At 44.2% G+C, this 288,358-nt stretch overlaps 5 protein-coding genes and 1 long non-coding RNA gene across 8 annotated transcripts; 3 read left to right on the top strand and 3 right to left on the bottom strand.

Moving 5' to 3' along the window:
- Nucleotides 1-11,713: 11,713 nt before the first annotated feature.
- On the bottom strand, nt 11,714-41,000 carry EXOC5 (exocyst complex component 5). The gene is made up of 18 exons (XM_064461056.1): nt 40,852-41,000; nt 35,987-36,078; nt 32,228-32,375; nt 31,630-31,824; nt 27,300-27,364; nt 26,841-26,869; nt 26,582-26,691; nt 26,054-26,098; nt 25,814-25,954; nt 24,639-24,721; nt 23,966-24,175; nt 22,623-22,770; nt 20,345-20,453; nt 19,511-19,631; nt 18,638-18,724; nt 15,833-15,941; nt 14,591-14,806; nt 11,714-14,130 (listed from the first exon to the last, which is right to left on the bottom strand). The coding sequence occupies exons 1-18, from the start codon at nt 40,876-40,878 to the stop codon at nt 13,942-13,944; spliced, it is 2,124 nt and encodes a 707-aa protein (XP_064317126.1). The 5' UTR covers nt 40,879-41,000; the 3' UTR covers nt 11,714-13,941.
- A 38-nt stretch (nt 41,001-41,038) lies between these two features.
- On the top strand, nt 41,039-50,522 carry AP5M1 (adaptor related protein complex 5 subunit mu 1). Its single transcript, XM_064461057.1, has 8 exons — nt 41,039-41,216; nt 45,092-45,737; nt 47,266-47,493; nt 47,705-47,844; nt 48,588-48,673; nt 48,777-48,892; nt 49,160-49,256; nt 50,344-50,522. The coding sequence occupies exons 1-8, from the start codon at nt 41,149-41,151 to the stop codon at nt 50,424-50,426; spliced, it is 1,464 nt and encodes a 487-aa protein (XP_064317127.1). The 5' UTR covers nt 41,039-41,148; the 3' UTR covers nt 50,427-50,522.
- Nucleotides 50,523-86,553: 36,031 nt separating this feature from the next.
- Nucleotides 86,554-108,286, top strand: NAA30 (N-alpha-acetyltransferase 30, NatC catalytic subunit). Its single transcript, XM_064461055.1, has 5 exons — nt 86,554-86,941; nt 87,229-88,164; nt 95,481-95,604; nt 97,649-97,704; nt 104,954-108,286. Exons 2-5 carry the CDS (start codon nt 87,232-87,234, stop codon nt 105,089-105,091), a joined length of 1,251 nt encoding a protein of 416 aa, XP_064317125.1. The 5' UTR covers nt 86,554-86,941; nt 87,229-87,231; the 3' UTR covers nt 105,092-108,286.
- Nucleotides 108,287-126,091: 17,805 nt separating this feature from the next.
- CCDC198 (coiled-coil domain containing 198) lies at nt 126,092-138,172 on the bottom strand. Its single transcript, XM_064461051.1, has 6 exons — nt 137,790-138,172; nt 134,604-134,680; nt 130,709-130,795; nt 129,897-129,995; nt 129,306-129,471; nt 126,092-126,830 (listed from the first exon to the last, which is right to left on the bottom strand). The coding sequence occupies exons 1-6, from the start codon at nt 138,004-138,006 to the stop codon at nt 126,583-126,585; spliced, it is 894 nt and encodes a 297-aa protein (XP_064317121.1). The 5' UTR covers nt 138,007-138,172; the 3' UTR covers nt 126,092-126,582.
- LOC135315065 (uncharacterized) lies at nt 136,649-146,808 on the top strand. Its single transcript, XR_010374514.1, has 6 exons — nt 136,649-136,949; nt 141,840-141,921; nt 142,311-142,496; nt 143,918-144,074; nt 145,187-145,300; nt 145,772-146,808. It is a non-coding gene; the product is annotated as an uncharacterized LOC135315065 (long non-coding RNA).
- Nucleotides 145,488-275,416, bottom strand: SLC35F4 (solute carrier family 35 member F4). Of its 3 annotated transcripts, none has more exons than XM_064461053.1 (8): nt 275,021-275,416; nt 169,524-169,712; nt 165,168-165,465; nt 157,404-157,623; nt 150,042-150,167; nt 148,616-148,808; nt 146,853-146,942; nt 145,488-145,904 (listed from the first exon to the last, which is right to left on the bottom strand). In XM_064461053.1, exons 1-8 carry the CDS (start codon nt 275,121-275,123, stop codon nt 145,663-145,665), a joined length of 1,461 nt encoding a protein of 486 aa, XP_064317123.1. In that variant the 5' UTR covers nt 275,124-275,416; the 3' UTR covers nt 145,488-145,662. The 3 variants fall into 3 exon arrangements, with proteins under 3 accessions (XP_064317123.1, XP_064317124.1, XP_064317122.1); XM_064461054.1 differs by lacking the exon at nt 275,021-275,416 and adding an exon at nt 183,266-183,393; XM_064461052.1 differs by lacking the exons at nt 157,404-157,623; nt 169,524-169,712; nt 275,021-275,416 and having other exon boundaries at nt 165,168-165,245.
- Nucleotides 275,417-288,358: the final 12,942 nt, after the last annotated feature.

Below are 288,358 nucleotides of genomic sequence, written 5' to 3'. Positions count from 1 at the left end.
TAACTTTACCCATATTCTCAATAATAACCCCCCTCTGGCTGTCAATATGTATGAAAGGAAAAATTTTTTGCATACCCCAAACAGCCTGTCATTTTCCTGTCTTTTGTCAAAAATATGTTGGCAACTTTTTTTCCCTCTTTTTTGCTTACACAGCTTAAGATGCTTAACTGTTTCTCTGCTTGGGTTACAGGCGAGGCACCTTCCCTCCTTTGTGTACAGGAAAGAGACCAGTAGCCATGCTCCTCTGACCTCAGACGACAGCCATGTTGCAAAATCAAATTTCACAGAGGGATGGGGATGGGGGGGAAAAGCCTTTCTTGGAGAATCGGGAACTTAACTGGCTAAAATCTTAGGGAAGTGTTTCATGTTTTCCTTCCTTGCCTAGGAACTTCAAAAATGGCTAGTGTCCATCTTGGACCAAGAACTTATTATTCTAAATACAACTTAAAGCTATTTTTCTATTCCTGTATAAAAGGGAACTGTCCCTCATACAAGCAATACCTGAGCTAGCCTGAATACCAGAAACACAGACCAAGAAAGTCACTCATTCGCCATCTGGACATGAAGCAGGAGAGAAGCACAACACTGGACTGCACTTGGGCAAGGAGAAGGAGGGAAGAGACATTGCCATCAGTGCCCCACTCCCATAGGAATATTTCCAGAAGGCACAACTCCTGCTCTGCAGCTTGACGGCACTTCTCCTTCTGCATGATGTTGCCCTAAAACACATCTTTCACTGTCACATGAGCCTGTTCATCAAACCAACCCCTCATTCACAGCATCCAACCCAGTATCCTCTGACTTTGGGGGAGTATTCTTTGTTTTTTGTGCTGTAATAAAGATTAAGCCCTTAAGCCTGGGAGCCATTTACTTCAGATTTACACCTTTGGACTGATGCCCAGGAATAACCCTGTATCACTTTCCATGGGGAGTTCAGTGTGTCTGTTTTATCTGGCCAAGCAAACCCCAATCATTTCAGCCAGCATCTGACTGAACCTCACTCGCAAGCAGAGTTAACCAGCTAAGCTTTAAACCAGGTGTGACTGAGGTGATGCTAGCTGGCAGGTGGAGAACCTGGTGAGAATTGGAGATGGGTTGTTACCCGAGGATTTGTGATTTATTCTAGTTCATAATCCAATGGCCCTATAGACTGTGCTTTTTCTAGAAGACCACTTAATGGCAACAGTTAAGGCACTTTTCAGCAGCTGCCTTTAACGTACAGTTGTTCCTTTAACATACAGGTCTTGCAATGATGCCTTGCACGTCGCTTCCATTACAAACTTCACGATTTCCTATGTTAAAGTCTATATCTAAACCTTTTTCCTAAACTGAAACCAGCACATAAGCTCAGGGTCTTGTCCTGGATATATCCAAACTGACTCTTCTTTCTGAATTTTTAGGGGTGGTTTTTTTTAGCCCATTAGTCCATTTTAACTAAATGTGGCAGAGGCATAAAAGGTTAAAAAAATTATGCCCCAATAAATTTCATGCAAAACATTCAATGCAAAGTTCAGAAATACAAATTAGTGCCTCACTAAAACGCAGGCTACAAAGTGAGCCCAGCAGTAGTTTGTTGTTTATCCCATCTGTTGACCAGCTGAAATGTGTGAACTGGTGTCCAGTTAGCACATATACTTTAACATCTCACATATCTCTCATTAACATATCTCACAAGGATCCACAACACAGATGGCCACTCATCCACCCAGAAGCTGCGGGGCACAGCACAGCACAGAGGGTACTCCAGAACAATTTAAGGGAGTCTTAGGAGTCTTCAGGGGGAGGAACCCTGGACATCATTCCCCAGGAAACCAGACTTGGTTTACTCCACTGTTAAAAGAGCTTACATGAAAAAAGTGATTAACACTCCCCTGACAAAATAGGACTTAGATACACACAATCAGCAAATCAGCTTTCCACACTTTCTTTCCAGTGCCATTAAACCCATTGCTCTTTATGGCAGGGTGGGGTGGACCAGATGACTTTGAGGACCCTTTCAATCTGAGTTATTCTGCGTCTATCTCATACCTAGGAACACAAGTAATAAGACCTATACTTTCCATGCAGCTAAGCACAGCCATACTTGAATTGGCCAATTGCAAAAGTTAGACTACAGAAAAATCCAACTCAATAAGGATTAAGCCCACATACAACAAACTGGCACAGCAAGTCTATGGCATACTCTCAAGAGGTACAGGAGACAATGATGCCACAAACCAACTAATCAAACATTAAACACAACAAGGCAACATTGGGCTGGACAGGACCTATATTTCATTCCATCAAGGATGATACCAACCACAATTTCCAAGATTTTGCAGAATAAGAAGCCTGCCTTCAGGGTACCAGAGTACAAAAAGGTGAGCTTTCATCCTGTCATTCCCAATTCTTCTCTTTTATTGAGTTGAATCAACTAGGCTCTGTTAGCTGTTGCCTCCTGTGTTGCCAGACGGGGGAAGCTCAAAGCCACCTGTGAATCAGGAGGGGACAAGATGACAAGCAACTGCTTGACTGATAAAGATCCTATTCTTGGAATAGTTCCTGTCTATCCTGCCAAATATGCCTTGGCTAAAGAGTGTGTAGTGGCTTGGGAGGAGGGATGAAAAGAGGGGAGGGAGTGCTGAGGATCAAAACTGCCTCCAGGTAAGGCAGGCCCAAGGCAGAGTTGAAAAAGAATGGCAGGTCAGATGGAAGCACCCTAGGAGAGACTGGGCATCTGAGAGGATGTCCAGCCAAACCCAGGATTTTCTTCAGAAGGGGATAAATAATTTCTCCTTCATGTTGGTGGCAGCCTCCAGCTTTAGGGACTCTCGAAGTCCTAACCTGAGGGAACAGGTTTAAAAAAAAGAAAAAAATTATCAGGAAGCCCAAGTGGTTCTTTGATGGGACAAAAAGATGTTTTGCAGTTCACAGTTCATAACAGAGAAGGGCAAATATGATGGCTAGAAATACGATTCATTGTTCCACAGAGAAAAAATTCTTTAATTTTTCAGCTCCCCTGGGAAGAACAGCAGACATTATTTCTGTTATGACCTGACAAGCATTAGCTAGGAGATGGATCCTGGAAAACAAGAAGGTGAAAGTGGTGAGGACATATGTGGGCAGCTCATAAACAGAGCCCTGCATGAAAAGGGAAGACATGAGGTGCACCCCAACAGACTGCCAGGGTAGCTCTGAAATATCAAAAAGCCTGAGAAGTCACTCGGACCAGGACCAGCACTGCACAGCTCCACCTATGAAGGAAAGTTCAGTGTTCAGTGTGGAAGAAAAGATCCAGAAAAGACACTTTTGAGGGCAATGGAAGAAAGTCAGTTTCTACAAGATGCTAGTGATGGAACAGATGGGTAGCATCTGTATATTGTCTAACTTGTATTGTACCTCATAGTGCAGTCTTCAACAAATGCACAATCATCAGTCGACCAAACAGTCAGATAGCAGCTGTCACTCATGCAGGCAGAGCTGGGATCCAAGGGGGAGCAAAATGAGAGGGCCTGTTCTTCTCTGCCAAGGACCAGCAGGTGTGGAAGGAGAGAGATGCCAAGCAGAAGGGAACCAAGCTAGAAGAAAACTCATTTTGTTTGAAGTTAGCCAGTGTCAGATTAAAGAAATCAAAGACTTGTTTAGAGTAAAGCAAAGAGAAATAAAGGAAGCATTCTTCAGATTTCAGTCCAAGCCTTTTGTCCAGTTTAACCTCTTTTCTCTTGTTCCTCCATTTGCTTGTTTTCTTCACCAGTCACAACAGAATGGCTCCTCCAGAAGAGACTCATCCCTTGGCTTTGAGATCACCAGAGATCAAAGCAATTTAGGAAGCACAGTTTTCATGCCTGCATCACCATGTACACTAACGTGTTTTTTCACACAGCACCGTCACTGGAGATAAATCCATAAGCAATGTTGTGCCATAGCAGCCAGCGTTACTGTGCTGCCTTCGTAAAGACAACTACTGAACACTGAAAGGCAGTATTTGCCTGCTATCAGATTCTCTGTTCTCTAGTCTACCACCAGACTTCCAAATACAACAAAATCAGCTCTAGATTCTTCCATTTGCCAGGGATAAAGAAATCCAATGAGCCAAGCAAGCTGAAAGGGCTGAATTCATTACAGACAGTCTTCAGGGTTCAAAATAACAAGTATCAGTGGGCTTCCTTGGCCTCTACAAGTAGCCATCTTGTTGGCCATACAAGTTGGCCATCTTACTCTTTAGGCATCTCATTTTAGCTGGTCTAAACAAGTGGCTTGCGTCCCTTCATAACTGATGAAGCAACTGAGACTCTTCCAGGAAGCAAATTATCTGTCCTACTTTAGTTCTATGCCAGAATGAATCAGACTTTGGAATAGCTCCCTTCTCTCTTAGTCCATGATATAGGGAGCCTACACAACTAGCACAGTACACATTTAAATTCACAGAATGGGAATTTGGTGCTATCAGTCCCCCATGATGTTACTATGCCTCGAGAACTGCTCCACTTTTGCCTCTTTTGGCTCCGATTACATCTTGCATGGCAGTGCAGAGCAGCTGAGTTGCCTTCTGCAATCTTGTTTCATTTTCCCCTTGGAATCCACATAGTTTGACATCCAAAAATAACACCCCACTGAAAAAAAAAAAATTTTAAAAATGTTACGTCACTCTCTCCTAGCTTCGTCAGCACATCTACTTCTTTTAGGTCTGTTTTATACAGAGCAAGTTCAGCTCAAGAATGTGAGCCATTTCTCATCTCCTGTAGCATGAAGCAATTTGCTGGCACTTAAAATTAAAGGAAAGTACACTTCAATTTGAAGTTCAAGACGAGTGTAAGAGTGTATCTGACAGCACACCAAATAACTCATGCAATTTTTTGAAACTAGTTGACAAATGCTTAGAAGTTTCTAAGACTAAAGGGCAGACTTTTCCTGAGCCTGACTGGGACCTTATTCGGTCCTCGAAATAAAGAACCAAGACGAACTCTCTTCTTTAGCTGATATTGCTGTTGATTTCTACCCTCACAACATGACTGAACAGCTGAGCACTAAGCACTCCCATTGAATCATCTTTTTCTCCCTTCTCTTTTTAAGCTAGGTCCCTAATGTTTCTAAATGTGCCATTTTTAAATGAAACAAAACAGAAAACTGCCCACCTTCCTGTTCGCTACCTCATACAGTGGGCCTGAATTGAAAACACCAACATGGAGAGAATTACGAGTTGCACAAAGAATAGCTTGGGTTTCTCAACGAGCACAGTCTCTTAAATGGGAAACAAACTATGTTTTGGATCATATAGCTGCTGCGCAAGGTATTCTCCCTCTGATGGCCTGATCTGGGGGTACATTCTGGAATAATTTCCTACAGGAAAAGTGACAGCTCTTTCACATCCTTCCCCTCCTCCCTACACATAGCTAGCAGGATTCTTCTTACAGGACCGTTATTTATTAAGACCAAATAAAGTTATTTCCTTTAAAGCAAAGTGCCTTTGTAGTGTAAAGACTTCAAAGGGACCTTTGCCCATCTTTGTAGGGGCTACCACCACCTTGGACGTATGCCCTTTTGTCCCCCAAAAGCCACTTCAACCTACTTTTCAATTTTTAGAAAAGAGGCATTCTTTGTTTCTAACAAAAGCGCCACCTTAGCACCTCACTCGCCAGCAAATTAAGTGCTATCAGCTAAACCCGCTCCACCGTCTGCTCTGAGTTATACACCAGTCATGGTAGGTTTTAATTTGATTAGTGATTGGGCTAAAAGCAGCTAAATAAAAATTATAATGCCCAAGAGCCACTTAGACTTGTTCAGACACTTTAAATACCAAATCCCTTCAGCAATATAACATTATCTTTATAGACAAAACTGAGTTTAAAAGTACAAATCTAATTGATCTCAAGTGCATTGGAATTACTATATTTAGGCATTGGATTATGTACTACAGAAAGCCTCACGCTATGTAAGCAACAAAACTAATTGTGGAAAGACAAAGGTATGTGTCTAACATGCTTATGGACTTTTAAAAATTCATATTTTCATTGAAGCTGGCAAAGTTACAGCTGCTCACAACAGCAGTGAATTTGGCACAGTGCCCTGTATGTTGAGCAAACATAAACCAGCTATTTCTAGTCTCCTTCAGAAGACCTGGACTTCAAGTCCTGCCTCAAAATTACTATTTAAGGCTCTCGCTGTTGCAGGAAGAAAAAAGTAAATTAAAAACCAGCAAGTAGATTCTCAACACATAAGCAAGACTTTCTTTTCTTTAGTCTCAACTGGGGGCTCAGTTCATGCAGGCATTTATGGCAGACGCTCAGACACCACAGAAGGATGCCGTTACACTTTTAAAGAAGCTTTACAAATGTAATATACTATTTCAGAATAAAAAAGTTACCTAGACAAAAGGAAGCAGCAATCCATCCCCATAGCCACTTCTGACATCAATATATATCAGCATGTATTTAAAAAAGACAAAAAAATTGAGAGATTCACTAGTCCAGTTGAACTTCCCTGGCTGGACAGGGAATTAATTTTCAAGTCTTCAGATGGATGCATGGATTCTGCCTGCTTTGAACTCTGCTGTTGCATGCACCTCAGTTGCCTGCCTGCAGACAGGCAGCCCTGGGAGGGAAAAAGCAACAAAATTCATTTTTTTCCTGACTATAACCCCATCTGCATCTCAGAGCAAAGCAATCGTCAAGAAACACTTGCAGACAACGTGATTCAAGATACCGCTCTAAAACTCATTGGGTCACCCATGTCGCACTTTCTGCTTAACATGGGATTTTTCAGTGACAGCAAGGACCATAGAGGAGTCTCTCCTCTTGCTCCTCCTTTATAATCATATATATATATAAAAAACATGTATATATGATTATATATGATGCCCCTATATATGCATTCACTAGTTAAAAGAGTAACTCTTCTGGAATAATGCAGAGGCTTCCAGAAAAACGCACGAAGAGAGAAAAATAACAAACACTGGAGAAAACAAGTAAGGTCTTAAAAATAAAAAAGGTGAATGTGATCTTTAGTGAATTCAAGAAAATCCCCAGAGGAAATCCACCTATTAAGCATCTAAACCAAGGCTGTATCCCAGTATTAATACAAGGGGCCAGGCCTTGGAAGCCTCGTTTCAAGATGTTTCCTACCAGGCTAGGGAGAGCAGGAATGAAAGTGATTTGGGTCCGTAATTCCACAGAAAAGCAAAAATCTTTCTAGGCTGAAGGGTGGTGGTGGTTTTTTTTTTTTTAAATGAGAAATTAAAACCACACACACTGGGAAACAAAGTTAAGTTAAATCTAGCCCAGCTTTGCACATTTTAACAATTCACTCTGCTGTCTGTAGAACACAGCAATATAAATATTGCTATCTCTGTTAAAATGAATTATTGACAATTTTAATACATGTTGCACAGTACATATTAATATAGAAAAATACATGTTATCAGCAGTGCAATGTTGACCATGTACTAATCCATTCCACCTGCTCAAATATTAGTGCAAATAATTATATATTTGTAATGCATCATTGCTGTCTAGTTTGAATCTCTGCCTCCAGAATAAATGTCTCTTCTCTGAAGTTGTTTGCTATTATGAGTAAAATGTTATATATTCATACTCAAATTGACTTTGGATGCATAAGTAAAATGAGCAACCTTCAAAAATCCACTTGTCTAAGACTTAGCAAGTCATTTTAATGAATTGTTTACAGTAAAATGAATGTTACAAAAATGTTTCAAACAAGCTCATATTAGCTGACTTCTCCACAACACTCAAATACCACGCATCAGAGCAGTGTAGAGTTCAAAATGACCATCGTCAACCGGCAGCATCAACTGAGGTGAACCTTAACCATGCCTTTCAGCAGGAGTTACTTACCCTGATACTGTGCAGTTTTGCTACCTATGAATCAATTCCAGGGACACCTTCTCTCCACAGCCTCACCTTTCTTTTCAAGCAAAGAGGTGGCCGTGATGAGGCTGGGCACTTGGTAGAACAGCAGCTCCTGTCCCCAGCAGACTGGTGACCAGAATGGGAAAAGCAGACATACAGCCATGACACTGCAAGGGCTCTGTTGTGCCAGGTTGTGCTCGGTTGTGCCGTTACACCCTCGGCTACAAGCAAAGCTGGGAAAGGGCTGAGAAGGACAAGGGCTGCCCTGAACACAGATGAGGTGGGATTAAGGTGAATAAATTGCAAGAAGACTTGTGTCAACAGGTGGTTGATGAAGAGGTGGGGAGCAGAAACAACCCCAAAAACTTAGAGCCCCATTGTGCAGACAAAGGGGAGGAATGAAAAGGACCGACATCTCCTAGTCCATTCTTTCCTCTATCCTTGCTAAATCCGGGTCTGAGAAGAACAAAACACAGCGTGATGCCTCTCTCCCAAAACAGCATTTGTTTCTTCACACTCTGGCTCCAGCAGCCTTACGGACAATTTCAGTTTTCAGTGAAAAAAGGCAGAGAAGCTTTAACACCTCAAGAAGAAGAATTTGGAAGTACCAACTTTGAAATAATATTGCATATTAGAAGATCAGCTGAACAAGCTGGCACTTACAGCCAAGCGTCTCATGAGGCGGTCACACAGGCTACAATACCGGGGCGGAAGAAATTTTAACCTCCGAGGATGGCAAACTATAGCTCGGAGCTACTGGACACTTTTGGGCAGCCTATACAGGGCAAGCAAAGGTCTGTTCTGTAGCACAAAGGTGACACAAAAGCCTCATGCTAATCTGTGGTGAGGCTACGCAACCAGGGGAAGGCAAGGGCAGGCAGGGAACGCACATGCTGACCGCTCACAGCGGGGGCAAGCTGCTCGGCTGGGACCAGGACAGGCTTTAGCACGGCAAGGCGGGGAACTACCCCAGCCTGTGGCTTGGCCAGTGTTGCAGCCTCTGCTCCAAGGTCTCCTCGCTTCAGAAGGGAAACAGCAGTGCAGACAAGCAGGATTTGGGACTGATCTCCAGAGGTCCTTTCCAACACCTACCACTGATTCTGATCTAAGGAAGTCTTAGATTTATCTTCATCCCAAATCAGGATGAAGAACTTAAATAAATTACAAGTAATATTTCAAAATATCTTAACCCTCAAGTATCAAAACAACTCATTTTGGTTTATTAAGCTGTTTTCAAAGATACTATTTAGAGATGACTTGACTTTATATTTCATGTTACTTTCCTGGCACATTCCCTAACGAATGCTGAAGCTGAGGTACCTGACACTTTCCCACCAGCCATGACCAGACCTTTACATGAAGTTTCAGTATAACACACCATTGAGCCAGGTCAGGAAAGAGCATGTAGTAACAGAGACCTGAGAGATTAGAGAGTGCAGGGAAGGTAGAGGGATAAAGGGGAAGGGAGCTAAACTCCATCCACATGTAGCCTGGTAGGAAAAGAATCACTAGATAATATGTAGAGGTCTCCTAGAAGCCATGCTGCAAAGTTAAAGGTTTCTCTCTCTCTTTCTCTCTGGTAGCATGGTAACACAGGGAAAGAGTGCAATCCTGAAATCTGGAAAACAGGGCGTAGGGATGCAAAATTAACAGAATAAAAGTAGAAACCAAATACACTCCCACATACACTAAGGGCTGTACTAACACAGAGTAAGCAGTGCCCCACACAAGAGAAAAGACAACAGGGAGATGCAGCTGCTTCCTCACTCTAACATAAGCAGAAGACATCGTATAGAAATCTCCTACCGGCAAAAGAAACTAGGACGGAGGAAAAAGAGACAAGCAAAGCAGTGAACATGACTGGGCAGGAGATCTGGCTCCCTCCCCTCCTTAAAACAGGTGTAGAAATGCCGTGAAAGAAAACACAAACAAAATACTCCAACGTAGATAGCAGAACACAAAGCCACCTCCACTTACAACTAGCACAGAGGTGGCGGTGGTGGATTATGCCTTGAAGCCAATATCCAGCAGAATACGAGGACAGGAAAGCTGTTCCTACCTTTCAGTTGTCCTCTAGAAGGGTAGTTTTTGGTGCTGGCTCATCCTCCCTACTGCTCTTGGCACAAAAAGTGCAAAGAACTGCTACCTGCATCTAAAATTAGACATGCAATTATTTATATATCTGCTTCCTTTGTGTATCAAAACCCATCACCTCAGCCTGGTTTCCCTAGCCATGACGGGTTCAACTCAAGCGCTAACCCAAATTAAGAGTTATTGCCATGGAAACATAAGCCAAAGAGCGCCCCTCTGTTCTGGAATATGTCACAACATTGAAAACTGTGTACATTAGATTTAATAACATGGACATATTGGCTTGAGAAACCTGAAGGTACAACCTTCTGAAGAACAGGCTAGCATGTACTGGTCCGGTGAAGGAACCCAACGGGCCTCTCCCTCTTCAGAGCGCTTTGTAAGATGCCACATTTTTGCCACGTTTACAACATTTCCTACAGAAACAGAGCCATCAATTCAGGCAACACTCAATCACGACACCCCAGCACCAGCTCGATGGCAGAGGATTGCTCCTCAGGCAACCGGAATTGTGGGTTATCTGTGGCAGTTAAACACTGAAGCAACCAGTGATTTAAAATGACTGTGTGAAAGCAAAGAGGAAAAAAGGAAAACAAAATCCGACCCATGTTCTCTTATTAACTACGAGATAAACTGATCTGCCAGCTCTCATTACCATGCCATTCTCAAGTCAAGTGTCACTTACCATTCTCCAGATCACTGTGGTCTTCAGAGGAAAAAAAAAAAAAGCAAAGCAAGCTCAGCCCTGGCAAATTCTCCTTCCCTCCAATCAGGCCGCATATTGCTGATGTATTGCTACTCCTCACAGTGGAAACAAGCAGAGCTCACGTTCACAGCATTGCTACCTATTCTTCACAGCAGATTTACACTCGTGTATGGACAGCCCCTTCTGCTGAATCCAACAGGTTCAAGACGAATGAACAGCTCCTCTCCAAAGTATTTTAGCCAGTCCCCATCATCCAGAGGCTCACTTCATTTCAGCATGGGACAGAGCTGTGAAGAGATTTTAATTCCAATCCTGCTTATTCTCCTAGGTTGATGTGTATGCCAGGTTTCTATTAATTGCTTTTTAACCACCTCCTTCCATGTGCTATGCTACTTCATTTAGAAGTGTGTGTTCTCCGTATCCTTTTAGTTCATGCCTTCCTTCACTCCTTACTCTCTCTTTCTAAATATCTAGATCTTATTTTTCCAAGCACTTCCATTTGCCAATTTTTTAATACTTTTGTTTGTGCTGTAAGTATTCTTACAGAACACCAACTCCTTCCTGCCCTCTGTGCATACGCAAACATACTACAATACCAAATCATGTTAATAAATTATATGACTTGTAAAAACACAGCTGATTTTCCAGCCTACAACAGTTTACTGCAAAGCCATTTTCACCTATTGTAGACAACATAATTACACACACATACACACGCTCCTCTCAGGCATTCCTTTGGCTGCCAGCCTGTTAACTGCCTGTGTTCTAGGAGCGAACATTAGAAAGGCAATACTTTAACCTCATTACAAGAGCATTAAAAGACATATTTGTATTTTGGATACTATTTTCTTGTATTCAGAAGCCACTGGAAATACCTTCCCAAATTACATGCTATAAGAGCTCTAAACTTAAAAATGCCTGAAAATTACAGTTCCCCACCCCATCCCAATCCAACTCACATTGTAAAGTAAAACTTTGCAGCATAGTCTTCTCTAGAAATATAAACTCTTTCAGTGTGTGCATGGGGAGGTTTCTTTTAAAGGAAGGGGAGAGGGAAAGCTCACACCAGTGATAAATTTGGTCAGTAAAATTACTTTTATTCTTTTTTTTTTTAAATAGAAGGGCTTATACAATTGAGTATAAAGATATTTGAAGAACATGGAAATGAAATGAAAAAAGTATCTAGAGGGAATTCTTTTTATTAAGGAAGAGTTTACATCTCTTAAGTTTTCACTTACTTTTTGCTGCCTCCTGTTAGCAGGCATAATGAAAATATTGCACTGGGCATATGCATGGAAAACACAGCTAATAAAGCAAGAAACATGGTAAATACATTTCATACAACCTTAAAATAACTCAAACAATCATACAACAAATTCTGAAGCACTTCTGTGATCTGTAATCTTAATATGATGTTCACTGTTCTGAAGTGTTTACATAGTGACACTTTTCTGTAGAAAGATTTTGTATTGGTTAATAAAACCACAGCCTTAAAATCATCGGCTTTTGGTTACAGAGGTAAGAGAGGTATCATCTGAATTCACATCAGAGCTTTTGAAGAAAAAAAAAAAAAACCAACAAAAAAATGGCAGCAGTACAAGCATGTGCCTCCTCCAGTGTCCAAAACCCTTTGTGGCTTTGCCATGGCCAAGGAACAGAGCTGCGCAGCTCAAAGCAGCCAGTCTCCCCGAATATTTTGAGACAGTCTGGCACCCGCTCTCTTGTTTACTGATATAATGCTCTGCTAAATACAAAACGAAGCAGGAAAACCTCAACTAGCCAAGAGAAGTTCCACACAAGTCTGTCAATATTGACTACACCTGGGAATTCATTAACAAAAGAGGAAAATAATTCTATTTGACTGACCATTAAGTAAATTTATAGAAACACTGCTCTGAATATGGAAGAGAAAGAATTTTCCATGACATATGCTGAGCCCACAGTAGAAATAAAGTGTTACAGATGATTTGTTCAGGGATGAAGTCAGTCAGGTTGAAGACACAAACCACAGCAGTTCCAACCTGTTTCCCACAAGAGCTCACTCTGAACAAGGTCTATTTACAACAATTTTCAACCACTTGTGGAAGAGCTACCCCAGATGTCTTCAAACATCACTGTTGCTTCAATTCACTATATGCCCACTATGGGTCCATCTCAGAAACACCTTGAATAAATGCTGGAGCATAACAGACGCAAAAGTGGACTGTCTCCAGTATTCAAATTATGATCAGTGGAAGAGAAGCTTTCGCACACTTCAACATTTTATATTGCTCAGGCACCGAGGATCAATTATCTCCAGCACAGGAATTTTCAACTCTAGGTTTCTGCTAGAGCCACTCTCTATTCCTCCCACATATGAAAAACTGGGCTACCTTTTGTCCTTTCACTTCATTATAATTTGAATTTATTTACATACAAAACAAGAGACAGGAGAAAGTTCTCTTATATTAACCCAAAAAGGGGCACCTTCACCTTGCAATACAAACGCCTTAGGCAAGGCAACTGCATTTACTTTAGGAGCATATATAAAATTCAGTGTGCCGGTATCAAACAGAAACAATGATGTCAGATCATACAATGCCAATAAGTCAAGGGCCCACCAGAACGATTAGGTACAAAAAAAACCCAACCCCAAACCAAAGCCAAGCAACCAAAGAACCCCAAAACTTTTCACCACTTTAGTTCTGTTTAGACTGCTACGCAATGAATAAATTACATCTTCTGGGATAGTGTTGCTTTTACTCCTACATCTCAAAGAAATTCCAAGCTAATTAATTAGAGCAAGAAATTACATTGAGCAGGATAACATTTTAAATGAAAGAAATTACTTAGAAACACCAATCAAAGATAATTTGATTATGATTAGCTGTGCTGAAGTCTAAGTCATTAAAATTGATGAAGAATGTTTTTACACTGGTCTATTCTATGTAATCCATTACCTATGCTACGCTCTGTAGTTCAAGTCTAACAAATGGTATCTGATAATTCAATATTGAAGACTAAAATACTTTCGATGCACCACTTGCTTTCCTACATTGACATGTTTCCAATTAAAAAAAAAAAATCAGTAGCAAGTAGATTTGCAAAATTCTTCACCGGGAGAACTTTAGCTTACATGAAATATTCAGATTTTTACCTGCTCACCTTCTACATAGTCATGTTTAAATATGGCTGCTGCTTTGTTCTGAACAGTCATTTTCCCACAAAAGTTACAACTGTGGTTTGGTAAGAAATCGTTCATTCCCTGTGCTTTCTAACAACTGAGGCCTGCCCAAAGGTACAACATTTCTTTCCACGCTCTCAGCTGAAGTGACGAGCAAGACGAGCAGACCTATAATCAACACGCAGCTGAACAAAGGAGTGAAGGATGTTCTTGTCCAGATTAGCAAGTTGTTCTCCTGAGCAAACTTGCTTTAAATTATCCGGGGCTACAACCAGAAGATTGCAAAGTGCATGCAAAGTATCAAAGAGCTGTAACACCAGCGCAATCTGTGGTTAAGAGAAAAACAGAGAGAGACAGATATTAAGACTTAGTTGCTTCAACTCCTGTGACAAAATGTCCGCTTAGATTCTCAAAATACTTCCTCCCTACAGAGGATTTACATCTATTACTCTCTCCTCATGAGTGCATAAATATAGACACACGCACGCACCCACCTGTAGGGAGATACACACATGTGCAAAATTATACATAGAACACATAATAATGCAAACTCAATATTTCTTCAATATGCACACACAGCCCACAAGCAATATAATGGTATCAGGAAACTGCTCTTTAGGGCGTGATAAAGAACTGCTGGTACAGTAACAGAATATATAAATCAGTATACCGAATGGTGATGTTCAAACAGAAAACTATTTTTCTGAAGAAAAACATCTGATTGAAAAATAGAGTGCTGCTACCAATTTCAACATGGCTGGACAGCACCAACCTGTACATGCTCACCTTGAAGTCTTTGGCACACTTCCTGTATTCAGCCACGTCACAAATAGCTAACATGCCTCCCATGCAACTGTAGGAATATTGCTGTAGGTGTTCATAGATGAGTCGATGAAAACGAACTCCAAGCTCCATCAAAACTGTGTCCACATTCTTACCATCCATAGACTTTCTGATCTTTTCCACCTGCTTTCTAACATAGCCACAGACTTTAACACAAGCCTAAATTTAAAAAAAAAAAAAGAGAAAATTAGGTAACTTCCTAGAAATCTGTTCTTCTCAAAGTAGCTTCCACATCATAAGCTGAACATCAGTCACTAAGTCTTTAAACTTCCCAAAACGCATCATTGAAATTAGTAATTTTCCCAGTAATAATGTTCCAACAGTTTATTTGCGACAAAGGTGCAAAACCACAAGTAGAATGATGGATGCAAGACAATATTCAATTCAGTATTCAGTTACAGTTCCTATCAGTTCAGAATAGTTTAATTTGGGCTTTTAATTCAAACAGTGATCACCCAGGGGTAGGGGTGGGGAGGGAGAAGTCATTAAAAGCCTCATCACCTGCAATTATAAAGCCAAAGTAACAGCCACGCAGGCATCTTCACCCTTCCTACATAGTACCAGACTATGTCCTACTGCTCCACTTCTCCCACTTCCACCTGGCTACATGTATTCAGGCAATGCTCTCACTGCTTCCCATTGACTGTTGCTTGCTCTCTACTCCTCTCCTCTAATGAGAGGCTAACATAACCCAGCACTACAGCATCTCAGCAGCCTGTAGGCTGGGATTCAGATTCGGTGGAAGGGACAACGTTATGGAGCAAAGAATGTTCTTACCATACCCGTGATGCTTTGTCATGCTCCTGCCATTCTAAGGGGGAAAAGTGCCCAGCAGCTAGAGAGTACCTGATAACTGGTTTTCTGAAACCAATAGCTTAAAGCTAATTATCAGCTAAAAATGTTGTTCCGAATCTGGGCCTCTCGGGAGGGGAAACAGCATGACAGTTTGTTCAGCACCTACTGACTTGTGTCTGACACTAGATATAAAACTGCTAATGTTCCTTTTCAGCTTGAGAAAACAGTCCACAACAGAGTTTGGAGGTGCATAGTGCAAAATGGAATAGCTAAGTAAATTAATCAAATGCACATGTTGTCTAATGCATGTTTGGTAAGGAACATCTCATACCTGATAACACTCATGAACATTTGAAGCTATACTGATGTGCTGGGACTTAGCTTACTTACATTAGTATATTGAATCAAAACATTGTTTTCATCTTCTGGTTTAAAATCTGTCTTCTTTTGCTCTGCAGCCAAGATGTGCTTCATCTGTCCAATCATACAATTCAGAGTCCTTTAAAGTTACAAATACACATTGCGTTTTGAAGGGACCATTTTAATTTCCTTTATTTTTATACTTATGTATATTAATATGATTCTATACAAAAGTAAGCAGCATAAAGCAACAAGGGAAAAACTCACTACCTAACATTTGAATAATCTACAGAAGATAAACTGAAAGCAAACATTGTAAGAAGCAAGTGGTGCTAGGACATGTCAAAGGAAATACTTCATTTAATGGACATGCACACATGCATAAGCAACTCTTCTGAAGCCTCAGTGCAATTCTATAGAGAAGACACACTTGATTTTACATAAGCAGTTAGAAAAAGGAGAATCAGCCAAAAAATTAAAAACCCAACCCTAAAAGCTCTTTCCTCCAAGTTCAGTGTCTTGGAGCACAGCACACTGCATGCTGGCCAGCTGGTTTTAAAGGGGACACATTAATTGTGAGGTAATCCATTCAAATCCAGCTCTTCAGAGAAACTGGATAGCATTCTTTAATGCAGAGGGAATCAGAAAGCTGAAGGAAGCATTCCAAAGAGTTTAGCAGAATTAGATCACATTGTGTATTACTCAGAAGCAAGCAACAGAAAACACTTGGAAAATACTGAAGGGGAGGCAGGGTGGGGAGGAAAAAACCTCTTCCTCTGCCAGAGCCTGGTATTTCTCTTGTTCTCAGAAATATAATAGAGTTTTACAGTGTCATTTATTTCTCCCTCACAGGATTTATCTTTTCAGAACATTACCTGAGGTCAAGGCCCTGGTTTATTTTAAGTCCAAACCAAAGGTCAAACAGCAAAGCAGCCGAGAGAGGCTGCACACCTCTCTTGGTGCCTACATTTGCCAGGAGTCCCCCTTTTTCTCTCCTTCCCCCCCGCCTTTTCTTCAGCCCTTTCAACCCTCCAACCTCTCCAAAGAAAACATGGGCCATTGCAAGCCTTGAAGGATTCAAGTCGGTGTGAGGGGGAGAACATATGTATCCAAAGGGGGGGGGAACCTTAATTTTCTATACATAGAGCTCAGACTTGCATTTCAAGTGTACTTCATTCAACAATCCACATGCCAACAGGAATGTGGAGAAATCATATCTTGCATTCTCCTCAATTTCCATTTTCAATAAATACTCCCAGAAGGCTGTTTACACAGAATACAAACCAAAGGAAAGCCAGTTGAACTAATTTTGTTTGGCTAATAAATCACTTTTACAGAGGCAGACAGTTGCTATGAATGCCATTCAACAAGCTGTTACTGGACTTTTTCAAATCGGATACCGTTGAAAACAGTATATAAATCTGATTTCTTTTAAACTAGATCATTCCTTTAAGCAAGACAATAAATTCTTAACAGCATCAGTGGCACCACAAAGCAGCACGTAAGCAGGCACACAAACATTTTACATCTAGCATTCATCTCAAAACTAATCTCTCTTTTCTATGTGCCAAAGCACAGATGTTTTTGAAGTCTCCATCCACAAACCTTTGAACATACCATTTTCCAACAGGGACTTGTTGGAAAGTCTTACTATCACTTTTAAGAGATTAACTATTTTACACAAACAGTTATCAACTATTCTAATGCTGATGAGTGACATATCTGTCTAGATCTAAGCTTATGGCCTCGGTGGTTGAAGTATTTCAAACTGTGTTTAGCCATCTAAGGTCACTTCCAGCTTAGGAGCAGCTAAGATCTCAATTGCCACTTACACATCCTCTATCTCCACCTCTTTTTGCACCTGCAGAAAACGCAGGTGCAAATAACATACCGAATCTCTTCCTCATCTCTGCAGGAAGTGCCCAGTAGGACACAAATGCAATGCCTCTTTTTCCTGAACAGTGCTGTTCTCATCCCTCTCCAGTATGGTGTGATCCTTACAAAAACCTCAATAACAATTTCCAGAGTAGCCCTTGTTACCCACAGGATGGCTTATTTCCGTTACTGCAGAGAGAAAAGAGGCACAGAAAGCTTAGGTATCATGTTCTAGGTTGACTAATGCCACCTTGAAATACTTGCTTCCCAGACCGAAGTAGGGCACCGCACAACAGCTCCATTTCCTAATATTAAGCTTGTTAAGTTTGTTATTTTCCTCTGCTGCAAAAGAGCTATGATTTTAATTTACAATTTTTATAGCTACCCCTTCTTTTTTCTTTTTTTTGTGTGTGGTTTTTTTTTTGGGGGGGGGGGGGGGGGAGATTAAATGAGTCACTACCTCAAAGCAAGTCAATGTCAGAATCAAAATTATTCCAGGTCTGCAGACTTCTACGACTAGGTCTAATCCATAGCACTGTACAGATTCAAGCAAATCGTCTAACCTATTTTTGTCGAACTTTGCTCCTAATGGAAATCCTGCAAGTCTTTAACCTATTTCAATCATCATTCCTCCCTTCTTTAAAGTACAAAAAAAGTAGTTTGAGACAGTAAGGTAAAACTGAATTATTACACACTCTCAACATATCCAAAACCCTTTTATGTCCTTACAGATGTCTTTGTGGGTCAGAAGCCTGCCATGGAAAACAAGACCCTCTAAACAAAAAAAATCTAAACTTCCTATGCACAATAATGCATACTTATGGATTTTTTTAAAAAGTAAAATTAAAAAAAGCAATTTTGTGTTCAGAAATAACTCATCCTTAAAAGGAAAGCTAACATCCATAACAAAGGACTTTTACAAGAATTAATGATTAACAGAAAGTTTAAATCTCTACTTGCCTATCAATGCCCATATCCAGCTTCACTTCCATTTGTTCTATGATATCCTTTTTCTTCTGAAGGCATTCGGATAATTTAGGAGAAGAACTGCAACAGTGTAAAGGGTTGGGTGTGTGACAGAGCGTTAAAATACCAAAAGAAATTTGTCTGCAGGTACTTACAACAGGATTCTGTGAACGTTTCCCGTCCCATCAGAAAGGGCTACTTTAGATGGAGTTAACCTGGCTTCAGAAAAACAGATCAACGGCCTGAGCAGCCACCTGACCGTGAGCAGGCTTTGCCGAGCGCTGATGGGCAGTACTGTAATACACTTCAGGCAGCACTGTGCTTTCCGAGCGGTGCCTCTCAGCTGCTGCCAGCCCCTGGCAGGTAAGTGAGCAAACCCAGCCTTTCACATGCACTGTCACAGCACACCAGTGCGCTCTACCTCAAGTGGATCCAACCCGTGGCTCCCAACAACATGCAACTTTCATGTAGTTCACATGTGGCTCGCAAGGCACAGCCAGCTGTTCCCTCTGCAGAACCTGTGAGGTACCCCGAGGAATCTCAGCAGCCCTGATATTGCCGGCTCACCCCACAGTGGCAGCCACAAACCCCCTCTAGTCCTGGCCTGTTGTAATGCAGCAGTGAGGGTCTAAGGAGCAACCTGCATCTCCTTCCTATCAATACTCCCCCTCTCCCGTTATTCTCCAAGGTACCGATTTGTTATAACTTCCCTTCTTCCCCCTCTCATTACAGCATTTATCTTCCCACAACATCAAGATGAACGGCTCCAACAATCAACTCCTCTTAACAGAGGAGAATAATGAAAAAAATTGCTTTCTCCACCAAAAATGACCATTCACAAAGGAAATGCTAATCAAAATAAAGTACCTGATCAATGGCATCAGATGATCATTGAACTGCTTGTCAAATAAATGGAAAATAGTATTGGCCTGGTGGACAACATCCAAGAAATAAAGATTTGCATTCTTTGAATCAGAAGAGGGAATGCCTAAAGCAAAGAAGGTTTCATTAGGGTTGTAATGATACGCAGCTCTTAAAATTAGCATGATGATTTTTTAAATATGCAGAATTTTTCCATGAATGCTTAAATCACAGATTTAAGAGTTTCAAAAATTTACCATGGTGCCATATATAGAATAATTCTCACAGCTATATCAGGCAATAACCATAAGCATAGAAGTATCTTGCTTTCAAAATTTCTAAAAGCAAAATGGAAGAGCAATTTAAATATTTCTTCAGAACATGAGTTTTATGCTTTGATGTAGGAAAGATAGGTCCTCACTGCCAAGATTTTAAAGTTCTTTAATACAAGAAGTTTTCTTATTTACTGTCGCTCTTTAAAATGCATAGGTACACAAACAAGCATGAAATTCTTATAAAATGTAGGACACTAAGCCTTAACAAAAATATTCACCTGCTATGCCACAGGAAACAATTAAAAGAGGACGGGATTGCTGATGTCCCAATTTCTGTGACAAACATTTTTGAAGACAGCAGCATGTTTCCAACTGTGCATCAATTCCCCAAATGGAAGCCACACTTCAGAAGACATTAAATGCTCACTCCCAAATACACCAAAGGAATATCATTTAACCAATATATTCTGAACAAGGCCAATCAATAAGGCACAGCAAGGACCTGCAAAGATCATCTCCACAAAAAGGCCAGTGAGATGAAATGCTCAGAAATTATTATACTCACCAGCAAGGCCTGTTTCTAATGCATAATCGATGTGTTCAGTACATAAGAACTCTACAAGCATAGAAAAAATTCTGAAAGCATTCTTCGGTAAGTCAGATGGATCAGAAAGCTTTAAAGAAAAAAGACAAAAAATTATCCTAAAGGTCAGTTTTACGTACATTTGAAAGTTTATATGATACTGCATAGGGGATAAGCTTAAAATGTAACAAGTATTCCAGAATAATTGGAATTTTATTCTAAATTAGAAGTATCCATACAGAGAACTTTTCAGGAACAGCCTTTAGTATCAATAAACCCTTCAGCATTAACAAGTAAACTGAAGCCAACACGCCACAGGTTGCTACAGAAAGCAAAAGTATAAACAGTCTCTAATGATAACAGCAACAGTAATGATAGAGGAAGATATTAATTAATAGTCCTTAAACCGCAATTGTCCAGACATAATCTCAAGAATTACCTCAACTGCACACTGCTGGGTGCTGGGAAAATGTACACAGGAAAGATGACTCTATCCATGCCCTGCCTTTTTCTTTTTTACTAAGCTTGTGCCACTGGCCATGGTCAAAGACAGGACACTGGGTTAGACGGACCTTCAGTTTCACCCAGCGCAGCTGTTCTTTTATCACTGCCACACTACTGCAGGAAAGTAATGCAGACTGAACTTCAGTTACATTTATCACGTTCAGCTGGAGTCAACAGAGCATGAAAATTAAGTGAAGTAATGCCCACATACACACACAGCATCTGTACTTTCATGAGCTCTAAGCAACATGGGATTTGGGACAGCAACCTGTCAGTAAATCCCCTTTTCTAAAGAAAAACATGACAGGGCTTTTGCACATAAGAAATACGGCTTTGGTTTTTAAGGAATGATGTGAAGGCTTCATGAAGCTAGGGTTAAGGAAGACTACTATTGCAGTTCAAGTTAATTTATGTAACAGCACCCCCAAAGATTTCTGCTGTATTTCCCAAAAATAAAATAAATAAAAAAACCAACACAAAACCCCCAGCAACAAAACATGGTTACAGAGATTTCCAAACACTGAACTGTTACAATATACATCCAGAATTACTAACTTATTTTTCCTACAGCAGTCCCAGTTGGGACACACAGCATATCGGCACGCATCTGTCATGTGATATAAATATTACAATTAATTAGCCAGGGACATATTTAACTTCTCCTCAGCATAGTGAATTGCCCTGACCACAAACAAAACCCTAGCAGCATACAGCGGAGAAGTTATACACCTGTAATTCTAGAAGTCTCCTTACAGGCTGAGGTCCATTTAGCATTGGTTCCCACCCCAATACATACACTTGTTTTCAGACAATTTATGAAAAATTCAGATTGGGGGGGGGGGAGGGGGGGGGCAGAAGTTGTGCACAATTGGTAAAAAGTTAATTTATGTTGTGAATTCAACATCTGTTTCTAGCAACTACCATATTGAGAAAAATACTGATCTACCTGTGTGTCTTCCAGTCACTGACTTTCACCACTAGGAAGATGGTCGTCCCAGTGTGTATGGGTAACAGTGCTGTATTTTGTTATACCTTTGGCCCTTCTAAGTGTATAAAATATTAGAAGTTCTAAATATTTTTCCTCACTAAGCTAATTTCACATGTTAGAGGCATTAAAATTTGTTAGAAATCAGTGTAATTAGCTAATAAAAAACCCCCTAGCATTTAAGTTTGCAATTCAGTTTCAAGGGTTTTCATTTACACTAAAGTGTCAGACAAAAGGCAATTGACAGGCAGTAAAACCAGTGATTTAATCAGAAGGAAAACACCTTTTTTTTTTGCTAGACTAATGCATCTGAAGAACAGCAGAGGGTTACCGAGGTAAACCATGTTAAAGATTATTCATCTCCACATTTTGTTGGTGATATTCTCTAATGCTAGAAGACATGGCACTTGACACACAAAAACAACTGTTGAACTATTCTCTACATTTTAAAAGCAGGAAAAATACACTAAAGGCTTCAAGTCTTGGGTCTAATTTAGTAAGAAAAGCAATGAAGACAATAGGTTTAACCCTCCCCACTTCTTCCAAAAATACAGTATTAAAAACCAGAAAATACAACTAAATACACATTTAAAAATCAAACCCTTGGCCTCCACTATGACCCTGGTTCAGTGAAAAATACAAAAGGGAATTAATTCGTTTAATAATGTCCTTTGTTTCTTCCTATCATACTTCAACTGCAAATTGAAACTCAAGATTTAATTTCACACACAAAATTATGTCATTAATGGAGATCACAGGAAGCAAACTTACCCTGTGACATCTTTCAAAAGCTTGTTTAGTTTCTTGCAAAAGGTTAACCACCACTTCTTGCGACAGAAAAGTTTCTCCGTGTGTGTCAATACTTGGCCCCAACGGTAAGTTTGTACGTTGCCGTATTCTCTCTTTGAGGTCTTGAATACTAGAACAAAGATATACCGAAAGAAGATTTCACTGGATGGAAATTGTGATGCTCAAATTCAACAATGATTTAGGATATTTTAGTTGTTAACTTACAAAACAGAACCCAAGACACAGTTTAGGATACGCAAGCATTAAGACGGTCTTGCAAGCTTAAAAAAAATTGCCAGTAAATGCAAAACTACCACCTCTGATCCCATGGTCAACTGCATTCTACCACGGCACACTCACACCATGGGACCAGCTATTCCCCATTATGGAATAAGAGTAATTTCATTTGAATCCTATGGCACTTATGCTCTGCGGACACTGTTTAGCCTCCATACATTGTCACACTGTACTTTTGAAACACTAATGACAGCTTTCTATCTCATCCATGCCCACAAATCCTCTCATCCTCATCCACTATTCTCAGCAGTCCTGATGTAGTCAAGCATGCTCCAACACATTTCCATGCATAAAACAACCCACAGTCAGTCACTACAATCAATTTAATTTTCCCCAAGAAAATTAAATTTCATCTTTGTTTTTTAATTCATTTAATTACTTTGCTGCTGCTGTTCTCTCCAAATCACTCCTCATTCCTGCCACACCGAACCCAGTAGCTCTTTGAAAGGTGCAGTAGTCTTATCACCTCTGCTTCACACAAGTTTTAATTCTTCCTTTCCCACTTCTCACTACTCCTTTATTAGAGTTTCTCTACCCTGAGGATAATGAAGTCTTGTTTTACCTTTCTCTAAGTCCATTGCATCTTCTGGGCTCATTAAGAGCTTTCTCACTGACATTGCTATGGTCTTTTCCCCTTCCTAGGTCTTGGGAGGGGACCACAAGACCTGGGCAGGTGAAAAAAAATGTATGCTTTTAGATACACACATATACATGCTTTAGGTACCTTAATTTTGCTTCAGTCCTTTTGTGGATCTGGATCCTAAGTTGAAACATAGGTTTAACTGGTATTTTTCATTTCCCATGAGCGCATAAATACCATGCATCACCTTTCACATGTACCGAGAGCAATACACTTTTTAGCAGAAGTTAACATAAAGTGATAGCAAATTATAAAAAGCTGTAGGTCATTTTAGAAGCCTGCTCTTTCACAGTTCATTGCTGTATATCTGACATGGCAAATACTATGCTTCTCCCCTTACCACCTCCCTTCCATTTTAAAAGTACAAAACTTCACAGAAAAAACTTACCCTCCCGTGCCAATGGACCTCTTCTGGTGGTTTTTGGAATCGTAATAGCGTTGTAGAATCATAGCACTCCTACTTTTCAAATAACCAATTTCCACCTCAATGTAATTCTCCAAGTAGGAAATGAAAATGGATTTGATAAGCTTAGACAAGAAAGTCTGCTTATCAGTACCCAAGTTAAATTCCATCAATTTGCTTGACAGATTAGTAGTTCTTTATGCAAAAGAAACAAAGAAGGGGAGAGGAGGAAAAGGTTGAATTTGTATGAATTATAGCATTACATGTTTGTAAAGTACATAGCACAACGGAATCCTGATTGCGATTAAGTCTTCTAGCAGCTTTACATTTAAGTAAAGAACTTCGCATAATTCATGTTTAGTTACATGCAGTACAACTGCAATCAAGTAAGTTGCCAGTGAGATGTGGAGGACTGGCTTTTGCAGTTTTAAAATTACTTTCAAAAATTCCTATACTAAATACTTCCCGTTAAAAATAATAATGGCAATTTTAAATTTTCTTTAAGAAAGCAATCATTGTAAAAGTTAATGGCCATAAATTTTTTTCAATATTTATGAGAAGTTTACATTTTTGCCTTCTCTTTCTAAATCTTGATAATAAATCAATCCATTACAAGAGACTATCTAGAACAAAAATTTCATCATCAAAATACAAATACCTCGTATATAGATCATAGAGATTCTTAAGATACTGTTCTGCATCTGATTTCCTGTGTTCTTCTAGCTGGTCCTTTACATAACTCTGTAAAATTTGGGTACATCTGTTAGAAGAATAACTATCAGCCACAGGTCCCACTCACTACTTGCTAAATTATACATAGTTGACTGCAAAGCGCATGCCTTAAGGTAACACATACATTCATTGCTTTTAAATCTCCAATTTATAGATCCTGCACTATCTACAGATAGAGTTAAATGCATCTTTCAGAAGAAAATTGTTTAATAATACAAAGCAGTAGTGTATGAAGCAAAGACAAAAGACAGATTGCTTTGAAAACATGCTTGACCAATGCAAAATTCCCTCTTTTTAAGGATCAAAAGCACTGGAGGCCTAGGGGCATTTCTGCAGTTGACAGTAAGCAAAGGAGATGCTTACATATTTGCTTATCATAATACATACACAAAGCAGATACAAGCTTAAAGCCTTCTTGTCATTGAATATTTGGATAAAAATATTTACCATAAAATAGTAAGTCAAAACTGACACACAAATTTTGGGTTGAAAGACGAGCTCAATCTCTACACTGTAAGGAGAATAACATCTACAGGGAAATAGCTTTTTGCAACAAATAGTCATGTTGTTGACTTTACACACTTAGGTGAGTGTGTTGGCAGGATGGAAAACTTAATATTTTCAACTATTCCAGGCTTTCATATAAATATTGCATTAGCTGCAAGACAGTATTGACAACATAAGTTATTTTCACTTGTTCAATGCTAACCTCACACACGAAACCCAATTACTAGAATGAACAGATTGAAGATACATATTAAATGTGAAACTTCTTTTCCTGACATATTCTTGGTAGGGAGCATACAGAAGAAATCAGAAGTGCATATGATATCTTGTGAACTAGCTAATGAACACACTGATTCCCTTATAATTTTACATACTGAATCTGAGTATTTTCAGTTGCGCTGTATTCAGAGTACAAGCAGCTATATTTGATATAGGCTTGATTATCTGTCTGAATTGTTTCAGAGCAATCAGCTGTCACTCTACATCCTTATACAAGATGACAAATATTTTAAATTCTCATTGTTATTACTAGATACAATATTTTTGGATTAAAAGTTTCTTCAATAAACATCAGCATGTTAAAATTTGAAATACCTGAAGTTTAACTTCAAAGATATTTTGAATGAGTTTGGCTAGCACAGTCTCTGGATTGCTAAAGACTTCTCCAACTTGCTTATTCACTCGCTGGCAGAGAATAGCTGCATCTTCAAAGACATCATTCCTCAGGAATGCACCCTAGGGTTTTAGAAGCACATTTCACAATATATTTACAACTACCTATACGACTAAATAAATCAACACCCAGAGAGATACATGTAAAACAAAATACATTACCTCTTGACACTGTTTTATGTACACATCAACACAATGGGAATAGCCCTACGGAAGGAGCAAAACAACTCAATGTTAAAGCACGTTCTCCATGCTTTCAGTATAGAATGAACTCAAGGAAATACAAGCCCTGTGAAAAAGTTATTGCAAAAAAACCAAAATCAAGAGCATAGACTCTTTCAAACCCATTTTTGTCACAAACCTAACATACCGTCACTTATCATCATCGCCCTACATGGAGATAAACCACAGGTTTCAACACTCTCTCTCAGGTATGAAAGTCAGTTCACACACACAGAAGGAAAGATGATCTTGGAATGGTCTCTTCTGACACTGCCTCCAATCACCCATCATCTGCCTTTTTTATTCCCCTGAACTTGATTTCAGCTAGAACATCTCAGTATTTTTAAATTTATGTGTGTTATCTGGTATGGTGGTTATGCCCATACTAATATGTTCACTTTAAACAGGCACTTCTTATATTGTGGGTTGTTTTATTTATATACTTAAATTAAAACCCTCAGCTTTTACCTTAAAATGAAGCAAAACTGCTGCTACTTCTCTCATTCTGGAGATTTCCCCTCTCCGCTGTGCACTGGTAAACTCTTGAATTAGCTGGCACTCTAAATCATGGTACTTACCTGGAGAGGAAAGGGGATAACAAGAAAAATCCATCAGGCTAAATACAAGCACTGACAAACACTACAATACTGACAGTATTGCATACTTCTTTAATCATCTTTAACAATTCAAATATAGGAATATGGATTGAACTAGATAGATAACTTACTTGCTATCTTTGATTTTACTTCAGAAAATCTGTTAACAAAAAAAAAACCATGATTAAATTCAAATCCACACCACAAGAGAAGTCACAGACATCCTAGACCACAAGTAACAGGCACTTGACTTCAAAATGAAAACATGTAACACAAAGACGACAGAAAAGTTATATGCTTTATATCCATAAAAACCTACAAGCATCTAATTCAAATCTAGCATTAAGTCAGCCCAGCAAAATTATCCCATTAAAAGTCTGTTAAGCAGTTTAGGACGTGTATGTAAAGATGATCCCACACCATGAGCGTGTGAACGCCAATTCTAGAATAGAGGAGAGATAAATAAGCACACAATCCATCTCAAAAGCAACAAGAATCACTAAGTAAAGCACCAATAAAGTAGACAAGGGAGCATCAAAAATTATAGCTATGTGAAGATTTTTTTAAAAGATGTTCAGACAGAATTTTACCTGTCAAAAGGCAGTTCCTGTGCAATCAAATGCAGTTTCTGAATAATATCAGCTGCCTCTTTAATCTGTTAAGAATAAAACATGACAGAATTACTACAGAAGGTCTGATTGTGGGCTACTCCTTTCCTCCCCCTCCACTGTCCAGTTTTCATACACATAGTTCCTATTTCTAAAGCTGGTTGAGTTGATATACCGATGGAAGAGACCACCCCATTAAAGTTCCTGTATGTATTTTTATGATGCTTAAGTTTTTGGGTTGTTTTGGGTTTTTTAAACATAAAATTATTTAGGTCAAAACATGAATAAAAAAATCTTTTATTATACATCCACATTGGGCACATCTGCGTTTGTGTCTAAGCTACCTGGACAAATAGCTCATCACTGCACTATGCCAACATAGGCATACAGCTCGCAGACCAAAGATTCCTCAGGGCTGATTAGATCAGGATGTGGCTAGACCAACCTCATGAAAATTCGTCCCCTTCCATCAGGGAGTAAAAAATATAGCTGTAACAGAGGTGGCTGAACTGCAACATTATACTTTACCAGGGGTTAGGATAAAAGTCTTACTGAATCATACCCAAACAAGAGAGATCTCTGTTGAACTTGGAAGTAAAATGGCTTGCAACCCTTTCAGACACGTCAGGAAAAGCACTGGAGAATTCTTTGCAATTGATGAAATTAGCAGTATAGCTGATTCCAAAAAAGGCCATGACAACGATCATGGCATGGAGAGGGGAGAAAGGGGAAAACGGGGAACAGAGCAGAGCATAGTTTGAGTACCTCACATTCTCCCAAGGAAGAAGAAATGGAAGCTGTATTAGAAATTATAAACTCTGAGGTCCAAAGCAAAAATCAAGATGAAAGTTAGTTAATCATGCATCTACAACATATTAATAGTTGCATGAATACAAAAGCTAACAAGTTAATGCAGCACGCAAATTTCTGCTCTGTCCTGGGCAGCAAAACCTTTTATCATTTATTCTTCCACGATCAATCAGCATGGGAAGCATACCTAGTTAGCACTTAGTGACCGTTCCCTTGGCTAACTAAAACTACAGAACACACCAATTTGAAAATGTAGGGAATGCAGCTGGTTACAGCTGAAGTTTGGTGGATTTAAGCACACAGTGTTGACTGGCCCAAAATGGACATAGCTCTGGCGTGGTTTTAGAGGCATTATCATGCTCTGTTGGTGACTGGAAGGCACCTCAAAGGGGGCAATGAAAGCTCCAGCTACTACATTCAAGCAAAAATCTTTGTAAGATGACACAACGGAGAACATGGAGAACATGCAGTTTGTCTTGTTCTTCCTGTTAGTCATGTTCCAAGGAACTGGAGTGAAAGGAAAGTCAGTCATGAAATCCCGTTCTCCCATCACTTAGTTCAGGCTGGGATTAAAACTTTTTAAGAATAGAACAAGGCACACAGGTAAGAATAGAGAGAAGAGGCATCGCTCTAGGTTGGTTGGTTCAGCAAAAAATAGGGGCTCTCATAAAGTATATCCATTCTGCTTATTAAGAGCAGCTTATGTTTTGAACTGTCAGCTTACAATAGCCTCTTAAGTCACAAGCAGCTACGCTCTTCAAATAAATCCAATGGAACAGCAGTTATTTCTGTTAGCTTACAGCAACCTTAATGCCTAACTAACAATCGTGATCGATACTCCTGTCATTGGAATAATCTACATACTAGCAGTTATTCACCAATATTACAAAAAAAGAGAAAGAACAAAACACACCACAAGTGCAACATTTCCTTTGTCTCCTCTTCACATAATAGCTGTTAACTAACTTAGATTTTATTGAATTCAGGGCCTGTTCTTATGCACAACAGAAGCCATGACAAATCAATTCTCCACGGTTTCTGCTTAAATCTGGACATATTTCATTTTTAATTGAATCAGGCTTCTGCCGTAAACTATTAAATAAAAATACAGATTCTGTAAAACACAACTTAAAGGCTATAAGATATCTAGAAAAAAATCTGAAAAATCATGGACAAATAACGGCAAGAGAATTTTAGTACAACACATTTTTATGAAGAAGTCAAAAGGCATAATGGAATAATGCTGAGTACAGAACATAAATGGAGAAAAGGATGTAAGAAGAATAGCAAACACATTAAACACAGGACAATGCTGTTGCATGATAAACCAGTGTGCTGCTAGATCATTTTGATAGTTTAATTGTTTTAACTGGAGTGATTTGCTCACTTCAAGACTTCAGTACAGCAGAGGGACTGGATAGCTGGGAGTGCAAGGGAAATTATAGGATTCAGAGGATGAAGACACATGATACAATGTGGGACAAGACAGCAAGGAAAAGCCTTCACAAAGACAGTAAGTTAGGAATTGCTCAGTACAGCCAGGAGAAAGGACTGTGGGAAGCAACAACTTGAGGGGGGGTGGGGGCGGGAAAGGAATCCAACAGATTAAGAACTGACACTACTGAGAAAAATATGAGTTCCCTAGGAAATAACTGCATTATAATTCTTTTCTTGCCTCTCCTTTCACAGTATCTCCTGCCCTCAATGTCTCAAAAAAAACCCCACACTTGTGAGGGATGGCAGAGTACAAAAAAAAAAAAATCATAACATCCTCCAAAACACCATCTAAAACTCACATCAGTTTGAAGATCAGAAGACACTGACAAAGCATTAAGGTTTTACCTTTAAGGGTATTTGTTAATTCTCATACTTTAGGACTATTTTTAGTTCAAAGATGCATTAAGATGTGATAGCACATGTCTAGGCAGGTTCTTTTATAAACACTACTTCTACTTACTATTTAAACTGGGAGGCAAAAAGTTACAGAACAGCACTAACCCACCTTGACTGAAATTAGTCTCAGTAAGATAACTTGTATCCAGAAAATCTTGTTTGTGTTTCCACACACTTCCTCTGCAGACTGGCACAAGAACTTCTGGCCTTCACTACATTTGCCTTCCTCCAGATTTGCTGAATCTCTTATTATTCTTCAGGGTGCATAAAGATTAATCTGTTTACCAATTTCCAGGTTTACCCTATGTATCTACCAGTTCTTTCAGATCCTCCAACAGAAAGTATTACAAAACTTTAAGCCACAAATAAAGTTGAATTCTATATGAGGTTGTTCAGCAGACAACATACAATTCTCTAACTTATGCTTTGTTATTTACCATGTTGCCATTAAATATTTTTAAAATGCATGTTTTATTTCTACTTCGAAAAACAGAACAAAACAAAACCTTATGGAAAAGGCTATCTATAGAAGAACTTCTGTTGTGTTGAAACCTTCCTGTTTTCCTAGGAAGTCAGAGACGTTTTGATGTGCTCCCGCTTTGATTAAGGCAAACTATCAACTGGTAATTACCATATAACCACAGACCATGAATTGAAAGTCACTATGCAGCTGACTTCTTGGAACTACAACTATATGAAATTATTAGTTTTTCACTTCACTGAGAGATACCTCAGCTCAGTAGAGAGGGGATGACTATTAACCTATTCTCGGGTCCTTTATGAGCTGCATTTCAAGAACATACTTTTTGCTGAATGTGCAAACCATGTTTTTGCTGTTCCCACATACTGTAATTTTTTCCTGACTACAATCATACCAGTGCACAGAATTTAAGGAGACCACAAAGATTCTTCAGGACACACCTCAAAAAAAAAAAAACAAATCCAAACCAACTACTTATCTTTCAAACTGCACCGGGAAATCAAATACGTGCCCTTTTGCTGACAGCTGGACACTTTTACTTCAGTTTATTTCCATTAGCCACACCATTCACATTATATTTGCTTCATGGACATACTCTTGAACCATAAGAAAAACAAAATGCTTTAACATTTCTTTGAAGTTTTCCTGTGCGGTTCCTCTAAATTCAGAGGGTGGAGATGTAGCCACAGGACTATACAAAGCCCAAAGGCATGCTGTGACAAAAAGGTATCCAAGGCCAGTGGACTGACCCAACAGAGTAAAGTCTCACAAAGAAGTTGTATTCAGAAACATTCTGCATTACAGGATGGATCTGAGGCAATGGGTTCAAAGGAAAAAGGCAGATATTGTATGCACTCTAAAGTTGCCCTCCCAGCATTTCTCAAATCTCTGATAATTTCATAAAATGAAAAATGCCAACATTGGCACATTAAGCATCACTGAATACAAATGCTTTATCAGCAATCTGCAGCCTAGTGTTGTTAATTTACATTTCAGAACAATGAAACTTTAACAAGTCAGTCACTCACTGGTTTGAAGTCTGACCATGGTAAGTCATGGTAGCAGCTTGTAATTAGGGCAGTACTGCTTATTGCTTTGAACTGCTTTCATCCCGCTGACAGCTCTTACCTTTTCAGAGTTTGTAAAAACATCAGACTTCAGCTCTCCATCCAGAAACTCATTAAAGTATTTCATCAGCTTCTGAGCCTCCACAGCCCGTTGCCGTGGCGTGTTTACCCCCTCCAGTTGGTCGCCAAGGTGACAGACCTTAGTTGCTACATAGCTGATGTGCTCATCTAGTTCTTGGAAATGTTGGAAGGCAACCTGGGAGAACGTAGACACGGACACAAAACTCCTGATTTCCATTTACTGTACTTTAGGAAACACTAGATTTACTTCAGTAAGAAGCATAGCAAATGCAGGCACCAGCTTTCCAGGTGCCGTCTCGTGGAACTACTCAGAACCACTAATTACTTAAGTACACACGACTGCTTAAAGTTTAGTGTCTTCCTTTAAACTATTGTGAAGACTCGCTACTTTCAGAATAGCTAACACTCATTAATGGAACGCACAGATAAGCCCCCTTTGACAGGGGGAATTTTTTTCCATCAAACCCTCTTTATTCTTATCTCAAACAGTAGCACGTCGTACCAAGAAATGTTAATAGAGCACGTGATGCTTTTAAAACTTGCACAGCTTAGCACTGACTATACTCTTTAGATTTTACCTGGTTGCTTTTCTGCAGCTCTTGTACTTTCCTGGCAAATTCCTTTGCTTCTTTCTGGCATTGCTGTTCTAGTTTCTCCACCTTTCTCTGAATCCTTTCATCCATTACCTGTAATTCTTGGATATGATTTACAAATTCTTCCAATAATCTGATTTAAAATAAAATACACAAAAGCAGACTTTAGTTTGAAAGACATTGTCTTCTGCAGAGAGCTTAAAAAAAACCTCAAGGAAAAGAACTTGCCTACAAGGCTGATACAATCATGTCTAACTTACAAATGCTATTTTGTTTTAAACTGCATCGCTCAAGGTGTGCGGACTCTATGCCTATGTAAAAGCTATGCGATCACATAAAAGATAGGCCGGGGAGAGGGGAATACCTAAATACCAATCACGCAAGAACGTGGCTCTGCCACAAGTACAAAAATCCCTATAACCCCATCTTCCCTAAATAAGTCTTGTAAGGACAAAGAGAGCTTAGGCCACTACATCCCTTCAATGTAAGGGCTATAACAGGAAAGTATTTTCTACTGTACATGTTACTGCAAACTTGTAAATCAGCATCCTATTAACAGGCAATGGATACAATCATATAGTCTCATAATGTTGTTTTGGTTATAACCATGTTGCTTTGTGACTTCACTTCTTTTCTTCCTAGAACATATACTATTTAAAGGGTTTTTAGAACATGTACCATTTAAAGAGGGGTTTTTTCCTGCTCTTACCCATCACTTCTATTTTTCTTTCAGACCCACATTTTACTCTTCCCAAACACACTACATCTGAATGCATTCTTAAATTTCCTCTATTCTTTTTCATTCCATTCTCAATGTCTGCCTCTTTCTCATTCCTGTTTTGGTCCATTCTGTCCCATTCCAGTCATCTTCTCAGCTCATACTTTTCTCAAGAAGTGGATTATTCCTAGATCCTGCACATCCATAGAACCCATGCTAATAACTGAAAACATATGAAAGATTTAAGAACTCTGCTGTCCAGGTTTAATGTCAAAGCAGGAGAGGAGAAGAAACAGGAATCCCTTCCAGGGAGCTATTTCTAGACTACTCAGGAATCTGCGCTTTCACATATACCCTGCTCAGAAGGTAGACTGTGAATGTGAAGCCCTTCCAACCTGCAGTGCTGCTGAAAGGCAGCATGAGCACGCTGTTTCTCTCCTGGTTCCCCACACACAGGCTAGAAACTCTCAACAACCAGAAAGGAAAAGCAGAACATACTATTCTACCCCCACATGACTCCCTCCCAGTAACAGTACCCCTCTTGGCCAACATCTAGAGCTTTCTCTGACCAACACCTAAATGATATTAATGTGATTTTCTTTACGAGCATGGAGGGTGGTCACCAAATTTTCAGTTTTAACTTCTGCTGCTAAAATGTCTGGCTTTTCCCCTGCTGCTCAAAGCACGTGAACTGCCTTTTTGCTCACTGTATTGGTCTAAAAACCTATTTCAAGTGACATGTTTACAGCAGTAAGCGACCTAGAGGCACAACTTGTTAAAGAAAGCTGGACTGGGACAGATGTTTATGACTTCTTTTCTCCATTTCCTGCTTGCCAGAAGCTTAAGAGTTAGCATATTGCATTAGATTCCACAGAAAACCATAAGGAACAGACTTAATTTTACAGAAGTCTTTTTAAAATAAAATTTAAGCAATAAGCGACACAAAGCATACTTTTAAACAAAAGCCTAGAGAAGCACAGATAGTTTCTATGCATTTTAACAAGCTGATTCAGTTCAGTTTGGGGTTTGTTTTTTAAAATGGTATAGTGCCAACTCATCAAAAGTATTCAATATAGTGAGAGGGGAAATAATGCTCAAGTAGAAGAGGTAGCTGCTGATCAGGTTACTCAGAACAGAAATAAAGAATCCAATATTCTTTCTATCAAACAAAGGATCATCTTCTAAAAACAGAAAAGAAAAACTTATAACAAAGGGTCTGTTTTTTTCTCATATTAACTTTGGCTCCCTGCCCAATACTAGATCACACAAGAAAAATATTTACTGTTGCAGGATTCTCCCACTTGTCCTAAAAAAAATATGCAAGTGCTTCACAGAAGTTAACACAAACAAACCAGCAGAAATATGGAAGATGGGTTAAACTGAGTTGGTATTCGTACAAATCATTAACTACCCTGAAGAATATACTAGGCACAGCTATGGGGAAAAAGCTACAGGAAGCAACGTCGTGTATATCCAGGCTTCTTCCTGCTTAACGCACTTGTAAAGCTCTGCATAGGATACAGGCCCCAGGCTGAACGTCAAGGGTTCAAGCATCTTGCTAGAGCTCCAATATCCTTCCTCCTCTCATACCCTCCAAAGTGCCTGACTGCTCCAGAAGGAATGTCCTTCATCCATGCTAATGAAGCTTTTTGTATCTGCTTTTGAATAAAAACAGCTTGTCTATGAAGTTAGTAATTCCTAAACTTCTTAAGAGAGTTCCAGCTCCGGTTACTACAAAATCTCAATCGGGAATAAGATCCTGTAGATAAGAAGTCACTAAGGAACAGCTATTGCACTTTTGAATTCATATCACCATAAACTAAATTAACATTCAGGTAGCTAAACTTTTTATTGAGCCTGCTAGCTCAGCAGTGTTCCAATAACCACAACAGGAAGAAGATGAAGCTAATCTCCCAAGTTATAATCACGTGAGAAATGACAACACTTGAGTTAATTACATCTCCAGAAAGAATAGCAATACTGGTACAAAGGCTAAAAAAGTAGCATACTTGAAACAGTCCCTCTTTTCAAAAAGAAAAGAAAATCCAGAGGTTTGGAGTACAGAAGCCAAGATGTTGAACACTGCTGTATAAAATTGTGCATCTGAGTTACCAATGCACAACCCACTGCTGGCCCAGTAACCAGGGAGCTGCTGCTTTGAGCAAGGTTTCTCAGCAGCACCAAGCCATCTCACCACAAACAAGAAAAGGTCCTGCACTAACTCCACCTTCCCCACTTCCCCTACCCTAGCCTTGCTCCTTCCCACACCCACATCCCTTCCTGCCACTCACTCACAGACACACAACCTCCTCCCTTTGCACTGGCTTCCAAGCTCTCCCAGTCCCCCAAAACTGCTAACCCAACTATAAAAAAAAGTTGATTTCTTTTTCCTGTCATGTTAGTCTTCTGATGTTTTAGTGGGTCAGATTAGTTTATCATGAGGTCATGTGCCTGGAGCTAGCTCAAGGTGAGCCATCACGGTGTGCAGCTAAGAGCAAGGAAGAAGGGCACAAACCCATCTTCATTCAGCAGCAGCATGCTATTCATTTGATTCAGACTATATAAATTCAGTTTAAAACAATCTAGAATCAACATGGCCACGTTCCTGCCTTTCTTCCCATCCTACCTGTTTCTGCCTTTTATTTGCATCAGGACTATAAAATGCTGGGTCTAAAAACAAGCCAGCTCAGGGAGCTAAACTAGCAAGAAACTCATTAAATTGACTTAACTGTCATAGCAGTGAAGCCTCATATTATGCTTTAATCCAGCAACTCTAGCGCTTTGGAACATTCATGTCTGACAAGGACAAACAACAATTCTTCATTCAAAAGGTCTAAATCAGAAAGTGACTTTCCCTACTCTTGTTACTGAATAATTGGCTCATGGTCACAAATTCTAGCAATTCTCCCAAATGAAAGCCTCCTTGGGCACACACCAACACGACATACAGGCTTTTTGTTATATGTGTAATAAAACTGTACAATTAGAGATACATTCACTTCAACCATCATGCAATTTTATTTTACCTTTTTGGATCAAAAGCTTCTCCACCTCTGGAACCTCCTCCAGGTGTTCTCCATGCCAGGCGTTCGATGTATTCATCTGCCACAAAAGGCTCCTAGCCACAGAATAAAAACTCCTTACAATGTGCCACAGCAGGTTGGTCCTTAAGCAGCTGCTTACAAATAATTTTGAAAGCATTTGGAAGCTTTACTACAATCAAGAGCAAGTACAGTGCTCACAATTACCCCGTCACCTCTTATGTTTACGTATTTAATACAGAGAACACTGTTCTTAATATGGTGGGTTTGAACATCTAGTCTCGAGATTGCCAAACTTAGCAAAGAATTTGCTGCAGGTCTATGAAGAGTTGGCTCTTAATTACCTGTCCTTATTTCCAGGTGAGTTTACAGCTTGTCATTACAAAGTGTCTGAACCATGCAGCAGCTACACTGATTTGAGATATTACATCACGAGACCCAGCCATCAGCTGTGTAGCAAATCAGAGAGCAGAACCGGTCTGTCTAAAAGATTATGTGAAAAAGTAAGTTTTCTTTGCAGTTGCTCAACTCTCTGATGCAGTTCACAACCTGGCATCACAAGCAGAGCTGACCAAGGCGCTGCCCCACGGCAAAAACAGTGCGAGTTTGCTACTGGACATTGTGCAACATCAAACTGCAGCTGAAGAAACAAGGCAGATAAAAAGGGAAAAAAAACAAAGCAAGCATAAAAACAGATGATGGACCTGACTTTCCCAAAAAGTAAAAACAGGGCATGAGTGATGCTAAAAACACAAGGTTACTTGAGTTTCTTCCATAATATTTGCTGGATCTTCCATAAAAATACCACCCAACAATGTTTTCTGAATGCAGAGACCTCATTATAAAACCAAGAGCTCCTGTTTTAGTTGGCCTAATACCTAAGCCAGCTCAAACACTTCTTCACGGAGTTAATATTAAATACTCAAAACACAGTCCAACAGATATCCTTTAAAAAATTAGTATTTATCACTTCAGCTTCATTAGTGATCTAGCAGTACTGTTTAGGTGCTAACATCGGCAAATCTACGATCAGCAAGCAAAGTGTTCTCACAACCACCGGGACTTCACGGCAAGCTTTTAAATTACATGCAGCAGTGGTTCTAAAACTGTGAAAAACAGCCCAACGCAGAGCCAGCGTGGCTCTGGTTAATAGTGGTACTTGCCACAACTCACTGCTGATAACAAAACAGGTGCCACCACTGCTTTTGATGAAGTTTGGTTTAAAAAAAATGAAAATAATAAAAAATAAGCAGCCCTCCGCAGGTCTCAAATTGGTTCTTGTATCAATAGTCTAAAACCTTGTCAGAGTAATAGGGGAGGGGAAAAAACACTGTTAATAGTATTATTTTAATAACTAAAACCACAGGTTGGAAAGCAAATATTGTCAGTTCAAGGTCTGATGTTCCTCAAAACCACATTATGCCCTATCCAGTCAGGCCCAGCTATTAAACAGAAATAGAACATTTTTTTAAATATACTTTGCAACACGCTGAATTCTGCTAGACAGGACACAAGTTTCACCCTTCCAAGAGATCACCCAGTAACTCCTCATTAAAAGACTGGCTAGAGTAACTGTGTGCTGCTCAGCCTCTTTGGTTAAGCTCCAAAAATAACTGGATGATACCACACACAATTTCTCTACAAATCACTTTGGCCCAGTTGTTCTTGATACACAATATTTAGTTTCCTTTACATGAATCCTTTTCATCAAAATTTATAATGCAGTGTTTTCCTACCAAGTGTAAATTCTCTCCTTACGTCACCTTTACATCTAAATGTTAGGGAACATTTTTGCAATTTTAATTATAGGTGAAATGAGCCATACAATACAGTAACATTCCCTTCAGGGGAGTCCTCCAGCTTCCTAATTACCTTATGGCTCTTCGCAGCACTTCTCTTTTATATGAAAATCACAATCTTTCCTCTGAAGATCCCGTAATTCAGCTGGAGTACCACTCTAGTTACAAGGATACCAACGCCAAGTACAGTGCTATGCAAGGACCCTGCATAAAGGTGCGCTGTTTACTGATACTCCATGTGCGTATGTAACATTTCCTATTCCCTTTCTTCAGACATTCGCACTAAAAAGATTTCACATACGCACATAATGACCTTGAATTATTTTTTCTTCTTTTGCAAAACAACACTTTCAGAGTTTTTCTGCAAGCTTATCAAAGCCTCCTCTCCTAAGGAAATAAGACATACATGCCCTAGACCCTCAAAAAAAATTATAGTGCCAATCTCGCTCAATCCATTACGCCGCTGTACTCCTCGAAAACTCCCTCAAGTGCATGTGTACACAGAGCACCTGCAGCTCCCTCCCCTGCATCCCCAAAGCTAGCCGGGCACATGGCCACAAACGCTGTGGCTAACCCCAAACTTGGTGCCACCTGGCCAGCCATGAGGCCAAACTGAAGCAGCAGCAGCCCAGCCTCCTCCGCTGCCCTTCCCATAGTGCAGGCACTCACATACGTGCCCCTCTTGCGCAGCGCTCGTCCCATCTCCCCGTCCGCCTCTCTCCTTCTGCAACACCCGCTATTCTGTGAAAATTGTAAACCTGCATTCTGTTTTAACAATTTGACACATCTGCAAAGAGTGTTAATTGGTTTACTTAGAACTAAATGATGGCAGAATCACTCCTATATGCAGGTGTACTAATATTTTAAAGGTGCATAAGTTGGAAGACACCTGTTTTTCAAGAACGCTTACATAGGAGACCTGTCCTTCGTTTTTTTTATCATATAAACCCTGTTCTGTATTATTGAATAAATAGTAGCCGTAGGTGATATTATTACATGCAGAATACTGACCAACAGAGAAACAAAATGAGCTTTTTCCTCCAAATTTTCACAAAGGGTGTGCTAAAAACAATCTATTTGATTTATAAGGAATAAATGAAGTTCAACAGCGTCATTTTAAGACATGACTTCACACATTCCACTGCAAATCCAAAAACTTTTTAGTTTTGTTTATCATGCCTTCCATATACATTTACTCTTTTTAATGCTATCTTGATAATAGGGTTACCTACAGCTATCTGACAGCCTAATTCCTATTTTAAGTCTCCTATCCAGTTCTGCAGAAATTGCTGAAAATCAGCTATTACAAATGTCATTTGCAAGTCCTTTGCCTCGTTATCAGATGAGCCCCAACAGTCAATTTCTTCACAGCTTTGAACTTCCCTCTAGCTCTGGATGAGCTAACACAATCCTATCCATTCAGCCAACACTACTGATTTAATAAGAGATAAGCCTGAAGTGGATGATACCCTGGTTTGATCTGGTCTGTATAAATGAAACTAAACTGGACCTCGGCACATTAAAATCCAGTTTAGGAGTTACCATTGTTAAATTACGCTTTGAGTTACATGAGGGAGAATTGAGTCCATGTTGTGTCCCTTTTCAGCAGAGATCCTTCTACACAATGTCACGCGTCTACACTGAAAATGACTTTCAAACACACTACACGTCAACATTGCAGGCAAACACTACCCTCAGCATGCAGCTCAGGGTTACTCCCATAAGCAGCATGTGTTTCCATGTTTTAACCTTCGTGGCAGTAACTTCAAACTACTGTAGCAGGCAACATTAATTTAGTGAACGTCAACAAAACCTCTCTTGACTTTGGAGTGACGGAGAAGCGAAAGCAGGAGAGAAAGAAATACTGGTTTCCATATTGGAAAACATACTTTCAAGCCCTGTCTCTACACAAAGGTCTCACCTACTCTGCAATTTCATCTTTACTGCTATTGCAAAATGGAACAAATTGTCGCACGATGAAAAGCAGACAAAACATAGGGGTTTTTTCCACATACAAGTTCTCTCACATTCAACATCCCACAAGAACAGAACCACAGTGTCATCATGTTGAGAAGTCAATGGACTCCTAGGACAGCTAGAGAGGTGTAGAGGGTATACAACCTGGCACCTGGCTACTTCAAACGTGGTATATCAGGCTTGCTATTTGTTTTAAACCATGCAAGCCAAAAGATATGAGTCATAACGCTCCTGTGTCAAAGTGATTCATAAATGTGAGTGCGGACAATGCATTTATATGAAACACAGATAAAGGATATTCCAGAGAAACAGGAAGGCTGGGCAAAGCGTGTCCCAGCGTTAACACGCCAAACGAACAACCGGCCCTGGCGTGACTCAGAGAGCAAGCACAGGATACCTGGTAAGGACACCCCATCCCCGCGCAGCTGCAAGTGGGGACAAACACGTTGTACTAATCACAGGTCACATCACGAGAGCCTGCGGTCCAGGCCATGAGAGAAGAATTTGCCAGACTCTTGCAATATTCCCGCCCTGCCTGTGCACGGCCTTGGGCAAGCTATTTGGCTTCTTGTGCCTCAGTTCCCCAGAGGCTAAAGGCAGGGCAGAGTTATTTCCTTATTTCAGAAAAGTAGAAGCTGTGCTGAGGTACCGTGGTGCTGGGCTCGACTGAGTACGTGCCTTCGGGAGGAGAAGGGTCACGTTATCTGCTCGGCGGCCGGGCCTACCATGGCCTGTGACCTGCTGGGAGCAGCACCCCGTCCCCGGGGGAAGGAGGCCCCGGGAAAACCCTAAACCCTTGCCGGAGAAGGGGCGAGGGGCTGCACCCCCCCGGGACGCCGCCCCCGCCTCCTCAGCCCCCCACACGGACACGCCGCTTCCCCAGGCTCCGCTCGCTCCCCGCACCCGCCCTCGCACCGGGCGGGAGGTCCCGCTTCCCTCCCCGCCTCCCAGCCCGGGCAGAGGCCGCCCCATCCCCTCAGAGAGCCGGGCCGTCCCCGCCGCCACCGCCTCCCGCCGCCGGGGCCCAGCGCAGCCCCCTCCGCCCCGGAGAGCCCCGGCGCTACCCGCACCCACCTCGAAGAGCTCGGCCGTGGTAGCCATGGCCGCAGGGATGGGCGGCGAGGCTCCTCGGCGGGGTTCCTCAGCGGCCCACCGCCTCCCCGCCGCTGCCGCCCATTGTGTCCCGCCGCCCCGGCAGCAGCAGCAGCCGCCGCGGCGCCGCCTCCGCCCGCCGGAAATGGGCCTGCGCCGGGCGGCCGCGGCCGGGGAGGGGCCGGCAGCTGCGCGGCAGCGGCGGCCGCCCCTCGCAGCGCCCCGGCAGCCCCCGGCAGCGCCCCGGCCGCCCTCAGCACCGCCGCCGCCGCCGCCGCCATGGCCCTGCGGGCGCTGTGGCTCCTCAGGCACGACCCCGCGGCCGGCGGCGCCGTCCTCTTCTCCAGGTAACGGCGGCGCGCCGGGCCCGGGCGCCTGTGGGGAGCGGGGAGGGGCGCGGGGGCCCCTCTGGCCGCCCTGGGGGGCGAGTCCTGCCGGGCCCCGGGCCCCGGTGAGGGGAAGGAGCGGGGGGAGCCCGCCGGGGGGCGCCGGTCCTGTGGAAGCAGCCGAGGCTGCCTCGGGGCCCCGAAACGGGTGCAAAACCGCCAAAATAATCTGATGCTTCGTAAATCGCGTCGCCCTTCAAAGCGCCGCTGGCCACCGCGGTTCCGAACCCGACCTTTAAAATGTCTACGTTCGGATAATGCTTTTTTCCACAGTTTTTTTTTTTTTGTAACTTCTGCATTTTGCACATGACTTTTCTTTCTCGGTTCCTCTTTCTGTTAGTTACTCTAAGGATTCTAAGGATTTTACCTAGCTCTTCCCTGTCCTTACATGGAAAAGGACAAGGTAGTGATTATGAAGTACTGTCGTACTTTGTGTGTGTTTTTATGTATGTATTTTTTATGTACATTTATGTTTTGTACATCATTTGTACATTTATACAAAGTACACTATGTACATTTATTAGGTATTTTGTTTTTATGTATTTTGCTTATATTCTCTTCATGTTGTTCTGCACTTGTACTAAAAATACAGTATTCTCAGGCAGAAATTTAACTTTCAGTTTGATTTTAACTTTTTCATGCAGGGAGAGTTTTTTTAACGTAGTGAACCAAAAGAGGACTTTTTATTCAGAACTTGCACAGAGTTTTCACAGGGACTTTGGGCTGGGCAGGCTGCTTTTGTTGGTCTGGCAAAATCTGTTGCCGTTGCCATGTACTCTCTGATTTCAGAGGACACAGTTCCAAAGAATGAGAGGAAAAATAGCTGGGAGTAGGAAAAGGAAAGATACTGAGACCTGGATAAAGAGGTGTGACCTACAATCCTAGTGTGAATTCAGTAAAACTGAAGAGAGAACCTAGAAGGAAGCAAAAAGATAAAAAAAAAAACAAGAGCAAGTAGGCTATCTTCCATCTTCAGGTGCAGACAGATCTCTACATTGGACATTCCTCTGATTGTTTTAGGATTAGTATTATGGTCCTTGTATTACCTACAAGACTAGAGATGAGGCCTCCCCTCTACAAACACAGAGAAAGAGAAAGCCTTGTCCCAAAAATCTGAGAGTGTAATCACCATGGAGGAACGGGGGGGGGCTCGTGACAGGGATATGTAAAGTAACTTGTCACACAGTAAGCAGCAGAGACAAGGAGTAGCGCCCCTTTGAAAAGGGCAAACTATACTTGATACTTCAAGTGATTTCCAGACTTAGATCTTTCAAGTTCCCAGAGGAAATAATAGGGCTGTGGAAACCCCAAGTTTATCCTCCTAACTGACCTTAAATTCAACAAAGCGTGCAGACAATATAAAGAATGCCGGATCACATGGAAACTGTTGGTTTCGGGACTTACGCACTCAGCTGGAGATACGTGAGCCCTGATCTTTAACCTCAGAGAAGACATCTGGGACATCAAAGCATTCCACTTTTTTTGAGCTGATCATAACTTAATTCAGGCAACAAGTATGGTCTCTCTCTCGAATCACCAAAGCTCATTCATCCCTAGAAACTTTCATCTTTTTAAGTTTTCATCACTTTCTAGAGGGAGTACTGAAAAACTGAGATCTGAAGGGGTAACTAATCCTCTAATGACTCAGCTAAAGCTGGGAAGATTCAGTGGGAGGAGGAGAGGATTGCTGTGGCATGGGGACGGCTTCAGCAAATGGAGCGGGCAGATTGGGACATAAGTAAGACAAAACAAGACTGAAATACCACCTCTTCCTTTGTTTTGGAATCATCAGCCAAAAATAAGAGATGCTCACCCAGGTTACATGTAGCCTGTTATCAACAACCTTGCTCTGGAAGTCCTCATAAATTTTCAAGCTGCAAAACAACTCTGTTTCTTTGCTCTTCAAAACAGATGCAAGACTGCAGGGAGGCATTTTACTGTCGCCTGCATCCTGTTTACGGGTCTAGTAGCTCCGGCTTCTCTCTGCCTATGCTTGCTTTTTCCTTACTTTAAAAAAAACCAAAAAACCTCTAGATGCCTGATCAAGAATCAAACAAAAAAGCACAGTCACTGAAAAGAAGCCTGAGGAAGTGTAGCTGCCTCCAGTAAGACTCAGCTACTCAGTTAAGAAAAGGTGGTGTAAGATGGTGTAGGTGGGACTCAAAGGCAACAGGGTAAGAACCATGCAAGTGTTAAGGAGCAGAAGGGGAGTGCTACATATGGAAGTCATAGGTAAAACAAAGTCCCACATTACTGGGATTACAAGTTCCATGACATTTTAAGCAGCAGACTGTCAACGCGTCTTTAAAAAGATTCTGTAAAAGGGGGAATAAATTAAGGCATTTATGTATCTGTGCATTTTTTGCTCCCATGTTTGTGTGTAAGCGTGGCTCTGAGCACAAACAAACATGCAGCTGGAAAACAGATCTGCTACAATGTGATTCATAAAGTGATTTACCTAGTTGCCTGGCGGGTAACCTGTGATATGCAGTTTGAAGATCAAGGGAACTAAGGGAACCCATGAACGAGAATGTAGAAAAGCTAGCCTGGTATCAAGCTTCATGTAAGAGAGACTCATGGGAGTCTGTAGTTCTAAAAAAGGATGAAAACCAATGCTTTAGTGGAATTAATAATTCTTTTTTTCTTGGCTATGTATTAAAAGACAACTCTTCAGTTTCTCTTCACAGATTTAGGTTAGCTTGAGAAGAAATTCATCTCTCTCTCCTTTAAAAAATAATAACTGCTTCAGAAGAAGAAATCCCAGATGTAGCATTAAACAGTAGTATGATTTTTCTGAAACATTATCTCTAGGAAATTTGAAATGAAATATATATGTTGTTGCAACATAGCAGTTTTAAACTATACAAAACCTTGTGTCTCTGTGACATGATTGCATCTTAAATACTCAAAAGTAAAAAAAAAATAATCAAGAAGCAGTTATAACAGCATTAAGTCATGTATATTGAACTTGCAGTGTGGAATCCATTTCGCCGCCCCCCTGCAAAAACCGTGCAGCTCTTGCTGGAAAAAATGGACCTATGTGCAGTGAAATCTTTTTGTATTTATAATATTGTAAAGATTTCTAGTTAATCTTAATCAATTAAAGCAACTGCTGCAGATCAATTGTGTAAGCTCAGATCAGCAATGAAGAACCTCTTTATAAATAACTTCCATTATCCTGTCTCATAAACATAGTATTTAGTAGTAGCAAAGCTGTAGCAGTAGCATACCGTATCTAGGCGAAAAGCTGATGTAGCTGAATTTTATTACACGGAACATCCGTTTTCTTAAATGTCTGAAAACTTGCCTTGAGTGCGATCTCGCCTCTTATAAATTTTTCACTGCTGAAGTTTCGCTGCACTGGTGTGAGTCACGCTTGGGTTCATTAGTGTCATTTAAACATCCTATACCCTTGTGCACCAGGAAGGGCAGACAGACAGATTCACGCTTTATTAAAAAAAAATGAGTGAATGACTTGGCTCAAAGTTTCCAGTAAAAATCCACCTGCTAGAATGAATCCTGATTACTTATGAAATAGTTTTATTGGCAAAGGTTTAGATCCTGATCCCATCAGTGTTTCTGTCAGGATGCTGCTGACTTCAATTTAAACAAGGTTACTTTTAGGACCAGGTGGCCCTTTGGGAGTTATTTGAATACCCAAGAGAATCCCATCCTTGATTATGTATCGATATTCTGAAGATTTTTATAACGCGTTTGCATTTTCTGACAGCCATAAAAGGAACTGCGTGGTTCTGCTTGTAGGAACTCTTGCTGGTATGATGATTTGGGTGGGAAAAGATTAGTAGCACTAAGACGCTCTTATTTCCATGTCACAGACGTTACCCCACCGTTGAAGTACGCGCTGAGTCCTTCAACGGGTCAACACACGTGCCTGTACCATCTGACAGCGCTTTTCTTAAAGCCTTGCTTTTTGAACTGAGGCTCATAGATGACCATATTTTTGTGGAGCATCGAGATACTTGTACTCGAATCAATCATTCGTCGGTATATTCAGTTCGCACTGAAGGTGGGGATCTCTGGCCTGTGCTCGCTTTTCAGAAGCGCGGTCTGATATATGCGTGTCTTCCACTGGTTGAAGAGACCTTGGAGCCACGGCCGCCCCTCCTCACTGTTTGTGGGCTCTCGCAAGGACTGGCTCTTTTGTTAGGCATTGCCGACTACATCTCCCCAAGTTGGAAAAATGAAGCTGAGATGACTGGAAAAATAGGCCAGCTTCGAAATTTGCTTATACAGGCCTGTCCGCTTGGCACCCCCTTAAACACAAACATACGCAGCTTGAACAGCTCGTTTGATGACATTCAGGAAATGCCTACAGATGAGAATCAACCAGCGTGGAGATCCAACACGTATAAAGGCAAACCTCAGGTTAACGTCTGTATCACTGAAAAAGTCAAGTGTATGCAGTACAACAAAAGAGATGTTGTAGACACGTGGCAAGTTTATGGAGCTGTAAATTGCAAGGTGAGAGCATTTTATATGTGCAAGTCCCAAAGTATTTTCCATGCAAGCACGCCAAGAAACTAAATACTCGTGGCATTTTTTACTTTGGTATGTGATCAGTGAATTTCTAATACCGTAATATTTCAAAGCGTAATGGACTATTACATATCAGGCTGCTGCATTAGCGATGTTTTTTATTTTGATCTTTACTATTTTTTTCCTGCATGCTTCACACATTTTTTCAGTAGCTGTTTATGGGACTTAAATTTCCAGCAGTAGCTATGTTGCATGTATTTCCCCAAATTTTTCTTATTTGAAATGAAATAGGGAGAAATCATTCATAGTCTTTGCCTATAGAGACTAAGAAGTGGTAGTGCTAAGACCAAGTCTATTTCCAGCTATCTAAAAAGCAACGTGTTAAATAACGATTAGAAACAAACTTTCTGAATGAGTCTTCTCCTAGTGCCTTTACGTGAGCATTTTTAATTCATTTTCCTACCAAATGAAAGTTTAATCTTCTGTCCTACTTTATTCTATTACAACTACATTTTCAATCCACAAATGCAGTTTGTTTGGCTAACATAAGAACTGTTGATATAGAACTTGGTGAAAGAAACTGGTTGTATCATTATTTTGAATGTTTTTGTATGTGACAATGGTTTTCATTGTTTAATACTAAAAATTGGGAATATTGACTACATAGATCAGTAACAATTATGAAATACATTAAAATTTGGGTTTTCTGTAGTTGACGGGTTTAACATTCTTTGTCCTGAATTATGTTGAGGAAGCACACTATATAATCATAGTACACTGTATTTCTAATGGCCAGTGTTTTAAGAGGAGAAAGACCTAATAAATTGGGTCACGGTCATTTAATTATTTGCAAGAGTTGGGACACTCATCTCCAAAGGAAGCCAACCTAAGTGCTGCGCTTCTGAAGACTGGGTTATTTCCCACCAGCCGTGCTGGTAGGGATTATGTGGGTGAACACTTCCTGCTCTCGGAGGGACAAGTTTCTAGATCATCTTGCAGAGTAGGTGGCCTTACATAAGAAGAAAGCCCTGGTGTAATTGTGCACTGCAGAGCTGGCAGCCGGAGGGACGAGACAATGGATGCGCTGCACATGGTTGCCATGAGAAAGCTGACATGGGACCACAGCGGACATTAGCAGCATGCTCGAATCCATTAAGCGGATGTTGTAAAAGTAACTGAATTAATTAGACTATCACCAAGTGTGTTTATGTAACACTGAAATGATGTAGCTATATGGTAAGTCCTTGGCTTGCTTATCTGCTGTTTTCTTGCTAAAGAGTACTTGTCAATGAAGAGACGTTTAGCTGAGACTGCATCACTAGCCCTACTGTGGGAAAGGCTAGAGAAATGGGAAAGGGGCTTTGTTTTGAAACTATTTGCCAGTACTAACATTTGAAGCCAGCTGAAAATTTGTAGTTTGCCTCTTTTTAATGCTTGTGTTCAGTTTTTTAACATCTCGTTCTGACTTGAGGGAGACATTTTTGAATAACTTCTTGACTTGATTTTTTTCAAGTGTGACATCGAGGGATCTGCACCAAACGTAACCCTCAGTTTGAATCTCCCAACTAATGGTCCTCCGCTCCAAGATATTGTGGTCCATCACTGTGTGACTTCTGTTGACCCAGCCATGCTGATGTCCAGCAGTGTCGAGCCACTGGATGATTCTGTGTATAACGGACCTTATAAATTTCCTTTTGTTCCTCCTTCAGATTCATTCAACTTGTGTTACTACACTTCCCAGGTAATAACATACCTGACCCTTGTTATTTTCCAGTCTTCAAACGGGAATAAAAATACCCATGTTGTTAAACGTGTCTGAATATACTGTTCAAAACCAGTCAGCAATTAATACATTTTTATTTTTTAAAGTACTTTAGCAATTACAACAGTATATAATTGATCTTATGATGGTGGTGTTAATTTATCTTGAGAATGAATATAGTTTTTTCCAGGTTCCTGTTCCACCAATTCTGGGATGTTACCAACTCATTGAAGAGGGATCACAGTTTAAAATAACAGTTAATTTAAAGCTTCATGAAAGCATAAAGAATTCTTTTGAGTACTGTGAAGCCCGTATACCTTTTTTCAACAGGTAAGAATAAAGAAATCCTGAACGAATTTCTTCCATTTCTCTATGATCTTCCTGAAATGAACCTGTCAGCAGTCACTATAACAGATTATGGTCCATCAAAGTACTACCAGTGGACAGCGACCTTCCAAAGGTCAGGAGGTCCCCTTAGAATTCTTGTAATTTCCAGAATACAGAATTATACAAGAATATTTGGCAACGTTCGGAATACTTCTGTTGCGCATCCTGTTTCCCTGTGGTATTTTTTCAGGTGAAACACTGCCTCAATCCTGCGGGTGGATTAAGCTTGAGATCACTTCCAACCCAGGGTTACCCGTTCCTTAAGACTGCTAATCCTAGCTACAGATCAGCTTATTAAAAATATAGTTATTTAAAATTAAAACAATAGTGTTCATTTAAGCCTGTCTGACAACTGCCATGGCTACGCTGTCACATAATTATCATGAAAATTTAAAGATTAAATGATACAAAGTTGCTGATGCTGATCACAGTGATATAAAACACTATCAGTGAGCTAAAGACAGTAAAATATAAGCAGCTCTTTAATGATTACTAGGTTGAGACCACGGTGATTTCCTCCTGCTCTGTAATTTCATAAAGTAGCAGTGTGCTCAGAAGGTATCATTTGCTTGTATGCACATAAATAATGTCTTTCAGCCTTTTGTTGCTTTCTTTAATGAAATGGGTGTTAACAAATACTGAGTGATACTAATTCAAATGGTTTATTTCTCGTCTGTATACTGTAGGGGCCCAATCGCTCAATTAGAGTACAAAGTTAGTTATGGCCAACTGGATTTGTCACGAGAGAAGAGCCTGCTGGTTTGGGTCATCGGTGAGCAGAATACCCCTGGGCACTTTTTCTTCCTCCCCCAGTCAGTTTTGTATAGCGTAGGCACAGCTGTATCATTTCTTACAGATACTGTTTCTGGCTTTAGGACAGAAGTTCCCGAAATCCTTGGAAGTTTCTCTGACTGGAACAGTGTCTTTTGGCACCGTAAGCAAAGAACACCCAACTAATTATGTCTGCACTGGGAACACTGCTTATGTTAAAGTAAGTCACAGGCTTTTTGAAAAGAGGCCTTAGTAGTCATTTTTTTATTACCTTAAATGAGCTATGAAGATATGCTGATTTTAAATCAGACATAATGATTAGCCTCTTTGCTCTCAGCATGGAGTTTTCTCTTTTCTTGCTTACAGGATTGGACATCCTGTCATTTTGGAGTATGCTTGCCCACCAAGAGCATGTAACAGATTGCCAGTATTTGCACAGCAAGCATGACAGTATGCATCTGATCATGTTTTCCTTCTCTTTTTATAGCTGTATTTTAGGATCTCAGACTTTACACTTACTGGATGTTACGTAGACCAGCATTCTATTCAGATCTTTGTACCAGGAAAACCCAAAATTACTGCATGTGAGTTGCTAAAAATGTAATTTATTTAACTGAAACTGCATATTGAAGTTATGAACTAGATGTCAACGACTAAAGTCATGTTGCTTGTGTTGGGCAAAGCTTTCTCCTGGTTTGCTTTTTCATTTTTTTGTTCTCTGATACAGTTTTTTGGGTTTTGGTGATGCTTAAAGCGTCCCTGGAGTAGGGACTGGCATCTCCCTTTCAGAGGAAAGCTCTTATTACTCAGTTACAAAGTCAGTCTCTTCCCTGGGCTCTCTCCCCTTCGCCCTGTGATGTTCTACTGTGCTCTGCATAATGGCAGAACTTTTACTGGTGGGGCAGAGAATGTCTCGCTGTAGCCTGGCCCCTTGTTTAGGACACTTTTGTCAGAGGCGAGATAACATGGGTTGGCAATACCCGGGTACAGAACTCAGTTCCTGTGTGCAAGGTGAGACTGTTGCTGTCAGCATCATCATGCCAACGTCCCTTGGTGGATGTGGCTCCACATTGATTCTGTGAGCGGAAACCAAATCTGTGTATTCTTGAGTTAACACGTGACTATTTCCAAGTCTGCACCAAAAATATGCTAATTGGGAACACAGTAGGCACTCATTAAATCTGAGCCGTACTGCCTAATGGAGGCATTTTTATTTGTTGCTGTCTGTCTGTTGCAACTTCTGTCAGTCATGTTAGCAGAAGACTGTAAATGCCTTTTGAAAACTGTGATCTATGCTGTTAATTTTGTGACAGGTCACAGTCAGTCCTAAACTGTAATACCAAAAAGCAACATTTCCATATAGTGTGTATATTCATGGAACAAAATCCAGGCCATCCACCTGCTTTTGACTTAACCTCTGTTTGAATTTTAAGCTTATGACTGATACATTAGTAAAGGTGATTGAAGCTGAGACTTCAAATGTCTCATTATCAGAAACAGTTTTCAAATAATAGTTAAGAGTCTTACAGTTTAAAGATGCCATTATACCTTTTCTGTAAACTAGTAAGGATGGATTAGTAGTCTCTTAACTTGGGTGAAGGAATGTCTGATTGTAAGGCACCCTGTAATGCTTTTTTTTTTTCCTTGCCTGTTTTTTTTTTCTTTTTTTAGCACGGGAGCTGATTTCTTCTGATTACTACCTCTGGAATTCCAAAGCACCAGCACCTATGGCGTACAGAACCTTATTTGACTGATTTGAGCGTGAATGATTTCTGTACTTAAACGAAACAAGACAGCTAATGAGAGTAATGTCATTTTACAGTGAAAATAAATATTATCCAGCACTTGTACGTTTGCTTAAAGATTTCTGTTGAAAAAAAACAAAAGAAGCAGCTTCTTTTAAAAACATAAGTTGGTTTTAAATTGTTTAGTCCTGGGTAACAGCTTAGAGACGACAATTTGAAACGTACATGCTATTTTTACTGTCCCTTCTAACATTAACTGGTACAAAATAAGTACCTACTGATACAGGCTGGTATGATCGGGCGTCTTCCACTAGGACTCCCAGTTACTTCACTGGTTTTGTAAACGGGGACGAGAAAGCTTTCAGTGTCTTGTTGCTGTCATGAAGTCACAAGATTCTGATCAGACTCCAGATTAACAGGACGGTTAAAAGCAAGAGTTTATAAGAATTTTAAGAGGGAGAGTATGGCATGAGCAACACCTCTAAAAGTGGAGATGATACAGGGGTCAGCAGAAGGGGTGAGTTCCCTTTCATACGTGCCTGTGAACTGCATTGCTCTGAAAGCTTATGTTAGTGAGGACCCAGAGGCGTGGGCCTGTTTTTTCAAATCACAAGACTAGCTCTGAGCAGGCAAAACCAGCTAACTTTGCTGGAGGTACCAAAAACATCACTGAGCCATTTTCTCTGGAAATATAGGTGTAAAAGAAAAGGGCTCAGTTTACAGAGGCAGACCTCTAATTTTGAGAAGAAAATTGGTATCTGCAGGAACACAGGAAATGGACTTTAAGAAAGTTATCAGGAAATGAGCAAATTCTGAAAGGCTGGTGAAAAACTGAGAGAACCTGGAGAGCAGCACAAAAGAAGAGAAGAATGCCGTCTAATAACCGAGCGTGCCGGCTGCTCCTGCCGTACCTCTTGTTTAACTGTACGCTGTGTGATAAATAAGATTAGTGATTATGTAAGGAGAAAAAATTTAAGCTATAATTTAAAAAATGCTTAGATTGAGATAGTAATCTAATTGGTTGGTTAAATGTTCTAAAGGGTGGATTAATTCATGTGAAACATGCCGTTCAGCTGAAACTGCTATGCAGACCTATAAACCAGAGCTATGCTGTGACCCCTTTCACACAGGTGATGTGTCCAGTTTGATTAGCAGGCAAAAGGTAATGATTTTGCCCAGAATCCAGCCCCTCCCTGTTACAGTCGTCCGCATGCCTGGACATCACAGTGTGAGTGGGGAGAGGGCGGCTCTCTGTTGGAAGGGTGTAGGTCATGCGCTGTACGCTGGGCGCCCACCACAGGATTTCAGTGTGGGGCGTTTGCTTTCCACCTACCCGTGAGAAAGATGGGAGCTGCCTATTTAGCACAGCAGCACCGTGGAGGAACGGCTTTTCTTCTTCTCAGCATTTCCCCAAGAAACGCTGTGAAACAGTGGGACTGTCAAAATTCACAGCACGTTAGAAGAGATCCCCTTGCACTTAACAGCAGGGGGTCCTTCCCAAATCATGTTCCTTTTTGTTTCCCGCTTGCCCATGCCTCTAACTGTCTCAAGGTTAGGAGAGCTGCAGTGCTCGGGAATGGAGGGCAGCTGCTTTAGAAGACGTTGTGCACGCCTATCAGTGCAGGTTTGGGGGAGGGAGGGGGTGGGTGATGTTTCTCTTCTAGCCCTGAGCAGTTTTCTACAACTTCATGCAAGAAGCCATCACCTGTTTTGATTTATGATAGGGGTTTGCTCCACAAACCTCTGAATTATAACTCTAGCACGCTCTTGCTGCAGTGCTCTGCCCCTGCTGAGGGGCAGCTTTTTAGTAAGAGAAGTGGGGAGAGGAGACTGCCTTTTAATAAAAGTGCGGCTGAAGTCTCTTCGGCAGCCTTGAGCATGCAGCATGCTCTGTTCTTCGGAAAGCACCCACGGATGAGTCGGACAGCAGAACAGACCAGGTTAAATCGACACATGCTGTAATCCAACAGCCTTGTGCAACGACTGTGGGACACCCACACTGGTGGAGAAAGAGTCAGATGAAGCCTTTCTCCTGGCCTGATGGTTATGCTTGTCTTTTGGGAAGGGCCCATTCTCATGGATGATTCATAAGTCTAGTAAACTAGTAAAATAAACTTAACAGTAAGCTTAGGAAGCTAGTAAACTAGATGGCTGGCAACTCAGGTCTATCATGACGGTGGTTCCTTTAGGTATGACCTGCAGAACACAAGGCATGGAGAGAAACGAGTGATGTTTGCAGAGCTTTCACGTGCCTCCAGGGCTGGGCAGCAAATAGGGACACTGGGGAGATGACACTGGCAGCCAAAGTTTAAGGAGTTGTAAATGCATAAACTCTTCTTTGCATCTCTGTGTGTTCCCTGGTAGCTCTGCAGACAATTTCACTGTTTCTCTATATGCTCTGGCCATTTTTCCTGGTTTAAAAGGGAGAAAAACCACTTCAAAAACTAAATGAGGAAGGTATGATTGGGAGCTCACGTGGCCCCATGGCAGAGGCGGTTGCTGGCGGTAGTTCTCGTGGGCTCTAAAGGTGATTCAGCCCCGTGTCGGTGGTATTCCTTTAGCTCTTAAAAAAACCCCAAGTTTTTAATACAACAGTTTCTTTCAAAGTTCTCTGTGTCAAAGGGAAAAAAATAATTCTCTTTTGGTAGAGTGTGCTGTTTCTTCAAGAGTGCTTGCTGCTTGAAGTGTTTATAATTTCATTACAGGTATCGACTGTATGAGGTCTATGCAGATGGCTTTGCACAGAGGCTTTCAAGAGAGGTAACCAAGGAGTTCTCCAGACTTAGTACTGCATTTCAGCGGGCTAGAAGAAAACTAACATGCGAACCCTTGAAAAGAATAACAAGAAGGACTTAAATAAATACTGGCTTGTTGACCCAACATTTTTCCCAAACAAAATAAAGGGTATAAATAGGAAGTTAATATAGAACTCACTTCATTAATAAAATAAACTTGTTTTATTCCATTAAGATTTTCAGGTAATGTAGCTAATGCCAATTAATATGAATTTAAAGCAAATATCTACTGTCAAACAAACTTTACAGATGAGAATTGGTGTAACAGACCTCTAAGAAATTAAAGCAATCCAAAGTCCATGTATAACCATTAAACAGTAAAAGCTGGCTGGTATTTCCAAATGCAGTGGCAATGGGGAACCATCATCAAACATGTTTTGGATCCCGACTGTGTTAGTTAACACTCTGTGGAAGGTGTGGAAGGAAATGGGGAATTTGCATTGAAGTTTGCAGTGGGTGCAATGGCCGAGAAGCAATAATTACTGAAGGTGCTGAAGCCCTCATTCAAACCCTGATGGTCTAAATGGCTTGGGTAAGGGAAAAAAAAAAGGTAAAAAAAATAGATGTTCCAGCACAAGCAGGTACAAAGGTGTGGATCTGAGAAGAGATGCCATCGATACAGGGTGAGAGGAAAAGGGGGCCAAGGACTGTCAAAAAGACCTTGTATGTGGCTTAGGTGTGCATTGCTGTGGCCAGAAGGACCAGCATAATCGCTGAACGCACAAGGAGCAAATGCAGGAGTAGCCAGCGCTGGTGCGACTCTCACCAACCCACGTGACCCCCCATTCTAGAAAAATGTCCCAACTGAAGCTTCTGAGAGCTCCTGAGCTTCTTGCCAAGATCTCCCTCGCTCTTATCCCCCACCCCCTCGCCACCCTCAGCGTAGCCTGCCTCCCCCTCAAAGTGTTGTGTCCAGAGGGTTGTACTGAGATGCTGCAGTGAGGAGAGGGATCCCTCCAGGTGTCTTACATGCATTCCTCCCACTCCAAATCTTGAATTGTACCAGAAGCAAGACAGGACCAGTAAGCCCACCTTCCCTTGACTGGTAACCACTGCTGGAGCACAGCTTCCCAGGCCCCCTGGGGAACACCCTCCCACCACTGTCGCCTCAGCCGTATCTCCTGAGCTTGCCAGTCATGCTGGGAGACAGAGTCAAAGCATCACCAGTGTCCATGTATGATACAGCAAGTTTCCCCCTTCCCCCCCCGCCAAATTCACAGGGCCTGTTCCTCTCAACGCAGAAGGGAATTAGCCCACCTAACACGGTTTGGTGTTGTCAAATCTGTGCCAGCTGTTACTTATCACTACTGAGTAGTTTGGTGCTTTTCTAGTGCTCTGGAAGCGCTTTCCTCCCATCAGGGCCCCAGGTTATTTGGTGACAGCTCCGAGATGGTATATGCCATTTCCTCAAGTACTTTGGGGTAAATCCTGTTACTTCAGGTAATTTGTAAGCAACTTTTTCTACATAATTTAGCCCTTCCGTCCTCTGTCTTTCTATCCTGGTTTTACCAGTGTTAACTACTTCGGCCATTTGTTAACAAGTAAACATTGGAACAACGAGGCATCAAATATTCAATGGCAGTTTCTTCTATTTAGTCACGCTATCCTAGAAATGTTACACCGTGTCCTATTTGTACAAGCCCTGCTGAGTTTTAAGCCATAACAGAGCTTGCAGGTAAGCCCATGTTTGTCCTTCACTACTTTTGCTGTCTCCACCACCACCTTGTTCTCTCATCCTTTAGAGGATGGCAGCACATCAGAAAATACCCGTGCCCCTGGGCAGCCTTGTCTCTGACTTACTGCTCATAGGCTCCCACTTACCAACTTCACGAACACACTGGAATTTCATCCTATAACCCCGCTTTCCCATGGCTGGAGTTCTCCGAGCTTTTTTACTGTCACCATCTCCCACATTGGCTCCCACTGTCCCATCATCCCTTGGCTCCTCAGTCCTCAGACTGGGATATGAACCTGGACCACATTGTATCTGCAGCAAGAATTTATCAAATAGCATGGACAAAATACAAGGTATTACCAACAGCATCTTTTAGGGTGGAGAAAACCAAGGCCACCTGAAGCTGCGTCCAACCTGAGAGCACCACGGCAGGAAAACCCTGCATCCCTCATTCCCGAATGAGCTGTCAGATGAGCGTTTGGGAACTCCCAGTTTGGGAAGTGCAAGCTTCCTTGGAAGAGCTGCTATAGCACCATATGGCTGTCAGTGGGAAGCCCACAGGGGCACCTTGGGGCTGTTCCTAAACTCCCACCATGCCACCCCAAGTTATTCACGTGCAGGGAACAGTGAATAGAGTTTTAACTCTCAGTCTGACTCCCACTGACATCAATACTAAAAATTCCTCAGGCACAAACAGGATCCTGTACAGGCCCAGCATAGGCTACTTGGATAGATGCATCTCCTCAATTATCTAAAATTTTCCTTCATTATTTCCACAGATCTCTTTTTTGCCCTTCGATGCACCAATCTGCCAATTTTTGCAGGAATAAGATGATGATCCATGCAGGGGAGTGGGATCTGAGAGAAAACAGGCTCTGCTCTCCTAAAAATGTTATCCTAAAATTGCCTCTCTTGTGAGCAGACTGGCAATAAAGCCGCTGGCTGTCTCCACCCACACCCAGATCCAAAGGACCAAAGGTTCATTGCTTCCTGCAGCCCCTCCAGGAGACGGGACAACTAGTAGCATGTCCCCGAGAGTCTTTCAGAAGAAACCAGCATCCTTGAAACTTGAGTGCTGGTCCATAAGGAGCTGCTTCATGTGCAGGATGTCTGGAAGGACAGCAGTCCCGTCAGGCCATCCCAAGCCAATGAGGCCAGAGAGGAGCTGGAAAACAGAGGAGGTGGGCTTCTCCCAGGGTAAGGGGTGGCCCACCGTGCCCTGAACCTCACCTCTCTACCCTCAAAGGGGCTGCAGGCTCTCCCAAAAGGCTTCTCAGTCAAGATGCCCCCATTCACACAGATACCTCGTCCTCAACAAATCAAGCCAAATGCTGATGGGGAGGTCTCAACCCTCATGGGTTTTTTTCAGACACTCACAACCCACAATGCAACTAAAAACCGGATATTTTAAGGCAAAGGCCTGCCCCCTTTTCCCCTTCTTTCTTCCCCGGAGCCTCCTAGAAACCTGGTTGAGCTCTAGATAATATTTTGAAAGCCTGATGCCATCTGTAGCGACATGTAACAACAGAGAACTAAACCCAACCCATTTTTCTTCCCAATGAGATCAGCTGGTCGCTTTTGATTTTCTCTAGAAACCTATCTCTTCAGGATCTTTTTTTTTCTTTTTTTTTTTTAAGTCAAAGTCTGTTTCCCGTTTGGTAGGTGACCTGTTTAATGTTTTCCCTGTGTCTGGGAACTCCTTAGTGTAATTAGCGACCTTTGAACTCCACAACTAATCCTGAGCTATTTTGTATTCCTTACTCATCTTTAAGGCTGGACCTTTCTTTTCTTTTGAGTCCGCTGCCACAATTAAAGAAGAAACAGCTGCATTTCAAAGGGATTCCAATTCCAGAAGCTTAATCGTGATTGACATGTTCTTATTCTAAGCTATAAGAAACTCTAAGAGTCCTTTCTTGGGTTAAAACTTCAATCATTTTCTAAAAAATTATCTCAATATGGATTTTATTCATTTTCTTTGATAACCATTCTTTGCGATTTTTTTAACTTGAAAGATGCTTTGAGTTTGCGATGAATATGAACTGCGCCCACCGAAAGAATGAATGGTGTCAGGCGCAGGCTAGATGCAGAAGTGGCTAAATTCCATTTATTGTCAAAATCTGATTATGAACCCTGACGTTCGCCATGTAGCTTGACATCCTTCCATATGCCCAAAAGGTAGGAGAGGTGGAAGAGCTTGCAAATGAACCCCCAGGAAGGCTGGGGAGGGAGATGGCAAGAAAGCATTCTCCAGAAATCTACATTTTTTTTAACCTGTTTTTCCCAATTCTTATAGTGCAGATTAAAAAGCCGTTGCCTTGCAGCCCTGGAAGACCCCTTCTTCTCTCTCTGAGAAATGAACTCTCCACAGTAAAAAGCAACTGCCATAAAACAGGGATAATTCGTATGCTTTAAAATCGTTGCCACAACCGCACAACAAACCCTGAAAAAGGCTGTGGTGCTTAAATCTCTTCCAAGGGCTGATCCTAGAAAATGATGGCAGCCTGTTGGGTCCTGTTATTTAATTATCTCCATCTCACTTACATTCGAATTCAGCGTGACCTCCGAAAGACGGGCTTAAAAGGAAAGAAAGAAAAAGCCTGAAAATCTGTTTGCGTGCGTGTGTTTGCACAGATCCACACGCGCGGTGGGCACACCGACCCGCGGGCATCGCTTGCAGCTGCTGGCAGAAACCTGTACGAAACGATCCCAAAGAGCCCCGGGTAAGGCGGCAGGCAAGAGCTGGTGTTTCTAAGACAAAGGTCAAATAAAAAAAGGATGTTAATAAACAGCCCTCTGGTTTAAAGGGACTTTTTTTTAAGGATTACATCTTAAATTCCAACAAATCAGATTTAGGAGTTACTGAAAGTGAAATTGATCCATCCCTCAGCCAAACTTTGCAATACTTTCCTGTTCTGACATCATTTAGATAGTTAGCTGTATTACCAGATTAAAAACCATTGTACAGGGCCGCTGAAAGGAAAAGGAGCCAAAAAGCTAAACACTGCCTGAATTCTGAACCTTTTAACCTGGCTGAAGTACGTTGGTCCCTGTTATGCAAATACCTTCAATCCTCTGCTAAGTTCAGTGGAAATAATTTTCTTGAATGACAGGTTTATTCAGCAAGGATTCAGTTGGCGATTAATCCCCCTTTGATCTAAGGTATTTCACTTAACTACCAGTTACCTCGTCCTGACAAAGTGCAACCGAGATTAGGGAGATCACTAGAACACGACCAGGGTGTGCGTTTATTCTCCCCAACTGTTCAAAGCGAAGGGCCAAGAATGCAATCTATTTTCAGTATTTGAAGATGGAAAGTCCTGTCTCCTAAGTTAGAAAGTCAATTGAATACCAAATAGTGTTTGGTCCTGATGGAACGGGACAAACGGCTGAGACATCGTCTTCAGAACCAAGATATTCCCACTAACTGTGATTTTTGCTATGACCTACCCCAGACCTTGTTTTGCAGCCGGGTTTTTCCTCGCTCTTACAAAGCCGCTGCTTTATTTCAGATTAGCGAATGGCGCGTGTAAAAGATCTCTGCTTTTGAAAAAGCAGATAAGGCATGACATTTTCCAGTTTTAATCTGTTCAATATTATTCCTTGGGATTCGTCTTGCTTTTTGCTAAAAAGCCCTTTTCTACTTCTCCAGCGAATACAGGCGTGGTGCAATATTTTTGTGCCAAAACCTGCTCATGAAGGAAAATACATCATGATGGATTACCGAAGTCATTCACTAAAATAAAAGATTTAAGGCAACTGATCTACGGCTGCCTGACATCCAAAATAATATATCTTTTTCTTTGCTTATTCATACACCAATCTGTTGTCTTTTTGCTGAATTACGACATCATTTTGTAGTATCACAACCTGCAAAAATGCTGCAGCGACCCAGACAGCACCGCGGGAGCGCGGTCCTGATCCGGGGCTTAGCTGGGTCAGCCCGTGAGAAGCTGATTACAGGATTGGGCGTAAAGCTGTATTTTCTTATTGCAAGTGGAAAGGCGGAACAATATCATTTGCAGGATATATATTTTTTTTTTTGTTAAAGTGGCTTCCAGGATTGTCACTTTAAACTCTCTGATTTTAGAGGGGTTTTTTGTAGGTAAATATGCCTGATAGAAGGGAGAAAAATTATTTTATTCCACCTTTAGGACTTCACTCATCCTGAGATATTAGGCAGTTGCTTAAACAAATTCCTTGCCTATAGGATCTGTTAAAATCAACCTCCTAAATCTAAACCGTGTACCATTTTTTTGCAGAATCAGGGCTGTATTTGGGCATTTCTACATTCCACAGGCAACCTTTAAAACATCCTTCAGATACATTGTTGGTTTTTTCATTCCCTTACGTAAAATACTTTGATTTTTCTAAAAAACTGCTCCACAGGGTGAGTACCTGCACGTGAAGGGGCTGTAGCCTGTGCTGGGGTCCCCCCACGTACTCCCATTTCCAATGAAAATTTCCGAAGCATTTCCTTACGGGTCTCCTCGTCCGCAAGAGCTGCAGAATCCCCCCAAAGGCTCGTTGCAGGCCCCCATCACACTTGATCAGGTCAATAATACACAAACTAAGAAGGATTTGCACTCGAGACAGTAACAGCTTCTTAAGAGCCATTACAGTGTAGTGGGTTTAAGAAAGAAATCCCTTTTAAGAAATGCCAAAATCTGGAGTAACGTGATAGTCTGTAAGGCTTTACGGTCTTTCTGGTAAATATAATGTTACATGTACTTATGATTCAGTAAAAATAAAAAGGGAGGATTTAAAAATATTTTCTATATTTACTATATTGACTATATGAACTCCACCACGAGCCAGTGAAGGAAATAAATTAATCTTTGAAAGTAAGCCCAAACTGTAGCCTGCCTAACGTTAAAGCATAACAAATACGACACAGTGACCAGAAGCAATGAAAGCAAAGCCCCGCAAGCCCCACGCTGGTCTCTGTGCTGCCTCCTCGGTGATAGATAATTGATAATTGGACTTAGATAATGACTACATTAAATTATTTAGGAAGACTGGGTTGTATTTATATGAGATACAGAAAATGCCTCAACTGCATCACTTGCGTTTGAAGCAAACAGAAGAACGTGGAGGGGGTGGTTCTTTCTCTGCAGTGGTTGTGTGTGTCTGTTCATGTGTATGCAACATATGCATATATAGAGGGAGGCTAAATAAGATGAGAAATATCTTAAGACAAAATATCTGAATGGCATTTGTCAGTTTCGTTGGCTGTTTTTCCCAAATTGAGTGATGACCAACTTTCATCAAATACAGAGTATAGGATGATATTTTATTCTGATTACAATAAAAGCTCTTTACTAATTAATCATAGTAATCTGCTGCTTAATTTCTTAAGAAATAGGGGTTTGTTCACAAAATGAAGGCATCTCCAACACCCTTAGCGTGTGCATAATTCCTCTTTTCAGCCCTCAGCAGCATTTCTAGAGGACAAATACCTTAAACCACTGTACAGAGCTCTGTTTTAAATGTAATGTATAATAGGTCAACTTCCTAATTTCAATAAAGGGCAGGGATATATTAATAAAGGAAGAACTTTATTTACTTCAGCAACATTGCAGTTTTTATGGGAAAGGCTTGTAATCTTCAAAGGCCTTTTCTGCCCCCCGGTGGTGACACTAAACCAGCGCTTCAGCTGCAAACACCAGCCTTGCAGGAAGGGATGACCTCATATTCCTCATTTATTTATGGTGCTTATATACGTCGTGTGGGTTATCCAGCTGGTCACTGGTTCATGGCTGCAACAGGTTGGCTGCACCATTATATCATGTGAGCATTGCAAACTCCTTTGCTTTGCTGCCTTGGATTCAGCCATCCTGTCTTCACCCATTTTATTTTATTTTATTTTATTTTATTTTATTTTATTTTATTTTATTTTATTTTATTTTATTTTATTTTATTTTATTTTATTTTATTTTATTTTATTTTATTTTATTTTATTATTTTATTTATTTTAATTATTTCTCCTCTAGGTAGCTGTTTCCTCAGAGTCTGGCTTAATTTGGGGGGTGGAAGAGGGTTGGGAATGACTTTGTTACCAAGGCTTGGCCCTTGCAATTATTTGGGGTCATTCTCAGCTTCACGCCGCAGCAGCTCCCGTCCCCTCCGAGCCCAGAGCAGACCTGTCTTCAGCCAAGGCCACAGCGGCTCCCTGGGATGGGCCAGGGGAGCAGAGGTGCCTCATGCTGGGAAAGCCTCCGATGACTACGACAGACTGTGCAAAGCTCTGAAACAGACTCAGGATTATAATCTCAAATTGCTATGAAATCCCTTTGCCACTTGCAGGACTTCTCCAAGGTTTATGCTGGTTTTGAGATGCCACACCTGCAAGACTCGGGAGTGCAATTTTATGCACCCTTCACCTCTAAACCTCACTCAAAATGCAACATCAAGCATGAACTGTGATTTTTCTTTCCATTTATCTACTTACTGGCAGAAAAAGCGTGTCCATACTTAACCCTGAGCTTAACTGAAGGCCAGTAGAAACAAGGCCAGACTCCAGTTGGTATCGTTGTGTTTATTGACACTGGTGGGTGAGCTGGGATTGCAGACTAAAGTAGAAAAATAAGGCTTTGCATTGCTAAAACAGACACATTTGGCCTCAAGTCACAGGGAGAACAAGCAGCATGAAATGACATCAATCCATTCCTGCAAAATCACTTTTCAAATCGCTGCATCCCCAATCCTTGCTCTAATGCATCGATTACGCTTCTCAGTCTCACCTGTGTTTGCCTAAAGAGCAGGCTGGAGAATACCCGGTGCCAGATGAAGGGAGTTTTATTGTCTGACAAATCTGAGAAGAGAATCAGGGGCTATCACCGGGGGAATAAGTCATCGCTAGACATTTCTTCACCTTCTCAACAGGTGCGCATATCTGTTTCTGCAGCCGAAGGGAGCCGCTTTCCTACGTGAAACTGTAGATCCTCAGGCAAGCTCCTGGTGGCACTTCTAATTCAATTAACTTACTCACTGGAACTACCAGAGAAACTAAATATGACGAGAACAAGAGGAGAGGCTGGGCCAAATTAATAGGACGAGATCCTTTTACAGGCTGGCCAGCAATCCTGATCAGCAGCCCTGAAAAGCAAATTGGAACAAGCAAATTGCTGTTGAAAAATTCTTTCAGCACTCGGCTGTTGCTACTCAGCCGGTCATTGCTGGGAGTCAGAGGTTGAAAAATCCCGGGATGGTGCTGACAATGGAGGCATTATTATGACAAACATTTACATTTTATTTATTGAAGTGTTGGAGGTAGATTAGTCTCTTCTTCAACTGCTCTGGATGGACCGCCCCATTTTGAGGGAAGGCTAGCGGAAACAAGCATTTTAGTGGGGTGGGGCGGGGGAATCATATCTCCTACTCACAGCCTAATGAAAGGAAACTCAGGTTTTGAAGAGTACACTCAGGCAAAAGCTTTCGTCCCCCAGGACTCCTTCTTATTAGGAAAAATGCAGTACAGGGGATTTTTTCCTGATTCCAAATCAAGTTCTCTTGAAAATAATGTCATTTTATGCATATGGCTGACTTGACATGTGCTTTATGCAAAAGTCCTGCTGCTTTCCTTCATGGACACCAGGGTACACAGCAAAAAATCCGTTCAAAGTGTCCAATAAAAGCTTTATACAGATGCAAACTAGTGTGTGGGTATTGTTTAAGTGGTTGTGTAATTGAATATAGTGATCACATATGCACGGGATATTCGTTAGCTTGTAAAAAGAATAATTGCATGTTCATAGCTGCAATTTCCACTGAACCTTTTGACTTCAAATAAGTAGTGGAGAAGGAGAGGGAGGGGAAGCTGAGCTGGGGGAGCAGAGACAAGCAGCAGATCAAACGCCCATCGTGAAGCATCCTTCTTTTGACTGACGTCCCAGATTTTATTTTATAGGTAATAAAGCACCAATGCACCTGTAGAATAAAATGTTGGGGGAAAGAAAAGGGAAACATACCCAGTTAGACCCCAAGTGAATGGTTACAAGTGGAAGAATAATTACAGCAATTAAGCGCATTAGCTCCCCTCTCTCGTGGCAGTGCTGGCTCCGATGCAGCGGGTCCCACGCCAGGGCTCGTGTTTCTGGGAAGGGCTCTGACCTCAAATGTCCAAGCAGGGGGCACCATCTCGGGGAGTCTGACCTAAAAAGCTTGGGGCCTGCTGCTATAGAGGAACAATACCCATTGCCACCCTCCTCCTTGGCTCTTGTGTGACGGGGCACACAGCAGAGAGCCGGTCTGGTGCTGATGTTTTTTGCAGTAATGACCTCAAATCCAGCTCTGTCCTTGTCAATTATTTGGGAAAGCTAAGCCCCAAATCCTTTTACTCTCTCCTGCCGCTCGTGCCTGCTGGCCCAGAGACAAGAGCCAAGGGAGCACTTGTTCACAGGAAGATTTTTAATTTTTTTCTGTGGTCCCTTTCTCTTCTCTTTGACATCTAGGGGCAGAGTGGAAGGAAAGATGAGGAGGGCAGCAGCCAGTCCATGATCCTTGGGTCGGGAGAGTGCTGGCCCCAGTCCCAGGCTCAGCACAGACCCCAGGGGTAGGATTTGTGTGTTGGGTGCTCTTGGCCAGCGAGGCTGCTGGTGACCTGCACGCCCAGGCCCTGCCTTTCTCTAGAAAGCTGTGAGCCTCCAGCGCTCTTCTTCCCCGACAGGAGAAGGCACACTTGTCCAGCCTGCCTTGGCGTGTGGACATGGTACCAGGCAGGCACTGTGGCAACACAGTCATAAAGGGCAAGAGCATTTTGGGGCTGATATTTTGCCTGTAGATCCCAAATGGGGGCACTCCATGGGCCATGACCTCTCTCCTGCCCCACACTCCAGAAGCAGCAGGAGAATAAATCCCAAAGCAACCCAACAAGGTGAGTCTTGCAGCAAACATATGCGTGTTCGCTCTGACTCTTCCTAGGCAGCAAAGGCTAGAACATGCCATCACAGCTCCAACCTATGCTGGAGGTTTGATGCCGCATTCAGCCAGCCCAAAGATCTGGGATGATGGCCAAGGTCCATCTTGACCTCCAAAGCTGAACCAGATTGAATTGCAATGGGACCACACTGGCCAGCTACCGCTGCAGGCCTTGCAGGCCTACAAGGAGGTGTTGCTTTGTTTCCTTCTGATGGCCCAAACCTGGCATAAACCATCCTTCCTGTGACTGCCCTCCAGTGTTCCCTCTTGTGCAGCCCTGAAGCAAGGACCGTCTTTGCTTTGTGTCTTGTACAATGCTACCAGCAAGTTTCACAAAAGCACAATCTAAAAAACTTGCTCAAGCAAAAATCCACAGGTGCTCCTCTCAGTGTCCAGCTAAATCGTATTCTGCAGTGAAACTTGGAGCATCATGCAGTAAGGAAGGATGGAGAGGAAAGGTGTCCGCTGGTTTTCTTTTGCAAAAGCGTGATCGTGTATGGAAGGAACTGATCCACCCATTTTAGATGACATTAGAAATAAATCTTTATTTATCCCTGGAGAATGGCTATAGGATTCCTTTACACACCCTTGTAAGACCTAAGCGTCCCTAGCAGCATGAATAGTTGGACTACTGACCCCTGGTCCAAAGAGTAAGGTCACTGTATTAAAATCTTTTGCACCCTCTTAATTCCAGTGACTTTATTTAAAGCATTAAATATTTTCTATCATTTTTGTTTCAACTTATTTTTAGCCTTTTTTTCACTGTCAAATGTATTGAAGCTGACATAATTATCGCTCTGACTTCCCCAAAGGCATGTATTTACCTACTTGTTAAAAGGCTTTTTCCATGCTGCCATGCTGTTGCTGTGACAAGATGACTTTAAAGGCACAGTAGGTAAAATAATATTGTATATTGCACAGCAACCCCAACAACGAAATGTTAATTTAACCAATAAAGTAACCACATCGTAATTATAATAATCACTATTCCTTATCTCTTAACGGGGCTAAAAGTGGAATTCAGATTTGCCATGTAGTGCCTGTCAGCTCTGAAATTACTACACAAATCACTCAGAGCAGTGAAGTTTTTAGCCCCACTGCCTCTACCTCACAGAAAGCAAGGAAAGGATTCTCTGGAGGAGACCAATGTGGTCTCATAGCCACCATCTTCCTCCTCTGTCTCCCTCCTGCTCCAGCTTCCCATCTGCTATGATTTTCCTTGTCAATGAATGGGACATTTGGGTGGATATTTGAGATTTTTCCATCTTAGTATTTCTCCAAGTGCTGTTAATGCATCCCTCTGCTACATAATACCAGGAGTCAAGCAAAAAAAGCCATCTCTAAAGCAACCAAATTCAGGGCATTAACCCCGAGGAGCAGGTGAAGGGCAACAGCATCACCCACAGAGCAAGGGGACCACCTCCCAGTCTGGCCAAGCCCAGCTGGTGTCACAGGTTGGACCTACACTTCCCCATGCTCTGTGCTCAGCTGTGCTAGGGCATGGTCATCCACACCATCCAGACTGGGCCAAATTTGGGGAACATGTGACTCCTGTCCCTTTTACATGTTTTCATCTTCCTTCCATCAAAATCGAGGTTCAAAAACCGCAGCACTCGGGCAAGTCTCACTCTAGTAGCAAGTCATCCAGGGGGTGTGCTGAGACATACTCTTTGATCAGGTAATTTGCAATCAGCCATAGTATTTAGCTATCACTCTTTTGTGCTTCTAAACCTCTCTGCTGGCTTTGAAAGTCCCATCCTGAAGCTCATTCCCAGTGTCACATAAATAAATGGATGCCAAGTTCTCTTTTAGACTCAGAAATGAGTTACCAAAAATATAGTAAATCTGTAGCAATGATGGACATTTAGGAAGGCAGAGAGCTTACAGTGGGAAAGAAAGGGAAAGAGAGAGATTGAGAGTCCCTTTGTGTTTGTAGGCATGGCAAAGAGATATGACAATGCTGCAAAAACCCCGCTTGCCCTTTTGCTGAGCAGCAAGTTAGAAAAATTGTGGTTCAGTGTAGCTCGAGGGAGGACCATCTAAAGCTGTACAAGGGAATTAGCATGTCTTAATCCATGGCTGCTCCCCAAAATGGCAAGGCAGGAACCATCTCAGGGTGGTTATCTCAGCTCCAGCAAGGAAGAGTCTGGCACTGCAGATCTCACTGCTTGGACCAGCAGTGAAAGGGCAATTGGCCCCAGCCTGTGCCCAGGGTCCCACACATGGCATGAGACCCACAAGCAGACGCAGGACATCCAGGGACTGAGCTGTGCTTGGGACCCATGTCCAGCTCAAGAGAAAGGGGCTTCCCTTACAACCCCCTTCCACAGCAGAGACAGGACAGTCCAGCAAGCTGAGCACTAGCTCAGCCCTCAGCAAGGGCAAGCTCAAAAACCTGTTCTAGGGAAGTGCCACAAACCCTCCTGAGATGTGGGGCAAGACTTTTAGTGCACACAGACCTACGCAGGCTGGACAGGAGGCAGCCGCAGGCAGAAGACCCCATAGACCTATCAACACAGTGCTAAGCCTGGACTGTGATCTGCTCCTGCTCCAGGACATGGCTTGTAGACCAAAGATGCCCAGGAACCTGCTGGAGCCTGCGGTCCAGGGGTGGCTGTTGCCCCCCTGAGGGGATGGATCTGTAGGTGATCCCAGGAAGGTCTCGACGTCCTCTACAGAGGAGCTTTATGAGGATAATTACGTTGCAGGCTGAGAGGCGTTGAGATACTCTAGCACCACGAGCCTGTGTGAGGTCTGAAAACAGATTTTTCTCCCTTCTCACATTTTATGGGGTGTGGAAATAAAGCCAATCCACATCCCAGGCCAGATCCCCCAGCCAGATGCCAATCTGGCTCCTGATTGTGATCCTCAAGCTAATATTAACTTGTCACAGAGGCAAGAGCAGAAATGAAAAATGTGAAGAGAGGGCCTGGGTACACGCTAGCATAGGTTTTGAATTTTGCTTCAGAATTATTAATGTGAAAATTGATCTATGAGTTTGGAACATACCTTAGGAGTCACCATTAAAAATCAGCATACCTAACACTTGCTAAAGGCAGCTTTTCAAGATACCATAGTCTTTCCCTTGCCTTAAAAAGCCTTGAAAACAGCAGTATTTCAGGTAGCACGGTGCAGTAAACCTTGGTAAATACTGGACCGTGGTCCTTAAATGGCACTGACCAAATCATCCCACAAGAAATTAAGCAGCTCTTGGTGAGGCCAGTGGATGCTGTAAACCAGGGCTCAAGCTATCCTTTTGCACTGCTAGCCAATATGAATCCAGCAAGGTATTTCCTATATTTCCCATTGCTACTTCCAAAGCTGATCTTTCTTCTTTCTTCTGCGGGGATATTGCAGGGGCTGGACACCAGAAAATTACCCACAGCGAATCCATCCTTTGCTCCAGCTAATGAGGAAATGTACCAGTAACTCTTTCCTCCGTGTTAAAAGAGAGGGGTTTTAAGCCATCTCCGCATGCCTTCTCGTCACCCCAGTGCTCCCGAGAGCATTTAACACCAAATCCGCAACACGCATGGCATTTCCCAGGTCTCAGTGGTGAGAAACCTTCATTGTCACCGGCAAATGCCACGTTGTACATACTGGGGACTAATGGTGAGAAAATGTAACCGTGCCTCTTTTTAATTTTCTCATCAGGTTAGAGGCATGTACATCGTAGGGGTTAATTGTCAGAAACTTTAATTGTTACCCTATGACTCCTGCTTCCCTTGTGTGTTAGTGGCATGCAGTCGGGGCTAATAGTGAGAAAATTTGACTGTAGCTCTACCACACTCTCTTCATTAGGCTAATGGAACATTTTCCTCTCATTTTCTCCCTAGGGTAGCTGTAGGAGTGCTACCTTATAATTGTTGCTCTTACTGTAATTGGCAGTAGTAGGAGGATGTATAATCTCATTGTCTTTCCTGTGCGGTGGTAGATTTATTTATGACCTATTGACAATTCCCAGCCAGCAGCTGTAGCGCAGTGAGTATTGCATTAGCCTTTCCCCCCCAGCAAAGGGAAGACTACACAAAGGCTGTTATTAAATAGAAAGAACATGAACCCAAGATGTCCCATAGGACCAAATATTAACATCACTAACTGCAAACAAAGGCGCTGATGACCCGAAGATACATTGGTATCTTATTCCCAGGAATAAGACCGACCTTTGTGGATTCGCCTGGTTTCTGGCATGCCTCATCTCACCGGTAAAACACAAGTGCTTAAATTAATCTCTGGAGTTGCTTCAGCAAATTAACGCCAAAGATGGACCAGGCTGTCTTCGTGCAGATGCCACATTCCCTTGCACCATAGTTTGGTGAGAAATCGAGGTCTTGGTCCAGCAGAGCGTGTAATTGAGGGGGGATATTCCAGCCCTGCTCAGCAGAGCACATAAAGACGTGCTTAATTTTCAGTTCCTGCTTTGGGATTTTGCTGAACAGGAACCTAAACTGGTTTGGCATTAATAAACCTGATCCTTCTTCCCAAACATCACTGTGAGGATCCAGAAACACCTCACAGGTCACAGCTCCTATTGCCACGTTGCTGAAAGGTGATTCCCTGTGGATGACACCCTGCAAGTGGCTATTTCCATCCAAGGCTGTCAGTGATCTTATTGATGTCCCTGTGTACTTCCTATCTGGGAGTCGCTGCTCCTCTTGTCCCCAGCTCCAGATGAAGGCCCTTTGTGTCTACTCAAGGACAGAGTTTTCAAAGCAGCAGCCTCAGACCTTTAAAAAAGCTGGGCTCAGTGCAAGCCATGAAGCTCTCCAGGCTGAAGGAGCATCATCCTGCAACAGCCCATGGACAGGCCCTTATGCAACGGCCCCAGCAGTGCCAAGATCAGGCCCTGTGCCACTGTGTTATACTGTGTTATAGCAGCCACTGTGTTACACTGCTGCTCCAAGACCACCTAGGGCGGAGAAAATAAAGTTAAGTAGTGGTGTAAATCAGAGCAGGACCAGAACCTGAAGGACGCTGATGCAGATCTGTTCCATTATCTGTTTTTCAGTAGGTGAAGTGATGCTCTTTTTTCACCTCTCATCCTGAAGGCAGAGGCAATCAAAGCAACATCTGGAAAATCCCTGTGTCTCCAAAATAGGGAGTATAGGAAAAGCAAATCTCTCTCCTCCATGCTACTAGTATTATTTATTTATTGTTCCATCTTCTCTCTGCTTTTCAAAAAAGAGAAGGAGAGAACAATTTTTTTAAAATAGAGAGAAGTAAAGGAAAAAATACTGGCCCAGAATCAGTGGCAAAGCAAAAACAAAAGAAAGAGGGAGGGAAACAAGATGTTTGCACCTTGATTCTGCGTTCATGCTTACGTCAAGGGTCCTGCTCACCTTTGTGCTGCTCAGCCAGGTCTATCCGTGCTCCTGGCCCTTCCCAGCCTGGGAAAGCAGATTTAGAGCTGGTCAAGGGCATTTCTCAGCAGGCAGGGTTTTCTCTCATGGAGACATTTGCCAGCTACACCTGGGAATGTGACCCGGGTAATGAGCTCTGCCATTCGCCACGTCACATGCGGGAGCTGTTTTGGGAGCTGAACCAGCTTTTCTCCGCTGCTGAAATTCTTCAAACTCTGAGGGGTTGTCTCAGGGATGCCTGTAATGATGAGAGCTGTAATACCCACCCTGACATATTTAGCACTGTTCATGGTGGAAGCTCTCCCAAGAAAGGCTGGGACTTTCAAAGGAGACCTGATATCTCTGGGTAGGATAGGAGAACCTGCCCATCCAAAGGCAGGGATGCAGGAGATGGGGTTACCCATGCTTGGATGGAGCCTTGTGTTAACGCGGTGGGAAATCAAAGCATGTAGATGCTCTGCAGGAGCGAGAGCCTGGGTTGTCCCACGGAAGCAGGAGCCACAGTGACCCTCGGGAGGTCTATCCTGAAAACAAAGTTTTCAAAGAGAAACAGGCCCATCCTGAAGGATATGGATGCAGAGCCTGTGGTCTTTGCAAACCCCCTCTTGAGCCTTGCGCGTCCCAACACAGGGACCACCCTGCCATATTTCTTAAACTCCACCACTGATCCCACTCCTCACTCTTTGTCCATGCTCAGGCCCCGAAGCTTGCTGTTTGTCCTTCCCACCGCAGTAACCAGGTCCAGTCCTCCCAGTATGTGCCTCACTGGGAGCCATGGAAGTTCTGCTTGCATGAGAGGGAAAACCAGCCCTTATCAGCACAGGATCAGCCCCTACCAACAGCAGCACACAGGTATTGATAGACAGGATGGATTTTCGGTGTCAGAAGAGTGGTTTTGCTTATCTTCCACTGCACACAGATGAGCTTATTAAAGCCAAGTAGGTCAGGTACATGATATAACAGTATGATCTATGTAAAAGGCACCGGGAAGTGCTCATTGTGCAGAGACACTCCACTCCTGACAGATTTATTCCTTTTCATATGAAAAGACTTGACCAGAGTCAAATCTTCCCAACAAAGCCAGTAGCAAGCTCCCCACTAACTTCAGTGAGACCAAGATTTCAGCATTATTCACTGGTTTGTACAGGGAATATTTTAATGAGTCCACAGAAGTAATTACTCTTTCTGGAAAGTATGGAAAAAAGAAACAGATTTTTCTTTTTTAAAGTCTGTAAATAAAAGCTAGAGCTCACTGATGACTTCAGAAGGAGGATGCTGCAACAGTTCATGTAATCATTGAACAGAACCGCTGTTGCTCTACCAGACCCGGCCTAGCAAACCTGAGATGAGCCAGATGATCATGTGTTTTAGACTCACACAAGGGAAAACAAAAAACAACTACACTTTCATAGGCTCCTGAATCCAGGAAGAATTATTTTGCAGTACATGAGACTTCTCTGCATTGCGGCTGGGCCTCGTTCTTCCTGGCGCAGCTGCAAGGGCATGAGCAGCCATATCTGCCCCCTCATCCAGCTAAAAACTAACCAGGTTCATTCTCAGCTGCATCCTCTCCCTGACCTGGCTGGCCACAGCACAGATGCTGATACAAGCCTGCAGGCTGGATACGGCCCAGGACTTCATTTCACCTCCTAGACAGAAGGTTATTCTCATTTAGGTATTAGCTAACCCTGACTTCTCACTGGTGGGCGGCTGGAAGTGGTACCCCCTTCAACTGGTGATACACCCAGCAGAAGACATCTGCCTCCGGCCGGTGGAGATAATCTCTCTCTCGTGTGCTCCCCAGGGACACGCACCATCCAACATTATCAAATCCAGCCGGTTTGCGTGACCGGCTCTTGCTCAATCAGCAGCTTATTTAGAAAAGTCAGTTTGCTAATTGAGAAAAGTTTAATGAATTTTTGGTGTATTAAAAAAAAAGTACGATTACTTTATATTACCAATGTGTTCATTTGAAAAATTCATTACATTTATGTATTGTGTTTTCATGTAAATACCTCTGCCAAAATGTATTAGCAAAGAATACAATATTATGGTTCATGGTTCATGTGGTATCTGAAAGGAATAATTGTATAACTAATCAGTGAAAACAAAGTAAATGTTCCTCTTGAGCTTGTACAATAAAAAACTGAATTAAAACTATTCAGGCTCAAAAATGCAAATATGCCATGTTTCCCATCAGCAAGAAAATAAAAAATTAATATTTAGAATCCTTATAGGAGATCCAGGGTCTCTGGGATTTTCTGACAGTATCATCGCAAGGCGCTGGACCAGTATTTGTTCAGACCACTTCCCCATGCCACCGTCCTACAGTCCCGCCGAACAGTTCAGGGCTGGTTTGGGTAGTTTATTTTTGGGGGACGATTTTTAACTGCAACTTTGTCAAATGATGTCTCCAGTGTCAGGGCAGAACTGGAGCAAGGCGATACAGGGAAACAACCCCCGGGGTCTCTCGGAGACCAACCTGCTGTTGAAGTGCACAATATATTCAAAGCCGATAACTAATGCTGGCGTTTGTAATTCAGAGTCAATCCTAGGGCAGGAGAGCTGCGGGAGGACTCCAGACTGAGCCGAAGTCACCATGACCAGGTCTGAAATGGGGCAGAGCTAAGGGACCCCAACTTTGCCCTCTGCTCTGAGTGCCGCTGCCTTTCAGCCCCGCTCCGATGGCACCTCCCAGGAGCAGGGGGACTCAGTGACTCTCTCCTCTCCGTGTGACAGCAAGTCATCTCAGAAATGGTATGGCACCAGGGCAGGACAGTCTGTCCCGTTACCTGCACAAGTCCTCACCCCAGACCCAGGAGGGTGCGGGGAAGCAGAGGGAAGGGCTTGGGAAGGATTTAAACTCCCTGCTAAGAGCACAGCGGAGTCATGCCCAGCACTAAGCAGCCGGTGGCAATGGCCATTCACTGGGGAAGAGTCAGTGGAGCTCCCATCCAAACCCCTAGAGGTTATATGGGTAAAATACAGATAGGAAGCAACTAGCAGTACCTCTGGGTAGGAATATCAATGAATTAATTTCCCAGTTATTTCCCATTCATATATCTCTTTTCATGTATATATGTAGCTCAGACTGGAAGCATGAGACAGCTCTTCTCATTGATCTCACAGGGATCCCTGTCCTCACACAGGCTGCTTTGAAGAGGCACAGATCAGAGCTATACTAAGATGTTTTCTTTTGAAGCAGAGAGGCTGGATGAGCAGCACAGCCCATGTAATTGGTACAGCAGGGCCACAGCCTCTGTGTTTTCCAGATGGCAGGGAGATGTGGCAAGTAGGTCAGAAGAGGGAACAAACCAAGGGGAGTCCTCCTGACCCTGGGCACTCCCAGAAAGTAGGGGAAAAGGAAGTTTTGTTCAGACTACAGAGAACTTAGTGTGGTCACTGATGCTGTGTCTCTGATGGACCCCAGGACCTCAGGCAAGGCACAGTGTGGAGCCTCCTGGTTGGGATCTGCATGTCCTGACAGCAAACGAACAAACAAACAAAAAGCAAAGCATGAAGCAATGGAAAAGAAAAACCCCCTTTCAGCACAACTTTGGGACTTTCTGATTTTCACAGCCAAGTGCCAACACCTCTTTCATCACTCAGGTACAAGCAGGGCTGAAGGGCTTCACCCAGGCTGCCAGCAAAGAGGCAGCCTCTTTCAGGAAAACCACAAAAAGCAGAGGCAGAGGAGATCCAGCACAGCCAGGCCAACTGCCAAGGCCACGGGATATGAGATGGACAGTATCCAAAACCGCTCACCTGGGGAGGATGCGTAGGCAGAGCTGCTTGTTCCCAAGATAAATAAAGTCATCGAGGATGCCCTGTGCCAGGTGACATGAATCCCATCCCTCTTAATCGAGCCAAACCCCCACCCCTCAGTCCAGCAGCTGGGGCGCCCCTTTCCCCAGAACCAGACTCATGCCTGCAGAAAGGTTAATAACTGCACTGCTAAATTATCAACAGCCTCAGGGCATGCACGGTGCTCTGAGCCAAAGCTGGGTAAAAGCACTCACACAGGTTTTTAAAGCATTTTTGGGGCTGCTGCAGTAGCCTCGATCATTGCGGATGCAGTGCCTGAAACGTATTAGCTGGTGCCTTCTCAGCGGGGTGAGTCCAGTGCCCGCTGCCAGCCTGTGCCCTGGGCAGGCAGGACAAGCAACCAGGCCACCTCGGCTCCTCCGGGCTCCTGTGCGCAGAAAGGGCCTCGTTCAAGTGTGCATTAGCTCTCTCTAACCACAAGAGTGTGCCTGGACCACAGTTTTGGGGAAATGTTAACATTTTGCTAAAATGATGTTAAAACCTCTCCTCCTCATCTGCAAGAGAAGGGTCCTGGCTCTACCACACGAGATCCCCCAAAACATCACTATCCTCTCTGGAAGCCACCCCACTCCTCCCAGCCCCCTCATCTTGCACCCACTCTGTCCCCAGCAAAACTGTGTTTTGCCTGAACCACTGAGACGAGGTCTAGGTATTCTGGGAGTGTCTTGATCCTCCTTTCATCCAAGGACCAGCCATGATCCTCTGTAGGCTTGGAAAGAAGAACCAGGAGTTTGGAGCAGGCGCTGTCTTTTGTTAAGTGTCTGGGTAGGGGTTTGCTGCCACAAGGACATTTTTATTTCCAGGCATATGGCACTGGGCATCACTAATGTTCCTTAAAGTTGTAAACTCTGAAGATGAGTCCCTGCGTCTGCAGGGTAGGATTCTTCTCACCAGTCTTTAAGGGGTGTCATAGAATCATAGAATCATTAAGGTTGGAAAAGATCATCAAGTCCAACCACCCTAACTGATAACTTAATCTGAGCTGGTTCCTCAGGTTCTTTATTATAAACAGGCATTTCTAAGGCAAGACCCATCTGAACTGCTTCAGTCAGTGGCTGTAGGATGAGCATGGACTGCAGGATTAAAAAGCATGTTGTAGCCCACATGAAGGGAGCCAAGGGTGTCTAGTCCAGCTTTAGGTGTCAGCACTTGTAGACACTGTGTTTGGCCAGCAAATCTCACCTCCCCCGCCCGGATATGACACATGTTTGTATGGTACTTTGGGGTAAGGTATCACCTGGGGAATTATTTTAGGGGAAGCCAAACTGATCTGAAAATTCACTCCTGCTGTTTGAGACCTGCTCTCCACGCAGGACTGTTCATATCTGCGTATCACTCATTTAGCTGGGAATGACTACTCTGAGCATGGCTTGATCTCAGATCATTTGACCAACTCTGACCCCTTACGGCAAGAGCTCTGTTCTGCCAGTGTCCTCTGAATCATCCCGTGCTGGTTATTGCCAGAAATAGGAGGTGAGGGGGCGGTGAGTCAGTGCTGCATGGCTTCACCTTCTGCACAGATGGGCAGCCTTCTGTAGCCAACACCAGCTGCAAGGCCCAACACATAGGCAAGAGGCTTTTGTCTGCAGGGGCTTCGGAGTAAAGCTCTGTGCCATTAAATTCACAGTGGCATATGTACCAGAGTGATAAAAGTGATTGCTGACCTACACAGGGCTGAGGGTTTTCACAACACCCAGCTCCATAGGGTGGGCTCACACCAAGGATCTGAGGTCTGATTTGGAGCTGAACACTCCCCACATCCATGGGTATTTGGATGGAGCTGTGTGGGAGACACTGTAGAAATCAGGCCAAGCTGCCAAGTCTTGGGCTTGGTGTAAAGCTGCGCTCCCTCAAAGCAAAGGTGATGGGGAAAATGGATTTGGGTTGGCAATAGCTCCCTGTCATTTTCCATCTGCGAATGAAGACCAAACTCTGCCAGCCATTGCCATCTGTATCAGCCTACTTGGACACAGACATTTCTCTGCACAAGATCCAGGCAAAATAAGATGGCTGAGATAAACATTTGGTTCAAAGTGTGCTCACAGCCTACCAGGAGCAAAATGACATGTTGCCCATCTGAAGGCCAGGGTTCCTCCTGGTTCACTGTCTAAGCTCTCTAAAATGGGGCTGGTGGCCGGCCCTATCTGTTCGTTGGTCTTGACATCACCCTTAATTAAGCATATAAGTGGGAGGGTTGAACATCGTATGCATGCTATGAAAACATTAGAGCAGAGAATGTTTTGGAAACTACCTGGCTACTTCACCAGCAGTGGTTCTGGCTCTCCATCTACATGGCTCCTCAAATAAGCTCATTTTGAACAGCTTGTGTTGTATTAATTCACAGAATCCCAGGATAGTAGGGGTTAGAAGGGACCTCTGGAGCTCACCCCATCCCACCCCCTGCATGAGCAGGCACCCCCAGAGCAGGGGGCACAGGACCGCGTCCAGGCGGGGGGTGAATGTCTCCAGGGAAGGGACCCCACAGCCTCTCTGGGCAGCCTGTGCCACTGCTCTGGCACCCGCACAGCAAAGGGGTTTGTCCTCATGTTCAGGAAATTCAGCAGAGTTGTTTCTGCGGGCCCGTTGTGGGGGAATGTTACTGATGCCCCACGTGTGCACTTAAATGTTTTCTCCCTCTACTTTGGGGTGCAGCAGAGTTGGGGTGCATGTTCTGACCAGGCTTCCCAGCTCTGATCTGCCTCTCCCAGCAAAGGATGGATTTGGAGAATTTTCCCATGTGTATTATTTGGTACTTATCAACACCAAATCTCCCTGGAGATTACCTTACAGTCACTAGGTATCGGGATCTATTCTCTTCCCTTGTCACAAATCTTTAGCTTTGACTATCCCATGTAATTGTGCACTACCAGCAAGCTGTGGCACCTCAGAAGTCCCTTTCTTTTCTGGCCGGCTCCAAATATTCTGAACAGTTTGAGTAGACCTTTAGGGGATCTTGCCTGATAACTTCTCTGTCATGAAAAATGATCATCATTTCTATATTTTCTTTTCTCTCTTAAAAAAAAAAAAATTGTAATTCCTGATACGGCTTCCAATGATAATGTAATTTCTTGAAGAATTCATCGTGATAAACCTGCTAAAAAGCTTTCTGTAGTGACTGATCTTCCCCAGTCTCCAATATTTCCAAGTATCCTAGTATAAAATTAGATGGTACATCTTGCCAATTTGCCCGCTACAGAAATAAGACCTGCCGGTCTGTGGTTTCCAGAGTGTCCCTTTCACCACCCAGCATCATAACCACACTGAATCACACTGATCCAACCCACACTTGCCTCTTATCTTGTCTCCAGCACTGGACAAAGTGAGCATCGAGGAAAAGTACTAGAACAGGATGAGCACAGAGTGTGTTTCCTCCGATACTATCTCAGCCTCCAACGATTTGCCTCTTGGGAACTTCCTGAGCCAAAGATGTTTGCAGATAGCAAGAAGCCCTCAGCCGATGCTTCTCTCCGGCCTCTTGAAGCCACATAAACTGTTGCCGTTCACAATTCCACTTTGACTATAGCCTTTTGCCACCCCCCTGTACACATATATATGTATATATATCCCCCTTTATATCCATAAAGCAACCAGAACTGAAGCACTCAAGATGGACCGAGTCATAGATTTACCTCATGACATGACAATGTTAAAATCTGGTGTCATGTTTACCACTTTCCATTCCTCTTATATCACTGTGCTCATAAGGCTCTTTAGTTACATTTCTGATGATTATTTTTTCTCTTTATAATATTCAAATTCAGGAAGTTTGACATTTTCTACCCCGAATATTTGAGAGAATGGTGGAAAACATCCAGTACTCATTTTATCACTTTACTTTTTGGCCAGATTTCAGTGTAGCCTTTTTTCTTTCATGCAGAATTAAAAGATCATACAACAGGTTAGTTTTTCATATGTTTTATTGTTTTAAATAATTAGTTTAATTTAAGCTCCGTTTCGGTTCTCTTTTCACAGACTTTGCAATCAACATGTTTACTAGCAACTGAAGGCATCATGAATGTATGTGTGTATTAGCGGATAAATGCAGAAATTACATTTTGAATTCACTGACACGAGCATTCACCCCTCCAACACCATTTTGAGAGTTTAATCAAGAAACAAAAACTTGTGAGCCCAAACAAAACATCTTGACTTTCTCATTTCAATTGCTAAATACTCACCCAGGCTGCATATGAATGAACTACCGACCCGAAATTATGTGCATAAATTATTTGGCAAACAAGTCTGAGTAATGAACAAATGCGGGTGAATTGCTGTGTTGGGGAAAAGAAAGCAAGGCATGATTCATTCAATCACCTACTCATTATGGCTGATTCCCTAGGCTCAAATTAGGCAATAATCAAGGATCCTCCAGCACGACGGCTGGGGTGAGCTCAGATGGGCTGGGACAGGGTTTGAGAGCTTCTGCGTAGCTGGGGCTGGTGCTGCCGGCATCCGATGCTCCTTCAGAGCGCTGAAGCACCCGGGCAGTTCTGACGCAGACGCTCGGACACCCCACGCGCATCAGGAAGCTGAGATTCCTGATCTCGCTTCAAAATACTCTCAAGTGTCTCTGTAACAAACAGTAGTCAATACGTGGCCTAAGTCAGACCGACTGCTATCCTGCAGTGTAAGGAGGGTTATCACATAGGCACAGGTAAAACTTGAGTCGTATCTGAGTTTCCATGCTTACACCGGATGCAGAACATGCGCTGACGCCTTACAAGGATAGATCCTGCAAACTCCGCTTTTGGCAAATCCCACAGGATAAACCCCGATGAGGATTTGTGTGCAGGAAGCACTGTCCTCCAGCCTTGGACAGAAAGGGCCACTCTAAATATCCACCCATAATACTCGTCCTCGCAGAGTGGCAGGGCAGAAGGAGGAAGGGCTCTCACTGCCGCTTGCAGGACGTCAGCCTGAACCCTCCTGAAGGCTCCCACCAGTCAACTCGGTGGCGAGTACTGGATCACACGGCTCAGCCAGTCCCACCACCCTGCCACCACACCTTTGCCTGCAAAGCTCTCTCCTCTGGTTTCCCAGTGGATCTAATGAGACTTTGACAATGGGCTTCCCAGTAAGCAGGTTATATTGCACAATAAGTTATCCCGTGTTCAGCTGTCTGCTGCGTGATGACTTCCTGCTATGCTGAGGAGCAAGAGGTACTGCTGTCCTTATGCACATCCACAGAGCAGAATAGCCGTTATCTGAATATGTGAAAATGACGCCCAGACCAAACTGGATCCAAATCTATATTCCCAGTTGTAATTACAGCAGAATTTTAAGAGTCATTTAGGAGACATCTACTTCTTGATAAGGCTGTCTTCTAACCATTTCTTCAGAGGCACGTTCTTTTTCCATGCAGAATTATCGGACACTTAGATTTTGAGATTTGCATGGGCTTTCTGGAAACCTTGTTCTCGATGAAGGACCCTGACAAGCTTGTACAGAGCTTACACATTGAGCATGACCTCTAGCCAACAGCTGTTCTCCATCCAACCATGCCCTCAGCCCCATCTCCTGCCCGCTGAGCCAATGCAGCACACAAAGTTCAGCTTCACAGCTTTCCGGCTGACCTTCAGCACCCAGATTCATAGCACTGATGCTCTGGGGAGAAGCACTGCGCTAGCTGTGCTAGATGGTTAGTCTGTGCATGCACAAAACAGAGCCGGTATCAAGAGATCATCCAGGAAGCCAAGGATCAAGAAAATATCCTCTGTCCTGCTTTTTGGTGAAACACCTCTCCAATCAGACTTTCGGCTACTTAGTCCTCTGCTGAATTACAGGACGCAATGCACTCTGCAGTGAAGATCAGTAGGTGGAGAGTTTTTATGCAAACATGGGGCTAGATAATTAGCATGGGCCAAAATGAGCTATCTTCTCCTTTCATGTGTCCCTGTTACATTTCCAGGGTCTATGCCTGAAATGCCCACAGCTTTGGTTTTGGCTAGCAGTGCTCATTCAGTGCTTAGGCAGCATGGAATATATGTTCAAAATGCCTTGAAGAATGTAGAAGTTACTATCCTCATTTCAAAGGAGAGGAGAAATAAAAGCAGGAAAGAGATTAAAACCAGCAGTCACATAGTGGAGAAAGAGGTTTCCCTGGTAGAAGTCCACTGCCATGTTGACAGCTTTACTATTAAACATCGTCTGTTTGTTGCAAAGGCTATAGCGGCCAGTCTTATTTTTCTCCAAAGCTCAAATTTTAGATCAAGACTGTAATTGTAACAGTTTTGTCCAGAGTTGTGACAGAGCATCAGTGAAAGAGCAGAGTAAAAGCATTCAGAGCATCAAGGGTCCCATTATTCTCCTTTCCAGGAAAACACACAGTGAAACAAGATTGAACATCCAGCTAAATCTGAATTTTGGTGCTGCAGACCATCAAAACAAGGGTAAAGGTGAGATTCCCCAGCAATTTTTACTCCAGCCATCCTCCTCCAGCCACTCCTGGTTTCCTGAGTATCAGTAGCAGGTGGTGCAGGAGACACTGCCAAGGCTTACTTAAAGAATATTTTTGAAAGTATTAAAAAAATTCCCTTGAAAGCACTCCAGGCAGCACTTTTCTGCCTCAGAAAGGAATGTGGAAACTTGTATTTCCTCACTAAAAGCAAAATACCACTACCTATCTCAGGCCCTGCATGAGCCAACGAAGCCGCAGTGTAGAATAGGCAGTATGAGTTGAATTCTTGCCCCAGGGAAATCAGAGCTTGGTTATTGTTCAGTGGCATCAGGATTTGATTCAGTGTGAATGGGAAAAAAATCAAGGCAAAACTATGAAATCCCAGCCAGCAATATACTTAAACCCACATCTAAGCTTAAGGTCATGAATAGTCCCAAATCAAATACTGGATGTACTGGTCTTAAGTGAATAAAAATGGGTTTATGCATGCACAGTAATAAATTCTAAGAAGGATGATGTTTTAAGTTGCCTAATTCCCGACAGCATTTTGGAGTTTCTGTCTCTAGTTATCTTAAATATCTACACCATGATGAAGAGAGAGTGACAAGATCAGTATTGCTGCACTGTGGTGTGGAGCAAGCGGGAGTTTCACTTCCCAGGCCCGCTAATTCTCCCTCTCTGCTCCCTGAGGGAGTCCCGTTGAAGGGGAAATTTGCCCCTGTAGCATCAGACAAGAGAAGCAAGCAACAGTCTCGTATACTACTTCACACTGAAACATTTTTTTAATACCCAGTGTAATGTAACTTTTAATCTAATTAGATTAACAGTCATAAAATACTTTGCTAGTTTTGTGCCTTTCCAATGAAGTTAATATGAGTGATATGGCGTTAGCTTCTCGTTTGACACATGAGCCTGTGATATAAAATCCACTTTTGACAATAAAAGATTATTATATTGCTGAAATTTTAATAAAAGCAAAATATGAAAAGACCTCAAGAACCTTCTCTAATCTATTCCTGTGTAACAAGAAAGGATCAGCTGTATGTTTTTTGTTCTTAAAAGCTTTCCATGATAACCTTCTCCAGGAGCTTATTGCAAGACTTCACCATCCACACAGTGAACATATTTTTCAGAATTCTCCTGGTCAGTACTTCTTGTCCCATCTGCCATGGAAATGAAGAAAAGATTATGGTGTCCCATGTTAGTTGCCTCATTCATAAGCTGAAGAACCCCAGCATGCTCACTTTTCAATCACAGCTCCTGGTTTCAAGCCCTCTGCTCATTGCTTCGTGCTACTCTGCATGCTTCTGACTTAGCCCCCACGATTCTTGCAGAGAAAAGCCCAAAGCTGGGCTCCAGCTGGTGCTTCCTGATGGCTAAGGGGAGAGAAAGGGCTCCTCTTCATGCTTTTTTCCAAAGAACTCCAGCTGTTCTCCAGTTGTTCTCCAGCCTGTATTTGTGTAGCCGTTTGTTCCTTCCTAAGCCTAGCACCTTGTGCTCATCCTAATCAAAGTGTCCTGCCTTTTTCAGATTGTATTTATGATTTCTCAAAATCCTTTGCCACTCTGGCCCTGTCTCTGCAGTCCATCCTTGCACGGCTTTGCCTCCAAATGCAAAAAATATCCTTTCTAGTCCATAGAAAATATTGAATAATACACCAGCTCTCACAGTCTCTTACATTTTACTGGTGAACCACCGAGAATTACTCTCTGACACAATTTGCATTCAGCCATTTATGAGCCCATATATACCACGTTTCCTTGGCTCGCTTACGAGAATATCCTGTTAAAAGTCTAACTAGCGTCAAGACTTACAACTTGAACTGTTTCTCCTCTGTCTCAAAGCCTGTTACCCCGTCACGTAAGGAAATGAGATTGGTTTGACATGATTTGTTCCTGACAAGCCCATGTTGCTGTCACTAATCTCCTTGTTTTCTCTTAAATGCTTACAAATTGTTTGATTATTTGTTCTAGTTTTTTTCAGGAAACTGAAGATAAGCTGATGCGTCTGTAATTCCCTGACTCCTCCTTCCTGACTCCCCTTTTTCAGTAAGTTTCCATTCCCGTCTTCTTCATCCTCCACAGTTTTTAAAGGTACTTACTCCCCTAAATATTTCATACCATAGGGAGTCTATCAGCAAAAGAAAAACAGCAACTGGCAGACAACCTTTAAAAAGATCATCATACTTTAATGACCACACACTAAATCAGATTTTAAACACTGAGGTAGATTTTTTCAAAAGACTGAAGTGTTGGTCTGTCTCTGTTCCTGCTGGAGTAAATAAGAGATTTCTCATTAGCTCCAATAGAAGCGGACAGATTTTGAAAATCTATTTCCCTAAGTCCAGAGACGTTCAATATACACTCATATCGTAAATGGTGAAGATGGTGTCTATTGTACAGCTTTCAGCAAGCTCACTTAAACAGACACACAGTCGCGTGATTTTCTTAATACACTGTAACTACATTCTCCTTTTTTCTTGACCCAACCAAAGTAGTCAAACTGAGTCTAAAACTGTTGATGGGTGTAATTGCAAGAAAGTACGCCTGAATTTCCTGCCAGTGTGCTCCTTTCACACAATGAAGTGGGATGGGTCAGAGCGTGTGGGTGAGCAGTTCATGCAAGAAGATCAACGTATGGACTTGCTCAAGTGAAAATATCTCCTTGTGCAATACTGGAATGATGGAACGAGCAACCAGCTGGATGAGAAGGCCAAACATGCGTAATTCTCACAGCACTTTCCCTTCTGTGCCAGGGACCGTTTTCAGTGGAGCTGGGTCTATAAACACCAGCTGAGATCTTAGCTAACGCCTTAAGCTTTGCAGCCATACACCGAGCTTTCCTGTACATCACATTTGCAGCTTCCACCTGAACCCCTCCTTCTCCGCCCCTTTTCGATAAAGGGTTGGGCAAAGAAGAGCTGTCTCCGGCTCTTTGCAGTGCATCATTTTAAATTAATCATTCCCCATTAGCTTCACAGGCCAGATGCCAGGCATAGTGGAATCAATCCTTTTCTATGAAATCATCTCTAAATAAGGATCTCTGCTCTTAAGTATATTTCCACTGGGTTTCTAAGCACACATCAAGCCTGGGTTCAACAGAAAGGCAGGGAGATTCCCTCTGCTCCTTCTGTTGTTTTCCAAAACTAGCGAGGGCTGCTGTGGACCCATGAGACAAGGAGAACTGAGAGGAGTCTTGGCAAGGTAGCAAAGACAAAGAAACTTCCTGAAAAGCTCAAGAGCTCCTTATCAAAAGAAGAATTCTTAAATGAGGTTACCGACACACCTTTTACTCCTCTTGCTGAGCCATGATTCCTTCCTGTCAATGAGAGGAGGAATGGGTAATAGCTTAGTAACAGCTTCAGTTATCAAGGAGTCACTTGATTTCACCTATAGTAGGAAAAAAAAGTAGGACCAAGAAACGGAATAAATACTGTCATGATTGACTCATCCTTCACAGATCACTACTTTTTTTTTTTAACCTCTCAAACCTATCTCATTGTCATTTCACACTTGGTTTCAACGTAGCTACAAAGGTGGAGACAGCAATTCTGTCACTGTATTGATCATGACACTACAAGTCCTTGTCTCGCATGGAGAAAGATGTTATCCTCCCAGGGACTGCTGTCAGAAGAGATGCAGGTAGTGACTTCTGTACCTTCCTCCGGTAAAATTAACTTGGTTTACGGCACGGGGTCAGTGCTGTGGGAGTTGCAGAGGCTGGAGTGCTGTACAACACTACCCCCTTGTGATTTCCCTTGTTACAGCACTTTCTAAAATGCAGTTTTTCCACACTGACCATTTTACATGGAAGATGCCCTCTCTGAGCACGAATCCTACCATTAAACAGCCAGTTTCCTCAGTGGGAACTGAATGGCACTGCATATACATTTTGTTTTTACCGAATTTCTCTTTTCTTGTGCCTATAACCTTGTATAATTTTTATATGATTCTATATTTGCTGCTTCAGGAACTTGGACAGACCTGGTATTTCCACCTCTTCTGGCCCATGTTGCATTTCCTCTCTGAACATAAAGTTCAGTGCAGAAATTTCAGACTCATATGTACATCTTTGCTATCATCTTGTATTTATTTAAGCTGCAGAGGACCAAAGCCAAGCTGCTTTAGTTGAATGACAGCATCTTTGCCCACAGAGTTCATGGCTGGGCTCTGAAGAGATCACAGCTCAGCTAGAGCCGCTGGTGCAGCACTGGGAAGGTGCTAGTTCAGCTCCTGCCCCAGTAGGGGTGCGTAAGTGCAGCAGCCAAAGTACTAAGGCTGCAGGCATTTAGCAGTAGTCCCGCTTCAGCTGGCTTCACGAATCTGAACAGCCTGCCAATTACTCACACCCTCTCTTTATCCTTAAAGCATCACAAGGAAGACAAGGAACTCAGCATGGGGATCCCTGCTCTCCATCACGAGGTGCAGGCATGCTCTTCCACCCAGCTGTTGGAGAACAGTGAAGTTGGACACTGCTCCAGAAGGGAAGGGGAGCTGGGGAGAGAGCGTGACAGCAAGGCGGGCTGGGTGGAAAAGGTGAGGACAGCGGGGTGACCTCACTGACAAAGGCACAGCCCAACAGTACCCAAGCAAAGCAAGCAGAGACACTCTGGTGACAGTGACCAGGTTCAGCTGAGAGTCCAGGGCACCAGACAAGTCCACGGCGATGGGGCACCTGCAGGGTGGAGCAAGCATGGCTGTGCTGCTCAGCCATCAACTGCACTACCTCAGAGCTGTCCCTGAGCCCAACTGGGCAAACCCCCAGGAAGGGGGCCACAACACTGACAGGGCCCACGGAAAAACTTTTACATGCCTACCTGAAAAACCAGATTTCAAAATGTCTCATTTATTTCTGACTTGAACAAGTGGAAAGGAAAAAGAGACATAATTTTATTATTGCTTTGCTGCTGAACTCAGAGTTCAAGTAATATGGTCAGTGTTACATGCTAGATAAATTTTTTAAAGAATCATTGTTGGTAAGTGAAGAAAAATGGAGAACATTTTAGTTGGAAGGAATTCTACTGCGATGTCAAATGCTTATGTCAAACTACTACCCCTTTTTTGAGAAAAAAAAAAAAAAAAGAATGTTTCTTTGTTAAGCTTTGACCTGCTCCTATGGATTATTGCACAGATTAAGTACAATTCTCTCTCCAGCCTCCTTATTTCTGGCACAGCTGGGATGTCACCTTTATTATGACAGAGAACGTGGCATGTTTAGATGTCCATTTTCCACCAAGGTTTCCTTGAGTTCAGCTCTAATGTAGAGCAACTGCGAAGCTAAATTGATGTGTAGGTACTTGCCTTAAATACTTAAGAGAAAAAGAGGAAGGCCATCAATAGCTCCCTTTCTTTTCATAGATAACAGGACTATACAGGAAGAGTTTCTGAAGCCTGTGCTGTTTTCTTAACAAATAAATTAGCCACAGAAACCCCCACGGTCACAGTTACTGAACAAAGAACTAGAAACAATGAGGCTTGTGTTCCAGCACCATCCCTACTTCAGAAGGTGTGGCTCGCAACAGCATGAGGGTGCTCAGGGCTGCTGGCGGTTCAAAAAGCAGCGAGAGGAAATCTAAGGAACAAAATACACCTAAAGCTATTAAGAAAAACGTGCTACTTCTGGTTCAGAATATCCACTTAAAAAGCAGCTGTTGTCATAATAAAGACAAGAAATTAGACAACTAAGAGGCACAGTAGGCACTCAGACCTACTCAACAGCCGCCATAGGACAACTTCCACCTAACTTCAGAGAGTGACAGTGGGGGTATCCATCTGAGATACCATCCGAGGTCTGTCTGACAAACAGGTCATGCCGAGTTTTTTCATCTTTTTTTCATGGTACTTTTTTTCATGGTAACCTCATTGCAGGTAACGCGGTATTTTCATAAGTTTGATCATCCTCACCCTCTCTAGCAACATTTGCTGGTGCTGGATCACCTTCTTCAGAAATCACCCTAACACGTGGCTCCGACGGTCTCGATTGTGCTGCTGCGACATGGCAAATGAGAACCGACTTTGGGCCATCCCTACCCTGATGTGACATTTGTTTGCTCTTTCTGTTTAAACTACCCCAGGACAGTGAACTTCACAGCACTACCAGGTGCCAGAGCAAGTCCAGTTAGGCCCACAAACGTCCTTTGGTGCCTGAAAGAACATGTGAAAACCCATTAAACCCTTGAACAAGTGAACACCTTTTTAGCTATAAGTGTCTAAAAACTCATCTGCACTGCAACTGCAGGGCACGTAAAGCCAACAAGAATAGAGATAATAGGCATTAATCTTTCTGAATGGAGTCTTGGAAAAGAATATATCTAAAAGGAGAGACATTTTATTCTCAAAAAAATAAGTATTTATCATTAAGTACTTTGAAAAAAAGCCTTATAGTTCACTCACTTTCAAACAGGCATTTTACTCGTTTCATACTTTACCTCAGAACTCAGCAATTCATAAGCGGAAGCCTGTAACCCCACAGCCTATTTTCTTCCTAATTAAAGAACCCTGTTAGGACACGTAGAGAACTTGCTGCATTTTCCTTTTAAGTCCAGATCTGTCACTTCCTTGAAAAATAACTGTAGTGAATTAAAATGAGCAAGTCTTAAAACAGCCCTGCAAAGCTTTCATGTGAGAAAAGGAAGAACCCACTATTTCTCTGTATTTTGAAGGGCCATGCGTGTGTTTTAATAGAATCCTCACACCTAAAGGGCATTTTTGTTGCTGTGGTGCCTTCTTAAAACAGGGATTATTTAATGCAAACAGCAGTGGAGAAACTGGATCGCTTGAGACTACTTCTTCCAGCTTCAGCTTTGCCGAGTTCCCACTGTTATCAGTTGCACAACGCAGCCCAAGGCCTGCCTTCGCCGATCCAGGCGAGGAATAACGTCCCTCACGCTGCTGTGGTCAGGAAGAGCAACAACTCCGGCGTTCCTCCCTGATCTGCAACGGAGTGTCACCAAAACACCCACTGCTCGTGCCCGTCCCCCGACCCCAGACCCACCGCTGCGGGCTGTGTCCTTGCGGGCAGCGCCTGTGCCCCGCCACGTTTGGGCTGATTGAAGGAAACGAAGCGCAAGCGCTAATGTGAGCGTCTCCTGGGGTGTGAGGGCGGGCAGGGAGGCGGCACAGGCAGGATTTTGAGGGCACTTCGCCAGAGAGTTCCCAGGCACGACCGCACACCAGCTCCGGCGCGCTGAGCGGGAGCACCGGCCTAGGCCGAGCGGGCCCCGAGGCCCTGCAAGGCCTGACCCCGCCGCACGGGCAGGCCGTGACCCGCACCGCGGGCTCGGGAGCAGGTTCCCCGAGCACCCCTGGCTGGCCAGCGGGGCCGGCAGGGCGGTGCGGGGCGAGGCGAGGCTGCCGGGGCCGGGCCGGTCAGGGTGAGGGCGGCGTGGCCCCGTCCCGCCCGGGGCCGCCCCGCCCGTCGCTAGGCCCTACCGCCAAGGGAGGAAGTGTCGTAACGGCTGACAGGAAACTTGGCCGCGGGTTACGGCAGCGGCGGCCGCGCTTGGCGGCCGGTGGATGAGCGGAGAGTGGGAGCCGCGGCGCTGAGGAGAGGCGGGGGTGAGTGGCCGCCGCGGCGGGCGGGGAGGCGGCGGGCGGCCGTCCGGGGACCGCGAGGGACCGGGGAAAGGCCCCGGCGGCGGCGGCGGGGGGAGCGGGATAGCAGGAGGAGGTGGCGGCGGGGCGGTGAGGCGGGGCCCGGGCGCCCGTCTCTGCCTTTGTTCGTGCCCCCCCCCCCCGCCCCGGCCGCGGCCCGTGAGGCCGCCGCCTCCACACACACACCCCCACTGCCCCCGTCTCGTCTGACGCCCTCCTCCTCGGTGGGTTTGTGTCGGTCTCTCCCGTAGGATATGGCCGAGGTACCGCCGGGGCCTAGCAGCGTCCTCTCCCCGCAGGGGGACACGCTCTCCCCTTTCCCCGGAGGAGGAGGAGGAGGGGGGGCTGCTTCCTCCTCCTCTTCCACCTCCTCTGCTGCCGCCGCCGCCTGCGCCGGGGCCCAGGACGAGGAGGCCGAAGAGGAGGAGGAAGAGGAGGGACCCGCAGGCGGACGGGAGCAGCAGCAGCGAGGAGGAGGAGGAGGCAGCAGCGACGGCGGCAAGGGGGGGCCGCAGCAGCAGCACCGCCTCCACCACCACCACCACCATCCCCCGCACCACAACCACCAGCTCAACGGCCTCATCAGCCCCGAGCTGCGGCATCTGCGGGCCTCCCTCAAGAGCAAGATCCTCAGCTCGGAGGCAGGGGCAGCCCCCGAGGGGCTGGAGAACAAGCGAGCCAGCAAAACAATGGGCTCTGGACAGCAGCAGCAGTCATCGCCCCCGACCACAGCACCGTGCTCATCCCCTCTTACCAACCACCTCCCTCCCCAGGGAAGGACTGCACCCTCTCCTCCTCCTTCTCCCCCAGCAGCAGCAGCAGCAGCAGCAACAGGGGACAGGAGCCAGCCTGCTGCCACAGCTACAACTGCTGCTAAGACTGCAGCCCGCAATGGACTGGCAGGAGGGACTGGCTTGGAGGAGGAAGAGCAGGAGGAGGGGGATGAAGGAGGGGAGGAGGAGGAGTCCCTGCTGCTACTCTCCAGGTCCTTAGCAGCAGCTTGCAGTTTGAAAGGCTCGGGAACGGACTCTCAGCCCGAGGAGGACCTAACGATACGATACGTCCGATATGAGTCAGAGCTGCAGATGCCCGATATCATGAGACTGATCACCAAAGATCTGTCTGAACCCTACTCCATTTACACATATAGGTATTTTATCCACAACTGGCCACAACTTTGCTTTTTGGTAAGTGCCGGAGGGAGCAAGGGAGGGCAGGAATTGGGAGTGGTTTGGGGCTGGGGAGGAGTGGATTAAAGGGTTGACATTTGCAGAAATACATCTTGTAATCTTTTTGTGGATAAGGCCAAGCTTTTTTGGAAGTACCTGTCTTCCTAATGAAGTTCCCTTGTGACCTGTGCATGTCTAAGTAAAACATATGCCTGAAGTTCCTACATTTGTTAATATGTTTTAAGCGGTGGGGAAGTGGTTTGAGCACAGGCATAGGATCCAGGAATTCAAGGCTTTTAATCATGGTTTTGACATTGACTTTTGTGACCTTTGCTAGCTCATTTATTATTCTGTCTCAGTTCCTAGGTTTGTATTTAAAAAATAAAGTGCTTAGTCCACTAGTGTCTTACAAGCACTTAGTAATTCTTACACAATGGTTTTAAAACAGGCTTCAGGGTGGCTAGCATATAAACGTTAAGTGACACTGTTAAAGATTTTGTAGATATTTTGACCTGCTAGCTTTGAAAAAGACAGGTACAACTGTATTGCTTCTTACAGACGTGACAGCGTACGCAGCACGCAGAAGTTCTCACGCTGCTTAGATTGTCTTGCTGTACTAACCATGTATTTAGTTTTATATTCTTCTTGCTGCGCTATTGAAAAGATTGATTTAGCTGTCACCCTGTCTTTCTAGATGTTTAGCACTTCTTAGGGAAGAACTTGTGTCTCAGTTGACAAGTATGCTTTCAGGATGGTCGTCTGTCCGCAGGTATATGAAACTGAGCATAGGTTGGCCTGAGGGGTATATGTGGATAGTGGGAGCTTAGCTGTGTTTGATTTACTCATAGGAAAACTTGTCTGCAAAACAGAACATTTTTGGGAGTGCATGGCACTTCTTTGCTAAGGTAAATGATGAATTCTTATCTCTTGATCTTTTAATCAAGGCTGGACACCTCTCTGAAAAGTATGATTTAGCCAGAGCCAAGACACCCTTCAATTCAGGAGTACTTCTGTAAAATTTTAATAGGATACGAGTACAGGAGGTGAGGCTAATGGAATCCATCTGGCCTTAAACTTCCTGAATGTTCTTGGTTTAGGGTCTGGTATAATTTATTGTGGGATTTATATATGATTCATAGGAGGATTTTCAGAACCATGCCTCTTAAAACCCTGAAGAGGGAATACGGTAGGATTATAGGAAGTTGAGCAAAGCATTACCTTCTGGAACAAAATAGAAATACAAAAGTATTTGCAAACGTTGTTTGATGCAAAGTCATGTTTGCCATTATAAGGATGCTGATCAAAGCAGAATGGTATTTTTCAAGCACTGAGCTATGTGTGTGACTGATTTACCTCATACTGAAAACAAATGCTTGTGAACTACAAATGTCCATGCTTCCAGCATCAAGTGTATCTCTGTCAATGCCAAGGCAGTATTGGATACTGTTAGATCACAATGCATCCGTTTAGACTTTAAATCTTTATGGTTTTTGTCAGGGAGCAACTTGAGAATTTTGTGACCAAAAAAGCAATGGCAAGTTGTTTGATGGAGCACTAAAACAGATGAGTTCTAATATTTATTTTTAACAACTGCATTCTAAGACTTAAGATATCACTCAAGGAGAAGAAAGTGCCTTAAGCTTATTTTGTAGTGACAGCTTCTTTTTTTAATAGCTTTCAAGAATCAACAAAACTTTGCTTGAACTCTAAATCTACTCAATTTGCCTTTTTTTTTTTTGAAGGGTGGAGGAACGTAAAGTACATAAAACTGCAGAGAAGAATATGTGGCTATGAATGTCTAAAGATGTTAGCAAATTGTTATCTACTTAATAGTTTGAAGTTCTTCCAGTATGTTGAATCAAATTTGATGGGTGTTTTTGTGACTGACTTCAGTATTTTTAAGATTTATTTTTTAGGGGTTGTCTTGAAGACTTTCTGTTCTATAAAATTTAATTTGTTCCTGCAGTTAATGGATTCCTGAACTACTTCTATCTAGTAAGTCTCTTTAAAATATTTATCTTCAGTCAGGGACTGCATATTCCAATTAGCAAGAACAGCGTCAGGATGGTGAACAGAAGCATAGTGCCTGATCTCACAGAATCATTTGTCTTTAATGCATTTTGGCCTCGCACCCTTCTGGTTTCAGGTTTTGGTTGGTCTTGGGGAGAGGGGTTAGACTGCAATTCAATTGTATTTTTAAAAATATCTGTAGGAGTTCAATCAATTGCTTTACTGAATTTCACCATTACTGTTTTTAAAAATCTCCCATCTTCATTGCATTGTCACAGGCTCCTTTCCCTTCCTCAGCACGGGAGGGGAAAGTACTAACAACATTTAAACTTGAAGGTGGGATGTGTATTTTCTATAAATGGTCAGCAGTTGTTCCTTGCTGATATTTAGTCAGTAAACCATCTTAAATGCCATGATTTTGCTATCTAGCGTTTCGATATCTGACAGTGCAGAGCTATTTTCTGGGGGCCTTATTAACATTATTCCCATCATGGGTTTGAAACTTGCTGAGTTTTGGCTTGGTCTTCCCTTCCCAAGGTGCACTGTTGCTCTAATGGCTAGTGTATGTGTATGTTTTAGGGTAAGGCTTCTGTTGGTTTAAGGCTCCAAGCATATTCATAGCGGGATGTGACAGGCACCGGTGTCAGAGCAAGGGAAGAGGTGAGAATGCAGATCTGGAGGGAGGGTATAGGACCAGTCCTAACCAGTCACTAGTGTGGTTGTGCTGTATCAAACCAATTCTTAACTGTAGACTCAAAAAAAAGAAGTTCATACTCCACTTTAAAAGGACCTGGAGACACTAGGAATCTTCAGAACCTCTTCATTTTAATGTCAAATTCATCTGTGTAACTATCTTCCTGACTGTAGGGGTAACAAGTTGGTAATACTTGATGATCAGTTCTGAAGTGTTATGCTGCAGCATTATCTGACTGAGCTGTTGCAAGGTAATAACCTCCTTCTCCATAAACTGCAACTGTGTGCTTAAACTCAGCTGTCGCCTGTCTTTGGATGAGCAGGTTCGCACTGTGCACTAGGTGTGGAGGCCCTGTAAGTGCCTGATTCTTCCTTATTCCCAGGAGCTCTGTCAGCCCAGTTTCTCTTCAAGTGACCTATGATAACCACTCCTCTGTCAAAAACTGACAGAGGAAAGGGGTATCTTTTGCTTCACGTGAAGCATTTTTAAGCATCGCTTCATCTTTGTCCACGTATGGATTGTAAATGCATTTTCAAAGTTGTTGCTTCATTTCAAACTGTTTTTGCAGCTTCTAGTTTTAGCAGTGTTAGAGTTCTAACGCTTCCATTTAGAACTGATACATTAAATATTACAGAAAATTGTTTTCAAGATACTTGAGCGTGGGAGAGGTGAGCTTAGGAAACCTTGCTCTCTGCCAAAGTTTGGATAAGACAGGATGTAATAAAAGCAGAGTTCTGGCTGAGTGTTGTAACCTCTCAGCACCATTCAGCTGCCTTTTACAAAAAATCTAGAAAATCTGCTTTTATTGGGTCTTAACTTTGCCACTAGCTGTAGCAGCATTTATAATTTAAACTTTCACAAGTTTAAAAATAACCTATTAATTCCATGTAAGTGGTATTAGATGTGTTGTAAATCCTGAACGACTGCGGTTAAGGTCTTGTTTTATACTAATGCTTTGCCTTTTTGTTTTTTTAAATTGGATTTTATTCAAGAGTCTTAAGCGTACTTGATGTTGAAATTAAGACTTGTAAGACATCTTCCCTGTTTTTCTGTTCTGGAAAACCTGGGGCGTAAAAGAAGAACCAGAAAAGTTAGGAAACTGTCTGGGAAGTCTTCCTAGCCTTATGGCAGATGTAGGAAGAAATTCTATAACATCCATTCCCAATTTGCAAACTCTCTGTATTCCAGTTTCCTCTTAGGAGTGATCGTAGTTTTAGATACAGGCTTGCTGAGCCGTTTCCCACTGTCAGCAGCTTTGTGAAAACTTCAGTCGTTGCAGCGTCTGAGTACTTAACAACAGCTAGTGTCGTTATTCTGGCAGTGCCCTTGCACAGGAGGGAATTGCTCGTGTCCAGTTTCATAGAGTGGAAACAGGGCGACTTAGCAATTTGCCCAGTATTGTGAAGAGCTCTGACTGAACTGCCAGACTTCAGGTTAAAACCATTAGCTTAAATGTATCCTCTAATGGCATTCAGTAACATGATTGCTAAATGTAAGCCAAAGGATTCATACAGAGCTGTTTCTGCAACACTTTTGGAGGGATTTTGGTGCATGTGCAAGATGGAAGCTGTATTGCAGTAGTGCAAGTTCTACTGCATTTGAATCGCAAAATATTTCTCTTCCAGGGGCTAGTTGGTTGTTTTAATCTTTAAATGGGAACAAATGTTCCAGGATCTGGGTATTAAATGCATACTCAGACTGTGGCTGACGGACTTGTTGCCATCTTTGCTAATGAAATTAATGCCAAGCGTTTAATTTTGTGAAAAGTCATGTTCTTGCCGATTTACAGACATTTCTGTGCTAACTCTTCTAGCAATGCATGGTTGCAATACGCAGATATTAGAATCTAGTTTGTTTTAAACATTTAAACTTATTCATAAGAACAAAGTTGATGCAAATATTGGATTTGAATTCATGTATGTTAATCCTGCTAATGACTTAAAATTGAAGTAAATCTTATGGTACTCTGTGGAGTTTATATTATGTAGTAGTAACGGGCTGAATTCTGTTTGCAAAAACTTTTATGTTTAGAAGTAGTCTTATACACCTGAAAAGAAAATTTGGCCCATGATTGTCTTTTCATAAATGTTACTGTGTGGGAACTACTTTTTCTCTGTCCTCCCCACTCTCCCTATTTCAGTCTGGGGTTTTTTATTTACACAGTTTAACCTTCTCCAGGAAATTAAATTACAAAGTTTTACATCACATTTTAGATTTGTTTCCAGCTTTAGATAAGGTTGGAGAGCAGGAGAAAGGAGAGGGAAGGCAACAAAAAAAAACCTCAAATTGAGGTGGAAATGAAGCACTCCCTCTCTGAGTGGAACAACCGTAGATTAGCTGGCAGACTTACCTGCCTAAAGACAGAGAAATAGATTTGAGTGCTTGGGGAGCTGGTAACAAAGTCATGCTTTATTCAACTCTCTGGCAACAGTGGTAAAACCAGTGGGTATTTGCTGCTTTGATCACTGAAACAAAATTCTTTGCTGTTCATTTAGCATTTTAAATATACGATTCATGAACATAGCTTTTCTGAAAAGTGCCCTAAACAAGAAAGAACATGGATATGAAATGTCTAGAATGTCACGACTCTTGAAGTGTGTGAAAAATATATCTTAAAAATTCTCTGCATGACTGTTACGATCAACAATTTGCACGTGTTCACTTCAGGGCAAAGCGTAACTATAACATGCTAGTTTGTGGTGTGCTTTTTTTTTTTAGTGGGGTGTAAGATTACATCTAGGTACTCTGCATAATTATAGCAATGTTATGAACAGTCTGTCTGATGATACTCTCTATTTAACTCCCTGGTTTTCTCAGGTCTGAGCCGAGATACAAAACTTGCCTTGAGCTGACACTTTGCATACATGGTTTTAGTATAAGTACAGCTTTTCTCTTCTACGGAATAAACTGTTTTAGGACAAATGAAAGACTGCTTAGAGGCTGTGTATTTCAGTCCATTTAGATCGTGCTACAGTTTTTGTTTTTAAAAAACAATTGTTTAGATTGTTCAGGATTTTTCTTGGATACTGCTAAAAAACATGTTTTCCTGCCAAATAAAAACTTAGCAATAATTATATTTGTCTGATGAGCTTAAACCATTTTAGAAATGGTATTAGGATCACGCTGTACCATAGCGCTTTGGAACTGCAGCTCATACATTTTGGGCCGCTTCATTTCACCTTTGATACAGCTCCTGGTTGACAGCTGACTTCATAAATAACCCACCATCCAGGTAGAGATGCTAGAAGATATTGTTATTCTTGGGGCAAAAAACCTGTGGGTCTGCGCCTGCAATATGATCTGCATGAATGAATCTTCTGTCTGTAGAGTCTTAGCTTACAAGCTGTATACAGAAAGGTTCAGGTGGTTGGAGACTATGGAGTATATACCATGGACTTTGGAGAAGCGAGCATTGGGTTCACAGGTGGGCAGCGCTGGTGCCTGGCAATGCTGGCTCCGGCAAGTCCTTGTCATTTGACGTGTCTTACTGTTGTAAATTTGGATTATCCCAAAGTGCTTGTGCCCACATGCTTGTGCCAATCATGTGCTCTAGTCCTGGTTTAGTTGCTACGTTTGAGCCGAAGGCTAGTTCCCCCCCTACAGAGACAGGTCTGCCAAAGTCTGTGGGTCCATTTACACGTATACATACAATTATGAGTTTCTTTTTTATCTCTGTCAATCTTTCCTGAATGAGCAGTAATTCATTGTCCCTTTGGATGCTGTCCTGCTCTGCAGCATTGTTCAGTTTTACTGCTACAGGTTATAATGCCCTTAGTCTCTCATGCTGCCTAATCCTGCAGTTAGCATATGACTTAGTTTTTCTTACACTCTTTCTATAATACATTTCATGGTAAAATTTTGGTGAACACAGTGGTCGTGCAAGTGGTTTGACAAGTATTTGGGGTGGAGTTGGTTTCTTTTCTTGTGTTTTTTTTTTTTCTTGATATTTCAGAATAACTACATCTCCTTGGCCATGCTTTTTCTGACAATACTGTTGTGTTTAACTGTCGGTGCAGAGCTCTTAACAAATGAAAACTCTGAACAGTTAAAATGTGTGAAATTAACTATGTGCTTTTTTGTTTGTTCTTTGGGTGTCCTATGACTGAAAATGACAGCTTCTAAAGATTAAACATTTTTCTGTGATCCATTGTGGCCTTGACATTTAAACCAGACAAAATTTAAGCATGTCATCTACCACAGCCTTTGTACATGAAAATTCAGGTCATTATAAAACAGAGGTGGACTTTTTCCCTCTGTGGCAGCCCATGTGAAAGGGTGATTTATGACTTAACCTGGTCTCTTTTTTTTTTTTTTTTCTTGTTAACCCCCCCTTTCTGCCATACGTGTTCTTGCCTGTAGGCTTCATGGAATAACACTGTGGTTACCTCCTGGATAATTCATTGGCTGTTTATTGACTGTAACTTTATTGGAATGTAATAAAGAAATAACAGTCCTTTAATCTTATTTACCGTTCTGGAGATGTTTTTAAAATTTATTTAGTTGGGATTTTTTATGGCTTTATGCAAACATATTTGGTGTGGCTGTTTCACTTAAAATGAACTGGTTTACTACTTTTGGTAGTACTGTAGATCACAAACTGAGAATGCATACGTGTATGTTTGTCTTTAAGGCCATGGTAGGTGAGGAGTGTGTAGGTGCCATCGTCTGCAAGCTGGATATGCACAAAAAGATGTTCCGCAGAGGTTATATAGCCATGTTAGCAGTGGATTCCAAATACAGAAGAAAAGGAATTGGTAAGAATAGCCTTTTTTGTTATTTCTCCCTTAAATCCAGTAGTTGGGATAACTGTAGCTGTCATAAAGATTTAAGCAGAACTGAACTTCTAGATGTGGTGGTTTGTCTGTCATTCCCGCCTTACTTGACCACACAAGCTCCCCAGTGTTTTGTGTTTTTTTTTAATTTTTGTTAAAATAACCTGAAATGCCCTGTGAGATTTACATCTGGGGTACGATAAAGCTAAAAAGAAAGGCAGTCAGCAGCCTGCCTGCTCTGCCTGCTACCACTGTCAAATAACAACAGTGGGAATTGTTTTGTGTTTTCATATGTGCCCTCATCACTGTGTTCCTATGTAATGTTTAGTCTATCTTTTCTCAGTGAATTTATCCCCTGGCTTCCCCTACCAGTTATGCTTATATCGCCCATTGGGGAGAATGTATGTAGCTCATTGCTGTATTAATAAGTGAAGAAAAATAGTTGCATATCGCTACTTGAATGACTGAAACAGAGGTCTGTTTTGTCGGGAATTTATATGGTAAATAACTCTTGGCAGGGAGTTTGCCCTCCCTCAACGATCAGTTTTGCCCTGATGAAGGGGTTTTCATTCTACCACCAGTTATCCTAGCTGGCTTAATTAAAGATTTGTTCTGGTGGAACTTAATTTATTTGTGTTGGTTATTGTGAAATCACATTTTGTAACATTTTTAGCTTAAAACATAGACATCAGCTTTAAAGGCTAGAAATGTGCTTCACCACTCGTTCACACTGAACAGCTCATACTTTTGCGATTAAGGACAGAAAATTACTTGCAATGGAAAAATACAGTGATACATTGCAGAATGGTAACATTGTGCACGTTCTCTTAAAAAAAAAACCAAACTCCAACAAACTTGAAGCACTACGTATTATCATGACTATTCAAGCATGTGCAGACTCTTTTTCTTTTCTTCAGAGCAATTCTGAAGCCATTGTTGGGTTTCTGTAGTGGATCAGAGGGAAGAGGATACTGAGAAGTCACTGTCTCTCCTTTCCTTTTAGCTGAGTCATGAAGGAGCCTGCCATAATTTAATTGCAGGTGCTTGGATTCATAAGTAAATATGAACTAATGCTGTTGTTATGAAGATCTCTGCAAGATTTTTCCCTTGCTTTAGTCAGTTCGTATTTTAAAGTTATATAAATAGAATTTGTATTTAAAGCCTTGCTTACTTTAGCATTATGTATGTTGACTTTTTCCCACCTTGCCACCTTGCTGTTTCTCCAAGTATGCAGTTAATCTGAAAATTTGTTTTAAATGTAGTACAGTTTTGTCGTACGTTCAATGGAAATCTTAACTGATTAAAGTTTTGAGAATACTTTAAAACATTCTCTAGATTCCTTGGGGTTTTTTTTCCTTTTCCTTAGCCTTCTTATGGAAGTGAGATTTATGCAATTTCATTGAACAGCAGTTTTTTCCACTAATAACTTTGAAATCAACTTTCAATTTCACCCCAATTCTACAGACAGGTAGGGATATTACATTTGTAGAACTGTTGTGAAATAGATGAAAAATAATGATAAATAATTAAATTAATGCTTGACTGAGGGGAAGGGATGGGCTTCAACCATATTATTAGATACTAGCAAATCCAAATGGGATTGAGCCACAAGAAAAGTGGTTTCATAAGTTCTGTTACTAATAGAAGTATTTGTTTTAGTAAGAGGAAATTCCCTTGAAAGATGAATGTCCTTCAAGTACGTGCCAGCAGATTTTGACTTTAAATGCAACAAAGAGGAATGAATCACATCTTGGAAGGCTATATATAACACTACTTAAACATAGAAGCCTGTTTCTAATATCCTTGTTAGAAGAATCTTGTGCTCAAGCTGAGTCTCTGGATAACTTTTCAGATTATTTTAATGTTCAAACTTGAGACTGTAGCTTGACTGCAACTTCTTGTTTCTTTCTTTCTTTGCTCCCTACTTTCCCCAGGTGTCATGTCTTGTAGGTAGCACACGTTAGTCATATATAAGTTAGCATCTTTTGCATTGCAACTCTGACACTTACTGAAATCTATATTTCAGGTACAAACTTGGTTAAGAAAGCTATTTATGCTATGGTTGAAGGAGATTGTGATGAGGTAAGATTTTATAATCAAACACTTTCATAATGTAAATGGTTTGCATTCTCCTATATGTGGATTCATTTCACAGGTTTTTTTTCTACAGGACTTTTTTAGGTGGGGAGTGGGTTGGTAAGAAGCTATTCCTTTTATAATAAAAGGAAAAATAACCTCAGAAAAACATACGGCACAAATAAGAGAAGGATTTTCTAAATTTGTCATAAGGGCTCAAATTCAGCGTTGCAGGTTTTGTTTTACTTTGTGAAGCTGTTTCAGTGTTGGGTGGCAGGCACATTTTCTTCCAAAGACTCTAGTTTAAGGTGCTACTGACCAGCGTAACTGTGTAACTTGCATGTTGTGCGTAACACTTCCATACTTTCAGAACACATAGAGATAACTGGAACAGTACGTGCTGTGGTATTGCAGAATATGGTTTTATCACAACAATTTGTCAGGCTGTTCTGACAGTGCATAGCTGTGTTATGCAGCACTGACAGAACTCTCAAGATTTAGCGTGTCAGTGAAAACTTGGAAGGAAAGTGACTGAATCACTGTCAGACTTTCTCTGGCCTATGTGTTATCAGCCTTTCCTTTTACCAGATCACACTCCCTAATTTTTGTTTTATATATGTATGTGTGTGTGTGTGTGTGTAATATATATATATATGTAAAGCAGCTAACAACCTTTATGTGCCACATGTAACTTGTGAGGAATTCTCCCTCCACCTCCTCTCCTTAATCTGGTTATCTGTCCCTTTAACTTTCCTCTGCTTGGTACAATGCAATTGTTAGCTTGTTCCTGATATGTGAGCACTGTGTCATTTCAGTGTGTCATAGTTAAGGATCCTTTGATCTCTCTGTTATCTCCTTTCAGCTGCTCCCTCAATTGTCCTGCTGTGTGTGGTGAGGTTTCTTATGCAAAACTACAATTTGTGTTGCAGGACTTCTGGCACATACTCTTGTTTATTTTTCCACTTGTGTTACGCCTCTTGCAGCACCCTTGCATATGTTCTGACTTCATTCATTGTTTGAGATATTTATTCTTCCCTTCAGATTCCTTCGTGCCTCTGCTTACTGGTGTCCTCCTTTTCCCCGCCCCCCCCCCCCCCCCCTTTCCCCTCTGTAATTTACATTGTACTCAAGCAGTGTAGTGCAATCTGATAGTTCTGTAATTCTTTAAATTCCGTGTTTTGGCTTGTTGCTTCTATCATCATATGTAATATGCTTTGCTCTAATCTTTTTTACTACTTGCTATGTTGAACTAATCAAGAATAGGGTTTTTGTTTGGTTTTTTTTCTATTGCTTTCCACTATGGTCTCAAATTCATTTGCTCTTGCTACTAGAGTATTCAAAAAGTAGAAAATAATTGAGGAATGTTATCGCACTGTTCACATTGCAGTTGGAGAACTGAGAGGCAGACAAGTGAAGTGAATTGCCTCCTGTTGTTAGTCAATAGTACAACTGGCTGTTTCTACTCAAGCTGCCACAGTTGCAATAATTACCACATGATTTATGCGTATGTACTACTTCTCATGTAACTTCCTTTCTGAATTGGACTATCTAACAGGTATACACATAACAACCTCCTCTGTGTCGTTTTTTCTACTGCTGTAATATTAGTCCAAGAGTCCTTCTTAATGTTTTTAATCTTTGTAAAAATGAAATAAATGTGATAAGGGTTGCAGGCTAGTCTGCAGTGAGACCTCATTAAGCCTTAGTCACAGATTTTAATCTATGGTGCTGTATAAATGTTTGTACTAAGTGCAGAGGGCATTTTTGAGAGACTATTCCTAACCCTCCTTAATCGAACATGCTACAACTCAAGCTCCTGGAAGTGTGTGTGGGACAGGTGCAGGCATGTTTCTGTTCCAGTTTGGAAACTAACTGTGTTTGTGGGATGATGATTCTGAACTAATTATGCCCTGCTTCTTGGGGGCTTTTGCATCACCTGAGTCTTGTGCTGGCACAAAATTTTGAAACGGGAGCTTATTATGCCCGGGCGACGTGGAGCACAAGCCAAGTATGTTTCTGACTTTCTATGCAGAGGCATACCCACACCGATTTGATATATCTGTGTTGTTCCTTTTCATGTACCGATTAACTACAGCCAAATAGCCAATGCTTTCACGCTTTAGTCTTTGCCACCAAGTGCAGGTTTCTTCCAGACACACGTGGTACAAAATAATTATGTTGGTTGCCTGTACTGCATGGTGGATTGCTGAGTTTTCAGTCATGACCAGAATTTGAAAAATCCAACTCGCCACCCATTAAAAGCTCTGTCTGACAGAGCCAAGGCACATACCCTCACCAGTTTTTACAGCAGTTGTTGGGAGAATGGTTTCTGGCTGTCCAGTTGATGCCTAGAGCTGGTCAAACATGACATAGTGCATCAGAGTAATCTGTCTTCGTGAGGTGTGTAGTTTAATCATCTCTGCTGCTCTTAAGGTATTTTTTCTACATCCCTGAATAAAATCAGAAGCACAATGAAAATAAAAAGATGCTGCTACTTCATATAAGATGATCTGCAATTAAAAAAAAAAGCTATTTTCTGAGATTTGCTTGGAATAGGATTAAAAACATGAATATGCAGCTGTGGGTGTCATGAAAAATTTCCAAAGGCTGCTTGGAAACTCTTCCCTTCAATCTAATTATGGAATAGATGAGTAAATGTACTTAACTTTAATAATTGGTGGCATATAATCTGATAAATGCTTCATTAAGTACGTTACTTTTCCAAGTACCGTAGATTGGACTTTTGAGGTATCAACATTGGGTCATGAAAAGCACAGTATTTATACAACACCAGAGATTAAAATCTTGAAAAATTACTACTGATGTGCTGGCATTTCAAAATATGCTGCAATATTTTAGTGATTAAGGACATTTTTTTTTTTTTTCCTGCAAGCTCATTTAGTGGGAATAAACTAAGTCAGGCCTATGCAACAAGTGATTTACAGTGCAAGCTTCTGTGGTCAGTCAGCCGCCTAAGAGGTGGTTTATGCTATATGCCATGCTTCAAAGCTGAAAGGTAATATCCTTCCAGCCAGGGATTGTTTCCCAGCTCGAGGAAGCTGTGGAGTAAGTGAAGAAGTTAATTGGCTGGCATGGGATCTGTGTGGAGGGGAAGAGATGGCCACAAAACTGGCCGTGGTCTGTATTAGAATAGAAACAAGGGAAGCAATCTGATGCTGGGGGTGGGTGGTTGAAATGGAAATAACCTTCAAGCCTGAAGAAAGTACTCAACAGCATGCTTTGAGTTGGAGTGCTTGGATATAACATTACAAAACTTGAGGGATCTTTGGTTTGGGTTTTGTTTGTTCTGGTTTTTTTTCTAGCCTTGGTGACTTTCTCAGGCATTTGATGTTAATGGAATTCTAGTATTTGGGGTAGTGAACTGAAGGTTTCCAATGTTATAATGGGCTGAGTTTCCAGGAGGTCACAAAAATTTAGAATACCTTATGGGCTGGTTGCGTAGAAAATGTGAACTATGGAAATAACTCCGGTGAAGGGGAATAGTTTTCCTCCCACCTCCAAAGTTTTGAAGATACTGTCCTTCCAGTGTAAAACGGAAAGTATGTGCTAACTTCAGCAAGTCAGACATCTGGCCGCTTTTTCTTCATTTGCTTCATTTTTACTGACAAGCAATTTTCAAAAGTTGTAGTGCTTCAGACCTTCATGTGGAACTGCTACATCCCTTAATCTCAATTAAAAAGGAGGAGTTGTTCATTCATAAGTAGGTTTTCCATCTGTAACAAATGACTAAGTAATCTGCATACGATTCATTTACTTCATATTACTGAAATATGTAACTGGTAACTAATCAAAATAAGACTCTAGTAAGTGGGACTTTCAGGAGCTTTCTTCTAAGCAAAATGTAGACTGCAGAAAGGAGGTGCAACTTCTCATGAGAATTTCTGTTCAAACTTTAGGGTGATTTAAAGTGGGTCACCCGACCTTTGACCAAAAGTGGGTGATTCGGTACTACGCTTGTAAAAATTAAATGCCTATTTGTAAATAATCCTATTTGAAATTATCAAACTATTGACATCTTAGCTTTTTCTTAATCTACCACTCATCTAAGATATCGAGTGTTTTATTTTGGATACTACCTTTCTTTAAAAGTTAAGGTGGTTAAACTGATGAAGGGCACTGGGCAATCACCCGTAACTTGAGTCTGATGCTATGCCAGAGTTACAAGTAGGAATATCAACCTCTTCTGTGAGTGCTAAGAGATACTTTCTTCATTTGCTTATTTGGTTTGGCCATATTAATTCTATGACTTGGTTTCTAAACTTAAGTTCATTCAGAGTTTGAAGTGAAGAAGCAAGAAAACTCGACCCCTCCATTTTAATTCAGTTTAGGAATAAATTCTGGGTATGAAAACATAATAACAAGAAACATTTCACTCCACTCACTACAGACGATTTCTTGCTTCTAAACCCAGTTAAAATTAGAGAGTTGAGATAAAATGTTAGGTTTATGAAATTTAAGACATAAGAGAAGGTACGAGCCTTCAGAAAGTTGCAGCTTGTGCAGAAAATGCTGTTAAATCCAATCAGACCTCTGCGGGCCTCCAGGGGAGGATGTGATGGTGTTATTAGAGGATTTAACAGGCACATGTGTACAAGAAAATAGACCCTCTGAGACCAGAAATAAATATAATGATTGAGCATTTGGAGCTTGATTGAAAATCTCACACGGGAAGAGATGAATCCTTCACAAAACAATCCTAATTGAAATCTGGATAAAATATGACTGTGTTTCCTTTTTAGATAATAGAAACCCTTCAGCCCTTTGAGGTCAACGCAATCCATTGATTATTTTTCATTGTTCTGAGTCTTTCTTAGAAATACCAGCGCAAATCTCTTGCATTTGCTTTCAAGATGAGCATTCACGCAGGTAGCGGGATTCCAACAAACCTGAATTTCCACATTTAACCACTCCCTTAAATTCAGTGATCTGCAGTGTTGGAAGTCTTTTAGCATTGCAAGATGTGCAAGCTTGCAGTTGAATACAGACTCGTTGTATCACTCTGCCAGGTTACTAAACTTTTGTGAGAGCAAATGCCATTTGTAGCTAGAGTTCAAATAATAGTCTCCTGCACTGTGGATTTGCATGGGTCAGATTTCTTCTTAGGTGTAATGCTTTGTTTTAATTCGAATTAAGATGTACAATATGCATAATTGTGTAGAAAGTAGTACTCAGGAAAACTACTGCACTTCCTTATTTTGCTACAAATTACGTTAGCCATTTTAATGGCTTAAGGATGTTAAGAGTACTCAGTCAAGTCACAAGACTTGCTAGTAGTATTTTATGTGGTACCAGCTAGAGAAATTAAATCTGTAGCTCTTGCCATAAGGCTAAGAATTGAATTAGGCTGTCTTAAGTGTGCAGGTACAACAGGCTGTCCTACTGTAATTTAAGAACTCTGACTATTAATATTTTAATGTGTCACTCTTAGTTCCTTTTCGGAAATCAAACTTCGAAGTCTTATGTTGTTCATTGGGTTGTTAGCCCCAGGTTTGCTGTTCTTTCAGTGTTCTTGCACTGAGAAGCGCAAGGGGAATTATCCACTGGAGTGTAGTTAGAGTGGCTTGAAACTTGAGTAATGGTCAAATATATACATTAAATGGATTTTTAAATCCTATTGAAGGTGAGCGGTCTAACTGCCGGCTGCCTCCCTCATTTACATTGGCTTAGCCACTCCTCAGACTGCAGAAAACAAACTTGATGGAGAGAAAAAGGAAAGGTTTTCTACCAGGTTGCTTTTTGCAGTAGCTCAGCAACAAGCCTGGTGAGCTGGCAGGAGAGGTGAGGGGGAGTGGAGATACAAGCCTGAAGACAGTGTGGCTGCAGAGTCCATAAAGTAGATTGACTTAAACTGTTCTACACATACAGACTAATATTTTGTTCCTGGTTTTAAGGGGGTGGGGGGATGTTAACCAGTTTTCCTGCTTTTTATTGGAGGAGAAGGGAGCCCTGGGTTTTGAGGTGGGGTAGATGACACTTGTTGGACTAAGGGAGCTTTATGTTTATGGTACTAACTACACAGAGTGGGTATCAAATGCTGGTTTAGAAATAGCCATAAGTGCACATAACACCAGCAGTGATCACTGGTTTGCTGCAGAAATTGCTTAGGCTGTATTTTCATTATATGGTCTTTCTACAGTGTCTTGTTTAATATATGAATGTACATTGTCATGAGACTGTATATAGTCTAGTCAGCTTATTAGTGCAGCCTGTGTTTTCGCGCAACCATGATCTGTCCTTAATAGCAGAATCCTTAAGTAATTGAGTTGGGCAACAGTAAAGAGGCAAAACAAGTTTTTAATCATTTGGAGCAGGTACACGGCTTACCAGCTATGCCAGAGCTCCGCTCGGTGCGTTTGGGGAAAAGGGGGGAAACAATTCAGAGGGACATACTTCAGCGGTTTTGTATTTAACCTCTTGTTAACGCCAGTGTAGTTTTTTTGCCTTTATTTGAAACTTCTAGGATAATTTTTAGTCTTTGCTTAATTTGGACTACTCTTACACTTGGGTTTGGTCTGAGCAGTTTATGACAGGTCTTCCTGCAACTGGGATCTTACCAACACAGCGGGAAAAAGATGGAAGAAGCTGCCCTTTCTTTCTGGTGTGCACGCTGATTTGAGTTTGGGATACTTGTGTTGAGCAGAAATGTTAGTTGCAAACATCGGGTCTGGCAGCTAGGCATAGAATGCCAAAGCCTGTATCTAGGTCTAAATCTATCGAATTCAGGGTCAAAGATATTAAATGACTAAACAAAACCTCATGTGCCAAATTTTTGTGATATGCAAACGTTCAGCTGGTCATTGAAAATTCAAAGTATGTTTTGGACCCTCACCTGTTCTGTGGGTTGGTTTGGGTTTTTTGCCTTTTTTTTTGGGGGGGGGGGGGGGGAGGGGGTTGGGGGAGAGGAATTTTGGGGGACGAGTTGTTTTGGGTTACCTAGCTGTTAGGTAATGAGTTGAAATACTGTTTACAGCAAAGATCTAAAATCTTGTTATGAATGAAAGTTGTTTACAATTGCAGTTGCTGATTAACTGCCTTTTTTTTTTTTTTCTTTTGTAAAATGTGGGAATGAAGAGGGGTTGCTTGAATAAGTCAGGCCAAGAAAAAAAATAATTTCAGTCATTGCTAATAAGTATCTTTAAAAAAGTTTGAAATTGGTTCAGTAGTCATGTAATTGCAACTGCTTTCTAATACGATATGCTTTTTTCTTTTTTTTTTTTTCCTTCCTTCCTTAAAGGTTGTATTGGAAACAGAAATCACAAATAAGTCCGCTTTGAAACTTTATGAAAACCTTGGTTTTGTGCGAGACAAGAGGCTGTTCAGATACTATTTAAATGGAGTTGATGCACTGCGTCTTAAACTATGGCTGCGTTAAAAGAAACCATCACATCAAGCAACCAACGTCCCAACAGCGCAGAGTTGTCCTTTGCATGCAATGCAATTTGTACAAAATTGCTTTGCAGGTGGACTTAGTAATTTCCATGCAGCTCTTAATCTGTCAGTGTCTCATTGAGTGTCGCACACATTTGTTGCACTTTGGCATGGCGCATTTGTTCAGAATTAAAACCGATTGTTTCAAACTTCGAGTTCTTTTGGTACCAGCAAGATGTGCCAGTTGATAGCCAAGATATGTTAATTCATTTGCAAGTCTACTGACTGTATTCCATACACAGTGAACATTTTATCAAAGAACCTGTATGTGGAACGTGACTTTTGGTTCCAGAAAAAAGCCAATGTAGATTGTAAAATTCTATAAGTATACTAACATTTCATACAAAAAATTGCCATAGTTTTCTGGAAAAAGGCTTCAATTTTAGGTTTTATTTTTCAATATTGAATTTTCCATTCTTAAATATTGGTACCTCAGTGATTAGTGAATGAAAAAAATGTATTGTAGGGTGGGGTGTGTGTTACAATGAGTAACAGTAACAATTAAATTGCGTCTGCCAGTGCCTGTATAGATAAGTATATTTGTCTTCACCTCTAAGTTTGGAGTGCATGCTTTTCTTTTACTTTCTTCAATTGTCTTTGCAAGAAAATTTCTGCTTTTATTTAAATTCTGGATTTGATAATAAATTATTTCAGATTTTTATAATTTGGATACTTCTCCCAAACGAGGGTTTGGAAGGCCCTTCTTTTCTTATAGCAAGAAGTGTAAGCTATTTTGAAAACCTTGAGTAGCTGCTAAAAGAGAACCTGATGTCACCAGTAAATCTCTGCTGGTTTTGGATGCACTTTTTTCATTAAAAGAGTGAGGGACTTTTAAAAGAAGATATAGAAAATTAATGTAAATTGGTATGATTTTATTTAATCAAAATTATTGCTAGAAGCTCTGAAAAAACAGCTATTTTAAGATAGTTGGAACAATTTTTTTTTTCCCAGATTCAGATTGCTTTGCTTCCGTGTTCTAAAATGCTTCAATCTTTGGTTCTTGGTCTTGGAAATAAATTTCAAGGTGTATTGTATGCATTTTTAGCTGCTCTCATTTTCTCTAAACTTATATGAGCTAAATTATTGGGGGATTTTCTCCCTGGAAAATCAAAGCAGCGGGGAAGGACTTCTCTCTCTCTCTCTCTCTCTCTCTCTCTCTCTCTCTCGCATTCACTCTTGCTCTGTTTTTCTCTTTTTCTTTCCTTCTTTCTTTAATTGGGCTGTTATAGGTTTTACCAATACCCATCAATTTTTTTCAGTAATTACAGTGTCTAGGCTTTCTTGTCCAGTGTGATTATATAGCCCAGTTGTATGAATCAGTTGGGGTTTTTTTCACTTTGACAAAAAAAGGTATTAGTTGACTTGTGGAAGCACCTATGTAATCTGTGAAAAGGATGAAGTCTCAGTGAATCCGCTCTGCTGTAGTTGAGCGTACTCTTCAGATTTGCCTTACTACACTTATTTTATTTTTTTTTAAGGGTTTGGTTTGAGTCATGGGTTTTTTTGCTAATTACTGTTCACTTAACAACAAAACCAACAAAACCCCTACCTCCAGTAACGTTTGGAAAAGAGCCCTGTGCAGGAAAACTGGATTTAAAGGAAAGCCTTATTTTGCACAGACCAATCGCACGTGGCGATGGACAATTCTTACCATGTACAAATTATGAGTTGTATTTGAAAATAAAGACTTTTAATGGAAATTGGCCCTTCTGAGTTTTCTGCTCATAGACACCATTTTGCTTTTGAGGGGGTTTGTTCCCCTCAGTAAAGAAAACTCGTATTTAAAATGGTGCCCAAGACAAAGCTTTATAAACTGGAGTCTGTTATTCACAGAACATGTTGCCGTTCAGCGTAAAGGCTGGATGTTGCCACTGCTGCCCTGTGACAAAACCTTTTGTTCACTTTACCCTGGTCCCTCAGGCTTGCCAGTTTTTCTGGGTGGCTTTTCAGGGGGTTCCATTCGTAGTTAAGACTTAAATGTTGGTAATGTTAAGTCAATCGAAACGGACTTAACCGAGTTCCAGTGGTCCAGGACGCAGTGACTGCTCTGGCTTGCGTGAGCTAAGGAGGCTGATCAGGGAGGTTTCGTACCTTGTTAACAGCTGTTGGACTTGTATCGCAAATTGCAAACTAGGCTGTCTTGTGTGTCTGCTGATGTTTAAAAAGTGAAAGTCCTGACAGGCAAGTTTTCTGTTGGTTAATATTTAAGCCGTGGGTGTCTTTAGATTCAAAAGCCGACTTAGAAGTTAGCCAAAATCCTTTTTCGTGAAGGCACTGCCAAAAATATCGCTTCTGAGCAAACTTCAAATACAATTCTGCTTGTTTATTGTGAGAAGGAATTGTCGCCACGCGCGTTTTGAAAATACTGTGCAAAATAGGTGCGCGTTTCTTTTAAAAGAGCACAGTGCCTGAAAGGTTCTGATATTGCTGCTGTGTAACACACAGTTCACTACGGAAGATGCTGAAGCTGTATGTGTTGGTTCGTATTAAAAGAAACAGATTTGTTCTCTGTGTTGCTTGGGATTTGGATATCAAGTGGGAAGTTCCAAATTTGCAAAGAGCTGAAAATAGGTTTTCAGAAGGAATATAGCAATGAAAAGTTGGTTATTTCTCATGTCTGTTGCTAAAACACAGTCCTCTCCCCCTCACCTTTTGCATTGACAAATCTAACTAAGGAGTTTTGATCGCTTATATCTTTAAATTTGCCCAAATGTTGCTGTTGGCTGACATGTCAGTATGGATGTTTGCATTATATTGTGGTTTGGTTTTTTTTTAAGCAACAATCAGGTTTGTCACCTTCAAGAAAAGTAGGCATAATCTAATTGGCGTCGCATAGTACATCACGTACTATTTTCAGGGCACTGCAAGACATTGCTAAAACTGAGTGCTATGCTGAAAAAGATTTCAGGTCTTGTATAAACATTACAACCTATATTGGAGTTCAGGTATCAGGTGGGCATCTATGAAAATATCAAGTGTATCTCAAAATACTGGACTGCTGTTTTGAGTGGATTATATTCTTCTGTCCTTTTATCATTTTTTGATGAGAACAAAAACAGTGGGGTTATGAAATGTATAAGCTGTCTAAATACAATGCAGTCAAATAAATGGTTAAGTTGTTTATCTATTTCCTTTTGAATGGAAATGTTCTAATGATTGTTTTGCTCTGTCTACAAAATATGAATACATGCTTATTCTTGAGAGAGAAATGGTGGAAAAATTTTTACAAGAGAATTGTTTATCGCTACTTGATTTTCATTTCCATGCCTCTGTTAGAAGCATCTTGAATAACATTTATATGAACATCAGTGTCATCGCTGAACTAAAATGGATCCTTTTTTCATGTCTATGACGTTATGATTAATGTAGTCATTCTGGACTTTCCTGGGAGATAAGGGTGGGGGTTGTTTTATGGTTTCATGATACAAGTAAGAGCTGAGAACTGCTTGCAGCCCTTGCAAAGCCGAGAACAGTCTGTCGTAATAGCGTACGGGACAGCCTATGGATTTGGAAAATCCTTTGTGCTTTATTCCCTCTACAATTCCATTTAGACTCCTAAAACTTCCTACGAGTTTGCCAGCAAGTGTCGTGCGCATTTGGCTGCCTGTCTGTTAAGAGGCATGCAGATGACTGAGAGCTGTAACCAACTTCTGCTACAAATTGCTGGTGGCCTGAGAGCAGCTCCAAGTCTTCTGTTCTTCCAGCTTGTTTTCTGATTCCTTACAGCTAGGCTCTCTGGTGAATTAAGGCTTCACAGACATTTTACCACTTCTTACGCTTCTATTTATCCTTGTAGTAGGAATTGCTGTAGATAAATGGAAATATCTTTCCAACTTCAGAAACTGGATGCTGGGTGTTGCGTGTAACTTTTTATCTGGTCATAAACCAGTGGCAAACAGTCCTGCTGCTTTTTTTTTTACTCCTCCAATTCCTCCAAGTATTGAATTCTGTGCAAGATAAGGGTTAAATTATTTTTCTTTGTCTTGCACTGCAATGTATTTATAGCCCTAGTATGTCTAGTTAGTATGCACGGGCTAAAATAGATTTGGAGAGGCTTAACATTCCTTTTAATGTGAAATTATAAGAAGTTGCCTTCTCACAGATAGTCGAGACTATGCAAGACTGGTTAGGTAATATTTTTAGGAATGAGCATTTTGTGTTGCCCACCAATACACGCTTTAAAAATCTGTGATTTCTTTAAATATGCAGTGCGGAGGGATCCCGAGCTATGACTCGTACAAGGGAAAGAGAGATATTAGTAGGTCTGCAGAAAGGTTTTTGGTGAAGAAGCTGAGGCTTTTCTCCTTCCATTGCTCGCTGACTCCCTGTGGGGAAGACGGGACTGTGACTGCACTGTATTCTTGATCGTTGCTCTTCATTGTAAGGCTCAAGGGTAAGATAAATAAGAATGAAATTCAAAAGAGTTTAGAACAGATGAAGTATTGATCTTCTAAACTTGATGTCCTCCACAGGAGGTCAGTCCCCCTTCGATGAAGTCTGTGTGAACCCTCTTCAAAGGATACCTGCAGTTTCTGTAGGTTCAAGAAGAAACTGAGCAAATACTTGAAAGACAGATCTGTCGAGAGGTGCCAGGTAGACAAACTGAACGAGGCTCAGGAAGCTTCCAGAGCTGAAAAGCCTCAACAGCTGGGAGACCACTAGGCAAAGCATCGCCCGCTGTGTATACTTGCCCCACCCTTCCTGTTCCCCAGACACTTCCTTGTGGCAGCTTTCCTGGATTCCCATTTTATGGCCAATACTTCAGGATGGGATGGGACCGGATGGACTCTTGGTCTGAGCCAGGGTGCCAGTGTAGGACAGAGCGATGCTACCACAGGGCAGGGAGCTGGCCAGCTCACAGGGACTGCTTTCCACCTTCGCGGGTATTACAGGCTGAAAAGGCCTCTGAGTTGTAGACACTGGATTTGTGCTCTGTAGGACAAGTGGTGCTTTTGCTCAGTAATATTCCTTTGCTTTAATACAGTGCCAGGAAAGCTGCGCTGAGAAGAATCAGATTTTCTATGTGTTTTCCTACCAGGCCATCTCTACAGTCAGAGAGATGAGTGCAATATCCCGTTACAAACTGAGTAGTGCTTTCTGACCTTGGATTTTTCCAAAATGTGCCTCATTGATCACTTCTTGCACCTCACTAGGGTCACATTTGGTGTGACCCACTGCTGAAGTACAATTGTTTTCTTCCTTCACTGAACATCTGTTATTTAGAAAACACAGCTAAATGAAAGAAACATCCCCTCTGTCTCACTGCCAGCAATCCCTATTGATCTTTCTTCAGCTGCATAAGATAGGAAAAAGGACAAATCCAATATATGATTTATGGTCTGCAGAGTCTTCTGCCAAAGCTCGAAGGCAGGTCACTGCGTGCTTTTGTCCTGTGTATTTGTTTTATCCATACGCCTTAGGTTGGTGATTCCTTGATTTTAGGTGATTGAGTAGGAAATGAGAGATCTTCTTGGTTTTAAAAGACCTGAGTAGAAACAAGAACCTACTGAAAAGTTTTAATAAGACTTTTTCAGAAATTTTCAGGTCCCTGGGACAGACACACACACACACGATCCTTCATTCAGAGTTTGTTAAATCTCAGTATTTTACTTCCTTTTAAGCAGGGATGGAGACGATTCCCTCAATTTTTAGCCGTCGCTCTGCAGGTCACTGGAACATGTAATCTCCAGGTGGGAGACACAGCTTTAAATTCCACCTCTGCATCAAGCAGAATTTTCATCCTAGGTCTAAGAAATTCTTAAATAATCAAGACCCTGACCCCAAAGAGCAACAACAACAACAAAAATGTCCAAAATGATAGACCTTTTTCTTATTTTTTGCGACATCCAATGCCTTCAGGTTTGGGGCTTTCTTCAAAAAAAGAAAAGCAGGAAGAATTTCTGCTGGAGTGAATGCTTCTTTCCAGGTGCTGGAGAGTGGAAGAAGCCAATAAAGAGGAGGTAGTGGCTAAATATCTAACATGGCAGCTTAATAGCAATTGGCTTCTACTTGTTTCTGTCTGTAATAAGATACAAACAAAAAAAGGAAGCAGCAGGAGGTAAAAAAACGATAAGGATGAAGGTTGAAAACGTAGGTGAGTGAGCAGCTTTGCTAAGGTAAGAGTTACGCAAAGCTCGAGTTATTACTGGTACAATAAAGCAGGGGACAAAACTGTTAGCTGTGCGGCCCCCTTCCAGATAGGACTTTGAAAATACATGTTCTGTCCATGTGAACAAACTCCTTTCTGTGGGTAATTTAGAGCAGACAACTAATCCAACACTCTCGTGTTGCCGCGGCTCGCTCCTGAGGAATGGTTGCACTAGAAAAGGCTCTTAGTCTAAATCAAAATTAGTCTCTAATATTGGAAAGAACAAACAAATGAGCCCTCTGAGTTTGATGCATTTGATGGAAATGGTTGATGTGTCACTTCTGAATTGTGCTAAGTGTGCTTCAACCTCACTGACTCAAAGCGTAAGGGCTTGCTGGAGGAGCTAATTATATTAAGAAGAAAACCAGCTGCTCTTCAGCCAAATTAGGGATGTCCTTTCTCATCTCCCTTCTCCACACAGCGGCATGCTCCTCTGAGGGTCCTGCAGATTTCTAGGGAATAAATGGAAGTTTTAGGTGATACAATTTGCCAGAAAATGTGATTTTTTTTTTTTCTTTTCTCCACTTTTTCCTCATAGATTACTTGATCCAGGAACCTTTAGGCTTTCTTAGGTCTGAAGTCTCTCTCGTGGCCGGCACAGAGGGCATTTTTGCAGCTCTGAAACGAGCTTTTTTGGGACGAGTTAGCTGGGCTGTCTGAAATGTAAACAGTCTCAAAAAAGTAAATAAACTGGGAAGTGGTTCAAGCCGCAAACGGCAGTCAGGGTCCTTTTCTGCGAGTAGCAGAGATTTTTGTCTTGCTGTCTGAAAGTGACATTCAAAAAAATTGCTCTCTTGGGGCTGGAAAAGAAGTTCATCACTACGGAAAGCAGGGCTGGATATGATTAAAAGGAGAAAGTGTTCTCCTTGGGGTTTTTTGTTTTATTGAAGTGAAAATTGAAAAGCTGGCAATCTCTGGGCTCTCAATGAACCAACGATCACTCAAACAGCTTCATATATAAGCTGACGAAGGGGATATATAGAAGGCATCTACATGGGTGCTCCCTTGCGTTGGGCAAAGTTAAGAGACTGCTGTAGAGTCTCAGTACACTCGATGCTCTGTACCTTATTGAAATATGCCAAAAATACATTTATTGAAATGTAAAACTTCAATGTTTTGGCTTTGTCTATACAGAAACAGCTTTTCGATCTCTCGACAGAGATTCTGTAGTTCTCTGTGAGATTGTTTTGTGTAAACTCTGCATTCCTGGGGAGTCCTTCGGAAGAAGTGTGCTCTGAAAATTTTTCCAGCATCAAAATCCCAGGAACATTTTGAAACCTACAGAAAGAGCCCTTTTTCTTTCGCAGATCCTGGAATTAACTTCTCCTGGGTTGGTTTTTTTTTGGTTTTTTGGTTTTTTTTTTTTTGCTCTTCAGCTGAAGAGCTTAGTAAGTACTTCCAAGCGTGGAAGTAAAAAAGGTTTCAAAACACATTTCTTAAAAATCTTTTTAAAGATCTTTTGCCAGCTTCAGCCCTCTCCCGCTCCTGTTTGAGCTTTGCAAACTTTTTAATTTTCAACCTGTTCTAACATCGAAAGAAGGTATTACTGTAAGTTTTCTTTGGTAGTTTCCAGGGTGATTTAAACTTCTTTAAGCAGCAAATTTCTGATCCTTGAAATTCAAAGAGAATTTTCTGAGGTTCCTTCCAATTGTGTCCAGCCCCAAACCTATCTCCTGTTGGTGTCTGTCGGAAATCGAGCAGTGCTGCTGGGGCTGTTTTGCGCTGAGTTGCTTCTAAAGCGTTCCCTGTCACCTTACGGTGCTGCTGGAAGCGCTGCCCGGCGTTCCCGCAGGCGAGGCAGAGAGCCACCGCGCCCCCGTGCGAAGAGCGTGGCGCAGTTGTGCGGTCGCTTGGGTGCAGCCAGCGTCGCACGAGGGTCGTGGGGCAGGTTAGGAAAGACCTGCCGTCCACAGACGGGGAGAGAAAGGAAACTGAGGCAGACGAGTCTGGGTGTGCCGGCATCCTTTGGATACACAAGCTCTGGAAATCAGAACTGCTGCTGCTGTGGTGGTGAGTGCTGTCAGCATACCTTGGAGCGTGTGGATTGTCTGAGTCTCGTACAGATGGGAGGCCTGGGATGCACCGTGGGTGTGTAACCTCAGGAAACCTGCAATTTTCATCCTCCATGCTTTTCTTCTCTCTGCACAAGAAAGAATGACTTCAACTAGCATTAGCCTGCTTAAAGCAGCAGATCATACGTTGGTGGGGGAAATGCATGAAAAAACAGCAGGAATTTGGTTTGGGAGTTACCCTTTGTCGGTGCTTGGTTATTACAGGAGCCTGATCTCATGGACTTGCGCCAAAGCAGTTTTTGCTGGGGATTTTATGCAGCCACGGGATTAATCCTTAAAGCTGGTCCTGACACAGGGTGGGACCTCTTTGACTCCTGTGACTCAGATGAGGCTCGAGGGTTAGACCACCCCACAGAAACCAAATTTTTCTTTAAAATTAGGATTTTGGGGAAAAATTGTGAACTACAGTAAGTTATAGCTAAGAAAACAGTAATAAAGCATCCTTTAGTGGTCACCTGAAATAGCAGCTACATCAGAAGCTGCCTCAGCCTGGGAAGCTCTCGGAAACCTTTCTGGAACAGGCAATAGGTTTAGTTAGTGCTTCTAAAGCACTGCTGCCCATCAGAGCCATCCTGGCTGTAACCCTGCCTTGGGCCGCTGCTCCCCGTTACCCAGCACTGACAGCCAAGGGCCCCCTGGCCGTGAAACTACAGCCACAGTCCGACCCCCGGGTATTTTGGCCATTTTACCTGTTCCTTGCTGTTGTCCAGCAGACCTGGGTGGTGAAGGGTTGAAGAAGGTACAGGGAAGAGGGTTGGTTTCAAAAGGCAGCATGAAAAAATGCGTGAAGGTGAGTAAAAAGAAGAGTTTGGTGGGATATTTTCACTGTCCACCTATCTGGTGTGGATAAATGTGCAGATCTGCTGAATGGGAAGTCAAATCTCCTTTAGAAATCTGCTAGTTTCCTAGTACGTTTGACAAGCTGAATTTCATCCCCAAAATTTGTGTATCACGGTGCTTCCCTAACCTAGGCCGGCTCACCCCCATGCACACGTGGATTTAAGCAGTGAACGAATGCTAAAACTACCTTTCCTAAACCTCAGGCTATGCGTGATTTAAATGGTGCTCACAGCCCACTTTTCCATAGACCGGCCCAACTTGCTTAGAAATGAATAGAAAATTATTATTTTTTAATTCAGAGGCTAAGGGAAAGTTGCAGTTCTCAGACACAGCGCCGTGTGTTTGCTGCTCTCCGACTGCTTGCCTTACCGCAGATGTATGAGTGAATTTTCAAACTGTTCTTTATCATGAGCTTGCCTTACATGTTTAATTTGGTTCATTTAGGCTTGTCTGACTTCTCCATCCACAAGCACACCGGTTTGGGTGTAAACACCTGGATACAGGGCTGGGGGGCTTCAGACTTTTCCATATTCTTTCTCTGAATTCATGGTGGTCACTCAAAAATCTCAGGGTATGGACCCCGTAGAAAGGATTTGTCCTTTCGCGAGAAACATTTCATTCAGAGTAGCCAGTTTTTGCTCCATGTTAACATTTGGGCACATCTTAAAGACAAAATTTACTGCAGTTCAAGATTTTTCCCCTTGTGAAAGGCTCTGTAAAGCTTCCAACTGCTTTACAGTCTGCTGGCTCCTACAGCTGTGCCCCACACTGCTCTTTATCTAGTTTGACAAGTATTACCAGGCTGCTTTCCGAAGATCTGGAGTATCTACAGTGCGTCTGGATTCTGCTGGGAGTCTGCTCCACCACTGCCTACATGAGCCAGCTCATATGTGTTAGGTGAATAATCTGCAGCAGCCGTGGTTTGGGCTTCCTGGCATGACTGGTAAGAAGTTTATGTAGAAATTAGGTTGGGATACATAGGTCTAATCTCTCTGCTTGGTTTTTTATAGGAAATAAGAGGAAAAGCGGGTAGGCAAGGCTGTGCTGATGGATAAAGCAGTACCACGGGGCAGAGGATGGAGAGAAAGGACACAAAAGTCCCATACTTTCATGTGCTTTACACACTAGGGGTAAACCAAACCTGGCTAAACAGATTCTTCCTTGACAGTAAGTGCTTGGTTACTCACCCCTCAAATTACCCTGCAGGGCTGGGGGAAAGGGATGGGGGCTGGTGAGTGATCAGGGGAAGAAGGCGGCAGTGATGGGAGTGGAGCAGATGAACTGTCTCCCATGTCTTCTGCATGCCTGGAGACAGGCGCTCTGGCTGGCTTGCAGTGGGGTTTGGCAGATAGTCTGTGAGTGAAAAGCATGAAAACATGATGCCTGTTGCAGAGGGTTCAGGAGGTTCTGCACTGAAAGGGCAACACTTAACTCATCTGTGGGGCTGCATGTGACCAGAAGGAGATACCAGAGCAGGTCGAGAGGTGAGATCAGGAAGACCAGCCAAAAAAACCTTGCACTCTGGTGCAGAATGGGCCACAGGACCCTATGGGAAAACGGAAATAGGGTGAAAAAGCAGTCCTGTTTGCAGACCAGGTATGTACCCTCCTGCAAGAGGCAAGGATATACATCTTTGGCAAGGATATACATCTTGTGATGTATTTCTGCTGGGTTAGTGAGCTGAACCAGCCCCTGGAAAGGTTCAGCTAGCACAGGAAAGGCGGGGAGAGGTGAACCTCCAAATATTGGCTGTGATAAACCGAGAGAGTGGCTTAGCTCAGCCATTGTAGCTTCCCCCAGAGAGAGTTGAGGTCGCAGCTGAATGCTGGCACTGCTAGCTGTCCTCTCTGGGTGTGTTCCCATTGAGTAGCTCCCAACTCTTATAAAATAACCCAGATTTTAAACCCAGACTAAACCCTGCTCTTGTGTGTGCATCTCCTCTACGAAGAAAAATACCTGCCCTTGAGCCTCTGGGTTTCCAGCCCCTCTGATTAACCTTTCTTTCCCCAACACATTGCAGCAGCAAGGACTCTCCCAGAGGAGCAGGAAAGCAGAGGGAGTTCTCAGGAAGTTGCCCCCAGGTTCTGGCCCCACCATGTCCCCTGCCCCAACGTGCCCATGGCCAGGGAAGGACCGCGTCCTTCTCGTACAGGCGTGCTCTGGGTGCTCTGACCAGTTGCAGAGCTGAGCCTCCTCTGGGATTGTTTATGCAGGCAGATAAATTTTTTCATGTTTAAGAGCAGGGAATTAATCACACCTGCCAAATCCTTCTTGGTAAACAAGATTAAGCTTTACCAAGGAAACCTGAAATTATAAAACGTACTATTCCATTTGAAAACTCACTTGTTTCCTTTTAATAAAGCTTTTTCTTTCTTAAGAATGCTTTTGGAGTTATTGTCTGGTTCTGGCCAGCCACTGAAATGGAAAAAAAATAATGAAAATTTGTGCAAGAACCCTTTCTCCTTCAGGTCGGAAGAGCCACTTTAGAAGGCTTTGGCTGCATCCCCCTGAGCCAGCTGCGTCGGCTCCGAAGCATCGCAGGAGATGGATGCTCAGGGCTCCCTGCTCAGAGCCTTCACAAAGGCCACAGCTTCACTTCATCTGCTTCGGTACCAAAATATCATCATGCTTGAGTCCCTCAAGAGTCCCCTGAAGGGAACTTGAGCCCAAGTCCATGTACTTCTCTGAAAAACCACCATGAGGAGAAATACGTTGGCTATAAATGAACGAGGAGCTACAAGTCTTAAACCTTTAGGAAACGTATGGCTGCAGCAGAAGGTGTTGCAGGTCGGGCACATGGGCAGAAGCTGAACAGCGTCACATAGTGTCACCTCAGGGGATGGGGAAAAAGCCCGTGTGGCTCTTTCAAAGCAGGCTCTGCTCTCCTGATCTTCCAGCACATTTAACCCAAGCCATCTCTCTGAGAGAAAAGGCTGGGCTTCACATTAACAGGTTTTAACTGGGTGGGTAATGCGCTTGCTTCTCCAGGCGCTGGGTTACTGGCTGTCCTCTGAAAGCAAGGACGGTTCTCCTCGAGGTTAGGAGCTTCATGTGCCTTTATTTGTCTGCTCCCCGAAGTAACACCTTTCTTCTTGTGACAACAGGAAGGTGGTAGTGCTTTCTGTGCTGTGAAAAAAGCATCAGCAGAAAACCTGAGATGATTATATTCACGTGTTTGGGGGCGGTTGTTTGTTTTATTTTGCTGTCTGGGATCTTTTTGTTTGTCTTTTACAAAAAAAAAGACAATCATCTTTCTTGGGCTCTTTGAAATGCACCAAGTGGATGATTAAGTGCGGGAAGCATCCAGCCTCTGGGCGTGATTTGTATGTTAATCAATGAAACCAGCACCGCTGAATCTATTACACTTGGACATCAAAGCAGGTCGTTAGGGAATGGCTAGAAGATGATAGCCATGGCCAGGGGAGCTGGTGGCGCTGGAGGCACCCCTGGAAGGAGTGGAAGTCCTGGCGGAGAGCAGGGTAAGACTCGACTCTATACCTGACTCACCGGTGTTGTCTAGTAGGGGAATCTGCATATGGTTGGCAAAATCCACCACTGAAGGGAAGTAACTTCAGGGAAAACGTTGCCCTAAAAGCATTTCATTATTTTTCTTATGAAAGAAGCTGTCTGAATAGAAGCACTTTGGTACCTTGAGCCAAATTTTATAATGCCCTCCTCCTCAATTTTGTGAAACCTCTGCAGAAACACCACCGTTTCAAAAACAGCCCTTAATGACCATCAGTACAGTGAGCCCCAAAGGCAAAGGACTTCATTCTCTACAAACAAGCAAAATAAATAGGTAGTGTTGCCATAGGTGGGTGTTATTTTGTTGGTACAGGGCCTGAATCCGAACACATCTGGGTTAAGAGTAATGATTTTCTTCAGAGGCTTTTGTTAGCACAGATTCGCTCCCTGCTCCAAATCTCAGCGCCCCTCTCCAGTTCCTGGTGCGAGCACAAAGGCAGGTGTTATTGTGCTTAACTAGATCATCAGTTACAAAATCTGAGCTCTTGAAAGCTGGGAAACAAAGAGGTAAGACCTCATTCATGTTAACTATTCCCATATCGTAACCACTTAAAGACTTCTCTTCAATATAAACAAAAGCCTCTTCCACCTCTGCAGCTACCTCATTCTAACTCAGACAAATACTTAGCAGTCTTCTCTGGGTTTTTTTATAATAGAATATTTTTTTTCTATTTTTAGTGTTTTGTAATTATTTTTCTCCTTTTTACACAGATGAAGACCAGGCTCCTGTAACTAAAACACCTGGATCAGAAAACTCAGTGCATTGCATCAAAAGAGCGAAAACAGAGTCTAACCTTGTATTATGTGCAGCTGCACGTCTATTTTGGCATGGTAAGCGAAGAAGCATCGCACTGGCTGTGTCCCTTCAAGTTCCCTGTCCAGAAGTGACACCTTTCTGCAGAGGCCACAGTCCCACAGAGAGGAGACCAAACATCTGCTCCTACAGCTGCAAAATCATACTCTCTTCCGCTTGACTTGAAGGGAAGCCCTCTGCCACCTCCACGGACCACCACGCCCATCAAGGACCACCACCAACCCCTAGAAGCCAGGTGCTCGCATGAAGCCGTGAAGCTCATTCCTGCTCTTGCACGTCATTAGTGGCCTCCCGCCGACACAAGCCGGTGCACACAGTCACCCCAGCCTTTGCTGTACTGAGGTCTTTAAGAGGGATGGAAGTTGTGAGAAGGGAACTGATGAAACAGTACCTCAGTATCGCTGTCGTGGAGTAAAACCACAAGATTACAGAACCAGACTGAAGCGTTTCCCCAAGATCTGCAGAGCCGCTCTCCTTTGCCTGTAGCCTAACTGTGGATTGGCTCTCCTGGCCATGGAGGAAAACCTCAAGCTTGATACGCCAAAGATGTGGGGCTCACAGAGGGGCTTTTGCCACAGGGTGGTAGAAAGGAAGAAAACGGGGCAGAGCTGGGAAAATAAGTCAGAGCAGCGAGTGCCTGGCTGGCAAAGCCCCATATGCCCTAATTTTTGAGCCGCAGCTGCCAGGCCCATGGTGGCTTTACCTCCTCGTGGTGGCTTTACCTCCTCGTGGTGGCTTTACCTCCTCGTGGTGGCTTTACCTCCTCGTGGCACTCTTTCTCTAGGAGATGGCTTATTTTGTCCGTGCCTGAAGCCATCCCTGTGTATTAGATCTCGATGGGAAATCTGTTTGCTTAAGCATGGAGAAAGCGCTCTGCTAATTACAGTGCAGGAGTCGGTGCCGTGGTGTGAGAGGCTGCAAAGGCCCGGGCAGGACGGGTCCGTACGAGGAGGTCGGAGTGGGCTCCCGGGGCCAAGAGCAGCACATGGGTGTAACTGGGAGTCAGAAAGGGAGGAGCCCCTCATCCTTAGAAACTGTACAAGGCTGGCTGCCTTCAAAGCAATTTCTGAACATTAACTGAGCTGCACAAGATCCCTGGAGGTAGTTAATTAAGTATCATCTTCTTTTGAAGGATGGAAGGGAGGAAAAAACCCATAATAACTGAGGGCAGAGCAATGTAACGTGCCCAAAGGATGAAGGAAGCAGTTATCAAAAGCCAGAGCAGCAAAGGGCTGTTCCCAGCTCCGCACCCTTGGCTTCAAAAGTGGGGCTGGGCAATTTGTTTTTAGCAGGTAATCCTTCAGCAAAAAAAGATTTAGGGTCTGCAGGAAGATTTGAATATTTTTTTTTTTTTTTGCTTTATGGCCGCTTCCAGTCCTTCTGCTCACAAGCACAAAGTGGACCTGGAGAGCCTTGGCATGAGAAAATTCAAAATACAGGTTGGAAGCAAGGGTTACTGCAAAAGTTGGTTTTAAAGATCGAAGATCCTGTTTTCTGCCTTTTTGCCTGCTCTAGCTTTAGCACAATACTTTCTTCTACATTTTTGTGATTATTTTTAGTAACATTTAGCTAGATCGTTGTGACAAACTGCCTTTACCAAAATAGCGACAATAACTTCTTGTGGCTAAAAATTGGGCTTTCAATAAATGAAAAACAGAGAAAAACCCCAGACCAAAACCATACTCTTAAGCTTGTTTTGTTTTTTTTTTTAGGAGGAGCCAATTCTTAAGGAAAAGTGCAATTTAAAAAATATTTTTTGCAAAGACATACAGACACATTTTTGAACAAAATTAATTTTGCTCAAAATAATATCTATTTCTTCAAGTATCAAGTTTGGAAAAACATCCAGAACCTTGGCAGCACTACACTAATTCTCCACCTGAGCTCAAAAAAAGCTTTAAGCGTGTTATTTTATCAGTCCCCATCACGCAGAAGCAGTAATGGGCTCACGGTCCCCGTATAGTGCAACATAGTGAAATGAAGCTTCAGTAGCTTTTTTCCAAGACAGAGGAGCACTGTCAGAAGAATCAGCTCCAGCGAGTCTCACAAGGGAGGCTTTGTGTGGCAAAAAGCTGTATTTTTAGGTCAGCTCGGCTAAACTGAAGGAGGTGATTTGTGTGTTAAATAGAAGGACCGCCTGGCTTTTAAGCTCAGCCTTTTTCTGCGGTGCAGACGTAAGTCGTGAGCCGGAGCCATGCTGGCTGCTTTTGGATGGTGTTTGTAACCAGGATCACATGGCTACCAGCAAGAGGCAAGTTCATCATCCTCAACGTTTAATGAAAGGTGTGTTTCTGCAAGGTGCGACTCCAAAACTGGTGCTTCCTTGCTCCTCTTTTCTCCCCAAACAGTTTTTACCTAGCATTTTAATTGAGTACCAGGTTAATAAAGTAATTTTGGATGTTAAATCGTATGCTGCATAAAACCTAGTTTGATTAAACAGGTCATTTGCAGCCTGCCTGGACCACCAGCTAATGCCAGCACGGGTACCTGCTGTGTCTCGGCGTGACTTAGGAGGAACGGGGAAATTCGAGGCTGGATCGGCATCACAGCAGGGTTTTGCTCAACCCCGTCACTGGGGGTGTGCGTTAGCAAAGCACGCTGCTGGTGGGAGGGAAGCAGAAGGAAAGCTGCATGGACCGAAACGAGAGAAGCTCTGAGAAGGTGAAGGATGCCCCAGTTGAGCTTCACTGAAACTCCACGAGGGTCCAAGAGCCATGTCAAAAGTGCTGCTGCAGAGGTGGCACCTCATTCAGCATCTGCTGCAGGAGACGTGAATAGACATGCTCAGCTCCCTTGCGGAGGCTGGAGTCCACTCTGAGCAATGAGTTAGCGCTATTAGCTTTGTGCATTGCTTAAGCCATCAAAACAGGATTTAAATGAAGCTTAAGCAGTGTGCGGGGTCCCACAGAGACCTTCTGTCCTCTGACCAGAAGCCCCCAGCAGAGCTAAGGAAGAAGGAAGGTCCCTTGGGTAAGGACAAAAGCCAGGCAGAGACTTTCGGGGGAGATGAAGGGAAAAATAAAAAAAGAGACTAACCAGGGGGGAAGATAGAAGGGGAAGAAGCCAAGGCTTTGTTTTGCAAGTGAGATGCCTGATTTCTCCCATGCTCCTGCTCTCTGGATGATGAAATGAGGTGCTCAAGGTATGGGGCAGGGAGGGAATTACACCAAGGGACAACGAATCAAATGCGTGTTGCTCTCCTGTCGATGTGCCAAGCGCCGTATTTACTCTCGCTGTTGTTTTGCAGACCGCTCGGCGGGTGCTGGGCACACTCTCAGCCAGAGCCAGCGCACGATTAAGCCTTTCTGCAGCAACTCACGGGATGAGCCGTTCCCACAACGTGTCAGTAGGTGGCAAAAAGCTACAACCCTTGTGCTAAGCAAGAAATAAATATTTTTCCTGCTCCTGCAAGAACCTGAGATCTCTGTGGGCAGCTCTCTCCCATCGGTGGAGACGGATCGTGCTCCCGCTGGGCCAGGGACCCCTGCACCAGCACTGCTGGGAGGGAGGGGACGTCCCAGAAAGGGCAACATCCCATATCAGGAGCAGGTAAAGAGGCTCAGAAGAGAAATAGGACCTGCCTCCCTCCTCTTAATTCGTCAGGGGACCCTTGTGCCATCTCTTGACCTTGCTCAGGAATTATTTAAAGCAAGCTGGAAATCCAAGGGCTTAATCGCTATTTCCAGCTTTGGAAAACGATAGGTTTAGGGCTGTGCTATCGCAGCGCAGTCTGAGGACACCTAGTTAGACCAAACCAAAACGTTCCATGGCTGATACTTTTCAAGTTGATGATAATATTTTAATCTTCATGTACAGCCTGAAACAGAGCTGCTCAAGTCAATGTTCTTGGGCGCTTTTCTCTTGCGGCTTTGTGTAAGCAGATTGAAGCAATCCCAGTTACAGGGAGGCAGGGCAGATAAAGGGTTTAATAAGGTTAGTGGATATATGCCGGTGCCTTTGATGGTAGTGGGGTTTTTTCTGCTTTTGAATGTGTGCATGCGTTAGGGAAGGGAGGATGTCGTATGATGCTGAGAACTTGCATTCCTGAGGAGGTCAAATACTCTGAGCACCAGGAAGGTTAGAAAATCACAATAATCCAGATTACTTGATGGGATCCAATTACGGCGTGGCTTTATTCAACTTTATTTACCTAACATGTCTCTTTACTAAGTGTAAGTAAGTAATTTTTCTGCTCAGGAACAATAACAGAGATATTACAGCAACCCTGGCTGTAAAGTCTCTGAAATACCTTCCTGCTTTGTTAAATACAGAGGTAAGGTTCATTGACATTTCCTCTTACAAGTTGTACGTTTAATTGCTGATTATTTTGCCAGACATTAACCGCTGGTGCTGACTTTCCCCAGCTCGGGTGTCTGCTTCAGGCTGAGCATTATCATTTTGTTTTAACATTTCAGCAAAACCGGTTCAGCTAACCCTGAGCTGGAGGAACCTGGGTTGCTCTGGCCATGTTCGTACCACCAGCAAAGACATCCTATAATCATTTCACTAGGAAGATTGAATATCCTTGTGCTTTGGGGCAGGGATCTATCGATCGCCATCTCCCCCTTCTTCAGGGCTGTGCCACGTGCGGATACCCATTAGCTGCATAAAACCTCCAGTCTCAGTCATTTTGGTGAAAAGTGACAACATGAATCCTCTGAAGGTGCTGCGCCTGGGCTGAGCAGCCTCTGCCTCGGCACAGCTCCTGTGGGGAGACACGTTTAACCTGCAGGATGGGTCCAGCCTTGCCTCAAAGCTGCGTGGCTGGTGTGAGATACAGAAACCCTTTTTGCCAGCAGGTAACTCACACCATCCCAGGATAGACGGGGGAAACGTCACCCTCTCAAGATGCCCCTTGCTCCTCCTCTCGTGCTCTCAGCTATAAATAGAGCAGGTGGCTGTTTTATATCAGCTTCACAGCCCAGATTTACATCAGGCAAATCCCACCCTGCTTCCCTGCTCTGAGACCTTCCCTCTTGGCTCTTCTTCCGCTGACCTGCTCTGCACCACCAAAATCAAAGCCCACGCAGGTTTCCTCATTGTTATCCTTTAAAACTCATCCTGCCTCCGTGCCTGCCAGCCGGGATGCGGCGGTGCTCCAGGTTCTCCTCCCCAGGGAAGCACGCTGGGGTCGAGGCGAGGGGCTCTGCCGAAACAGGCGCTGGTTTCTGCAGTGCGTGACTTGGACTGAAGCTGTGTGTGCCCAGTTACACTGAGTGGCAAGTTTCATCCTCTCCGTAGTTGGCTGTAATGACTCAGCCTTCAAATGATGAGCTAATATCGAGCATTTGGAGTCAGCAGCTATTCAGAGAAAAACAGCTCTGTAAAGTCTTCCTTGCTGAGCTGCAGCACATGCATTGTGGGGGTTTATTCTGTCTTCTCTAATTTGTAGAAAAGTCAAAGTTTCACCTTCAGTAACAGAGAAAACATTTGCATTTCCAGCCTCTGGAAAGGATGTTAGAAAACATGAGAAGAGGATGAGGTTCCATCTGCCTCTCTACAGGTTATGATGAATTAATACAATTAAGAGCAATACGGTCAAACAATTTTGAGCACCAGACGTAGAAAGCGGGTGTGCTGGTCTTATCACCTCCATAAGAGCAAATTTTGCACCCTGCAAATTCATAAATTAATGCTCAGAATCTCTTCTCTGCACAGTCTGTGATATGGATCGACTGGTCCACACACCCTTCTCCGTGGGCAGCACTCTTCCCCAGTGCTGGCAACATGATTATTGGAAAACTAAGCAGCTCTATCTGAGATAAATTGCATTTCCACCAATTATAGCTTAATTGTTGACAGATGGGAACACAGAAGGGAGATGTGTCACATCATTAAGAGGACAGGTGTATAGACAAGTGCCAGATTAATTGTTCCAGCCCATTAAATCATTGACCTTTTCAGCATACCCTCAACGTTGAATTCAAAGCTCTCACGATGTTTCTAGCTCATACACGATGACTGTGTTTATCAGCAAAGTTCTCAGGGGTGTTTTTAAAATGCACAGACTCCAGACATGGACTTATTAGCCACGAGCAGTTCTCCTTTCTCATTAAAATCAGTTCTCCTTCCTTCTCTGTGTTGGGGTTTGGTTTCTTGGCTTTTCAGCAAAATCACGCATGGCGTGTGGGCTTTCTCCAAGGAGCAGTTTTCTCCATGAAGCATGTAGTCATGCTGTAATGGGTTATACACTTAGGGATGTCAAAAAGAGAGAGAAAGGTGAAATCAGGAGAGAGATGCTCAGTGCTGGGCAGCCGTGCTGGAGGTTCCAGCTTTGATTTGGGGCTTTGGCTGTGATTTCCAGCTCCTGCTCTACCTGGGATTTTCAATAAAGCCTGCGAGAGACAAATAGCTAAATACCGCTGAAACTGAGTCAGCCATGGGTGTCTAATTCCCTTAAATATGTTTAAAAATGTGTCTCCTGCTCTTTTTCTGGCTATGCAATCCAGGAAACTGAGGATGCAGCGTGGACACAGCCAAAACAGCTTTGTGGGAGGTAGTGCAGGTTCGAGATAGTGAAGTGGGATGTGCTTCATCTGCCCTGAGCTACCCAACCCCTGTGCTGTCCTGGGTGTTTTAGAACTGACTCCAGATCTAGTTATTCTGAATGTCCTGCCTTGAAAAATGAGGATAAGATTTCCAACTGAAGGAAATGAAGGTTGCTGTGATGATAATCATATTTGTTACTCCTGGGGTCCCTGTCCTGTGCCAATGGGCTGATTTGAAGCTGTATTACCCTCTGGGAGGTTTTAGAAAGACCAAGTGGAAAGTGACCCAGGGACACAAGCAAGAGGTACGAGGAAGAGTCGATGCCCTTCATCAGCTCTGCAACTTCAAACAGAGGTAAAACCGGTGCTGGGAATCAGGCAGGTCTTCTTCCCAGGGCCAGGGCTGGTGACGGGCTCTCTCCCTCCCTTGTGTAGCACCAGCCCCCCACATATCCCGTTTTCACAATAACAATGTGTAACTGAAAGCCCAGGGAATCGTTTTATATCTGTGCTTGAATGACTTACTGTGTTCCACAAGGGTGATGCACCTTTACTGCAGTAGCCTTTACAGTCCTACAAAGACAACCAGATAGAGATAGGAGAACTGGGTGACGCTCTCTCTCAGATAACAAATAATTTCATAAGGAAAAGCAGATAATTTTATGAAAAAAAAATAAAGTTTAGGAGAGATGGAAACTGCATGGATCTCTTTGATAGATCTGGTACCCTTCATATAACCACCTTTTTCAATATACTTGGAAATGTCAGGTCGTAACAGGGCAATTTGTTCAAATTACTGGTGGGTGCAGCAGCCTCGACCAGCACCCCTGGGGTATGTGTCTGCAGGCCATGCTGGAGAGCCCTCAGTTTCTGCCACTCACTGTGCAGCGCTGAACCCTGGGCGGGGGAGGCAAGTGAACAAAAGCCAGCTTTTCCAGAAGATTATTATCCATCAAACTGGAAGTTAGTACTGAAAAAAAGTACATGTATTTCTGTGTCTGGGGCAGGGAAGAAGACAAAATAATAATAAAAAACGAATGTCAAAAAAGAATTTTAGAAATACCAGAATATTTATTTTTAAAGATTTCCTAAATTAATCATTTCACCTTGTATTTTGAACTGGGTTTTTGTGGTTTACAAAAGACCATAAGGCTAAAAACAAGTTAAACAGAAAGGTTGAGTAACCCAAAGGCAAGCAAAACATTGCATTTCAGTTGGAACTTAATATTTGGGGCTAACCCACAATATTTTCCAGCTTCTGCTTGGTTTTTTGCCAGCCTCCTCCTCCCTCTAACCCCACTTCATTGTTGCTAAGTCCAAGCCATTTTTTTCCCTAGATATTTTGATTCAGCCACAGTCATTACTCACTTCACATCAGTGATCTTATTTCCAGCTGTCCTTCCCACCGGCCCATACTCCCAGAAACGCCGCTTACTGCAAGCATCATGTCTCCACCCTCAGTCCCTCCAGCCTGGGGGGGTGGGTTTCAGCCCCACCAGAGCTGGGCTTTGTTTCTTCAGCACGTCCCTCTGACCCCAAGCCATGCCACTAGAGATCCTTATCAAAGAAGTCATCAAAGAGAGAAACTCTCTCTGTCCTGGTTCTCACAAGCCTAGGCTTGTGGCAAATCTTCCTCTCTTCCCTTTCCCACTCGTCAGAGCCCGTGCTGGATGTGTCCCAGAACAGATCCCTCGTCCGTGACTCCCTGCAGAACCACAGGTCAACCTTCCTGCTCTTGCTTGGAGAAAGTTCAGACCCATCGTGGTGCCTGGAGAGTCCTCTACCCCATGTGTTTCCTTAGGGAGACAAAAAAATTCATAATTTTGCAGCCCTGCAGACCCAGTCCCCTAGAGTTTAGCTGGAAATGGCTATGGGCAGCTGGAGGCAGGTAAAAAAGATCCTGAGAGACCCCTGTAAGACCAGACCCTGTGCTCAGGGCTGGGCAGGGTAAGGTATAATATACTCAGGATCATATCTGGTGAGATTATAGAGTCTGGCAAGAGGCAGTATGGTTTTATCCCCAACCAGAAGAGAGCTGAGATGAAGAAACACGAGGGAATAGGAGCAGCAAAGTCTCCTCACCCTTTCTCCTGATGAAAGTTCACCGACAGACAAGTTTTTCACTGATTTAAGCGTTTTTATCCTGGGCAATACGTTTCCAGCCTGTGCCAAAGGTTGCCATGTGCAAGCAAAGCAAAACCGGGCTCGTGACTCAGGGATGACCGTACGGAGTGGCAGCTGAGATTTGCCTCGATTTCCCCTTCATTGGGGACAGTAGGGTCACCTTTGGTGCCCTGGCACCTCCAGACCCCCAGCTGCTCCCCCAGCTTGCATCAACCAGTGCCCCAAAGCTTAGGTCGGAGTCACGGCCGAATCCAAAGCCCTGCAGGTCGGCCCTCCAGAATTACGCTACGTCCATTCTTGCCGCTCACCCAACCTCAAGGTGCCCAGGGGAATGAAAAGCCCCTGCTCAGTGTTTGCTGGCATCGCTGGCACACAGACCGTGCTGTGCTCCCTCCTGCGCTACAGCGTGGGCTGCAGGAGGGACATGCCCAAGAGAAGCTGAGAGCTGTCGCTGTTAAATTAATTTCACCTGATGCATTTTGACATCAGACATTGAAAGTAGCATGGAGCCATGGCTGGAAATCGTTTAACCGGGAACATCTCACCTTAATTACACATCACCCAGAGGGATGCAACGCTGCGATGGAAATTGCCTCGCCCTGGGCAGTGGGAAGAAGTTTCCATACACCATATAAACCTAAACCTAAAAAGTGCGTAACCTCACTGACTGTAACGTTTACCCCATGGTCATTTACGGATGGCAGGAGCCCAGCGGTTACACCATCCATATGAATGCAACATATTGGTGGACAGTGCAATGATGAAGCCTGGAGCAAATCTCTGGCAGCTGTCGCTCAAGCAGCTCATTCTCCATTTCTTTGCCCCGCTGAGCCCAGTTCCAGCTTCCCAGCGTGCCCAAGGGTGCCCTGCCAAAGAAGACTTACTGCAAGCTTCAACACCCCAAAATGCTTGTGGGTGCTCTCCTTCAGTCCTTCATGCATGTCAAAGGGGAGAGACAAGGCTGACTGTTGTCCCAAAAAAAGTCTCACAAGGTCCCTGAAAATAACCAGTGATCTCAAATCATCCAGGTTTCCCTTTTGCTGCAAGGGAAAGTCATGCTTCCTTTCTCCAAAGCAGAAGAATTTGAGATGTAACCAACCTGGTGCAGTAGAAGAGCTCTTCTGAAGCCCACCCTGCTTGACCCCAGCTGAAGACTTGAGCTGGTTGTTTGCACCATGTGCCCTGGTATACTTTTTCAGGGAACCACGCAGTTGTGTACCCACCAAAGGCGGCAGCTACCAGCGGGTCAGCCCTGCGCTCCCTCCAGGAGGGACCAGCTCCATGCCTGCACGGGGCAATCGCCGGGTTAGTGTGGGGCTGGGGCTTGGCTTCGTCTCCCCAGCTGAGGATGGATGCATGTTGTGGCGGAGACTCTGCCAGAGTAACTCATATCCTGTGCTTAAAGGAAAGCTGGCAGGGCACGTTTTAATGGGCAACTGCCAACCCTGCCAGAGTGACCACTGTGATATTGTCACAGCCTACGTCCACCTGAGCATGCCCCAGGCTCGGGCAGGAGGTGTCCAGTGCTGGGGCAGAGGGCAGGAGGCAAAACCTGGTGTAAGGGTTGGTCTTCAGGCAGTCGTTTTCAATTTTTTTTCTCCTTCGCCCCTCTGGCCTTCAAGTTGGTGGAGGCTCAGAGGTTTCCCCCAGCCCACATATGTTCATCTATGCAGCGGTCTATATGCTCACCTCCTGGGATGTTCTTACCCAATGGACTCCCTGCCTTTCCGAGGGCATGGGACCCCAGGGACACCCTCTGTCCTTGTACTCAGTTTGCCATGCAGGGGACATGTGGGACAAGCTGAGACTCTTCTGCCGGTGGAAACCTGCTCCTGCAGGGGCCTGGCCCTGGGGTCTTTACTTTTAAGCCCCTACAGCTGTTCCATAGCTCTTGATTCACATCTACTCAGGTCTGTTTGGATGCTGTGAGGGAAGCAGCCCAGAGACCTGCATCCTGCTCCAAGGCATCCCAACGCTTTGCCTTATGACCACATCTCACTGCTTTCCCCCCTGCTCCAGTCTTTTGAACTTGCTCCATGTCACAGCAGGAGATAGAGCAGTGGAAGCAGCTTCCACAGGGAAACTTCTCTGATGACATTTAAGAGGCTGGTGAGTTTTACATCGCCTTAGAAAATTATTCTACTTACCATGGTCGTCTCCATGAAAACCCTGATTGTGCTCAGCAGGGACGAGGTCTCGGCTTTCATCACTGCCGCCACGCTGGAGAGTGTCAAGGACTTTCTTTGGGCTCAATTCCTTGATTTTTTGTTTATTGATATTCGCCTCCCTGTGGAGATTTCGCTTCAGCTCTGCCTGGGTTTGCAAACAAGTCATCAACACAAGCAGCAGAGGAGCGAACACATTTTAACAGCTCGACGCGGCATATCATTAGGGGGTTGGCACTGAAAATAATTACACAGTCAAGTAGTTTAACCAGGGCAAATGGTATTTGCCAAACTAGGCATGTGACAGAACATGACCTGGACAGATTTTTTGGTGCTCCATGGGACACAGCCAAATGAGGACAAAGTGTTGCAAAAATCAGAAGAAATTACTGATCATGGGGACCCCGGGGATGCCCCCCACCTTGCCTCTGTCTAAACCACCAGGAAAGCTTCATTTGCGCTTCCCAGCAGCAGGCTTTAAGCCTCTCAGTCCACAGGAGAGACACCCGGGATGGGCAGACCCCATCCAAGAGGGGAAGCCCCAGCCTCTCCCCAGATCCATCTCGGCATTACCTCTCGGCGCCTGCGGGTCAAGTCCAGCATCTGCAGCTTGTGCAAGTGCTGCCGCCTGCCAGGGAGGTGTCTCAGGCTTTGCCCCCTCCTCTCCAGAGCCTACAAAGTATTTAAAAACATAAATAAATAAATACACCTGCATTTTCTGAAAGAGAAAGGAACAGCCACCAGCTCACAAATCCACGCCCGGCCCCTCGGGCGCTCCCTAGATAAAGGCAGCGAGTGTCTCCCTGCATAGCCAACTCGCAGAAATTTATCACAGATTCCCACTGTGCTTGCAGTTTGTCTCACAGCTCTGGGGCATGATGGAAAAAAATCTTCATTAAAATAATGTATAGATGCTTCTGCCCCCCCAAGGTGTTACCGCTCTGGATCAGCTGTCCAAAATAATCTCATGATCCAAAGGGAGGAAGCACTTTTGCGTATTTGGGGTGTCCAGGGCGTGTTTATGGCACCCAGCACTTGCAGCCCTCTCCCTACCAGCTGCAAGCAACGCGTGTTCAAGTTGCTCAGCTGTTAAAAAAAGTGGTCCTCAAACCTTTAGCCTAAAAAATATTTAAGGTCCTGGCTCAGCAGGTCCTCCTCATCCAGGGAACTGTCATGTTTGAGACTCAAAAACTTTCCTCTTATTTTACACCCTTTCACCCACGCACCAGTGTTTCAGTGGGTTCCTGGGCTTAGCCAGGGATGGGAGCACAGCTGGTGTAAAACATCAGCTGCTGCTCTTTGGCTCTTCGAGGTGCCCAAACCATGAGGGAAAGGAGCCTGCCGCCAGCAACGACCTATGCACAGGGCTCGACTCATGCACTTACCTTCGTTTCTGGGCTCGCAGCCACTTCTTGCTGACTCCAGGGCTTTGCAGGAGCAATTGCTTGTGGAGGGACAGCAGGTTCAAGCCTCTACAAGTTCAATATTTATAATATTCAGCATTGCTTGTTCCATACAATCATAAACCTGATATGAAACTACCTCGACATTTTTCCAGCTCCAATTCTGGCCCAGCTGCTTCGGATACAGGAAGCAGATTGGCATCTCCAGCAGATGCTTGGGGAGATGAACATCTCCTCAGGTGCTTCGGGAGTGGACAAAACTGGGGGAAGCTCCTGCATTAGAGTCAAAGCAGCAAAAATCCAGCTGGACATTAGTTTCATCCCTGTAGGTATTTTCCTTTGAGCCTCAACAGCACCCAAGGCTCCAGCCACGACAAGAGTAAAGACAAACCCCAGCCCAGATTGCTTCATGTTGAAACTGAAGCATCATTTAATACATAAAGTCTCCAAGCTGGTCATCCAAGGTCAGATCCCAGATACCTGTGACCCACAGCGCCATTCCCTCTGTCAAATGAGTCTCTTTTGTGTTGGCTTGAGTACGACCTTTCTCTGCAGGACTGTGCAGAGACTGCCCTGAGCATGGATTTTTATCTTAAGGACCTAAGTTGTGTCTTAAAATTGTGCCAAGCTACTAGATGACACTGGGTCATTTCACGGCTTGATACTGCCAGTGACCCCTTCTAGGAAAGGAGCTCAGTCCAGCTTCCATAAAAATTAAGGGGAACATCACCAAGGACTTCATCAGGAGACCTGACTTACACTTTACGTGAGACATCCTTAACCTCTTGAATATGAACTAGCGTGCCCTCTAAATGGTGACGTGTCTCTGGGTGTCTGCACTGAACGCTGCCAAAGCCTGAGCCGTAATTTTGAAACATCCTCGAAGTGAATGCAATAACGCAGGAGAAAAAAATGTCAGCATCATCATGTAAAGGAGGCATCCCCATCAGTCCCGAACGCCAAGTTCACAAGTCTTTCGGCATCAAAAAACCCCACAAAACTGAATATGAAGCTTAAAAAAATGGCACTAGATGGCAGCATGTGACACCAGAAACTGGCCCGGGCTGTGCATCAGGCCTAGGTGCCACCAAGGCCACCAGCGCAGGGTGGCTGAAGGCAGATAAACTCCCGCATCTGTCGGCTCGGCTCATCTCGCTGCGCCTGGCGGGGAAGCCAAGTTTCGGGCTTTTGGCTAAAGTCGTGTCACAGGCTGGAAAATTGATTCTTTTCTGTCGTCTCTGTGAACCTCATGGGATTTTCCCCTGGAAACGCTCCCGACCAAAATCCTGTAAAAGTCCTTGAGAAGGCCACGTCCTCCTGCTCCGCTGCCTTCGAAAATATTCCCGCAGGGAAAAGGGCTTTTGCTGGTGCTGTTTACACTCCAAAACAGCAACAGCAGAAGCACGGGGTAGGATTAACAGTGTTGTTGTGCAATGAGTATTATCAGTGTTTTAATAATATATAAATACAGCCGTAATGAGAATAAGATCAATGACTAAGAACTACATGCTGGTAGGAGATTTTTTAAATGGGGCTGTGATTCCATGTGACAGTTCACCGGGCGTAGCTGGGCTCATTCCAGGTGCTGCTGCTGCTCATCCCCCCACCAAATCCAAGGACACATTATTCAATAGTTGGTGGCCACCTGAGCTCTCTGAACCCACCAGTCTTGGCCAGAGCCACAGCCTGGGTTTCAGCTGACCCCATCTGGTGGCTCCTCTGTTCTTTATTATATTAAAAAGACCTTAATCACAGCAAGGAAGGCTTGAGCAAAGCACCCCTGCTTCAGCGGGTTTGCTGCCGTGGGACACGTGCAAATGGCTTGTCACCAAATTTTGGGAGAGTGGAGATGCCCTCAGGGAGGAGCAGGGGGGTCTTGAAGCCACACAGGGAAGTGAGATGTTCACCCAAGGATTTTAATGGCAAGGGGTGATATAGGTGCCTGGGAAGGAAGATGCCCAGTGGTAGCTGGTCCGAGCTGCACCCAGTGCTGGGATGACCCAGCACCTACAGGAGAAGCACATGGCCAGTCGAGGCAAATACATCTCTTTCATGGGTTAAACAGCCAAGAAGTGCATTTGCCTCTGTTTGTCCCCAACCACCGACTGCCGAGGACTCCCTCCAGCTGCCTAATTAAGCTGCTGATGTGCCTCGTGCAGCTGGGCGCTCTTCGAAGGGTCTCAGCAGCAGGTACCACATTGGCACTTAATTGCTAATTAAAAGTCCTGCCTAAATGAGAGCATGGGGTGGGGGTGTGTGGGGTAGTATTTCCAGCAGCTGGCTGCTTTTTTAAGCAGGATACCCTGCTGCATCCATGCTTGGAGGGGGCTGTTGAAGTTGTCCCTTTTCCCTGTCTGATTTTTACTCTTCAGAGCCCTGTTTGCTCTCAGTTTTGGAGTCCCCAGACCTGGACCAAGCAATAGAGAAGAAATGCAGCTGAAAGGAGAAGGATCTGAGGAGCTAAGTGAGGGAGCTGTGCTCTGGGGAATCCTGGTGTTCCCCAGCATCCCTTCCTGACCCCCTGTGGGCACGTAGGCAATGAGGGAGAACTCTGTCTCAGCCAAACACTGACAGCTTTGTGTCTTAAATAGCTAGCAGGTAAGAGGTGGGAAGCTGTAAGGTATTACTGGCTGGTTTGGGAGGGTGTGGAGAAGCAATGAAAATGCAGGTGGAGGACAGAAAGCTGTGTGCTTCTCTGGGTTTGGGTTTTAAATAACTTGGTTCACAGCAAGAATTGTACAGGCCCGGTAACACAGCTCCAGCTTAGCCTTGTGAGCACGTGATAGCCTGAGCCTCAGCCAGGTTTTTGTATTGTGTAAAAGCACCAGTGCATAAAAATATCACCACAGAAAATGCATGTGGAGGGCTTCTTGTCTTTTTTTTAATTAAATAGCAACTGTAACCCTTGTGTGCCAAGCTATACTAGTGTTGTTTCCTCTCCTTCTTTGCAGTAAATTATATGGCTATAAATATACCTTTGCAGCTTTAATTGTGTTGTGATAACACTTGTGTGGAGAAAAACCCCAATTGCCAGGTCAGGCAGAGTCATGGGTTTCAGGGCGAGGAGGGGAGGGGATCTGGGGAGTGCAGGAAGGGGAAAGGAAGGTCATGGAGGACTGAGCAAGGGTGTTGTATTTTTTGGGGGGGACATACAGGTGTGTGTGCGTGCACATGGATATACTGTGCTATTCGGGGGAGAAGGTGAAGGCACATGTAGGTACACAGCATGCATGGCAATTCTTAAAACCTAAATAACTTCTCTATACTCTCACTGGCCGCTATTGCAAAGCACGTCCATCTGCTTTACCTGTCTCTGTGCCCCTAAGCTGATGCCAGACCTTGATGGGATATTTGGCCTGAACAGCCAAAATGAGCCCCATGTGATGCAAGATGGATCCCCCCACAAAGGGCTCTGCCTTGGCCACATTAGCCCCGTGGGAGCACTAAGGTTTGGCAGCAGGTACACAGATACTGCAAAGCAAAGCGGGTCGTTGCAGGAGAGGTGGCCTCGTGGCCAGCGCTGAGACATGTGTCCTTGTTGGGTGTCTCCGTAGCACACAAGGGCTGGCCAGCAAGACACGGACCCACAGAGGCAGGTGGATGGGCAAAGGTGGGGCCTTGCTGTGTCTTAGACTATGAAGACCTCTCCCTTGTGCTAATGAACCAAAAATAACCTCTGCCCCAGGTATCAAACTTGGTTTGCTGATAAAGTTCATCTAGGGATGATCATCTAGAGGTAGGATCTCCTACTTGCATTGCTGTAGGATATTTGTTTCCCCCACCATGGTGCTGTTGCATGTGCCCACATCTCCAAGAAAGCCCATGTCAATGGGTCAACCAGAGCCATTCCACAGGGAGCTTTTCAAACTTGTCTTACTTGAGGTCTTCGAGGCGGGTGCTGTTTAATGATGCTGGTTTCTCCCTTTTCCGGCACGGTGTTGAAAGAAAGGGGCCCTTAAAAATTAGAGAAGAAATGGATGAAGTTACTTTTGTGTGATCATCTACTGCTAGGCTGTGGTCAGCAACAGTTTTCTGCCCTATTTTTTGCTTGGCATGTCCTACTGATGTCTCTGAGTACCCCAGTAACACATGGTATAAATTACTCCATTAGCTGCAGAAATAAAGTGAGGATGTACCTGTGCCTGTGGTTTCTAACAAGTGCCTGCCACGTACCTCTCCTCCTTCCCCCCACAAGCTCTCGTGCATCCTGTATGTGACAATAACCATCCTCTGAGTCTCATGTGGCCTCCCTGGGTCCCCTGTGTGACCCAGGGTCCTCTTCTCCTTCAGTGGCCTGTGACCATCAGCTGGCCAAGAAACCTGCCTGCCCTTTTAGAGTGGGGAAGGGGCAGCAGTTTGGGTCTCTTCTTGCTGCACAATCCCTGAGATTTTATTATTATTATCTTTTTTGGTTGAATTGAGGAAATCTCTCTGATGTTTTTACTGACTGTGGCAGAGCTGGGCTGCAGCCAGCCAGTGGGTACAGAAGTTGGTTATGGACAGACAAGCGGTACAATCACAGACTGTCATCGTCTTTGGAAATCAGCCTGAAATAACGTGCTACACACAGGCGATTGCCTTCTAGTTATTAATGCAGTGCTTTTGCTGAGGCCTGGACTTCATCTGGGCTTGGGTCTGTTCTGTGCTGGTGCTCTTGGATGGACGATGCTGCCTTGTCTTTTCCTTGCACAAGTAAATACTTGCATGCACAGTAAGTATTTATTGTACAAAAGAGTTTCTCTGTTCCACCTGTTCTCAAAAAAAATTCTCTTGGTGCACTCAAATGCCATTTTATATGTGGAGCAAGCAAGGTGTTGCTGAGTAGCTCCTGCTTCCTTGTGGTGGGAGCCCCGAGGTGGCTGCAGGGGACGGCAGTTGGGGATGAAGTGGAGGAATTACATTGTAGTTGGTGCCAAATATAGAGTTATATTAAAAAGAAAAATTAGAACTTGGCGGCCACCTCATGGGGGACTTCAGTGGTCCCTTTAAATGAGCCCCATGGACAATTGCCCAGGCAGGGCTGTTGGAGAGGAGAGAGAAGGTGATGGGGTATGGGACGAGGTGGTGACTGCATTGGATAAATGATTGCTGGGCTCTGCTGAGCACCGGCAATGATTAACCACCGAGAAAAGCTGCGGCAGCTCTGCACATGCAGGAATGGGAGCCTGACGTGAAAATTTCCAGCTCCAGAGACAGCCTTCAGCTGCTAGGGAGCACGCGCTGAAACAGCAGCCTGTAATAGCGAAGGTGGGGGGGTGTGTGTGGTTATTAAGCTATTGCTTCTCAATCTGCAGGACAAATCAGTGCATAAAGAATTTCTAAAGGGGGAGTAAAATGTAAGGCGGTGGCTCACGATGCTGGGAACGTGGGACCTGGCACAGGTTTGGGAGAGCCTCGTTCTGGCAAAGTGTATGGCTTTGGGAAGTTATTTCTTCCTTATGAGATTTATTTTTAAAAAAATATATTTAAATTATTCCCTCTCATCCTATCCATGCGTGTGTCTTGTAGGAGGCTTGCCCTTATCCCCTACAGATACAGAACCGAGAGCCGAGTGCTCGCTGTCCCCAGACCTGCTCGGTCCCGGGGCAGGGACGGTCCCCGGCCCACCTGCGTGGTGCTGGTGGGGACCGTCGTCCCACTGCGCAGCCGCCGCCGAGGCAGCGTGGGGCCCAAGCTGAAGTCATCCCTGTGGCTTTCCTTTTTTAATACCCTGCACTTTAGTAGCAGCAGATCCTCCACACTGGAGGAAGCGGGATTTAACACAAGCCAAGACGAACCCTCATAAACCAAGCAAAACCTGTTCTCTTGGAGGCTTTGCTTATTTAGACAGCAGCTCAAACTAATACATTGCTCAAGTGCTCTTGAGCATATGCTTTTTATTTCTGAAAACGAAAAGTAATAGAAAATGACATTTATTGAGGGGATTTTAAAGTATTTTTTATAAAAGTACACTCTTTCAATCACTTGTTAAATACCCAGTGATGATAATTTCCCAGAGCAGGAATATTTGGTTGTTCTTGCTGTCATGAAGTACTTGAAACCCCCTGTTGCACAGCCAGACCTGATCTGTATTCGCCCCACGACCTCCGGCTCCGGGAGCGTCACTGCTATCGTGCCAGAGGTTTATTTGCTTTCACCTTCTCCTGATGCCTCTCGGTGGATGATCCTGAAAGAAATATCCAGCCGCTGGTGAAGCAGCGGTGCTTAACGCTGCTCGGCGTGTGTAAGAAATTAACTTTTGGGAATGGAAAAGAGGGGAGGGGGGTGCTAGGGCTGCAGATCCTCCTTCCTCTGCATTGCCCTGCCTCGAACCACGTTGCTGTTCATGGCGGTTTCTCTCTACACTCGCCTACTGTGGCTGTGGGAGGCCATTCGTCACCGTCCGGCTTGTTGTACAGAGCTATGCAGCCACGTTCAGATGGGTGCAAACCTCCTCCTTTGCCTCTGGGAAAGGTTTGGGTATGGATGGAGTTTAAACCCTACTGTGAAAGGCTGCAGGACAGGCTGCACAATGCTACTTGTAGAAAAACACACAGAGCTACGCTGCCTTCCTCTGCTTCTTGGTTTATGAAATTAATCCTGTGTGAGACATGGCTATAATTTATCTTAATGCGGAATTTCACCTGCTGAGCACATTACCCACAATCTAGTTCAAATTAAGCTAATGATATGGGTATGCCCAGTGGCGGCAGGTGAGCAGAACGGGTGTGGAACCGGGAGTTACGGGGCTGCCGCACGAGGGCTTGCTCGGATGCAGGCTGGCGGCATTGCATGCCAGGCTGATGCTGGGGAGTGGGGTCATTCCCAGGGGGACGATGGGTGGGAGGAAGGAGTCTGGGATCGGGGCTCTGGTGACTGAGATGCTTTCCAAAACAGGCTGGGTGGCAGGGAAAGAGTTTTCCCAAAGCTAAATTGTCCTGGAAATGGCGCAAAGCTACTGATGCAGCATGGCATGTGCACAGACCTACCCCCACCCTGCACTGCAGCAAGCAAACCCGCAGCCCCTGCTGATGCCCCGTGGGTCTCTGCCCTGTGCTTCGCAATGTTTTTTTGACCCCCTTACCTGCAGAGGCTCTCCCATACCAGGTCTCCCGGAGAGGTGGAAGTTGCTGGTGAAACATGGGGTTTCCCCACCCTGCCGTGGCTGGCGGGCGCAGGCTGGGCTCTCCTGGCACGCCGGGGAGCTGGAACGGGGCAGCGAGAGCGGGCAGGTCCTCCCCGGTGTGCATCGGTGCCACCTTGGTCACCTTGGGGTGTGCCTTGGAAGAGCTCAGGCCCATTTTGCAGAGCAGTGGCTTTGAAAGGAGAAGGAAAACCCCTCATGCACTGCCTTCCCTGCACACAGAGGGACCTTTGCGAGCGACCGCAGTTCCCAGGGAGCTCGTGGCCGAGGCCGGGGCTGCCTCCCACAGTCGTGCCCACATGTCCTTCCCTGCTCAGTTAAACATTGACCCAGCCCTGGCCATTCCCCCGCAGGGATAAAAGGTGGCTGCTGCTGACAGAGAAGGGGGAGGCAGCTCCTGGAGCCAGCACCAAGCCCTGGGGAAGCTTCCTTTTTACCTACAAGTAATTTTCAACAGGTGCACCACTCACCTGGCCATTGGCTGACCTGGAGGTATTTTTACAAGCAGTTCTTTTGCTAAATCTTTGGTTTTTGGAAGGAAACTCAATCCTCAGAGTACCAGAAGGGTTAAAGCATCTCCCACCTGCGTGGGAGAAGCAGCCTGGAGGGAGGGGCTGGCTGAGGCGCATCCTCTGCTGTTGCTCCTGCGGGCCAGTGGCACTGCTGGAAAAAATACAGCTCTAGCACAAACCCAGCTGAAAACATCAGCCAAAGTGAGCCATATTCTGCAGTTTTAGAGCTGCCGCAGGATTTGGGCCAAACGTAGCAGGATCGGTGCATAAGGGAAAGATGTGCGTATCTCATTTTTTTTCTTCCTTTCCATTCCCAAGGCATATGAGGGGGTTCAGAGGGCACAGGTTCCTTGGAGCTGTAGGGAGTCAGTCATTCATTTCCAAGGTGGAGCAGCTGGAAAATATTTAGGAAGGATTATTTATGTAGCAAGTTTACTATTGCAGGCTGGGTGTTTTTGGAAGGAATAGGGTTGTGGAGGAGGTCAGAGCACCTGTGTGCTCTGCTGTGAAACATGGAAACAGGCAAACACCCAGTGTGTGAGGGAGAGCCTAAAACAGTGTCAGAGCTGGGGTTCATTTAGCAGAAGCTCATCCCACTGGGATTCCTGGAACAGTCCTGTACAGGTGTGGCGTGACTGGGCCCTCTTTTGGCATTTCTCTTGGGACAGGAGTGCTGAGAGGAGGGTTGCACAGGGAACCGAGGTTCATGGCAGAGTCAAGCATCCAGCACTCATTGCCAGTAGATGCACAGATAAACCACTTTGCTCCCCCTTCATGGAAATAGAGAGGTTTTGAGCTGCAAAAGGCTACTGGCCAGGGGTGGCACCTCCCAGAAGAAATTATTCATCCCTGGAACAACCCAGCTTGTTCATGTTTTCAGCCCCAAAGCACCAACGTCACTTATGACTTTACTTTACAACAGGTCACACAGGGCATGAGGGAGCAGAGTATCTTACTTGGTATTTTTTTTCTCCTTTTCAAATGAAAATATAAACTTAACACCCTGCTTCCCTCCGGAGTTTCCCAAAGCTAATATCTATTCCTCTCCACCACCACTCTTTCCCCTCCCCTTCCAAGAACAGGTAATTCCTGTTTAGCAGCTTGGGAAAAATGTGAATTAAATGTCATAATGGATGTGTCAGAGCTGTGGAAAATTCACGCGGATGTTAAAGCCAGTGCCTGCTGTGCTGTATCTGGGTGTGGTGCTGTGGCCCTGGCCCTGCTGAAGCCTTGCAGGGTCCCACTGCTCCCCATGCTGCTAAACGTGAGAAAAACCCCTTCCCTGTGCGGGTGCCTGAGCAGGGGCACAGGCTGCCCAGGGAGGCTGTGGGGTCCCTTCCCTGGAGACATTCACCCCCCGCCTGGACGCGGCCCTGTGCCCCTGCTCTGGGGGTGCCTGCTCACGCAGGGGGTGGGACGGGATGAGCTCCAGAGGGCCCTTCCAACCCCTACTATCCTGGGATTCTGTGAAGCTCCTTCTCTTGGCCAGGTTTCTTTCGAAGCCGGATGGGTTTCCCTGCCCGCCGTGCAGGCTGGTACCACGGCCTGTCGCACAGTGATTGCAAAGGGGCAAACATACCCGAGGCTGATATTGCTCCAAGCACTTCATCCAGAGGAGCTCTAGGTGAAGAGACGCGCCTCTTTGCATTTAAAAGTGATGCAGTGGTTTTTGGCTGGTTCATGGGTGCCAGGCCCATCTCCCCTGCTGCGGTACAGCTCCGAGGTACGCGTGCCCACGGACGTCAGCCCGACAGCACTGCTCACAGCTTGATGCTGCGTCAGCTGATGACCAATATCTCCCAGAAAAACCTTAAAATATCAGTGTCTGTGTAATTTGGAGCCGTGCTTTGGTCTCCACATGCCTTCACTGTAAAAAGCAAAGAGGGCCAAGAGCAGCAGCTGTGGGTTTGGGGTGGGAGGAGGCAGGCAGGCTGCAAAAAGATGCCCTTCCTGCAGGTTGCTGGGGCAAACTGAGAGCAAGCTTGGGGTTGAGCTGGGTCCCAGAAGGGCCCGATGCTACTGGGAGAGGCTGCCAGATATTATCACTCGCAACTGCTGGGCCAAAATTACCCCTGGACTGAGGCTGTGCAGGGCGTCAGGTGGATGCTGCGGGGTTTGCCAGGTGAGCTCTGCACATGTGGTGGGGGAGATGGTGGTTAGTGGCATCACCTTGACCTGCTCGGCTCGAGAGTGAGCAGTGACAGTCCCTGCTACAGCACAAAGTAATCTGTGTCAACCCCCTTGCTTAAACCTGCTTTTAACACCAGGCGCTGGCATCTGATGGGGGCAAGGATGCGTTGAGGTAAGCCTGAGCTTCAGGCTGGTGTCATCACTGCCCTCCTGGGGATGTGAAGCTTATCCTTTTCTTTAATTGAGGGGTTATTTAATGCATTTTTTTGCCTGTATTTAAGGTTCAGTTTGATACCCAAGTGCTCTGCTGTAGAAACATGGGGCTGGAAGGAGCTTTGGTCCTATACGTCGCTGTTAAGGACAGTGTGTGGGCCTTCCCAGGAGAGTTGAAAACTCTTTATACCTTTCTGCCACTTTATTTATTCCCTGAAACCCTCTGCCAAATTCAGCTGGAACCTATAAGTGATACTGATCTTGCCAGAATTGGATTTTCCAGAAGATTTATTGTAGTCAAAATGAAATCATTGACCCCTAAGTGCTCTGATGCCCTTGTTTTAAGGAAGATACAGGGAAAAGCCCGAGGGAAGGGCAGTGCCATGACTTTGGGCAGGGCATTTTCCCACAGAGGAGCAGTTTGTTACTCACCAGTGGGTGGAGCAAAGGTGAGCCAAGGGGAGGATTTGGCTCGGGACACCCACCTAATGTCCAGCCACAGCAACGGATTGCCTCTGCCTTGAAACTTCTCTTTGAAAATGAGTTTTAAATTACTGCTGCAGCTGCATGTGCGGCGTGTGTTGCTTTCCATGGTGTGCGTCTTGTGCCAAACCACAGGGAAAGCAGCTGCTTGTCAGAGCATCGCAGCTCATCAGAGATCGAGGTGGGGGGAAGCTTAAGGTCCAAAAGCAAAACACTGGGCAAAAAAAAAAAACCCCAAATGCTGAGAGGTACTTGTGTAAGTAGGACAAGAGGAAACGGCCTCAAGATGCACCAGGGAGGTATAGACTGGATATCATGAAAAATTTCTTGACCGAAAGGGCTGTCAAGCATTGGGACAGGCTGCCCAGGGAAGTGGTCGAGTCACCGTGCCTGGAGGTATTTAAAAGGCATGTAGATGTGGTTCTTAGGGACATGGTTTGTAGTGGGCTTGGCAGTGCTGGGTTAACAGCTGGACATGATGATCTTAAAGGTCTTTTCCAACCTAAATGATTCTATGATTCTAAGTGCATGGTCGGGTAGGTGTTTCCTATCCCCGTTGTCTTTTACTGGCTGGGAGGGCAAGTGGAAGAGGTGAGTTGCAAGAACCCAGTGTGCTGCAGAGCCTGATGCAGATTTTGCCCTTGAATCCCAGGAAACACGGGCCCAGGAGGAGATGGAAAGTGGGCAACATGGATTTTTGCCAAAACGACGGCTGGACTTTATGCAAATCTCCAGTGAGTAAAGCAGAAGGAACCATAATGATGTGAATAGGCTTGTTGTCATTTATTATGCTTGCAGCAGGTTTAGCTAGTGATAGTGTGAACAAACAGAGCAGTGAAGAGAGGAAAATAATCCAGCACTGCCTGGGATACAGACCGGTGCGACTAATAGATCCCATTATTACACATCTGTAAAGTCAAGAAATATGGCTCATTCCTCCCTCAGCTGCTTGTCGCTTGTATTAATAGGGGATGTTCATCTTACCCCAGCCAGGGCTGAGGATACTTGTGGTGCCGAGATAACATTGTCCGTAGTGCCTGGTTGCTGAGCCCCCCGGAGAGGGCGTGCGCAGGCAGCGATGCTCGAGGCGGGTTATTCACAGCACGTTTTGTTTTCCTTCCAGAGAGCCGGGCCCTGGAGTGAAGGAGAATCTGATAATGCAGCTGCCAGATCAAAACTGGCGGTTTCCTTGGGGTGCAAACAAGATGGTGCAACTGAAATGAAACTCTCATGTTGCTGGAGACAATAAAAGGACTCATCGGAGACACCCGCAGCAGCAGAAGTAACCATCTGATCGGTCACTTGACAGGTGTGATTATTGGTTTGCGTCCCTCTGATGGGTTGTCAGTGCTGTAATGCAAAATAGCCTCCATTTATTGTCTGATTTCTTGGGTTTAATGGGTTTTCTCTGGCTGAAAGGCTGAGCTGTACTCTAGGGAAAACAATTACCTTCCTCGCTTAATAACGAAGATAAACTGCAGGTTGGGCAGCAGGTGAACGAGGGCGCCTTAATGAATTGCTGAGCAGGACGAGCACTGCTGGAAAGCATCTGAGCACGATGCAAGGGGTTAGGTACCTGCTTGCCTCTGGGGATCCGGGGCACTTGTAGCTACAGTGGTGGATGTTGCCTGGAGCTGATGGTGGGAAGGATGCAGGAGCAAGTCCCTCTTGCCCTCCCATAGCAGGGTCTGGGGGAGCGAAGCGGTGGCAGAGAGGGGAAGGCCTTCCACAGCCCCTGTGCAACCCTCGGCACCATTCGCTGTACAGGCAGCAATGCGGGGGGTGCTTGCTCCTAGCAGAAAGCTTGGGCTGGGTTAGACATTGTCTGTTCATCCTGAGGTAAGGAGGAAGGTGGCTGCTGGGCTCAGAGCTACGCCTTTCCTGCCTGCAGGAATGCGAAGGTGATCGCAGGTCCCTGGGGACGGGATGTGCACAGGGGCTGCTTGTAGAGAGTGACAGGCTGGCACAGTAACACGCTGTGCCCCTGGCCATGAAACATCTCAAGTAGGGGAAAACTGACTCAAACGTGGAGATTTCACTTGATTTTCCCTGCTGAATACTCAATGAGGTTCCTTGAAGGACCCAGTCCTGGGCCTGAAGATGCTGCCATGAGGCTGCTTGCCAAAATGTACTCACCAATGCATGCTAAAAGGAAATGTTTGTTCTTCCCACATGTTCTGTTTGGCAGGAGCTAAAATTTCAGGAAACCACATCTCTAAAACTATTAGTGTAAAAGACTATATCAACTTGGGGGTACCCAAGCTGCCACGTGCTGTTTGCTCTCAGCCATATCGTCCCATCAGTAGCTCCTGTTAGATATAGTTCACTTTTTCAGAATATTTTTAATGTCAAGCTCCTTTCAAAAGCAGCAGATGAGGAGCTTGAGCCCATCTTCTCAAATGCTAGAAGAGACTTTTAAAAGACGATCTGTACCCAAACTTATACCTCTGGCTTTAGTGCAAAGGGGGGGGTGGGTGTCTGGGTTGGTTTCTGTAGCCCTAATTCTGCAGTTCTGTGATGGAAGAGCCCAAGCTGGTATGTTTGGGTTTTTTTTTTCTGGGGGGGGTTGTTTTTGTTTTCTTTTTTTAATATACACAAGTATATTGTTAGCTCTGATGGTTGCAAGGAACCGTTTAGACATGAATGTTAAAAGCTAAAAACCATCAATGAGAAGAGTCTCAAATAAAAAGGTGCTTTTGTTACTATTCGCATGAATTGCCCTGTGTGCAGCAGTACTAGGCTGTAATGGCCGGGGGACACGGCGGCTGCCCACCACCCTGCAGCCCCACCACTGCCGCCTCAGCAGTGCGCTTCGCCGAACCATGGGGCTGCCACGGGACCCCCCTCGTGCATCAGGACTCGCTGGCCGGGACGTGCTCGCAGAGAGGTGAGCCTGCAGTCAGCCCCAAAATTAATCATGGCTTCAGTGCTGGGCGTGCTCTTGCTGTTATTCTAATAAGAACCGCAGTCATTGCTATCATGTAACTGGTATTATTGATGACAAACACTTCCTTTCCCTAATGATTTTTTTTTCCCCTGGCAAAAAAATACCATCAAACAACCCCTACTAGCTGCTGATCAAGCCCACCGACCGGGGGCAGGCCAGTAGAGCTCAGCAAGCTGTGTTACTTTCCATTTGTTTCTGTTCGTCTTAAAAAGAGGAAGAAAAAAGATGCTGCTGTCTGCACATCACCGCCCTCTCGCGTGGCTGAGCCTAGGACTGCTGTAACAGAAACCAGCCACACTAAATTACCCACTGACAGGCTTAGGGCAGGCACTAGGTGGGCTGGCTGGTCTGTTTTGGTTTTTGAAAGCTTGCTTTTTTTCCATGGTAGAGGTTAAGAAAAGTATTTGTTTGGCCCAAAGGAAAAGCTCTAGAAAACAGGAACGGACATTTCCCAGGGATGCTGGCGATCACGGGGGTGTTCAATCGCTCACGAGAAGCTTGCTCAGTTGGGAGTGCAGCTTTTCTGGGAGAAGAGGAGAGAACTAAAGCTATTTTTAGCTTTACTAGAGGTAATCAAGATCCAGCGCCACTGCTAGGAAAGCTGGTGTTGGAAAGCGGCACAGCTCAGCATGGCTCCGAGAGGGATGCGGGTCTAGCGCCGCAGCCTGGTGCTATTCGGGGGGGCCAAAGCCACGGGCGGGTTCAGGTTTACAGGACGTTTGCGACTACCTGGTCACAGGCTGGAGCAGCCCATGGGTGTCACGAGCGGGGTTGGTTCTTTAGCAAAGGCTGGGCCAAGGTGTGAAGCCAGCTGAGGGTGCCGCAGCAGTCCTGGAGTCGAGGGTATGAGTGGCGCGGGTTAGGACGTGGGTGCTGAGCCGTGGATTTCTGCTGGCTACAGGCGCGGTTCGCAATGGAGAGGTGACAAGCTTGCAGCGCTGCGCCTCCAGGCTAGGCGCACAGACGCCTGCCCAGGTTATGTGCAAAGTAGCTTTCATCACATATTTCACAATAACATTAACTTAATGGAAAATTGACGTTTTGCATTTCAGAGAATAGTTATTCTGATACTGATTCCTAATACCAATGTGAACACTGGCTTCTTTCAGAAGTGAATTCTCAAAAATGCTGGGAGAGGTCTGGAATGGAAGGTCACTTTACTGAGAGTAAGTCGGCATGTTCAGTTTTGAGATTTAGCTGGAAATATCCGAGATTTGTATCCCTGAGAATGGCTCTACTTTTGCCAGCAAAAGGAGATAAACGATGTAGACCCCATCCATATTTTAAACCCACCAGTTCAGTAAGACACAAGCTTAAATTGTTTTTATTATAAAACATTTTATTGTAGTTATTTACACCCGTTCCTTGATAAGTGTATAAATGTAAACATTTATTACAGATGTATTTCTCTTATCTTACAGCTCATCTCCAGTTCAGAGTAAATGTCATTTTTAAGCATACAAGTAGTGAGGAAATTTAAGCTATATTCACAGAATATACATCTGTGTGCAGTTGAAGTCCACCAGCCCTAAGCTAGTGGTATAGACACTGTCCCATTAGCTCTACTTCTGCTTCTCGTGTGAATGCTGGTGTCTGTGATGTCGTCGGCATGATCCTCGCTTTTCTTCTCTTTCAAGCTGTTGATGAACCTCAGCGTTATTTCATCCCATTCCTCAGGGAGCAGCATCAGCAGAAACCCAATGCAAATGATGATGGTGGCTCCCAACCTCACTACACTGAAGATCATTTTGTGCTTCAACAGATCCACAGCTGTGAAGAAGAAACAACAACGCCATCAAAACTGCAGCAGGGTGATCTACAGCCCGGCACGTCTCTGTGACCTGCGTGCTGCACTCTGGCTGTGATATTGGCCCCATCGCTCTCGGTCCTCTAGAGTGACCAGCTCCTTGAGTTCAGAGGACAGCTTTGACCTGACAGCGTGGTACTGGAAGCGCCACATCTCACTGCCTTCATGCAGGCTCTGAGGAAGCCTTGTAGGACCCGTCTAAGCCTCAAAGTTTCCATTTCTGCTCTGAGAGGGAAGGTACTTTACGGTAACTCTATCTACAGCAGGCTGCATCACCATGATGTTTCCTCGGGCTGCACGGACCAGTGATGGGGCGAGGGCAGCATGCAGGTCAGAAAGCTGGATTCGACGCCTCCAGGCCCAGCCGCCCAACTCCACAACAGCACATCTGAGCCCTTCAGCAGCCTCTTACAGGTACTGACTGTTTCACAGCTCTGACCTGCATTTCCCTAAAAATAGATTTTCTTTGAAAATATGCTGAAATATCTGGAGTGGCGAGGCTAAGAGGGTGAAGGGAGGAGGAGGAGACAAGCTAGGATTCGGGAGTGAACTTCCACCTATAGCCCCTGCCCTGCTGCTGCGCGGCAAGTCAGCAGCACCGGCTGAGCCACAGCAGCAGCACGCTGACCCCGCCACGTCTCAGCAGCAACCAGCTTTGGGCTGCTGGCTGGGGATCCGCCTGCCCTCTCCTCTGCATCGTACAGATGCATCCCCTCGCTCCCAGAGAAAGGAGGCAAGACAAAAAGAAAAGGCTTTTACCACCATCACCAGGAGCATCCGTAGAAGCTCAAGGAGACTGAACTGCTTTTGAAATACGTGACAACAGATTTTGACTATTTAGACAATAAACCGCTTCCGCTGCCTGCATGCCCGTGTCCTTATTTTTCCACCAACAGCCATGGTACCTGTACCTGCATTTCCAGGGACGCTGAGCACTGTGCCGATAGAGATCAGAATGGGGTATGTAAGCACAACGCCGACATTAACCAGAATATTAAAAGCTAGGGAAAAACAGAGGAAAAAAACCCAACATGATTATGGGGAAAAACACTAGAGTGAGGCTCTTCTCCACCTTGCCCCTACAGGTACGATATATCCTCGGTACGCACACCACAGTGACGTGGTTGTCACAAAGTGACTGATTTTTATTTTTTTATATATGTGTGAAATGAGGGGAAGTCGTGCATGGGGGAAGAGGGAGGGCTGTACGTCCTTTCACAAACTGCAATACCAGGGTTATCACACTTGTATTTCACAGCTTTGTCCCAGCTTCAGTCAGGTACCAAGAACCCAGTTTTGCTGCCATAAGCCATCGTTTTTCCTCCTACCAGAAGGCTGGTGATCCCAGCTTCCCCTCTCAGCTGAGGCTGTGTTGTCCTTGGCCTAGTAGGACATCTCACTGATGAAAGGCCAGACCACACACCAAAGGTGACAGCAGCAGGAACTCATACTCTAAAGGACACTAAATAAAATTAGCCGACCAAGTTAACTGCCATCTAAGGAGACTGGAGTGAGACCATGGTCTTTCTACCATGTTGAAGGCAAAATGAAAGCTGGCAGAAGTACAAATGGTCAACACCTTTAATTTATGGGTTGGGTTTTTTTACATGACAGTGTTCCCAGCCAGCTCCAATTTTGCTGAGAGATCAAAAGCAAAGACTTCCCTTTCACACCATTCCCTAGGGTGCTCTTCCAGCTCTCTCAGCCAAAGGACTGGTGCTGTGGTAGGACCCCAGGTCCCCCCGATCACCCACCATCCAGTCCTGCTGGTGAGTCCCGTATGTAAAAGGAGCAAGTTTTTTTGCCCTGCAAGGTTGTTCTCTCCTGGCTGGGATTATACATTTGGGTAGATCACCGGGTGGTAAGTTGTCCCTACTTTTTGTCCCTCAGGTGCTCACAGAGCAGCTGCAATTCAGGTTAGAGCAGTTTCAAGGTGCTCACAGCACTGCAGCTGTCAGCCCGACCACGTCTCAGGACGGCTGTGTGGATGAGCAATGACATCCTCTTTGTTTCCATTTAATATACTTGCAGTGGAGACAAAACCCTCTTCAAGAGAGCCTTAACTAAAGGAAAGGATGTTGTTATATCTCGAAATTGAAATGCCCCTGGGCTGAATCCAACAGCTATTCTGCCTGGCTAGAGGATAGCAGTTGTGGCTCTGAAAGAGACAGGGCTGTTGAAGAGCGGAGAGGAGGTGAAGACCGCAGGAGAAGAAACAGCACCAGCCTTTGCAGGCTAAGGCAAAGCTGTGCAAGCTCTGTGCAGAGGGCTGCAGCACCTGCAGAAAGTTGCCTCAGTGCTGTGGGTCCCTATGTCAGTGCACAGACCCCTCACAGAGCATGCCAAGAGCTACTGTGTACATGCAGCTCTCCGAAATTGGATTTATAGCAATCAAGCTGTGCCAGAGGCAGGGAAAGACCAATGAAACTACAGTAGGTGTGCAAAGAAGTAAAGTGGGCATTTAGTATCTTGTTTATTCTCTGCTGTTAACATTAGTGTTAAGGCTTCCTGTGAAAAGTATGAATAATTTTGCAAGGCGTACCAGTTTCCACTGGGATCAGATTTCATCTGAGAGAGATCCCTGATGCTTAAGGAGGGGTGATGTTTGTGTCTGAGGCTGATTTTGTATTGGGATAGAAGAGAAAAAAAACGAGTAAATTTTTTTAACACGTACCTAACCAGAGGCCGGCTACTCCACACAGGTAACCCCACGGCACAGCAGAGAAGGGGGACCAGTACTCCACTTTCGTAAAATACAGTATTATCGGGGTAACAGAGATGAAAATTAAATTGAAGAAGCCCAGAGTAGAAACAAAATGAGCTGCCTCCCCAAAGTTTGCACTGCCAAGGAACATTTTGAACAAAACCTGCAAAGGAGAGGAAAGAAAAAGGTTTTAGACTTCAAGCCTGTCACGGGAAGCAAAGTCTGCCTGCGCAGAGTCCTCTGCTCCCTTGGGGAGAGTGGGGCACGGGGACAGCCCTGACCAGGACAGCGTGCCACAACTCAGCCCTTTCCTGCAGAAGAGTTTTAGTCCAATTTCTGCCCTTTCCTGTGTTTTAGCACAGAAGGGGATACTGTGTTATTACAGTGGGGATCGTTGAGTCTGCACAACAAAACTTAACACAGTGCAACAAGGAGCAAGTGTAACTAAGAACCCAAGGACACCACCATTCATGCAACGAAAAGTTACAGGATTTGGGCTTTGCTTGGCACCGTTAGGATTTGTGAGGGGACTCCAGTGACCTCCACAGCATGACCCTGCTGTGAGAGGAAAGCCTAGCCCGGAGGGACTCACTTCAGCTTCACAGGCAGCACAAGCCTCCCAGAGGATTTGTTCTACACAAGCTTAAATTAATGCACTTGAGTTACTTGTGAATGGACACAACAAATTTACCAGCGAGACAACCAAAGTATAAAGCTGGGAGGCAACTTCTCATTCCACTACAACCAACGCCAAACTTCTCCATCTCTTTCACACACTTCACCCTCCCCAAGCTGACAATAAATACAGCCACCTTTAGCCCAACCTCTTTCTAACTCAGACACATCCCTGCCCTCTTCATCCCTCATCTTCAAGAGCAGCCACTACTTTCGAGCAGGGTGCAAAGCCCTGCACGTCTCTAACGCATGGCCCGCACCAGGAACACAGAGGGGCTCCGAGCCCAGCACGAGCGCAGAATACGCAAGAGAGCTGCAGTGCAGATCGGGGCTGAGCCGTCCGCCCCTGCTCAGGGAAGGCAGCGCTACCTGCATTCAGGCTCTCCTCCCTGCTGCATTTGGCAAGCCCCTTCGAAATAGTGTCGATAAACTGCGGTGGCAGGAAATGATTAAAACATGATCCTAAACTCCTTGCAGCATAGCAACGGAGGTTTCATTAAAGGCTCGTAAAGCAAAGTCATTCTGAATATCTGGCAGCTAACAACTAATTACCCTCATAGTAGATTTCCTGACATTGTGACATCGCCTGGTCACAATCTGAATGAGCAGGAGGGATGAATAAAATAAAGCATTTATTTTATAGTGATTCACTTTGTACTCATGCAGTTTTAACACCCAATGTTAAAGAATATATGGATACTAATAAAGAGTCATGACCTACCTTATACAATGCAGATGTAGAGGCTGATCCAACAGCATATGCTACCCCGATAATTGAATCACCCTGGAAACCATCTGCATATGCCATCATTACGATTCCTGTGATTGCCATTATTGCTGCAACTATCTGCACAGACAAAGCAAAGCAATGTAAAGCTCAGTGCAATTTCATTACACGGAAAGAGATTATCACTGCATGGGGTTTTAATGAGTGTCACTAGCTACTTTCTCTGACTTGAAGCTTTCTTGTTTTCCTTTAAATAGGGAAAATTATGTATGGTTGGGAGAGATGTAAAACATAATGAAAGCGTATGCACAGCCAGTGATAAGGATCTATAGTGCTGCAGATTTTCCTGGTACGTACTGACAGAACATCCATCATGAAGTATTTTACAAGCTAAATATCCACTTTGGAAATATGACTCCAAGATCAAGAAATTTTAAGACATTATGCTCTACTATACAACAAAAGAAATACTAAGCAATGCCACTGATTTGACTCGAAATGCAAACATTTAGACAGACAACCTTCCTGGACATGAGTCCAGGAGAACGACCCCTGCATTATGGAACACCAATGTACCACTGGGAGCTCTTCCAGGCTGCTCCGGCTGTGCATGGTATTTCCTAACAGCCCTGCCAGCTTTCTTGGACAGACACAACAAAGTTTCTTTATGAAGCCTTTACCTTTGTGCTTAGGTTTTTGGCCTCATTTGAAAATCCCAGAGAGAGCTTCTAAGGAGCTTCAAAGAAAAACAACAAAATAATTAACTACACCATATCAAAAATCCTGGGTCTTGACTCCGAGGACCTTAAGGAAGTGGTAGGGATCCTGACATGTTTTGTTCTTTGAAAAACTCCCTCTCTCTACCTAACTGCCCTCAGCAGGTAAATATGGAATCTGTTTTTCAAAGGCACTGAATGCCTATCTTCCATGGACTACAAAGGAAAATGTATTTCTTCAGACCTGTGGAAAATCACAGCCCCATTTCTGATGGGGGGGTTTACAGATTATGGGGTTTTTTTTGTAATTAGTATTACATTAAACATCTTACCGTTATAAAAATGCTGTTCATGTACTAGAGCTGGGTGTAGAGCAAAAGATGCACAAATGCAGATACCCAAAGCTGGCTGTTACAGAACCAGCAGCAACATTTAAGGTTCAGACCCTGTTTCTATTCCCAGATATCCTTTAAACCACACAACTCCCTGGTGGATAGGCAAGGCAGGCTCTCCCTATTCATGCAAAGGAAGAAACTAATGTGGTTCACCTCAACAGCATTAGCCTCTACAAGCACTTCCACACTAAATGGCTCCTGAACTCAACTGCTGAGCCAGGCAGGGCTTTATACCTTCTTGATCCTGCAGCCCTGGTACAACTCCTGAGCCAAGACCAACATGAGATGGACACTTGTTTCCTGGAAAAACTCACTAAACTTCATTTAAGAAATATTTACTACTAGACAAGCCTAAGCTTCTCATGCTTCACACCACAGACTTTAAAGGCATCTTGATCAAATCATGTGCCCTTTTGCAGAGAAGCCTGACTTCCAGATCTCACACAGTTTTACCAAGAGTCCCAGAAAACCCACTGATACTCATACCAAGCAGATGTGAGTCAGACTGAGGCAATAAGCACAAAAAACCCACAAAACAATTTCAACAGAGCCAGTTAGTAAAGCAAAACCATGTTTCAAGGAACACACAGGGCAGTGACTCATGCCTGACTCAGGTAAAGGTGTCCACACACGGAAGACAGTGGGGAACCAAGGATCATCTCCCAGGGTGGAGGCAATCTCTGAGACTACAGGTAAAAATGTTAGTGCTTCTAAATCCCATCGGTACCTGGACCAACATCTTCACTGGGAACTAACCTCCTGGGTGCAGCTTTAAGTCCTTCCCTCGCTCCATCAGCCCTATTTTACCAGGAACTGAGTAACTCAGGTACTCTCCTCGCATTGCAGTCTCAGTGCTGAAGGCAGAGTCACAAACCACAGTGCACGCCTATATCCCACCTTATTTCTGCTTAAAACATCCAAGCTCCAAGCAACAAAGCTGCCTAGCTGTCACCTACACCTGAAGATACCACTGATAACTCCAAATTCACCATGAAATGGCATTTGAAATCCTGGTCCCCCAACTTAGTGACATGGGCTGGAGTCACATACGTACTTGTGGTCTCCCAGGTGTCACGCAATGAATGGTTTGATGAGATCTGGAAGGGCCTTAGCAAGAGGGGATCAGGGGAGTTTTCCCTCCCCTCCTTCCCAGAATAACACATCCTAGCAGTCAGGTCACCCCAGGCAGGGGGTTGAGTCCTGTCATCCAGAGGAGGAACATGGATCCAAGGCTGCCATCTCTGGACTCAGGGCTCTCACCAGCAAGACGCTGAGGAGGAGAGGGGAGCATCTTGCATTTTCCAGTACCTAAATGGGAATCTGGCCGTCACTCCTTAAGTGAGCTGGGGTGCTGGAAGACATCACCCTGCTGAGAAGTCAGGGCACATCTGGCACAGGGGACACATACCATCACCCAAGATGCAGCAATGCTTATTTTGATCCCTGAGCTCACATCTACCCAAGGACCTGTGTGCAAAGCAAAGTTAAGTTCTCTTAGAAGAATGAGTTTCAGTCCCATGCAGCAGGGACAGTCCCTGCAGAGCTCCTCCCTCCTATCTTTGGTTGAGTGAGTAGTTCGTTAGTAACATGACTGTGCAATACTGCTGTTCTCCTTACAGCTTATCCTGGGACACAAATACCACAAAAGTACAGTCTTGAAGCAATGCAGAATTACACTCAGGACCTCTCAGACATCAGCAGGGCCCCTTCTATCAGTCTCAAGAAGCCCCTCCCTTGCCCTGCCACACTGCCTGGCTGGTTTCATCCCAGGCTGCACTATACATCTTGCCTTGCACATAAATTCAGATGTAGCATTTCAGCTGTCAGCTGGAATATTTCAGCTGTAATATTTCAAGCAATGTCTCCCACAAGGCAAAACAGAGAAGTCCAATGTAGTTATCCCCTTCTTCAAAGGGAAAGGATCAAGATTTAACTCTTAGTGCACTCACTGCTCAGACCCAGCAAGTAAGTCCTTTCCCTGAATTAGTGGAAATGAATAGATCCATCAGCCCCAGTAGGGGATTCTTCCTGTTGGGAAAAATATCTTCCCAGTCTGACTACACCACATTCAGAGAGCCAGTTTCCTCATTTAGTCAAATATTTAGAAAGCCAAGCATTTCACCCCCCCCCCCCCCCCCCCCCCGTAACGACTGGAATGATGGACATGTAAGAAGCACCATCTCATGAGACATTAGATAAATAAGAGCTGACACTGGAAAACAGTGAGAACATTATTTAAGTTTCAAGTTCAACCCCCTTCTTGCAAATTATACACCACTGCATTAGCACAGTTGACCTCTGCCTAGCAATTGTCGTGTGTTTGCTTTAGAAACCTGAGAGCACATGCTGCAGGGTTCTGTAAGCTGACAAGCAGCAGCAAGGCCACAGTAAAGCAAAGCTGGTTGTTGCAGCTGACAGCTCATTAAACAAGGATTTTAATTAACAGAACAGGGTAGTAACTTTGTTTTGGAGACTCCTAGGTAAGGAATGAAATTAGGCTGCCTATTCCCCCTGCCCTGGGGAAGAGATTGAGGCCAACCACCATTTTACTCCAGAGCATTCTTTTTCCACGTGGACCACAGCAGTAAATCACAGAATCACAGAATCCCAGGTTGGAAGGGACCTCAGGGATCATCTAGTCCAGCCCTTCTAGGAAGAGCACAGTCTAGACAAGATGGCCCAGCACCCTGTCCAGACGACTCTTGAAGGTGTCCAATGTGGCCGAGTCAACCACTTCCCTGGGGAGATTATTCCAATGGCGACTGTCCTAATTGAAAAATTTCCCTCTGGTGTCCAACTGGAATCTCCCCAAGAGCAACTTGTGTCCATTCCCCCTTGTCCTCTCCATGGGACTCCGTGTAAAAAGGGAGTCTGAGTCTCCGTCTTCTTTGTAACTACCCCTTAAGTACTGGTACATGGGGATGAGATCCCCCCTGAGCCTCCTTTTCTCAAGGCTGAACAAAACCAGCTCTCCCAGCCTATTCTCGTATGGCAGCTTCCCAGTCCTTTGGAGAATGCTGTAGTAGAGAGGTGCTGTAGCAGAGACACCTGCCTCCAGACTGCAGCCAACCTTTTGGGGAGTGAAAAATGTCCTCAGACCACTCTGTACCTACCGAATAAGCGTTAGTTCAACTTCACAGATGAAGCACAACCAAGGGCTCAAACATGAAAACATCTAAGCACGTGGCTAAATCTAAGCAACACAAACCAACAGAACAACTCAAATACACAAAGTCTTTTAAATATTGGTGCTTGCTCTGAGCCAAAGCTGTCTGGACCTTCCAGGAGTCCCAGTGTCACACAGATACATTATTATTTTGTGAGATGTTCAGAAATGTCTACAGAAAGAAGATTATGGTGCAGGCAGGGATTGTGCTATGTTTCCTTGCGCAGGGCAGTAGATACTCAAGGTACCTAAGGTCTACCTGCACTACTTTTATCGGTAAATAGCCATATAGTGATTACAGTGTATGTCCTTCTCATAGGAATACTCCTTCTCCAGCTGGTGCTTTTGCCTCTTGGGTTGGGTGCAAGCTCCTTCCCACGCTCCAGCATCACTGCTGAGGGCGCACAGCTCTCACTGCACGACACACACTCCGGGTAGCTCAGACGCAGCCAGGGCAGCCAGACCTCTGCATGGAGTCCCCAGCAGCACTTCTACAGCTAGTCAACACTTCCACGTTATTATGCCATACCATAAGGTGGCCATCAAGACAAGCTTGTCTTTAGACAGTCCATCTGAAAATCCCGCCCCCCCAGCCTGGCCAGCAGGTGCTTTCCGAGGTGTGCGGGAGCGCTGTGCCGGCACGCAGCTGGGGGATCGGAGAGCCGTCAGGCAGCTGGCTGCTTAGAGACAGCTTGGAGACTGCCTGCAGCAACACCGGGCGGGCAGGGAGCTGGTGATGCTGGAAATCTGCCGCGGAGCCGCTGAGCCTTCACGGCTGCTGGTTCTGAAGCCCAGGTGGATGAAAGCTGTCTTGGGTACACAGGCGCCGCTGCATCCCCACCTCCGATGTGCCGCAGAGGTGCCTGACGGCTCCGAAGCTCTGAAACAGCTGTTAGGAGCTGAGCTCCTTTGAAAAACTGGGTGTGCTCCTGGGTGCTGAGTGCTTCTGCACAAACACTGGCTCAGAGTATATGATTAAGCCCTTACTTCTTTTCATCCCCTTACTGTCCAAATAACCTAATTACACTTGCTCTCTGAGAGGCTGGGGGGTGAAAGCAGTAGAGGAATTCAAAGCACAAAAGGCTGGGTCCGCACTGCCTTGTCGTATTTTAATTCTCACTCTCCTGCGTGGTTATTAACATCATTAAGTATTATTCCAGCAGGAGGGCTGCTGGAAAATGCTGCTAATTACCTTTCCAGCACCGTGAATCCAGAATCTGCCAGTTCGCAGCAAAAGCAGTGTCTTTTATGTAAAGGATTTGCTGTTCACTTCTTCTGCCAGGTTTTTCTTGTGCAAATCTCACGGTGTTTACAGCATTAATACTAATGTGTATTTATAGCAATGCTTTATTTAGTCAGTGAAAAATAAGTGAAAATAGCTTTAATATTTTTCATCTAGGTTTCTTTAAGAGGTAGGCTGGAAAATATAGCTATGCTGCTGCTTCTAGAAAGAGGCTGATTTCAGACAAAAATTACCTTAAAGGGTACAACATTTCCTATTTTTCAGCTAGAACCTGAGATGATCAAGGGGCAGAGGAGGGAACTACAACCTCCAAAGTTACCATTCCTGTTAATTTCTGTAGAAAAGAACCGAGGACTTCAAACCCTGATGGTTCTTTGAGTAGTCATCAGCAGACTGAGGGCAGGTCACATCCACCTGATGCTTCCATATTTTAGCTTGTATACGAAATAGGTATACAGATGTCTGGCGTTAGCACTGCAAGACGCAATGTCTGTGCCCTTACCTTCAAGGGCACCATGGCTGAGGTCTGTGAAACAGTGGTTCACCTCCTCAACTTTGCCTGGTCTGGACAGAGCCTCCACTGAGCCAGTCCAGCAAACCCTCCTGGCAGATCCCTACCCAAGAGGTCACTTGTGTGATGGCACACGCCTTGAGGTGCTCAGGCCCTGTGCTGTTACTAACCGCCCAGCCAGCCCCAGGTCACCAGGGTTTCAGGGGAGCTGTTCTGCTTCAAACGATTTCCTCTCCCATTCCCAAGCCACAGGCACAGAGCTCTGTTCAGTGTGCTGGTGGCTGCTTCTAGAGCTAGACCAGATGCCTGTAAAACAGGACACCTTCGCCTTTCATTTCTGAGCCCTCCTAACACACTATTAATTGAAAAAAGCTGCTGTGTTCATTTTTTAAAAAAAACCAAACTCACTTGGATGAGTGTCCTGATCAATCCTGCTTTCCATGGAACATAAATGCAGTTGCTGGTGGCCCCTTCTGGTCGCAGGCATCACATCTGGCCCCAGCCAGCCCCTGATGAAGTTCAAGGCCCTTGATAGTTCAGTCAGAATTGTACCCAACATGACCATTAGGCCTTGAGCCATTTCAACAGGGGAATCTGCATCAGCAGACCTGGCAGAAGGCCTAGCTAGTCCTCAGCCAAGGTATAAAGTCAACAGTTTAAATTGCTGCATATTAGGAGATTTGTGTATGTAAAATTACAGAAAACATGCTTGCTAGATCCAGACGCAAATAATTTTGCTCAAGTCCTTTTCTTTTGTTTGTGTCTTTTTGCAGGGTCCGTATTACCACCTGTAACACTTTAGTGCAAAATACACCTTCATGCAAAACGGTTACTGTCTCTTTTAAATTACATTAGGCACATGCACATGTGTATTTGTTTATGTGAATGTAAAAAGTAAGAGGGTGGCATAAGAAAAAATACATTACATACTGAGAACAGTTATCTACCCAAAAAAGGAATAAAATTGCTTTAGTTAGAACCTAAACATTTATCACTAAGTTTAAAATCAAATTAATTGACTGCACTTCAGCAGCACTGTAACCCAAGACAGAATAAGTTTATGTGAAACTGCAAGTCCTCCTATTCTAAATCATCCAATTACACTTAGCTGTAATAGCTTCTTGAAATTCCCACATCATATTACCTCTGGAGTCTGAGATCTCTAACTGATCTTCAGGCTTCTGTTTGCATCATAAAATTAAATAAGAAATGGTTTCATGGTATATACATACCATAATGCAGCAGTACTATGGCAGCACAATAGCTTATGGATTTAAGGGCATTTATGAAAACAGGAGAGAGTTGGAAATCAGGCATGTCATTACCCTTGCTCCCATGAACCTGTCTTTCAGCACAATCCAAGAAAGCAAGAAGACAAAAGCTTTGTTACAACAGAATAGGGCAGAGACGTCTGTGGCTGTCAGCTTCTTTAAAGCCAGTAAATACAGGTAGTTAGTCAAAGTCCACAGAATAGAAAAGGGAGCAGTCCTTTTAAGAAAGATTTTCAGCGTCAGACCATCTTCACCAAAAATCCGACTGCATTCCCTAAGAAAAGAAAAGAGTTTAAAACTCAGCTAGGATTTTCCTTCGCATTCACTCCAGCACAACAAACATTCATTAGACTTTTATCGCATTCAGTTAAGTGCTTTTCCTAACTACTCTGCACACCCATAAGAATCTATTGTTTAATTCACAGAGAGAAAACAACCTACAATCTTCTTAAAACAACAATTTTGCAAATAGAAAAGGAGTAACTTACCTGGAATAATCACACTCTATGCAACAATAATCCCAGGGACTCACACACAGAAAGGTAGGTTATCTGTAACTTTCTCTGACTCTGCCTTTGAGGCCATGAACAGAGGGGTTATAACTGCAATTTTTTTTTCTCTGTAGCTTGACAATATTTTCTTGCTTTGCTCCAACACCTGTTTTTCTTCATATTGAAGTATATTCTAAGGGCAAGTAAGCTTTAAGAATCACCTAAAAATACTAAAAATTACTGCCACACACATCACAGACACATCAAGAAAGAGCCGTTGGCCAGTGAGACTGAGCCAGTCAAGCAAGAGCGTAAGGAAAGAAAGGAAAGGGGGAGGGTATTTAACAGCTGTATTTTATTACAGTGAAAAGTTGTGTTCGCTTAGAGATGCTTCTTTGTGGACTAAATTGCAAAGAAAATCTCTAGCTTCCCAAACAGTGTCACACACAATTTAAGTGAACTGTTTGCTTCTGAGGATTTCATGAAATGGAAGGGTCAGCTCAGAAGACACTGCTTTCAGGGACAGCACTCCTGTGCAAAGTGGTACCTGCCTGGGCTAAGAGGAGGCTAAGCACACAGCGTCACTAAAGGCCCATCGCTGCACCCCTCCTGAAACATCCCTACCTTTCCCAAACAGGGAAGGAAGCTTTTTAGCAACTCCACTGTCTGTCTTCTTGGGATTCCTCAAGATATTCCTGGTATGCTTCATTTCGTGACACGGCAGGCTCTCTGACCCCTCTATTTAAAACACAAGAGGTCCCACAAGCGAATGCTTCACACAAGCGAAACACCAATGGAGTGAACCAAGGTACCATCAAAATGCAACGCACCCTTACATGGCAACATTAAGGGACTAATCAAAGTGCCACGAGGCCTCGGGGTCCCAAAGTATTCACAGCCAAACACGGCTGTGTTTGGAAGATTGCTAAAACACTAATTATGTAGAACTAAGTACTAACTTCAAAGAAGGCACTGCAATGTGAAGTCAAAAAACCCTGTTATTTGGTCACTGTTGTTGTTGGTGTAATCATTAAAGGCAAAGCCAAATCAGGGTAAAGACAGAATCATTTTTAGGTCTCCTAAACCACTCTTAGTAATTCAGAGGAATTCTGCTGTTAAAAATATTGCATTTTTTTTTTTACCATTAAGAATGGAAACCATCACTTCTAGTTTTGAGGAAAGTAGAATTATAACATCTATGTAATACATAAGATCAGCTATGTCTTACTTAATAACCATTCATTCCCTGCTGCCACTAAAATGACCTGGGGTACAAAGCAGTAATTTCTGGCAATAATAAATTCCTTTCTCAAACTCTGCAAGGGTGTCCAATAAGTTAACGCTTAGGCAGGCGGATCCACTAATTATCTCCTTCACTCTGGTTGACCTAGACGTTCTCAGAAATCGGCTTGTTCTCCAAAGATCAGAACAGAAATATTACACATAAATGATACAAGCTATTTTCTTTCTATCTGAGATGCAAAGCAAATACTCAGTGAAGCAAATAAATTAATGCTTAAGTTTGACTGTAGGCTTTTGTATCACTGATTTCAACAGGAGTTACGGGTGACGAGTTTCCTTGTCTGAGAATGGACTCACTGGTCGCACAGACTTGAATGCTTGTTTACATGCAGATATAGCAGTTTATGTTTAAAAGATGTTTTTCTCCCCCTGAGACTTCGGTGGATGGAGAGGGTGATTCTGAGCTCAGACTATGTCTCACTTCAATACAGGTGGCCTCTGACCTGGATGCACCGTGGCTGTGTTGCCATTACAAGACACCAGAGCCCGACACCCCATCTCCTGGCAAGAACAGATCTGCATTGTGAACTACAGACCTCTACAGAGCCTGATCTCTCCAACCCAGTGGTATCTGCCATCGGTTTTGATGCACGATTGGATTGGTAGATGATTGTAAATCCAACCTGTCTCAGAAGCTGTCAAGATCTGTCTTAGAGGAAACAAGCTTGAACTGTGTTAAAACAAGAGAGAAGGGTGCTCAGGCTGCTTACAGTAATGCAGGGCATAGTTAAGTACCCCAGTGCTATGCTAATAGCGTACAAAGGCAACAGCAAAACCATCCAAGCACATCACTCTGGTCGAGGCTGCAAGGCAGCAGGAAAAGCTCTTCTACAAATGTGTTATGGGAAATTATACCCCTGGCATCCATATCGTGCCCCCCCACCACCACTGCCAGGGAGATGCTGGGAATAAGCCCAGCGCTTCTGCTCTTCCCTCCACGGGGAGGGTGGGTGGCTTCCAAAGCCAAAAAGGTCAGGTTTTGTTGTCCTGCAGATCTCTGGGATGTTTGCACACAGACAAATTCAGAGCAGAGTCAGGAGGATGGAGTCTGAAGTGCCCTGACTGTGACTCCTCAGAAGGAGGAAGCCTCAGTGATTATTATATTATTCTGGATTGGACTCTGTGGGCTGGTCAACTATTTGAGAGCAGCAGTTGTGGTAATGCTGCAAATGCCAGTTATCTCCCAGTTCCCAGAAGCAGTGGGAGGGACCAGCAGATTAACAGCTAGCAAAAGAAGTTTGGGAACACTCACTTCATAGGCCCCAGGCAATGGACTGATTAAGCAGGTGGAAGAGCCTCCGTCACACACAGCAGTGTACAATGACCAGACAAAACAGGGGCCAGCGGTTCCTCACCTCTCAATTAAAAATAAACAGCAAACACTTGTGACAGGGTTGGGCTGAGCGAGACGGAGACATGACAAATTCACCTCTGTGCTTAGGAGAACTCTATGAATAATGCTCAGCAAGTAAGGAGTTAGGAAGAACACTTTATTTTCCCAGTCATGGCTACAGTGGATTGCCTCAGGCTTTGTGAGGGCTGGTCACTCAGTGGTTAACTCAGCCTCTTTGGCATGCAACTAAAATTAAACTTGCAGGAGTCATCACATGGCAGTGATTAAAACCCTGGGCTCAAGAGAGATGGCTCCATGGATGCCTCCCCATACAGATAATATCTGTAGGCTGTCGACTTAAAGGCAGAGACATATCTAAGGGCAGCTGACCCTGAAACCATGACACAAACTATTTCCAAATGCACAAGAAGTCTATTTAAAACCTGCCCTCTAACATAAATAGCTCTTTTTGCTTGCAGGTAGCCCTCAGCCATCAGCTCTGGGCAGCATGCCATGCTCTCAGGAATTACAGCACCTCAGGCAGTCATGTAGCTTTGCCCCTGGCACCCACTAAATAGCTTGCGTGCCTCTTAGATATTCTGATGCCAGCCCCTATAGAAGAATGGGTTTATTCACCCCTGACGTACAGCAGCCTCTGGAGTGTAATGCAGCAGCTGGTTTTAAAACAGCTTACAGAAAAAACAGAGCTAACAGACATTACCTGGGGTAATGTGAATACAGCGAATGTAATTACATCACCCGAATTAAAACTTGGCAAGGCCACCAGTGACATTATGGCAGCAAGAAGCACTGCGGGACCTTTTGTGCGCACAAGTTCTTACTATGTCGTTTTCTGCTTCTATCTAAATGATGGCATCTGCTGCAATAAAATATCTTCCAGCTCCATTTCAGGAGACAGATACCAAACAGAGTAATGGTGGTTAAGCAACTGGTGAATTGTTTTCCAGGACTGACCGTGTCTGAATGTTAAGAAAGAGCCTGGCCAGCTGTATTTGTCTGCTCAGGAGCTGGAGTAAAAGTAACCCTTTTACTTTTGTGTGTGAACCTCTCACATAAGCAGTGGCTGGCTTGGGGGGCGGCACCACAGGAGTGCTGTCTCCCAAAAGGAATGGTCCAAAGGAAGCCCTGGTTCTGTGCTGCTGTTCTTCCTCCCTACTGTTAAGCCATTTGGGGTTTGATCAGCTTCAGGCAACAGAGATCCTCATCTCTCCTCTGAAAAGCCCTTTGCAGTGAAAATCTAGATTTGCAATGCTGTTCCATATGGGGCTGAGAGGAAGCTGGACCGAGCTACTGCTGCAACATAGGTGGAGAGATTTCTGGGTGACAAACTTGCAGATGACAAATGACAGCAAATATCAGCTACTTATGGCTGTTTTTACTTCAAGTAATGCTCACAACTTGTTACCCTTCTTCCTAGAAAACCAACTCTTCCCAAAACATTCATATTTATTAAACCTGCACCTTCCAATACTCTTCCTAGCCACTGCATCAAGGCTGCATAGCGCCTGTAGGACTAACCTCAGCTATTACATCGGGGAGATATTCTGGCAGAAAGCTGCTGAACATCACAGCGTTTGTCCTTGAGAAGCCCAGACGGCGGATGGGGAGGCAAAATTTATTGACATTGAAAATATCATCCGCCTATTCCAAATCATAACTCTATTAGGCTCCTACGTCAAAGTCTGTGGAGTGTCTTCTGCTGGGGTGAATACCGGCAGGGTTAGATTTCCTATTGCTGAGCTTACTGAGCTTCAGATCATTTTATTCACCTCTAATGCAAGCAGTTTCAAGCTCTTTATGTGGGACATATCTTTTATCTACAACAGTGAGGGGATACCAAGAGCTGTGGCTTCTGCCTCAATACAACCAAGACACTTTACTGAAATGCAGCAGGGAGGTAAAAACCGTGAGTTAGTTTCTAAGACCACAAAATTTAATCTCTAAGGTAAATTGTGGAAGGTAAGAAATACACAATTTACAATCTCAAAGATTAGAAACCTTTCAGAAAGCCGATCAGAAGTTGAAGATTGAGACTTTTATCCTTCCAAGGGGGAGTTATTGAAGTAACAGTGGCTCTATACAGCTTTGCCAGCCTGGGGCAGCACTCTGCAAGTCCCTCGCGTGATCACTGATATCTGCCAAGATACCAAAGAAGCTGTTTGTTCTGATCCACTAGGAATATCTGCTGGACAAAATGTCATGTCTTTAAAGCTCCTAGTGAGTAACTACATCCTCCAGAAATAAAGACAAATCACCTCTGGACTCCGAGGCAGGCCTGGAATTGCTACAGGACAAGGTTTATTGACAAGAATTAGCTACTCCACAGAAATAAAACCAGCAAATGAAGCAACAAAAAAAATATCTTACAAAATGTAATAAAAAGCCTTGTAGCAGGAACAATATCAAGAACACAAACCAATCAATTATACAAGCAATTGATCTAGCTTTGAAAATAACCCTGTTCTGGGCAGAAGGCTGGGTTAAATGACCTCCAAAGATCCTTTCCAAACTAAATCTGTCTATAACTCTCTGAATTTAAAAACTGCAAATGATGCTTTTCAATTCTTTAAGACATCAGAAAATCAAGTACTCATCGTGAAGAGATGTCAATTCCCATACCCAAACTGAAAGAGTTTGACTTGTCAAGTTATAACACGGCGCAGACCAAGCAGTTGGTGCTCATCCTGAAGTCAGTGTTTGCCAGCAGTTATCTCCTCCCTGGGATGTGAGTTCCCAATATATTTGGGGTAGGAAATACCCTGGGGAGATGCCTTTCCACTGGCCCATCAGCTCTGACACCAGTCTCCTGCTTCCACACATTCACAAAACTACTTCACATCTCCTGTGTGCCGAAATTCCTCCGGGCATGTAAGCATGTGTCCTCAACTTTAACAGCGTGGGAAACGTATCAGTTATTTAAGCATACTTTTATTATGCATTGCCACAAATGTTTTGCCCAAAATTTTGCTCTGATGGATATATAACCGACCAACCAAGTGCAGAGGATCTATCTGCAGGGATATTTGTTCTCACCTTCTTCCTTGTCTTCTGTGCATTTGTTATTACTTTACCCCATACCCAGACGCCAAGCTGACACTGTTAATGTTCTTACAAATACTCCAGCAAGAATCTGAATGAAGGCGTCATTAACGCACAGAGTACCAGGGTTTTCAGAGAAGCAGTTAATTAAGTGCAACTGTTCAATTTCAGTCACGCTGATTTGACAGAAATGATAATTTAGGGCTAAATTACATCCCAGATCCTGGCAAAAGCAGATGAGGGAAGAATTTGGCCCTGCTACACTCCAGCCTGACAGTCACAAATTGAATTCCCTGTGTGCTCAATGACAGCTGTGCTGAACCTTCTGTCAGCGGGAGCAAGGTATGGGCCACATGCTGGTTAATAACGTTGCAAAACAGACAATTCTGCTGAAGTCAGTGAGAGAGTTTTCAAAGCAAGTCTGCACTGGAGTAACAGAATTGGGTCCCAGCTCAAAATTATTCTGTGAATTTCTTCCCTCCATGGGCAAGGTGTGTTATCTCTTGGCAAGCTGAATTTAGCTCTGTCCTTTAAAGCAGCTTCTACTTCACTGTCAGATTGGTGCAGTAATGGAAGTAGAGGAGGAACTGTGGAAAAAATTGTCCCAGAAGGTGGTGGCACTTCCGAGCCCTGAGGACAGGTTAGACACAGCTTTCTTAAGAAACGGCTAGAAACTAAGCCAGCTTGGTCCCGCTGCAGTGCTGGTAGTTGGACCAGATGATCTCTTTGGGTTCCCCTCCAACCTTGTATTTCTATGATTTCACAGTGGCTACTGAAGAGGGGTTTATAAATTACCTCCTCTGCAGACCAATGCTATAGTTAGTGCTACGGAATCCTCTGCACTTGAGGTTGACAGTTCAGCTACAACATGCAGCCACGTGGTGTAAGGAAAGGCTGGGTTCAGAGAGATGTTTTCCCCTGGCTTTCACAATACACAGCAAAGAAGTATTTCCACATGGAGCCTCAAAGTAGATGGGACAAAGCCTTCACATAATTTCCTCAGGATGGCAGCCACTCAGCTGTGCCAACTTAACCCTCAGAGCTACAGGGGGAGGACAGCCAAGAGTCTGCAACCTACTTTAATTCCTACCACATGTAGAAGGGAGCAGAGAAGGCTACTGGGATGCCCTTCCTCCATGCTATGATCTGGCAGGAGGAGGAAAGGGCATGTTTTATCCTGCTATACTTGCTGAGCATAGAGAGCAAGCCACGGTCTTCCTCATGGAAACCATCTCCTCAGCTTTGAGCACCTTCTCAACTTATGAGTTGTTTTGGTTGGACTTCATACTACCATTCTACCATAAATAGACCAGAACAGATTAAATAATGGCCAGTGGAAGCCTGATCCAGACATGAACACAAAATACAGAGATATTAGGTAATATAATAGCAAGATTGTAAGTAAATTGATCTTCCCATATCAGTAAAAAAACCCCTCTAACAATCAATTATCCATTTATTCAAGCATATATCACTCAATTGTTAGCCTTCTGTAACCTATTTATGAATGAGATTTTCTGCAGCATGACCTTTATTCGGCCTTCTGACACCATGGGTCAAACTGAGAAGAACAGTGATGTCAGTCCACAGAAATAAGGTTGTTTAAAGCGATATTGCGACAATAAAGCTTACCTGATTTTTTTGATTGGAGACTGCTTTTCCTGTGCAGTTGCAAGGTGCCCAGAATAATAAATGGGAAAAACCATAATGTTCCAGTTTGTTGAGAACCAAGTCATGAAAAAAGGACAGTCAAAGGTCTCATATGTGATTTTGACAAACTGCGTGGTCCCAACCCAGGAGGAAGAGACGGACAAAATGATCAGAAATCTCCAGATAAGCTTGAGAAATGTGGATGTGCAAGACTGGCATCGTGTCTGTCCTTCAGCTTCTTGGCTGCTGCTCTCTGTGTGCGTTTGTGTTCCTTCTTCTCCTGGAAAAAAAAAAAAAAAAAAGAAAAAGAAAAAGGGAGGAGTTGTACACAAAATGAAAGCATTCAGAACAGTTCTTGCTTTCTCCCTGTAATTCCTTTATGCCCCACAAACACTGAAATCCTGCTCAGAAATACTTCAGTAATACCACCTCTGTCCTTTCAAGGGGATAGGAACAAAATGCAAACACAATACAGAGGCCTGAGCTAAGAGCGTTATGGTTGAGCTGTTGCCACTTTTTGCTTTATCAGCCCTTCTTTCCTTCTGTCAACCAAACCTCTAGGATAGAGCTACACCCCTTGGAACCAACTACATTATAAAGTCAATTACTGTTCATGTGTGCAACATAAAAGCTATCTGAGCCTGTACACCTGAAGCCAGGAACACATTCTTGTTATTCAAGATTCTAACTCAAGAATCACTTTTTTATTTGCAAGCTGGGAGGGGAAAAAGAAACAGTTCGATGGTTTTATATACCCAACCAGAGAAAGGCTTTTTCAGTCAAGTTAGTGTATTTACATTTCTGAAGTTAAAAATTAAACTGGGCACTACTGAAACTTGGCATGCCTAGAAATAAAACTCTACACATAAACAAGGAGGAATCAGAAAGTTGTCATTTCCCATTTTAGTAATTTTCAGACCTAATCTGCACACTGCCGCCGTTTTCCTATCAGAAGTGCGGACTGTTCAGAGAATTTAATCTTACTGACTGATGACTTGCTTTCCAGACACATCTTCCAGAGATGCAACCCATGAACTTGGTTTTGATTTCACAGATCCCAGCTGAAAACAACTTATCGAACTGCATTGAATACTGAGAAGCACTAATACTGCTGCCCCACGAACTCATGTGGCAGCACTGAGCTCCAACCATTTACCCCAGTAGACCATATCACATTGGTCTGATAGAAGAAACAGGAATTCCTTCCAAAAATCTTGACCTGCAGCTATTCTTAACAATTACTATCAATTATCAGTTGCATCAACACATGATGTGATATATATAAGAAACAATATACTCGTTGATGTTAAGAAGTGCTATAGATCCACTGCAGTGAGAGCATATGCTGTCCTACATTCAACTTAAATGTGAAAAAGATACCCTTTCAGACTCAGGTTTACTTTCCTTTTATATTACTGTTTCTGCTATGCCATAAAGAAATGTCCAACTGAGGTTCAAAGTTATTACATTAGCCCAACATTACATCTAAAAAATGATTCACATAGCAGGGAACGCATTTGCAATCAAGAATTCTCCTAACCAGGACATGAAGCTGTTTGTAATTGTAATTGTATGCTGTATTTTTTTCCTAAAAATAATCAGTATTCAGTGGCTCCATTGTTTAGTGGTGAATCAAGAATTTAAATAAAATTACAGGTTTATTAAAAACATGCAGAGGATAATCAGACACAGCTCTGAAAAGGCAAGCATCGTTTTATCATTTGCTTTGGCTGCTGAGAGAATAGATATTTTTATGGTACTAATAATGACTGACATCTTCTATTAAGGGGTAAATTACAGTTATTTGCAAGGCAGAATGGCTTAAAAATAATGTATTATGTAACATCCACTTGCAGGTTTCCTGCTAAGCAAAACTACCATGCAATTAGCCCTTCTTCAGCTAACAGTTAAAATATTCATACAATGATAGAAGACTAAAGCAACTTTATCCATGCTTTCTGTTTTCCAATTACCAAGTAACTATGTAATTGCTGTTACCTTGCATGACACTACCATCAGCATTTGACTTGGATTTTACAGTCCCAGGTATGAATATTAAGGAAAGGCACAGAAATATACAATTCTTGTAAGTCCTACCTTGAATTAAAAGACCTATGGAAGTTTTAGCCTGAGTTGGCTAAAGTGGAGTTTTCGTTAAGTGGTTAATGGGTAGGATTCAGCCCATGTAATGTAGTTAGCAAATAATTGTGCATCCAGACTAAACATGTTGTCTAGGGCCCCTTTATATTTAATGGTAATGGACAGGCATGGTGAGAAGGTAGCTGATTTCATCCTTTTTTACCTAACCCCACTGGAGGTCCTTATCTCTCCCTAGACTGGATATTTACATTTAAGAAAAACTGAGATGGATCCCTGGCCAAAGTGACATAGTAGCCTGTTGCTTTCAAAAACCACAGGTTGTTCACACCTAAATCTTGGCCAAAGAATCAAAAGGACAAGATAAGAAATATCTTTTAAAATAATCACCGGGCTTGAACTCAAATACACATGGCGAGCAGGCATGCAATTCATACTAAACAGATTTAAGGATTTCCAAGTCATGAAGCTGGGCCTGGACTGAGCTAGAAAGTAGCACTTGTGTTCAGACACCAAATGATAGGCTAATGAGGAGAAAACAAATCGATCAGCCAAAGTGGTTGGTAGATAGCACTGTACAATTAGCAAGGTGGGAGAAACCCTCGGGGTTTGCATTTAGTTCGGTCTGAAGCAAACCTTACTTACCCTGTCAAGAGCACAGGAACAATCTAAGAACTCAACAAGAATGAAACAACAGGGAAAGAAAGCAGATGACACTGCAGGTGACACATGGAGATGACAGTGGTCAGTGGCAAACTGTGTTGAAAGTCATCTAGCACAAATACCCCTGCACGGTCCTCTGGCCCGTAATACAATTCTTGCTTGTGATGTCTCTGTGACAAGATGGTAGCAAAAGCGCCTTTTTCTTTTTGTTTTTCAGAAGAGTGAGATGAGGAAAATCAAAACCTACAGCTTTTCTTCTGAACTCTTTTGACTATTTGGCAACTACATCCCAGAAAATATTTTTTATATTTGTATACCTACCTGTCAGGTCAGTCCTACTTAGACCTCACTGCTGAGGAAGAGAAGATCAGGATAAAAAGGTAAATTGAAAAATGCAAAATAAATGTTTAGAAGAGTATGATGTCAAGGCACTACTCTTTTCTCAAGGGGACTAAAGTCCTTTCTTAGAGAAGATGGATTCTGATTTTGGATGTACTCTAGTGCCAGCATGCACAGTTATTTCAGCCTGATATCTGCAAAAAAGAGAATAAATTGGTTTTCTGGTATCTTAGGTATGATTTTTACTGCAAAAATCATTCACTCCTTGCAGCAATAATCACCTCCAATATTTTTCTGAGGGTTTCCAACAAGAGATTACTCCTGGAGTATGAGATCCTGCCATTTTCCAAGACAAGAAGAAAATGGCTGACTCTTGCTGCCATCAGTGGTGAAGTGACAAGAGGAAGGTTCATCTCCCTCGGTTCCAGTGTGCAATGGAGATCCAACCTGTTCTTCCTCTCCTTTTTGCTCACAGTATCTATACAGACAGTCTTCCAAAGAACCTGGACAGTTAAATTATTTCAGTCATTTAACGGCTGTCTCCTCCTGAACAGTACAGTTCAGCAGACTCAAAGGCTTGTGGTTGCGTATTGTAATTGCTCTCGTCCCATCCCTGCTGGTGACGGATGGATGCCATGGTGAAGAAGTCAGCGTTCACCACACCTACAGGCTCATTTGAGCTAAACTTCTGCAGTAAAGTGGGCGACACATTCCTGATCGAAGCCCTGATGTGCAGCTAATCGATGATCTGAACTGTGATGGTCTTCCCTGGATAGTCTTCCACCTGTTGCTCCTTCTCTTTCTCTTCATCAGACCATCCATGGTACGAGCTTGAGATTGACATTGTCTTTGAGAAGGAACATGGCTGGCTCTTAAGGGTCCTGGTTTGTGGCCAGGCTGAAGCTGACGAAGCATAAACACTTTGTAAAAACTAACTTGTGTGCTAACATTAATCATCCTTCCAAGGTCTTCTGTGCCTACTGGCCTTACGATTTCTCAGATATCTAACACTTTACATGCTCCTCCTGAGGCCCAGGCCTTTTCCTCCCATCCTTGCTTCCTTCCCGCCTAACCCCAGTTTGCACACAGGTACAGGAAGGACTTTCATTTGGCTTTGCTGTTTGCAGCACCGTAAACGAACGTCAACATGCTCAGACTCTGCACCATCTTTCAAAAGACAGACGAAAGAGGTCTTTCGCAGGCATGCTGTGACGCCGGGAATGCGGCTGTTATGCCTACCTGATCTGCTCTGCCTCTCGACTCTGCTGTGCCGACAGATTCCCGAGGGACTTCGATTCTGCAGCTCAAGAATGGGAGCAGCAGAATCTTCAGCAACAGATAGAGGGGAGAGCTGCCTAGTCATGCCTCTGTGTCTGCTGGGGCAGTTGCCTCCTGGCTTGCATTGGATGACAGATGATCGTGAGGCACCTGAGAAGAAAGAGTTTGCATCAGTTTGGCTGTAAACTCCCTGGAGGAAAGCGGGACTTTCAAACACTCTGTCAGCGAAATGCATACAAATGATTCAGCGGGAGAAAGGAAGCACACTGCAAAAATCAAGGTTTCAGCTCTGGTCAGAATAAAGTAAATAAGTAAGTAAATAAATACTTAACTCTCTCCCCCCTTATAGAAAAAAAAAGTGCTGTATGAAAACCAGTCTTTCCCCCTGAAGAAATGAGCGCCCTATGCTGCTGTATATTCTTAGCCCCATGGCTCCATCCATAGGGTCTGAACAGGCAAAGGCGTTTGTACTCACGTGGGCCCCTTCCTGAGCACTGACACTGAATCAGGCAAAAGGAGAGGTCACCATTCTCCCTTAGGGTGGGAAGGAGGGCTGAGGTACCACTGCCTCCTGGGGTCAGTGGTGACAGTCTCTCCAGAGGAGAGCTTCCCCTTTCCATCCTCCACAATGATCCTTGAGACTCTTGTATGGAATGAAGCCACGGCCACTGACAGGTCTTTTGGATGAAGGCTTCTGCTAAACCATTGAAGATGCCAGTTTTAAGCCTTTACATGCACCAAATCAGAATCTCCACATCTTCAGAGAAGTTGCTTTTTCCTCTTCTGCTAGGTGCAGACAAGACCAAGATGCTGCATTTCACACAGACGCTGTATAGAGGCACAAGGCAGCAGACAAGACCCAGGTCCCAGAAATACCAGATGAAATGTTTTCCAATGAGAAGGACACCACAATTTACAAGAGCTTGAAGGACAGGATTAAGAACCAGCAAATGACAAAAAAAAGAGTGCGGTGCTGGAATGTGGCAGAGTGAGCCTTGTGGTCTTGCACATACTCCTGAACTTATTGAAGGCATCTGCGTAAGAGGTCAACACGAGCAGCACAAGAGAGTCCTCTTCTCAGAAAGTCAAGATGACAGGCCATCTTGGTAAGTATAAATGTGTGTTCATGGTCAGTTGAGATCACCCACAGCTTGTTTTGCAGCCGCTACTTCAACTGGTGACCATCTTACCTAAACTTACATATACCCAGAGCAGCCACTGACCTTGCTATGACTTGGAAAGATTGAATTTGACAATCACACCTATTTCACATTGTAAAGAACACAGAGAGACACAAAACTCATCTGTAAGGTGCCAAATGTGCAACAAATGTGGCAGATATCTCACAGGGCAACATTGTTCCTTGCAACAGGAGCCCTTCAAGTACACTCCAACTGGCAAATAACTCCATGCCAAGCAACAGCATAGAAGTAGACTCCAAAGCAAGGTCTGTTCAAGATTCAAGAGACTGCATGAGTCAACACTCTTTTGCCAGATGAAGTTCAGAGGGTTCATATAAACTTCAATGAACTTAAAGCTATCTTTGATTCACCAGGTCTAATTACAAAGATTGCAAAGGAAGACAGGTATAGAAAATGGTATTATACGGAAAAATCCTCTCTCAGCCTATTTAGAGCCTCCAAAGTCAGTTTTTACCGACCACGTAGACAAGCAACTGAACCAGTAGCTAACCCCCTAGAGGTGATCTCTCTCAAAGATGTTCTTCCGTTTCTCCTCTGTCCAAGTATGAGGGAACTCTGACACAAGAGGGATGCCCAAGTCCAGGTCCCACCTTGCCACATAGTTCTACAGATTCAAACAGTGCAGTTTCAAGCCACAGTCTATGACAGTAGACCCACAAAAGTAAACTTTGAAGACTTAAGACCTATATGATGTCTAAGCACTGTTATCATCTCTTCATTTTTTTTTGAAGAACATTACTCTCTACAGAGCTCTTTAGAGCTTACTGGATATTTTCAGACCTTTAAAAAACCATTCATCTTCATATATTTTCTTTTTAATGGAGAAAATTCTCTAACAGCCACACAACTCCACCCATGACTTTGTTCTACTCGTTTTGTAACTCCAAGTCTTACTCCTCCCACTTGTAACAAACAAGGATAACATTACCTACTTTGTAAACATCTTGCAGGTCACCCTGAGGTTGAATAGTACATTAGAAATGGCAGCCCTGGGCTATTCACCCCACCAGAAGCAGCATAACACCTTTATTTGACAGCTGAAAGTTTGTTCCAGCCTCCATGAGATTGAGACAATCAGTACTTTTTGGGCTAAATATTCAAACAGGCACTTGAGAATTTTCAGGTCCCCAACTTGAAGAAGTTTTATTTTCAGAAAGCGTTTTCTGACTGCCTGTCCTCAGAGAATCAGCCACCAAGGTGCCTCGACCCAAATCACTACTCACTTTGATACGTATCATCTAAGGAGATTTCATTAAGTTGAAAGACACATGCTACATCTCAATTCAGATATAATTTAGAACAAGATCAAGATTCACATTACACTCAGCAGAAGTCTAGCAGATGATCTGCAACCAAAATTTCAAGGAAACCTATTTCTCCTCACATGCAAAAAGAACTCTGAGTTATTTGTATCTGGTACAACAAAGCAGCATCAATCTTTTCCTGTACATTGAGAAACTCAGCAGTTGAGACCTAAACTGCAATTCAAGAGACTGCATTTAATTGAAAGTCACTGCTTGATTTATTGAATTCTTCTTCCCTTACGCTTGAAAGTAATCAGATAGCATGGCAATTTATCAATATTTCATTGTTACAGCTAGAAAGCCCGGGCCATCTAACACTACTGAATTTGAACATATTTTAAGGATATACTTGGACAGGGAAGGTGAATAGATACATGCTGGGCTAACTTAGCCAAACCTGGTATCAGCAGCAAGGACAACAAATCACCGTTTACGCAGTACAGCAATGAAACCTCACACGTATGCAGTTACCCCACATGAGAGGAAGGGAAGGCAGAACTCATGTAACTCTGGTTCTTTGTCTCACACAGCAATTACCAGCTATCAAGCAGGGATCCACTAAGACCCTCCAAATTTAGGGGGATCAAGAGCAGCATTTTCCATTGAACTTCCCTATACCTTCATAAATCCCACTTGCTTATTGAGACCTCAGGTCTTAGGCAGCGAAATCATGCCCTTGCCAGAGAGGACAACAGCAGGGTGCTGCCACAACTTGCCACATGCAAAAGGAGAAGCAACTATGTACTAAAGAGGTATTATAATACATCTCCAAAGGAGGACTGACACTGCTTGGGTTGGATTCATTTGGCTTATTTTAGATGTCAGCCTTAGGATGAGAAAAATAGTGCCCTGGAACTATCTGCATCTCCCTATGACCATACAGAGAATAACCGAATCATAGAATGGTTTGGGTTGGAAGGGACCTTTAGAGGCCATCTAGTCCAACCCCCTGCCATGAGCAGGGACATCTTCAACTAGATCAGGATGTTCAGAGCCTTGTCCAACCTGGCCCTGGACATCCATCCTGAGCAGAGATGTTTACACTGGGTGGGACTTTTTATCTGACTAGTTTGCCTGACCTCCTTTTAACTGACTACTCAATGTAAGAGATTGCAACAGATATCTGTAACTCACTGCGTACAGAAGCCTCATCCAGTTTCTGTAGACTAGTAGTGTCAATGCGGAGTGTGAACACAGTTCATGGCTTTAGCAGAGAAGAATCACAGGCTGATAATTAATCTACATTTTGGGCATCATTTGATATTTTAAGGGAATGTTACACGAAGAGATTGGAAAAAAACTAACAAATAGGAAAAACCTTGCCAGACTGCCAGATCTTGCTGCTACAAGGGTTCCTTCATTACTTGGAGGTTATAATCAAGTGTCAAAGCAACACTCAGCCCAGGGATTGACAAAGGAGGGAAGGGAGAACTGGAAGGGACCACACATGATTGTATACAGCACGTCTTAATGAGTCAAATCCATCTGGATGACTTTACATTATCAGATAAAACCAAAACCCTGATCTTTCCAATTTTTTAAGATTATTTTTAGTTTATTATTATTCCCGTTCAACAAATCTTTTTCCTTGCCCTGCAACTGCAGACGCTTTATAGCATAAGAAGTAAAGCAATTTCTCTGCACATGGAAACCAAAGGGACACCAGCAAGGGGAACCTCTGGCTTTCCACATGCTTCTAACAAAGTCTCTCCTTATCTTGCATTAATTATTACCTACTTATTCCAGTGTACTTCAATTTAGCAAGGTAATGATACTTGTGACTAACCTAAACCACATGATTAGTATCACTGAAGTCTGTGCCTTTTCATGTTCTTGTACACCATTCTCAGTCCCGGCTGCAGGAGGAGGTGACCACCATGCGCTGCTGCTGCTGCCATGCCCATGCAAACCATGAGCCAGCAGCACGTGCCTTGTCCTGACAGCCATTTTCACCATCCATCTGTAAACTCTGCACAGCTCCCTTGCCCCTTGACCCTCTGAGAGATGCGACACATGACTCATGGCTTTTTGTTTGTATACAAATATGAATATGCAGCTCACACAGTGAGAAAAGATGTCCTCACCTTGGCTAGAAAAATCACTTTTTTATTTTGCAGGGGGCTTGGAGAGAAGGGATTGTGCTTTGAGGTTCAAAAACACTTCTTTTTGCATTATCTTCATGTATAGGACATATTTAGCATGTGACAGCAGTGCTGTCCATCCTTGTGCCATGTCATTTATGACAACTCTTCTGGTCTCAAAATTATTATTAAAACTGGATCAAATGGACTGCCAGTAAAATAATCAACACAACAAAAATGCAACCCTAGAAGTAACTTTTATGGCCAGGTCATCCCAGAATTGATCCTTTCTTTTTTAACCAACTGCCTTGATGTAAATAAAGAACGTCTCAAACAGGTAACGGAATTCCCTTCCGAAATCCACCTGTGAATTCACAAAACTGGATCACTGGCACAAAGTGTTGCCTTATTTAGAGACAGCAACATCTGGCTTGCTGATATGTGCCAAAATACTTACTCTTTTTCTGATTACACAATGAAACCGATGGTTAAATAGGTGATGTCAATAAGCTGGACAGTTTCTTTGTATTATGATCCCAAAGCCCTGCAGAGCAGTGGTCACCTGCGGCTACCACTGTAGTCAGGAGAGAGACCAGCTTTCCCAAAAAGTCAGTCAAGGCACCTACAATCTACCTTTTTACTTATTCAGTATTAAAATATGCTTATTTTACCATGTCCTCAAAATCTCAGCTCCTAATATGTCATTGTTTTTGCACTGACAAAATGATGTCTTCCTACCGCTGCTGCGGACACAATTGCTGGGTTTTGACAGATGGATGGAGGTAGAAGCCAGTCTGGTGTTATGTGGAAAGTACGTCAATTGAATGTTCCTGCTAAATTGGGCACCGGTGAAAGAATTGACAACATTTCCTTTACACTGCAACGTTACCTGTTAGAGCGAGCATCGGCGGCGATGACGGACCTGCTCACACATCACAAGTCTATTGTTTCCAGCAGCCTGTACACAAGCTCGTGGTGGTAACAGTTCATGACCGTGAGGGCTGGAGACTTTTGCAATGAAATTCTGGTCTTAATGCCACGCAGTAAGGAGATGTCGACATGAATTTTGTGGTCAGGGAAATAACAGATGCACATGGCCCTACAGGAAAGGGGACTGAGTTGCACTGCTATTGGTAGAGGTGAAGAGAGCTTATTCTGTTTATTTTACAATAAAACCTCATTAGGTTGGATTAGCCATGACTTTAATTGGATTGTTTGCTACTGTTAGCACTCCAACACCACCAGGCCAATGGCAAGTTAGGTCCGTAGGTAATTTTATTTCAGCCAAAGGGACTGTCTGTAAAATCAAACCCTGCCCTTCATTACACTGGCATAAACCGACAGTAACTCAGTACAATCAGCCAAAGCTGCCTGGGCGTACGCTGACGTACCTGAAGGTAATGGCTGACCTGGGAAGTTAAAATTGAAGGGCAAACTCTCCCCAACTTCTGATGAGTTCAGAACTAGCAGTTTGGCTCAGGACACGAAGCTGTGATTACATTTACTAAACCCAAGCAAACAAACAGGGAGGGTGTTTTTGCAGACAGAGTGCCACACAGGTTTGAGGAATAAGCAGCTCTTGTTCAGTGAAGGAAAACCATTTCACCATGTCTCGGATGTTTGAAGACAATGTTCTCCATTTAAACACATCCTTCCGAGACGCTGCAATGGTCTCTGTGTATCAGTTATGCACATATGTCTGTTCAGAGTAATGTCCTGTTCATTCGCTATTTGCTTGTTCTGGAAGTTTTTATGTTTGAAGGGGATGAGAAGGTTACAACAATTTCTTTTTTGTCCTACGGGAAAGAAAGATTTTCAGATTTTAATGAAAAACAAATGACTCAGTGATGGTGTACAGCATTTGCCTTGTACTATGATTAACTATTGTCAAGAGCAGAAAGCAAAAAAGCAGATATTTCTGTTGTAGTTTAATAGTGACAACCCATCAGCAATTTCTGCCAATTATCCCTTCAGTGTCTGTACACAGCCGTTCACTTCAAATCAGCAACTCCACTTACAATTAGAAACCTCGACAACTTCCACATGCCCTCCTATCCTTGCAATAAAGTGAACAAAGAGGCAGCAGATGGAGTAAATAACTTCAACTTTACATCTTATAACTAACTTAGTGCCTGATCAAGGGATACATCACCCTACACCCTTGCACCTATTTACCCTTCCAGATGAGCAGTTCCAGCCTAATTGTCAGGGGAGGAAATCTAAGTCAGACATAAAAAAATCCCCCCACCCCTTATATAGCAGTCCTGTCTTGTGCTTAGGTACCAAATCTCACCCACACGGCTTCCCACCTCCCACTCCTCTGACCACCAACGCACTGCGCTCCAGATCAGAACAGACACTGTGACGGCAGAGCTCGGTCCCTCCCTGTTACACCATCCACCATCCAACGACAGGCCAAGGGGCAATGGGCACAAGTTGGAACACAAGAATTTCCAGCTAAACATGAGAAAAAAATTATCCTGTGCAGGTGCCAGAGCAGTGTCACAGGCTGCCCAGGGAGGCTGTGGGGTCCCTTCCCTGGAGACATTCAAACCCCACCTGGACACGGTCCTGTGCCCCTGCTCTGGGTGTGCCTGCTCACACAGGGGGGTTGGACAAGATGATCTCCAGAGGTCCCTTCCAACCCCCACCATTCTGTGATTTTGTGATCTGGGGAAAGACCACCCTCAGATCACACATGGGGAGAAGGAAAGCTCTGACCACAGTGACCATTAAGTGCCTCAGAAATGGTCTCACTGCAGAGACAAATGACAGAGATATCTGTCAGGGATGGTCAAGGTGTATCTGACTCTGCCTCAGAGGAGGGGTGACACAGGTAACTTCTTGAAGTCACCTTCCAGCCCTGCGTCTCCTTGGCTTTATGATGGTAACAGGTTGGGACCTGGTCCCAAGGCGCCAGCTGCTCCTGATTTAAGACCCAGACTGCTGAACAGTGAGGCTGTGGACCTTGATTCCACTTACAACTAAGATCTGGAAAAGAAGCACAACAGTCTAAACCAATATATAAACAGCAAGAAAACCTTTCAATAACTGGATAGACTGAGGATGCACCATTAAATCAGAAAGAAAAGGTGTGCCCAACTCGGGCAACTGCAATACCATAAGTCAGTTTTGAGCAAAAGAAATGTAAAGAGCTAATGAGGAGGCGGTGAGTGCATCTGCATCTACAGCTATGAGATCTGGCAACTTAAGGAATTCAGAATTAAATTAAAAAAACCAGAATGGGGCAGGACCATCTGTGCATGATCCATGTCAGTTGTGAAAACCCGGGATTCCACTTGGTGCTGGCACCTGCAGCATGTACTTGCTCCCAGCTTCTTTGGTGGCCACACAGAAGATGGTTTTGGACTGCACTGCCAACATGGCAGCTACATCATGCTACTGCCCCAGTGCCTGATATGATCTGCTAGATGAAATCTGCAGTCAGAGCATCAGCAACACCTGCTCACATAAACTTCAAGGTCTGTGAAAGGGCCCAGCAAGACAAGGTGTAGCATTTGCACGCACCAGCTGTGCTTGGAATGGAAAGATGGCGAGATCTGTACACAAAATACATGCAAATGCACCATGTTACGGTTAGAAGTAGTAGCAGTAATAATGCTGAGATTTAACACACATATATTGAAGAGGCAATACAGCCAGGTCATATGGGTGGAGATATATATATGATTAATCACCTTTTGCAAATAAGGAAAGTGGGAAATACTAAATAAGTTGCACAAAGGCATCTACTCATGCAATGTTTGATTCTCACCTCTCCAAATCCTCACAGCTGGCTGCTGATCACTGAGACCAGGGTTCCCATATTAATTGCTATATGCTTGATGCCCTGGCTTCTGCATGCAAACCTGATACACACTTGCAAATCTGTAAATCCATCTTTCTGCACATCAGCTACACATTCTTCTTATGAAGGACCTGCTCTGAGATGGATGCTTTCTGGGCAAACCAGGGAATATGATGTGCATGGTCTGCATCCAATGCTGTGTCCTAAAATCTCCAGCTGGGCACTGCAGCACAAAATGAATCCAGGCTGCAACATCCGTTATGTTGAACGGCTGCAACCATTACAAAATGGCAAAAAAAGACCTTTGCAGGAAGCATAAAGGCTTTGCTGGCTGTAAGCAACCTGCAGACTACCTTTTCGGGAGCCCTGATGCACGACCGTAATGGCCAGGAATCTCTGGAGGACTTCTCAACTTTTTCCTTACTGAAGTAAATGGTTCCTCTTTGTATTGCTCTGGATCCAGACCCTTCCCCAAAACTCATAAAGACAATTATTAAAAACCCCAAATCTTTCTTCAAATCTTTGTTCCACTTGTTCATCCATCTACATTTTACTGAAAGTATAGTTAAAAGCAAGGAAATACTTTTTCCTGGCTTTTTTTTTTTCTCCTTACTCACTTTAAGCCAAGACAACTTTTTCCCCCCATTCTCATTTCAGCATTACTCAAACAAATTTATCACTGCCTCTGTTTAAGCATTGACAAGGAATTCCATTGATTTGACACCAAAAATAATACACCAGCACCAGATTCAATACAGATCTTGGAAAAAAAGTTCATTTGAGAACATCTGTAATGAAACTGGCAGCTGGAGTATGTGTTTTGAAACATACTGCCTACATATATTTTAAAGTTACTGGGTGTGACATGACATATTTGGCGTTTGAAGGAATGTAGAAGTGCTGCAAATGAAGAATGAGTTTTGCATGTTGAAATCAAAACTTCTACGCCTTCTACACAAAATGATCTACACCGATCTACAAAAAAATTATTTAAAACATCCATTTGGAGTGGAATATTTCAGACTGAATTCTGCTGTCAGAAAATGTTGCTGGCATCTCCATTCACCTTGAAAAACAAACGCCGTATCAAAATCTCACACTTGGCTGTGACAACACTGACCTCCAGTAAAGGTATGAGCATCTCCTCCTTCAGCACAGACTTCTCCCATGCAAAGAGCCGCTATTTATTGCTCCTTCCTTACCCGTCTGGACTCTGACTCCAGAATGAAGCCTGGGAAGGGCAGGACCAGACACACAAATATGCTCCCTCCACTACCTATGCAACTCGCAAAGAAGTCGCGTGAAAGATTGTAAGACTCCTCCACACCATGAATGTCTCAGAGGGCAAATTTCTGGGTAAGTGCTGCTGGGGGCGCCAAGCCAAGGTGCCCCGGTGCTGCAGAGGAAGAAGAGGGCAGTGTAGAGGCATGCAGAAGTATGTCTGCACCCCAGTATCCAGCCAAGCTAAGCCCACGCCAGCAAACAGCTCCAGATCACAGGGACTGATCCAACCCTGATGCAGTTCCTGGGAAGACCAACTGATTTTAGTGAGCTTTGGCTCAGCCTACGAGGACGACGACCCACCCCAGACTGCTCTGTGAGGAGGAGGGAGCTGGACCATCAGATATTTTTATTCAGGTGAAACCACACATACCTGTCTGAGGGAACAGCCCCCAAGGACTTACAAGCTTTTGTCCCCTTATTGCATCTCTGGAGCAAGGACTTTATTTTAAGCTTTTGCTTACACAAACAGTCCATATGAGACCACCTCAATAACAACTTCTGAATGAGTCCCTTGAACGCACATTTAAAGGGATATCCATCGCTGCAACAGACCTCCGGGACTTCCTTTTCCCCAGATATGCTTGACCCGTCACCAGCTCAAGCCAATTGCAAGATTCACTGGCCTGAGATCAGACCAGCTCTTCAACACTTCAGCACTGACTGGTAATCACAAATCATTTGATTCAAAGCCACACACCATCCCATTAAAGAAAACCTGTTACCTCTGTTACAAAATTTGTAATAAATTATACCAGATGTGCCTCCAATAGTTTCACAATTTATACACTTTACTCCAAAATAAAAGGTTATGAATCTCTATAAAACAATCTTTTGAAAAATGAATCTTGTCACTGCTAAAATTCGGTGACATTTCCAAAAAGAAACAGACATTCTGAGTTAAACTCTCATTTTTACTTTCACTGCAGTAAATCAAGAGTAGCTTCAATGAAAGCCATGAGGCTGCTTTGACATAAAGTTGTTGTGAAAGGAGTTTAGACCCAGGACACTCCAGAAACCACTTATATGCATCTCATTATTAAATAATTATGATATAGCTTCTACTTTCAAGAAACACTGCAATAAATCCAGGCTGGTTCACGGATCTCCTAAGATCTGAGTGTAAAAGCAGTCAGCACACTGACACACAACATCAAATTGCTTGTATTTATCTCCTACACAAACTATTGCCTCTCCTGTTTGATGGGTGCCCCCAGAGAGTGATTCATTCTCGCTCCCTTAGATACCAATCTTAGGAGATGAATCACCTCTCAGAGGTGTCCAGCTCTCCTGCTGACTCCAGGCAGCTCAGACAACTTTCTTCGTACTTACCAGGGCTTACATTTTGATGCATCTGGATGAGTCCAAACCTGACCATCCCAGGCTCAGCCCATGGCAGCACTGTGGTACATGCAATAAACACATGCTGTAATCTCCTTGCTTGACTTAGAGCCTAATTAAGCATATTTGAGGAAGGGTGTGTTAAAACAACATTTTACAGGTAAGCAGCTGGGGCAGAAGTATTTATCACTGTATTGCTGCATTCTGTAACCCCAGGAGACACTTCTGACTGTTTTCTTCACTGTCCTTGGAGCAACAGCTCTGACAGGTCTCCCCCCACCCTTCCATGATGGCACACTTGGGACAAGGCTCCTCCACGCAGTCTCCATACAACCCACCTCACGTACATACCGTCCTCTCGCTGTAGCTGATGCCATGCTGGGGTGCGAGGCCTGGCCAGACTGAGATGAAGACACGTTCTCAAAAGTATTTGGTGGCCGTGGTCTCAGCCTGATACACACCCCACATCCTCTAGAACTACTTAGCCCTCATACCAACCCTTCTCGGCAGCTGTCTCTGCTCCGTTTCTTCCCACGTGAGCAGTGTTTTCTGAGCTGGGTGCCTCTTTACTACTGAAGGAGCCTTTTTACCTGGATTTCACTCCACTATCCAGGAGTCAGCAGTCTCTGTGGTTCTACCAGAAGATATCTAGGAAGCCACAAACCTCAACTGTTTTTAAAACGGCCAATATAGAGTGCACTGCTTCCCTGCTCTCCTCCCAGCATACAGGCCCAGAGCCCAGGTTGCTGTGGCATCTCTTCCACGTGCCCTCCCCAGGCATGGGAAGGAACTGGGGACAGGCACAGTGCTCTTGGAAAGCCGGCTGCCCTACCCCATTAGGATTCTTTGGGAATCCCTGCTAAAATCTTTGCTGATCTGTAAAACTGGCTGCCAACACTCACATTTAATGTATGGGTCCAATATTAGTTCAGCTTGGCCAGCTTCATTCCTAGCAAGAACCTTTCCATTTTCAGCCTGTCGGATCTGACAGGTGCTGTCAGGTCGTCACTTCCAGTCTATTGCCCTTTCTTCCTACGACTGGATTTTCCCTCTCTGAGGAAACGGGCAGTGCAATATTTGACACTGTTGCAGCCCAGCATGGGGAGAAGGTTAAGACCGGACTGAACAGAGGCGCCTACAGCAGTTGGACTGGTTAAGTTGGCGGCAACCACAGCTTGTGAGTTGTCTTCAACCCTATCGGGTAGGGACAGTCTTTAATCCTCTGCATTCACTGCCTGGTGTGACATAAGCCCAGTCAGTGCTAGGAGCTCTCAGGGAGTAAAAAGCAGCAAATCACCCTGTTAACCAGCACAGCAAGCCAGCTCACCCAGCCGTAACGCTGCTCCCTTAAAAGTAGGTGAGCGTACAAATTACAATTTCACACGTCCTAAAACCTGGCGTGGTGCAACAGCAATGGCCCAACATCAGCAGCCAGGTCTATGAGCACCTTCAGCAAAGCCTGCAGAATTCTCAGTATCACACGTATACTCCTAAGAAAAATGACACAAACTATTGCCTGCTTTATCAAAACCCAGCCCTGTTTGTAATTTAAGCCAGTGCAACCCAGGTGGATTGAAGAACTGGAAGTCACGCTCTGCTGGCAAGCACTGGACCGTGACTCTTGCTTTGTTTTTATCCTGGATGTAGCGCTGAATTTAACTCACAAAAAGGAATCACATTTTCATTGCTGGCCGGCATAACAAAGCTCAAACCAGAGACAGCAGACACCTTGCAATTTTACAGCTTCAGTGCTCTTAACAACGTATCACACCTGGTGGGAAAAGAGTTCATTTCTGGCAGAACAAGCAACTTCAGAAAGCACCACTCAGCTCTTCAAAACATCTGACACTGAACATAATAAACTTGCAACACTGCAGTTAAAGCCCAGGATTTCTACAGACTCTTAAAATAAAAACTTGAACTTAAACATCAGGAATATTTTTAGAAAGCTTGCCTTTCGACCTTTGATTTATACAGCACGTATACCCGCTGTATATTTTCTACCTCCCGAGCTTTCTGTCTGCATCACAGCTATCAGCGCAGTCATATCTCATGCTGGACAACACCACCACATTTCCAGTTGACACAAAAGTGTGATGTGAAGTTGGTTTGCACTCTGCAAGGAACGAGGCTGTTATGTCTGATCAAGAGCACACAACAGATTTCACAATTTCTATCTTGTGGTTTTTGTATTAAGGAATTACTTCAGAGCTGACACTTCTGAAAATAAGGTGGGGGGGGAAAGTAGTCTAAGCTATCTCTAGCTGAGGGACAGCAAGCAGAAAAAAGTTCACGTCTCTGTCTTTGAAGTGAAAAAGATAAATCTAGACCACAATATTAAAATATGACAGAAAATTAGTTAACATTATATGGACCTAACTTCACATCATTTTAAAAGCCAGAATTGAAGTACAACTTCTTTATCAGTTGTTCACATTTCAGCGTTAGTTTCTTCATCAGAAATAATTCACACAGCAGTTGAACACAAGCAACAGAAACCTAACTACACTTATCCCAGATGATATTAAAGTGCTAAAAATACTACCCAAACATTAGTTAGTTTAAAAATACACAAACACACACACACACATATTCACATCACTTTGCATGGAACAGATCAGGAAGAGCATGCAAAGTAAATTCCTGCCTAGGGTTAGATATACAGGAAAAAAAAAACAACATTTACCGTCTGGCACAGGTGAATTTAATTCTGAAACATTGTAAGACGGTAACGGTGCCACTCTTGCTGAATGTTTCTTCATCCTTTGAAATTGCTTTCCCACTCACACGCTCACTTCGTCTTTAGTCTGCATCGCTTCGGGTCCTGAGTACTATAGTAAACACTCAGCTATGGCTGGTGGCTAGATGTTGTTCTGGAGATGCTGCAGTAGGCTACGAGTACTGATTTGCTGTTTCCCTGGGAAACCATTTGCAACACATTCAAACAATGCTTGACCTCTGCTAACACTTTTCTTTCATTCAATTGTTAAGCGCAGCAGATAAAATATAAATATATTAGCTATCGCGCTTCATAAACTTGAAAGCGTGGCAGCCCCTTTGCATTAAAGCAAGGATTTCACATCAAATATCCGTGCTGTGTTACCAAAGCAGATGGGAGATTTCTCAGACAACTGCAAGGGAATTATGCAACGCAATTTTATGGTTCCTTACACTGTGACAATATACGAATGATTGCAGTAATTATTTTAAATAAACTTTGAATAATGTAACTCCTATAGAGCCCCTAAATCAGGGATGCCGTGGGCAACAGAGCCAGTAACATCCAGCTCTGTATCTGATAACGAAGCAATGATATTGCAGGAGTCTCTTCTCTTTTAATGCCCTACAAAAATTGTCACAACCAGGAGATATATATAGGCCATGGCTAGTCTACATTCCTTCCTCGCTTCCCTTGAGGCAGCCAGGACATTTTTTCCCTCTTTCCCCGACATCTTCTCTCTCTTCTACACCCTTTTTATTATCGCTATTTATATTATTGGAAGTTGTTCACTTGGAGCAATGAGAAAGTTTCATTGAGCAAACAGTGACAGCCTGTACAATTTTTGCAATTCTTAGAAAACGCTGCTCACTTGTGTAACCCGGCACCGTGCTGGGAGCTTTCTTTGCCAGGAGGTGGTTACCAACATCTCTTAAGGGCCCTGGCTTCAGAGCTCTTCCCAAGAGAAATACTATCAAGTCTTATCCAAGAATTTGTAGGTAGAAAGCTTTACCATTGATACTCAAGGAATCTTCTATAGGAACTATGGGAAACACAAAGGAAAAGGACAGAAAAGTAGCTTAGCTCTACCGGAATCTGCTAGCAAAGCTGTCAAACTTTTAAGGGCCACAAGTAGATAACTTTCACCTATAGTTTTTGTGCCTTTGATGACAACTGAGAGCGGGGATTTCTGGCCTGGGGCTTGGTCCTCCATCCACTGCTATACCACCAAACAGGGTGAAGTTATCGGCTGTAAGGAAGGCCATAAAATTATCTGCAAAGGATCAAGAATCACCGACCTAGAATGTCACGTGCTGGGCTTCCTAAAGCAGCCTGCAGGGATCTCAAGTGTTTTACAAGTAACAAGCGCCATGATGGGGTATGTGTGCAAGGACTGTTCCCTTCACTCCCCTGTAAGGAGCCAGGACACATCGGGGAGCAGAGGGAAGGATGTAGAGTCCCCGGCCAGATCATCCTTCGGATGCAGCCACAGAAGAGCCTGGCACACGTGGAGAAGTGAGCTATGGCATCCTAACCGATGAGGCCGCCCATGATGACACTGTACCCAGAGGGGTAGGGGGAAGTGACCCTTAGGTCTTTGGGGCAACCAAGCCAGCAGTGTAAGACATCATCTGAAGTGCACGATCTTGCCCTGCACATCCCTTTAATCCTGCTTCCTTACTTCTCTTTGGGAGACAGTGGCCTGCACTCTATTATTAGGGTGCAGCAACACAGTAAGGAAGAGACAGTGGTCTGTGGAAGTGCAGGAGAAAGGCAAGAGTACCTCATCACCCCATCTCCCAAGGCCATCCTGCCCCAGCATTGAGTACCTGGACTCACTATGGAAAAAGTACAGGGAAAAAATGTGATTACAGCTGCCTGGTGTTCCACCTAGCATGTCCTCTCCTGGAAGGCTTGGAGCTCTCCTTTAGGATCTTCTTTATATCCCCTGTGACTGATAAGGCTCTCCACCGTGACAGTCTTTTCCAAAGCATCACACTGCATTGCACAAAGCTAACCAGCTTTTACTGCTTATCTGCATGCAGAGGATTTCCAGCTCTCTGTAACAACCACTCTTCCAAAGAAAATTATCTTCCCAATTTGCAGAAGGAATTTTATTCTCCCCTCCAAAGTACTGAGAGTCAGCAGACTTCGTGATAGAATAATCACTAGTCAAGTAATTGCTGGCTCCACAGTCACAAGGCTATCTATTAATACACGTCTAGTCTTTGAGCATTTATATAATATGAACAACATAATAATATAACACAGAGATTGTTTTTAGAAAACCATTTCTGCAAATAGAAGCTTATAATGGAATCATTAATGAACCTTAACAATGGTGAGGACGAAACACATGAGACAATGTCAAGCAATTCGAGACGTTTCTTTCAGACAATTTCAACATTAATGGCAGAACGTGATTGCATCTAAAAGTTGCGGCTTCTTTTTTCAAAGAAAGATCAGTCATCATTTTAACACCGTAACCCAGAAGCCATACTCAAACCCACAAAGCCCTCTTTCAAATAACTACCCCAGCTATCTCTGCTTTGTACAGCAGCTGCAAGAGAAAAGCAGCAGATACAAAACTGTTTTAAAAATATGTGTGATTGGTACCTATAACTCCCATCAAAGACTGCAACTTGAAAAGCATCAGCTTCTCTGGCTACACAAGCAAGAGCTTTGGCCATCTGTTTCTGCTCCTACTATGAATAGCTGATTGCATTTCTGTATGAGATGTTATTCATATAGGTCCTCTGATCCTTCCTATGTACTCTCTTTCTCAGCTCTAAGTGTGCTGAAGAATAAAATAATATGGAGTGGACGTGAGAGAAGCAAACTCTGTCCCTCTCTTCAGAGGTAAATCAGACACAAATCCATCCACAAGTGGAATGTGATGTCCAGATTTACCAGGATGGCACAATAGTTTCTCCACAGACTGCAAAAGCCAGCGTGAAATCTGCAGTCTTTTGCCATCGTCCTCACCTAATGTTTATGCAAGGTACCACAGTGGGAAAATACAGGGTTTTCTCCCCAAAATTCAACAGTAAACTAGTTTCCAGGTACCTTTAAAACAGATCTTCATGCATTGTTGCTTGCCTCAAGTTCCACACTTCCAGTCTGCAACATGTTAAAAGTTTTCTTATCTGCAGGGCGTGCAAGCTGTGTGACACCTGGAAATCTGGCTCGTGGTTTCCCTGACCGTGAGACCCAGATCACCGCCAGCCCCTGCCGAGCGTGCTGGCTCAGCAGTCTCGAATTAACAAAGCCCAACACAATCCAATGCTCCACATAATCAGCCTACATCTCCAATTATTTTCACTCAGGGAGTCCCTATTTGTCAAGGATACATGACATATGAATTATAGCAGTGTAAATTATACAGTGTGGAACTCTACAGTGGAAATGATAACCCAGGCTGCAGGGTTGCAGCATCTTTTCCTAGTTAAGGCAAACATTGTTAAGACACTAACCAAAGCTCTTGAGCCGGATGAAGTATCCACTCCCTTGCACCGGTTTTACTATAAAACATAATCACTGAATAAGGTGTGTCTCAGGAGAGATTCCTCATCCCCAGCCAAGAGTCCCAGCGGCTGGAGGCCTCTGAACCACATCCAGATTGCTTCCTACCATCCTCCTTGTGCAGGCACGGCGCACGCCGCCTGCAGCACACTCTGTCCCCTGGCTCAGTAAATATTAATCCAGATGAGAGCATGGGGAAGCTGCAAGTGTTGCTGACTCATCAACCAGACAGCAACCCAATGCTGGAAGCGGAGTCAGAATTAGAGTGTGCTGAATCACATCCACTAACAAGTACTCCACGCTCACAGCAGAAAGGGGCTGATGCTGTCAAAACACACACTGCGCTCTTGGCTTACATCTCTGCAGTAGTTAGTCATACATATTTAAGGGACCTACTGCAAAAGTAAAGGCAATTTACTCTTCTTCACTGAAGTTGCAACCCACATCAAAAGCTGTAGGTAACTCCAGGTAACCACCGGTTTATCTTGTCAGCCCCAACGGATGGATGTTTGTTTGCAATGAACTGCACTCCAGCCACAGATGTACTCAGTGTCCGCTGACAAAGCCGGCAAGAGAGAGTAAAATCATTTGGAGGTTTACCTTGTGGTAAGATATAATGGATAAGGTCCCCATGAAAGACACTACATCTCACTTCGCTAGCTGGTTATGGTGTCTGTAGTCCTAATCAACGAACAAACTGAGCTATGTCAGGTTCAGTCGGGGGAGCTTTTTTTCCTATGGGAAACAATTAATAACCAAAATTACAATATTAATATAATCCTGACAGGGAGTGACAGAATATCTGATCCAGATAAGATGACATGTGTGCTACAGCCCCAGGGAGACAGAATTATCTCAGCTAAAGGAAAACAGCTGCACAAGTACATGAAACACCACAATTCCACACTGATAACGGGATTCATCTCACTTGACTTTGGACACCAAAGTCTGAACCATCTCTACTGAAATCTTTTTAAGGCGAGTGGTGGGAAACTGATAACTCTAGAAGACAACTTGCCTGGTCTCTCTTAGATGTCTCTTGGAAACTGAGATCAGCAGCTCTCTGAAGGCACCCACTTCTTCCCACTGACTATGACTGTGGAGAAGTGACTTGCTTACATCTAGCTTTTAGACACCTTAGTTAGGGCAGATGTTCCCAGTAGGAAAGACTCTGTGTGAATGCCTGATAAAGACATGAAAGGACTTTCTTTGACTCTAATCAATTTTGGAACAGTATTCAGATCCAAAACAGCAGTCTTTGTTTTGAACACCACTTAGCTACAAGATCTGTATGAAATCCACTTTGCATACGTCCCTGCAGCTGACAGGTCTGTCCATTCCCAATCACTAGACTATAGGATTCTCATAAACATGACTTTCATTTGCTCTTCCAGGCTGAGCATGTGTTTTAAGATGACAAGCTAAAAGGCCATTATCAAGTTCATTTTATCCTGTTGGAATATAAATTAGATACAAGGCACAGAAGAGACAAACAGTCAAACTGAGATGAAAACAGATGCATCCTACAAAAGGGATTTTTATGTATAGCAAAGTCAAGGCTTTAGTTTGAACTTTTACCTTGCTTCTAGCAAAATCAGAAGCATACAGCAAATGCTACTTGAGTCAAACAACAAACTCAATCTAAAACAACTTCCAAGGCTCTCAGAAAAAAGAACCGTACATCTTACTGCTGCACCCAGTCATGCCATATGGGTTTTGAAGAATCAAATCCTAAATTCCTTACTGTCTTAACTCTCATTGACCCCTGCTCAGCAACCAGAATATCAGCTCTGTTCTGCTAAACATCCCATTAGCATCTACCAGGCAGGTCACAGTCCTTCAGCCCCACCAGCGCATACTCACACATCATGCGGTGTGGACAAGACTGTGCGCCCCTTTTCTCTCTGTGCTGTCTGCAGGAGCAGCAACTGTCTCTGCACACATCCAGTGGCTACGTAACCAAACACAACTCCCCCACAGAGAATCGGCAATGGCAATTAATCATTCCCCAAGTGTAAGTTAATCAGCGCCCACAAGCCCCTACTCAGGTGGTGAGCACCAGATTCACACACCTGCAGGCGAGGCAGGGCTGCGCAGTGCACGGCAGCCCCAACTCAGAGTATTCAAGTGCTTAGAGGGTCCCACTCACTTGTTTAAAGCAATGGTGTTCTCCATCACCTAACTGAAGGATGGCATAAGAATCACCACTCCAGAAATAATGGGTTCCTGCCTTTCTTCTCCACATCTTCCATCCAAAGAGCTGGAGCCAGGTGTGTGATCCTGCAATGGCATTTCAGCCTGGGAGCCACCGCTCCCGGCCATCACTTGATTTGTGGTAGAAACATTTCACTTCGACTTCCCTAAAAAACCATTATGATTTGTTTGACAATATTCATGTTGAAGGCATGCTAAAGTCTCACATGTTCTGTTCACTGGGGCAGAAACTGAACTCTACCCAGATTTCCTGGTATTCTGCAAATACCAAGAAGCAGAGTACCCATTGCCTGCTAAAATATCACCCAATAACTGCTAGAAATACCTAATAAATCTGATGAGATTTTAATTCCCCTGGGGGCTGGATGTTTATATACTGATCTCCCATTCACATTAACATGAGTTGCTATTTTCAGTAAATCAGCCCAGGAATTCACTCCTTAATGCTCACCCCGGTTTTTCTAACAGAAAAATGCAATGCAATCTATTTTTAGGCTTCCCAAGCAGACTATTTCCAGAAATAAGATTAACACTACCAGCTAAACATCCACTGAAAGATGATGATGTGAAGATTCGCAGTGGTACTCAGCTGTCGCCCAGGACAGGAAAGCTCCTCCCTGCTGCCACATGTAAAAGCCTTTCAGTCTGCCGTGTCCCACCGGACCCCAAGGAGCTGCTGGTGCTAACCAGCTGGCAGCTCGACTGCAGCCGGCTCCCGCAGCACTGCGAAACCAGTGCAAAACCACGCAGATCACTGACAGCCAGCTGTATCTTGGCTACCAAAGGCCAGATCCCGTACGTACCTCAAAAGCTCCTAATAGTTTTGATGCTACCAAATGGGCAAGATGTTACACATCATCACAATGATACATTGCTTACTAACAAACCCGAAGTCTCTGGTGATTCCCCACCCCAATATCAGCACCACCTCTCCAAGAAGTACTCAGCTGGCTTGAAAGTACTAACATTTTCTACCCCAGTGCTTTTGGAAAGCTTTTTATTGCTATGTGATTTTATAGATATGACAACTAGTGCTTTTGTGGGAAGCACAGGGATGAAAATTTCAATTAAAATAAACCTCAGATTTTCCTTCATCATGTGACTTTTGAAACATAAGCCGCCCACCTGCAATGATCAGGAGATTCAGGCTAACGTCTCCAGAGCTGGCAATACAGCTCCTTAGATTTTTTTTTTAATTCTGTTGTAACACGAAAATATCATATAGTAAGAAATATTAAAATTCTAATGCAATTAAAGGTACAAGGAAAAAATACGAATTGTGGGCATGGCGAGCCGTTCTTCAATTTTAATTAACGTTATGCAGCGTTTCATGGAAACAGCAAATATATCAACTTCGATGCATCTCCAACGTTTTGACGTCAAAAGAAACAAGACATGGATTTCAGGTTGCCAAAAATATTAAAAGTTACCTCCAACATTAGAAACTCATATTTACAGAAGAATCAGAAGAATAAAAAAACCTGCTCAATGAAAAACCAAAAAGGCTTCAAGAGGAGCTTGATTCCAGCTGCACAGTGCATACGGTGTCACTGGCCTCAGAGCCTTTGCCAGGTCAAATGGATCCTGCTGTCCTAATCCTGAATCAACACGACAAAATGTGTTTAGTACTCCATCATAAATTTCAGCTTAGGGGCTTTACTGACAGCCAGGCATGGTGAAGAGCAAGAACCTTATGAGGAACGCACAGAAATCTCATCTGTGGCATGCACAGACCTCATTTGTGAGAGCAGAGCTCACCAGACTCCCTACAATAGAGCCTACCTGTGTGAGCTGGGAGGATCTGCTCATCAGAGAAGCAGTGCTGGCAAAACAGTAAGGCTATGAGATCATTGGGTGGGCTCTGAGCCACCTGATCTAGTTGAAGATGCCCCTGCTCATGGCAGGGGGATTGGACTAGATGGCCTCTAAAGGTCCCTTCCAACGCAAACCATTCTATGGTTCTATGGTCATACCACGAGCTTCTGAAAAACTACCTGGGTAGCCTTCAGCTACCCAGAGTCTGGTCACCCCCCATCAAAAGTCACCTGAATTTCAAACGTTTTCCAAGTTTAAGAGATTAAGAGGAAGGTTCCTTCTTCAGCCTGGCCACTCCAAACTCCCTGGCAGTAAAACACATCACAAGTAAACAACCAATGCACAGTCCGCTCGGCAACAAAGAATATATTGGCTATCAATTTCAAATATCCAATACAGGCTTTCCAGACAGAATAATAAAATCAGACACCCAGCACTTTCATTGGGTTGTTTTTTTTTTTCCTGAGGAAAACAGCTTAGATGTAATTGCATGCCAGATAATTATTTGCCTTCCCAATGTTTTATTAACAAAGCTGCCACAAGTGAAATAAGCTGTCTCCATTTTCTGGTTCTGCAGTTATGAAGTGCCTCTTTACTGCGAGAGAGCATTTGAGTTGAGAAAACTTCCATTTTGTGCTTCTCATCGTGACTGTAGAGCATGTCAGTGAGACAGTAAATCACTTCTTATATTTGCTGTCTTTTGGGTAGCCAGCAGTTAATTAGATGGCTTCAGGCTTTTTTTCAATACTGTAATCAGAATAGGAAAGCAGGCTAGAAATCCGGGGCTGGTTAGTCCCAAAATGTACCCATCAGTGTGTTCCTGCCTAGGCAGGTTCTGCAGTAGGAGTAGGAGCTTGCACCATGCATCACTGCAACCCCTACCACCCCAGATGGCACCACAAAGCTCCTTGGATGAAGAAACGTAACCAATTTTTAGGACAGATTACAGCACGAGATAATGTTTGTTGTCATGTTAGTGGTGCTGCATTACATTTCACAGCCCCTCTAATTTTAAACGTTGCGTGCAGAATTTACAGACCTCTGGAAGCAAGATCTGAAGCTTCAGAAAAGGTCTGAAAAAGGCCTAGAGAGATCTGAGGCCTAAAAAAACCCAACACACCCCATAGTCTGTAGGGTCAAACAACTTAAAGAAGACAAAGAGGAGACAGCAAAGTCAACTCCATGTGGGTAAAAGGTTCCTGCACAAATGAAAGGATTAAATATGCACGTCTGTGCTGACAGGGCCAGGAGCATTAATGACTTTAGCTGCGTTAATGGAAAGTTCAGTGGGAAGACAGGCCACTGGAGAACAAGAACAGTGAACCACTAAATGAGATGATGCCAGGTGGAACGTTCCCATTGCAGGAGGGTTTTCAGATCAAGCCGTGGATGAAGTGGATGTTGACTGCCTCAGAGCATGAAGACAGAGCAGGTCCACTTTGTATCATAAAGTGATTGTGATAAATAATTTTACCTCCCAGTGAAGACCAAAATTCCAGAAGGTGATAAACATATTCAGAAATAGCAATCCTTCAATGTGACTACATGTGGGTACCTATGCCCTCCTGAAAGTAAAGGCCTTGCACTTCATATAGCTTGTCCCATTCATTCACTCAACCTATATTCATCGAGCAACACTGAGCTAACAATAAAAAGGTGCTAATAATAAAAACTAGCTATTATTAGCTGAGCTAATAATAAAAACTAGGGTGAAGGAAACATACTGTGAGCTCAGAATGGGTGTCAGAAGTAGGATGCTCTGCAGAATTCCCCAGTAAGTATCCCATCACTGCAAGTGGTGTTTTCCAACCTGCATACCACAGGCAACTCAGGACCACTGTTAAGGACAAGCAGGAAATGTTAGAAAGAAGCAGTATTTGCTGGCAGCAGGCTTGCTTTTATTATTAGGGCTTCTCTGCCTTCTTTGGAAGGTATTTAGATCTCTAAAAGTTAAAATAGTTTGACACCCACTAGCATCAGACACTGGATTTTAGAAGATTCCTGAGGCACATGTGAAGCTTTGTGAAAAACTCCTATGGCAGAGTGTCAGGGTTTCACAGGGAAGAAACCTGAACAAGCCACTCTGTGTCCCAGCTTGGCTTCAGGAGCTGACGCTGAACAGTGTTGTAGCTTTTGAAAGACAACGAAGTGACCGAGTCCTGATTCAATGTGTGGTTCTGGTCTAGGCCCTAAAGTAAGATTAATTTCCAGTAGCTCTGATGGTTAGTCATAAAATCTACTACACCCCTTTGTTTCTGCTATTTTATTTAAAGGCATTTCTATTTTCCATTTTAAGTGCTCATCTGACGCCAGGGTGGCTTTGCCTCTGCATAATTACAGCTCTATTTATTTACTGATGATGAAATAACAGCACAATACTTCAGCTGCAAGACACCAGCCTTAACACACCACAGCCAGTCCTTGGAGTTAGCAGTTCGGTAACTGCGATTGTAAAGGCTCAGCACAAAACGTCTTCCAGCACCCGCAGAGCTCCTCTGAAATTAGTGATCTCTGCTGAGCGTCAAAGTCCATCTGCACTCGTCAGCAGGGGTACCACAGAGGATGCAGATGCATACCAGCAGAAGAAGGGTCCCACATGAGTTTAATTCCCTCTCTTACTCCCCCATATTTTGGGCCAATATAAAAAAAAAAACCACAAAAAAAACAAACAAAAACACCCCAGATGACAAATTCAGCTAGTACTAGTCTGAAAAATAACCAGTGCTGAAGCGCAAGAGAATTCTTTTGAACAGTAGCAACTTTTTAAGTTTTCTAGCAGAAATTCTCTACAAATTCTTTGAAAAAGAAGGTAAAATCCTTGCACTATAGAAATTAAAAATTTTGGTACTAAGAAATCTCCAACCTTTTGTGAGTACTTCTTGTCTAAGCTTCATATAATCCTCCCTAATACCTCTCAGTGTAAATCTCTTATGTGCAACATCTTATTAGCAAGACAATGAAGATAACACAAGAAAAGTCTACTGAGCAGCATTAGGGGATTAAGGATGGATTAAACAGTCGTGACACAATGAAAACATTGAAGCTGTGTGTTCACCATAATTAGTCTGGTTTCTAATACTCTCCCTGGGTCAGTTACTGAAGTCCCTGGCCTGTCCCGCGGGACTGTGCTTGGTGTGACAAGTGGTGGCAGGACCCAGACATCATCTCATGACTGGGGACAGTTTTCCACCGTAAGAAGATGGATACGGACGCTGTTCTCAACATATATGAAAAGCTGAGTTCATCTGCACCAGAATATGGACAGCAAAAGCAAAACAGACTCTTCCTAGAGAACTGCTTTACATTTCTTCAGGATGATGATACCCTTTTAGTAAAGTGGTTTTATGGTTACCAGAAGGGTCTCTTTTCCAGAGAGGAACTGGCAGCCCCATGCGCAATGAATCTCTTTCAGGGATGCTTTGACAGCTCACCCTCCCCACACACATCCCTGTCTTGGCCCAGGGAACCAGACGCATCACCACAGGACGTGTTCTCGACCCAGTCCCATGCAAACCCACTTTACCTGGTGGAAATGGGAGTTATTTTTATGAGTAGTCTCCTCAGGTCCTCACTCCACTTACAGAACTGACCAGTGGCTCACAATAAGCTGGCTCAAAGTGCAATTTCTCCAATCAAGAGTAACCCTGAGATCTCTGCCACCTTCCAGTTCCCAGCAAAGAGACGCACCCCTGCTTCCACCAGCTCCCCAATCAAGGCTTTGCAGGAGCAGAGATCTGGACCAGCGGTGGCCAGCAGCCATCCACAGACTTGATCTGCTCTTTACCTGAAAGACCAGCGTGCTCTATCCTTTAAAAACCAGATCTTAATCTGAAATAAAGTCTTACTCAATATTTAAAGTCAAGCCTATTTACTGCAACAGAGCACAGTATTGATCTGGTGCTGGTTTAACTTGTCAGAGGTAAATCAGAGTCTGCAGCAGGATTCTATTAAGTTATTGGAGAGCTCATCTTCTCATTAGAGAACGCACTGTGCTATCAGCACTCAGTGCCCAAAACAATTAATCTGGCACCCAAGCGTTCCCTTGTGTCCCCTGCTGGTTAGGGGCATCTTGAAGCCTGAGATAACCCTCTGCCTACAATAACTGTGTGTCAGCATGGCTCATTAACAGAGAGGAACTGGTTGGTTTGGTCAGAACAGGTCAAGTGTGCAGTCCTCGAGAGACTCAGCAGAGAGCAGCACAGCTTTCCACAGCCTGTGGGGCACAGTAACTCACTCAGAGGCTTATTTCTAACACCTCAGCATTCATTTCAAGTATCTGAAGCGGGGTTCCCCCACTTTTCCAAAATCTTTCAGTGCCTGGGATCCATGTTAATTAAAAGATAGGTGTTTTTTAGACTTATTTTTCTCCCTGATGACGCTCTTACAAAAGTTTTGTCCCATCCATGCAACAAATCACAGCACAACAGCTGATTTCCGGCATTTCTGACTAGGCACCACATCCTGCCCACTGTACCAATGTACAAAAGGTCTACTCCCAGTAAGTGCTGTCCAGGGGACAGAGGGACCATGATTAATCCCGGCGCTTAAACTTACACCATAAGGTTCCCAGTGCCACGTGGACCACATACAGCAAGCCCTAGCCACCCGATGGCCTAAACACACAGCTGGTGTGTTCAGCCTCTCAGAAAGTGAGTGTATTTGCTGGCACTCATGGGTGCTGTGGGCTCACCTCCCTGGCACATCCCACTGGCTCTCCTGGGCTCGGCTTCCAGCACAGACAGCAGCCTGGGCATCTGCGAACTGGCACTATAAAACAAGGCTGGTCCAGCACACCTGTGACTAAACTGGTAACTTCGGGGGATTAAAAATGCAAAAGTCCAAAATCAGGCAGCAGTGTATCAGTGAGGAAACGTGACTATACCACCCTTCTCAGCAGGAGATTAAAAAGGCCACAAAACTGGGGTACACCATAGGATGCTTTGTGGCAAGCATTCCAAGCTTCAGGTTACAGATGAACAGATGCAGATAACAGCAAGGAAAGAACAAAAAAACCCACTGCTGGGTGTGGTGCGCTTCCCTCAGGTGTGCCAGATATTGGGGAAGGAGCAGCCCCTGCGATGCAGCAGTACCAACGCTGCTGGCTTCTCCACAGGGGTCCTTTTGTAGCTGGATGTTGGGATCTGGCAGAAGGGGACCTCTGGGAGCAGCGCTGCAGGGGTAATGGGAATGCAGTGGAAGAGTGCAGAGGCTCCGGCAGAGTGCACAGACTCTTAGGCTTCTTACAGATGCATCTTAGAAGCAAAAAACCTTTGCATTAGTTTTTTTAAGCACAAAAAAAAATGCCTGTAGGCCTCAATCTGCAAGAGCTTAGTACAAATGGAGTTTCCTGGGAGAGCTCAGTCGGACTAACAACCTGTTTTCCTCTCTCCACCAAAACTTCAAGAGTCTGAAGAAGAAAAAAATTAAGAAAAAAAATCAGATTTCCATGTGTCATGCCCACCCAAGCCTCTCCAGGTTCACACCGCTGTGGCTTACCCAGCAATTCAGATTTGCGTTTAATGTGCACACAAACTGCTCTAATGATGCAAAGTATCCCATGAACTTACCTGGGGAACCATATGTCCCCCTGTATTGCTTGAGCACCGTTACAAGAGCGCTGGACCTCTCTCGCACCACGCTCTCATTTGCACAGCAGTTTTTCCCTCAGGGATTGTCCCACAAGCGGTATTTTGAACCAGTTTTACTCTGTAGTACGCCATCCGGAATGGCTTTCCCTGCTCTGAGGAACCCTATTTCAGGAGAGCTTTTCCAGCTATTATCTCCTGGGGTTTGTAACAGAAGAAAAACTCAGCATTAACCTAACTAATTCCTTCAAAAGGAGGTTGCAGAGGGTTTTATCTCTGCTTTCTCTTTTAGATAGGTTCCCCTGCCCCCTGCTCTTTCCATGGCAGGATTCTGGGTGTTTAATATGATTCTCTCCTGAATGCCAAAAGCAATCAGGAAGGTGTAAAAGAAAAGAGGCACAGGACAGCCCACCTGAGACAGGGATTTTATGCACATGAGCAAGTTGGTCTTTAAAGCAATGCAGAGTAGCACTCCAGCTAATGAGGGTTTGGCCCCATTTTCTTTGGCCTGTGAGCATGTCTGTGCTATTGTGTGTCTATAAAGGGTATGTGTATAGCCATATATAGATACACACACGCATGTACACATACATGTTGGCTCTGTGCCGTCACTGCAGCACTGTGAGGGCAGCTGGCATGCAAGGACACCAACCAGCAGCCCAGGCCAGCCATCCCCTGCCATTGCTGGAGCGACACAGCATCTCTCCCTCAGGCAGCCAGGGTATGTACTGGCTCACACAACCACTCTGCCTGTCGTACAGCAAGGAACAGGCACAGGGCTCAAGCCCAGCCTGCTCAGGCAGCAGTGCCAGGCAGCCCCGAGGCCTGGCTTATGCTGTAGGTAACAGCCAAGTGTTGCTGGCCTGAGCAGCTGAGATTTCCCTGCCTGGCCCAAGTATCCCCAGAGCTGTGCAATGGTGCTGAGCTGGGCTCCAACGTGGGCAAAAGAAAAGTTAGTTTTAACCTGGTCCCCAAATGACCTCGTGATGGTTTTACTGGAGTAAGTGGGGAGCTGAAAAAAGAGGCAGGAACAAGTAGCTAAGCATACACGGGCCAGGTAGGGCACTAGACCAGCCCTTTAGCATCACGGCCTGAGTTAGTTAACTGATCTTGAAACTTAGTGCTCTTCCGGGCTCAGGAGCTCCTAGTCCCCACCAGACCAGGTACCACCATGAAGGACCCCATGGAGGATGCAGCAGTAGGGGGCTGGCAACGGAGGAAGCGGTGCAGCACAGAGGCAGCTCGGGGTGACAGACAGGAGGCAGCTCTGGGAAGGCGCTGGGCACAGGGAGGAGTGAGAAGACAGCTATGGAGATCAAGGCAAAAAGCAGGACAGAGGGCAGCAGCCCAGGAGGAGAAGCAAGGAGGCAATGAGGAGGGAGGACGGCAGACTGTGAGCAAGCTTGAAGCCACACTGGTGCTCTCTTGGAGACCAGCTCTCCAAGATAAAACTTTAGGAAGTCACGTAAGTCAAATTCAGCTTCAACCTCTCCTTCCTGTAATCCCTGCTTGTTTAAAATAGCTATTTAAACACTCTTTCCAAAGAGGGAAAAGCTGTTTTGGGAGAGGGCATGGAAAATGTAGACTGAAGCAGCTGCTCTTCCTCCAGCAAAGCTCCAAGCGGTGGAGCAGGATGCCAAGTACTCATCTTGGCGTACGAGCACGCAGGAGGCTTTGGAGGGAGAAGTTGGAGGCTCTCGAGGTAACAAATAAAACCTCTTTTGGATGCTCTGCATGCAAACATCTTTCTCCTTGATACTCTGTCTGTTTTGGTTTTGTAAAGCAGAGGCCTGGGTTACATGGCTGTAGAAATGAGAAATCCAGCAACCACATCCACTGAAGCTTTCATCATCTTCTACCTGTGCTTTCCCAACCAGAGGCTCAATTTAATTACAAAAGCTGTGCTAAGCACAGCTGCCAAAAACACAGTCAGAAGCCCAAAACTAACTTCCTGGTGGCATGTGAAGCAACTCTCTCTCTTTGCAGTGTCAACAAGCATCCATCAAACTAGCATCTCTTCTGTCATCCCTTCCCTTTGTCACTCCAGCTGCATCTCCCTCTTACTTGGCTTGCAGGCGAACACTGTTGGGTTTTTTTCTAAACCTCAAAGCAAATTAAAAGACAAAAATGATGCCTGTGCTTCAGTGAGATTTGGCCATTTCTCCCACTTGTGGAGCCCCTGCTTTCCAGGCCAACTCTCTCAACTTGTCCCAGAACAAGGAGAGCCTGCAAGGAGACTCTTCAGAGCCACGAGGACCAGGCACCCATCCAGCGGGTCCAGCCACAGCACCGGGAGCCTCCAGCGTAACAAATGCATCATCTCCCTTGACAATGCTGTCTTGCATGAGCTTCTGTGGCACGTGTAAAGTAGCCACAGGGTCCACTTCCTTTACAGTCTTCCTACAGAGTTTATAGATCTTCATAAACTAGGAAAGATGAATTGTTTCTCTGCCCATTTTCTAACACCTGCCCAGGTCAGTGGGCCTTGCAAGCATGAAGGCTAGGGCAGGCTGCAGAACCGCTGCACAATACATCCTTCGGTTCTCAGTGGCACATGCCGAGTGCATAGCAAAGCTGAAAGACGCTGAAAAGCACCAGGCACAGTCCCCAGCATCTACTCAATCTGTCCTGTCTCTAACGTGTGGCAGCTGTGCTGGCCATAGGGGCAGCCCCGGAGCCAGAGCGCAGCACAGGCACGTGCAGGCTCCCTCTGCCCCCAACCAGGGCAGCAGCAGCAGCAGTTTAGTCAGTGAATGCCTCCACCCTGGGAAAGAAAGATATATAGGTGCTATTTTCCCCAGCAGTACCAGCTGCATTTTGGTTGTTTCACAGCAGGCTACCAGCTCCTTGATACAGAAAGCAATCCGTATGATAATCTGCACCTCAAAAGGATTTTCCTTCGCATTGGTGGGATACTGGCTGGAAACCCTGATCTCAAATAGGTCATCACTGGGATAATGTCAGTGTTACACTCCCTTAACCTGAAACACAAACGGCGTTATTCAGCGAGCAGCACCCCAACAGAGTGCATTTCCACAGGCACAACCTGCCGTCCCCGTTCTGATTTTCATCAGTTCTTTGAGTGTCAGAAATCAAAGATCAGGAAATCTACCTGCGGGCATTTCTAGTTGTGCTCATTAGTGTGGTAACTCAGTTCTATACACTCAGCTGGGTAATCTAATGCGATCTGAAGACTAACCCGAGAGCTTCCATGAGATACTCACAGTTGTATTCTTCCATGTGCCTAAATTCCCGATTTTATTTTCTTATAAAGAAATTCTCGCTCATTGACCTGACTGAACCCTTTTGTACTCCCACAGACAGCAACACTTCCAGTGAGTCTAAGAGAGCTGGCACCACATTAGGATAATGACAAAGCGACAGAGTTCTGCGGTTAACCTCCAGCCATAACTCACCAGCAACATTCCCGCAGCCGATCTGCGGACAAACCCCTTTCAGCAACATTCAGATCAGGGGAATGGTTCCAGCTTTTGACAAATGCCTCCAACCACATTTCACGAAAGCCAAAGTGAAACAATGGATGTGAATTCAAGGACTTGCAATGTTTCACCACGGGGATGTGAGTCTATGGTCACTCATTGACAGTCTCATATTATCTCATATATGGAAGGGGTCTTCCTCCCCCAGACCCCTGCTTCACTCTGCTGCTAGGTAAGGGACTGCCCTGGGGCAAGCTTCCAACCCTTCCATGACTTAGTCTCTCCACTGATAACACAGTGGTGGAGATCAGACTCTTCTATCCAGGCTCAGGCCCCAAATATAAAAGTGACCCGATTTCCAGGACTCCCAAGCATCACAAATTCCCATTGAAATCAAGGATAACAACAAGATTCAGCACCTCAGAAAATGAGGACATGTACACTCTGAGGTGGCTAGGCACAGATTTAGAAGTGCGTTTGAAAATCTGGCCTGCCAATTTTACTTTCCAACAAACTGTTCCTTATTTATAGCTCAGACTGTATCAAGTATAGCACGTAGTATCCACCCAGGAACTGGGGTGAAAGGCAAGAACAAGGACAAAAATGCAAGAGGTGTTTAAAGAGCTTTAAAGGAAAAAGGGGGAGGGAAAGCAGTAATTTTTTTATTTTTTTATATTTTTTTTTAGTAAAAAATACACTGGTTATTTGAGAAGAGGCACAGCCCAACACACAGGGCAGGGAATGGACCCAATGGTCAAGGGATGCTGACGGTGCTCAGAGCTACACAGCTGATAACCTGAGCAATGCCATCATCTATAAGGCAAGGTTGAGCCAGGCAATGTGAAAATTGGATATCTGCAGTTCTTTGCCCATCCATAATCAGATACTAAAAAGTCTACAAAGTCCAGCAGAATTACCTGGGTTTTTTTTTCCAAAATCAGGACTTAAAAAGGAAGAAAAATTAAATACAGATTAAGTAGGTATCCTCATAATGCCCAAAGTCTCACAACTGGAGCGGTCAGCTTGGAGGAAGCCATTGAGACACTGACTCTTACATCTTGGGAAGTGCTCTAACCGCTACGCTGCAATGCTCATATGTACACTGCTTCTCCGCCCTGGCATGATTTTGAAGCAAAGCGTTGCGCTGTGTGTAAAGCACGCTGCTGTGAGATGAGCGAGCATGTCCCTGCCCACTCTGAAGATGATGGCTGGCCCTACACGAGAGACCACAGAATACCAAGCAGTGGCGATAGCCCTGGACTCACCCAGCAGCTGATCTGAAGCCTCTAGTAAGCTCTGCTGATGAATTGGTGCTTACAGAACTAGGCAAGGGTTTGGAGGAATCCCTTCCCAAGTCTCACATCCTAAATTCTCCCTAAATCTCATTTCCAGGTCGAGGCCTGAGCCACATATCTCAGCAGCCCACTGCATTTGCCCCATGGGCCATCCTTTCCTTTGTAAGGCAAAGGTAGGAAAAACACTTCACGCAAAGCAAATTTAAAAAGCATTGACCATTTAGCAGATGGAATTACAACCAGGTGTAATTTAAACACTGGAACAGGCTTCCTAAAGAGGTAATCGATGCTCCGAGCCTGTCAGAGTTTAAGAGGCATTTGGACAATGCCCTTAACAACATGCTTTAACTTTTGGTCAGTCCTGAAGTAGTCAGGCAGTTGGACTAGACTGTTGTAGGTCCTCTCCAACTGAAATAATTCTACTCTATTCTAAAATAAATAGGTACTGAATATGCAATGGAGCTTAACCTTCAGACAGCAACTCTAATTCCTTGCATCCCTCTCACATGTCCACACAGTACCAGATTCAGGAACAACCACCTCTTATTTTTTATCTGTATTCCCCAAAGAAGTAGTCTTCCCTTCCAGCTTCCTCTCCAGATCATTTAGGGTTAACTAGTTGTAAAGCAACCCTAAAGTACAAGCACAACAGATGTCTGGTCTGTCTTTCCAGAGGCTGCTGTGCTCCAAGATTTCTTCTCCTGCCCATTAACATGTGCCTTTTATGCCTGGGTGAACCCTGCTGTATCTCAGGAGAGCCCATAGCTCCCTCTTGTGTCACTAAAGCATTGCTGGTACTTGCACCTGTGAACCCACAGGCCACACTTTGCATCTGGACACCTCTCACCTCCAGGCACAAACTCATCCCACCTGCACCATAAATTCACTGGAAACCTGCAGCACCTCCGGCTCAAGCCGCAGTCTCCTATTTTTCATGCCTCCTGCTCGCACATGACACTTTCCAGGCTGCAAGGTCATAGATCAATATCTCAAGGCAGTGTCAAATCGAGGTGGGCAAGTAGATGAAGTCAGCATCCCACAGCATGCTCTGGGGCAGACATGGTATCTGGATATATTTGCAGGAAGAAAAGTCTGCAGTGACATACTGCTGTAATTCTGCACCTGATGAAGTGGTTGGGTTTGAGGTTTCAAGTACATTTGAAGCCAATCTGGGAGAATAGTGTTTCTTATATTTTATGAGACGAAATTATTAATTATTCCAAAGAAAAGGAAAATTTAAAGAAAAAAATAAGGGTTAGGAACAAATTCAGAGAGAAAAATCAAACACACAAAAATGCCCCAAAACACCCTTATTTAAAGGGAAATGTGTTAAGCATCCTGCTTTTTGCAGTAGAGAGCTGTCAGATTGCCTGACAGCAGCTACATTAACACAGTGTATTTTCACTGGCACTCTCCTGATGAGGCTTTTCACACACTGTCCCTTTCTAATATTCCTCTTCGGATTCAGAGGAAGTTAAGGACCAGCTGAATCAGAGCCAAGATGCATTTGTATCCATTTTTGCCCGTTTGCTCTCAGTTTATATCACCAGTTAAGTGTTACTATTATGTATTAAATGGAATTAGCTTGTTGAAAGGTGGCGACAGAAGGAAAGGAGATTTATACGCTGCGCTGCTCTCCACTAACCAGCTTGACTCTGATGGATGTTACCAGGTATTAGTCACCATTAAACAAACCTAACTGAATCACGTGGCCACGCAGGTAGTGAACCCTGCAGGAGGAACTACTTTATAAGGTGACGCCATCACAGAACAAGGAGGGATCACCATGCCAAATACATTCAAAGGAATCAGTAGCTGGGCAAGCCAACAGTGGGTTTCTGCCTTTGATCTCTGCTGCATCAGGAGCCAGTCACTGCTAGGATTGCTGTGCCTGCAAAGCCAGTGAAGGAAGACAGAAAGGTGCGGGGCAAGAACAGCCACGTTGCTGCTTCCATCAACCCTCTACAAATGGTTGTCCTCACCTCAGGAGGTGCTCTGCAGCATGTCAGGGAGGCAGCAACGAGTGGAAGCAGGAATAGCCTCCTTGCGGTATCACCAGATCAAGCTGGGATGCCAGGTCTCGCAGCAGGGACACCATGCCTCCATGTGGTCTGATGGTCACCACAAAGCTGCTAACAGAGAGCTTGCCTGGGATGACAGAGCAGGGCCTGCCGTAGGAGCACGGGTGTAGGAAACTTCATTCGCTGATACCCCCTCATTGCCCACAGCCTGGCTATGGTCTTCTTTCCATGTCTGCTTTATTGCTTGTCTCCTGCCACCTATTCCTCAACCCCCTCTCCAACCCATGAGGTGCCTCCCAGTATAACCCAGGCACTGTCTGGCCTGGGCTAGCTGCTCATTCAGGCACAAGTCCTGAGTGGCAACCTACCAGGTGGCCCCAGACACCTCAGGCCAAGTGGCGAGACAAGCTACCAACAAAACCCTGCCTCCTCCAAGGCAGACCCCACGTGGGGCTCAGCACCCTGGCAGCTATAGCGGAGTCAGCGGATGAACACACAGGGCACAGGTACCTACCCCACCTAAGCCCCAGTGCTAAGACGGGGAACTCCTGAAAGAAGGTTTGAGTCCATGGGGAAAATAACCCTTGGGTGCATCTCCTGCCTCCACAGGCAAGTCTTCACTCTTCCCCCTGTGCAGAGATGAGCCAGTCTCTAGCTGAAAAAATGGCTTCACTAATGAGGCTAGACTTTCAACTGATATAAAGTGACTTTATTTTGTTCCATCCCCTCGAAGCTCTTCTCAAACAGGGATTATTCTTGTCAACTCTTTATTACCATAAGCTGTTTGTTATAGTTCTGGAGCATTTTGAAGTTTCATCCAGTTTCTAGGGGTTTATCACCTTCCAAAACTGCTCCCTTCCAAGCCAATATTTCTCACACTGGCTTTCCGCCTGGAGGTGAATTTCTTTAGAGTCTAAGTATAATCTGTTCAGTATTTTCTTTATGATAATCAGCATACATAGCAGTACAATCTTCTGATGACATATTTAATCCAAAACTGTGCTCTTTGCTTTGCTTTAAAAGGAAATCTATCACAGAAGACAGGGCTTTCAGTGAAAGCAAAATCAGGACCTTGAATTGTACAACGTCACGAGACAGAGATGTAAAGCCTGCAGTACCACTCTGGCTCTCCCTCTTCGAGCGCAAGTATTTCATCCCTACACAGTAGCACAGAGGCGAAGTGATGCATGCTCAGAAAAATACTATGGAATGGGAAAACATGGTTACTCCTCCAGACAAACTAGATGTGACTTCCAGCTTTTATACTATATTTTACCTTTTGAACTGCACTTCCCTCGGAACTTTCTGGATACACAGGCCGTATTTTGGGTTACTACCTTTAAAACGTATAATCATGAAAGGAGATGAGTGTAACCAGGGAGACACAGCTACAGTTTTCTCTGGGAATCTTAACTGAATTACCCAATTTTGCTGCAATTAAAAATCTTAAATTGACTTAGAGGGAGGCCAGGTTTTTTTCTCAGTCATTTCAATGGAAGATTCTGACTTCACCAGAATCTCCGGAGGTTAGGTAATTATTTACCTTTCCTTTTCCCTTTAGGAAATTTTGAAGGGTGATTTTTTAATTTTACTTTCTTTGCATAGTGTTTCATCTTAGTCAGAGAACCGCTGTAAACTGATAGCTAGTGTTAGTTATTCACACCCCACATTAAAATTCCTTTGAGTGTTTAGCAGACATTGAAAATTAAAGTGAAAGTCCAGTTATTCCCAGATTTAGGACTTTTTCCTGGTCACTTACCCACTGAAAATACTGCATGGAAATCACCTGGCTCTGGGCCTATACACAGATGCACACAACGTGATCTGGAGCATGCAAGCAACACTGGATTTGCACCTGAAGGGTAAAGCACCAACACTACAACTCACTTAGACCAGCTTTGCTGAAGGCTGAGAGCCAGCCTTCAGAAGTGTGTAGTGCGATGGTTTGAGCAAATCTATACGGCAGTTAAATTTGCACCACGGAGTTTGGATGTTTGGCCAAAACTCCAAAGTAAATGAGTATAATCTCCCTAATATGAAATTTTCCAATAGTGATATTAGTTTGACAGACATCACAATTCATGCTTCAGAGTCAAACTCAGCTCTTACAAATCACCATAAAATATGAAACACATTTTACCTCGCCTCTGCTTTCTGCCAGCTCTCCAAGACATATGTAATGGTGGCCACCGCTGCTGAGAGGCTAAGGAGCTAAACAGCTTGGCAGCTGAACCACCCTCACAATTTCTTCTTTCTTACAATCCTACTGCAACCCAGAGCCAGACCCAGGCCATAAGGAACCTTAAGGACAATGCCTGCAGTATAAATTTCATGCAATTGCCAAAAAAAGTTATTCTTCAAGGCTACAACTTTGAATCACATATAACAGGGCTAAGACGACACCTCCAGATGTCACTCGATCCATTTCTCTGGCACAGTGAAGGATTCACTCAGCCTTGGAGGATGATGTGTGCCCAACCTGCTATTTAAACCCTCCAGTAATGACTCCACAATCTGCTCGAGAGCTTCACCGCCTTGAACAAATAACCTAACTCTGCCTGACCGCAGCTGAAGCCTATTACTTCTCGTCCTGTTCCCAGTGGCTGGCTACATCCAACGCAAGTTGACCACCTCAATCTGGGAAAGTGCAAGCTTTTCAAGCTTTACTGTCTGCTCCAACATCTTTCCATGCTCTGAGCTACTGAGTGTGCATCAGATTAGAGCTATAGTAGTTCTCTCATGCGTGGCCACGGGCAGGCTATAGCTGTTCCCCTGACAGCACTGCCAGTAGCATTGAAACATGTGTGCAATGGTCATGCCGCTGGTTTTGAGTTTTGAGTTTGGTTTTGAGGGAAACTGCCGCCCTTATATAAGCAAATACGCTATCAAAGCTTGACAAATGTAGCTCAGCTCATCCTAAAAGGTATGTCCCTGCAAATTAATTGATGAGGGAGGGACACATACTGAGCAAGGTTTATACAACCTGAAGATGGATTGTCCCACACAGAAGACAGCCCTACAGGTGGTGCTTAGTCTGCTCTGGTTAGAAACAGCAAGGCCCGTTAGTATTTGAAGGAAGAAGGGTTGCAAGGTTTCCCAGTAATTCTCTTTGCCATCTGGCTATGCCCATCCAAGCGCCTCTGGACAGTCCCACTGAGGCCGCCTGCGGAAAGCGCGGTAGAGCCATGTCACTCCCTCCATCCCAGCACAGGGCAGCTCACACCATCCCGCTGAGGCACCCTCTCTTTGCTGGTCATGGAAGGAGACAGGTTCCTCTAGACAACCCCTTCGGGATCAGGTCTGGAAGGGAATCCTGCCCTTCCTCATTTTTGTGCATGTGATTAAAAGCATAAAGACTCCCCTTTCCATGAGCAGCCAGCTCCCAGAGACACCGTATTTCCTTGCCAGCAAGATTCTCACAAAGCTGTTACACTATCCTAACATTCTCCGATATCCCCCCTCCCCAACCCCATGCTAATATATGTGTGTTTAGCAAATAAATCCCATGAGGCAACGCAACTTCCCATTTGACTTCAAGGAAAACATCAAAGTGCTGTGCTCTGCTTATTACCGGAGGGTGCGGCTTCACTCTGCCTTTCGTCATCAGGATTCGAAGGGACCTCACGATGCTGCTGCACTGACACGGATACCTGATTATGGGAAGACTCCATCCGATGGGAGTCAGCAGCAGAGAGCTCACTGCGCAGCAAGGATTGAGCTGAGCTCAGCTGTTGAAGGCACTGACTGCTCCTCTCTCCACATAGGAAACCAGAACCCTGGGTAATAAATGGTTCAAACTACTCATTGTCTTAAGCACAGACACTCTGATAGTCACATTACCTAAATTAGGTGTCTGTCGGAAGCAGCCTACGTGAGACCTCAAGTTCATGCCTGTGAATTGGGACGGTTCAGCTGGCAGATGTGCATGTGGTATTTATCTGCCTCACATGGGTGTAGGAAAAAAAAATCTGACAACAAATTCCTGAGAACTGCTCTGAGATCTACCTGCAGAGAAAGTCAGAAAAACAGTCCAGCATCATCACAGCTCAGTCCCTTGGGAAAAAACCTAAATGTCGGCAGGTTTAAGAAGATTAAGGTACTAATAAAATTATAAAGTATCACAGACCTGATCCTTGAAAATACAGCTACTGCATGATGTTAACCACATTCATCAACCAATTAACAAGCATACAGGCCCACTACTTACCACTGCTCTAAGCAGCCTTAACAGAAGCCAGCATGAACACTTTCTTGCCGACTCTGCTGGCATTTGGGGAACTGAAGCCTGTATCGTTTTCCTTCCAGTTTTCCAAAGTAAGAAGCGCCAGTGCTTGCAAACCCTCTAAAAGCCATCTCCTCTGGCAGTCCTGACCTTCTCTGCCCCAGGGGCCTGGCTCAAAAGCATTTCAGCTTCTGGATTCATTTGTTTCACTTACCTCTATGCAAAGTGTGCATCAGAAGCGTATGAAACAGTGCCAGGTTAGGAAAGCGTAATGATTCAAAATGCTTTTTGAACACGTGTCACGAACAGCAGCTACCAGAGAATGGAGAACGCGACTCCAGTCCAGGATATTTTTAGTCATTTAGGGTTTGTTCCCATGCAAAAAAAAAACAACCATAAAATTCTGCCCCACTGAAATCGATGGCAGTTCTAGTATTCCCCTTGCTGGGTTTAGAACCTGACCCCAGATACCCTATTTTCTGCCAGCCAATGTACGGCAGCAGGTAGTATGATCCCAGACAAAACAACTCATCTTTAGATTCTGTTTTTCAGGAAACTCTGGGAGTGGGAGGGAATACAGAAGTGCCTCACTAGAATTTACACACCAGTTAGAACAACAGCCGAGCTCTCCTGGAGCTCTCACAACATGAGAGATGACGCTACGAGGGCTTTGTGCCCGAGGTACCTGTTCTGAAGAAACCTCAGAAGGTAACCCAGGCAGCACAACCCAGCACCGCGAGCCCGACTGAGCAGAGCGACCCTTGGCTTGCACGCCTTCGGTACAGGCAGTACCATTAAGACTTGAACCCGCTGTCTCTTTTCTGTTTTTCCTAGAAATGATACCAGCCACCATGCTTTAGGGCAACATATGTCAAGGCCAAATCTTTGTCAACAGAAGAGCCATGAAGCTCCGCTTCACTTCTGCTTGTATAACAGGAGCCAACCCTGGCTGTAGTTGGCACTGCAATTACACCAAGAAGAGCTGGTTCCTGGCCTGAAGAGGCTGCGTGCAAAGAGATACAAGAGAAATACTTCAGATGGAAAAGAAAAGAAGCATTATATAATAAGGAGGTATAAAATAGAAAAGAAAGGAGATTATATATTTATAAAATAACTGTTTTAATGCACCCCCAAAGATACCCATGCACTTTATTCTCATCAGCTAAGGTACAAAGTACAGTTGCAGATCAGAGTCCACACATCCTTTTCAAGGATGAAGACAGGTCAAACCCAGAACTGAACTGAGACCTCAGCTACTGCCCAGTAACTTCACTACAAGCCTGTTGTCTTCTTCCTCCTGCTCCAATAGCTGAAATTTAAAAAAAAACCAAAACACAAAAAGCAACAAATCACACAAAAAAAACCCGTACTAGTCAGTCCCAAAAAGATATTTTAAGTTTCACACTGACCTTTAAACTGTAAATTGCCAGAAGAACAAGACAACCACAGCAACAGACAACTAAACCCTGTAAAGGCCTGAAGGAAAACCAACCTGACCCTCAGCACTGCTCTCTAGCGTGCTTCATTGCAGGGAAGAGAGAGAAACTGCCCCTCCCTTATCCATATACCCTTTGGTATAGTAAGAGGGAGCACATGCTCCCTAGAAGACTCTAGAAGCTCTAATCACAACATCCAATTCCAAAGAAAATCCAAATACAAACACCATGTATTAGGAAAAAAAAAGATAAAACCCTTTATACTGGAGGCATCATTGAAATAATGTGATGACGCTACTTAGGAGCACATCAGTAGATAGTTTTGCAAGCAAGACTCTCTTAGAAATGTCTCAAGGGACATTTCCCAAGCCAGGCTTTGTTAAAAAACACAGCTAATTTGGGGTCTTTGTATTGTGAAAGCTGCAATGGGCCTGATTTTCAGAAGATAATTGGGCTTCATCTCTGAAAAAGGAATAGCCTTTAAAGCGCAACACCCCAAAATCACCAGGCAGATTGAGAACTATTGCCCACAACCCCTGCTCTCTACAAAGCCGTAACAAGCACATTCCACTCCCGTGACCATGGGGAACAGGACCCATCTGTGCCCCAGACCCACAAACCAACTGCAGAGAGCTGCTAAGGGCGGCCACCCATCCATCCCCTCCAGAGACCTACAGCAGCAGGCACCATAGCGAGGGCAGGAAGAAGCAGCACGAACCGCTGGGAGCTGTTCCTTTGTACCACCCCAGGCCCCAGCCTGCCAGATGCCTACAGCCAGAACTGGATGCATTTTTAAATCAACTTACCCAGTGCTCAACTCAAAACCTCATGGATCAGTGCTTCAGTGAGAAAAATCACTGCAATTTGCAGGGGTGTATATTCAATCCTTCTTGTTTATTCATTTCAGTGCTTAACTCAGTAACAGCTAGTACCTTCTGCATCGATCCAACGGGCTGAGCAGCCTCACTGCACATCATATACACATCGTTTTGACTCTTCGTGCCAGGGAGCAGGGACTGTGGATGCTAACCAAAAGGGAAGGCTTCATTTTTTTGCTATTTACAGATATTGCAAGTTGACATGAACAACAACTGACAGGGAAGTGCATGAGGAATTAGGGTTTCAACTGCTTTGAGGGAGGAGGGACAGAGCCAGGAGGGTCAGCTGGTTGGAAGCGTTTGGGAAAGGGATGGAGCCGGGCGGCTCAGCTTGGCAGGTCAGGGAGAGGTGATTGGCAGGAGCAGAGCCAAAGGAGTCCCATGATAGCCACGTCCAGGCCACGCTCGCCTCTGCAGAGTCAGAGCTCGCTTCCCAGTCCTCCTCCTCTCTTTTCCCCCCTCCCCTTCTGCTTCATTTTTCAAAGTTTTCTCCCCCAGCAGAATTTGACACCAAGGTTTTAAAAACCTGTGTTTCCTCAAGTTAGATACCTCAAACCACGTTCTGCCAGCAATCTGATGGCACCTACCAGAGCCATTTACAAGAGTAAAATACTAACAGATTCTGACTGCTTTGACTTCAGTGCCTATTTACCAGTTCCAGAGACTCAAATAAGGTATCTGAGCTAACAAACATGGGATATTTCAAGTCCTATTGATGCTCCCCCCCTCCTTTTTATACCTGTGGAAGCCCAACCAAGTATATCCTAAGCAGGCTGACATGTCACAGCATCAGCTGCTGCTCCTCTCCCTGCTACGTGCTCTACCACACAATTTACAGGTAAAATAAGGAAAAAGATTTTAGGGTGATGATCCTGGAAACAAGTCACATGCTCAGTACCTTGTACACAGTGGTGATCCAGCTGCAGAGACACATAAGCTTGTGTTTAGCAAGGCTTACACCTGTGTTAGCTCCACTTGGGTGTAACTGTGTTGTACATGAATTGGTGTTGCACATCCAGTGAGGAAAGTCTGCAGCTTCACTTTGAGAACAGAGATGCCATCTCAAGGAGAACAAGCCTCTCTGGTCCATTAAGAAAGCTGTTGTAGGTTTTCTTTTTTTTGGGGGGGTTTGGTCTTTGGGTTTTGTTGTTGTTATTTTTGGGGGATTGTCGCCTTTTTTTTTGGGGGGGGGGGGGGGGGGGGGGTGTGAGGATGTCCTTATGGCCATGGATCCTATTTGGGTCTGTACATACCATTACAACTGACCAAAACTACCAGGTCTCTGCTTCAACATCTTTCACATATAGTATGGTTCAACAGCATCCCAGGACAGGACTTTTGTCCTGTTCTGGATGCACTCCAAATTCCAAAGCAAGGGCAGTTTAGACAGACTGTATGCCTGCATATTCGTCTGTCTGAGAAGCCAGCATCCCTCTGTGGTAGCCATGGTCAAAAAAACCCCCAAACCCTAACTGAAAACACTTTCTCCTTCTGATTCAAAGCATTTTGCAAGGGAGAAAGAGTATTTCATATCAAGGTTTCCCCAGGGTGCCTGATGAAAAGCAGGAGTTTCAGGTCACTTCTGCTGACATAGAGTGAAAGTGTTCAGGAAAACTGACTCTTTTAACACAACTGCTTGCTGTGGTAGTCACCCACCTTAGGGCTTCTGTTCCCACGGGCAGTAAGAACAGAGACACAAAGCAGAGCATCTGGTCAGTCCCCAGACACAGTCCCATGAGTTTGCCTTTGGGCATTAGGTGATGGGCTACAGGACTCACTGTGGAGGTTCAGAGGCACACCAGGAGATGAGATTCTTAAGCAGAGATCTGAGGAACAAGCAGAAAGGATGTGGCTGCTTAGACGATGCTTCCCCTCACGCAAAGGGCAGCAGAGGTGAAAGCATGAGGGTACTTTGTGAGAAGTTGTCTTCAACAGGCAATGAAGAGCTGATCTGCAAAGGCAACCAGGAGATCACAGACAGGACATGGATAGGTCAGCAGAGCCCTTACAAAGGCAGGCACATCTGAGCCACAGAAGACAGCAATGGCACAATAGCAGCTGCTGCAACTGGATTTTTTATTTCATAGAGTTTCCCCCTTTCTCACTCCGCTTGCAGAGCTATAACAGTGATGGATTTCAGCTCTAAGTACTTCATTCGTGACCAAAGTTAACCATGTTCTGTACTGTTATTTTTTTCTTCCTGTGTGCTGTTTGCATTGGCAGAACATGGCCTTTCTGCACCATAGTATTATACTCCTTCACGTATATTCCCTAGTTTGCCACGTCTTATTTGTTCATGATGGACAAAATACTAGCGTATCTGGCATCTGGTGACTAGTTTTCACATCTTTTTTCTCTGACAAATCTGAAGCTGAACCCAGCTGAAGACAAATCGCAGGTCTGATCTCACACGCCTGCTTGCCCATACAGCAGTTAAAGCTTGTTCTGTTTTCCGACTGCAACTCTGAAGAGATAAATAGCCACAACTCCTAAACTGCAGTGCAGAGCCCCTACGCAGACTCTGACCCTGGCTCTGGCTGCTTGGTGCATCTCTGCCGCCACAAAACAGCCACGGAGCGGCAGACGAGGTATCCTGAGAGCACATCAATACACCCTCAGGCAGCTGACAGCCTCACAGCAACTGCCCGCAGCACAAATCTCCCTGCCCTCAGCGCAAGGAGCCCAGGCAAGGAGTCAGCAGTGTCCCTGCCTTGCTGTGCTCCCCAGAGCTAGAAATGATCAGCAGCAGCCCTGGGACAACTCTAGATTTTGCAAAAAGCACCTGCCTGGCTGGCCAGCTAGCTTTGTACAATCCTGCCCTATAGATGATAACATTCGACCACCCCATACTTAACTTTGTAAAGCCTACACAAAACTACTCCACTGTAATTAAACAGCAATGAATCACCACAGGGAGGCCAGTGTTGCAGGTAGCACACCCCAAGCTTCCATTTAGCTGAGATCCAGCAACTATGTTCTCCAGAGAGCAAAAGACAAGGTGGTCTCCAAACAGGGCTCAAAAGCAAGGGTCTGCAGCTCCCCCAAAGGCTCATTGCTCCCCACCACACTACAGGATAGTGTTGGGCTGGCATTGCTGTTGTGGCCCTGATCAATGGTGCCTTATCTCCTCTTTCAGCCCATAGGACCTCCTTCAGCATAGATCCACTGCCAGCGGCACACAGATAAGCCATTTGTATTGCACTTAAGCCACATGTGGCTCAAAAGCCACAGGTTAGCTATGCCAACTGCAGGATTCAGGCTCACATAAAACCCAGAGCAGAACTGGGCCCCTTTTCCCTATTACACTGAAGGTGGTTCACACATATAAGCCCGTAACCCAAATACCCTGGCTTTCCACCTGGAGTCAGCAGAAAGAGCTGGCTTCAAATAAAAGCCACATTATCTTCTGGGAAATATCTGTGCCATGATATGCATGAGCCAGAAATAGATGCTTCAGTAGAAGAGAAACTGCCTCCGGTACCAGCCAGCCATCGTCAGTCCCCTGCTCTGCCTCTACTGCAGTTCTCTGCTTACCCGCTAGTGCTTCCCTCCTCGGCCATCCCACAGTAATAGGGACAGGCTGGAATGTGTTTCTCACCCAAACTTGATTACTTTATGTGGTTTAAATCACTGAACTATAAATATTAGGAAAGATGAATGAAATCTTACCTAGGTCACATTTCAGTGCTTGTTTCTCAACGGAAATTTAACAGAAGCCCAACCTTCTCTTTTCAAGTCACCTAAACAGAATGACAGAATGCAGGCTGCTCCTTTCGACACAACCACCAGAAAAACACTAGCAAAGAGCCAGATTGCAAATGTCAGAACAAGTGATTGGTTTTGAAATATGGGAAAAAGTTCATTCTAATGATCCTAGCAGCTTACATCCCTACGTAACAAAAAAAAAAGCAAGCAACAACCGCATTCTCCAACTTCCCTTCATTTGGTGGGGTGACGGCAGACATGGTGTGCCTACAAAATGCACCCCCTGCAGCCCAGCCCGATGAGGCAGCAGCCTGCTTACAAAAGGTACCACGGTCTGCAGTGGAAGGGAGCTTGTGAGGATTTTATTTTTTTTAATATCTTCTCTGCTACAGACACCCTCGTGACTTTGTCTGAATACATTCACATCTCCGCAGCTTCCTTGTCCACTTGTACTGGATGCTTTTGGGGCAGGATCTGTCTCAAATTCAAGTGTATGAACAGTGCTTCAGCACAATATGCTTCACGTTTCAGAGACAGCCTCTCAGGTGCTACCAAAACAAAAAGAAGAATAAATATTTTCTGTAATTCTTCAGTACTGTGGGATTTAAGACTGTCAGATACTGATGCAAAAGCAGGTCAAAAAAACCTGGAAACCCCACAGGCCACTCAGCTGATAGGCCCCTAAATTTGGTCTGTCTCTGTGGGAAGCCATTGAGTTGGCACCTCCAAAAGGTGTTTAAACCTACAGGTGGCCCTGGCAACTGAAACATCACTGGCAGCAGCAGTGGGCCATGCAGGGGACTCCAGAGGCCAGAGCTGGGTTTGGTTCAGGAGCTGGGTATGAGGTCTGCAGAGCTAAACTGGGAGTTGACCGGTGCTTCCAGTGGGAAGGTCCTGGCTCCTGCTGAAGGGTCACACCATACTGCTGCCACAGGAAAATCATGCCGGAAAACCAGCCTGTCCCTGGTCAGCCACATGCCAAGGAAGAAGAAACTAACCTGAGTGCCAGAGAGAGCAGAGGGACTTCAGGATAACACAAATCCTGGGATCTGAGAAGTGACTCAGTGACCACTGAAGACAAGGTCACTCACACTTGGGACCACATAACCCCCAGATGGCCGAGGCCACCCCTTGCACAGCTCATTTTTTGAGGTCTGGGTCTTACTCAAGGTAGGTGATGAACCTGAGGGCCCTGAAACCAAGGCCAAGAAGATCAATAAGCTCGTAAGCCCAAGCAGGACAGGGGGAGATTTGAAAAACTGTTATCTTGTCTACTCTGGGTCAGTAAAGAGGGTCCCCAGTTGCATACCACAGCAGAGCCACAAGACAGGAGGAAGGGAGCAGATCACAGATCAAGAACAGGACTTACTGTACCGGGTAAAATTGCACCACATTTTTTATTGTTTCTGGTGAGCCTAAGTAGCTCCTCAAATTAGGAATTGGTCTGGGCTCATATGGCTCTGCAGAAATAATGATTAATTTCCAAAATTATTTAAACTGATGGGAAGTTATTTATTCTTCTTTTTACACATTTTTACTTAATTTAGTCACTTTTCACCCAAACAGTACATTGCTTTTTAAAACAGGACTTCAGATTGTATTTATTTCATTGATTAATAACAGAGTAAATTAGTCTTTACTTACTTTTTTGCTTAATGACCTAGTAAAGGCCTTGGAATTTGGCTTAACAGTGCTGCAAGACACTTCAATTGATGAATTATGGCATAATAATTAACATCCTTGCAGTTGTCAGGCACAACGCCCAGTGATGTACAAAGCCTCTGCATACACAGGCTATAAATTATTCCAGTAGTCCACGGTTTGATGTGTTTATTGCTGTGATATCATAGCTGATATAGGATATTTTACAGATATGTCAAAAGAATACTCTTTCTTTCAGCTAAAGAAGCTGTAAACATATTTAAACTCCAGAACATCAACAATATATGTATTATAACTGTTAGGAAACAAGCCCTCACCTAGACATTTTTGTCTCAAGAACCCATTAAAAATATTAAGTCAAATTTTGCTTCCAGAAGAATCTTCTTCGCATAAATCAGGGAGCTGTTCTCAGCTTCACAATTCTCTAATCATAGTTGATCTCAGCCTGATCTAAGCCAGTGCAATTTACAGCAGTTAAATGGCTAGTCTAATTTATGTGACCTGGCGTGGCTTTTTAGAGAGTACCCACCAGCTGAATATACATGTCCACTCCCTGCAGGTCCTACCCAAGCAGCACACTGTGCAGTGTTTCATCTCTTCTAGCTCTTATACAAGCAGCTTACAATAGTGTGGAAAACTTAAATTTTCAAAACAGAAGAATAATTCAATCAGGTAAGAGGGAAATACAGGATGCTGGGTGGCATCAAAAAGGGCATCACCAGCAGAGATAAAGAAGTCATCATCCCGCTCTACTCAGCGCTTGTCAGGCCACACCTGGAGTCCTGTGTGCAGTTCTGGTCCCCGCTGTACAAAAAGGATGTGGACAGGCTGGAAGGGGTCCAGAGAAGGGCCACCAGGATGATCAAAGGACTGGGAAGCTGCCATACGAGGATAGGCTGGGAGAGCTGGGTTTGTTCAGCCTTGAGAAAAGGAGGCTCAGGGGGAATCTCATCACCATGTACCAGTACTTAAGGGGCAGCTACAAAGAAGATGGAGAGTCCCTTTTTACACGGAGTCGTATGGAGAGGACAAGGGGGATGGACACAAGTTGCTCTTGGGGAGATTCCGACTGGACACAAGAAGGGAATTTTTCACAGTGAGGACAGTCACCATTGGAATAATCTCCGCAGGGAAGTGGTTGACTCGGCCACATTGGACACCTTCAAGAGTCGTCTGGACAGGGTGCTGGGCCATCTTGTCTAGACTGCGCTCTTCCTAGAAAGGCTGGACTAGATCCCTGAGGTCCCTTCCAACCTGGGATTCTGTGATTCTGTGTAATATAGCCCACTTGGACAAAGCTACCTGAGAACACAGCCTCGAATCTAATTGTCCACACATGGCATGAGCAAACTGTGAAAGGAGAAGGCAAGCTACTGACATCCCTGAGCATTAGTATATAACAGGGCAGGAGATTCAGGTAACCCCAAGTACTCCAGCACTCGGATGCTGCTTTGCAAGAAATACGCTTGGGAGCTGTGGGCAGCTGATGATGCCCAGAGCTGTAACTGACCTGTCAAAGCAAAGGACTTCCCTGCCCAGCTTCCCCGTTCTACCTGTGATGAGGCCTGTAGGGAAGTCCAACGGGACCAGAGGTCCTTAACTGGCACAGCAAAGACTCACCTGGGGTGTTTCTGTCCCTCCGCTAAACAGCCCAAGTAAAGCCAAAGATGGCCCAACTTCCACTTAAATTGATAAAGACCACAAAACCTATTCAGTCAATAAGAAAAACTAGCACAGCAACATCAATGCAGCCTAAGTTGCCTGGACACAGCCACAAATATGAGAGCAGGAACTTCTCCAAAGCCCTTCAGTGTGAAACAGGCACTTTTCACTCAGAAGCTGACATGACAATCAGGTCTGTTTGAAAATCTTCCCCTAAACGATAGAATGTGTCCATCTTCAAAAAAAGAGCAGCTTATAAAAATCATCTCAGCTCATTCAGCTATAAGGCAATCATGCAGTTGACTGGGTTGCTTCATCAGAAGTTGTACAGCTTGAAGCCTCTGAAACTCTCCTCTGAGGAGGAGACAAGGGCCAAGGGGCTTTTTGCAGGGGCTGTGCAAATTGCCTGAGGTCTTCTGATCACACTCATCTGTCTTCTCTGAGGAAAAGAGCCTGTGAAACTGTATGTGAGGTGGGGGAATCTAGAGCAAATGCTATACCAAGGAGACATTGAAATCCATCTGTTTTACCAAAAGCAGGAAAAAAAAAAATGAAGAAGGCAATAACACACTTCCTAGAAACTGGTTCTGTTATAGTGTTAAGATACTAGTCAAAGTTTCAAGACAAGGCTAAAAAAAGTGAAGGCTTGAGCTGTGACTTTAAAACATATTTTTCTGACCAGGTAGGTTTAGCAGTTTCAGTCATCGGGTTCAAAGAGTTACTCCATTGACACTGATTCAATTGCCCACCTTGACTTGACAGAGCGGTACCCATTCCCATCGGCAGCAGCGACTGCGATTGCCTGCACCTGCATCCACCATTGCCTGAAGAAACATTTAAATTCAGGAGTGCAATTTCTGTAAAAACAATTAAAATGGAAGCTTTGCAGCAGCTCAAGCTGCCGGGGAAGTTGTCAGCCCTCATGACACCCAAGTACAAGTGATCTCTCCAACTGCCAGGCTGTCTAGCCAACGTAGAAACAACTGCTGAATTCTTGCTTCACTTACAAATAGAACTAGATTGGCATCAGCAGGAATCACAAACTTTCAAGGGCAGAGCACAAACTTGCTGCGCAGGCACCGCCACTTCGGTTTAGCCACTACTAAATTTATGCGTACTGGATAGCAAGTGATTCTTTCATGAAAAGGATCAAGTTTGGCAAAATTCAGCCAATTTTGAATGCTCAAGACTGAGCTTAAATAGGCCCTCCAATTTCTTAAAAGAAGTCTTAGGAATGGAAAGGGTGTTTTAGCAGAGAAGATGATCCAGTTTCGGTAGCACTTGCTTCACTGAGCACACTTAAGCAGAACATTTAATCAATCCATTTAACATAAAGTGACGGTTTGCCTGCACATGCAGAATGGAAAGCACTTTATTTTTAGGCTCGAGTGGTAGAACTTCAACCTGACAATGAAAATCACCACAGTGATTTAATGACCACATCATTTTGGCCAACCCAGCAGTTTGATGACATTCTGTCTGTAAAGGCAAAGCTGATGCTCCTAGGCTTTCTTTTAATGATTTTTAAAACCAGAGATTTTAAACGTACCACATGGCAGACTTCAGGCCCAAGACTGACTTTAAAGAAAAGCCAGGTTCACAAGCCACACCTCAGTGACTGTGGACGTGGTCAGGAAATGATGGTGAAAGCTAGCACAAAGGTCCTAGTACTTGGTCAGGAAAGAAGGAGATACTGGAAGATACAAGGGAAAAGCAGAGATACCACAAAAATTCACTACAAGGTAGGTGAGACACAGCGGAAATTGGCATGGAAGAAGAATACAGAATAAAAATGAGGAAACTGGAAAGGAGGAAAAACGCTGAGCAGAATTAGCTTGAAGCGCAAGAGCTCCAGCAGAGATTGTGCATTTGTGCAGAAGCTTTGCCTGTGAAGAAGATCAGAGTCAGAACATCTAAGAGAGATCGGGGCAAGAAAGTTTTTTGAGACGAGTTACTACCATACCTGTATGGTCTTCAAAGCCACCCAGCAAAGCAAACAGCAATCCTGTCAAGCCTCAAAACGCTGATCTGCCACTGCCCTGTATATGATGCAATACATCCCTTCCAGGGTGACACTGCAGGCAGTGTTTGTACACCCCAAAGATGACAGAGATCCTTCAGGAAGAAGATTTGCTACAACAGTACACTGCACCGTACAGATTTCACAATGGCCCTGAAGCCACCATTCCTCCAAAGATGTAAAGAAAGCCTCCCTCCTCTGTAAGGGCAGTAAGTTCTGAGAAAGGGTTTGCTGGGTCTGGTGCACTCTAGAAGGTGCCAATAATCTCGTGACCCAGCATCTTTCTGATAAAAATCAAGGAGATTTTTGCAAGTCTCTTGCTCTCTTCTCATCCCTCCTGATCCCAGCCCACATTCCATTGCCAGCACTGCTCCACATTACAAAGCATCACACAACAAGCCAGAGATCACCTCCCTTGCTGAGCACAAAACGCTCTTGCACCAGAGCTAGCTGGCACAAAGTTTAGCCAGATCTCTCCCAGTCTATGACAGGACAGCTTGAGATGTCTCCCACCACTCCACCTATTTGGCTGGACGATGTCTCCTGATGAAAGCCACATCATGCCCTGGAGGACAGTCAGCTGAAACTCAGCTTCAGCTCTCATGAAAGGTGTGAAGAAGTGTGGACAAAGGAGTTTGTCCTGACAATACCTTGTGCTCCGAGGCTACCCTGGTTCAGGTGTTCGCAGTAGACCTAAGAGCTCTCTGCAGATCTGCCAGGAGGGAAAGGCAGGACAGAAAGATGAATGACAGCTAGCAGGGACCCTCTTGCTGCTAGGATACAGGGCCAAGCCCTAAGTCCATAGGGGAAGATCTTTGCTTCTTCTAATGAGGTCTCAGGAGATTAGCCATGACTGTCTTTTGGAAAATACATGAGATTATTCCGCAAGTGGCAGACTGGCAGAAATGCCACAGTTTGAAGGCTTTTGAGAGCTCTAAGACTTCAAGTGGCTTTGGACTAAGGGGCCCAGTGTCTTTTAAGAGGATTATTTTGGCAGGAAGCTTTGTAAGAAGGGACAAATTGAAGACCCAAAGGCACATCCCAGAGAACTGACTGGTGATCAAACACCTCACAAGTCTATCAGGTACACTGCAAGAAGTCCATGGGGAATACTGTGACTGTAAAGTTCCCGTAACCTCTAGCAACAACTGTGGCTCAGGTGCATGTTGGGTTCAAAGTAGAAATAATCACCAAGCTGCAGACACTTAGAGTCAAACTCTTAAGAGAGAAAATTGCAAAATGCTTTCATGCTGCAGCACAACAAATGACAGGACTCCTTTTTCAAGGAGAAAATGCTACTTTGCTGACAGCAGACTTATCACGTGCAATTGAGAATAAAAATTAGTGTAAGGTGGGCTGCTAACATCACAAATCCTTCCTCTGAGATATGCTGTAGTATAATAGAATTTCTCAAACCCAAGATAGGAAGAGCAGGCAGTCCCCTTTGCATGAAGATTAGCTAAAACGATAGCTTAATCTTTCTTTTGGACTGCTAAATCCATGTTTCTCTTCAAGAATCTGGAAGGCAAAGTGAAATGCAGATAAGGTCACTGTCAGCATAGGCAGGACCAGGGGAAAAAAGCCACAAAAGTGCCTCTTGAAACCACTTTTTGAGACCTTGAAAGTGTCTCAGTTACAAATCACTGAAAAGTGTTCAGCCAGTTAAGGTGGTGCAGATTATAGCTGGCACAGAGAAGCAGAAGAGACACCCTTCCTGGCTGCCAGAGTTGTTTTTCACATTGAAAACTTACAGAAAGGGAGAAGCTGGGGCCTCTTGGCCATGACCAGCCTGAACCAGAGAGGTTTAGCAGCCCTCCTGACTTCCCACCTTAACCAGTAAGAGTAGGTAGCAGCAGGCTCAAAGAGCAGCTCCAGTCATCCAACGATGAGACACCATCATCACACCAAAACTGAGAAAGATTCAAGTCCATCAGGAACAAAAGGCTTAAGCTGAACATGGTCATAAACAGAGACTCCCAGCCCATAACTGCTCCCCATCTAAATGAGTGTGGCACATAAAAAGGACACGTTGCCTAAACCTTACAGAAAGCTTAAGAATATTCCCAAGGTCATACGAGGAGCTTGTGGATCAGCAGACAAATAAAACCAGACCTCAGACCCATTTCCAGTTTTAACCCCCAAATAATCCGTTGCCTCTTCTGCAAAGGCTCAGCTGAGCAGACCCAAGATCATTCTCAAGCACTATTTAGAGTATAGAGAATGGAAAATAACTTTCAGCACTGACCATATTGTCCCTATTTAGCTAACAAGTATTGATTTTTTTTTACCTCAGCCACTCGAATGCAGACAAAAGCAACACAGATTTGGTTCTTTTGTTTAATTCCCTGAATCCAATCAGTGCTACTGATACTATCACCAGACTGAGGACTGATTACCTACGTGCTATTTAAAGTCAGAAAGGTGCTTACAGTTCATTTTATTTGGGACCAGTGGGAATTGTAGGTTATGTAGGAATTTTTAACTTTTTTTTGTTACTTTTTTGTTGTTGACAAAGCTCTCCCATGTGAAGGGACAGATCTCGGAAAAAACAAGCTGTTCTCAGAGCAAGAGAACAGATGATGCCTTGCTCTCCTACAGATTTATCCCTTTTCTGCACAAGTGCAGAAACCCTGCTTCCACTTTTGCCACAGTTCCAAATCTCCATGAAATTTTGGAAAAACTATTCTCTTCCCTGAATCACCTTATAAAGCTCTTTCCCTGACATTTCAAGCTGAAAGACCTCAATGGTCATACACAAGCTACAGCTGAAGTTTTCTACCTGTGGCTGAGAAAAACAGAAAGCAGCTGGGGAACAATTAGCCTATATATATACCACTTATTCCTTCTCTGTACATAGAACTTCCCTCTCTTAATTCAGATGCAATAAGCACACAAGCACTTGCCTGCAGTCTCACCAGTTGTCCACAGCTGTTAAAGATGAACCATCTTGACCGAGATGACAAATAAAGATGGTAAGCAAAATGCCCCAGAGTTTGCAGGCAGGAGGGTCACAAGGCATCACTCCAAGCCTCAGAGCTGTATAGCTGAAGGCAGGAGCAAACTGGAGATTTTTACCATCTTTGCAATTCTTTGCTTTTAAAGCCAACCCATTGGAGAACAGGTTCTGCCTGCTCACGCAAAGCAGAACCTCTTTCGGGGCTTTCTGCTTTAGTTCAGCTTCGTTTTTATCTTGCCAAATTGAAGACATTTAGTCTTGATGTTAAGGTTGCAGGTGATAGACGATTACAAACCCAGCAGGTATGTCTGTATGCCTGCAACATACACATCAACCTGGTATACCCTATATCCTATGGAGGCTTAGGCACCAGCTGCATTCACTGTCTCTCTGCAAAAGGCTTCCCCAAGATCAGGTACAGCAGTATATGTATCTCTTGAAATGGCTGCTAGTCCGTTTCTCACTTTCAGTCAAGGGTATAAATCACAGACAGGGTCATCCTATAGGTAAATACATTAAGCCCCCAGAGACAACTATCACTGCTGCTGCAGCAGCACCAGTGCGTTTCTACAACATCCTTAAGAAACACGAATATGAAGCAGAGCAGCAGCGGAGAGCCATCTAAATTCTATGCCCGTCACCACTTTTCCCACAGTTGTAAATCTATTATCAAACATACTCTCAGACACAGTCTAGGACACGTGCCTGACACACATGGTATCAGGCTATAAATAGTCAGATACAGACAATCATACTAGATATACTGAAGATTATTTGATTAAGCTGGGACTCTGCCTTGCTGAACAGCCCGTGATCAGTAGAGACACCTTGTAGAAGCTGGCTCGGATCAGCACACCCATCTCTCAGGAGCAGAGAAATGCTGAAAGACTGCAGCTACACCCTGTGCCCTTGTAGTCTTACATTATTTTTAGCCCACATGACCAAGGTATTTCTAGTAAGTGGAAAATTTCTGTAAGCAATAATCAAGGAGTGTAGAGTCTGCTGAAAAGCCCAGTAAAGCCTATATGAATTTTCAGCAGTGTTTTTACTGGTCCCTGCTGGTTTTATTTGGGGATTCAGGAGTAAGCAGACACTCACCGATTCATTCAAGAAGTACTTGGCTGGCAAGCACCAGTGGGGCCTATTTGAGCATTTGTAGCTGGACTTCAAGGAAGGAAGGCAGGCAGCAGCAGCAGGTCTAACTACTCTAAAAACACATTATTTTCACCTTATCCAATATCTCTGCACAACCTACAGATACTGCAAAATGTTTAGCATCGGGAAGCTGTATTACACTTAAAGCTGCCACATCTCATACACTGGGCATGAAATCGGTTCACATTCCCACAGCAAGAAGGCAATGGGTCCTGCGTTGCTGAAGTGGCATGCAAGGTATTCCAGGCCACATGAGTCCCAGCCTCACCAGGGCAGCAGAAAACAGGAGAGCAAACACTGAACTACATGTTTAAATGCAGACAAATCTGAGCAGTGCACTGAACCCACTCCTGCGTATCACACCTGTGTGCCCATCTTCTAAGAAACACTGAAAGACAGCAGGCTGGATTCTCTAGCACTGTGCTTAGCATTGTCACCCACACCCTTACAAACCAGCATTGCACTTTTTTTTTTTTCAGATTAGATTCTCCAGAGCACTTTAAGCCTACTTTGTTCCCATGGGACAAGTTTGGCAAACCACAAGTAACAGGCAGACCCAAAGACTCAGGAAACTAGTTTGAATTCAGGGCAGAAGAGGAGCATTCAAAACCCATGTTTAAAGTCCAGAATGAAATTCCCAGCACAGAGCCGTTCCCTGCTGCAGCTGACAGGGCAGCAAGCTCCCTGCCTGCAAACAAGATAAATTATATATAAACCAAACTGCCTGCTGTGAACACTCCAGAGCTGCTGTGACTGGTGCTACCACAGCCATTGTTGGGTTGCTTAGCTCAGCTGAGCTGTTGGTTTGCCGCAGCGGTGACCGCACTGGGACAGTCAAGACAAGCCATGGCAGCTTGTGGATCTGTTTTTCACATCCAGCCCAGCCAGGCTGCAGAGATCTGACTCATGCTGGAGGGACAGTTTGACAAGGTTCTGGTTTTGGCAGAAAAGCCAGGTTTGAGTGTTTCCATCTCCTCCCTTTCTTTCCTGTACATTTATTCGTGCCATGCTCTCCCTTCCAACCACTTCCTCCCTTCAGCTGCACCATGCTTGTGGGCCTGTTTCATTAACTGGATCACTGAAGCGACCAGGTTTAAAACAGTGCCAAGCCCAAGCAGAGAGCTGTTTCTGAGGGATGAGGTCAGATGGCCCCTCCAAAGGGATGGAGCAGCAGAGGCAACACCACAAAAAGCCCAGGGAGGTTTGAGCGTGCAGTTTCCTCCATTTAAGTTAGCCAGGTCACCAAAAAGTCATCTCTGAGGCACTAAGTGGTGTTTACACCACATGATGGGGATACTGCGTACTCTCTGGCCAAGGCAGAAGTACCACCTCTTGCAGCCCAGCTGGGAGGAGACCTATTTTGAGCACATCTCCTACATGAACCCTCAGTCAGCCCAGTGACCCAACACTCCCATTTGAACTGCTCTGCAATGCAACGCTGATGAGGCCCAGCCCACAGCAATCCAAGGCCAAACCATTCTCTGGTTCACAAATAGGTCTTTGAAAGCTACTTGCATCCAGCTGGCCACATGCACTCTTGAAAGAGTAAAACATAGCTGAAGAGGAAAAAAATTTTTAAAAGCTTGATCCACATATGGATCTTATCTGTTACAAAGGAAGGGACAAAAGCATTGCTAACTGATTAAAATTCCTTGAAGACACACAGTCCCCATGAGGCAAGATTCCTCTGGAGTCACAGGGCCTCCTTATGAATAGAACACTGTAGACAGTGACCGGACATTACCATAATTCCTGGTAAAGCCAAAGGTATAGGGAAAAATATAGCTATGCTATAGACAGAATGAAGAAATGCCTTGCTAAAGGCACTGGCCTTGTGAAATGGGCTGTGCAGGAAGCAGATCCCTGCCTGTTGGAAGTTTTCCCATTCTGCACCAGGATCAGCAGAAAACCATTCAACATGAGAAAATAAAAGAACAGCCAGTCACCATGAGGTCAGAGTATCTGCTAAGACCAGCATCCAACTCCCATGTATAAGGGAGTGGTATGTATTTGCTGGGAACACCAACCGGATGGAAAACCAAACATCTGTTCACAGAAAATACTTCCATTTCTAGGGATAAACCCTTCCCAAAAGAAAAAACTCTATCAGGACATGTCCTACGGCATCTCCAGAGTCTAACAGGTCTTCAGAGCTCAAATAAAAGGTGAAAAAAAATCATACGGACGGCCTGTAAAAATTATCCTCCTGTACTGGGTTTGTGTGACAAGGTTTTGGTAGCGGTGGGGCTACACGGGTGGCTTCTGTGAGAAGATGCCAGAAGTTTCCCCCATGTCTGACAGAGCCAATGCCAGGTGGCTCCAAGTTGGACCCGCTGCTGGCCAAGGCCGAGCCCACCAGTGATGGTGGTAGCACCTCTGGGATGACATATTTAAGAAGGGGGGAAAAAAAATCCCTGCACAGCAGCAACTTCAGCCTGAGAGAGGAATGAGAATATATGTGAGAGGACCAACTCTGCAGACACCAAGGTCAATGAAGGAGGAGGCGGAGGAGGTGCTCCAGGCACTGGAGCAGATTCTCCTGCAGCCTGTGGTGAAGACTATGGTGAGGCAGGCTGTCCCCCTGCAGCCCATGGAGGTCCACGGTGGAGCAGAGATCCACCTGCAGCCCGTGCAGGGCCCCACGCCAGAGCAGGTGGATGTGCCTGACGGAGGCTGTGACCCCGTGGAGAGCCCGCACTGGAGCAGGCTGCTGGCAGGACCTGCCCTGGGGGCACCCACGCTGGAGCAGTCTGCTCCTGAAGGAGTGCCCTGTGGAAGGGACCCACGCTGGAGCAGTTCATAACGAACTGTGGGCCATGGGAGGGGCCCCACGCTGGAGCAGGGGAAGAGTGTGAGGAGCCTTCCCCTGAGGAGGAAGCAGCAGCAGAGACAGCGTGTGATGAACTGATTACAACCCCCATTCCCCATCCCGCTGCGCTGCTTGGGGGGAGAACGTAGACGAAAATTGGGAGTGAAGTGGAGCCTGGGAAGAAGTGAGGGGTGGGAGGAAGGGTTTTTAAGATTTATTTTTTATCTCCTCATTATCCTACTCCAATTTCATTGGTGATAAATTAAATAGCTTCCCCACATCAAGCCTGCTTTGCCTGTGATGGTAATTGCTGAGTGATATCCCTGTCCTTATCTTGACCCACAGCCTTTCATTATATTTTGTCTCCCCAGTCCAGCTGAACAGGGGGACAAGAGAGCAGCTTGGTGGGCACCTGACATGCCCAAGTCAAGCTACCACACCTCCCAGCACAAAACTACTTCTAGCCATTACCACTTCTGTTTAGCCTATTGTATGGTATTACTAAATGCATCTAGCAAACAATAACATGCACTGAACAAAGTGGCAATTAAAACTCCAAAACATTTAAAACTGTCCACTTGGGGAACTGAAAGTTAACATAAAACCAATCCTGCCATGTCAGACTAAAGGTCTGTCGAGGCAGGAATCCCATCTCCAACAAGGGCCAACAGTGATGTCCAGCAGAAAGCTTAAGACTGGACGTAAGCACAGTGAAATATTCTCCCAGTTTTGTTGTTCAGTGGCTCAGTGGGTTCCTGGTGGATTTCCAGCAATAGCTTTAAATATTACATCCCAACCTGCATTCAGTCCTTCCTTATGGCTACAACAGAAATGTAAAACAGAACTGAAGGTGGAATTGTTAAGTCCTGCGTCAAGAACGCAGAGAAGACCCTGTACCACCTTCTCACCAAGGAAGAGGAGTAAAAGGGGCCCCACAGGCACCACAATGTACTGGAATAACTTAAACCCACCTAAAGGCTTCCCTGAAAGCAGATCCCAGGTACCGCATGTGAGCGTGCAGGGGGGAAACCACCTACCTCTAAGCACAGCTTTGGGATGCAGCTCTGTGTCATGAATCAGAACTTAAATTACTGTCTGACTTGGACCATTCAAAAGCAGCACAGCCTCATTGTGATATGGTTCCCTTGACTTTTTTCAAGCTCTGCTAAATAACTAATTCCTCAGCAGAACACCAGAGATGAAGAACGCAAATACATGGCACAAAACAGCCCAAATCGCTTCTCCCACCACAGCATTCAACTTGCTCCTCAGATAGCAAATGGAGCTCCCAGTTTTATTTAACCCCACACAAAGCAGCACGAGCTGTGCAACAGCATGGCTGCCCAGATGTCCTGCTGCATCTTTAGCGGCCCCACCATCCCCATTAATCACACTTACCAGTGAAATCCTGACTCAGGTAGTGAATCCGAAAGCCAGCAACTATCCCTTCTTCAGAGCAGGTAATTTTCAGGGCTTTCAGGATACCCGAGAAAGTCTTGAAAACAAGATGCCATCGTTTGGAAGGAGGAACACCACACCCCAAACTGATGCAGTTAGGTTAATCCTAGCTAAATATTAAAGTAAATGACCTTAAAAGATAAAATGACAGATTCCTCCTCTGGCTGCAATTTCACTCAGCATCGCTCATTATCTGCCCCCACCTTCACCTCTGCTTGAGAGAAGTGGTCACAGGCAAAGCAATGAGATGTCCATGACAACCTGGTGAGTCACTGTCATTAAGGATCATGTCACAGCCATCACCCTCGTGCAATAACCATCTGACGATGAAAGCACCCCTCTCCTCAAGCTGATATGGCTCTGCTGACCATGTGTGCACACAGGCTGGGTTCAAGTCGGAGACAACATCCCTAATCAAATCCAGGTCAGCTCTGTGGCGAAGAAAACTCACTTCTCTGAAAAATCATTTTAAAACATCTTTCTCACTGCTCTGGACTGCTACAGTGGGGCTCAACAAGCCCCAATACGAACAAGGAAAGCACCAGCCCTTTTCCCTGGGCTTACACAGACACTGCTGCAACACAAGACCTGTTCCTGCATCCACAGGGATGGGATCAATCTTTGTGCTATAACCATTCAGAAACTTCAGGAACAACAGGATTCTTGCTCTTCTTCCTGGAGAGAAATATGACCCACCTGCTTTTCCCTAACATTGCTATTTCTTCACTACACGTGGCACACAACCCACAAAAAGCTTAGGCACATTAACAGGGAAGTAACTGTGACAGAGTAAAACAAACAATTTGGGAAAACCAGAAGTGGTTTTCCAATAGAAATCCTAGTCTGTTGCAGTTTTGCTTCCTACCATTATTTAGCTTTGGTATCCAAGAAGATGTGAACTAAGACTGAAGAATTTCTTGTCATTAGAAAGTAGATAAGAACTACCTGTTTGTTGTTCCTCTGATGCCTAATAAGGGTTGAGCTCACACTTTCCCAGAGTGAGGTGCAGAGGGCTCCTCTCCTTACCCTGCCCGCTGTGTGCGCAGGGCTAGCAAAAAGACAACCTCTTTGAATTTGAATTCAGCTGAGATCCCAAGAAATTCAAAATTCTGAAGACAGGCCGAGCACCACACACATGCAGTGACAGTAACATTACTTCCTCAGATCCTGAGAAAATGAGGTTGAAAGAAGCATTATTGCAACTAGCATCTGAAATTTGCGAATGAACAGCCAGAAGTGTACAGAACAAGAGTCCCAAGAAATTCAGTATGAAAGGGTTAGTAAAGGCCAAACCAGCACCTATTAACAACAAAATGAACTTCTGCAAACCAACATCAGGTGGCTTGCACCATCCCTAAACCTTGGAGGCATGAGTGAGAATTTGCCTCCAATTCTTCCTATCATCTGGCAGCAGTGAAACAGAGGAGGGAAAGGGACCAGCGTTACTGATGCAACATTACTGGTCTTGTAGTAAAAATATTTATTAGTCTCAAGACAGAAGTTGAAGCTGGCAAGTAAACTAGGATTTCCTGTCCCCTGGAGAACTCCAAAGCAGCGAGAAATATCAAACTCATTTGGCAACTTTCGTCATTTGAGATAGGTCTGTTTTTTGATAAGTTGCAAATGTGCAAGCAAAGCTTGCTTTTAGGGAGGAGTATTGTCTCTCATCAGCCAAACTGATATATCGTCATTAAACCTGGCACTTGAGGACTCCCAGCTACTAAGGGCCAGGGGCATTTTTAAAAGGTAGCATTAACCAGAAGTTGTTTCTCCAGCAATCCACGAATGTCTTCAGGTAAAGTGGCTCACTGCAAAGAACAAATCCAGCTGGAGAAGTTTCTGTGTTTCAGAGTCTTAGCTTTCTTTAGTGATTAGCTTATTAAAGGCTTAGTGAAATTTTATTTTTTCAATTGCAAGCAAAGAATCTTCTGGCTTTGTGTTCATAATATGTTTGTGCAGCTCAGCAAAGCCTATGTCCCGCTCCCTAAATTAATAGGTTCTGTGCTTTCTTTCTAAGGACAACAAATTGAATCAAACTGTCTGAGGAGCTGTATTTTCTTAAGAATTCTCATTGGAGATTTAATTTGAAATACTGATTTTTTGCAAGTAGCTCTCAATGCTTTTGTTAGAAGTTGGAGAGAGAAGCTACATTCTGGAGATAGAAATTCATCTGCAGAGAGTCACAGGCTAATTAGAGTAAAATTCTGAAAACCAAGCCTTTTTAAAAAAATTAAGAAAAAGGTCTGGTTCAAAAGCTTGGTAGGGGAGGCTCACTTATATAGAATTGCCTGGTCTTGGTTACATTAGTTAGCTTAGGTGATGTCTACCTCAGTTTAAGATCTCCAGGACAGATCAACTCTTATTAGGAGCAGCTGAGGGAACCGGGGCTGTTGAGCCTGGAGAAGAGGAGGCTGAGGGGAATCCTTATCACACTCTACAGCTACCTGAAAGGTGGTTGTAGTGAGGTGGGTGTTGGTCTCTTCTCCCAGGTAACAAGTCATAGAACAAGAAGAAGCAGCCTCAAGTTGTGCCAGGGGAGGTTTAGACTGGATGTTAGGAAACATTTCTTCATAGAAAGGGTTGTCAAGCACTGGAACAGGCTGCCCAGGGAAGTGATTGAGTCACCATCCCCAGGGGTATTTAAAAAACATGTAGATATGTGACTTAGGGACATGGTTTAGTGGTGAGCTTGGCAGTGCTGGGTTAACGGTTGGACTCGATGATCTTAAAGGTTTTTTCCAACCTAAATGATTCTATGATCATTACTAGTGTTAGTTTCTACTGTATGAAAATTATTAATAAGCAAATAACTGCTATAAGAATCTGGGAATTCCTCCACAATGAAGATGACAGCAAGTGTTGGGACTGTGACAAGCACTTAGAGTATTTTTAACAGAACATCATTCTGCCCTTTATTTGTACAGCACCTAGCACACAGGTCCTCCCTACCCCGGAGCTAGCTTGGTCCATTAAACAATTAATAATCTGACTGCTGCCCCTTTGCCAAGGGGGAACTGAAGCCCAAAGGTTTTTCGTTGATGCTTCCCACCAGAGGAGAGATGAAGACCCCTGACAATCCCTGAAGTTTCCATAAGCTGCCTCAAGTGAGATGATTAACAGCATGAAGGACCCTTTCTTCTACCAGACACTGCGTCCCAGTGCCCAGCACCTGCTCTTGAGAACTAATTGCAGTTAGAAACTAAGTCAAAGGAGAAATAACAGCCTATATTACAAGGGAGGAGAGAAACCAGAATCTCAGCGTTACATGGTCACGGTCCTTAAACAATACCAGTGCTGCACAATCACCACAGACATTTCCTTTGCAGTTGCTTTGCCTGTGCTCCACTAATCCAGAACTGGCCTCTTTAGCAGCTGGCAGTAAAAAGAAAGTGCCAAGTCATCTATTTCCACATTTGGGGATGATGAAAAGCACTTGAAAATGCTCAGCACTTCTGCAATAATTATAACAAGCACAGTACTTGTTTTGGGAAAGTATAATGTATTCTGGTGAGCAGGATCACATCAAAGAGGAAGCTTTCAGACACTTCAAGGGGCAGAATATGAAGACATAGAGAGAGGGATATAATTATCACCACAGTCACAAGTCCCTCTTAGGCAAGGATCACAGGAAGGAGAAGCAGATGACTGAAACGTAGTGGACATACAGCTGAGGCTGTAAAAGTTGGCGTAAGATAAGTTCTCATTGCCTGGATAAGGTGCAAGCTGGGCTGGTACTGCAGCAGTGCCGCTCACTTTGCGTGATTTTTGTACCTGAAGATGAGCTATAGCTGTTCAAAAAAACCTCAATCCTTCTCTTGGGATGCTGCTCTACAGCTGTCTGCTTCCTCTAAAGGGCTCAAAACTGGTCAGCAACTCCAACACAACTAATCACAGCTGTTTCAAAGGCCTCTCTGCAAATCCCTGTTTCCTCCCTGCAACTTTCATTTTGCCATACCTGGCTGTTCAGGCATCTGTGCAGGTCTGTCTGAAAGATGTTCCCGTATCCATTAGGTGATGGGGTGGAGGCATCTAAGATAAGTCATATCTGCAGTTTGCCTCCATCTTTAGCCCCAGGCTGACCCACTGCAAGGGAAAGGTGCCTGAGATCAGTAGAAAAATCACAGGGATTCAGCTAATATAGCTGCTGGCTAAGCCACATTTGGGAAGTTTGGCCAAGTCTCTGTTATTCAGTTGGCAACCAAACTGGGGACTTAGTTTAATCAGTATAGCCTCATCATCAACAACTGCTCAGAAATCTCACACGAAGTAACAAGCAGCCTGTCCTAGTCACAGATGCAAGGTAGATTTACATGAAAAATTACTTTTCCTTCAGTGCTGGCAGAATCGAAGAAATAGGAGGATATAACCTCATTTGGAGGTAGGGGGAAGCAAAAATCTGGTGCACCTGGAGGAAAAAAACCACAAAACTAAAACATATTTGAAAACCTCCCTTGATTATTTTTTTTTTTGCCCTATGACTTCCAGTCATTGCTGGATGTGCTCAAGTCCCCTTGGCTCCATCTAGGATGGAAATAAGCAAATCCAGAACACCAAAGCCAGCAAAGCCTGGCTCTTTGGGATTTCCCACTCCACACTGGCCTCTTGCATCAATTCTGACTTACAATACCAACTAATTACTCATGGATTTATAGGACCTTAATAGTAACCATCAATTGTTATTCTAGTAAGAATATTTTGTAAGATAAAACCACCAAGATCTGCACCTAGCTTGCTTCAAATTCAGCAACGTGTTCTTACTTAGTAACTTTTGAGCCAAGAACCACAACAACACACCATCTCAACTGTCTCCCAGGAAATCATGCTAAAATGTAAGGAAAGAAATTCTCACAACATTTTTCATCCACCTGAAAGCAGGATTTATTGAAAGCAGTTTCTCAGATGCATTTTCTCTGCACATTTCATACAGTAACCTGTTATTTTCAGTGACAAAGATTAAGAACTGAGGTGGTTTGCTGAACCCTGAGGATGGCAGCTTTATCTTGTTAGTCAGCCACAGAAGTCCATTACCTGACAGGGTGCAGGTATGCGAGTACCAAAAATATGCAGATGAGCTGGGGCGGTATTATCTTATTTGAAGAGGAGGAAGGGGAAAACGAGCACAGAATACCTACTTGCACATTTCCATAGACAAAAAGCTCAACCCACCCCCAACCCCTTTCCCCAGATACTCAAATGGTTTCTTTATGGTTTTTTATTCAAGGATTTTAAATTTTTTTTTGCCATAAAACCTCAGCCATAGAGAGGCTGAGATGATGATGGCACTGTCCCAAGCTGAGTCCTGAACATGTTCCTCTTTCCTGTCCAACCGTCAGCTCTGCTGTTGCCAAAGGATTTACGGCAAGGCAGTCTGTGACCAGCTCCAAGATGAATCACACCTCCCACCCTCACCTAATGGCTCTCCAAAGAACAGGAAGGCAAACCCCGCTCCCCAGACTGCTGCTAGCACTCTTCATTAAAATTTTGCAACCTTCCTTTTTCTGGAAGCCTAGGATGCTAATGCAACGTGCTTGTGAGACCCCCCTGCTTCACTTGTGCAGTCAGAGGTGTATTTTGCACTGTGACTATTAGGAAGAGTCTCTCTGTGCCCACTATGTGTCCCTTCTCTTCCTTCCACAGTGATCCTGGTTTTGCCTCCAGCCACCCAAGCTCAGCTCTCCCCTGCACAATTCACAGTGTTTAAGATTGCTAGCTGAGAAGGACGAAAGGCAGAAGGAATATTCATGCTTCTTTCCCCCCCCCATTTGCTTTTTGCCACTTTAGTGAGTCAAATCGACACAGCACTAAGACACACCCAGAGCCTGTGCAAAGTAAAGTGGGAGCGTGTAGCTCAGTTTCTGCAATCCAACCTGCAGTGTTTCAGTGCTGCAGGCTAGTAATGCAGCCTAAGTAACCTCAGACTCAGGATTTTTGATTTATTTTTTTCCCCACAAGAACCTGCTGAGGATAAGAACCATCCTCTTAAGCCTAGGTATTGTGCCTCAGGGACTCTTTAAGCACCATGTGGACAAGAAGAGGCGTGGCTGCAAGCTGGATCCCCCCCAGATCCCTTAAAATTTGCCTCAAGACTGCACTGCCAGCTCCATCCCATCATTCAAAAGCCCTTTGGCCCTCAACAGCAAGCAAAGCCCATCCTGGCTGGTAACATGTGCAGCATACCATTCATTCCCCATCCTTCTCTACCTTCCACTAGAGCCGCAAAGACCCTAGAGCAGGAATAGTTCTTTACATTAGAAATGAACATCAATCCCATAGCAGGAGCAGGGGTGAGAAAGGGCAGAGGAGGAAGGAGGAGTTTGAACCTGCACACAGAAAATAAAAGAAAGCCGTATGTTTTCTGAAGCAGCAATTTCTCCTTCATCTTACTATTCGCCATGGGAAGATCAGTAGCACCTTCTGGGTCCCCTGAAACAATCCTTCTCCACAGCCTCTTCTGCTCCTAAAGCCACCTTCCTCAGCAAAGCCAGAAATCACAGAAGACAGTGCCAGAAGGAACCTCAGGAGCCCTTTATCCTTTGCCCAGCCTTAAGGCAGGCTCCGCTGTACTAACCATTACTGACAAACCACCATCCACCCTGATTACAAAAAAAAAGTCACCAGCAGCAGGTACTCCACAGTCATCTTCAGTCAGTCCCACCATTTCATACATTTTTTTCCCCTACCGAATCTTGGAAAAGTCTTTCCTGATAAAAAGCCCAATTCCTTTGCATCATCTTAAGCCAAATCATTTCTTGTCCTACCAACAACAGTCCTGGAGAGTGGTTTGCTCCTTTCTGTCTTTCACACATTTGAAAGCTCATGTGTTCCTCAGTGTTGTCTCACCTGGACTCAAAGACCCTGTAGGCTGTGTTCATCAGCCCTCTGAACTGGTGAATCCCTTAATACTCCTGGACAATGATGCCAAAAAGTGAGCCTGATGCTCCCCAAAGCCTTCACAGAGCTCCCCCAGTATACAAGGATTACACCACACAGCCACCATGAGATGCTCTGTCTGCACAGCAGAGCACGAGACAGCTTTGCTCACAACAGCCACGAACCACATAGATCACTGCACATCATGGATCCCTCTGGTGGGTGTCACGTCTTTCAGAGCCCACACAGGCAGACAGACCAGCCCTGTACTAATCCCCTAGTGCTGCACAGACTCAAAAAGCTCTTCATTGCATAGATATGCCAGTTTAACCTAGTGGGAGGTGTCTGTAAGGTTGACACATGGAAGAGGAATAAGTTCAGTCAGCCAATACTCCACAGACAGTGTGCAAGCTATTACCGAGGATGATGCTGCCTTCTCCAGCCTGCTACTACCGCTTTGCTGAATGCTCACAGGAAGCCACAAAAACTGAGGAATGGGTCTTTTTCAAACCTGCTACAGAAGATGAACAGGGAGCAGTTGCTTGGAGGATAACAGGGAGCACTCAGCCTTGCACATGGAAATGTGTTAGGGTATCAAACAAAGCAAGGCTGTAATATCCACAGCACTGCCATACTGACTGTTGGTTTGTAAGTCTGTTCTCTTCTTTTGTGCCCCAGTGGAGGGGTACGGGAAGGCTGCTGCTGGTCACTGTCACCAGCCTAAGGACAAACTGCAGGGGTGTGACCTGCTGGGGCAAGGATGCTGAAACAGCCTGGGGTCACCAGGCTGAGACAGTGTCAAGAAGACCGAAGACAGAGCCTGACTCTGAATGGCAGCACACAGAGACCAGGACAAACATGTGGCTGGTCCTGTGATCACCAACATACCAGGCCTGCTTGTATTTGCTGGGGTGGGGGGGGATGGGACCCAAAAGGGGAAAGCAGAGAGTGGCGACCTTCAGCTATGCTGAAACTCCTTCATCAAGTAACCCAAACATACAATTTAAAATGACTACACGATAGCGCCACCTCCTACCTCAAAGGACAGAAAGTACAAGAATCACGTTTCCTGCATGAATTCTTATTTTTCAGTCATGGCAGACACCACCAGCGGAAGGAAGAATGATCCAAAAGGTGTCAAGAGACTAGTTTGAATCCCTGCCCTGCCCCAGATTGCCTGGGTAACCTTGGGCAAATTACTTCATCCATCTGAGGTGCAGTTCCACATCTGTAAGGTCAGGACGACAGAGATTGCTCCATGGCGTATCCTCAGAACATCCCAGAAGGACAGTGAGTCACTGAGGTAGCAGAGGCCAGTTTTGGTAGATGGTATCTCCACAGCATCAAAACAGCCACAATGACTACTGGTATCATCACACTCCTAAGATAAACAAGGACCTAATCAGAGAAGATAAATGACCACTTCAATGGCAAGCCAACTCTTCTAGGAGGAAAAGCAAATCAAGATTTTTTCACTTCCTCACCTCAGCCATCCATCAATAAATAAGTCTTCTAATTGGGAAGCAGCAGAAGCAGCTGCCTTTGACCTGGTGCCATAAATTGGCTTTCAAATCAACCAAGTAACAATATTCCCTTCCAAAGCAGAAAATTTCTCAGTGTTTCTCTGCCTCATACTTGTAATGGCTTAGTCATCAAAACAGGCCTCGGGTAAAGCCACGTACTTCATTAGCATTACAGAAACAGCTGGATGACTGACAGAAGGAGCTGTTCGTTGGCAATGCCTTTTCTGGGCCTGTCACCAGCAGAGACGCTTTCCCTCTGTGGAACCACCAGCACCTTCCTCCAGATGCTAGTGAGATCCAAGGAGTACATTTCTCATAAGGACACACATCTGGAGTAAGTCCAGACCAGCTGGAGCATCTGCTTTGTATTTGCATCACTTCACAGGATCTTTCCACTGGCTTCTTTGCTGCAGAGATGCAAGAAATTAAAAAACCTCAAGCTCATGTCTGTGGTTCTACCTGTCTTATCTTGGCTTTCTGATTATCATTGAAACAATCACAACAAAAATTGGAACAGAGACCTAAACTCTGCTCTCAGTGAAATCATCTGCCGGCTCAGAATAAACTATGGGCTTAAGAGCTTTGCTGTACCAAGCCCTAAATAATGGAGGTGGGAAGGGAAGTCTGCAGCTAGTACAGCACCGTGAAAACTAAGTGAGACCTTGCATGAACAACTCAGGTAAGAGAGAATCCAAACATAACTGCCTTGATACATTCTTAATCAAATCATAAAAAACACTGCAGAGCATGACAGCACTGTAGCAATACAGGCAAGAGCACAGGAACGAGAGCGCTGTGAGTGCAGCACACCAACCCTGCCAACCTATTTCCACCTAAGCAATCACTGTCATAAAAGCACCCTGAAAGAGACCCTCTTTCTGCTCATTAAGAAGCAAGAAGGAAGAGAACAAGTGAAAGAAGCCAGACATTTTCTAGTCTCGGGTCACAATCCTGTTGATATGTTTATCAACTATGCAGGGGGGGGAAAAGAGAGAACAAGTTGCTCATTTTAGTCTCTCTTTCTGACCATACCCCGGATGACAAAGTAACAAGTTAAAAAAAATTAGGACAGCTACATTTTTGCTCTTAAAGAAAGGCAGAACCAAAGCATCTCTTTTCCTGCCGTCATTCTTCAAGAGCTTCCAAGATACTTCCAGCCCACACAAGTCCTGTTTCCCATCCACCACTGACCAGCAGCTGGTCTGCTCCTCCAGTGCAAAGCACGTCACCAGAGGCTCCTGAGGCACTTCAGATCTGGGGATTGCTCACCCACGCCTCATGCTTCTGAGGCAAAGCAAGGCAGGCACATGTGGCGGGCCATGGTAAAGGTGACTGTAAGATGCAAAGCCAAAAATTTACACAGATGAAACTACAAGAGGGCCTTCGAGCCAGCAGGCTGTAACTATCTAGCAAGGACTATTATGTGGCACAAGGACTTCAGAGGTGACTTTTGCAACCATTCAGATGAAAATTAAATCACCTGGGGCAGTCATGGGACAGGAAAACAAATTCTGCTGAATCATCAGCACCCTTGAGGGACACCTCTTTACCAGATCCTCTGGTGGAACGACTTGCTCTGGGACCAAAAGTCAGGACGCCTTCAAGGCTACAGCATTTCCAAACGTGAACGCTTGTGGCGGGGTTTTCAAAGCAGCACTGGGCCAGAATTTCAATAGGGGTTCAAAGACAGCCTAGCAGAAATTTGCCAGGCTTGAACATCAATTTGCAGTGAAGACAGCTGGCTGCTGTCTCTGAGGACACCTTACTGAGCCATGCCCTGACATCACCTGGGCCAAGGCTGCCATGTACAAACTTCCCCAGCATGTGTAAAGAAGGCATCTCAGTAAATGAGCATGAGGCTCAGTTCGTCTGAAGAGATGAGAATAAGGAAAAATGGAAATAAATTCTAAAGGGGAACATCCCCACCCCTCCTCCCCCAAAAACCCCAAACCCAAAACCCCAGAAACTTCTTCCCAGCTAGCAAAACAGCATGTCCAAAATACCGTAGCAATATTTCCTCAACGAGGCACATGCAACAATAAATTCAACTCATACAGTCCTCTGAGCAAAGAGGCTACAAGAACAGGGATCGTTAGTGGCAAGCATGCACACATTAGGTGCAACTCAATTTCTCAGTTGAGAAACAAAGTCCTGCTTTGATACGAGCCTTGCACATTACAAGGGACACCAGCACAAAGGCAAGTGGCCAAGTAACTTCAGCCTTTCCCCGTTAGATCTACAAGGGGGAGCTAATTAACTGAGGGTGGAGGGTGGTCAGGGCACAGAGCGGTGGCCGGGGATTCAGCTCTGCTGCTGGCTGGCCTGCACAGGGGAGGCAAAGCCCTTCATGTCCTTGTGCCTCCCTGCCTCTTCCCACCTGGTACAGAGGTCAAGGAGTTCCCCTCTTTTCTACAGGAAGAGTTGAAGCCATGTCCTCACACTCTGTAATAGCAAAGAACTAGCCGAGTAAAATTATAAAACATCAACACCTAAATGTAAGGAAAGCTGAGCTGGGAAAACACCTTCCTCCAGCCCCACCACTTAAAAACCCACATCAGTACAAAGCTGTTATGAAGCATTTAAAAGAATAAACACCCTGGCGGGCTGAGAGCAGGAAGAAGAAATGTCGTCTCCACAGGTAATTTTTTACTAAGTTATGCACAGGCAGAACCATGACTTTGAATGAAAGAGCCAACTCAGCTTCCACTGGAGCTCCAGTACTGCCGTGCCAGCATAAATTTTAATAAAACAGCAATATAAATGTAGTCTTTTTACCCCTTGAAATGTTGCTGTATATCGAATGAGACTTGCAGGCCTTTAAATAACAGTCTATTCAAGCATTACAATGAGCTACTTTGCCCGCCTAAGCAGGTACTCTATTTGAGCAACCCAGCAGCTATTCAGAGAGCTGCCTTTCCCTATCCTGAGCCATAAAGCCATTCCACATACTGACAAATGGATTTGTCAGGTCTACCACTACAATTTTTTTCAGCCTGTTAGTCCATGCCCTCATCACCAAACAACTCAAAGAGCAATTTTTTTTTTAAAGGAACAGCCTCTTTCTTGTCTGTCACAGCACTGATTTAAAGCGAGATCAATGTGAGAGATCAAAACCACTGTAAATATATGATGTTCCTTGTAGACGCTGATGCCCTGTAATGCAACCCAGCCTCTAACCAGCAGGGGAGGCTGAGAGAAATCTTATTCCTTTGAGGTAGCAATTATTGTGGCGTTTCTTGCATACTGCTTTGACAAATCCAGTTGTGGCCACTTCCAGACACACGAGGCTGGGCTGGAAGGCTTGACTGACCGGAGCAGTTGTCACGTTCTTTCATATACAATGCATGCACATGGTGAATTCAGGTGCAGACCAGAGTCAAAGAGGCTCTATAAAGATCCTTCATAGCCTGTTACAGCTGTAAGCCAGGTCTATTCTACGTAGATCCATCTTTATAAACCTATTTAATTTTGTTACCTTTAAATTATGGAACAGCCACACTGTTTTCACAGTTAGGGTAGAGACTAACATTAATATTTGTAAGATATTTTTTCTAACTTGCCCCAAAAGGCTGCTTTTTTTCATGAATTTTCACTGCGTGCCTTTCTAACCCAAGTAGAACTTGGTTTGCAAAGTCTACCATAAATCAGGCATAGCAAAATAGAGGTGAGATTCCCTTTTGCACAAACGCTACCCTCCGAGTGCTGTACCTCAAAGAGGTCAGCCTAGAAAACACAGAGCTGATTTATTTACGACTCCTCTGTGAAGGCCAGTATTTGAGAATTTGAAGTCTTGGGGGTTAAAGGAAGAGTAGCACAGTTTCCAAACAAATGTATCAGCTGGTTTTGCTTCCTGCTGACTTATTTTATGAGATTTACATGTTAGATTACTGCAGTGAAATGGTGCCAAGTGACACAAGATAAGTCAGCATCACCCCCATTGGGAATGTGCTAAAAACACAGGGTAAAGGAAAGGAGAAGAGAGCATCACTGAGCAGAACCTCTCCCCCTCAGATCAGGCACGCCAGCGATCTCCACCCAGAATGATAAAGTGAAATACATTACATAAAAGTGTGTGGTTTTATACCCTATCTCATTTTTCTCAGCATCCCTTGGGCTTCTTACAGTACCAGCATCGACTGCAACAGAATCAGGAAAAAAGCTTACCCTGACTTTACCCCAAACGTGGTGGGGAGGTGACACAAAGGCAAACAACACTGCAGAGAAAGAAATTATTAGAAAGGAAACTCCTCAGGCAGGAAACCAAAATGATTCAAGCAACGCTGCAACTGGAGTCCATCAGCAGGGCCTTCTAGCTACAACATCGCCTGGGTCAACCACTGCCCAGGGCAGACAATGAACGTACCCAGCTTGAATATCGCTATGGCAGAAAGCAGCCCTGGCACCTTCGCTTTCTGTGAAGCGGCAGATTGATTTCAGGACAGAGCTGGCTTTTGTGCCAACACTGCAAATCCACTACAGAGACCTGAAGCGGAACAGATTGCTCTCCCGTTCATGTTTTTCACAACCGTGCAGCCTCTGGAGCTGTCAAGCTGTCTTGTGATCAATGGCCTTGTGCCCAGCACAGCCGTTCTGGAGGACAGCAGGAGCCATGCTGTTTTCACCTGGACAGCTGCAAACCTGGAGAAGGGATGATACCGAAGGGGCTGTTGTGGCCGTGCTGCCTGCCCACTTCCACCTTATGCTTCTTGCCATAAAGGCAGGGGGACTCAAACATCCCTCTCTAACTTCTTTATGCCTCTGAAACAAGGAGTCTTTCAAGCAGGTGAATCAGCTCCATGGCTTTTAAGGAAGACAACCAATGTGTAGTAGTAGCAGCATAGTAGTCAGTGCCCTAAATGTATTCTGCTCCAACATATGTAAAACAACCAATAAAATCATAGAAATGTGGCTGGGTCTCACTTTATCCTCTCTTGGTCCAAGACACGACCAAACATAGCCAGAGGTTTGTCTGGAAAAACACCACTCAGATCTATCCCTGAACCTCCACATGCTGACCCATCGTTCCTAAAGTCTAAGCTAAACATATCTCGTTTTAGTCTCAAACCAAATACTTCTTGTCCTTGCCTTCAGGGAACATGGAGAACAGCTCATTCCCTTCCTTTTAATGTTTTGAAGACAGATACGTACGTGACCTGTCTTCTCTGTCCTGCAGTGAACAATCCCTCGCGTTCAGTTTGAGGAAATACCACATACTTCACACAGCCACAGATGTCATCACCCATCTGCTTTCAGAAAGGCACTGGAGTGACCTTGACAGGACACAGAAATTATGATACTGGATCTAAATGACCGGCCCAAACAGTTTAAATTTTACCCTCCAACAGCTGGAATGCAATTCTCATTTGCTGAACAAGCAACAGATCACAGCTTTTGTTGAAGACAAGCCTTGCCAAAGGCTGCCAAGCTGGGAGGTACACTCCACCTCCTCTAAAACACTACATTTTCCCACAGCAAAACACCTAATGGAAGGATTTCTTCCTATTCCAGGCCCAGTGTGAGCACCAACTTTATTCCCATTGATTTGCAGAATGTCTCAGAGCAGCATACACCTTTATGATGAGGCTCCTCCCTTCCCCTACAAGGGTCCTACAAGCTGTCCAGGTGATGTCTGCATGGCACAGAGAGTACACGGTTCACCAGGCAAGGACTCACAGTCACATTTTTCCTCTAGGCACAAGCCATCTGCATGCCCAGGGCCCATGATTATCAGTTCACCACCCTTCCCTACCCAACAGCCCAGGTCTCTCCTCGCCTCCATATCCAAGGCTGATGTCAGAGCCTACAGGGCATCCTGGAAACACAAGAGCTGCCCAGAAAACAGACATTAAGATTTTCACATTAAATGTTTTTCCACAGATGGAGAAAGCTGAGACCCTACAACATTTATTATGACAAATCTGAGAGGCACCCTGCTCTTTTGGAGCAGGGAGCCCATCCTGCACTCCAGCAGCCCAGAGAAGGGCCCCATCTCTTCCTTGACAGGCTGTTCAACCACTAGAGTAGAAAAGCAGGCTCTGCCTGCTCCAACAGGAGTGAAACAGCCTCGCCCTACAACAGCCATCACCCCAAAGCTGGGAGCACTCAGCAGGATTTGGGAGACCAATATTTAAACTACAATGACAGAGTAACTGAGGTTGGAGGGGCTTCCATTTCCTTGTCCAATCTTCTGCTCAGGCCAGGACCCCACATCAGTTAGGTCAGGTTGCCCAGGGGCTCATCCAGTCAAGTTTTGAATGCCTCCAAAGATAGAGACTCACCAACTGACCCCTATTTCAGTGCTGACCTGCTCTCATGGCGAATTTTCCCCCCATTACCCAAATGAATTTTCCATGTTGCAACACACATCCATTGCTTCTTGGACTTCTGCTGTGCAGCTCTGAAAAGAGTCTGGCTCCATCTTCTATAACACCTCTTTAACTAACTGGAGAGAGCAACTACATGCTGTGCACTGGCCTCCTTGGCCACCTCTACTGCATTTTCTCCTGTCCAGTAACCTCTCTCAAACCAGGGGCAGGGGGTACAAAACACAGCAGTCCAGATGTGACCTCACCAATGCTGAGACAAGGAAATTAATCACTTTCCTCAGCTTGCCGGTTACACTCTAGCTGATGCATCCCAGTATACTATTAGCCTTCAACACCACAAGAGCACACATTGACTCAAGTTCAACATGTTGCTCCCCGGGAACCCCAGGTCTTGCCCTGAAGAGCTACTGCTTACCCAGCCTGCACTGATGCATTAGGTTGCTCCACCCCAGAGGCAGGATTTTGCATTTGTCCTTCTTGAAAATTCCTGCAAATGGCAAGTTTTGAGCCCCACGCCCCAGCAGCACAGCCCTAGCACTGGTGTACTGGTTACTCCCTTTGATCAGAATTTCTTCTTTCACCTGAAAGGTATTCCTCATTTGTCAGGTCAGATGAAGCACTCCCACAAGAATGCCATCCCTCCAACAAATTGCCACCTTCTAGCATCTGTCAGCTGGAAAATTCCCAGCCGGGTGTTATGTGATAAAGGCACTGCTCAGATCCGAGATCTGTCCTGCCTCTGTTGGCCGCTCTTCACACTGCGCTGCTTGCTGCCAGAACATATTGATAAAAATGCATGTCTGATACGGGCTGGAAAAGAAGGCCAAATAGTAGCATTCAGTCAACAATACAGACACCTTCCAGTGGCAAACCAATGCCTCTAAATAGTGATAGACAGTAATCAAGTAGAGCCAGCGCAAGAGCAATCAGAAACTGACTAACCAATAACAAAAGAAAAAAGTAATAATTTGAACTTGGCTCAGGCTGTGCGCTCTTTCTTATGTGAACACTCAGGCAAAAAAAAAAAGACATTAAGAAAAGTTGGGAGTGCACATCAATAAATTAAGGTTAAAGTAAAGGACAGCCAAGTTTTAACATTTTTGTCACCCAAAAATAGGATGCAATCGCTATGAACAGCTAATCTAAAACATATTCCTCAGTTTCAGGGCAATATTCACTATAGACTCATATTCGCTGAAGGATCAGACACAAAGCAGGCATAGGAACTTCTAAGTTAAGATTGCAAATCCAAACCTGCAACGGAGATGCAGTTCTGTGCGCCAGCATAACCTTACCTCTATGCTGCCAATCATACCGAGCAAAAGCATAGGAGCAGAATGAGACTACTTCGGCGATGTGACAGCAGAATAAAATAAATTGGGAAGTTGGGTTTAGACTGGCATAGTTCTGACTCCTCTCCATGACCTCCTGCCTGTCCTAGTGTGATCCAGTGTGAATATCCTTATTCTGCACAGCAACAACAGGCGCTGTAATCCTGTGGCTGATATGTTAAGTTTTCCAAACACAGCAAAATACCCAAAACCTGTAATTGAAGTATTTCATTCACACGATCAGCTGAAGAGTTTTGAAATGTTTAGATGGTTTAGGAATGAGAAGCCTAGCAAAAGCACAACTGTTCCTAAATTCCCTTGGGCTGACTCTGTTTAAGTACTTAAATAATTAAGCAGCACAGACAGATGCCAAATCCCTCCCACAGACAGAACTGTGGTATTTGGGCAAAACTACCACACAGCACTCAGGATTGCCATAGGTAGAGGATGCACTGGCTCTGCTCGCAGGGAACCTTTGGAGAGAAGCATCAAGCTCCATTTCACCCCAAGGAGTCAGACACTGCAATGTCCTACTCAAGCAGGCTAAATGTGACCCAGCAAGTGCAAAGCTAGGTGCAAGCTTGATAGCTTGTCCTGCACCTGATGAAGAGTCTTCATCAGATTGCACCTGCTTTTTCAGTAGCCTTTAGCACTTGTGCTATTTCACTAGACTAGCTTCAGAGTATGGAAGCCTCCTCTAAAAAGACTGAGCAAGCCAAACAAGGGAAGCAAGATTATTCGCACAGTGGATTTAGTTTACCAAGCCCATACCCTCTGCAGAGCTGGCAGGTAGCCTGCACAACGCAGACAAATGAAGGAGTGATGGAGAGCTGTCCTGAGCAACACCGAGTACCAAACAGCAGCAACAAAAAGCCACAGGGGGCTAAAAACTGCATGGAGAATCAGAGGCTTATGCATTTCCATGTGCGGATATGGCTGGACTCTGAGTCTGAAACTTCTCTCCGTTTGTATTATGCAAGTTGCTATCTGGCCCCTGTGCTCCCTTCTCCTTAATGCAGAGGTAGGAAAGGGCTAAAAGGTTGGTATTAGCCTCAAGTCAGGATGCTATGATTTGCTCTAGGAAAGACCCAAGTGTAGGCCTGGACGGGAGTAACCACAGCAGGAAAGTGTATCAGAGACTGAGCTGGCACAGAAGAGCATCAGGTCTGTGGGATACATGGTACAAATGACTCAGCTACACTTGTGGGCATGGGAAAGGTCCTAAAATCACTGGAGAGATTTCTGAGCACACCACAGTCCTTCAGTCTGCTGCATTAAAACCAGCACATCCCACACTCCACAGGCAGCACCACTGTGCCCTTCATCATGCAATGAAAATCATTCCAAGCAAAATGGGATGTGCATTTGTTTTACTGTCAATCAAAAGCAGGAAACACCACACTCAGTGGCATGACAAGAGGAAAACCTACTGAACGGATGACTAGAAAACAGTGTTACCCTCTGCAAAATTATTCATGCTTCAGCAAAACATTTAGTGGAATTATCTAAGGATCAAAATTACTAAATGTTCCACAAAGACCTTTGATTATTGCGCTGTTGCGTTGTGTCAACAACATAGAGTTATAAAGTATCAGAAAATACCCTTCCTAAAGTAAAATGAAGATTGTACTCTCATCTGCCCCATTACTACACCCCCAAGTAATCAAACATGGATATAATTTTGCTGTTCGTTAAAAATCAGACAGTTCAGCAAAAAAATAATGGCTTCCGCTCCAACCCAATGTAACTAATTCAGCAATGAACACACCAGGCAATCTACTTCGTTACTGTTTTAACAAAAAATTATTTCACGGATTCTTTTTTCTCCTCCCCTGAGACATCAGCATATTGGTGATTACTTAGGATTACAGCAGTGCTCATTCCATTAAGCAATCCATTTCATAAGGCATCTCAGATTTAGACGTGCAATTCTGCAAAAGGCTTGATGCTGCTGTGTATTTCCTTGAAAACAGGAGGACCGGAGAACAGGAAGCACAGACTGGGAAGTCCCCATCGACTCGAATGCCTACACGGTCTGAGGATTGAGATCTGGGAGCAATTCTCTACTGGCATTGACAAGCAAATTCTGCCAAACACCCTGGAACTGAGTAACGGGAATTTGCTTTTACCTGCAGAATTGCCATCCACCAGAAGCACATTCACAGAATCCCAGGATGGAAGGGACCTCAGGGATCTAGTCCAGCCCTTCTAGGAAGAGCACAGTCTAGACAAGATGGCCCAGCACCCTGTCCAGACGACTCTTGAAGGTGTCCAATGTGGCCGAGTCAACCACTTCCCTGTGGAGATTATTCCAATGGTGACTGTCCTCACTGTGAAAAATTTCCCTCTGGTGTCCAATCCGAATCTCCCCAAGAGCAACTTGTGTCCATCCCCCTTGCCCTCTCCGTGTGACTCCGTGTAAAAAGGGAATCTCCATCTTCTTTGTAGCTGCCCCTTAAGTACTGCTACATGGGGATGAGATCCCCTCTGAGCCTCCTTTTCTCAAGGCTGAACAAACCCAGCTCTCCCAGCCTACCCTCGTATGGCAGCTTCCCAGTCCTTGGATCATCCTGGTGGCCCTTCTCTGGACCCCTTCCAGCCTGTCCACATCCTTTTTGTATAGCGGGGACCAGAACTGCACACAGCACTCCAGGTGTGGCCTGACAAGCGCTGAGTAGAGCGGGATGATGACTTCATCTCTGCTGGTGATGCCCTTTTTGATGCAACCCAGCATCCTGTTGGCCTTCTTGGCCGCAGCAGCCACTGTTCGCTCACGTTGAGCTTCCTGCCCACCAGGATCCCCAGGTCCCTTTCCACAGAGCTGCTCTCCAGCCAGGTGGATCCTAGTCTGTGCTGCACTCCTGGATTATGTTTTCCCAGGTGCAAGACCTTACACTTGTTCTTGTTGAACTTCATAAGGTTCTTGCTGGCCCACTCCTCCAGCCTATCCAGATCTCCCTGCAGAGCAGCTCTCCCTTCTGGAGTGTCTACTTCCTAGCATCCAGCTGTGTAGTCCAGCTGTTGTGCTATACACCACAAGAAGCAGCTCAGGTTTGTATTATCAACAGAAAGGTGAACACTGAAGCAAAAAGATACACTTTCCTCTTTGCCTGCGCTTCAGAGCATGATCAGCCAAAACATTCCCGCCACCCTGAAATCAGTGCAGAACCTCAAGATGAGCATCATCTGCCGATGGGGACACCTGGCCACATCAGAGGAAGCGATAACCGAGCTGCGTCAGCCAGAACAGTGCAACAGGTCTGAAGAAAGCAGTCTCCAAAATAAATTCCAGGGCACAAGGGAGTATTTATAACCACTGTTCCCTTTTTCCCATTTCTCAAACGCTCAATACCAAATCAAACTCACTGACAGAAGTGTTCTTCTTGGATCAACATACATTACTGCAGATCTGAGTCAGCTTCTTCAGAATATAACCATAAAGTTCCCACTGAATGGTCAAGCACTGCAATGTTTTTATATTTTATTTCATTTAATTGCAAGGCAAGAACTACTCCAAATTCAGTTATTTTCTAGAAAATGTGCCTGGTTTTTACCAGCTTAGCCAGGCAGATCAAAGGTCTGTGTTGACCTTAGTGTCTGTTTTACAGTTTACAGGAGATTATCTGCATCCAGCAGTTAAAGAATCTTCCTCAAGAAAGAAAAAATTCGTCTTTGATAAACAAACTGTTAGCATTCCAGCAAAAGCATGAGAACCTCACTGAGGAAGGTTGATTGATTACATAAGGCATTGATTCCTGCCTCGTATTTTCTACTCTACAATAAAAAATGTTTGAAAGCCAGAAATCCAGCAGCTGCAGTAACATGATGCAAGAGAAGGCACTATAACTAGCAGACAACCTGATCCCAAATACGAGTTTTCTTTCTTGTACCCTTACAAAAGCAAAATTAAATACTAGGAGGTGAAAGAAAAACAACAAAAAACATCTACTTATACAATCCAAATCATTTCACACCAGTATAAAGCAAAATTCAAGGAAGTTAGTTGGGAGGAGACCAAAACAGAACATTTGCCTGCATCAACCAAAACTGAAAGCTATACTGTTAAGGGGAAAAGCACCACAGAAAAGCAAAGCAATAGTCTTAATTTACTGCTGAATCTTTCAATTCTGTTTCCATCTTTTGCCTTCCTTGGAAAGCGCATGTTTTATTTATGATGAGAGGAACTTAGCCCTGAAGGGCATGTCTCACCATGCTGATCTTTTAAGGGACAAAGTAAATTTAATATGAACTTTGTCTGCTTCAAGTTGCCAGAATGTTAAATGGGCCTGTGTATTTATATCAGGTTCTCTTATCCAGCTGTTGTGTCTTGATTATAAAGGAAGCAGCAGGCTCTGCTTGCTAGAATTAGGAATGGCTTACTTTCGCCTGATACCTCCTTTCACCATCAAAGACTTCTTACAGACAAAATAATAATAGAATCCAGAAAGACAGGAAAAGCTCCTTTTACTGATAAACTAAGCCAAAGCTCTGAAAAAGAGCTGAGCAAAAATAGTTAAAAATCCATGTACTTGCCTTTGCCTAGTTTCATCCTACACAGGGTTTTACAGGACAGATCATTGTCAAAGGTACACAACAAATATTTAAAATAACAAACCAATAAAAAATAACCCACACAACACCACACACACCTCCAACCCTAAAAACACAGCTTGTTGCTGTGGAAGTTTCCAAGCATTCATAGCTCTTTATTCAGCTGACCTAAAACCCATTCTAAAAATCATCCCAGACTTCGGGAACAACTGCTGGTCAACTTGGGAACACCGGCCTTGAACGATGCACCCACACAAAGCATGCTCCGGTTCCGCCACGGCAGATGACACAACAGCCTTCTCCTCGCCCCAGCTCGCACGTTATCAATGTGGGCAGCAGCCATGGTCTCTAGAACAAGCTCAGACTTCTGTTTAGCTCAAAGTAGACTAAACAAGTGGTTAGATGGAAAGTGATTAGGCTTCACTTGGTAGAGTGATGTTGGATTTAGTTAGCACAATTTGCACCAATGGTAGTGAGACTCTGTATCACCAAGGGCCATACCTAAACAAACGTTACAAGGTTTTAACCTCTTTTGCTCCACACCAAAGAGGTGAATATGGAAGGAAGGATGACAGCGTTTTGCTCAGTACATCGGTTCATTTGTTTCCTGCCGCCAGCAGATGAAAGCAATCCTAACATTGCCTGATGACTAAGTAGTTTAAGGGGGAAAAACAAAGCCAAGGATTAGTTCTATGAAGCTGGCCTTTCTGGAGCTAATCAAACCTTATTTCTTCTAATTTGATCCTTATTAGACTTTGCAAGGAAGATTTTCCTCAGGCCATCCAAAAAAAATTCCTTTTTCCTTTTTCATTGTTATGGTTTTGTAGAAAGAGAATATATTTACACATAAAGAGCAAACTATCTCCAGATTTTCCAGCAACCCTGAGATGCTATTTGCAAAGAAAATCCTCTAAAAGAAAAGAAAGCAGGACTGAACACCTGCACATCCCCAAAGTGCAAATTTTTGTTTAGTTCTCCCATTAGAGAACTCTTACCACTTGCAAATTATATTAAGTCCCTGCCAGGACAATCATGCTGAGTCAAATGCTTCACTATACAAGGTAATTCTCTAAGTAACCCTCTAGCTCTTTGCATCAGGCTTTACTTCCAACTTTCTCATCTTTATCACATCAGCCTCAAGCTCTCCTGCCTCTGTCAGAACTAAGTTAACGCTTAGGTGTCACAAAGTGGTCCAGAATGACAAAATGGAAATGCTCATCAGAAGCTACAAAAAGTTTCTTGTGGTTGCTTCTGAAGAGCAAAGAGAGCCCAGGTTTCGCATACTGCTTCGGTCACAGCAGCAGAGAGTGGACACAACAGCAAGCAGGCAACTCTTCCCCCCAAGGATTACAGGTGCTACAAGACTCCACTAGTACCAAGCTGCAGGTTAACACACTGGGGTATTTAGTACTGTTAAGGCAACTCTCATACAAAAAATTCAAAAGCAGTTCTTCCATCATGCAGGCTTTTCCACATTACACAACTCATATCTCAGGAGCTGAAAGATGATAGCTCATCGTATGTCAAACTTCTCATCTCAGGACGGGGCACAAATACTTGTGGAATAAGGATTAACACAAGTAAAGAAAATAGTCCAAGTGTGAATGAAGTCAAGCTCAGCTCTCCAAATGTGAAGGACAAACAGAGGAAAAAGTGCTTCATTTTGAATCCTACTATTCCAGGCGCAAGTATGTGCTCACACAAAGTACAGTGCAAAAGCTAAGCCTACAGAATATATTCTTGATACAGTAGGATCTCTTCTGAGCAATGGGCCTTGCTGCCCAACTCCCTGTGCGGAAAGAAGCAGGTGAAAATTAGGAAAAAACCCAACCCAACACAAACACAATCAACAGCTGGAAACCCATAGTGCTGGTCACTAATTAACCACTGCTCGTTCATCAGCTGTAAAAAGCAGCTGTTCTGCAACACAGACCTAGAAATGCTGGAGACATTCAAATGTCTCCATCCTAGAAATGCTGGAGACATCCCACCAACCTCTTGCTTAAAGTGGTACCAAGGCCAGCATTAGATCAGGTCAGCCATGGCTTTATCCAGCTGAATCTTGAAAACCAAGGATGGAGTTTCTGCTGTTTCCCTGGACAGCTCGCTCCAGTACAGCACTATCCTCTAGTGAAAATTCCCAAAATAAACCTCCCAGGCAGCAGCTTGAAGGACATTGTCCCTTATCGCATTGTTTGTATTATGCTGAAGAGTTTGGCTCTATCACCTTTGCAACACCCTTTCTAATAGGCTGCTAGACTTCACTTTTACGTTTATGTCCAGCCAGGTCAGCAAGACACAAGGAACAACTTTAGAGGTTCTCAAAAGATGAGATTACAGCTTGTAGCTACTGCAAAGGTTAATACCAATGCAACGCCAGTCAAACAGAACAAGACCAAGGAGCACTGAGTTTCTTCAGGTTCCTTAGCTTTGAAGGAGTGCTAAGTGACAGAGGGCAGATTTTAAAGTTCTCAGCAGCATTTTGTATTGTGATCAGGAAGGCAAGCACAGAACCACCACGGCAAAAGACTTCAACAGTCAAAATTCAAGAATCCCACTACTATTCACTTGCACACATGCACAAGTGAATGGTGGAGCCAAATGACCTCAAAATAGGCCAAAGCAAAAGTTGGGACGGCCAGAGACTCTGACACACACTCTATAAAATTAGAAGTCGCAGTTCAAGGTAGGCTCAATGCAATTCTTGTAGCTATCTTTCAGCCATCATATCTGGGGCAAGGGAACACCATTTAGTTAAAGATTTGAAGCTTGGCAGCATGGATTAAGCAAACAAGATGTGAGAGCTGGTCCTATTCCTACCCCTGCAGGTGAGAGGTTTGTGACTGTGCCCCAAGCCCTTTCCTAGCCTCACCCTCTTGTGCTTCAGGAGAGGGGATGCTCTTTTGTATGCATTCTCTCGCGCTATTTGTGTGTGTGCATAGCTGGATGATGCCCTGATTCCAGCTGGAGTCTTCAGGCACTTCTATAAAACAAATAATTCATTACTGCAACAACAAAACATCCCCAAGACTCCATGAAAAACACCAGGTATTTTTCCTTCAGTAAGTTATTGGTATCACACAAAGTACAAACTTCTTTTTTTCTCTCTTAAAATGATCATTTCTTAGGCTTTGAAGCATGAAATAAGTAAGCCCCATAGAGAATGATATTTTTAGCTTCCAGGATCACATGATGTGCCAATGGTTTCTGTCAGGATCATCAGTCTTGCAAATTTAAACTGATTGAAGTAATAAGAGTGCTTGGCAAACATACAAAGTTGAAACGTATAAAAGGCCAAAACTTCTAATCAGACAGCATGAAGTAAATGCAGTCCTCTATAAAACTTCTAAACAATTCTTATCAGCAGTGATGGGAAGAAGCTTACTGAAGCATTTTTAGGTTTAATTCTTAATTTTATCATAACCAGTTAAATTTTTTTGTCATCACTCTGTCCTTTCTTTCCAAGTGTTTATTCAAATAAGTCTCATCTGCATTAAGAACTAATTAATTCAGTATCGCACAATAATTTCTACTACAAATGAACAGCTGGATACTTGGACTTATCCTTGCATTATTCTTATCCTGGATGGATGTGTAATCCAGTATGCAAAGTAGGCAAAAATATATTATTAAATACTCTTCCAAGCCTGGATTTATACCGAACAAAGACAGAACAGCCTGAAAAAAACTTCAGAAAACCCCTTCAATTTTGGTGTGGGTTTTGTTTATTGCAATCAGACATTAGAATGAAAATTCAATGGACAGATTTTCCCATTCCCGTGGCCAGCCATCCACCATCATTCTGACTTTAGTTGGGAGGTCCACATCAGCTGAGCATCCACCAACACACATGTGCAAACATCCCTCCTACAAACACTAGAGAGGATTAAGAGCAGGTGAAGCTAAAGTACCTGAGGATATCAGAAGAACTTGTATTGGTCAAGGTCAGTGAAAATACAAATGAAAATCTGCAACCTGCGTGGTTTTCTAGGATTTTATGGGTTTTTTTCTCCTTTAATGATTTCATGCTCCAGACATGATGCACTGATTGAAACACAGTGTGTGTTTGGAGAAGAAACCCAAACAAACAAACAACGCATGGCCAGATTTTCTCAATTACACCAGGATAAATCTCCAACAATTCCAGTAAAATCTGTGGGTTTCCACTGGGGTAAAACAGGTGGAAAGATCTCCCCTGATTGCCACTGTTATTCTTGAATTTCACTAGTAAAGGTAAATTGAATTTCTCATCAAGGCTGGTCCCTTTTTATTTTTAGAACGTGAAAAATCAAAAGTTCATTCAGAGATACAGCCTGTCAACCAGAGCACATAATTATGGTCAAATCTAATTGCTAAAAGCAGGTGACTTATGGGCAAGCTCCACTAACATGAGCTTGAGCTATGACACACACCAAGGATAAGGTGTTAGAACAAGCTTGTATATTACAAAAGAGTTTGTGTTTGCTCAGGTGACTAGAAATAATTATAGTCCCTTTCTCATTGATTGGTATCTGTAAATATTCACTTTGAGCCTGAAATGACTTTCCCCTAAGAAAGAAAGAACTGACCAATTTATGTCCAAACATGGGAGGCCAGGAGCTAGGCACAGTGTCCGAGTTCACAGCAAGCTTGAGGCATAAGTCTTCATGTTCCCTTGCTAAGATCCAGAGTCTGTGTCCCACTGTAGCAGGTAGCCAGAGACTACCCTGACTCTCCAAGGATTTCTCATAGCTTAAAAAAATTGACTGCTATACTATGGTTTTAACGCACATACATTAAAATTCTATTACATAAATGTCTTTGTTTATATATTAAATGTTAGACAATATAATAATGTATATTTGTATATAATTAATGCAAAGCAAAGGAGGTCAGATTAAGTAATCATAATTGTCCTTTCTGGCATTCAAAATATCTATGAAGCATAAGGCTTTAAGAACACATACACAGAACCAGCTGATGGAGCTGCCAGGCAAACTCAGTCAAAGGAAACTGACCAGATAAGCAAATCCCCAGTTCAAACATCTCCAAACTTTACCAATGCCACTGCTGCTAGTAGACAACCAAAGCCCATGATTCACGGTGAGCAGATGGCCTCCGAAGAAATTATTAGACATACATGGTAGTCTATAATACTGCTGGGTGAAACTCAGCAACTTTGGAGGTCCTTCTCAGCTTGCATTTCTGACGGGACATTTCCAGTCCTGGTAGGACGGCTTGTCTCCGGTGGTACCATGGATACCTCCAGCAGGTATGTACCAACGGTGGTAAAGGTTGAGCAGAATTTACACCAAAGGCATTTTAAACTTCTGCTTTCATGTTTCGTCTCAGTAGATCACAAAGCACACACATGAAGGAGACTTCTGGAACCCAAATACTAGAGCGAATTCCTTGAGAAATGGCTCTAGAGTACAACTGTTCTCAGGAAAATTCAAAAAGACCTCTGAGGATCAATGATATCTAGAAGGCTCCACTACTTGTTCATTTCAGGGGCTATCAAAACCTCTTCTCCCACATGCTTACCAACCAGACACAGTTTGAAATTCAGATGCATTAGATCTGGGTGAATTAGATTGGGGGCAACCTCTTAAGCAAGGCCTGTTGTGACAGGACAAGGGGCAATGGTTGAAACTAGAGGAGCGTCGATTCAGACTGGATATTAGGAAAAAGTTTTTTACTATGAGGGTGGTGAAACACTGCAGCAGGTTGCCCAGAGAGGTGGTCGATGCCCCACCCCTGGAAACATTCAAGGTCAGGCAGGACGGGGCTCTGAGCAACCTGATCTAGTTGAAGATGCCCCTGCTCATGGCAGGGGGGTTGGACTAGATGGCCTCTAAAGGTCCCTTCCAACCCAAACCCTATGAGTCTACCTTGATCGACTAGTAGGTAAATCCCACAGAGGAGAAAACATAGAAGTTTTTATTTATTCTTTAACATATGGCAAATTTATGAGAGGAATGAAGTCATTAATAGCCATCCACAGAGCTGTAAGAGTGCTGAGTACTGTCCATTCCCCCTTATACTACCTGCCCCAGGAGGTTCATCTGTAAGTCTGCAAGAATTGCAAAAGCTATTCTACCGTCTTTATTACATTTGAGTCACTCAACACACACACGCCCCCCAGCAAACAATTACACCAATTTGATTTTATTATGCTCTTAAGCAAAAACAACAACAAAAAGTCAGACCACAGGGATAGCAGACTATACTTCTGCTCAAAGGCAATTTCAGTTCCAAGTTACCACAAAGCACTTTAAGAAACTACTCTCCATTTCTGTAGTATTTGGGTATCCAAGGGGCTGGGCAGGACTCCTACACTGGTTACATCAGTATAAACCTGAAATAAACTCCTGCACTGTAATGGAGTTACTCGTGAGCTGGGGTTCAGTCTGAAGTAACTGCTTACAAATGGCCACATTTCACATCTTTGAGGGGAAGGTGACAGCTTAACAAGGAAGTATTTAAAAAAAAAAAGGTATTTTCAACTTGAGCAAACCCTGTGTATTCTGTATTTAAGAACTATCCTGACTGTCCACAGGAGCTTATGTGTCAGATGCTCAAAATCTGTGCTATAAATAGATTCCAGCAGTCTTCTGAAAAGCATCCAGACATAACAATTGTTAAACACAGCCAGAGCACCTAAATATTCAGTGATCTAATTTTGATTACACTCACACAAGGTATACACCGGTGTAATGCTGTATTTTTTTTCTTAATGGAGAGAGGACTCATCTAGATGCAAGATTACTACCCTATATTTATTTCTATTTTTAATCCTTGTGGTTAATAATTAATGTTACATGGTACGTTTAAGATAAGAACATATTGCTGCTCTAGAAAAACTAATGGAGTAGGCTTTCTTGCTTTTCCAGATAAAAGAAAATAACAAAGATACAATCTTCTCTAATTTCACACAACAGTCCCATCTTCTTGTGATCACTAAATTAATAGTACTGCTATCACTTTGAAACAGTATGTAACATTTAAGATTATTAGTCAGCTGTCTGCTTTCCTACAAAAAACCAACTCAAACAAGCAAACACGCTCCACAACACGGCAGATAAAACCTGAATGTATCCTAAGCAACCTGCTCTCCCAGTTTGATTCTTTCTAGTTTGCAAGTTCAGACCTGCAGAAATTATCTGGCATAATATAAGCAAGCAAAGGCAAAAGAAACAATTACAGGCATAGTGCAGATAGATGAGTACCTGCAAATAAGTACAAGCCAAGATCAAAACTCACTTCATGTACCAGTAAGTACAGTCTATTTGCATGCAGTTTCAAACAAGACAAAATACCGCAATAGGGAAAAAAAGACCAAGAGCGGACTTCTGCAGCCCTGACTCAAGGCAATGTTCCCATTAATTCCAATAGTTTTGCCTGAATTGGAACTCCAGCTCTAGAACTCTAACTACAGCTGAATAACCAACACATAAAGAACTCTACCAGCAAATCAGTACCTCTCCCTGAATCATGTAACAGAGAACAAAACTTTTCATTAGCTGCTTCTCCATTCCCCATGACGCCACAAACACTCTGTGCCCACCAGATCCAGCCAACGGGAAAGTCACCAAGGGCTTGTCGTTGACATGCAAAGAAAAAAAATATCAAGCTCCAGGGCCCAACCTAACGCTAAAACTAGATGGTTCTGGAGCACAGAGTCTGGGGGCAACTGGCTTCAGGCAGCTTCTCCCCACAATGCAAAATGAGACTGGGGCACTCATTGCCAGAGGTTGTCATAGAGGCCAAAAGCAAAAAAGTTCAAAGTTTTCATTCTGAAAGTGACTGACAGCCTGACATTGGGAAGGGATGACAGAAAAGGGTCACTTTATTCATGTCCTGTTTCATTTCCTACAACAACTCTTACTGGCTCTGCCACGTGAGGATCCCATGCTAAACAGGCTTCTGGTCAACATATGGAAAATTTTGTGCTCTGCCACACTGGATTAAGAGTCCAGTTATTCAGAAGTATTTCTCAGATGCTGGTTCCAGGAGCACTGCAACTACCCCAAACTCCTAGCTCCCAATAGAGACATTTCTAGCTTTTAATTTTTTCCTTTTTTCCAAAGGAAAAGAATGGCTGACAGTTTGACAAAAAAATGTCACATATACCATGCACTGCTACAGTCTCCAAAGATGCAGGAACAGTAGCTTTAAGACAGATGCGTCGTCAACCCCTTTTGAGTTGCATGAGGATTTTGATGCTTAAACCAAAGTCAGGCCACCAGGAACACAACACTTCACAAGAGACAAAGCACTGCAGGGGGGTGGGTGTGTAGAAATCTTTAAAATATTAGTGAAAGTCACACTAACAAGAGACACACTGATGTTCACAGGCGCAATAAATTATTTTCAGGCATTTTCAGAAACCAATATGGTCATGACCTATCCTGCTGAGGCTTGGTACGTGGCAAGTGATGAATAGTTCAGCTTGTTGGGCCCTTTCCCCAGGGTGGCTATAGGCAGACACTTCCTCCCACAGACCAGCCCCAGCACACTAAAAATGGAAAGGAAATGCTCCTACCCAAGGTGGGAACTAATATACGCTATAATAGATCTGCCAGCAGCCTGCTCTAACCTTACCCCAGTCACAGCTCCCTGTTAAGACAACATCCTTTACAGCCTACCTAGAGATATTCCAATTTTTCAGTCATGAGCTAGACAGATTTGAGTTCCAGCCCCTTCACCCTTCAGGCCTCCCATGGATACAGCTGCATCTCTTGGTCCAACTCAAGCGCCTTTTCATGCAGTGATGAAGTGGGAGATGACTGGCTGGCAGACCCATCTCCTATTTTAACCAATATCCTTGGCTTCCCAAGGCTGCAGGTCAAAAGGCAGTAGACTAGATGGTCTGGACTGGACAATCTCAAACAGACTCCTAAACACTCCTACAATGTATTAGTTTATTGGAACCATTAAACGTGTTTCTTCTGGTATTCAGTTTCTGCCTCACTATTCATTTGGCCTCCTATAATTTGTTAAGTAGGTGAATTTTTCAACCTATGTAAAGGTCAGGGTGGTGTCTACAAAGCACTTAAATCTAACTCCAAATGGTACCTGAACCTGTGCTTGTTGTATACCACATCTAACAGTGTCACCATCTGTGAACAATATGCCGAGATAACTTCACTTGCAAACTCTGGCAAAATACTGGAGAGAAAGATCACAAAAGAAGTTACAAAGTTCATTTCAAAGTCACTGATAACTTTGCAACAATTTTGCCTCATCTGCCCAGCTCTGGCCTTGATCATCTCAAACATAGAGGAAAATGAGAAATTCATCTTAACATATAAATTTTAAGTTCTTAATAGAGTAATGAAATACTGTATCTTAAATGTGCCTCAGCAGTCATTGTTCTGTGGAGCAGTAAATTCTGAAGAGATGAGATGGCACCGAACCAAGGTCTGTCTGGAACTTCTGTATCTAGGGGGATGCATTTCAGATCAACAGTTTGGTCTGGTATATCCAGGAAAAAAGCACTGGTCTCAGTTCTGGGAACTTGATTTAAAAAATGTTACAGGGACCTTTGACAACTCTAGGTAGGCAGAAGAAATTCTGAAACAGTGGAAAAGCACAAACTTGAATAAAAAAGGAGTATGAGCAGCTGGATATAATAGGCAGCCTGTCCTCTGTTCCTATAAAAATACCAGACCAACTAATCAAACAGGCTACACATTAAAAAAAACCCAAACCCACAAAAAACAAAACCAAAAAAACCTCCAGAAGAACGACATTCAGAGGTTCGTCAAGGCTAAATCCCACCAGTTTAATGTAATTTCTTTCTATGACAGAGTAACAGGTCTGTGAATAGCGAAGAACCGGAGACATTACAGAGCTTGATGCCAGTATGGCTGCTGACGCTGCCCAGCATGACAAGACAGGGAAACGATTTCACTGAGTGGAAAAGTGCTCATGAGCCAAACCTGGGGCTGTTATCAGTGGCTCACTGTCAAACAGAAGGATGCTAAGTGAGGGTCCTTTTAACATTTGTTATTTTCATAATAGGAAGCTTAATCATTATGTCTAAAATTCTGTTAAACAGGAAGGCTGCAAGTACATCAGAGGAATATTTTAAGGAGGAATGATTTTAACAACATGGAGAATTCACCTGGAAAAAAAAAAGGATTATTTGCAAAAATGAAAGCTTACTCCCACCTAAGTGGAGAATCAGCTGTATGGACACAGTTCAGGGAATAGCCACAGTTTTCTAGAAGAGGACTGGGAGTTTGGAGGAAACCCCAAGCTGAAGCTGCATCACTTGATATACTGATGCCAGAAATTCAGACACAGAAGTGAGATGGATAACCCACTGTACACTAAGAACGTGAGGTAATTCTTCTCTGCAAGGCTGCACTGGTGAGATCTCAACTGAAGACCCTGTGTCCCATTTGAGGAACCAGATTTAAGAAAGGTGTAGGCTCACTGGATAGCATCCAGAAGAAAAAGAAGATAGTCACATTTCTAGAAAGTATGACTACACAGAATGAGTGGAAGAATTTGGTTTGTTTAGTAAAGGTGAAGAAAAACAAGAAAAAAGGTCCTGAGATCTATAGGATATTGCTGCAGAAGAAGAAATCAGTCACAAGGTGGTCATTTGGTAGGACAAGCATTGGGTCTGAACTACCCCAAGAAAGATTTTGCCATGAGGAAACAACAGCAAATGAATCACTGGAACAGACTGCCTGGAAGGATGGGCAATCTCCACCGCTGATGTTTTAAAAATGGATTAGACAGGTATCCATGAAGAACGATACAGGTCACCCTGCTCATTAAGACACTAGTTATTTCTCCATACCTCAGACAGGTCTGTGATCCTCTTAGACGACCACTGCTCAATCCCTGGAGCTCACCAAAAACATTATTTAAAAGTGGCCAAATCCCAAACACTGCAATCAGACAAAACTTCCCCGACTCTGGAATCTGGATCAATGGCAAATATCAAAGACCATGTCAGGTTCTGACAGTCTTCACCACATAACTTCATTTGAGGAACAAATCATCAGTCTAGGTAACATCCCACTTCAGAAAGAAAAATCATAGTAGACTGACTCACAATTTGGATGCCTGTCCATGATTTTGTAAAGTTTTAGGACTACCTTTGTGGTTTCACACTTACATCCAATCCCCACAATTAGTTTAAAATCTTCTGCTGTAATAGAATAATCAGAGGCAATTACGGAAGGTTAGAGAAAGAGCAGGCATAATATATTCTGTTAGCTCCTTCTGACAGTTCATGATGTGGAACTTTATTAATGTGTCTGGGACACATCCCCCAGCCCACTTCAGAAATGCCAACACTCCCTGGGGGATGGCACTGAGGGGATTCACAGCTTTCAGATCTCTCTTCAAAAAGATAAAGACAATCACTTTCAAAGAATTCAAGGGGAATTACAAACCTTTTTCCCAAAAAATCAATGGGGGCATGCATAGCTGTAAAAGTAAGTGCTGTGGCAGAAGGATTAAGGCATCCTTTCAGCAACCCAGAGAGGCAAAGATCAGACTTGGTCTGGGTTTGCACCAAAGGCTGCATTCCCGATTAATCCAGCTCTAGGCAGCTTCTTGCTCACTCAGACCAAGCGTTGAGAACAGCTGGATATAATGTTAGCTGCTCCATAACCTTACGTAATGACGATTATAGGCACTGCTATGCTTTAACTTCACTCACCCAATGGGGCATAAGGTCTGAGTGAACTGTCACCCGGGCCAAAATCTCCAAAAACGGTTGAAGAGGGAAACTCAGAGCTTTCTTCTGCTCGTCCCACACATCAACGCCAGGCAAGCACAAGTTGCCATTTATGGGCTGGTTGCCCTTCCTTCTGATCCGCACCAAACACACATTTTATTTCCCCTGTTTCTTGCACTTGTGTGCTCTGATGGAGCAGGCACAGACACCTTTGCATCTCCACTACTGGAAGATCTTTCAGAGAGCAAAGAACTAAGCTTCTGACACTCTGCCACACTTTGCATTAAGGGCACATTTATAAAGGATATATAGACTGTGAATAAGTTGCTAGTTATGTCTGCAACAATCAGAATAAAAAGACACTAAATCATTTATAAAATCTATAGTCATTTAGTGATGTGCTTCCCATCACCTGTTTATATTTCTGTCGTTATAATAAGACTAATCATCCTGGCTGTGCTTATGTTAAATTATTACTGTTTAGAAACAGAGGAAAGAACCATTTCTCTCTCAGACATGCCCTGCAAATTACTTCCCCTATTCTTGCCACCCTCTCTGCCACACCAGAACTGACAAGTTACATCTGATCACAGTTAACCTACAAAGTTTTCCTTCCAGCTAGTGACAAGCATGCATCTACAAAATTCAGTGAAGGAACTGATAAATGCTGACCCACCTGCTCCTTAACCTCTTGTCTCTGTAGCCTCTCTCTGAGAGAGAGTACTGAAATTATGAGTATGTCCCCACAGTCTTTCACAGGTAGACATCAGCAAGTTGTGGCCCCATTCAGAGCCCACCATGCATAACAGGGCTTATTAGACCTAGCACAGCGTAGCGCTGCCATAGCACCATGGTTTCCAGCTGGGAGTTGCCTGACATCCACATGGGTCACAGCATGAGCAAAGCAAATTCAGCTCTACCCACAGACTAAAGGTACATGGCAAGATGCTAAAGCCAGTTGCTCTAGAGTCTTTAGCTCTGCCAATAAAGCAAACTCATTAATTGCCAGTGCTGCACCTCTCCATCAATCACAGCAGCACCCCTAGGACTCCACCAAAAATTCTACTCCAGTATCTGATCTTAGCAGAGGAAAATGATGGAAGCTGAACTCATTAAAAACACCTTGGGACTAGTCTTTCTCAAGCCATCTAGGCTTCTTCGCAGCCTCTGTCAAAGCAGAGAAAGTCAGCTCTAACCTGCTGTCCAGCTGCAACAGTCACTTCCTAGGTCCCATCAGCAGAGGGTCTCTAGGGACCTCGAGCAGCCAGTGAAACTGCACTGCGAGTCCTCCACCCAACTCCATGCACACAGCCCCCAACTGCCCGTTACGTAGTTTATGTTTGAACAGCACAGAAATGGGATAACCCAATCAGTTGCACTGATAATTTTCAGCATCTCTCCTCCCAGAGCGTGCTCAGCCTGGTTTTCCCTATCATGCCCCCAGAGGTCAAGAGCCAGCCCAGAGTGCCCAGCTGGCAGCATTTGTACCTTAAACCTGACCAAACGGCCCCTGCCCTCAAGGAATCCCTGCAAACCCGTAAGGTAAAAATAGGAGAGAACTTCGTATCATGGGTTTGCAAACATTGTCTTATGCTCAGCCACTTCTTTGCACTTACGCTTATGAAAACAAGGCTGATCTTTGTATTTTACCTCCAGAGCAGAGTCCTCCAATCTGGCAGCGTTACATAAACGAGTTTCACAGCAGTGGGGAGAGCCTAATAGATTTTGTAGGTCAGTGCTTCTGGCAGATATTTCTCTTAAAACTGTGTTCTGAGTTCAAGAGGGAAAAAAAAAAAACAACTATTCTTCAACTAGATTTTTGAAGGCACAGTCCAGTAAAAGTTAGTAAGAGTGGGGGAAAACAGAGGGAGGAAAGAGCTCGATTGATTTGTTGTAAGCTGATCTGAAAGTGTTTCGAAAATTCAGGGCATGTGAGGACAAAATTAAAAAAATATTCTAGCAAAGAACAACTCAAAAATAAAAATAGCAGCAGTGGCTAAGAACAGCTCTTCAAAGGGATGTCAGACTTTACAATACTTTGTGCAGCAGCAGTGACTAAAAAGGCTTCATGTTGTCGCTACATGGCTATATTAAAAACTAGTGTTCATTTCTTTGGGGAAAAAAAAATAAACAACAAAAACACATACAGCAGAATAATAAAATGCAACCATAGGAAGGCTGCTTTAAATCCTATTTATAAAACCCTGGGGCATTTTTCCTTATTCAGTGCGGTCACCACAATGTCAAATTCTGATTTTCAACACAGGTCAGAAATGTCATAACTGACAACACAACACATGGCATGGGTGACAAATCATTTACAGGAACTCAGCCTTTAAAATAAACAAACAGAACTGGTGGCATTTCTTTATTGCCTTTTTTAAAAGCTAAGAGTTAGACTGAGGATTAAATTCGCTAACAGACAAATTTTTATGCTTTATATGAGCCCTGTTGTGCAGCACTGTTTTCTTTCCCTGGGCTCTTATGGAGCCAAGATGTCTGAAATGGCTGCAGAAGCCTCTATCTCACTAACCTGCAGAAGAAAAAGGGGGAAGCTTACTTTTACTTCTCTGGGCACCATGACATATTTGTGAGCCTAATAACTTCCTTGCAAAGTAGATAAAATATTAAGTATGATCTCTACGTTTCACCAGCAAAGAAATACAGGGCCAATAGTCAGCCACCAGTTTTCTGCAAGTACAAAATTAACCTTGGATTTATTATTTCAAATAAGCGGAGATGATCATCATGAATATTTTATATCATTTGCTGTAGCCTTAATAAAACAACTACATTCTCTCCATTTTTTAAAACTGCAAAGGGTTCACAGCCATCATCTCAATGCTCTATAGACCTTTACCAATAGCTGTGGTTCTGGAATTAACCTTTCATTCATTGAATTTCAGAACAAGACCTGAAACTGTCCTGTAGAAACATTTAATGGTTCTTTTACTGCATAATCTCAAAATCCCAAAGAAAGGCAGGTGTGCCCTGTGAGACTCCTGGCATCCCAGTACAGCCCGACGAAGTAGTCAAATATTATGAAGCCAATATCTCTCCTCCCAGGCTACTATCTTATCAATGTACTGGAAGGAATTATGAAATAGAAGATGTATTAGCCTCACAGAATGCTTATTCAGATCAACACAGGCCAATGCTTTGCTTTCTTTCTCCTCCTCTGTCCCCACATATATTGGGGGGAGGAGGGGGACGGGGGACATGGACACGACTGCAAGATCTCGTGCGAGTTACCCTCATTTGTCAGCTGAAGAGCCTTATCCAAAGAACCATCCCAAAGAGAGACAAGCAATTCTACCGCAGCAAAATGGACAAAGTCACTTTCCTACAGAATTGTGTCTTCTGGCCAGATTCTCCGGTATCTAAAAAGCAATTAGATAAATTCATAGAAGAAATATCCATGAAAAGCTACTAAGATAGACATACACTAAGAACTTCCCAAGGCACAGATCCATGAAGGATGGAAGCGCACCAGGAACCCGCACTGTACTCTTCTCTGCACATCTCCTGTTGACCACTGTCCAAGCTGGATGTCAACTAGACACATCTTTGATAAGACCCCAAAAGTTTTCTGCAGTACATCTCATCTTCAGGAGTGAGCTAATTCTACAGCTTTCCTACTGTGGGAGAACCAAGAGGGCCACCTTTTTCCAGCTGGCCACCTGTTTTTATAAGGCCCCTCAGGGCTCCATGTCTTTCACACTCTCTGACTCCTGGTAAGTTTGCTTGGATTTGGCCAATAGATTCAAAAGTTACAGGGGGAGGGAGCAGGGACAGAGATTTGATGTTCACATAAGCTTTGTTTCTTTAAGAAACCAGGTTAAAAAAAAAATAAAATCAAGAGATGATGAGTTACAAGACGTTCTGTAATCTGCTTTTAAAACACCCAGGAATGAGGTGCAAAGTCCTAACAGGGCATACGAGGGTGTGTTTGACAAGGAGCAAGTGCTTAGGTTAGGCAAAAAAACATCATCTTTAAAAAATGATCCCATGATAAAAGAGACCCAGTAGCAACTCCAAAGAGCAGGAACCTGCTCACTCACAGACCTACCACAAGGCACAGGGCTATTCTTTCCTTTTTAAATCATCCCTTTTACTCTCCTCCAGACATTAACAGACTGCTACAAAAATACCATCAATTATAGAGTATGAATGATGTCAAAGCCTGCTCTCAGAGGGAGGCTGGGAGCAGCAATCATGTATTCTTCAGTTTAGGAATACACACACACAATTTTTGTTCATAGCCTATAAAAAAGGCTCTGCACATCAAAGGAACCAAATGTATTGCCTCTCAGATCTTCCCTTCAACAAGCCCAGTCCGATGCCACAGACTCAGGGAGACAAGGGAGACGGACAGGGTGAAAAGGGAAAGTCAAAACCAAGGAGAATGGCTTAAGCCACTGAAATATACATCAAACGCCTAAATGCGGCAGCAGACCCAGTATCCACATACTCAGTTCAAACCGCACCGTGTTATGCCAGCTGGCTTCCCAAGAGACCTGCTTCTGAATACCTGAATGCAACAGGATATAATGACTGTAACCCTCAAATGAAGACCTATGAATCTTCTCTTCAAGGGCATAAAGGATATTTGGCATTTCAAGCTGCTCTAAACTCTAAAGTACTTGTCCACAGTCCCAAGTAGGGAAACAGAAAAATTTGGGGAACACGAACAAAATGGATGACTTGCTTTACCCCACCACACACCACCCATCACCACAGGGAGGATGTGAAGGGCAACAGTCATTAAACCACCACAGGATTCTTCTGATCTAAGGTGATCTTTTGCCAGGTAACAAGTCATCAGGACCACTTCACAATGGGGCAGGAAGCAGAGGAAATGATCAGAACCTTAGTGCTGTTCTCCAGAACTGTGCTCATCAGAAAATTCTAAAGAGGCAGCTTAAACTTTCGTCTACAACTAAACCGAAAACATGCTCAGCTGTGAACATCCCACATCTGGGAGCAGCTTTGGAGCTAAAGTAAATCTGAACCCAGAAAACTGTGGTCTGTCCCATACTATTATTTGTACAGCAAACCTGAAATTCCAGCTAAAATAAGAGACCAAATCCAGGATCTGTTAATAATGTGCACAGTGATAGTGACAGATTTCTTCCACCCTCCTTTCCCCTACTAAGGGTAAATCTGACAGCTGTGCTTCCCATTTTGTTTGCCTCCTTAGAGCAGTAAACTATAAGGAGTGTCTCATCTCCAAATGAGTGCTATGAAGTGCTATGAAACTTCCCTACCTTGTATAAATGTTTTACACCAATAATAATTAAGATGCACATTTTCAAAGAAGTGCCTCTAAAAGTTGCACATACAAAATTTGAGAGCACTGCAGCTAAATCACATTTCCATGCTCACCAAAGTGGTATTTCCAGGCATCTGCCTTAGAAACTTTGGCACTCAGAAGAGCCACTGCTGCATCTGCACAGTATGAATATCTAAGTTTAAGCAAGTTCTCTAGAATCTGGCTACGTACAGACATCTTTTCTTCTAGATGACTTCTCTAAGCCCGTAGCTGAGGGGTCCTGTCTTCACAAGGATGCTCAAAACAGTTGCTCTGAATTCACTTCAAAGCAGATGCACACAAAGGCGCCGCACAGACCTAACTAGAAACAGACTTGCCCTAATTTGATCTAATTAACCTCCTTTCCAACACTGAATGTGTGGAAACAAATAGGATGCATTGGAACGCCCAGCTAAGCAGCTCTTCAGCGCTTTCACCTGCCGCAGTGCATCTGCAGGTGAAGTACAACCTCAGCCTTTTAAGTTGACCCTCTGAACAGCCAGCAAAGTCTGCATCTGCGAGCAGATGGCCCTCAGAAGGCCTATTCCTGGACCCACACGTCCATGAAGACACTAGGTCAGATGACAGTTGTGCACTTAACTGCACACCAAAGTCAGTCCAAAGGCTCCCTGCAAGCATCAAGCTTCGTGCCACACAACCACAGATAAATCCATGCCCATTGCCAAAGGAACCCCCAAGAAGAGTGACAGAAGGCAGGCCTTGTACTAGATGAATCAGCTCGACAGGACACATATGGCTTGGCACACCAACAGCAGCTCAACTATGTTTTTCAGCTGAAAAATGTCTTTTGTTCCTTCCTCCAAGGTGCTTTTTTTCAATGCATGTGAAAAGCGGCATTACTTTAGTGATACTCTAGACAGTTCACCAGTCTGATTTTTTTTCTCAGAAAAAATGTTCTGGAAATGTTTAAAGTTTTCTTCTTATCTAATTCCTCACTCATTCCATCCCACCCTAGAAAGAACCAAGAACTGATAGAAAATTAGGAAACTTCATCAGATGTGTTCTTTTCCATCTTCCCAGTAAATAGTAAGTTCAATCATTTTCCACCTGCTCTTTGTGTTAGCAGCCTCACCGAGTACTGAGAATTGAGTGCTTTCTCACATGTAGAACCAGTCCTTCTCAGGTAGAAGTCCAAACTGTGGTACAGAAACACCAAGAAGAGTTCACCTTTCTACCATCCTTCCTGTCAGCATTGAAGAATTTCCTCTGGTGGAGCACTGCTAAGCATCCCACTTGCACACAAGCTGCTACAAATTCTAGCCCCTGTAACGCATCACACAACAGGTTATTTCTGGCACTGCAGAAAAAAACCCCAATCTGCACCCACACAATTCTGAGGCTGCAAACTCCACATGGCAAGCTTTGTCTACAAAAGTATTAAAAAGTCCCAGGATTTAGACATATAAAAGAAAAAGGCTATAACAACTGGACTATCAACTGCACTATAACAGCTATGCCATCTTACTTCAAGATGCCAAATATAATTCACACCATATGAACTAATGCAATCGCTTTTCTGTCTCAGAGCACTCTGACAGAGAACGTGTGTTCTAGCCCTGTTTCACATTTATTTTACACAGGAACAGCAGCACATGATTTCAATATTGTCCTTAGACATTCAGGTGTATGAAGCCCATTAGCTGGAATAGACCTGCACAGCTGTGTTCTTATGAATCATACAAAAAATCAGTCCCCAACAGGAAACTATTTTGTAAGCAAAGTGCACAGCATCTCCAACTACCCCATTAATAATAAAGGTGTGCGTTAGCCCTCATCAAAAATGTCCCCCAGAAGACTAAGCCTCTGCAGGAAGAGAGATAGCTGTACTGTATATTGCTTCAGCTGGCAATTGCTCAAGCAATACAACTTCAGTGCCATAAACAGCCACTTCCCAGTCATAGCGCAAGCACAAAATGCCCGAAACAAGAAGGAATAAAACTGTAAGAGTCGCCAGGTTGGCCTCAAGCTACAATTTCTTTCTCACTCTGGTTGGAGAGATCACTACCAGGTCTAGTAGTGGATTTGGTGGAACTGTTTTGGTGGAGTCGTATTGGCCCATCAACTGCCATGCTGGTGCTTGCCTCTCTCTTCCTCCCCCCCAAATGTAATTGGAAACTTGAATGAGAATCAAAATAGGCATGGGAGCCCTTCTTGCATCAAACAAAATAGACTGGACAGCTTTGATACAAGGAACAGCTTTTAGGATTACCAGAAACAGCAGGAAACAGCATCTCCCACCCTAGACCTGAATCCCGCTCCCATGCCTTAGCTCATTTGGAAACCAGAACAGGAGCAAGTCAGCTCCTCCTTCCTTGCCTCTACAAAAGGACAGCAGAGACAGCTTTCTCACTCCCTCACTCTGCTACCCCTGATCCAGCCCAGCAGAATGCAGGAAAGGGCAAGTCCATTTTATCAAGAGAATTTGCAAGGGAAGTCTAGGAAGAATATGTTTTAAAGTAATAACAGAAAGGTGGTCTTTGTGTGGCAGACAGACCGAAAGCCTGTGACTTGAACACATACTGCATGCCTTTGAATAAATTCACTGTTGCCACTCAAAGTGCCTGGGATGCTCTCACTTACAGCTCTGCCATCCCTGTGTAAGCCATACCCCAGCTATTAGCTAGGCATAACATTACAGAGTCCATCCTCATGCAGTGAAATCTGCCATTCTGCAGAGGGCCAGCCTGAACTGTAGGCCACCAGGGAGTCCCACTTCACCTTACTGCAAGAAAAAAAGATTTTCAGTCTCACTAAGTAGAGCTGGTCCATTTGGTGAATAATTTAACCAGTCAATTAAGCACTTGACTTCCCCCTCCCACCCCATCCTATTTGCACATTTGCCACAAAGAGACATTGACTTTTTTGCAAGTATTTTCATTATTTGTTACTGTGAACATCCAGCAGCAGCTTTGTGGGCAAAAAATCCTGCCACCAGTTGTTCAACAAACAGCAAGCCACAAACTCATTTCCATGGGTGAATTCCCCGTGCAGGTAGTTGACCAAAAGCATACCAATTTCCAAGTGTGCAGAAGAAAAATTTGCAAACTTAAAACTGCTAATAAAAAAAAAAGAAAAAAAAAGGAGTGCAAGCATGGGAAAGTTTACTCATAACCATCTGGTACTTTGGAATATTATTTTACTGATCAAGACCAGAGATGCATCTGCCTGCTTGAGTAGGATGGCAAAGACAACATAAGGGAAAGAGTGCTGGAAGGACAGTAAAGATAAGGGATGTGTCTTCCATGCACTCCAAAAGAATGCCAGGAGCTCACGGCATACACAGGTCATTTCTTAATGAGCTATATGCAGCAGCAACTCTTTTAGGAAAAACAAGAAAAGGCAGCATGCAGCTCCATGCTTCCATAACAGCAAGCTGAGTGAGCTTAAAGCCACCTCAGGCGAATCGGTGCGAGTGAGGCAAAGCAGCAGGCTGACGGAGAGCTGTGCCACGTGGTAGCACAAGCCATGGCCCAGCCATTGCCCAGATGGCCAGGCAGCAAGGAAGCCTTTCTGCAAGAAGGGCTGGAGCAAATGAGCACAAGGTGGCAGAGGAACTGAAAAGAAGGCAGAGAGCACATGTAGAAAGCTACCAAGTTTTTGAAAGCACCTCTACCAACCTTAGCACCAGGCCAGGTTCAGCACAAGACCTGCTGTGCAGTCACCAGTGAAGGAAGAGATCACTCCAACAAACATTATGGCTTGTTCTGCACCATCTCTGGCCAACAAACATCCCTCCCCCCACCTTACTGTCTCAGCTTCGCCTGCCAAATAGGAGTAATTTTTCTCAAAATCTTGGCAAACCTCTTTATGAGGCATCTTTAAAGCTTCGGAAATAATTCTTATTTAGATACATAAGACCAGGAGAGACTTTTTGGCCATTAATTTCAGCCTTCTGCTAATTTCCAGCCTTAATTTATTCATGGCCTGTTCATGCCCATTTGTCTGTGTGCCAACACCCCGTTTCAGTTTAAATAATTCTTTCCTACATTTCCCTGTTTGTTCTCCCAAGATGTATTTGGAGCAGCAGCCATGTTCCCATCTTGGCTAGCCCACACAAGCCAAGCTCTTTCAGTCCCTTCTTGCAAGGGTATGCTCCCCATTGCCCTGGTCCCCATGGCATCTTTCTTGATTTAAATTAATCCCTGCTGCCCTCAGTTGTTCAGAACCACATCTGTATGCCATGGCATACTCAGGTACCACAGTTGCATGGGTCAGCTCACCAGGGATTTGACCGGAATGGATCAGATCAGTCCCTGACAAGACCAAGGGCTGAACCAGTTCCCTCTCCTACCAGCTAATGAGACCCCGCATCCTCCAAAACACTTTGAGTGCCCAGTGAAGGGGAGGTCCCACACTCCAACCACAAGTACAAAGCTGCCATACTGCCCCTTCCAGCACAAACAGAAATCCATGCATAGTCTGGCCCTACTCCATTAAAGAATACATACCTGGTCTTGCCAAAATTAGTGGGCAAAGGAATATTTACAAAATCTGTTTTGTTGAAAGAAATTACTTCAGAAGTTATTGCTACCGGTGGTGATACAGAGCCATACATTTATCTCTTTTTTTTTTTTCCTGAACAGAGAGACAAGCCTGCGAGGAAGAAGCAGCTACAACAGGACTGCATCTCATGCTGTGACATCTGCTTGTGCCCCAGAGCTGGTGGGGAAAAAGATTGCGAAATCTACAGTTTGCAATCCAGCCCCTACTGCAGCACACCCTCCCTAAAAGAAGGGCTGGAAATAACTCTTATGGAAAAAATCCCTGTCCAGTAAGTAAAGGAAGGGCTTTGAAATAAAGCTCATCCCAGGCCAGGCCTGCATCTGGAGTCCTTGCGACCCAAACAGTATCAGGCAGTAGAGGGGCAGCTGCCACAAGTGGTACAAGATGAAGCAGCCCTGAGACTTCTTCAGGTCACACAGAGGCTGATTCAGACACCACTGACTCCCTCCCTCCCAGATACCCTCAAACACAGCTCGATGAAATCATCCTCATCCACCAAAAAATTTCAAAGCACCTTTCCTCAACTGCTCCTTTCCCAGCCTCTCCCACTGTGCATGCTCTGTACAGAGACACCAAGGGCTCAGCGAACTGCTGGAGAAGCAGCTGGGTGCCTCCAGTAAACAGACTGAGACTTTGTTCCTCTCGCTGGAAGTGACAAGCCACCAGGAGGGCACGGTGTTCAGTAAGCACGGAGATGATCTTGGTTTGCCATGTGATTCGTACTGCAGCAAAGCTGCTGGCACTGCTGCTGTAATAACCAGAAGAAAATTCCCTCCAATGTTTTGGAGGTAGATTTCCCCTCTACAGCCTTTTAGTCTGCTAAGGGAGCTGAAATGCTAAGCCACTGATGCTGGCTCAGCATGCCTGTAATCCCAGTCCTATCAAGCAAAGCAATTAAGCATGGACTTAACTTTAAACACACTGTCAAAGCGCAGTGGCTTAGTGCAAGATCACACTTAAGCAGATGCTTAAGGTCATTGCTGACCTGAGGCTTAACTTGCCAAATTAAACCGCAAAACCTTGCTTGAGCTGTTCTGGGGAAGTAAGAAAACACAAAGCTTATTCTCTTCAGCAGGACACACACTGCTGTAAGGGTTTTCCAGCTCCCTGGCAGACACGTCCGATCACGCAGCTGCACCAGAGGAACGGTCACCCACTATGACACTGGGTGCCCAGGAACAGGGCCGACGGCCCCACTGCTGCATAGACACGAGACACCACCCTCTACTTCTAGGAGCTTACACAACTCCAGGGTTTCGAGGCAGGTCTGAAGGAGAGGAGAAGGGGAGCTCAAAGCAGCATGAGACAACGTACAAACGTTTAAAACTAGTAAGTGCCTACTGAAGATCAGCATTCATGGCTTGCTGTGGTGGGAATCAAACCCTCCAGATCTGAATGAAAGACACCAGAAGGGCAGAAATAAGCTTTACATATCAAGAGAAACTCTCCAAGCATGATGAAAAAGAGAAGATGATGGCCCGTGTAAAGAACTAGGAGAATAAGTGCGGCCACTGCGTTTTCTGTACAATTATGTACTGTTTCTGTCCAGGACTGAGAAAACAGCATTACAGAAATGCAGATCTGCAATGCTGAGAGCCAGAGCAAGACATAAAACTTTGTGGATGGTGAAAAGAGCTCCTACAAAAAGACAGAAGAAAAAAAAGCAGAAACTGCTTGACTTGGAGGTGGACTTGGTGAAGCTGATGAAGATTAAAGATGAGAAACTTTGGCTGGAGCAGTTTTAATTCAGTGGAAGGCACAGAAAAGGTGTTAGGACAGACTTGAAGGAACTTTGTAGTGTGAAAGTAAAAAAGCTTTCGGTACTGACATGAAAGGCAGATGGAGTGGCAGTTGGAAAGAGTCAAAAAAGAAAGAAAAAAACCCAGAAAACAAAACCCATAGACTCTTAAGACTGGAGACACTAAACATGATTGAATTACAAGCAAAAAGAAAGAGAAGAATGAGAAGTTATGGCAAAGGTGAGGAGAGGGAATAGGGTTTCCCACTGTTTGTATAGATGGAAAAACTGGATCAGACCGAACAAAAACACACACATTGAAACATGAAGCCAAGGGGTCATGAACACGGGCGCACCATCTGCAGCCCCAAGTGAAAGGCTGGAGCCTCCGTTCTACACCAGCACCACGCCCTGGGAAACCATGGAGTGACTTTGAAGAGATTTTCTGGAAGAGAGACACAGCCCCTCTTCCCTCCCACAGAAGACAGAGACCCCGCACATACTCTGTACATTTTAAATTCAGGAATTGAGCGACCAAGCCACACATCCAAAGGTACAGGATGACTGGGATCAGGAAGAGCCCTTTTCATTTAAGGAACACGATGGGGGGGGGGGGGGGGGGAACCCTGTCATATCTTTCTTCAGTTCCTGGGACTTATTATGCAGGATATGGGGGGTTTTTTGCAATATACATGGATGCAAATACCAGACCAAAATACATGCTTCTACTTAATCAGATGACTTACAGAGAAATAAAGAAGGAATTTTTCTTCTCTAACATCTTTTTTTTTTTAGGATAAATAAAATTATGAAAGTGCCTGACTTAAAATTAAAAAAGTATCATATGCACACTCTCAAGTCTGAAGTAGGTTAGGGCACACAAATATAGAAGATGAAGCAAAAGTCTCTAGAAGATACTGCAGTTCTTTGTAATAACAGCTCTTGAGCACTACAGATCTCTGACATTAGATTTCAAGACAATTTCTGACTAGTCTTTAGCTTTCACAGACAGAAACCTAGGCATGATCTACTGTTAAACCATGGAATACATGTAAATCCACTAAGGGAGGGATGTGAATCATCTGCACAACTGATAGGGCCTTGGGCTTTTTTTGTCATTTTCCTGGACGCCCCAAGAGTGAACAGAACAGCAGCCACCCATCCCCTGCCTTCACCTTTCCTTATCAAGAGACTTGTCCCTGTCCCTTGGAGGGATGCTACCACAGCAGGCTGGGAACAAAAAGGAGCCTCAAGGAAGGTGGTGACCATCACCAAGCTGTCATCATCCAAATAACATCCCCATCTGGTGCCTGGCCAGCTCTCCGATCAGACCCGAGGGATACCCAAAGAAGCAGACAGCACAAAGCCATCCCGGGGCCAAAAGCTCATCCTCAGCTGCACTCTTGCTCAGGCACCCTTCAGACCCAGGCAGGACCAAGGTGACAGCATAAGCAGATGACTGCACATGCTACAGGTTCATGCATGCAACAGGACAATGGCTCCTTTGCACTGGGGAGGGTAGGGATGCAAGCTACCTGAGATTTTGAGCACATTGCATGCCACCAGCATGCTGCTCTCCCGCAACAGGCACCAGCATTGTTCAGGGGCACTAAATATTTGAATAGCAGCAACAAAATCATGCCCTCACCAAAATAAACTGAGATATCAAGTACATTAATAAGTAGCTGTACAAACTTCCCACTTTGAGTGTTTACATTTTGACAATGCTGTAGCTGAACAACCAGCTAGCAGAAGTACTGTCAAAAACACCTTGAAGGCGATATTTCAGCCTAGACACAGGAACGGAGCAAGACCTCCAAGCACGGACCTCCAAGAGCAACTCTGGCTGCCTCAGTGCCAAGAGGCTGTATGTTCAGGATGCCTGGGGTTTTTTTCCACAGGTAGGGGCAGAACATCTTCATGAAAATCCTAACACATTAAAACACTTTATAAACCCAAAACACACAGCCATGAGGATAAGGTAGTAATTCGTCGACTGCAAGCACTCCAAAAACGATGATGACGGCTCCAAAACTTATGAGACTGCTTTAAAAAGCATTCATAGTTTAGAAGGGATGCATAATTTTCATTTACCTGAGGGCATCTGAGTGTTGGGATACTTCTCTGGGTTATGCACTTCCAGTTTTCTTCTTTAACCATGATAACCATAAATTTTGCCTATTTTCTTCAAATAGCAAAACCTGAGCTACTAATCACCATATTTTTTTTTTTGCCACAGCACCCAGTCTACAGCAACAATAAAAAAGGCTAGGAGATTTGCAGTTAAAACCCGAGAGTCAACACTTTTGAAAGCCTTGGCCTCTCCCAGCTTGATCTAATTTTAAGGAGATGCAATTTGTAACATCTGCAAAACCTGGTCCTGGACTAAGAAAGCTTTTCTTTGTCCGGGCAGTCCCCTCCTGGCCTCCCTGACGCACCCATGCAGAGCCACTTGCAATGCCAACACTGAATTCAGGTCTGCATTTTGATAGGGAGTGGGAGTGTTGCTGCAGACTGAAAAATTGCATTCTGCCACTGAAGCAAACTTGCGACAAAGTATTAAGCCAGTACCCACATCCTCCCCTGGTAGATCCGTAGAGATCCTCTGGAGCCACTGCAGGATTTGGGACACAGGTCCCACCTAGCTCAGACTTAAATAGTCCCTGGACTGTCATGCAGCCATTCCTCCAGATTGCTCTGAGCTTCTTCCCAACTCCTCTGACTACAGACAAACCAGCCGACCTCACCAAATGATGCTAACAGCTGCCATGCTGTTAGCGTGCTATGAATAACAGCTGAATAAAACCACTGGGCTTGACTATTTGCTTTTTCATCTGACCATTACAAAATTATTACTTTTTTTTCAGTGGTTTCAATGCATGGCTCTCCTCTGTCATAAAAAACCCACAGACATGTTTATCTGATATTATCAGTTTATTAATTGTGTTTGGTTTATTGTTGTATTAGAGCTAGAGAGTACTGCACTGCCTGTTCTGGAAAGCAGCTCCCCTCCTCTGATTCCAAGGGGAGTTTAAATACGCAGAAGAAAGTCTGCTCCTTAGTGCTCACCTCACTAAGGTGGGGGGTTTCTGCCTTTCCTTCCCCCTTTGCCTCCATTTGTTTTTTAAGCTGCAGCATGTTGTAGCTTTTGCAAACTGCAAAGCAACTATCAGACAATAAAACCCTAATGCATCCATATTCTCGGTGGTAAAAAAGAATCATTTCTTTCATTAGCCTAACTTTCCCCGTTAAATAGCTCCACAGAGCACTGGGACAAGCCACAATAGTAGAGAAACCCGCTAAGGTTCTCCCAGTTGCTAGAAACCCGCTGCTCCTAATTAAAAACTTCAGAAGCAAAAATAGTGAATTTCTGCAGGACCAACTGGTTTAATTTCATTTGCTTTTCTAAGGAAAAAACAAAGATACAAAAAAAAACCCAAAAACACCAAGCAACACCAAACCCCGAAACCACAAGTGTCTCGTGTTAAAATGGCACGAAGGAAAACCCCTCAGTGACTCCCCACTTTTCTGGAATAATCTAATTAGTTTTGCGAGGAAGATGAATAACCCAGGAGCCTCACGCCGAAGCGGCCGCCCGGGGACACCCACCGGGACCCAAACTTTCCCGGTGCGGCGCGGAGCACCCGGTGACCAAATCCCACCCCACCCCCCCCCATGGAGGTGGAGGGGGGGATAAAAAACAAACCTAAACACGACAATGAAAGACCCCCGCGACCCCCCCAAGCGCGGGCTGCGGGATGGAGCCGAAGTTGCGCGGCGAAACGCCGTCGCCCCCCGCTCCGGCCCCGCTCCTCCGGGCCGCGGGGCCGCCCCGCCGCGTCTCCTCAGGGGCAGGCGGGCACGAGCCGCCCCGGGGCCCCCACACGCACCCCCGAGGGGTGGGGAGGGCGCTTGGGGGGGGGCCACGGGCACCCCGAGGGCTCCGCCACCACCTCCCCGCGTCCATACACACACCCCCAAGGGCCGGGAGAGGCGGGAGGGCGCCTTACTTTTCTGGCTGGAGTAGCCCGGGTAGTATCCATAGTAGCCCGTGATCCGCAAGATCCTGTCCTCGATGGTGGCCACGCCGTTGGGTGCTGCCTTCCCATCCATAGAGGGCGGGAGCCGCGCGCGGGGCGGCCAGGCGGGACGCCGAGCCGAGCCGGGCTGGCAGGAGAGGAGGAGGTGGAGGAAGAGGAGGAGGAAGGCGGTGCGGGCACGGCCGCCGCAGCTTGCGGTGCCGCCGGGGCGCTCGCTCTGACTCCGCCGCCTGGTGCAGGACGGGCTCCGCAGCGCGGCGGCAGCGGCCCGCGCCCAGCCCGGCCTCTCTCCCCCGCCTGCCTGCCCGTTCCCGCCCAGCCCCGGGCGGGAAGCGGCGGTGCGGGAGAGGGCGGGGGGCCCGGGGCCCGGGGGGGGGGGGGGAAGTGTGTGCTCCTGTCGTTATTTAAAGCGCGGGGGGGACGGACGGCAGCTGCCTCCCGCAGCTGAGGCGGGAAGGGGGTGTGACACCACCTCGGTGCCCCCGGCAGGATGAGGGGTCTCTCCTCAGCGCCGCGGCGCCCAGGCAGTTTTAGTCTGTGTAAAGAAACCCTGGTGTCACCCTCTTCCTGCCAAGCCACCCCCCGCCCAAATCCTCCCCAGCTGGTGACTCCCTAAGGGACATGTTTTCTGTGGAGTTGAGGGGGTTTAGTTGGGTTTGCGGGATGATCAGCACTTCCCCACGTGCTGGTACCTCAGGGCTTGACATCGATGAGGAAGATGGCCTGAAAGGGACATCTCAGGGCTTGACATCTTCTGAGGAAGGTGGATCTGTGAGCTATAGACCTGCAGGTCCAAATCCTTGGATCTGTCCTCCCAGGGGCTGCCTGCAGATGCCAGAGAAAGGATAGAGGCCAAATGTGGCCTCGGAGCGGGGAAGGTTTCATCGCTGCCTGCTGTCCATGTCCCGGCAGAGGAGCCCATGGCTCTCCCTGCGTGCCACTCGGAGGCATGCCATCTCGGCGGTGGCAGCTGTGCTGTCCCGTGCTCCAGGAAAGTCCAGAGGAGAAGAAGGGGTATCTGCCCTCTGCCACCCCGTTGGGTTGCACATCTGCTCTAACTAAGGTCTACCTATAGGATGTCCTCTAAATCTTTGCCTGCATTTGAAGAAAGAGATGAGAAATTCTCTGTTTGGCTTTGTAACTCATTAGTAAAAAGCAGGCTTTGAATTACTTGACTTTTCCTGCTACTGGTGCTTGTTATGCTTCTCTGCTAGACTGAAATAATTAGTAACTAGCCTTTTTCCCCCAAAGATGCATTTCTATCTAGTAACCTACTCACTTTTTTCCAGCCCTTTCATTGTTTTGTGGCTCTTTCATACCTTATCTTCACCTACTCTTTTTCTGTCCAGCCATTTCCATTAACTAGTGCACGGAGAACCCACTCAAGCTGTTTAATATTCCTTGCTTCCTCCTCTGTTCACATTCATTCTTCTCCCTTCCATGCTTGGCTAAATAAGCTGATAGCACAAAACAGCCTTTTATGAGCACAAACAAGTAAGAGATGTATTAAAAATAGCTGTTGCTGTGGCTTTGCATGGGGAGTCATTAGCTGGTTAGTGTTTGTACAGTGCTTTGAAGATCAACGTTTTTTGGTGTATGAATACAGATATAGTAAATGCACTTAAGGTATTAAATACTCTTCTGATCTTGACTTCTTGTCTTCTGCCACACAGCTAGGTAGTTCTAAGGGCAGTTACGAATCAGTGATAAACAACCACATATAACTCAGGAATTTAAGGCATAGCTCATTTCATAGCTTCCTCATTCCCTTTTTGGCTAGCTATGAAACAAGATTAGTGACTTTTAGTGTTTTTCAAATCATAGATTGCTTTTGTATTCGTCCAACAGAAGCACAGACTCCAGTCGAATGATGAATTGACACCAACTGACGAGAGACATTTTCTTTTACTTCTGATCTGTGGAGTGTTCTCGGCAGCCCGCACCCCTCCAGGATTTCACAGACCATGGGAAAGAAGCAGCTGAGAGCCACATCGTGTATTAGCTGGCTTTGAGAGGTGCTGGGTCAGTAGGAGCTGGTAAGGCTCTAACCCTGTCTGCGAGATTAAAATTCTCTGTCCTAGTTAGAGAAGCACAGCTGATGCAAAATTCACTTGCCTGGTGTGTTGTGTGGAATCTCTGAATAAACCACAAGCCCCCCCCCCCTTCCCAATTTCACCTCCAGTGGGAGTTGGTGTTATGAGAACATTACCAGCATTGATCTCAGCTTCAAAGTCAAATTTTGGGACTTAAAAGTGTTACTTTGCAGAGAAGGAAAGAAATGACTGATTCATTTGAAGGTTAAACTAATATGCCCAGAAACAACTCTAAGCTTCAGATTCTTTCCAAACACTTTAGTTCTGGCTTAATTTTTCATCACTTCTCTTCCTGTTATCCCTAGGCTTTCAAGGACATGCTGTGCATGTTTAAACATCACTAGATGATAATATAAGCAAAGCCATTCTTGAAATTGCTCCTGACTATGGTTCCCTTCCAACATCACTCTATGCAATAGATGCATAGTGGTACCCTCTGTCTCTTTGAAAGCTTATAATGAATTGCAGCTTTGCGTTGTTTCTGAATTCTTACTATGCTGACAAGTATTCTTTTAGGAAAAATCAAGCAGATCGCTTTTTCTGCAATTAGGCTTTTTGGAAGTTATGGTTAAAGGAGTGCAGAGGAAGCCTAGCTGAGTAAGATGTATGAACTACCGTTTATTACCAAGGAAAAGACGCTTACTTGATTAGGGGCACGTGGGGACTTATTTGGTTCATCTTTTCAAGTTAACAGGCCCATCAAAGTCACTAGTTGCATAAATATGCTAAAGTGATTTTGCAGCAAGGTTTGCATATTTACCACTCTGTGACTAAATCTAAGAGTTGATCAGAAAAGAGCTTTAAAAGCAGCAATTTAACCTGGAGCTTGTTGTACAGGTTGAGTTTCCCCTGGACTCTACAAATGGTATCTTTCTGTAGAGAAAGAAAGTGATTTGCACCATTAATGGCCACAGAATTTGGCCGCAGGTTTTAAAAAAAACCATATTTAACTCCAGGCCATATGTTTGCAAAAATAACCCCTCAAGTGAGAGAACAATGTAAATGTCTCCTGATGATCTTGCTGATTCTGCAGACAGACAGTCCCAGTGTCTTTTTTGCTGCTCACAGCTTTCCCAGACAGCCTCAGATAGAAAGGAACAAGAGTCTGGGTGTATTTCACAGCTGCCTTTCAAATCCCACTGGATGGTGCTGTCATGAAACAGCGAGTAACCTCACGAGTAGAGCCTGAAGAAGCAGACCTTTCCTTACCTCCCTGTTGTCTGACACATCGGCTCGGGGTCTTTCTCTGTGAAGTAAGAGGCATCATTTCCTCCTTTTCAGTTCCTTATTTATGTTGCAAGATACACTAAAGACCCAACAGTGATCCAAGCTCGGCAGATCTCCGTGTTGGACAAACAGCCCAAAGGGTTTATGGAAAGACACAGGGCAAGAAGGCTAGTAAAAATGCTTGGAGTTGAAGTGATCACCTGAGATCCTAAAGCAGATCAAGCACAGGCTTAGAGAATTACAACCCAGTCACCTGTTTCCCATGCAGTTCCCTGTCCTGCTCCTTCACTCCTTCATCCTCCTCCCTGTACCTCCCCAGTCGTCTGAGGTGAGAGAAGAAAGGGGTGATTTCTCTCCATGAGCAGAGGCTACTGCCAATCCTGCCACCTCATCTCCTTGAGGAGGTTCTGACCTAAGTTGGTATCAGGAGTGAGCTATAAAAAACACAGGCAGCTTCGGTCTGTCAGTGCCCGTTTCTTTGCAAGTGCAGCTTACCTATGAGCCTGTGAACATATGAAAAAAGAACTAAACCTGTCACATCGAGGAACGTTTAATGCCAAGTGACTTTTAAGTGACAAATTGATTACAAGTTGAACATTCCAAATTAACTGTTTTCATTCCAATATACTATTGGGTTTTTTTAACAAGAATGTGTCACTTTGACTTGGACTGCGAGTTAAAAAGGCATGGCAAATAGGACTTCTCTCATGTCATTTGGAGAAAATGATTTCGCGTGTTATGGCCCAGTTCTCCCCACAGGCAAGTATGGTGGTATAAAACTAGCATAAACATGAAGATGCTGGACCCATAGATAGGGAAAAGAAAGTCTGTGTAGCATTTAAAGTTCCTCTAATTGTCCTCTTAAGTGATACCCGTGAAAGTCCCTGGAGCATAGCCAGTTCCTGTGCACTCTGCCTCACACACGCCAGGGATGAAGGATGGACCAGTCTCTCCATTGACACCAAGGTCAAAGAAGACTCATTGACAATATGAGACCATTTAGTGTAAAGATGCCTGAAGCTGGCAGCTTACTTTTAAGAGCTTTTCCCCTCTCTGTGAAAACTGGGGAGATTCCAGCTTGGAATGAAATTTGAAGTCCAGTTCCAAAATATTTCAGAGCACCACCAGATATTAAAAGGTTTTGATTTGGCAAGGAGCTAGGCAGCTTTTTTAATGCTAGTTGATTTCACTGAAGGGAGGCAGAACAAGAAACAATCAATTCTTTGTGAAACTAAGAGACAAAGATGGTATTAAAGATGGAGGAGAAAGCTGCCAGAAAAATAACAAAAGGAAAGTTGAAGAGCAAGGAAGAGTAATGAGAATGAGCAGGAAAGAAAAGAACAGAAAGAAAGAGGCGTTTTGAAAAAGGAGGAGGGTGGCAAGTGAGATGTGTCCATGCAGAGGCTGGAATAGTGACGATCTGAGCTAGGAAAAAAGCCTTCCTGATCCCAAACTAGGCTGTAATTTTCACTCCTGAGGCAAGCCCTTAGAGCTCACCCATGCTCCCAGCCTGCAGCAGAACCGGGGTCAAGAGGAGACACTGCCAGGGCTGAACACACCCATTCCACGGGCAGCACCTGAAGCAATGGCTTACACACATTTTTTCGTCACTACACACCTGTAGTCCAGACAGCAGGGCAGCTTTAAACAGTCCCTGTGCTACAAAGCAATTTGTATGAACATGTCCATGCTCTCATCCACTTGGGGCACTAGGAGACAGAAAGGTAGTTACCATTTGCCCCCAAGATTTATAAAAATGCAAGGCCCCCGCTCTGTACATTTACTCTAACTAAAGCTAGCAAAAGAGGAGCTTTCAGGGCACTCATCGTTTTTGTTTCCAAACAGCGAAGGGAGGTAGTTATTCCCCTGAGCCCATGCTCCCAAACACTTCCTGGAAACATTTATTTAACAGTAACACTGCCAAGTTATGATGCCTGTGTCAAAGAGAGGGGAAACAGAGAAGAGCCTCTGTCCAAATCGCAACTAGCTGTTGCAGGTATTTGCTCCCTAAGGGTCATTCAAGGCACTGCTGCTCACTCCAAATGGCAAAAGGAATTACAGTTACAGAACTCCATAGAAATGCAAATAGCCCATGGCTACTGTGTTCCCTGTCCCTTAAGAGGCTGAGACCCGCTTTTGCAAAGTACGGACCATGCCTTTTGCCTTCCTCCTTTGATGGCTAGAGCTCAGTTACAGCAGCTTATGGACTGGTTTATACCCATTGCTCTACTTTCCAACTCCCACTTCTTCAGCAAAGTCTGAGCATGATAAATGACCACAGCTAGGTTCTTGTGCTGTTTTCAGTAGAGCTATGATTGTGTAGACCAGCAGATCTTTCTTGGGAGCAGTGAGAACTGAGGTGGACAAACTGAGTCTGGCTTGACTTTCAGATTCCAGTTTGACTGCAGTGGCAGGGACAGAGAAAGGAAATCGTTATTTGTAGAGAAAACAAGGTACTTCTTGGAATAAATCTATGATGGTATTTCCAAGGAACTGCTTTCCTGCTAACGCCTGCCCTTCTCATTCAAAGCAGGATTTGATCTCTGAACAGTCTTCAGCGTTTGGGACGCAAGGAGGAATTGGGGTTCTACACTGTGACTGCTGTGACGGGACCCACAAGGAATTTTTAAGCATCTGGTAAGATTTCAGGTACTTCTCCCTGTCCCTGTATTTGGAGGCTGGTATCACTGGAAAGGGAACATGCTGATGCACTGCCATGGAAGTGTCTGGATGGATGGCTGTTGGGACAATACTGAGCTCATCATTCAGTGTCAGAAATCTCCTCTGCCCTGTGATCTTCTATGCCAGTTTTTCAATTGCTTTTGACAACAGCAGGAAGCACAGCAGGACCCACAACCAGCAACACTCCATTTAACACAAGCAAGAAATCTGCAACACTGGGCGGTTTTACAAAGCAGCTTTCTTGCAGACGATAAAGCCCTGACTCTTTCAATACCTCCACACTATGAAGTTTCCCAGATGGTGTTTTGAGGTGGTAAGAGTTTGTGAAAGGTGGCATGGAAAACTCAAAAATCTCTACTACCTCCTGGTGGCAGAGATTTGTGCTCTGTGCACATAAAAAAGATGCTGATGGAATGACACCTGATCATCTGATATCACTAAAGATTTTGGTGTCTTCGAATCAGCTGTATAACCCCTAAAAACTCCCACTGAGGCATAATGTATTTTACCTGAGCAGCAGCTGTCCAGTCTATCCTCAACTTTTCCTTCCCACACTTCTCCCTGCCTACATCAAATCAATTCCTTTAGGGTGCTCCACACTCTGGCCAGTTAAACCAAGGAGAAAGATCTCCTCCTCTACCTCCTTTCTTTTGACATATCTTGTGCTGGAGATCACTTTGGAGACAGTGATATCCTCTCCAGACTCACTCCCAAAAGCATGGAGATTAAAAGAAGCAATGTGACTTAGCCCCAGCAATAAAATTAGTCCTGCCCCTGGCCTTCACATGTATTTAGATCAATACACTATAGAAGGATAGAGGCTCCTTCTGATGTCCTAGACTGAATCTGTGCTTGAGGCCTAAAGAGAAGAGTAGCCTTGCTGATCGTCTCCTGCTGAGGAATGAGCAGCTGGATGATACAGATGAGCGTGCCCCTAGGACTCCCCAGTCCTAGCTCTCAAGAGAAGAGCTCGCAGCTACTCCCCAAGGATGCTTTGTGCCCCATCTCCCATCACACAGGTTGTACTTTTGCTCCAGAAAGCTTCGTAATACGAGTCCTTCTTAATGTGAGTCAGGGCTCAATTCATTGACCTGAACATCATCATCTGGTGTCATTTAGGATGCCATGGGGCATCTGAGAAAACTGCAGAGCACTGTCAGGTACAAGAGAGGATCTAAGGGGATGGTACGTTTTTGCGCTGGCAGCTGGAGGCCATGAAGTGTTTCACAGCACATCCCAAATGGCTCTGAAGTTTAGTGTGAATCAAGTGCTGAGTGTCACCACTAAATAATTGTGTGACTTGACTTGGAAAATAAAAAGTAATCCTGATGCTTCTAAAAGCAGGGATGTTTCATCCTGAGCCATGTATACTTCCAGGAGGCAGAAGAGCAGTCTGTTGCGTTGTCCCAAGGCTGACAGATTTGCTGACTGCATGCTTTGAGTTATCTGAACTGCACCTGGGAGGGTGTAGGGCAGCACAACTCAACAGAGGCCAATGGCAAGCGCTCAGATCAGCTGAGTGAGTGTGTACATGTGTGTGTGTGTATGTGCCTTCTCCCTTCAAAACATGCTGGCCAGTCAGAAGGATAAATTATGTGGAGAAAGCAAGGCCTCCCAGGCTTGGGACAGTACTTTTAGCTGTGCTCTGCTTTCCCTGCTAGCCTCAGGAGGCTGGGTACATCACCCTTTGGAGGAGTACAGCTGCAAGCTGAGCCTTTTTCCTTTTGGGAATGAGGTTTTTATGGCGTGAACTGCCTGTGAAGGTGAAGTTGATTTTTATCCTTTTCTTTCCATCTGTTTACCACGCTGGGCTAAGTCAAGCAGGTTGCGATTGGTCTTCGCTGCCCAGCCTCAGCATGCTGACTTTGTCATATCGCCAAGCAGCGTTGACATCCCTGACCCCTCTCCAGAAGGACCTCATGAATTCAGATTCCCTGGATTTCCTCCAGTCGGATTTGTCACGTTTCTGCACCTTCATTGTGTGACAGATCTGGCTGGAGCTCCATGCATCCCCCCTCTTTGGGCTCATACCTGCCACACTTGTAGCCCAGCACTGTGAACTCTTTTCTGCCCCACAAGTGGATGCACAGGACTTGTGATCTGCTGCCGGTGCTGCATATGTGGTCCCAAAGAGCCTGCTGAAGGAGCCCAGGCGCCTTCCCCCAACGAAGGCAATGAACTTGACCCAGCCTCCTTATCCAGGTCTCATCACGTATTGCTGCCCCATTACCCAGGGTGTTCAGCCCTGTTTCTGTCATATGCCTCAAATCTGGGATCTCTTGTGACAAGACATTCCAAACAAAACTGAAAGGGACTGGCCAGTACCCTAAAAACATTGTAAGCTTTTTCCATAATATTTGCTGCAATGCATATTTGGAGACTTTATTTTTCTGTCTTTGCAGCTACTTCATAGCCATGGGAGAAAACTTATATCAACTAAATCTTTATCTAAAGGCTCAGTGGGTGAAGTCTGGTTTTTAACATCTGGTTTCTCTCTGGAGTCTCCATGGGTTAGATACATATGTAGGAAAAAGAAATCTGGTGTCCCGCTCCCTCTGCTGGTACAATTTTCAGCCATTACTTTGTACCAAAGGCAAAGCTGTTCAAGTGCTCTGTTTTCCAACACATAACCTGGTTCTGCTACTTGGACATCTATCACTGTGTCCAAGGAGAAACCTTGGGAGGGACAGCAGATCTCTTTTGCAAACAGTTTTCTGATTAAATCCAGGTCGTTCCCAGATGGTACTGCAGGTTTTCTGGCTGCCACTGAACTTTCTGCTTGAGCTCTGCTATTTGGAGATTTATTTCTGTGTCCATAGAGACACCTGCTGCTACCCAAACTTTTCTGCTGATATTTTTTTCCTGCTTTCATAAGCATTTCAAAATTCACATGTATCTCTTCCTTCAAGATCACCTAGCCTGCTGCTTGTTTTAGTGCTTCAGCCATTAGAGGTAGGATCCCAGGGTACACATCTCATTCTCTCCTTCTCATTGACATCGTATTTAAAGAGCTTTCCAGATTGCTAACAAGCACTGGGCAATTATTTCAGTCTGATATTCTTATTTATAATAAAGCCTCTTATCCCATGGCTGTCAAATGCCACACATCTGTTTAAAATTGGGTGGAAAATGAGGTATGTTGCCTGTTACCACTAAGCACAATTGGGATGTCTCTTACAGAGACCTGGACCGGGTATGCATCTCCAGATACTAGTGTGCCAGAGGGTTACTCCTGTCCTCAAGAGCCCCAGGGATCACAAAACCATTGAAAGCTGCACCTGAAACAGCATTTCAAGAGGTCATCGCAGCCAGGTCTTCCTCCTGCGTTGGACAATCAGCTCTACCTGTAGTCACTCTGTACCTAAAAAGACTCCCACAACAGAGAGTCCATCCAAGCTGAGAGCACCAGGGAATCAGTTCTAGGTGCTGTGTTGTTAAAAAATAATTTCCTTTCTCCCTCTTTATCACAATACCCTCTTTCAATTCTAGTTACTTCAGGTTTATTATGCAGATATAATCAAATGTGACCTATAGGGCCAGAAGGAAAACGGCAATATGGTTCTTCCTTTAACAATCCCACATATCGCATTGAAGTAATTTAAATATGGTCTTTGGTGTTTACATGATCAGAGTTTGGCTTGTGTATTTAATGGGGCTTGTCAAATATCAGCACAGACCAACATATTCTGCAGCCAGAGCAAGCTGTCATATTGAAATACTGACCCAGATAACATCAAAACTATTTGCTATTCATCACATAAATTATTAAATCTTTCATCAGGAACAGAGCCAGCTGTTAATATCTTTAGCTAAATATATTCTTTTTAAATTGTAGTACTTCTTTCTGTTTTCAAAGTACAGCAACTTCCCATGAATGACGTTTTCAGTGACTGGTGGTGATTAATTTTCTGCTGCTCCCACTTGCACTATGTGAATCTTTATCTTTATGAGGTCCCAGTATTTTTCTTTACTCAAAGAAAAAATGCTCAATTCATATCAAACACTGCTGGCAGCATCAGTTTTTAATGACAAAAATGGTACTTGGTGTGGCACTGAGATCTACTTGAAAGAGTGCCACAGAGCACTGGCTCTGTAGAAGGAGGTCTTTTTATTTTTTTTTTTTTTAGCCCAATGGTATTTGGCAGAAGTCATCCTACAGGGCAGAAAACCTTTGCCTCTCAAAGCCAGGGTGGTGCTGGTTTCTGTTTGAAGTGTAACGTAGAACCAACACATTCGCTAGCATAATCTCTAAAAGAAATACATTTACTAATCCCAGGGCTGTGCCTATTATATTATAGAAATTTAGAGCAGTAATAAACAATTCCTACCATTTGGTGTAAAGAATAAGGCGTTCTAGTAATTTTCCTTTGTTTGTAATAATTACCTCCCTGCTAGCTATTTGATTAGGTATAAATCAAATGTTTCCAATTCAAGGAGATGTGATGTGCATCTGAAACTTCTGTAGCTACCTCTCAATTTATTATGCTGAGAACAGAGACCATTTAATATTAAGGTTACAAAGTCAAGCACTGAAATGTTTAGAAATGCCAGACTAAACGGTGTCTGTGCAATCAGGGCTATGCTGGATGGGTTTTAACCACCTGTTATAATCATGCCCCATACCCAAAATGGCTGTTGCAAAGTGGCTCCGGCAAGCCCCCTTGTCCCTTCTCTGTACAGCTGCTCCGCTTCCAAAAGCAATATTATTTATGCCTAGTTCAAAGGTTGGCTTTTCTCCTCCTCCTCTCCTTACCCCTTGATGTGGACACAGAGCCAGCCCCATTCCTGGTCTTACCACACACATCCCCTCTCACATCTCTAGGACTTAGTAAGTAGCACACCTCAGAGCTAACTTCTCCCGCCTGAATTTAAGTCCATATTCCATGACACTATTTTTTCTGCAAGTCTCTTACCTCCTGGAGGTGCTGACACAGTGGGGACAAGACACCAAGTCACTACTTTTCCACACTCATTAGCCTGTGTGAGATCTGAGCCCCTGTTTTCCGCACAGCACCAAACCTCTGCGCTGAATAGGGCATGAATAATTCCCTGTTGGACTTTTCTGGGACACTCGTCACAGGAGAAACTGGGAGTTTTGAAAACAAAGTGCAAAAGTGACTTTTTTGACTTCATCTTCACAACACACTGCTAACATCAAAAGGCCTCGCTGCCCTCATTTTACACACAGGGAAGTAGGTGCAGAGAAAAAGGCACCAATTTTCCAGTTATTTAACTGTGTTTTAGCACTTTATGTGTTCAATGTACAGCTCCCAGTGGCTTCAGTTGTAGCTTGGAGAGCTCAAGCCACCTCCAAATCAGGCCCAGCAGATGAAGAGTGGAGTCACAATATAAATCACTGATAATCGCTAACCACATGAAAAACGTGCGATAAACTTGCCCATCATTCCTCCACGTCCTTTGGTTGCCTTGCCATGGCACACTTGGCAATGAAACACTAACAAAGGTTTTGCTTTCTTGGAGCAAATCTCAATCTCCTTAACAGAATTGCAGCCCACTGCTTAGTGCACATATTCACCTGAGAGAGAGCATTTACTCCCGGCAGCGTTGCTCAGTGAGATCCAGGAGGAAAACCAGAGGCAAAATGTTGTACTACAGGCAAAGACACATCCTGACTGTGTTTAAAAAAAAAAAAAGCCACAAATCAGGCAATTACTTTGGCAAGAAGCCTCCAAACGTGACTTTTGTAATCAAGAGATTACAAAAGCATCAAACGAACCCAGTTGAACCAGTAATACACAGAATTACAGCTGAGGGAACACTCATGGCTTTCAGCACTTATAGCTCCCTTTCAGCATAAGCTATGACAGATGCCAGTTGCTGAGGTCGTGCCAGCTGTGTACCAAAGGCCTGGGCCGTCTCTCCTCCTCTCCCCTTGTGCACTCTGAGCCATCCTGTCTTGCTCCAGTCCCTTCCGGGTCCGCTTCTTTTCAGGACGCTGACTGCTGTTCCTGTGCTTTTCCAGCACTGAGCCAGAGAAGTTGGCTTTTTGCTGACTTGATCACAAGTTGGGGTCATCGCCTTGTACCTGAAAGAATTTATCTTCCTACAAGTTTTGTGCAAGTCAGTTCCAAGGAGAACTTGTCAGAAAGGGTGAGAAGAATTATCACACCTTGCTTTAGCTGTCCAAAATGAACACATCTAGCATAAACTGAACCTTTACGTTCCTGCTGTAATCAATGGAGAAAGATACCAGTTCCAGAGGCTGCTTCATCCTATCCTAGTCCAAATGCCTCAGGCAGGTGGCATGACATTTTTCCATGAGATTGCTAAGCTGTGTCTAAAAGGACTTTTTTCCCCTGGTTTTTCTGAATGTAGGCTTTTCTCTAAACAATGTCTTACAACAAGTTCCTCCCATTAAATTGCATATTGTGAAAGGAAATATGTTATGTTAAAACCTCCCACTTGACCACTCGTTAGTGCCCCGTAGTCTCTTCGTTATGAGAAACAACGTTTAACTGCTCCCTTAAATCTTCACCCTACTTCTGCTTTTACAAACCTCCATCATATTCTCTCCCTGTTAATCTCTGTTCCAAGCTGAAGAGTCTTATTTATTTCACTTTTCCTTGTACAAAAGTCGTTCCATACCACTGGCCATCTCTGGTGTCCTTCACTGAGCCTTTCTGTAGTTCTGCCTGTCCTTTTTAAGATGGGGGAGCAGCACCGCACACAACATAACCGCAGACACACTGCGGATCTGCAGAAAAAGCAAGTGATCCTTTCTGATTGTTATTTATTCCTGCCTAATAATCCCTCCCATGCTGTTTTTCTTTTTGAGCACTGCTGAGTCTGGAAGTGTTTTCAAAGATGTTGCCACAGTTTGAAGATCTCTTTTCTGCATGACAGCAGCTAACTTAGAGCTTGTCCTTATGAATGTTTTGTAACAATATATTCCTCCATATTTGCTGCTTTTGAACGTCTTCTAACATTTTACCACCTCATTAGTATCTAAAGATCCTTTATTTACCATTTGTATTTGCTGTGCATTTTTACCACCCCAAAGAGAAGGAGCCTTGATGACACCCTTAATAGATGCCTACCTTTTAGGACCATATCTTAATAGGCACTTGAAGGAAGATTAAACAAAAAACTTTCCAAACAAAAATCTCTGAAAACAACACAACAATTTCCATGACTCATCACTCAGGGGAAACATCTTGCTGCCAGCATGACTCTGGGCCAAATTTCAACTCCTTTTCACAGAATCACAGAATCACAGAATGGCAGGGGTTGGAAGGGACCTCCTGTGATCCCCTCATCCATCCCCAAACCCCACGTCCAGGCGGGG

Source organism: Phalacrocorax carbo, chromosome 9 (assembly GCF_963921805.1).
Source record: "Phalacrocorax carbo chromosome 9, bPhaCar2.1, whole genome shotgun sequence".
In the NCBI taxonomy this organism is placed as follows: Eukaryota; Metazoa; Chordata; class Aves; order Suliformes; family Phalacrocoracidae; genus Phalacrocorax; species Phalacrocorax carbo.
The sequence above is the reverse complement of the archived record's forward strand: the minus strand, read 5'-3'. Positions and strand labels throughout refer to the sequence as shown.

What these genes read in the sequence shown, in the direction of transcription:
- CCDC198 (XM_064461051.1), bottom strand. Translation starts at nt 138,006, where the DNA reads ATGGGCCTGAGCTCTTCCAAGGCACACCCCAAGGTGACCAAGGTGGCA. An exon ending in TGACCCGCAGGCGCCGAGAG is followed by an intron (nt 129,472 to 129,896) that starts GTAATGCCGAGA and finishes TTGCAAACCCAG; the next exon opens with GCAGAGCTGAAGCGAAATCT. An exon ending in TTTTCATGGAGACGACCATG is followed by an intron (nt 126,831 to 129,305) that starts GTAAGTAGAATA and finishes TGTCTCCCTAAG; the next exon opens with GAAACACATGGGGTAGAGGA.
- SLC35F4 (XM_064461053.1), bottom strand. Translation starts at nt 275,123, where the DNA reads ATGGATGGGAAGGCAGCACCCAACGGCGTGGCCACCATCGAGGACAGG. An exon ending in CGAGAGGCAGAGCAGATCAG is followed by an intron (nt 165,466 to 169,523) that starts GTAGGCATAACA and finishes TTTTTTTTCCAG; the next exon opens with GAGAAGAAGGAACACAAACG. An exon ending in CAGCGTCCCTGGAAATGCAG is followed by an intron (nt 145,905 to 146,852) that starts GTACAGGTACCA and finishes TCTTCTTCACAG; the next exon opens with CTGTGGATCTGTTGAAGCAC.
- AP5M1 (XM_064461057.1), top strand. Translation starts at nt 41,149, where the DNA reads ATGGCCCTGCGGGCGCTGTGGCTCCTCAGGCACGACCCCGCGGCCGGC. An exon ending in GGCGCCGTCCTCTTCTCCAG is followed by an intron (nt 41,217 to 45,091) that starts GTAACGGCGGCG and finishes TCCATGTCACAG; the next exon opens with ACGTTACCCCACCGTTGAAG. An exon ending in TGTGTTACTACACTTCCCAG is followed by an intron (nt 47,494 to 47,704) that starts GTAATAACATAC and finishes AGTTTTTTCCAG; the next exon opens with GTTCCTGTTCCACCAATTCT.
- EXOC5 (XM_064461056.1), bottom strand. Translation starts at nt 40,878, where the DNA reads ATGGCTACCACGGCCGAGCTCTTCGAG. An exon ending in GAAGCTTTTGATCCAAAAAG is followed by an intron (nt 32,376 to 35,986) that starts GTAAAATAAAAT and finishes ATTTTAAATCAG; the next exon opens with ATTATTGGAAGAATTTGTAA. An exon ending in ATTAGAAACAGGCCTTGCTG is followed by an intron (nt 19,632 to 20,344) that starts GTGAGTATAATA and finishes TCTTTGCTTTAG; the next exon opens with GCATTCCCTCTTCTGATTCA.
- NAA30 (XM_064461055.1), top strand. Translation starts at nt 87,232, where the DNA reads ATGGCCGAGGTACCGCCGGGGCCTAGCAGCGTCCTCTCCCCGCAGGGG. An exon ending in ATACAGAAGAAAAGGAATTG is followed by an intron (nt 95,605 to 97,648) that starts GTAAGAATAGCC and finishes TCTATATTTCAG; the next exon opens with GTACAAACTTGGTTAAGAAA. An exon ending in TTGAAGGAGATTGTGATGAG is followed by an intron (nt 97,705 to 104,953) that starts GTAAGATTTTAT and finishes CCTTCCTTAAAG; the next exon opens with GTTGTATTGGAAACAGAAAT.